Here is a 288358-nt window from a genome sequence, read left to right on the forward strand (position 1 = left end):
AACAAAAACAATCACAAATAAAGAGCGAATCAAAAAATTATGAATAATAAATTTAAACAAAATACAAGTGTTAACTTAAAAATAAGAAAATAATAATACAATATCATAAATATCTCTTTACATATGTAAATATAATTTACTTATTATATATGGCATCACCAGAAAAGAATAAACTTTGCCCGCTGGTGACCGTTGCAAATCGAAAATAGTATAATAATATTTAAAATAAAAAAAAATCCTCATCATTTAGTCATTTCTGAGAATGAAAAAAGATAAAAGTAAATAAATTATAAGGGATACAATAAATTTTAATTTAAATAAGGTTTTCTATTGAAGTGAAATAGTTTGCAATTATCCAATTTTTTATATCATTACTGGTATCTCTAGTTATATGTGTTAAATTAAAAGGTAATATATTTATAAACTTGCTGCTTAAATATATCAACTGTCTCTTAACTAGTATAAATTTTGCATAATAAACTTCGTATTTATTGATAGTATTGGCCTAAAATTGTAATGAGATTCATTTATCATAAAAAAGTTGTCTTTATATTTAATAATATATTTTGTTAAATTTTTCAAGTAGAGTTGTCTCAAAGTCAAAACGTTAAATTCGTGAATAATAGATTAGTTGAATAAAGTCTATGTTTATTTAATATTGTTTTAATAATATATTTTTGGGTGATGAATAAATTATTTACATGAGTGTCAAAAGCTCCACCCCAGATTACTATCCCATATTCCAAAAGGATTGCACCAATGCAAAATACACGGTTTTTAAATCTTTCAGTTCTAATATTTTATTTATTTGGTAAAATTTATATGAAATATATTTAAGTTTTTTTGTTATAAAGCAGTATGGGGCTGCCACTTCAAGCATTCATCAATAATTATTCCTAAATACTTTAAATTACATACATTTACAATACTTGGACAACTGCAGAGGTCCTTGTTTGTGCACTCTAAGTGAAGTTTTATTTTTAAGTTTCTATCAGGCTTTCCAGCTGCATTTGCTGAAAATGAAATATAATAAGTTTTCTGTACATTCAAGCTCAATGTATCAAGCCATTTCTGAATTTTCTATATTTTTGAATAATTCTATAGCAATGGTTTACATAACATCCCAAGGCGTGAGTATGGATCTACTTTGCGGCGGGCATAAGCATCTTGCGAAACGTCTCATACTATAGCACGACACTTGTTTAGGTCAACCTCTATCCATAGCCCGAATATCATCCAAATCTGGGAGATTTGCATTTTCATGAAATCCATGAATCAACCCCCAGCTATTATACAGAGTGAGTCATGCAGCTTCAAACATGAAATTTTCAAACGGCCATATCTAATGAACGGTAAGGAATTTTGCAAATCGGATTCCAGATTCGAGTTCTTCGCATCAAAGAGCATAAGGTCACGAAGTTTGAGCGATTTTTATTTTTCACAAAAAAATGAGAAAAATCATGGATTAACTAACCATCCTGATATTATTTGTTTGATATTAGGTTGAGATGGTTTAGGATTAGTCTCTTATTGTTTGGTTATTTATTATCAAAATTTAAATAGTTTAAGTTCAGGTTATTTAACTTTATTTATCGTGCGTTTTGAAACAGTAAGTTGAAAAAAAGTATCTCAGATTTGGCTGAAATTTGCACCATAGATGAAGCTTTACCTGAGAAATGTCGGAGCCAAATTTGGAACCCCCAGCTACTGTACAGGGTGAGTATTTTGCAAAAATTGAAAAACCATGAATTAATTTTTGCAAAAATGGTCAACAATTAAAATCGCTAAAACTCTCACTATTTTACGTATAAAATATAAGTACTGTACTTGACGAGAGGAACAATAATATGTCATCACATTGACAAAATTCACATCTATTCTTGAGTTATAAGCATTTGAAGATGAGTGATTTCTCTGATCTGTGAGTGGAGGAAACATTCTATGTTTCAGTGAATAACTCACCCTTGAGGTTGAGTGGTAGAGAGGACTTAAAACTCCTAACTCCGCCTAATAAAGAATTTTTTCATTTCATTTCACCCTGTATTGTAGCGAAACGTCTCATATTATAGCACAACACTTGTTAGGTCAACCTCTATCCAAAGCCCGAATATCAAACAAATCTGGGAGATTTGCATTTCTCATTAGATCCATGAATAAAAATATCATGGATTTTTGCAAAAATAGTAACAAATTAAAATAGCTCAAACTCTCAGGAATGATAATACTTAACGAGAGGAACAATAATAATATGTCATCACATTGGCAAAATTCACCCCCATTCTTGAGTTATAAGCGTTTGAAAATAAACTTGAAATTTTCGTGAATTTCGTATCCCGTAAGTGTATAAGCCAATTTTTCTAATTAAGAACTATATTACGGTATAGATTCTTGATTTACCGAGGCTAGTTATAGGCCTTCTTTAAATTCTTCAAGATTTTAGTACATCAAAATGTTGTACTTGATGAGACCATTGCGGAGCACTAGTTACCTGATATTATTAAATAAAAAGAATCAAACAAATTTTTTGTGTAGTTGAGAAGTTGATATTGTGGTAATTATTCATATTGAATGAAAAAGACTAAGAAATTGTCAAAAGAAACCACTGATTTATTGATACTTAGAAAGACCGGTTTCGGTTATCACACCAATGTCAATCTCTGATATATTGTCAATGGTATAATAACTGAAACCGGTCTTTCTAAGTATCAATACATCTGTGTTTTTTGACAATTTCTTAGTCTTTTTCATTCAAAATCAAACAAATGTAGAGAAGACAAGGGTTTCTCAAGAAAATTTCAGCACTCACGATTTCACAATTTATTTTCAACGGTCTCAAAGAATACAGTAGTTTTACAAACAAAATAGAATAGATTCAGCCAGTATCAGACGGGTAACTGGTGCTATAAGATAAATTTTAGCTGATCTACACATCGACTACAGGAGCAAAGCACCGCTTAACTGCAACTGCATGTGCATCCGATTCAACTGCATCTGATACAACTGCATAAATGTGCATCGTTGCAACTGCATAAAAGTGCATAGTTACAACTGCATAAATATGCATCGTTGCAACTGCATAAATATGCATCGTTGCAACTGCATAAATATGCATCGTTGCAACTGCGTCTGATGCAAGTGCATAAAAGTGCATCGTTGCTACTGTAACTGAATAAATGAGCATCGTTGCAACTGCATGCGATGCACTTTCTCATCACTCAAATTTCGAATAAAGCTTGGTTGCATTGCGTTCATCTATGCAACAGAACAGGATGCACTTTTAGAATTGCAATTGCACATGCAGTTGCAGTGGATAGCGATGCAACTAACTGCCACAAGATGACTAATATTGTCTCCTTTCCTCTCACGCTGGCCGCCGGCTGTCACGTTGCAGGTATCCTGTGTGCTGGAAAGAGACAGAACATAGGCTACATTTTATTACAACATTAGAATAGAAGAGAAGATATTATTTATTCAACAAAAACGCATATAGTGCAATTGTATATACTGAGCACCACGTTATAATGGAGAAAGATAGTACTACTGGAAAGAGACTATATACCTATAGAAGAAAGAGTATATTGGTATATATACCTATAGAAAGAGACTATTATATCTATTGTAAAGAGACAGAAGACAAATTTTATTAGAATAGAAGAGAATTATATTTATTTATTCAACAAAACTGCATAAAGTACAATTATTGTCTTTTTTACTTTCCTTGCCCTATTACCATAGGTAAGGAAAGTAATGCTTTCCAAAAAAAATTAAGGTACCCCAATTTCAAGTTTTATATACGTTTCAAGATCCCCTGAGTCCAAAAACATGATTTTTGGGTATTGGTCTGTGTGTGTATGTGTGTGTGTGTATGTCTGTGAACACGATAACTCCATTCCTAATTAACCGATTGACTTGAAATTTTAAACTTAAGGTCCTTATACCATGAGGACCCGACAATAAGAAATTCAATTCAAGATTGCGGAAAATGACGGATAATTACTAAAAAACCATGTTTTTCACGTTTTTCTTGAAAATGGCTCTAACGATTTTCTTCAAATTTATACCATGGATAGCTATTTATAAGCCCTATCAACTGACATGAGTCTCATTTCTGGGAAAATTTCAGGAGCTCCGTAATATTATTGAGAAAAATGGCGGATAATCACTAAAAAACCATGTTTTTCACGTTTTTCTTGAAAATGGCTCTAACGATTTTCTTCAAATTTATACCATGGATAGCTATTTATAAGCCCTATCAACTGACATGAGTCTCATTTCTGGGAAAATTTCAGGAGCTCCGTAATATTATTGAGAAAAATGGCGGATAATCACTAAAAAAACATGTGTTTCACGATTTTCTCAAAAATGACTTGACCGATTTTTTCAAATTCATACCCTGTATATTTATTTATCGGCTCTATTAACTGGAATGAGTCTCCTTTCTGAGAAACTAATGGGGATCCACCCCATCCTTGAGAAATGGACTTTGTAGCCTCCTTCTCGTGCATGAGGTAGGTAGGTAGAGCAGTTCATAAAAAGAACACATAGTCGAGATATTTCATCTGTAGAACAGCTGTTTTGACGACTTTTAAAAAATATCGAATTTCACAATAATTTACACAAAGGAAAAAGTACTCTGAAAACAACTATACACATATACAGAAGTCTGATCGTAGTTTCAAATATGTTGCCGCCAATCGTCATTATGTTATTCCCCTAAATCATTCTCGTTTAAGAATGAGGCTTATAGTTCAATGAGCAAGGAAAGTTGTGTGAGTGCGCCACACCAGATTTTTTCTTTAGGGCTACTCTTAAATATAAATAAAAATTATAAATCCAAGTAGCCTTTTAAAATTGTACAATCACGCCATATACACCCTTCCCTTCCCAGGAAGAGGTCTACACGTTCAATTTCATATTACGTGCCCATTCATGTACCGAACTTTTTCAAATTTCACACAGTTTACAAAGTAGACTCTAAAAATATAAAAGTATTCTGGCAAAATTTCAGCTCCATAACCTTCGTAGAAACAAAATGGCGGCAGTAGTTTTTCCAGGAAGCGGAATGGGAAAATTTTCAATATGCTGCCATTTTGTTCCTACGAACAAAATTAGGGAGCTGAAATTTTCCCAGAATATTTTTAGAACCTACTTTGTGAAGTGTGTAAAATTTAAAAACGTTTGGTGCATTGATGGTCACGTAATATAAAATTAAACGGTGAACCTCTTCGTGGGACACCGTGCAGAGCCGAGACATGTAATTGAACAATTTTAATAGGGTACTTGGATTTCTCATTTTTATTTATAGTACAATTATTGTATATAGAGAGGTCCACGTTACAATGACAGTGAAGGAAGATAGGTAAACAGCGTTGCAGATTCTCTGCCTTGCCACTATCTATAGAAGATAGCTGATCCCGGTATATCTGATGTTATAATAACGGTTCATTCTTGTTTAAAATAATAAATTATATTATGTTTTTCGGCAAGAACATATATTTTTCAATGAGTTAATAATACATTTTCATAATTGAGATTTAGGGTCGGTTTCCGAGCTCGGGATTTGGCTAAGTTCTAGACTTTAAACAGCTGGAGTAAGTTGGCTTTCCGAAACGGGGCGTAGTCATTGTCAAAGTCACGTTTGAATTAAATTACAAAAAACTGGAGAATTAAACACAAAATAAAATAAAGGGAAAATACTTTAAAGTTTCAGCTATTTTGAATTATTTAGAAATGTTTAATTTCGTCAAGGAAAAACGTTTCCAATTATAGAAATGAGAAAATAAAGACTACGCCCCGTTTTGGAAAGCTAATTTTCTGACTCCAGCTGTTTAAAGTCTAGAACTTAGCTAAATCCCTAGCAAACACGAGCATTTCATTTTTCATCAGTTGATTATATCTGTATTTGTCCATAAACAGTAAAGCCTGGTTTTCACTAGTAGAGTTAGTTGTCGAGTAACTGGCATACTAACACTACCGAACTAACTCTACTCTACTTAGTCGATTAACTGTTTACACAGGTAAAGTGTGTTGTCTAGTGAACAGAACTAACCTTAAAATGGCAATGCTTTTTAATAAATTAACACTTGAACACTTATTGACACTTTGATAAGTTAACAATTTTTAATAAATAACAATACTTTTTAAACTTGATAGCATACGGCACGACTCTACTCTACTAGCTCGTAACTGTTTTCATTAGCATAGTAGTGGTAGAGTAGAGTGAGAAGCGGTGGTAGGAATGTTTCAATTCGTCAAGAAAAACGTTCCCAATTATAGAAATGAGAAAATAAAGATTATCATAAAAACTGCAACTACGCCCCGTTTTGGAAAGCTAATTTTCTGACTCCAGCTGTTTAAAGTCTAGAACTTAGCTAAATACCGAGCTTGGAAACCGGCCCTAAATATTTTGTTAATTATATTTCGACTTTGTTAAAAAGAATCTGGCAACGTTGTGGAGTTAGAAAAGGATATGCTAATGAAAACAGTCTCGACCTAGTAGAGTAGAGTCCTGCCGTAGGCTATTAAGGTTTAAGAACATATTAAACTATCAGTTTAAACATATATCAATGCTTTTTGTAAAACATTTGTGGCTGAACAGTGATAATGAATGTTCCGTATTGACATTTTAAGGTTAGTTCTGTTCACTAGACACCACATTTTACCTACTATTCTCAATTGTAGTGGAAACAGTTACTCGACCAAGTAAGTAGAGTAGAGTTAGCTCGGTAGAAATAGTATGCCAGTTACTCGACCACTAACTCTACTAGTGAAAACCATGCTTAATATTGTAGCATGATAGTGTCCAGATAACTAATAATTCCTATAATCTATTGTGTAATTCTTTCTAAGATCCTGATTGGTTGTTCCAGTCACTCAACTATTGATCTATAGGGACTACTATCATAGAGAAACAATAGCGTAAGTAGATAACCCATGGTATAGGGCGTTTAGATAGATAGATTAAATAGCATCCACTGCCCACCTAAAACAGGGGGATCAGGAACGTGTCAAAAAATCTAAATGGTTGAAGAAAAAAAAGACACAGCCCACAGTAACAAAATACACAAAACACAGGAAAAGAAATCATTATTGACCGAGTGAAGTGAGGTCTAAGATTCAAGTCGACGGTTTGGCATTTCTCTTAATGTTTAAATGTTTATATGTTGCGCATTTACGGCGAAACGCGGTAATAGATTTTCATGAAATTTGACAGGTATGTTCCTTTTTTAATTGCGCGTCGACGTATATACAAGGTTTTTGGAATTTTTGCATTTCAAGGATAATATAAAAGGAAAAAGGAGCCTCCTTCATACGCCAATATTAGAGTAAAAATCAGACTATAGAATTATTCATCATAAATCAGCTGACAAGTGATTACACAGATGTGTGGAGAAGCCAGTCTATTGCTGTATTTCCATAAGGTCTATAGTTTCAATCAGGTACTTGTGGATGAGAATACTGCGTGAGGTCGACTGTTCACAAAACTACTAGTACCATTCATATGGAGTAATGTTGAATGTACTCTTCCTTTGAGTAGAAGCACTCTTGGGAAAATCTATCTTTAATTGAGATCTAAAGTCTCGTTCATTCATACTCTTCATGAAATCGGGTAATATATTATATAATTGGTTACCACAGCTTCTGACGCCTCTCTTATAGAAAGTGGAGCGATGCATCTCATCTCTCAACAAGTGTTTATTCCTGGTATTATGAAAATGAACATCATCACCACGAGTCAAATAACATTGATTTCTCTTAACAAAACAAAAGGCCTCCAAAATGTAGACACTGGGTAAAGGAAGAGTTTTTAGACTTTTGAAATGGGGTCTACAGCTATTCCTTTGTGACTCCCCAACCATTACCCTAATAGCCCATTTTTGAATCCTGAACACCTCAACAGAGTCACATGAGCTTTAAGTCGCAACTTTTACTGTTATCTCAAGTTGATTACTATCGATTATTGTAGATTTTTACTGTTTTGGCCGTGTGAGAGTGTAAGAACGGCACAATATGAGAGACTACCAGCGTCACACACCTTTTTGGGAAAGAACTACGTGGACTATCGGCTTGAGATAACAGTAATAGTTGCGACATAAACGCCCTACCATGGGATATCTAGGTACTTAAGCTATTGTTTCTCTATGCTACTATTGAATGAAATAGTGGCTTACAATGCTTGGGAATCATAAGTGGATCCTTATCGCTGACAGTGACTTCGTGCAGATGGTTGTGGAACAGATATTGCACAAACAGTGACTTGTCTTCGCCCACACACGGATCGAAGAAGCCTGGCAACTGGCTCTGAAATACATCATCAAAAATACATCTTCAAGCATTCAACACAAAAATGTAGAATAATCATTTATCATTTATTCGTGGACATAATCACAAATCATATGAATATGATTAGGAAGGAACAACAGGCTTGGCCCAAATCTATTCCATTCCCAAATTTTGATAAATTAATAAAATGTCCAAAAAATAGGTTATGTTTCTACTGTAAAAGATTCTAGTTCAATTTTCATCCAAAAATGAATATAAGCTAAACATTTTGAATTTAGAGAAATTAAAACACCAAACTATATTTAATTCAATGTGATTACATAGAGAAAAGATAGCATACAGTACAGTAAAGGTCATCACACATAAAAAAATACATTAAGAGAGAAAGAGACAAGTAAGGTCCACGTTAAAGGACATCACCTATATCCTGTATAACATTTGGACAATTTGAAACTAAATTAGGAAATTGAAGAAGTTTTGGGCAATAGCCTGTTTTTTCCTTTCCAATCGTTGTATTGTTTGTGCTAACCTAATAAATAGATAAATAAATGAATAAAATAATGGCAGTGGAGAAAGATAGGAGAACAACGTTGCCGATTCTCTGTCTTGTCAATGCCTTCTATAGACGGTAGCTGATACAGGTTTATTGATGTAATATTAACTGTTCATTCTCGTTCAAAATAATCAATTATGTTTTATTTAGCAAGAAATTATATTTTTCAATAATTTCATAATGAATTTTAATTATTAATATTGTTTTCAGACCTGTAGCTACAGTAATTTTTAAGCTCTCTTTTCATGCGTTTTGTATAAGGATTATTTTTTTTAAGTTGCGTTTGTCTATTAAAGACTTATTTCACATCTTTATCTTCAAAATAAAATTTTCTACAACTACTGTAAAAAATGCTTTGTTTATTGTACATTTAACATAGTAAATCTGCTTCAAACCTTGAAAGAACTTGTTATTCGGGACCAAGTTTCGCTTATTTCGTCACATATCTTAAAAATTACTGTAGCTACAGTTCTAAAAACGGTTTTATTCAATTTTTCAGTTCATTTTACATAAACAAAGCTAAATTTTACATCTTAATTAACAGCCAACAAATACCCGTAGGGCTTCGTTTCAGCAGGGGAACTGAAATTCAGACTGAATCTTTCACCATGAATAACTTGGTAACCAAGCATTTTTGGACCTATGTTGATTGGAACTTTTTTTTCTTCTTTTGATATGAGGAATCACGCCCTGACTTATGGGCACCTTTTTTCATAACACCCTGTATATTGCACATACGTGAATCAAATGTGATATTATGTTTTCGCCCCACTTGGATGTAATGAGCTGGTTTTCGTGCTTGATATGGAGGCCAAAAGTGATTGTTTTCTGACCAGGGCGGTAAAATTTTTACGGTCCTAGGGCTGTAAAATAACCTTGAAGTCAGCTGATTCTGATTTGATGTGAACGTGTTTGAAAATAGTTTATGAAACGGAATCAGTTTATACTTCTAGAATTGAATAAAGTAAATATACTATCATTTTATTTGGATGAATGAAATACAAATAAGATATTATAAACTATTCAAATTCGATTTTAAGAGTAGGATAGAACTTCTAACCTAAACTTCCGAAGTCGACGACAACAAGCATTGTTGACGTTGACATTCAGATTAGCCAAATTTCAAGTGTGCTAAAACAGCTGATCAAAAACTTTTCATTATTTGTGTTTTTTATTCAAGAATCAAAACATTCATAAAAATATCATCTTATTGTCATTTGAAAGAATAAAAAAGTATAAACTCAACCTCCCACATAATTGAACATAGTCTTTTAGGATATTTAGACAAATCAGAATAAAGAATAAGAATACTTGGACAATTCCTGATATTCAGATTTGCTAGAGCTATCACCTTCCAGTTTTGCTTTTGGAAGTGCCTAATAAACAATTATTCTCATATATTTATTGTTTATTTTTCTGTGTAGCGAAAAATAGCGTTCGCACCACTGGCAAAAATGTTTTTCCGGCTCTCAATCTTTTCTGGTCAACGGCCTACGGCCTCGGACTTGAAAACCGATTTCGAACCGGGAAAGTCACATTTTTGGCCCGAGGTGCGAAATATACTATTTTAGCCAATAAATAATGTTGACCCATCCTCTGTCCATCATCTTGGATGTTTCAGAATATGATTAAAACTAAACTAAACTAATCATGGACAGAGCGTGGACAAAACCACATGGAGCGGTTTTCTATAGTGAGGTCCATGTTTCTATAGTGATTGACAATACTGTTGCTGTCCTTTCCTATCATACAACAAAACAGATAGCGCTATCTCTCTCTAGCTTTGCAATGTTGTCTGTTTTCCAGAATATTTTTTTTCTACTTTTGACAGTGACTGTACAAAAGTAAAAAAACAATCTCAGCCGCCATTTTTTTCTTCATCCTATCAAAATACTTGAGTACACAAGTCGTATAATTTTTTTTTTTTTTTTTTTTTTTTTTTTCAAATCAAATTTATTTATTTACCAATTCACAAGAAATTCACAAAATAACACTTATCAACTAATTTTCATTGGTGTGGCTGGAAAAAGAAGCCTTGAGCTCCAGCCACGAGTTCGAAAATATTCTTTAAATTATTTGTACATTTGCCGTGAATAATATTCTAAAATACAACTAAAAGATAGTAAACTAAAAATATGTATAAATAAAAACAAAAATCAATTCTTGAATCAAAAATCAACAAGCCCAATAATAGAAATAGGTGGCTAATATAGAATTATAATAATAATAATAAAAAAAAAAAAAAAATTCTCTTTTCAGGTAATCAAAAAAAAAAAAAACCCAAGTTTAAATTGAGCGTGTTAAAAACAAGTTATAATTATAGTAATTTAGTTTTCGATTTTAAAAAAGTATTCTCTTTTACCCAGGATCTTATTTTATTTAATCTATTACTTGTAATTTATCCCTAATGAAATCGTCTGGTATTCTATTTATTAGCTTATCGCTCTGGAACTTGAATTGATGATTGCTGGTTGTCAATGCAGTGAAATTTATACTGTAAGCACTTACACTTGCTGGTCTTAATGGTAAGTGACATTGCGTTGAGTAATATAGATGTGTATTCTTATTTATGAATATAATTAAGTTTGTTATGTACGTTTGGCGAAGCGTTGGTAAGTTTATCTCATCAAATATTAGTCTGCTAGGATAGCGTCTTGGTCTTCCTAGCGCAGCCCTGATGATATGCTTTTGAATAGTAAAAAAGTTTATTGAAATGGGTGTCAAAGCTGCTCCCCATACTTCTATATTGTAGTGGAAGATTGAGTGAGCATATGCATTGTAATTGTTCTGAGAATGTTCAAGTCTTTCAATTGATTAATTTTGTAAAATATTGTAATCAAGTATTTTAATTTATAACAAAGATTTTGGATGTGAATGTCCCATTTAATATGCTGATCAATCGTAATTCCTAAATATTTCATTGACTTAACTCTTTCTATAGTTGAACAAGTACAGTTGGGAGTGTCGCAGTTATGATTATGTATTATTAGTTTTAAATGTTCTGAAGGTTGACCGCTTCTATTAGGCGAAAAAGTTATATATTTAGTTTTATTGTATTTAATGTTAGAATATGACTTTTTACCACGACTTGACCACTGAGAGACCGCGATTTGCACAGTTGAATGTTTCATCCCAAGTTGAGCCAGAAAAGATTAAAGCAGTGTCATCGGCAAAAGATAGAGCAATACCCATTCGGAATGCGTAGTTTCAATAAATCATTCACATAAATCAAAAACATAAGAGGCGATAGTACAGTGCCTTGTGGCAGACCATAATCTTTAATAATCTGGATATCAGTTTCCAAAATTTGGGTTCGATCCTTCAAATAGCTTGCGAATAGTTTTTTTGCTATCCCCCTTATCCACTATTTTCCAACTTGTCTAATAAGATAGAATGTGGTATTGTATCGAACGCCTTCGCTAAGTCACAGAATACAGCAAGTGTTTTTTTATTACTATTGAATTTTTGTCGATTATACTTGTCAAATGTAACACAGCATCCTTGGTAGATTTACCTTTTTGGAATCCATACTGGTTGCCCTCAATAAATTTATTTTTTTCAAGAAAATTCAACAGTCTTGCTTTTATAATTTTTTCCATGATTTTAGACAAGTTGCTGAGTAGACTAATAGGTCTATAATTTTGTGGATCATCAAGTTTATTGGATTTAGGAATCGGTTTTATTAAGGCTACTTTAAATTTTCTGGGAAAATATCCTAGTAGAAAGCATCTATTAACTATGAATTCAAGAGGACAAACAATATAGTTTGAAATTTTTTTAGACATATGCTACTTATGCCATCCGCACCTGGAGAAGAGTTTGGTTTTAGCTCATGAATGTATTTATTTATTTCTGTAACATTGGTTGGGCTTAGAAAAAAGCTATGTAAGGTTCTAGGTGAGATTGTTTCGGAATTTCAATTATATTATTTTGAATTAGGTTTTAGCATATTTCTGGCCTACTGTTGCAAAATGTTTATTTAGTACGACAGCTTCAATTCTAGCTTCAAATTCTTTCTAAGATTCTGATTGGTTGTTCCAGTCACTCAACTATTGATCTATAGGGACTACTATCATAGAGAAACAATAGCGTAAGTAGATAACCCATGGTATAGGGCGTTTAGATAGATAGATTAAATGGCATCCACTGCCCACCTAAAACAGGGGGATCAGGAACGTGTCAAAAAATCTAAATGGTCGAAGAAAAAAAAAGACACAGCCCACAGTAACAAATACACAAAACACAGGAAAAGAAATCATTATTGACCGAGTGAAGTGAGGTCTAAGATTCAAGTCGACGGTTTGGCATTTCTCTTAATGTTTAAATGTTGCGCATTTACGGCGAAACGCGGTAATAGATTTTCATGAAATTTGACAGGTATGTTCCTTTTTTAATTGCGCGTCGACGTATATACAAGGTTTTTGGAATTTTTGCATTTCAAGGATAATATAAAAGGAAAAAGGAGCCTCCTTCATACGCCAATATTAGAGTAAAAATCAGACTATAGTATATTATTCATCATAAATCAGCTGACAAGTGATTACACAGATGTGTGGAGAAGCCAGTCTATTGCTGTATTTCCATAAGGTCTATAGTTTCAATCAGGTACTTGTGGATGAGAATACTGCGTGAGGTCTACTGTTCACAAAACTACTAGTACCATTCATGTGGAGTAATATTGAATGTACTCTTCCTTTGAGTAGAAAGCATTCTTGCAAAAATCTATCTTTAATTGAGATCTAAAGTCTCGTTCATTCATACTCTTCATGAAATCGGGTAATATATTATATAATTGGTTACCAGAGCTTCTGACGCCTCTCTTATAGAAAGTGGAGCGATGCATCTCATCTCTCAACAAGTGTTTATTCCTGGTATTATGAAAATGAACATCATCACCACGAGTAAAATAACATTGATTTCTCTTAACAAAACAAAAGGCCTCCAAAATGTAGACACTGGGTAAAGGAAGAGTTTTTAGACTTTTGAAATGGGGTCTACAGCTATTCCTTTGTGACTCCACAACCATTACCCTAATAGCCCATTTTTGAATCCTGAAAACCTCAACAGAGTCACATGAGCTTTATGTCGCAACTTTAGTGTTATTTCCGGCTCGTATCAACCCTTCGAAATTCAAAATTCATCAGTCATATCTCGAATACGTATTCTCTGAGTGTTAATCTTTGGTGAAAACAGAAATTTTAAACTTAACCTCACTTTGGACTATTTATGTGCCAAAATCAAGGAATTGAAGAAGTTTTGGGCAATTGCCTGTTTCTCTTTCCAAATATCGTGTTTGTGACTGTTCTAATAAATAAATAAAATTTACTATTATCTAGGTTGATTACTATCGATTATTGTAGATTTTTACTGTTTTGTTGGGGTGAGAGTGTAAGAACGGCACAATATGAGAGACTACCAGCGTCACACACCTTTTTGGGAAAGAACTACGTGGACTATCGGCATGGGATAACAGTAATAGTTGCGACATAAACGCCCTGCCATGGGATATCTACTTAAGCTATTGTTTCTCTATGCTACTATTGAATGAAATAGTGGCTTACAATGCTTGGGAATCATAAGTGGATCCTTATCGCTGACAGTGACTTCGTGCAGATGGTTGTGGAACAGATATTGCACAAACAGTGACTTGTCTTCGCCCACACACGGATCGAAGAAGCCTGGCAACTGGCTCTGAAATACATCATCAAAAATACTGAAAATCTTCAAGCATTCAACACAAAAATATAGAATAATCATTTATCATTTATTCGTGGACATAATCACAAATCATATAAATATGATTAGGAAGGAACAACAGGCTTGGCCCAAATCTATTCCATTCCCAAATTTTGATAAATTAATAAAATGTCCAAAAAATAGGTTATGTAGCTAAACATTTTGAATTTAGAGAAATTAAAACACCAAACTATATTTAATTCAATGTGATTACATAGAGAAAAGATAGCATACAGTACAGTAAAGGTCATCACACATAAAAAATACATTAAGAGAGAAAGAGACAAGTTCCTACAGTAAGGTCCACGTTAAAGGACATAACCTATATCCTGTATAACATTTGGACAATTTGAAACTAAATTAGGAAATTGAAGAAGTTTTGGGCAATAGCCTGTTTTTTCCTTTCCAATCGTTGTATTGTTTGTACTAACCTAATAAATAGATAAATAAATGAATAAAATAATGGCAGTGGAGAAAGATAGGAGAACAACGTTGCCGATTCTCTGTCTTGTCAATGCCTTCTATAGACGGTTGCTGATACAGGTTTATTGATGTAATATTAACTGTTCATTCTCGTTCAAAATAATCAATTATGTTTTATTTAGCAAGAAATTATATTTTTCAATAATTTCATAATGAATTTTAATTATTAATATTGTTTTCAGACCTGTAGCTACAGTAATTTTTAAGCTCTCTTTTCATGCGTTTTGTCTAAGGATTATTTTTTTTTAAGATGCGTTTGTCTATTAAAGACTTATTTCACATCTTTATCTTCAAAATAAAATTTTCTACAACTACTGTAAAAAATGCTTTGTTTATTGTACATTTAACATAGTAAATCTGCTTCAAACTTTGAAAGAACTTGTTATTCGGGACCAAGTTTCGCTTATTTCGTCACATTATCTTAAAAATTACTGTAGCTACAGTTCTAAAAACGGTTTTATTCAATTTTTCAGTTCATTTTACATAAACAAAGGTAAATTTTACATCTTAATTAACAGCCAACAAATACCCGTAGGGCTTCGTTTCAGCAGGGGAACTGAAATTCAGACTGAATCTTTCACCATGAATAACTTGGTAACCAAGCATTTTTGGACCTATGTTAATTGCAACTTTTTTTCTTCTTTTGATGTGAGCACCTGACTTATGGGCACCTTTTTTCATAACACCCTGTATATTGCACATGCGTGAATCAAATGTGATATATGTTTTCGCCCCACTTGGATGTAATGAGCTGGTGATATGGAGGCCAAAAGTGATTGTTTTCTGACCATGGCGGTAAAATTTGTACGATCCTAAGGCTGTAAAATAACCCTGAAGTCAGCTGATTCTAATTTGATGTGAACGTGTTTAAAAATAGTTTATGAAACGGAATCAGTTTATGCTTCTAGAAGTCTTAAATGTTTATATGTTGCGCACTTACGGCGAAACGCGGTAATAGATTTTCATGAAATTTGACAGGTATGTCCTTTTTTTAATTGCGCATCGACGTATATACAAGATTTTTGGAAATTTGCATTTCAAGGATAATATAAAAGGAAAAAGAGCCTCCTTCATACGCCAATATTAGAGTAAAAATAAGACTAGAATTATTCATCATAAATCAGCTGACAAGTGATTACACAGATGTATGGAGAAGCCAGTCTATTGCTGTATTTCCATAAGGTCAATAGTTTCAATCAGGTACTTGTGGATGAGAATACTGCGTAAGGTCTACTGTTCACAGAACTACTAGTAACGTGGACCTCACTATAGGCATTATTCTGGTAATATACATGAGATTGAAATTGTTCAGAATAAATTTTTGAGATTGTTATTTTGTAGAAAACAGAATCGTCCTTGTCCTTTGGGGTTTCCAACTGGTGTGTTGCGCAGCATGTTCGGCTTTGAGACTTTGGCATCCAGACGGAAGGTACTTTCTTGTTTATTCCTCTATGGTCTTGTGAACGGTTCCGTGAGCAGACCTAATCTGTTGGCAAGGCTGAATTTTAAGGTTCCTGTCTTCAATAATCGTAATCGGCAAGAGTTCTCAATCTGTAGATGTAACACGGTTGGTCATTATTACTCACCAATGAATCGTATTCCTCGTATATTTCTCTGCTGTGATGGTCAGGTGGATCTCTTCTCCTTGTCTAAATGGAGCTTCAAGAGAAAAATGTCTCCATTCTTCAATTGAAGAGTAATATAGACCTGTTTTTCTTATTTTACTCTGGTTCACAATGGCCTTTTCTTTGTTCTCTCCATGGTCACCCTTTTTCCACTAACTAACTTTTAATATTTTTCCACTTCCCTTTTGATCCCTTTTTCTCTAGTTCTTTTATCACTTCTCTTAGAACCATAATGTAATACGTAGGTATATGTTGTTATTTTATGTGGTTATGATTGATCTTATTGAATAATCAAAATTCAGATTTATCATTTACCTTTAACATTGTTCTTTTCTTTCTCAGAGTAGCTATTATACTATTTTTCTTTTCTGTTTTTCACATGTACCATTTCAAACATTCTCTTTTATTACTTTCTAGTATTTATATATATCTATTTTTTCTGTAATAATTTTTAATAATGTATTTCCTGTATTCATGAGTGCGTTTGGGCTGTTATGCCTGTTGCACTCCTAGATTTTGTAAGAATAAATAAATAAATAAATATAATTCAGTAACAACTATGTGAACCAACCTTGGAAGTATCATGCAAGACAAGTTTCGAGTTCTTGACGAGACACTGCAACGGTATGCGCACGTCGATGATCTCTTCGCTGTGCTCCGCCCCTCCCACCCGACTGGGCCCCGCCCTCCCTCGCCACTAGGCCCGCCCCTCGCCGCCAGGCCCCGCCTCCTGGCCAATGACAATGCGGCCGTAGATGGCCTTCACCACCACCAGCCCCCTCTTCTGCTCTCGTCGCTGCGAATGCGCGAGAACGTTTCGGCCATCAGTTTCACGGCGGCCTCCGCCTCGCGACGTCGTTCTGCCATTCTGAAAATTAATGTAATAGAATTATATTATTAATTAAAACTGAACTGAATAATTACATGAAGGTGTGTACAGACTTGAACGCCATGAACACGCGATTTTCACTTTTCATTAGCTGATGATATGATTATTATATCTGTACCTTTTATGTCTTTATAATCTTTTACCTGCCCTTTTATGTGTAACAGATGATATACGCTTGGCTTTGGATAATGGACAGCTTACTCTGATGGTACTGATTGATATGAGTAAGGCCTTTAATTCAATATATCATTCTCTTCTTCTTAAAAAATTGATTAATCTGGGATTTTCAGCCAACAGCATTGCCTGGATTAGATCATATCTAGCAGATAGACAGCAGTGTGTACTGGCAAATGGAGGTCAATCTGGGTGGCGAGTGGTCAATAGGGGTGTGCCACAGGGATCGGTGCTGGGCCCTTGTTATTCAGCTTATACATTAATGACTTACCTGACAGACTGACCAATACTAAATATCACATATATGCTGACGACCTGCAAATTTACTTGCATTTTGACATTGACGACTTTGACAACGCTGTTAACAAAATGAACTTTGACTTACTCAGCATCACGGAATGGACATCACAACATGGTTTAAACATTAATGAAAATAAATCAAAAGCAATAGTAATAGGACATAATAGACGCTTACCTAACCTTGACTATGCCAATGGACCTTTTGTGACAATAAATGACCAACAGTTGGAGTACTGTAATATAGTAAAAAACTGGGTGTCTTAATGAACAGACATCTCGACTGGACCGAACACATTACTAGCACTTGTAATAGGGTCTTTGCTGGCATACATTCTCTGAAGAAGATCAGCCCTTTTCTACCTTTTCAGGTAAGATTGATGCTGGTAAAGACCCTAATCTTTCCGACCTTTCTCTACTGTGACGCTGTTACCCATGACATGACTGTGGCACTGTCTGATCGGCTTCAGAGAGCTCAAAATTATTGCTTAAGATTTGTTAATAATCTAGATCGAGGTGAACATATCACTCCCTACTTCGTTCAGCTTAACGTGCTCAGGCTCAAAAGGTTTCGATCCTACCGCATACTTATGTTTCTATTTAAACTAATCGCCAATAAGAGCCCTGATTATTTGAGTTTAAATTAGATTTCTGGAGAGGTTGGGAGAGGTGGAACTAGAAATAGTTTGTCTGTGTTGAGTGTGCCTAGGCATCGTACTGTGGTCTATAATAGGTCTTTTCATGTGACTGCCTGCCGACTGTGGAACTCGCTACCAATGGAGGTGAGGGCAATTCAGCTGCAATCCCAGTTCAGTGCGGCTGTCATGAACTTTGTGAAGGGGGCTGGCTGGAGCGACTTATAGCAGCTGTGTATTGATTAATATATCTTCTTTGTACGTGTGTGTGTGTGTGTGTGTGTGTGTGTGTGTGTGTGTGTGTGTGTGTGTGTGTGTGTGTATGTAGAATCTGGAAATTGGTTCCTTGATGGTCTTTTTTTACAATAAATTAAATATTATAAATGTGGTTTACTTATTCACTTCAAGATTTATAATAATATGTAGAAATGGAATGTATAGCAAACACTATAGTTGTCGTTTTTGTATTTTGTATACATTAGGATCTCTTTTTTTTTGTTCACTACAATGATGAAGTATCACTACTGTTCATCAGTATTGTTATATATATATTTTTTTCCAAGTTAATTTATTTTTCTTTTTCAATTATTTAAATTTGTTATTATTTCAAATAAGTAGATATTGTTTGTTTTTTCATTTGTGGGACCTCACTATAGGCATTTTTCTGGTAATATAATTCAGTAACAACTATGTGAACCAACCTTGGAAGTATCATGCAAGACAAGTTTCGAGTTCTTGACGAGACACTGCAACGGTATGCGCACGTCGATGATCTCTTCGCTGTGCTCCGCCCCTCCCACCCGACTGGGCCCCGCCCCTCCCTCGCCACTAGGCCCCGCCCCCTCGCCGCCAGGCCCCGCCTCCTGGCCAATGACAATGCGGCCGTAGATGGCCTTCACCACCACCAGCCCCCTCTTCTGCTCCTCGTCGCTGCGAATGCGCGAGAACGTTTCGGCCATCAGTTTCACGGCGGCCTCCGCCTCGCGACGTCGTTCTGCCATTCTGAAAATTAATGTAATAGAATTATATTATTAATTAAAACTGAACTGAATAATTACATGAAGGTGTGTACAGACTTGAACGCCATGAACACGCGATTTTCACTTTTCATTAGCTGATGATATGATTATTATATCTGTACCTTAAGCCTGGTTTTCATAAGTAGAGTTAGTGGTAGAGTTACCTGGGCAAGTACTAACTATCTTGGGAACTCTCCCAATGAAGAAGTTCAAGGTAGAGTACTAGTTTTTGGTAGAGTAGAGTGGGATAGCACCGTGGGATAGTACTCTATCACTTGCCTTCCCCCACCACCGCTTCTCACTCTACTCTACTACTAATATGCTAATGAAAACAGTTACGAGCTAGTAGAGTAGAGTCGTGCCGTATGCTATCAAGTTTGAAAATTATTGTTATTTATTAAAAATTGTTAACTTATCAAAGTGTCAATAAGTGTTCAAGTGTTAATTTATTAAAGTATTGCCATTTTAAGGTTAGTTCTGTTCACTAGACAACACACTTTACCTGTGAAAACAGTTAATCGACTAAGTAGAGTAGAGTTAGTTCGGTAGTGTAAGTTATTGCAACATAGTAAATGTTTTTAGATTTTTTTTTAAATATTCCTCAAATAGCTTAAAGCTAGAGGGATTAAAAATATATATGAATTTTGTATTTAATGAGATGTGTAGCCTACTCGACAACTAACTCTACTAGTGAAAACCAGGCTTTACTGTTTATGGACAAATACAGATATAATCAACTGATGAAAAATGAAATGCTCGTGTTTGCTCGGGATTTAGCTAAGTTCTAGACTTTAAACAGCTGGAGTCAGAAAATTGGCTTTCCGAAACGGGGCGTAGTCGCAGTTTTTATTTTCTCATTTCTATAATTGGAAACGTTTTTCCTTGCCGAAATAAACATTCCTAAATAATTCAAAATAGATAAAACTTTAGACTATTTTACCACTTTATTTTATTTTTTGTTCAATTTTCTAGTTTTTTGAAATTTAATTCAAACGTGACTTTGACAATGACTACGACCACACCCCGTTTCGGAAAGCCAATTTTCTGACTCCAGCTGTTTAAAGTCTAGAACTTAGCCAAATCCCGAGCTCGGAAACCGGCCCTAGGTGTCTTATTATGTTATGAATTTGTGATTTATATAATTGAATATATGTTGAAAGGTGTAAGCTGACAATGCAGACGTTCTTTACATGTTGTGAATAATATTGTAAAGTAATGAAAATGCAAATTTTGAGTTTGAATTTGATATAGTTTTGTTTGCAGTTGGGTTGAATAATGGGGTTTTATTCAATGAATAAATACATAAAATATCGGGGACCGAGCTTCGCTCTGGAGTACAAAAGCATAGACAATTTATTACGAAAGAAGAAATTATAATAACATTCATAGTTCATACAGAAATGTTCTATCTAATCACAGTAAATTGAGATTAATTACCAGAGGAATGCAAAAATTTCCCTCACAAAGGCCCGGTTTCACAAAAGCCGGTTAAATTTTAATCCTGATTTCACGTGAACCAAATCAGAGAAGACCATTTAAAAAAGAAGAATCTACTGGAATTAATAAGGATTGAAAATAACCCGGCTATTTTGCAACCGGCACGAAGTACCTGATTGAATGGTTACAAAAGTTCAACAGCTGAGTCATAATTTTGACACAATCCCACACACATGAACTCGCTCACTCACTTCCATCACCAACAGACGACGAAATAATTATTATCAGCTGTTTTCCAAGGATGAATAATAATTATCCTTTTAATGTCCTTCAGCGAGTTTTCCCAGGGATGAGAGACCTAGTGCAATAGAATTTTTATATTAGAAACCTACTCTGTTCTGAATTTCGTGAGAATCGTTAGAGCCGTTTTCGAGATCCGGTGAAATACAAACATCTAAGCATCTAAACAGAAATTGCTCGTTTAATAGTATAGGATAATAGTTATTTGTATATCTAGAGTGAAAAGTACGACTTTTTCTCCCTGTGGGAAAAAGTTTGAAGCCCGAGGCGAAGCCGAGGGCAGCAATTTTCCTGAGGGAGAAAAAGTATTTTTCGCTCGTGATGTACATAAAATTTTTCCTCCATCTACATTTTTTTATAGAAACTGCAAATAAAATCATTCTAATAACTTATGTATTGGTGACAATGATTCCTAACAACATAACCTAAATCTAAAACCTAAAAACCGGTCGTCTGATTGGCACTGCCGATTGCGCTATCTATCGGCAAAAGTTGTAACAATTATATCAGCTGAGCAGCTACCAAAAATGGGTGACTCCAGATCACGCGGTTCAGATTTGAATTGCAGATCAAAATTATTTGTTGGCTGGTATTTTGAATAGAATAAAATATTTTAAAAATTGTATAAATTTTTATCATCTACTAATATTAAGAATATAATAATTATTATACAAACATATATTTCATGAGTTAATCAAATTTCTGGTTGTGGTATTGAATTCAGTTGACTCAATGACAGACACCTCTATTATGCTTTCTCATCTGAGCTTAGACCGTCTAACCTATTACAATGTAAGTTTCAAAATAGAGATGCTCCCCATGTTATTTAAATGGAGTCACTTTTACTCCCTAGGGAGTTTTTCTGTTTTTTACTACCGAGAGCGAAAAAGTGACACTTTAGTATTAGGTTTCAGGGAGTAAAGTAAGTACTTTAGACAGTAGGTGGAGGAAAATGATGTTTTGTGTGAGGCAAACTGACCGTTTCTTGTTGACCTGTCTCTGTCGCTCCTTGTCTCGCTTGTGTTGCTCTGCCATCATAGGGTCGACCACCAGGCGCTTCACCATCACATACACAAACAGCGGAGTCACCGTCGCGTAGAAAACGTGCGAAGGCACTATCTCCTCGCACACGTGGATCGGGAAGAAGTAAGTCTGGCTCGCACGCACCAATCTAAATAAACACAGTTCATATTTTATTAATCTAAACTTATTATACGATGAACAGTTCATATTTCATCAGTTAGTCTTGTAAAATTGGTATAATAATGAACAGTCAATATCATCAGACATACCGGTATTAACAATATTATATAGAAGGCAGTGGCAAGGCGAAGAGACGGCAACGCTGTTTTCCTATTTTTCAAACGATTAAGGTAGAAAAGGATAGCGCTATCTGCTTTAACACTTTGCACAGAGATATTCATATTCATTGGAGGCTATGTTTGATTTACAGATTGATGACACAATTTTCTTATTGCTTCAGGTTATGTACAGTACATTGAATTCTTGAACAATTAATATTATAGGTTATGTTTGTTGGTGGTTTCTTAGACCAGTCATAGAATAGACACGCTGGGAAGTCTAGCCTCTGAAGCCAACATCTACTGCCAAATCCACCCATCTTGACGTCACAACCAAGCTAACAACAATGTAAGTTGAACACCACAAACTCAAAAAAGTTTTCTATAATTTCTATACGATGCGTGACGTCAAGATGGGTGGATTTGGCAGTAGATGTTGGCTTCATCGACTTTCAGTATGAATATACAATGAGCCGTGTCTATTCTATAACTGGTCTAAGGGTGGTTTATTATTAATTTCTAAGGTTCAATTAACACTGTTCTAAGTTTAGATTCATAGTAGTTATATTTCACCAAAATTATTGTGGTTGGCTATAGATAATGGCTCTAAATAAAAAATACATATTTAGGTAATAAGGATTTTGGTCACATAGCCTACATATAAACTCTAGGTTTAGTTTTTTGTTTTTGTATTTAATATTAACTATATTTCATATTTTTAAATCTGATTCCATAATTTATGTTAGAACATGTACTACAGTAGTTTATCTAGCTTCTAATTTATTTTGTTACTTTCCTTGCCCTATTACCATAGGTAAGGAAAGTATTGCTTTCCGAAAAAATTAAGGTACCCCAATTTCTAAATTTCTATACGTTTCAAGGTCCCCTGAGTCCAAAAAACTGGTTTTTGGGTATTGGTCTGTGTGTGTGTGTGTGTGTGTGTGTGTGTGTGTGTGTGTGTGTGTGTGTGTGTGTGTGTGTGTGTGTGTGTGTGTGTGTGTGTGTATGAGTGTATGTGCGTCTGTGTACACGATATCTCATCTCCCAATTAACGGAATGACTTGAAATTTGGAACTTAAGGTCCTTTCACTATAAGGATCCGACACGAACAATTTCGATCAAATGCAATTCAAGATGGCGGCTGAAATGGCAAAAATGTTAAAAACAGGGTTTTTCGTGATTTTTCGGAAACGGCTCCAACGATTTTGATCAAATTCATACCTAGAATAGTCATCGATGAGCTCTATCAACTGCCACAAGTCCCATATCTGTAAAAATTTCAGGAGCTCCGCCCCATCAATGCAGATAGATTCCCAATTATCAGGCTTCAGATACAATTGAAACAAAAAAAATCAAGTGGAGTAGATTGAGCATGAAAATCTCTACAATTAATGATCAGTAACATTTTCACCTAAAATTGAAAATAAGCTTTAAATTCGAGAAAATGTGATTATTCAATTGGAAATTATTGTTGATTCTATTAAATCATTCACTATGAAGAGATAGCAGACCTCATGTGTGTCTTCCGCGTTATTGCCCTGTCACCAGCTGGCTCAAATCTTTGAATAGTCTTGAGATGCGCGGGAACACTAGCGTCAGGTGATCAATTTTCATAACGGCAAGGAAAGTTGTGTGAGTGCGCCACACCAGATTTTTTTTAATTTTTTATCACATTTTGTGTTGCCACACCTGAACTGGCCAGCCAGAATTTCCTTCCCCTAAACAATTTCCTGTTTGCTCAGTCTACCACTGATGATGATGCCAAGTGCATCGAAACTAGTTTGGACTCAAATAAAATTTGTGGGATTGACAACATCTTTTTATTTCACCTTAATTGCTATCTGCTTTGTCGAAAGATAGAAAAGGATAGCAACAGCTATGCTAATCAAATACTGTCATAATAACGTGCATTTTAATTTTTGAAATTGAACAGCTGTTCTATGAATGTTTTTGTGATTTTTCTGGCTTCAAATTTATCAAGTTTTTTTAATATTTTTCAATTTATTAATGCATTTTTAAGTGTAATAATAATTTGTTTCATATTTCTGATCAACCGAGATACAAAATTTTTAGTATAATGTTTATTTGGACTGTAAATTTTTGTGATCTTTATAAAAGTGTTTTCATAACCTCATTTGGACTATTTTTATCAAAATTAGGGAGAGGAACAGTTTTGGGTTTATCATGTTGATTCTCTCCCAATCATTTATTTGATGTTGTGATTAAAGAATGTAATAAATAATAAATGTAATTTCACTAGGGGACCTTCGAAGCGAAGAAATAATTCCTGACAAGTAATCCTAAGGTGCGTACAGAATTACGCGCCGCGAACATGAGCAATTCACTTTTAATCAGCTGATGCCAAGCTTTTTATATCTGTATCTTACCGTTTCTGTAGAAATACAGATATAATCTGATGATTAAAAGTGAATTGTTCATGTTCGCGGCGCGTAATTCTGTATGCAGCATTAATATGTAGTACATATCACAATGCAGCATTGATATGTTAGTACATATCTGTACCATCATATAATGGGTCACAATAGTAGGTTATTTGAACAAAAACCAGATTATATTGGTAGGAAATTTTATAACAAGCTACCTCAAATCTTGAAAAGTAATGACATCATAGGGCCAAGCCACACGAATCGTTTTCTCAGGCGTTTTCAGACGAGTCGGCAAGGCAGGAAGCTCTCCGATTGGCTGATTATCAGCTGATTCTCAATCACCAACCCAATCAGCCTATCAGAGATCTTCCTGCCCTGCCGACTCGTTTGAAAGCGCCTGAAAAAACGCTTCGTGTGACTTGGTCTATATTGTGTTTCTATTTCACCATTAAGAACAAACATGGGAAAAACTGAGGAAATGTTCTTTGAGAGGAGAGATCTGTCAGACCAAAGTACCGGGTGATTGAAAAGGACTTTACAACTTTGAAAATTCATATAAATCTTATTAAACAAGTTACAGACCTGGTTTTGGTGTTGTTTTGAAGGAAAACACTCAAGTTTTAACTCGTCTAGTCCGCTAGTACCTGGTCGCGCCGCACAAGCGCTAGCGGCAGTTACGTCAAAGATGGCTGCCTTCACTGGACCCGAGCGTGCTAGCTGTGTGTTTTGGTTTTAAAATCGGCATAGTGCACCTTGATATGTAGCAAAAATGTTTGATACCACAGATCGATGAGGATGAACGAGCACGAAAGGTTTTTTATGCAAGATGGCGCACCACTACACTATCTGACTGACATCCGGGATTTTCTTAATGACCACTTTCCAAACTAGTGGATTGGCCGTAATGCCTCAATTGCATGGCCCCCTCGTTCGCCAGACTAACACCGCTGGATTTTTCTTGTGGGGTTTCATAAAAGATATGGTGTATGTACCTCCTTTGCCAGCCACTCTACCTGAACTTAGAGCAAGGATTTGCGCTGCTGTTGAGCAAGTTACACCTGGAATGCTAGTGCGAGTTTGGGAAGAAATCGACTATCCATGGGATGTCTGCAGGATAACCAACGGAAGTCACATAGAAAATCTTTAGTTAAAGGTAAAAAACTTGAAGTGTTTTCCTTTAAAACAACACCAAAACCAGCTCTGCACCTTGTTTAATAATATTTACATGAATTTTCAAAGTTGTAAAGTTCTTTTTGAATCACCCGGTATGATGAGAAATAGATGCGAACGACGTTAGCTTAAATTGTATTCTACTAGTGATGTCCACGTTATAATGGAAGTTTTTGATTAACATTGGTGTTACTATACTTGTCTATCACTCGACAAAGCAGATAGCGCTATTCATTTCTAGCTCTGCAACGTTGCCAGATTGGTTTTCAACAATGTAAAATGATCAACAACATGTCCAATATCAATTATGATATGTAGCCTACTATGCAATTGTAACCGCCCCCAGATGGGGGTAGAATAAGGAGATCTCTAAATTCTAAAGGGCAAGTCATAGGTCTTTATTAATAACAAACTTTTGCATTCTAATCAATTTATAAATTTTATTGAATCAATTAATCTAATTTAAATTTGGACAACAAATAATCTATATCGTTTCATTGCACCTTCTGTATGATTTTGCTAACTGTTCGTATGGAATTTTAACTGTTTACAATGGTAGCGTAAACTTTATTCATTTTATCACTACAATGAATAATTGGGGACTCGGTCAATATAGGAATTTAAACATGAGCTAGGAAATGGCACTCGACATCGTTTGAATTATATATCTATTAGAATTTCGCTACACTATTGTTGACGTTTATTTCACTGACATTCATAACAAACAATAAAATACACACACAATTCAAACTACTTTAAATAACTTTACAAGATCGGATAATTCATTTTGAAAATTTATACACTACTTATATTTGACAACATGTAACACGCCCAATTGGGGCCTTCGAGGCCCGAGGCTACCTCTAGATTTTTATCTGATTCTGGCCGCGGCTTGATTGGAACTGATTTTTTCCACGCAAATTATGTTCCCCTTTCACCAACGAGACGACGGGGTCCACGTGGAGGCAGAGCACAATTCCGTGGGAAAAGAAAGTGCACGTTTGAAATATTCCCAAATACTCGTGTATTTTCCATCGCTAACGGAAATACAGTTCCGTGAGAATACTTCAGCCCTGCATAAGATTTGAGTCTTCCCGGACGCAAGTTAGCAAAATCGTTATGTGAGAATTAGTATATTTCGCACCTAGAGCAGAAAATGAGATTTTTTCGGCTCGAAATCGGTTTTCAAGTCCGAGGCCGTAGGCCGAGGACTAGAAAAGATTGAGAGCCGGAAGAACATTTTTGCCCGTGGTGTGAACGCTATTTTTCGCCACACACAAAAATAAACAATATATATATGAGAATAGTTGTTTACTAAACACTTCCGAAAGCAGAAGTGGAAGGTGATAGCTCTAGCATATCTGAGGTGTTCTGAATATCAGGAAATTGTCCAAGTATTTTTATTTTTTATTCTGATTTGTCTAAATAACCTAAAAGATTATGTTCAATTATGTGGGAGGATGAGTTTATACTTTTTAATTCTTTCAAATTACAATAAGATGATATTATTATAAATGTTTTAATTATTGAATAATGAACACAAATAATGAAAATTTTTTTGATCAGCTGTTTTTTGATCACCTTTCTTAGTTCCATGTTAGCGGCTGGAAAGGGTACTCTTTCCGGCCTAGGCCGGAAAGTAGCCTGTTCTGACGTCAGACGAGAGTCGTCTGCAAACAATGTCTTTCATATCTACGTAGGGACTGGAAAACAGCTGCTTTCTGTGCAGTGTGGCGAAAAGTTATATACAGAGCCACAAGTATGGCCGTAACTAGCGATTTTCGGTGGAATCACAATTCACAAGTTGTGATTTCTGTGAAAATCTCTAATTACGGCCATATTTGTGGCTGTGTATAATACAGCGTCATAATTAGTTGGATCGACTACTCACTTTAATTTGAGCGAGACACCAGTGGGTACTCCCACACTGACCATGGCCGATATCGTACTTTGTTCTGACACCTTCTTCTCTACACCGTACTCGAACAATGCTCCAAATGTTCCAGCCCTATGAAAAACACAAAAATGTTTTCAATAATAGGTCAGTATTTAGAATAGGAAACAGTAGCATCTCATACATTTGTTTGATTGAATAACAATTTAATTATAAAACTCATTTATAATATATCATAGATATCTATTGTCAACATATTATATGGTTCACGAAACCCAATTTTGTGCACACTCTTATAAGAACTAAAGCCAGTTATCTAAGCTATTATCTCAACTCAAAATTAATTTCATGCTAGAAGTATTTATTAATTTCCTTATTTTCTCATCTAGCTTATAAGGTTTGTAGCCATATTGCTCTTATTTGCTTCTTCGATCCTATCATTCCGTCATAAATGTGTTGTATTTTATTTCCCAACAGATCTTTGTTATTTTAAGAGTGCTCTACTTTTAAGTTTATTCAACTATTCCACTTATTATTTTTTATTTTTTTTTTTACTTTTTTCATTTAAAATATAGTTTTGTTTCATTTTATTTTACTGAGTATTGCTTGTTAAATTATAATTTAGTATTATATTGGAGGGTTAAGTGTAAGAGAGGGCCGACTGCGCCCTAACTTCGCCCTCCCAGGTATAAAATAAAGGCAGTCATTCTATTCTATTCTATTAATCCACCCCCATAAGAATCAACAGCAATCTTTATCCACCAAAGTTAAACATAAAATACATGATATTCATTTGTAACCACTATGTGAACACTCCTGTAACATCCAATGCTATTCTTTTATTCTTTTCCCACCGACGTCTGAATACTCCCATAAAATACTATGATATTCATTTTTCTGCCAATGTATGAACACTTCCATAAGAACCGACGGTACTATTTTTCGACCACTTCCTTTAAAAGCCAATAATAGTATTTTTCCATCACTGTGTGAACACTACCTCAAAGTACAGGGTGCAGCATCTTGGCTTCCTTTTTTCAAAACTTGATAAAACGCATTGTAAGAGTCATAAAAAATGTATTCTATTTTCAAAATGTAAGTATGTATTTAAAGTTTTGAAGGGTATAATTATAATGCAGGTGAAGTTCCCTACTCTGGATACAATTATTAGAGTACCTATTTATAGTATTCGATATCACCCTTTCAAGCATTGCATGCGTAATTTTGACTACTTCTATCTGTATGTTGTTCTTTAATAGTATCTTACGTCACAAGGATGGGAAGGGGCCTTTTGCAGTTGAGAATGATGTTTCTGCTCGAGGCGTTAGCCGAGACTAGAATTTCATTCGAGCACTGCAAAAGACGGGCTGACACATGTTTGCGTGCTAAACGCCCTGGAGATAGCAAAATTGAAGCTCTCACTGTCTCCATGTTTTCACGTGATCTAATGGGCCGTGGAACTTTGGATCTTCGTTTTTTACTATTTTTACTTTCCTTGCCCTATTACCTACCATAGGTAAGGAAAGTATTGCTTTCCGAAAAAAATTAAGGTACCCCAATTTCTAAATTTCTATACGTTTCCAGGTCCCCTGGGTCCAAAAAAGTGGTTTTTGGGTATTGGTCTGTATGTGTGGGTGTGTGTATGAGTGTATGTGCGTCTGTGTACACGATATCTCATCTCCCAATTAACGGAATGACTTGAAATTTGGAACTTAAGGTCATTACACTATAAGGATCCGACACGAACATTTTCGATCAAATGCAATTCAAGATGGCGGCTAAATTGGCGAAAATGTTGTCAAAAAAAGGGGTTTTCGTGATTTTCTCAAAAACGGCTCCAACGATTTTGATCAAATTCATACCTAGAAAAGTCATTGATAAGCTCTATCAACTGTCACAAGTCTCATATCTGTAAAAATTTCAGGAGCACTGCACCATCTATGTAAAATTTGATTTTAGATTCTCAATTATCAGGCTTCAGATACAATTTTAAACAAAAAATTTCAAGTGGAAAAGATTCAGCATAAGAATCTCTACAATTAATGTTCAGTAGCATTTTCACCTAAAATTGAAAATAAGCTCGAAATTCGAGAAAAAAGATTATTCAATTGCAAACTGTTGGCAACTGTTGATTCTATTAAATCATTCACTATGAAGAGATAGCAGACTTCGTGTGTCTCCAGCGTTATTGTCCTGTCACCAGCTGGCTCAGATCTTAGAAAAGTGGACCTGAGATTCACGGGAACACTAGCGTCAGTTGTTCAATTTTCATAACGGCAAGGAAAGTTGTGTGAGTGCACCACACCAGTTTTCTAAACGTAGTAGCCCACGAAATAATTAATTCCTGGTCAACGGGGCTAAATTAAACCGATTCCAAAAGGCGTGCTGTGCTGCAACACTGAACAGCCACTCGAAAATTAGGCCTCTATGGCTACGCGTTGTTCCAATGCATAATGGCGACTGAACTGTGCAAGAACAAAACTTTACAACCACATGCTGGAGAAGTGACTACTAGCACTCCCCAATGTCATCAACTAACTGAATAGTGAGCATTAAGACTGTGTAAAGGCTAAAAATGAACTTTCTACTGGTGATATTTTTCAAAGTTTTTCGATTTGTATACCATTAAGCTATCAAAATGATAAAGTTTTCTCAGAAAAACATGTTTCCTCCACCTACTGTCTAAAGTACTTACTTTACTCCCTGAAACCTAATACTAAAGTGTCACTTTTTCGCTCTCGGTAGTAAAAAAAAGAAAAACTCCCTAGGGAGTAAAAGTGACTCCATTTAAATAACATGGGGAGCATCTCTATTTTGAAACTTACATTGTAATAGGTTAGAAGGTCTAAGCTCAGATGAGAAAGCATAATAGAGGTGTCTGTCATTGAGTCAACTGAATTCAATACCACAACCAGAAATTTCATTAACTCATGAAATATATGTTTGTATGATAATTATTATATTCTGAATATTAGTAGACGATAAAAATTTATACAATTTTTAAAATATTTTATTCTATTCAAAATACCAGCCAACAAATATTTTTGATCTGCATTGAATTGCAGATTTGAATCTGAGCCGCGTAATCTGGAGTCAGCCATTTTTGGTAGCTGCTCAGCTGATATAATTGTTACAACTTTTGCCGATAGATAGCGCAATCGGCAGTGCCAATTAGACGACCGGTTTTTAGGTTTTAGATTTAGGTTATGTTGTTAGGAATCATTGTCACCAATACGTAAGTTATTAGAATGATTTTATTTGCAGTTTCTATAAAAAAATGTAGATGGAGGAAAAATGTTGTGTACATCACGAGCGAAAAATACTTTTTCTCCCTCAGGAAAATTGCTGACCTCGGCTTCGCCTCGGGCTTCAAACTTTTTCCCACAGGGAGAAAAAGTCGTACTTTTCACTCTAGATATACAAATAACTATTTTCAATCAATACTTTTTGAGATATGAGCGCAAAAAGTTTAAATTTTTGGGGCAGAACATTTCAAATTCGGTAAGAGATGAATCCATGAGATTCAAGGGATAGATTTTTCATTGCATTTTTTATCTAGTAAAACAAAAATTTCCTAAAAATATAAATTTTTAAGAAAGTTATTCAATTTACCAAAAATTACCAATAGTTGAGTTATTTTTGGCCATTTTTGGTAGATTGAATAACTTTTTCAAAAATCGATATTTTCAGAAAAATTTTGGTTTACTAGATCAACAAAACCATGAAGAATCTGTCCTATAAATCTCATGGATTTATCTTATACCAAGTTTGAAATGTTCTGTCCCAAAAAATTGAACCTTTTACGCTCATATCTCAAAAAGTAATGGTCGAAAAAAATGTTTTCCTGAGAAAACTTTTTCATGATGATAGCTCAATAGTATACAAATCGAAAAACTTTGAAAAATATCACTAGTAGAAAATTTATTTCAAACCTTTGCACAGCCTTAAAACCTCATAAACATACAATATAGACTGGTAAAATTAGTATCTCCTGAATAATAGTATGGAGTTCTCTTTGTACCTTGAATGTAATTTATAGGCGAATTTTTCATAAATTTTTCCATTCTATGCTGTTTTATTTTTGTTCAATTGAGTATTTGTAATTTTGATAGCTTTGTAGTATAAAAATCTAAAACCTTTGAAAAATATCACCAGTAGAAAAGTTTATTTTTAGCCTTTGCACAGCCTTAAAAAATGGAAATTATGATGCCGCACCCTATACAATGACAGTCTTTCTCCAACAACAACCTTCCTTTAACAACTCACTTGGCCGAAGTCTAGATCTTCATCTCCCTCTCCTTGAGCTTGTGCGTGTAGTTGAACAATGTGAACTGCATTTCAAGTAAACTTGACTGATGTAAACAAGTAAACTTGACTGATGTAAACCCTACTTTGGCTATCACTCTACTCACTTGGCCGACGTCTTTAGCTTCATCTCCCTCTCCTTGAGCTTGTGCGTGTAGTTGAACAATGCGAACTGCATTTCAAGTAAACTCGACTAATGTAAACCCTACTTGGCTATCACTCTACTCACTTGGCCGACGTCTTTAGCTTCATCTCCCTCTCCTTGAGCTTGTGCGTGTAGTTGAACAATGCGAACTGCATTTCAAGTAAACTCGACTAATGTAAACCCTACTTTGGCTATCACTCTACTCACTTGGCCGACGTCTTTAGCTTCATCTCCCTCTCCTTGAGCTTGTGCGTGTAGTTGAACAATGCGAACTGCATTTCAAGTAAACTTGACTAATGTAAACCCTACTTTAGCTATCACTCTACTCACTTGGCCGACGTCTTTAGCTTCATCTCCCTCTCCTTGAGCTTGTGCGTGAAGTTGGCCAATGTGAACTGCATTTCAAGTAAACTTGACTGATGTAAACCCTACTTTGGCTATCACTCTACTCACTTGGCCGACGTCTTTAGCTTCATCTCCCTCTCCTTGAGCTTGTGCGTGAAGTTGGCCAATGTGAACTGCATTTCAAGTAAACTTGACTGATGTAAACCCTACTTTGGCTATCACTCTACTCACTTGGCCGACGTCTTTAGCTTCATCTCCCTCTCCTTGAGCTTGTGCGTGTAGTTGAACAATGCGAACTGCATTTCAAGTAAACTTGACTAATGTAAACCCTACTTTGGCTATCACTCTACTCAATTTTTATTTTTTCAATTTATTTATTCACACACACACACACATAAGATACATCAATATGAAATAAAAATTAATTACATCAATAAAAAAACATTACAGTATAAAATAAATAACATAAATATGAGAACACATTACAATATTAGAAGGCAATTTATACATGTTATGTGGTGAAGAAGGGTAGAGGATCAAAAGTTCTTCCAACTATGGCTATCCATGTCATAGGAAGGCTTTTGATCCTTGGAATTTTTGGAAAGGATTGGGAAAGGGATGTGATAGAGCACAAGTAGGGGAAGTGAGTGCACTAATCAGAAAAGTTTTCTGTTAACTTATTATAGTTCTCAAAGGTAGAAGAAGTAGTTAATTTTGATCCAAGCATTGATATCTGTTTTGACTTTTTTTGTTATCTTGGCACAGCTAATAATTTGTTTAGGAATTTTATTTATAATTTTAGTGCTTAAATATATGAGTTGTCTTCTAATATTTTCAATGTTAGTATGATAGATTAGGTACTTATTTGAGGTGGGTCTTAAATTGTATTGATTATTGATAGTATTATTAGTGCAAATGAAATTATTTTTATATTTAAATATATACTTCACTACATTCATTACATACAACTGTCTAACTGTCAACACGTTAAACTCTTCAAAAGTCAGGTTGGTTGGGAAAAGTCTAGGCTTATTCAAGATTGTTTTAATGATTGATTTTTGAATTATGAAAAGCTCTTCCAAGTGGGAATTATAACAGCCCCCCATACTGAAATACCATACTGAATTATGGACTGTACCAGTGCAAAGTATACCATTTTAAGATGACTTGAGTTTAGAATTTTTTTGCTTCGTAGAATTTATAAGAAAGATATCTGATTCTTTTGCATAAAAATTTGATATGGATGTCCCACTTCAAATATTCATCTATTATGACGCCTAGATATTTTGTACTTGTTACTCTTTTTATTATGGGACAAGTGCAGTTATTGAAGTTCATGTTGCAGTTTGAATGTAGTCTCAGATTCATATTTTCGTCGGATTTACCAGTTGTATTGAGTGCAAAGGTGATGTAATTGGTTTTATCAATGTTCAAGCTCAAAGTGTTTTTGTCCAACCATTTTTTAATAAGAAAACAATTCTGTTCTGCAATTTCATGAGCCTCGATCCACGATTTTCCATAGAAAACAGCTGCAGTGTCATCTGCGAATGATATAGTTGTTGAGTTTTTTAGTTTCAGGCTCAGTAAATCATTCACATAAATAATAAAAAGGATTGGTGAAAGTACAGTTCCCTGAGGTAACCCGTAAGAGGTCATTTTAGAGGTATCAGTACATCCATTTATTGTTAAAGACTGTGTTCTATCTCTCAAATAGCTTTTAATTAATTCTAGAAAAATTCCCTGAAGCCATATTTCTCGAGTTTATTGTAAAGGGAGTAATGTGGAATAGTATCAAAAGCTTTTTTGATATCCAAGAAAACCGCTATAGATTTGTAATTGGAATTCAGGTTTTGTGAAACAGTATTAGAAAATTTAATTAATGCATCTTCCGTACTCTTCTCAGCCTGAAATCCAAATTGATTTTCATTTATTATTTTATGTTTGCTCAAAAACAGGACTAATAATCTTTTCCATAATTTTAAAAAAACCGATTGGCCTGTAATTGCCAGGATTTGATGGATCTCCTTGCTTGAAGAGAGGTTTTATTTTGGCTTTTTTGAAGTGTTTGGGGAAGTAGCCTTGCTTAAAACATTTATTAAAAATCGTGGCTAGTGGCTGTGAAATAGTGTGGCCTATTTGCTTGAGTACTGTGTTATTGAGATTATCCATTCCTGGGGCGCAATTATTCTTCAGCTCTTTTATTGTCTCTTCAATTTCTTTAGAATCTGTTGATCTCATGAAGAAAGAATTCAGTAGAGGTGTTTCGGTTATATCGTTATTGTGATCAAAGTTGGGAGAATTCGCTAGTTCATTGTTCAAAGCTATAGCCTGTCTTTGAACTATTGTTTTGACATTGCTCTATTTTAACTTTATAATATTTCTCCTTCGCTTCACTTATGAGCCTATTCAATGTGTTCCGATAAATTCTGTATTCATTTATTGAATCAGCATTTGCAGGACCTTTCCTTATTCTATCATGCATTCTATCCCGTATAGTAATTGATCTTATTATTCCTTGCGTTATCCAAGGCTTCAAAGGGCGATTTCGGTGAGGAATGTTTATCTCAGTTTTGACTGAATTAATAATACCATTTAACCGTTCCACAAAGTTTTCAACAAGTATATCTATATCTTCATTTCCAAAAATTGTATTCCAGTTTTCTTTTTCCAATTTTCAGCAAAAAGTCTGTAGTTGTATGATATTTTTATGCTGTTTGCAGGCATATTTCTATTTGAAGTGGTTTCGGGATTCCGTTCATTACCTAAATGTAATAGAACCGAATAATGATCCGTTATTGTTGTCTTGAAGATGTTCCCAAATATAAAGCTGAAATTGCTATTTGTGTTTTTGAAAAAGATATGATCTATGCACGATTCAGATGTGGTTGATACTCTAGTACTTCCATTTATATGAGATTTAAAGCCTTTGCTCATTAAAATATGCATGTATTCCTGAACCTGTATACCAGTTGATTGAATATTTATATTTATATCACCAACCATACAAACACTCATTGAATTGGGTATATTGTCAAGGAAATGGTTTAGGCTGTGGACAAAATTCTCGGTGTTATGATTACTGGGTGATCTATAAATTCCTATAACTCTGAACATTTTATCATTTGGTGTTTTCAAGTCCAAGCACAACGAGTTTGCATCAACAATGTCACAAGCGATCACACTGACATCAATATTATCTCTAATATAAATGCACAGACCGTCGCATTTATTAATTTTCGAAAATTTATTTACTTCGGTGTAACCTGGGATCTTGTAAGTAAACGGAATGTTTTCGGTTAGCCAAGTTTCAGTAAGAACTATTACATGGATATCTGTTTTTAAGCTTTTTATACAACAGATTAACTGATTGAAATTTGCATGAAGGCTGCGGATATTGGTCGAGAAAATATTTAAGAATTCAATATTTTTTCCATTTATTGAAGGAACATAATTGATATACTCATCGATTTCAGGAGTGATGTTATCAATTTCCAGCAAAGTAAGAATTTCATCAATATCAGCCATGATCAAGTCTGTTATCAAGCATGCATAATCTATCCCTGTTCCACTTTTCAAGATCAGTTTCATTTGTTGTTCTTAATTTATCAATGAGTTTGTCAATTGCATCTTTTTCTACACTCGTAGTTAAATATCTGAAAGTTTTGGTGTGGCGTGAAAGTTGGATATTGCAAGTTGGATACTGTTATAAATGTCTCTGTTCCGGTAATCTACTCTAATTAATACTACGTTTTTACTTTCCTTGCCCTATTACCATAGGTAAGGAAAGTATTGCTTTCCAAAAAAAATTAAGGTACCCCAATTTCAAGTTTTCTATACGTTTCAAGGTCCCCTGAGTCCAAAAACATGATTTTTGGTATTGGTCTGTGTGTGTGTATGTGTGTGTGTGTGTGTGTGTGGTGTGTGTGTGGTGTGTGTGTGTGTGTGTGTGGTGTGTGTGTGTGTGTTGTGTGTGTGTGTGTGTGTTGTGTGTGTGTGTGTGGTGTGTGGTGTGTGTGTGTGTGTGAACACGATAACTCCATTCCTAATTAACCGATTGACTTGACATTTTAAACTTAAGGTCCTTATACCATGAGGACCCGACAATAAGAAATTCAATAAAATTCAATTCAAGATGGCGGAAAAAATGGCGGATAATTACTAAAAAACCATGTTTTTCACGTTTTTCTCGAAAATGTCTCTAACGATTTTCTTTAAATTTATACCATGGATAGCTATTTATAAGCCCTATCAACTGACATAAGTCTCATTTCTGGGAAAATTCCAGGAGCTCCGTAATATTATTGAGAAAAATGGCGGATAATCACTAAAAAACCATGTTTTTCACGGTTTTCTCGGAAACGGCTCTAAATATTTTCTTCAAATTTATACCATGGACAGTTATTTATTAGCCCTATCAACTGACATGAGTCTCATTTCTGGAAAATTTCAGGAGCTCCGTAATATTATGGAGAAAAATGACGGATAATCACTGAAAAACATGTCTTTCACGATTTTCTCAAAAATGACTTGACCGATTTTTTTAAAATTCATACCCTGTATAGTTATTTATCGGCTCTATTAACTGGAATGAGTCTCCTTTCTGAGAAACTAATGGGGGGTCCACCCCATCCTTGAGAAATGGACTTTGTAACCTCCTTCTCGTGCATGAGGTAGGTAGGTAGAGCAGTTCATAAAAAGAACACATAGTCGAGATATTTCATCTGTAGAACAGCTGTTTTGACGACTTTTAAAAAATATCGAATTTCACAATTTACACAAAGGAAAAAGTACTCTGAAAACAACTATACACATATACAGAAGTCTGATCTTAGTTTCAAATATGTTGCCGCCAATCGTCATTATGTTATTCCCCTAAATCATTCTCGTTTAAGAATGAGGCTTATAGCTCAATGAGCAAGGAAAGTTGTGTCAGTGTACCACACCAGATTTTTAGATGTTAGTCCTTGCACTTCGTGAATAGTATGAAGTTTCCATCCTTTCCAAGTATTTTCTCCCCAATTTAGTGCTTCAGCTACTCTTTGTTTCTCCTCCTGTAAGAAGGTCAAAAAAAGGGTCTCCGAGAATATAAAATGATGTTCACCTAATCTGTGTGTCGGAAGTATGGATGAGATTTTACTATTTAGCGTAGCGATGATGTTATAGTGGGGGGGAGGAAAGTGCATAGCAAACATCTACTGGGCATCTGCAGGTTTTTGAAAGGTATGCATACGGCTCACAGAAGCCACACATTTCATGCCATTTCGTTTCCAAGGAGCTTCTCTCAATGTAAGGTAACTGTTGTGAGTCACCAACTACAATTATGTCTTGTGCTTTACTCAATTCGAATTCAGCTATGTAACCAATGTAACCAGCATGCATTAATAATACTTCATCAATGAAAACTCTTTCATAGGTTTTTTCACCCGAGCTATTTATAATGTAAGATCCCACAGTTCTATAATCTAAGTTTATGCTCCTTTCATCATCGATATCATGCATCCTAACCACTTCTTCACGAATAGATTTTATGCCAGCTCGTGTTTGACTAAGGACAAGGTCTCTTCCAGGATTATGCTTAGAAACTATGAAGTAGGATTTCCCACAACCAGGTACTCCGTCATACCATTTAATATTGGGTAACTTACAATCCTTAAAGTTTAATTTATTTATATTCGCTAATAATTTGCCATTAAGCATAAGTATTGTATCGTTGGTCACCAGGACGTATCTTTCTATAGTTTCAAATCTTGATTGGTGGGGCTGGAATTTTACGCACTTCCCTCCCTCTTCCAAGCAAAAACCCGTTGTGTAAACTAAGTTTGTTTTGAAAAGAAATCGCTTTATTGTACTATCGTAAATATTCATACTCCCTTTCAAAACATTCATAATTTCTCCGTTCGAGCTTGCAATATTGGATTGTGTTATTGTTGAGAGAAGTTGTTTGTATATCTTCGCATTTTCTGTATCAGTCTTTTGAATAATGTGACGAAGTTCTATCATAGAGTTCAAGTAAACTCACTTGGCCGACGTCTTTAGCTTCATCTCCCTCTCCTTGAGCTTGTGCGTGTAGTTGAACAATGCGAACTGCATTTCAAGTAAACTTGACTAATGTAAACCCTACTTTGGCTATCACTCTACTCACTTGGCCGACGTCTTTAGCTTCATCTCCCTCTCCTTGAGCTTGTGCGTGTAGTTGAGCGATGCGAACGAGTGCGGAATGCCCAGCTGTAGGGTCAACCCAAAATGGCTGCGGTCCGTGTCACGAGCCACTGAAGTCGACATGGACGAGTTGGAGCCGCCCGCACGCCACACCACGTACCCCATCGTGTGGTCGCTCACCTTCATTGCCAGGGCTGACAAACAAACAAACAATATACAGTCAAACAATTCATTTCAGCCAACAAAGTAGTTAGCTCTATCCTTTTCTACCTCCGCAACGGCTCAAATGATATATTCAGGCGAGGTGGAACTTCCGTCAGGAACTCCCCACCAATAAAAGCCATACGAATATTATTATTATTATGAGAAAATATAATTTCTTGACAAATGCAATATATTTATAATAAATTATTAACAAGTATCAGAAATTAATATTACATCAGAATAACTTAAATCACAGCTAACGTATCTAGTATAGAAGGTGGAACTGATAATCGGGAACTCTGTAGTCAAATCATTTCAACTGATACACTCTCTTCAAAACTCAGTCAACGTCCATCAAAGTCTACGGCTAATTTGGATAACTTTTTAAACTATACTAGTAGTTCTGTGAACAGTAGACCTCGCGCTCAGTAAGTTACATTGACCTGTTGTTATGTTTCCTCAAAAATTAATAAATAATTTATCAATTTGAAATGGCTAGAAAAAATCCTAAATAAATATGGATCTCTCTGTCCTATCGTACCGTGACGTGTCGTCCCGGAATGTGAGAGTGAGCGCTGTTATCAGGTCTGGCTGCAACTGTCTACAACGTTGATGGAAAGATACAATTTTCAAGATGTTCGATGTTTTTGAACGGGTAGTATTATAGTCAACTGTCTACTAACGTTGATGGAAAGATACATTTTCCAGATGTTCGATGTTTTTGAACGGGTAGTATTATAGTCTACTAGACAGCTGATTTATGATGAATAATTCTATAGTCTGATTTCTATGGTAATATTGGAGTCCTCTACGGTTGCAGGCCTCGACGCTTCCTGTGTGTATCATGAACGCTCTGACCACGCCACGCCGCGCCACGCCACGCTCCGCTCCGCTTTCAGTGTGGTTGTACCCTAACGAGACCAAATTTTCTCTACTAGGACATCAGCTGACTAAATGGCGTTCACTTTGAAGAGGTAAGTTTAGCTGCCGCACCCGGTTACACTCCCTTTAAAACTGAGTAAACGTCCATCACATCTACAGCCTACATCCAAACCTACATCTACAGTCTACAGCTAATTTGGATAAATTTTAAAATTATTTCCACGATTTTTCAAGACTTCATTGCTTCTCTACTCACAGGTCTCAGCGCCGGCCGATATACCCTGATTGGTGAACTGGAGATGCGGCACAAATGTGCCGAATATGGACTTGGTGAGCGAGCGGAACGCCTTGAATGTAATGGCCGGTCCATTGCCACAGCTCAGGTCCAACTCAATCCAGCTGGTGTCCGACAGAAGACGCTTGGCTCCCACTGTGAACGAGCCTGATCCTGCAACCAAAATCATTTCACTCAGTTTTTTGCCACAAAACACAAATTCATATCAAGCTATTAACACTCAACCAAGAGGCAATGAACTGACCCACCAACTAAGAATGGTTGTGTCACAGGTGACATGTAAAGGTGCGTACAGACTTTCGTTCCGCTCCGCAACCGAACGTCACTCCAGCAGAGCGATTGATGATCGACGGGCGAGCAACAATGGTTCGACCGGGAACGCGAGAAGATCTACCATCTTCCGTAACGTTCATGATCGGTGCGAGTAGAGAGCGGAGGCGGAGCGATTGCTGTGCGATGGTGGTACATGGGCGGTACGAGGGAGGAGCGTGCTCGGTGCGGGTTGGAAGCACGAGTATGTGTACGCAGCTTTATATTTAACATTATTTTGGAGAGTTGGAAAGTTTTGTCGCTAATTTAATTTATGAGTTGTAACTAATAAAGCGATGACCCTTCCAACGTGTGAAGATGAAATGTATGTTTTATCTTGAAAACCACATTCCATTTTGAAGGCTATATTATGATTTTAGCTTCATGTTTTACAAACAAGAGTGATTACTTACTTACTGCCATGGCCATACATATCGAAGTAGATATTTAGCCGCACCAACAAAGCCCCTCCACCTCTCTCGATTCTCCGCGTCCTCCTCGGTTGCTCCAATTCTCTCCATATCGGCCTTCACTTGACTCCACCATTTCCATCGTGGTCTTCCTCTCAGTTGTCGTCCTTCTGGATTTCTTTTCAACACTTGATTGAGATTGCTGTCTTCTTTTCTTCTCAAAACATGCCCAGCCCATCTGATCCCTGTAAAAGTCTCAAAGTTCTCTGTTGTGTCTCTTCCTCCACTCTCCTCCCTCATTTATAGGTCCATCGATTTTTCTAACGACCTTGTTCTCAAATACAATCAATTTCCTTTCCTTCCTTCTATCTAACTTCCATGTCTCAGCACCGTAGAGCAAAATTGGACTGATAATAGTTCTATATATTTTAATTTTCGTTGTATGTGATAACAATTTTGAGAACATAAGTTTGTTGCATACATAGAAACATCTGTTCGCAAGGTTTAGCCTATTCTCTATTTCTATTACTTCTGTGTTTTCTTCAGAAATGACAACGCCTAAATACTTGAAAGTGTCTACTTTTTCAAAGTACGACCGTTCACTTGGAGAGAACCTTGGTCTATTTTATCTCGATTTCTTGTGAAATGTACATACTTCGTTTTTGTATTATTTACTTTCAGTCCAATTTTCCCTGCTTGCTCCATGAACACTTTTGCTAAGTGACTTAGGTCATCTATTTTTTCTGCGAAAATTTGAGGCCTCTTTACCAGGAGTCCTCTACGGTTGCAGGCCTCGACGCTTCCTGTGTGTATCATGAACGCTCTGACCACGCCACGCCGCGCCACGCCACGCTCCGCTCCGCTTTCAGTGTGGTTGTACCCTAACGAGACCAAATTTTCTCTACTAGGACATCAGCTGACTAAATGGCGTTCACTTTGAAGAGGTAAGTTTAGCTGCCGCACCCGGTTACACTCCCTTTAAAACTGAGTAAACGTCCATCACATCTACAGCCTACATCCAAACCTACATCTACAGTCTACAGCTAATTTGGATAAATTTTAAAATTATTTCCACGATTTTTCAAGACTTCATTGCTTCTCTACTCACAGGTCTCAGCGCCGGCCGATATACCCTGATTGGTGAACTGGAGATGCGGCACAAATGTGCCGAATATGGACTTGGTGAGCGAGCGGAACGCCTTGAATGTAATGGCCGGTCCATTGCCACAGCTCAGGTCCAACTCAATCCAGCTGGTGTCCGACAGAAGACGCTTGGCTCCCACTGTGAACGAGCCTGATCCTGCAACCAAAATCATTTCACTCAGTTTTTTTGCCACAAAACACAAATTCATATCAAGCTATTAACACTCAACCAAGAGGCAATGAACTGACCCACCAACTAAGAATGGTTGTGTCACAGGTGACATGTAAAGGTGCGTACAGACTTTCGTTCCGCTCCGCAACCGAACGTCACTCCAGCAGAGCGATTGATGATCGACGGGCGAGCAACAATGGTTCGACCGGGAACGCGAGAAGATCTACCATCTTCCGTAACGTTCATGATCGGTGCGAGTAGAGAGCGGAGGCGGAGCGATTGCTGTGCGATGGTGGTACATGGGCGGTACGAGGGAGGAGCGTGCTCGGTGCGGGTTGGAAGCACGAGTATGTGTACGCAGCTTTATATTTAACATTATTTTGGAGAGTTGGAAAGTTTTGTCGCTAATTTAATTTATGAGTTGTAACTAATAAAGCGATGACCCTTCCAACGTGTGAAGATGAAATGTATGTTTTATCTTGAAAACCACATTCCATTTTGAAGGCTATATTATGATTTTAGCTTCATGTTTTACAGACAAGAGTGATTACTTACTTACTGCCATGGCCATACATATCGAAGTAGACATTTAGCCGCACCAACAAAGCCCCTCCACCTCTCTCGATTCTCCGCGTCCTCCTCGGTTGCTCCAATTCTCTCCATATCGGCCTTCACTTGACTCTACCATTTTCATCGTGGTCTTCCTCTCGGTTGTCGTCCTTCTGGATTTCTTTTCAACACTTGATTGAGATTGCTGTCTTCTTTTCTTCTCAAAACATGCCCAGCCCATCTGATCCCTGTAAAAGTCTGTAAAGGCCTCAAAGTTCTCTGTTGTGTCTCTTCCTCCTCTCTCCTCCCTCATTTATAGGTCCATCGATTTTTCTAACGACCTTGTTCTCAAATACAATCAATTTCCTTTCCTTCCTTCTATCTAACTTCCATGTCTCAGCACCGTAGAGCAAATTTGGACTGATAATAGTTCTATATATTTTAATTTTCGTTGTATGTGATAACAATTTTGAGAACATAAGTTTGTTGCATACATAGAAACATACATACATCTGTTCGCAAGGTTTAGCCTATTCTCTATTCCTATTACTTCTGTGTTTTCTTCAGAAATGACAACGCCTAAATACTTGAAAGTGTCTACTTTTTCAAAGTACGACCGTTCACTTGGAGAGAACCTTGGTCTATGTTATCTCGATTCCTTGTGAAATGTACATACTTCGTTTTTGTATTATTTACTTTCAGTCCAATTTTCCCTGCTTCCTCCATGATCACTTTTGCTAAGTGACTTAGGTCATTTATTTTTTCTGCGAAAATTACCACGTCATCAGCGAAAGCTAGTGTGTTGATTCCAGATCCAATTTTTATGCCTTCATCCCTATTTGCAATTTTTTGGAGTGCTTCCTCGATGGCTATATTGTAGAGAATTGGCGAGAGCCCATCACACTGTCGTACTCCTGAATTTATCCTGAAAGACTCAGAGACTTTCCCAATCACTCGTACCGAACATGTAGCTTCTGCTATACTTGACCTGGCCAGGTTTTTCTAGTTTTTGGTTTTTGGGGAAACCAAACAGGAGTGAATGGAAATAGAAAATAAAAATTTAAGTAACATTTTTTAAAATTGATTACTTACGACATGTTTCGGCCATGATGCCATTATCAAGTAGTTTCTATTCAAAAGTAGCCCTAATGAAATAACATTAATTTAAAAAAAATATCAACACTTTTAAAAAGGCACTAAAAAGAAAATAACTTTTTTGATCACACTTGGTTCAAAAAAATTTCACTTTATATCCCTGAAAAAAATTTCTAATTACAAGTCAAACGATAAAAAGTGTGGCTCAAACATACAGAAATTGCTCGCTTAATAGAATAGGATTATTCATGATTAACATTAAAGCTCAAGAAATACTTTAAACTTCAACATCAAAAATTTTGAGCCACACTTTTTATCGTTCGACTTGTAATTAGAATTTTTTTTCAGGTATATAAAGTGAAATTTTTCTTAACCAAGTGTGATCAAAATAGTTATTTGTGCAACTAGTGCGCAAAGTGACAGTTTGCTGCACCGAAAGAAACGTTTACGCACGAGCAAGTACGTAGGCGAGTGCGGAATGATGGTTTCTTGAGTGCAGCAAACGAACTTTGCTCACGTATTCACATTAAATTTTTCCTACAGTTACCATTGAATATGAAAGTGGGTAATTATGGGTAAAATTCCCTGAAATCCATCAAATGTTTTTCTGTGTAATTTATTATTAATAAAAACCTTAATTTATTTAAAATTGAATAATAATAATAATTGAATTATAATGATTAGTAATTCAATTGAAAATTTATCTGACTGCCTGAAGGGGGTTTATCTTATGTAAGCATTGAAATGACTATAATCAAGGCACATAATGGCAAGGAACGCTGTTCTCCACTGCCATTATAACGTGGGTCTCACTATGAGTATTACCAACTTAATTTTGATTTTCCTGCACTGGTGCTCCATATAACCTACTAACTATTTTGCGTTGTCATGCTGCAATCTGGAGTACGCAAAGTACTCACTTTGCGCACTAGTGCGGAAAAGTGATTCTTTGCGGCCTGCAATCAGTGCAGAAATGGTCACTTTTCAAGGTATCTGTAGGAAAAAGTTATTTTCTTCTTTTTAGTGCATTTTTTAAAGTGTTGATATTTTTTTTAATTAATGTTATTTTTATCTTTTTAGTTTTCACTTAAAATTATTCACTATCTAAAAATGTGAACAAAATCTCCTGCTTAGCAAGATCTAGACCACACAGAGACTTTGGGAATTTCCTAGTCGCTGAACTAATTAAAATGGAAGTCAAAGATTGTTATATTCATTTAAATTTTACACTAATCTTGTTCACGTAGAGTGTAGTTTATCTTTTTATTCATACTTATGGCTTATTCGACAGAGAGATCATGTAAGGATGAAAGTGTAGCTCAAACAAAATACATCCATCACAATTATTGCAAAAATAAATTTAGCACTAGCCTACTTGTGCTGCTACAGCTGTATGATAGAATCACATGAATGATAGGGAAAAAATTGATTATTAAAATTGTTTGCAAAAAAAGAGGAAATGAGAGGAATCGAACCTTTACTATCAGCGTGCTAAGCAGACTGTCTACCTCCTAGACCACACCGCTCTATGAAGTTTTGATGGAATTATATATACAAGGTTCGAAACAGCAAAATCATGAACAACTCACACTCTTTCCTGTTTTTCGTCCTTAAATCCTTGAATCCTTCAATCAAAATTTTACTTAAATTGTAGTGTCAGATGGTACCAATGAGCTAGTGGAAACCAGAAGGCTCTATGTGGTTTATGAGCCGAGATATAATCGAAAATCCATTTCACGTTAGAAGTTTGTCAGAGCAACTAGAATAAAAGTGTTTAAAAAGACAAACAAGAGTAAGTTGGCTTTTGGTCTGCAAGGTCTGGTTTGAATCATATATAAACTTATACTGTAGTTTATGAATTATTCAATCAAGGCCCATATCCGTTTGTGGTTAACAGTTAACAACTGATTGTTTGAGACATTGCTCACCTGGAGGGATCTTCGTCTTGAGAATCAATTATAGGCTGTCTCAGTCTCAGTTAAAACCTTACATAATTGTAGTTTTCCTACACCTACTGTCTAAAGTGCTTACTTTACTCCCTGGAACATAATACTAAAGTGTCACTTTTTCGCTCTCGAGACGAAAAAAGAGAAAAACTCCCAAGTCACTCCATTTCAATAACATGGGAAGCATCTCTATTTTAATAACTTACATTTGAAATAATATGTTAGAAGGTCTAAGCTCAGATGAGGAAGCATAATAGAGGTGTCTGTCTTTGAGTCAACTGAATTCAATACCACAACCAGAAATTTGATCAACTCATGAAATATATGTTTGTATGATATTACATACTTAATATTAGTAGACGATAAAAATCTATACATAATTGATGTAGCCTAGGCTCAAAGTTAGTAGACAGAAGGTTGGTCACTCATCTATAGTATTTTCGTTGAAATGCAATTGGAGTGGGGGAACTGCAGCCGTGACGTAGGCTGTAGTACAGAGTTGGCAGAATATCGCATTCTTGAAAATCATATGGTGTCGTATAGTCAAATTATATAACACAAACATTTTCTGACATGCAAGCTTTCTGTTTCTGCTTTAAAATAATTATTAAAACATTTGAATAATACAATCATTTTGCCATATAAAAGCAAAAACCCCACCTCCTAACCTTCCCTTTTAAACCCTTAAGGTTTCTTCATCTTCTAGGTCGTGTTTATATTTTGTAGTTTGGCTATACATCAGCTTGTGAATTTCGGGGATGAGATTTTTGATTCTCGTAGAACATGTGCTCGATACCAGCATGTGTTCAGTGCATTTACAATTAATGAAATTCATCGGATTTATCGGGATCGGTTTATCGGTTTATTGCGATGCATTGGTTTATCAAGATTTTTTAAGGGTTAATCTGAAATTATAATAGTATAACATTGTCTACTAACGCTTTTCCAGCTTATTAACTTTTTCGTGTCACGTTTTTAGATTCATGAAAAAATGAAAAACTTTCAACTTCATTTTATTCATAAAAGTTGAATGAACTTGAAATATTTAACAACATCATTAGAATCGGTGATTCATTCGCTATAAGTATGGAGAATTTTAAAGTTCTAGGTCAATCTTGAGGAGATTATACGACGATATATTTGAAGATACAGTGAATAAACTGTATGCTCAGTGTGGTTACTCTAGAACATTTTTACTACACGTGACGTCACGCTGGCGTTCCCCCCACCACTTTGAATCATACACCTGTGAGTGATCAACCTTTTGTCTATTAACGTTGGCCTAGGCTAGCCCTACGTGGATATCATGTGAGCACGGTTGTCAAGGTGACTGTTTTAGCAACGAACGTTTACAAGTAAATAACTAGTTGAAGTTGAGTTTTAAGTTAGAGTTTTATAAGAGATGTTAAAAGATGATGTTTTATTATATTTTTATCTTGCTCATAAATGTAAACTTTTAATGAATAAAGGGTCAATTACAAAAGCACATTTACAACAATATTTTATTCTATTCAAAATACCAACCAACAAATATTTTTCATCTGCAATTCAAATCTGAAACGCGCGAACTGGAGTCAGCCATTTTTGATAGACGGCCAGCTGATAATTGTTACAACTTTTGCCGATAGATAGCACAATCGGCAGTGCCAATCAGACGACCGGTTTTTAGGTTATGTTGTTAAAGAAAACATTGTCACCAATAACGTGAGTTATTGAAATCATTTGATTTGCAGTTTCTATAAAAAAAATGTAGATGGAGGAAAAATGTTGTGTACATCACAAGCGAAAAATACTTTTTCTCCCTCAGGGAAATTGGAGCCCTCGGCTTCGTCTCAGGCTTCAAACTTTTTCCCTCAGGGAGAAAAAGTGGTACTTTTCACTCTAGATATACAAATAACTATTTCAAGATTGGGATCTTGTAAGGAAAGGTAGTGTTTTGATCAATCAAGTTATATTCAATTTTTTTATTATCGTCGCGAGTAGTCCTTTTCCAAAACCCATCCCCAGGTTTTCAGATAATAGGATATTGTTTCAGTTTTCCATCCCCAAAAATTAATTACATTGTCCATTTTTACAGGCTGCTTTGAAGGAAAAAGTCATTGACTGCCGGGGAAATTTCATTCTTCAAGAGCTGAACAAGGACAACATATAGTAAATAGAAGTGATTAAGTTGCATTTACCTGAATGATTTAGAGTGGATATATTGCCATGCAGTGTTAGCGTGTCTCTGAGTGTGAGAGGGGCTTCGATCGATTGCGAGATTGATAGATCCTTCACCTCGATTGGCCATACCACCATCGGGCTATAACTGCAAATTCACACAAATAAATAAATGAAAATAGATAAATGTTCGGTCTACACCTTCAAATTTACACACATAAAAAATAAGTAAATCGTGTGGCTTTCTTACTTACTCGTTGGAGTAAGTGATAACGCGCCGGTCTTATAATCAAGAGAACCCGAGTTCGAATCTCGACCGGGCCAAAAGTTTTTAACCACAGCACAATCACATAGATACGGCCACCCCGTCTGTCGGAGGAGACGATAATTCGTTGGTCCCGACTACCTAAAAAGTAGTCGTCATCTCTCATCATCATCCCTCTCACTCATTACCTACGCACAAGCCTGAGAGCTTATGTGGGCATCACCCTCAGTATTATTATTAGTAGTAAATAAATGAATCCTCTCCCACATTGGACAACTCAACAGCTAATTTTGAAAAATGATTACAAACATAATACAAGGTGTGCCAGAGAAACTTACTTATTTGAAAGGTCAATAAAAACAAAAATACTTCAGATATTGATTTAATCTTTTTTTATATGAGAATACAATATCTCAATTGTTTTTCCATGCAGTCTTGAAAATGAGATCAGACCAATGGCGACCCCCATTGCACATACACTGATGAAGTCGATTTTTGAAATTTCGTTGAGTATATCAATCGGTATGTTGGCAATGGCGTCGCGAATGTTGTTCTTGAGGTGTGCTATGGTCCGTGGTCGATCAACATAAACCAGAGATTTCAAATAACCCCATTAAAAAAATCACATTGACGAATCGCTTTTGGAAATGAGCCTTGTCACTAAAAAAAAAAAATGACCGCGTCTTCAGGCAGGTTGTCAATCAGCATATCACATGCATTTTGACGGGCAACAAAATCGCATTCAGTCAATTCTTGAACAACAGCCAATTTATAGGGATGAAGTTGAAGGTCTTCGTGGTAAATTCGTCGAACAGTGGAGTCAGAAATTTGCATAGCAGCTGCGTGTTTGCGAGCCGAACGCCTTGGAGAACGCACAACTGACTGCCTCACTCTTTCGATATTTTCTGGAGTTCTGATGGTTCGTTGAAGTCCATTTCTGGGTTTAGCGACAATCCTACACTCCTGAAATGTGTTAACCCACGACAGAATCGAATTATGGCCAGGAACGAGTCTGTGAGGAGGAATTTCAAATCAAGCGCGGAAGGTGATCGACCATTAGAAAAGAAGCTCTCAACTGCGAAGGCCCGCTGCTCTCTAGACCAGAGCATGATGGCTGATTTACTTGAGGTAGGATAAATTTGAGAAATTCCCCCTCCAAATGCGCCCCTCCTGCCCCTCTACACGACCAATTCAATGTACAGGATTTTTTCAAATAAGTAAGTTTCTCTGGCGCTTTTTTTACAATGTTCTGTGCAGTATGCTGCTCGGGTTTCCTTCCATACAAATATTATTGTTTTGTTTTTAATAGGTCTATTGTTTTTAATAGGTCTATAGGTCTATTTCAAAAACATTTATACAGTGAAAATGCACTCACTATTAGTAGTGACAAACGTTTTGACCTGGTGTCTCTGATCATCGGACTGAAGAAACTTATTCTAATGTCAAGTTTATGTGTAGCAAGGGATGAAGCTTCCAAATCTTATTTTGAGCTCGATGCTTCCATCAATGAACTTATTGAGGGCCAGTTGCACGTACGTCGGTTAAATATCGACATTAAATATGGACGTTAGTTTTACGGATTCATTTCTGTTCCACAAAGATCGGTTAGTTTTTAATCCCGATTAAGTTGTCCGGTTAACTAACCAAGATTTTAACTGTTTCACAATACGGCACACTATAATTTAACCGACAGAAGTTATTATTCTGAACAAATGGTACAAAATTGAGGTTATGTTATTGAAGCGGTGACCATTCATTAAAGAGGCATGCACCATGAACATGCTCTGTCTGTCGCCAGTGTCAAGTGCTATCTGCAGACGACAACAGATCGAAAACTAACCTCAAAAATCAGAATCTAATTTTGAATGCTAATATCAACAAAATACACTTCTCTATTTTATTAACGGAGAAAATTCATTTATATATTTAGCTCATACTTTGAATTTTGTAGTTTTTTTACCAAAAATTAATTGGAAGACAGCTATAAGTAGCTACCTAACCGGCGTTAGTTGGATTTAATTCTCTGTGAATGGCCTGTTAACCTAATCTTTACGACGATATAATCTTTTACGTCGATTAGTTCAACCGGCGTTATTTTTCGATTTTTACTTTTGTGCAACCAAATTTTCTTCGGTGCCAACTAATCAGAATTAAAACTATTTTACGCCTATTAGTTTAATCAGTGTTATCGCTTGAAATTTCTGCTTTGTGCAACCAAAATGCATCGGTTAGCGCTAATCTCGATTAAAGTATAGCATTTAATCGTGATTAAACGTTAACCGACCGTTGTGCAACTGGGGGGTGGATGTCCAACTTTGACGAGTTATTTGTATCTTGAAGTGGACAAGATATTAATAGCATTGCAGCACTCACGCGTCAATGTAGTCATCTTCGTATTGGCTGAACAGTTCGGTGGCGTTCACACTGACCGTGAAAACTCCTTTCGGATTGGTCCTCTGCTGGAGCCGCCTTTCATCTCGTCGCCTGTAACACAATAATCAATTAATTACTTTGTTAGATTATTAGAAATTAATGAAATAATTCAAAACACATAATAAGCCATTGGGAAAACACGAAAATATACTAATCCAAATCAATAAAAACATTTGTAAAAGCATGTAGTACCATTTTTTTTAATTGTAAAAAGTTTAAAACATTTAAATATTTGACATTTTAACCATCCGGCAGTCGCGCTGTTGTAAAAAGTACAACAGTGCCAGTTTTTTTCTACACAAAACTGTATTGAATGGGGTGGTGTCAGTGAATGAGTCACCTATGCATTACAAAACTTTCTCCCCATCACTCCACTGAGTTGCAGTATCAACCGAGCAATGGTTAAGTCTTTAGGTGCTATTTAGTCGCGACAGTGCATAAGTATGATAGGGAAAGACTGTATACGGGGATAGTAAACGAACCAATAACACAGAATTCCGGCGACTGCCGGAAGGTTGAAATGTCAAATATTTAATGTTCTAAACTTTTTACAATTTTTCAAATAAAAAGGTTACTACATGTTTCTACAAATGTTTTTATTGATTTGGATTATTATATTTTCGCGTTTTCCACTGTGCATAAGATAGGGAAAGACTGTATACGGGGACTGTAAACGAACCAATAACACAGAATTTATGGCTTTGCTTGGTGTACCTTATTGGGCTACGAAATGGTAATCATCCAAATGTTTATAGGCGTCAAATAATCCAATGAGATGGGAATAGTAATTATACAATTAATATGTTCTGACGGTAAACAGAGTACATAACACTTGGAAATATTACAACACGCGACTGCTCGTGTGATTGAGTAGGGCGCGACTACGTGAGAGTCAACTTGCAAATGGCCACAGTACGCCGAAACTAGTCGTTGAAATGTTTTAAAGTTTTTTTAAAATGTTTTAAATAGAAAGGGTAGGTTACCCATGTAGGCTACTACATGTTTTTATTAATTTTAATAAAGTAGTCGATACAAGTGAAGCCATTTTATACTAATCCAAATATACTGATACTGAGTGGCTAGATAATTCAAACAAATTCATGAATCGATTCATTATATTTATGAACACCCTAGATACAATAAACAGCAAATAATATTATTTGTTATGGTGTAGTCTGATTGTATATCATGTGATGTTACTTAATCACATGATAACTGTTTGATAAAATAATAAAATATAATAAATATAGTAAATAGGCTCCATGAAACGCACTTAGGAGAAACAAAAATGAACAGCATTGCCTCAAAATTTTATTATTGGCCAGGAATAAGAGCAAACATAAAAAATCTGGCTGAATCCTGCATGCTTTGCCAAAAATATAGAAGGTCCAATGTAAGAAGTCCAATGCTTTCTCATGAAATACCCGATTTCCCATTTTTAAAAATTGGAGTGGATATAGCTGAAGTAAAAGGAATAGCTTATCTCATAGTTGTGGATTATTATTCAAGGTGGCTTGAAATAACAAAAATGAACAGTAAGATAAGTTCGGCTGTTAAATCTATTTTATCCCAGTTATTTGGCAGGTTTGGAATTCCGCAGATTATAATAGCTGATAATAATCCGTTCGGCTCCCAAGAAATGATACAGTTCGCAAAGGAGTGGGATTTTAAAATTATTACAATAAGTCCTCGTTATTCTCAGTCTAACGGTTTAGCTGAAAAGGGGGTGGACATAGCAAAGACTATGATAAGAAAGTGTGCTGAAAGCAAAACCGATTTGAACTTGAGTTTGCTTAACTATCGGAATAGTTGTGTTGCGGGTCTCAATTATTCTCCTGCTCAGTTAATGTTTGGTCGAATGATTAGAACAAAGTTCCCTTATCCTCAAGATAGTTTGAAACTTCATCAACTCCTCGGGAAGAAATAGCAGTGCAAATGAAGAACCATAAATTTCAACAGAAAGAAACATACGATAAGCAGTCACGGAAACATGTATCTTATTTCAAAGAAAATCAGCCCATTTATATCCAAGATTGGAGAACAAAATTATGGGAGCCTGGAGTAGTTATTAATGAAGCTGATGCCCCACGGTCCTATGTGGTGAAGTCCAATAGTGGAAGAATATTAAGAAGAAATGAGAGGTTTTTAAGAAGACGATGAAATCAAAGGAAAGGTTGAAAAAGGAAATGTTTGAGAAAGTAAAAGGGGAAGATGTTTGTATATCATGTGATGTTACTTAATCACATGATAACTGTTTGATAAAATAATAAGTTGTTTACTGAGTTTAGTTTGTTATCTACGTAAAATAAAGATGGTTGCTTCAAATGGCTAAGAATTTATTAAGATATTTAAACATAGTCCATGTTACAATGGAAATTAGTCACAGGATTTATGAAGCATCCCGAGCGCCGTTATCAGACGCTCAATCTTTTGAGTTCAACGAGCAAGCCAGCCTTAAGTCTTTAGTGCGTCGGAGTTGGCGCAGGTGACTTGTTAGATGGGCTGTACACTGGAACCGATTTCGTCCGAACTAGCATCGGCCGAAAACTAACGAACACGTCCGAACGATCCCCCAACAAAGAAAGGAATAGATACTCGTCCATTGCAACAGGTTCATACGGCCGTCTCCGGCCGATCAATTTTTCGATCCAAATTAAATGGGATTTTTCGGCTCTATCCGGCCGAACTAACTAGTCGAGCTGAGACAACAAAGTGTTTCTAACCTAAAATTGTTTCACAGTCTTGCTTGTCTTTGTTTTTTATGTCCTAAGTTGTTATGTTTAATAAAGTTGTAGCTATGGACACTGAAAAGTTGATAAGTTTGGTTCAAGAGCATGTTCCATATGCGAGACAAAGATATCATCGTTATTGTGATGTTCAATGGAATCTGTGAACAAAGATTTCTTAGTAATGAATAACTAATTTAGTGGATATTTGTTGAGGGTAAGATTATTGTAATGAACAACTAATTTAGTGGATATTTGTTTATTCAATTTTCAAAATCTCAATATAAACATTGTTTATGAAAAAATTTGGTGGCTGTGATAGTAGTCAATTCAATAATTGGCAACTAAACTGACGTAAACAGTTCCAATGGACGACCATATTCGGCCAAATTAACGGCCGGCAGATTCATCCGATCCAACGGCCGAACGGATCGGTTGAATACGGTTACCCTTATTTTTCTCCTCTCCAGCTCTTATTACTTTCCTTGCCCTACTACCATAGGTAAGGAAAGTATTGCTTTCCAAAAAAAATTAAGGTACCCCAATTTCTAGTTTTCTATACGTTTCAAGGTCCCCTGAGTCCAAAAACATGATTTTTGGGTATTGGTCTGTATGTGTGTGTATGTGTGTGTGTGTGTGTATATGTGTGTGTGTGTGTGTGTGTATGTGTGTGTGTGTGTATGTCTGTGAACACGATAACTCCATTCCTAATTAACCGATCGACTTGAAATTTTAAACTTAAGGTCCATATACCATGAGGACCCGACAATAAGAAATTCAATAAAATTCAATTCAAGATGGCGGAAGAAATGGCGGATAATTACTAAAAAACCAAGTTTTTCACGTTTTTCTCGAAAATGGCTCTAACGATTTTCTTCAAATTTATATCATGGATAGCTATTTATAAGCCCTATCAACTGGCATAAGTCTCATTTCTGGGAAAATTTCAGTAGCTCCGTAATATTCTTGAGAAAAATGGCGGATAATGACTAAAAATCCATGTTTTTCACCGTTTCCTCGAAAACGGGTCTAACGATTTTCTTCAAATTCATACCATGGATAGATATTAATAAGCACTATCAACTGGCATGAGTCTCATTTCTGGGAAAATTCCATGAGCTCCGTAATATTCTTGAGAAAAATGGCGGATAATGACCAAAAAACCAGGTTTTTCACGGTTTTCTCGAAAACGGCTTTAACGATTTTCTTCAAATTTAAACCAAGGATAGCTATTCATAAGCCCTATCAAATGACATGAGTCTTTTTCCTTGGAAAATTGCAGGAGCTCCGTAATATTCTTGAGAAAAATGGCGGATAATTACTAAAAAACCATGTTTTTCACGATTTCTCAAAAATAACTTGACCGATTTTTTTCAAATTCATACCCTGTATAGTTATTTATCAGCTCTATCAACTGGCATGAGTCTCCTTTCTGGGAAACCAATAGGGGGTCCACCCCATCCTTGGGAAATGGACTTAGTAACCTCCTTCTCGTGCATAAGGTAGGTAGGTAGCGCAGTTCATAAAAAGAACACATAGTCTAGATATTTCATCTGTAGAACAGCTGTTTTGACGACTTTAAAAAAATAACGACTAAAAAAATCATCGAATTTCACATTCACACAAAGAAAAAGTACTTTGAAAACAATTATATATACACTATATACAGAAGTCTGATCGTAGTTTCAAATATGAACAAGGAAAGTTGTGTGAGTGTACCACACCAGATTTTTTTTCTCCAGGAGAGCGAAGGAGCGGAGCAGCCAATCTCAAGAGGCCACTCTTGATGGCAAGAAACCCTTACTGCAGCCCACCCCAGACGCCGACTTAGTTTAGCCGGCCCAGGGCGACCCTGAGAGCTCCAGTAGAGGATAGTATGGGTCAAAGTCTACTCAGATTGGATACACGTTTAATCGATTTCTGTTCAGTTATCAACATTTTTCTCATTCAAGAGTGCCGAAAAATAAGATTTCGGAAATAGGAAGTTCGACAAAAGTGGATATTTACGAGGGCCGAACAATACAGCCTGCACTAGCACTAACCTGGCCAATCGTTCATACTCCTCGCGTATCTCCTGCGGCGTCTTGCTGCGTTGCACAATTTCCCAGCCTTCCGTTTCGAGCCCCTTCACGCCCAGACTGTCGTAGATTGCTCGCTTGTGTTCGTCGCTCAAGACTGCAAACAATCAACTTCAATTAATCAACAAAAACCATATTCATTACATTTTTATCACAGACTATATATCCATGCTCCGCGAAGGGTCTGATTGAAAACTTGTCTACTGAAATCTTGAAGAATTTAAAATAAACCTATAACCATAAAAACAATTCACTTAGATGGGCTACGTTTGTACAAATTAATAAAAACAAATAATTTATTTTTTAATAATAAAGAGTAGTAAAGTTTTTATAATGTTTTTATTAACTTATAACCATCCACGGTAAATTGAGAATCTATATGCAAAATTTCAACTTAATCAGTTGAGTAGTTCAGACGTGATGATGCGACATTCGTGAATTTCCTATCCCGTACCTGTTATTTCCTTTATTCTACAGAGTGACACAGAATAACGGGAACTTTTAAAAACGCCATAAAATATTAGTGGGAAGGGCAACATGATTTTATTCAAACTAATGTAAAATTCAAGACTTGCCATTTGAGAATTATTAATAACATCTATCACTTTTTGACAATTACTTCTTCAAGATGGCTCCCTCCCGAACGAATACACTCTTGAAATCTTTGTTGACGATTCCTCATTGATCGCTGCAGCATCTGCGTTTCCTGGTCCCATGATCTGTCCACCTGCGATTTTCTTTTTGTGGAGCTATCTCAAATCAAACGTTTTCACAACTTGACCAATAACTGTGGTTGAATCAAAACAGACAATTCAAAATAAAATTAGCAATATCCCAGCTGAAATGTTGCAGCAATCGTTCAGGAATCTCAACACAAATTTCAAGAGTGTGTTCGTGCAGGAGGAAGCCATCTTGAAGAAGTAATTGTCAAAAAGTGATGGATGTTATTAATAATTCTCAAATGGCAAGTCTTGAATTTTACATTAGTTTGAATAAAATCATTTTTGACCTTCCCACTTATGTTTTATGGCGTTTTTAAAAGTTCCCGTTATTCTGTGTCTTCCTGTATTATATTATGGAAGACAGTTTGGTCACAATTTACTGTAGAATGTACGATCACGAGTTATAGTTGAAAACCTACTGAATAACACCATAGAAAAATGAAATTGACCTGACACCGCCTGTGCCACCTGACACCATAGAGATAAGATAGCATAAATAGATATCCCATGGTATATGTCGTTTAGGTTACTTGTATACTTGTATAGTGAGATCCACGATATAATGACAGTGGATTGAGATGGGAGAACAGCGTTGCCGATTCTCTGCCTTGATTAATTATCTTTCTACATTGTCAAAAACAGATTTGGCATCGTTGTGGAGCAAGAAAAGGATAGTACTACCTGCTTTGTCGAATAATAGACAAGGATAACAACACCAAAGTTGATCAAATACTGTCATTATAACGTGGACCTCACTATAGTGATCCCACTGGAAGCCTTTACAGCCGTGGTAGTCATTTTAGTCTGTTCTCTGGTTGTCAGACGTCCTCCCAGAACTCCTTCATGGAATAATAATTATTTCCAAGTAAATGGGTCTTCAAGGATTTCCTGAAGCTCACAGGATCTCTGTACCTCCGTATTTCCAAGGGAAGCTTGTTGTACACCCTGCTTGCCACGTTTCTAACACTAGACAAGGCTAGTGTTGTTCTTTACCTGTCCATGTGGATATTGCCTCTCTGTCTTGTATTGTGATGATGATTGCTGAAGTTCCTTTCAAAATATTCTGGATATTTCAATATTGTAGTCGCTGATGTATAAATCAGTTAATGTTAACATATGCAATCTCTTGAATATCGGTCTACAATGTTCGATGTAGTGTGCACCACTTATAATTCTTAATATTCTTTTTTGTAATAGGAATACTCTTTCCGCTTCTGAGCAATTTCCCCAGAATACGATACCATAATTTAATACACTGTGGAAGCATCCATGATAAACTTTCATTAATACTTCTGCGTACACTATTTTCCGCAGACGGCGAGCAAGGCAACACACTACATTGAGTCTCTTGATAACATTATTTATGTGCTCTTCCCATCGTAGGTTGTCAGCAATGTGTACTCCTAAATATTTGACATTTTTATTCAGTTGTAGGTGTTGATCACCAATTCGCAATAGTGGACCAATGTCTCGTTTCTTAACATCATGGAACTGCAACACACACGTTTTCTTTTGGTTAAGAACCAGCTTATTTTCTGTGCACCATACACTCATCTCATTTAGACCTTTCTGCGTTTTTTCAATCGCTTCAGTAAGCATTCTTGTCTATTAAGAGGTGACTCACATCATCAGCAAACATCCAAATCTCCCCCTCTTGCACAGAAGTGGGGAGATCGTTTACAAAAAGCAGAAACAAGACTGGGCCCAAATTGGAGCCTTGAGGTACTCCTATGTTAACATCCTGTTGTACTTGTGATCTAATATGTCGAATAATATTATCATTTCCCATGTGACTTACATTGACCACTTGTTGACGGTTTTTTTAATATGTAATTATCCAATCCAAAGGTTTTCCTGTGATTCCGTATTTGATGAGTTTTAGCTTCAAAATTTCGTGGTGAACACAATCAAATGCCTTAGTCATATCATAGAATATTGTGTATACCTCATCAGTACAATCTACTTTTACATACACTGCAGTTAACAAGGCAAAGATCGCATCAGCTGTGGTTTCTTTCTTCCTGAAACCAAATTGTCTACAGCTTATCAATCTGTGTTGCTCCAAATACGGAATCAATCTGTCCAGATAAGCAACTTCAAAAACTTTGGAATAGACCGATTGAACAGCTACAGGTCTATAGTTGCTTACTAGATCTTTTTCAAATTTTAAGCCGTTTTTATTAATTCAAGCCGATTACTTTCGACTACTGTCTATTATTACTGTTTTGTTGGGGTGAGAGTGTAAGTACAGCTCAGTATGAGAGACTACCAACGTTACATAGCTTCACGAAAAAGAACTACTAGGACTATAGGCTTGAGTTAACAGTATAATTTGGACATAAACGCCCTATACCATAGGATATCTTCTTCTTATGCTATCTTCTCTCTATGCTCATCTAGCTTTCTATGCTCTTCTATATTTTCTCACAGTATGAGAGACTACTGGCGATTTCAAATAGGTACTCCCACAGTTTAAATTGAGTTCATGAAATTTTATCAACCAAATACGGTATAACACTAAAAATAATACTCGTGGTAATAGACTGGATTATTCTTTTACAAAAATATGTGTTCTTAATAGGTATAGGATTGATGATATTTAAATTATTTCTAAAATCAGATATTTGAGTGAGTTCCTAAAAAGAACGGTTTGTTGTTCTGGAATACCGTACTTTATACTTTCGAATGTTCAACTTTGAAATTTGTTGTCATTCATTTAATTAGCCTATTTTAAATGCTATTGTCTAGTATAAAAGAAAATACTTTATTTTAATAATTTATTCACTCTTATTCCATTAAGTACCATACAATTAGGCTACATCTATTGAGATGGCCCAAAAATATATTTCAATAATAGGTTTGTGTTAACGAGCATTGGCTCCTAGAGGATGAGATTTCTTTGTATGTTCCTGAAGATTTTGTATTAGCTAGTTGCTACTGTAGACAATCACCGTATGGAGGCTCTGTAATATACGTAGCTAAAAGTATGCTATTTGAACAGCTAGATGTTGAAAGGTACTGCATTGAAGCTGCTTTTGAAGTTTCAGCTATTAAGATGTCTAAATCTAAGGTGATAATATTATGCATATACCGTCCTCCTAGTTCTAATTTTAACCAGTTCATTTTAAATCTTGAAAAAAATTTATCTGATTTGACAAACGGACCTAAACATTTTAAACATATAGTTATTACAGGAGACCTAAATGTAGATATCTTAAAAGAAAATGATAGTGCTGGTATTGAATTGTTAAATCTACTAAGATCATTTGATATCTACTGTGTTCATAAATGTCCTACCAGATTCAAGTCTTGTCTTGACATTGTAGCATCAAATATTTCAGCCAAAAGTGTGGAGCTAAAGTTTCTAGAACAGGACATGATCTCTGATCATGCAGATATCTGGTCTACTTTCTATTTGGATCCTACATCAGAGGTTGAAAATGATGACGCATGTAGTAGAACATACATTAAGAAGCGTTTTATTACTCTAGATAATCTAAACTATTTCAGACAGTTATTGACTACCGCAGACTGGTCTGATATTTATACCAAAGATGTAAATAGTGTTGTTAGGAACTTCTTATATATTTTTACAAAGTATTTCAGTGTTAGCTGTCCATACATAAATGTTAGAAATATAAATGGTAAGAAGAAAGCATCTGTGATAAACTGGTTTACTCCTGAACTTGATAGTATGCGTAAACTACTTCTTGTGATATATAACAAATGGAAGAGCACTAATAATCTTGAGTATAAAATTATGTTCAAGAATTTAAAGATAAAATACAAGAAAGAGATTTCTAGGGCAAAACTTGTAGCTAATGGTAAATTTATAGCTGAGGCTAAAAATCAATGCAAGGCAGCCTGGCAAATTGTCAAAAATGAAGGTAATCTGGCAAATTCAACAAAACAGGTCATTCCAATCTCTCCTGAGCAGTTTAATAATTTTTTTGTTAATGTGTCATGTGCTACTGGTAATAGCCTATTCAAACAAATAGTAATAGTACAAATGATGTAGACTTCTCTGATCTTTTAAATAATAGTATCAATAGTAATCTGAATAACCAAAATTTTAAATTTAAGAAGGTTGATGAAACAATCATTAGTCTTATTATAAATAGAATGAGTCACTCAAAATCTGAGGATGTGTATTGTATGTCAAATTATTTGTTGAAAAATGTAGTTGATGTTTTTATATCTGAACTGACTTATATTGTAAATTATATACTGAGTGAAGGAGTTTTTCCTGATTTTCTAAAAGTTACCAAAGTTACACCTGTTTATAAGAAGGGGGATCCTAATGAACCCCAGAACTATAGACCAATTGCAATTGTACCTATACTAAGTAAAATCATTGAGACATGTATTGTAATTCAACTTAATGAATATTTTGTTAACAACCAGCTGTTCTATCCTTCTCAGTATGGCTTTAGACCGAATCATAGTACTATTGATGCAATTGAAAAACTTATTGAATATGTTTTGAATGGTTTTGAACTCAACCAACCAGTTGGATCTTTACTATTGGACTTAAGCAAGGCATTCGACTGTGTCTCTCACTCTATACTCTGCAAAAAACTTGAAAAGTATGGTATTAAAGATAAGGAGCTCATGCTGATCAAGAGTTATTTGAAAAATAGAAAACAAATGGTTTGCTTGAATAGTGCAAACTCAAATTTCCTTGATGTAACCATGGGGGTTCCTCAAGGATCAGTCCTTGGCTCTTTTCTGTTTCTGGTCTTTGTAAATGATTTTAGTAAAAATGTTTCTGTCTTTTCAATATTATAATATGCAGATGATACCACTCTGGTTCATAAGGACGTTGATATAAAAACTGTTCAGGATACGCTTGGAAGGGCTATGGATGAGTCTAAGGTATGGTTCAATGCCAACTTACTTAAGGTAAATGAGAGGTAAAGGTAAATAAGGTAAATAAGGCAAAACAGAACAAATAATATTTTCTCTCAACAATGTAAGTACTGGTAACCTGAATCTGAATGATGATGTTTTCAAGCCTGTAAAGTTACTAGGAATGTACTTAGATAGTAAACTCAGCTGGGAGTATCACCTAGTGAATTTATGTAAAAAGCTTTCTAGAGTAACATTTCTCTTACAAAGACTGAAATATTGTGTAAACCTTGATGTAATTAAAATGATTTACTTTGGTCTCTTCCATTCACACTTGATTTATGGAGTAAAACTGTGGGGCAACTCATCTTCTTCAAAAAAAGCATTTATATGGCAAAAGAAAGCACTTAGAGTTATATTTGGTATGAAATACAATGAATCTTGTAGAGGAATTTTTGTAGAACACAAAATTATGACCTTGCCTTGTCTGTATATATATTATAATTTAAAAACACATAGATGTTGTCAGTTTTCTACACTTGAAAGTGTAGAAAACTGACAACATCTATGTGTTTTTATTTCATCATGGAACGTTTCTACAACATCGACCACAACTCAGTTGAAGTTTTATTATAATTTAATCTCAGTAAAGAAAAATCTGTCTAATTTTGATAAAAATATTTCTATACATTCACATTATACTAGACATAGGGACGATATAACTAGACCTACAGTTAGATTGACTAAAACTCTAAAAAGTCATAAGTACCTACAAATTCGCATGTTTAATTTACTACCAGATAATGTTAAGAAGTTACCATTGAAAACGTTTTGTATTTCTGTTGATAAATGGCTCAAGTCTGAAGCTTTCTATTCTGTCAATGAGTACCTGGGTTATTTCAATGTATATGTGTAATTTTGTTCGTTTCTATAGTCCAACTCGTGTTATTTTACTACAATATTTCAATGTGTATTTGTAAATTTGTTCATTTTATAGTCCAACTTGTGATATTTTACTTATTATTGACGAAGCCTATTGCTTACATTTTTGTAATGTTGTTTTATGGCCAATAAAATTCTTGATTCTTGATTCTTGAGGTCGCATTCATCAAATATCAAAATTTTATTAGTAAACCAACTAAGACAATAAGACAATAGAGTCATTTTGGGTTTGAGTTAGGAAACTTAATTGGTCAAAATAAAATTACAAAATCGAATTAAATCGAGTTTCAAAGATGTCTGTAACAGACCACAGTACAAAAGCTAATATTGTTTTGGATAAATAATTGTTGGATTAGGTTTTATAGGTTTTACTACTTTACAACTTCAGGTCATATTTAGATAGAAAAAATTATAAATTGCTTACTTTCATGTGCTTTTTTCGTTTTATTGAATAGAATTTCGGCATCATGTTTTTTGCTGACATCCGTGTGTTTGTCAGGATGATAAAGACGACTCAATCTGCGATAGGCGTTGCTAATTTCTTCAGGAGTAGCCTGAAATACAGATGAATAATAAAAATGAACAATAATATAATAGATTGTTTTCTTTTTCTATTGTATTATATCAATCTCATGCAGATGACATAACCTACACTATGGTATTAAAAACTGGTTATATCCGAAAATTACTTGATTGATGTATCATGTTGCACTATTATTCAATTGATATATATTGTCAATTTTGAATTGAACATACATTTAAAATCAATAGAAACAATATTCAATTAATCTTAAACTTTGGTCTATTTCTATGCCGTTCCATTTTCATGTCGAATCGGTAATTGAGATTTTTAGGTACTGGATTCATTATCAATTTTCAAAGAAATAACTTCATTTGAGATAAATAGTGTATATTAAAAAAATAATAACAGTATTTGCAGGCAATTTATTTATTAAATCATAACCTCTAAAAAATCAAGTGGACTTACAGTTCGCGAAACATTCAATAAGGTGTAATAATCTTCTTCAATTATGACACTTTCTTCATCATAGTCATCATCATCCATTTGTACAACAATTATTTGCAAATTATCAGAAAAACTATGTACAGAACCTTCAAAATACGTGACAAAAATCTACAAATTTATGGTGCTTCCAACATTTTTTTTCATCTTCAATAAGTTTTGTCGATAATTTGATACTCTCGATAATTGAATCGATGTCACTGAATAATACTTTTGTCGATATCGCTTCCATGGCGGCTTTTTCAAACAATTTGACAGGAGTTCAATTTGAATTCATTTGATAGTAATTCATTAGCTTTTATATTTTTGTAGATCATAATAGAATATTACAAACAAAGACAATCAAAAAGAATTGATAATCTATAGTTTGACGATAAATACGGGTTTATTTATTCATTTTTACACTTGAAAACTCTTATTTGGATAGACTTGCTGTACTTGATTGATAATAAATTATTAGTTTTTCTCAAATTATACCAGAGAAAACTTCTATAATATTATAGAATATTAATATTATCTGCTATATTTATATTCTGTGATTATACCTTTAAATATAAAACCTACAAAAATTATACATAAATAGGCTATAACCTTCCAACTTATTCTTTATCATTTTATGGTAATTCCCATAAATTTCTATACCGGTAAGTATATTTCTATACCGGTATTTCTATATGGTAATTTATTTCCATAAATTTCTATACTGGTGTTCTCTTCTTTGTTATAATATTGAAGGCCTGATACCACTTATAGTGACAAAAAATTATTGTATTCGTTTTTACTTGGGTTTTCTCTAACCATTGCAGTTTTATTATTTATTTACAACTTTCTACAAGTATTTTGAGCCTAGGTGATGAATCTAGACTGTATTTGTTTGAGAAAATATTGTTTTACAATTTTTATAATTGGTCTATCATTATTTACCTACATTTTTTGAAAGTAAGAATACTTTTATTCAATACTCATTCAAAAGAGATAGTATTACATTATAGGTTTCTCTTATAATGCCCAACTAAAAGTTCATCTTTTTCGATGTGGATTATTGAAACACTCATGCATATACCGTACGGTATTCATATTCATTTTCATAGGTACAAGAACTACCGATGAAATATGTAGAAAATCCAAATTAAAATAATTTTGCATTTTCAGACATTCCATTAATTTCAAAACTAGATCCTTTTATTCATTTTATAAGTTTTCTTCTTAGAGAAATTGAGAGGAAGTCGAATCTGGATTATCCTAAGAATTGTGAGTAATTTTGTCAGGTGGAACACTAAAACATAGATGACTAACAAAACTCCTACCAAACTAACTAAGAATAAGTAAATTTCTAATGAAAAATTTAAGAAGCAAAAATTCAACACAATAGTAAATAGTAGGCTGAACTTGGAAAATTCCGAAATTCCTCACAGCCGACAGTTTTTATTGCGGACTGAGCAGTAGCACACTGAGAGGCAATGCCAATGGGGCAAATACATCAGAATAATGAAAATCAAATTTATGTGGGTGTGGAATATCTCAACCCAATACTTCGTTTTAATGGAGGGAAAACTCAATTAAAAATGTCTGGGGTGTGGTACACCTCTGTGTTATATTTGAAGATTAATATTCATCTAATAATTTGAACTGCAATTATTTCGGACAAGAGTTTGCTCATATGCCTCATTCTTAAAATTTATCTTTAATATATCCTCTTATTGTCTAGCTAGTTAATAAGTTTTAATAGTTTCACTTTTTGTGTAGTTGAGAAGTTGATATTGTGGTAATTATTCATATTGAATGAAAAAGACTGAGAAATTGTCAAAAACCACTAGTTTCACTTTTTGTGTAGTTGAGAAGTTGATATTGTGGTAATTATTCATATTGAATGAAAAAGACTGAGAAATTGTCAAAAACCACTGATTTATTGATAATTAGAAATAAAATGTCCACTGATTTAAAAAACCACTGATTTATTGATAATTAGAAATAAAATTATTGTCAAAAACCACTGATTTATTGGTACGGTAATTAGAAACTTATTTTATTTCTAATTATCAATAAATCAGTGGTTTTTGACAATTTTATTTCTAATTATCAATAAATCAGTGGTTTTTTAAATCAGTGGACATTTTATTTCTAATTATCAATAAATCAGTGGTTTTTGACAATAATTTTATTTCTAATTATCAATAAATCAGTGGTTTTTTTAAATCAGTGGACATTTTATTTCTAATTATCAATAAATCAGTGGTTTTTGACAATTTCTCAGTCTTTTTCATTCAAGTTTAAATAGTCGTGCAAATAATAATTGTAACTACACTTTAACAGAGCTCTTTTATTCCAACTACCATTTATATGTTTTTTTAATAATTTCCTCATTTTCTATTAGATACCTATTAAAACAGAAATTAATAAAACATACTATAAAACCTATTTTATGCATTGCTAATACTTAATAGATAAGTTTTCCTATTTTAATAAATACAATATTACTATGCAACTGTAATATCGATACTATTATTTTTATCTGTTATATTGTTTCCAAATGCTGATACATGGATAGCAACTCTATTTGTATGAAATATGTTCGATAACAAATAAAAATTTTGATTTGATTGATTTGATTTTGATTTTTATCTGTATCATATAATTATTTATTTTCAACAAGAACTAAAGTTTTCAACTTTTGTTTACAATATCCTCATCCTGCACATTTTAGAATAACTCAATGATCGTGTCTAAAAATAAATCGGACCCACATACAGAGAATTATTTTTGAAAGAAGAGGCGTCTCTGTTTGGATCTTTTGACATTTATTCACGGTTAAAATTCAACAGGCTTTTGTGCAACTGAGCCTGAATCAGTTACAACGATAACACATCATCATCATTGTCATCATCACCATTATATCATCATTATCATCATCATTCATCACCAGCTGTGTAGGTTCACCTTTCCCCCCCATTCCTCTCCCTCCCAACACCTATTATTGTAAGGACATACCTGCAGCTGGATCGTTTGATTCACTTCAATCTGACAGCAACCCTAATAGATTACAACAATACTTCCCGCATTCAGTCAATACTGCCAGTTCTAAGTAGCGCTCCGATTTTGTCAGTATTGGTGATGGACAGCAGCAATACGTTCCGCGTTGAACCAATACTGACAGATAGAAGTGAGTCGGATCAAAGAGTGAAAGTGTTGACGTCATACAGCTCACGCATGCGCAGTGGATACTACACTTGTTTGCAGTCGGCACTGCGCGCTCAAGTCTTCAGTTTGTAGTTCACTCTCGATTTCTTTGGGAGATAGGCCTATTACACTAGAGAGTAGTGTGTTGTAGTTTTTTTAGTTATCTGTAGTTCCGTGTGTCAACTTGTTGATTTGCTGAATCTCTCTTCTGTTCTCTTGAAGCCCCACGTGTGAGGATATCCGGATTCTGATGTAAGCTAAGTTGACTAAATTCTAGTTTATTTATCTGAATAGATTGTTCAATTATTACTGAAAATTGTTGGGTTGAATCTTGATTTAGAAAATTTGTAGAATTTCAGATAGATCTCTCCTGTTTCCTCTTCTCTGATGTAAGTTAATTAAATTCTAGTTTATTCATTTGAATAGATTGTTTAATTACTGAGTTGAATCTTGATTTAGAAATTTTATAGAACTCTACATATACAGCACTCCATGGATGACCATTTGTAGTCATGGACAGTATTTAAGAAATAAATTAATTAATACAGCATTATATTACAATATTGTTCAATTATTGAAAATTAATGAGTTAGATGTTGATTTTGAAATTTTGTGGAACTTGAGATACTGTACAGCACTCCATGGATGACCATTTGTAGTCATGGACAGTATTTAAGAAATAAATTAATTAATACAGCATTATATTACAATATTTGAATATATTGTTCAATTATTGAAAATTAATGAGTTAGATGTTGATTTTGAAATTTTGTGGAACTTAAGATACTGTAAAGCACTCCATGGATGACCATTTGCAGTACCTATGGACAGTATTTAAGAAATAAATAAATTAATACAGTATTATTAATATTTGAATATATTGATTAATCACTGAAAATTTATGAGGTAGATGTTGATTTTGAAATTTTGTGGAACTTAAGATACTGTAAAGCACTCCATGGATGACCATTTGCAGTACCTATGGACAGTATTTAAGAAATAAATCAATCAATACAGTATTATTAATATTTGAATATAATATTGATTAATTACTGAAAATTAATGAGTTAGATGTTGATTTTGAAATTTTGTGGAACTTAAGATACTGTACAGCACTCCATGGATGACCATTTGCAGTACCTATGGACAGTATTTAAGAAATAAATCAATCAATACAGTATTATTAATATTTGAAAATAATATTGATTAATTACTGAAAATTAATGAGTTAGATGTTGATTTTGAAATGTTGTGGAACTTAAAATACTGTACAGCACTCCATGGATGACCATTTGTAGTACCTATGGACAGTATTTAAGAAATAAATAAATTAATACAGTATTATTAATATTTGAATATATTGATTAATTACTGAAAATTAATGAGTTAGATGTTGATTTTGAAATTTTGTGGAACTTAAGATACAGCACTCCATGGATGATCATTTTTATAGTATGGACAGTGTAGGTCTATTTGAAAAATAGGCCTACAGTATTATATTTGAATATATTGTTTAATTACTGAAAATTATCAAGTTCAATCTTGATTTTGAAATATTGTGGAACTTCAGATACAGCCCTCCATGGATGATAATTTTTGTAGTATCGACAGTAGGTCTATTTGAAAAACAAATGAATTAATACCGTACAGTATTATATTACAATACTGTACCTATCAATGCTGTAATATAACAGCGATGGATGTAGACACACTTTAATACTTCAACAAAAATTCAAATAAATTTTTGTATAATATAGATTGTAACGTCAATAGATTGTTGAATGAAAAAGACTAAGAATTTGTCAAAAAAACACAGATTTATTGATACTTAGAAAGACCGGTTTCGGTTATTACACCATTGTCAATCTCTTTCTAAGTATCAATAAATCTGTAGTTTTTTTGAAAATTTCTTAGTCTTTTTCATTCAATATGAATAATACCACAATATCAACTTCTCAACTACACAAGAAGTCAATAGATTGTAATGATGATAAGATAAATAATAATTATGTGTTATTGTTGTTCGTTTATGAAATAAATAAATTGAATGATTCACAGAAGCATCTAGTGTAGTATATGATTTGATTATGATTTGATAATTATTGTAATAATCGATGTAGCCGCAGAGGTACAATAAATTATGTTCTCTATTCTGCGGTGACGTCAATTGGAAAAATATTGTAATGAAATTCAAGGATCATTGTAATGATGATATATGAGTGGATCTACAACTTTAGGTGGGTCCCGAACCACCGGGAACTCTTAACGATACTTGGTGGAGTTGGCTCCTCAAGCGGTCACCCGTCCAACAAGAGTACGGTAGAGCAGAAGTGCAAGCCTCTTATCTTATCTGAGCGATAAGGTGCGACCATGCAGCCAAGCACTTCCCAATTATTCGAATCTATTTATTCATAGACAATAGATACAATCCAGGTGAAAACTACAGGCATTCACCCATAACTGCTTTTAGCCTTAACCTTCCGGTAGTCGCGCCCTACTCAATCACACGAGCAGTCGCGTGTTGTATCTTGTACAACATCCAATTTTCCAAGTGTTATGTACTCTGTTTACTGTCAATACATATTAGTTAATTGTATAATTACTTTTTCCATCTTCTTGGATTATTCTACGCCTATGAACATTTGGATGATTACCATTTCATAGCCCAATAAGGTACATCAAGCAAAGCCATCAATTCTGTGTTATTGGTTCGTTTACAGTCCCCGTATACAGTCTTTTCCTATCTTAATGCACAGTGCGACTAAATGGCACCTAAAGACTGAACCATTGCTCGGTTGATACTGCAACTCAGTGGAGTGATGGGGGGAAAGTTTTGGAATGCATAGGTGATTCATTCACTGACACCACCCCGTTCAATAGTTTTGTGCAGCAAAAAAACTGACACTGTTGTACTTTTTACAACAGCGCGACTGCCGGAAGGTTAATTTAAAATAAATATAGTCCAGAGGTTTCTATGCATTGGTATTGAAGCGATAGGGCTGTGATTTATTGATATTTCATCATATCTTAATAATCTACCCAATAGACTTTGAATTAAAAACTGTGGAAACTCAGTCTGAAGATAACCAACACTTCGAAACGTTGTCACTGCTTATTTAAAATGAACTGTTTTTCCACTTCAAAAGTGTTTAAATTCAAAGTTTAAACTAATGTTGGAAAAGAATGGATTAATAACACAGTTTATTGATTATTTATTGATTCATACAACAAGTACATCATCAAAAATGATAGGGAGAGAAAAAATAAGGTAGGCCTAACTTGTGCTATTCCTCTCCCAAATTTAGATAAACACAATTTATGCTATTTATTTATGTAAATGTAATATACAGTGTAAAGTGTAATTGGTTTCAATAATATTCCTTTCAATCTGTTACTGAATATAATAAATCTGAGAGATTAGATTTCTTTATTTATGTATGTTACAATATTCACTGGCTTATACACTAATTTACATTAAATGACGATAATGCTAGTTATTCAACGAATTTCACAAAGTATAAATAATTAATCAATGAGAATAAATATAGAAATTCAATTAGAATAACGATAATATAATAATGTGATGTAACTTCATAAATCGGCGGTGTTTCAACAAATGATTGTCGATTCTTTTAGAAGGATATAAACCCTATAAAGAGACACACTGGGGTGTCTCACACCCCGGGGATTTTTTTTCTGTTCTGCAGTTGACAATATCAAACAGATGGGAATTTTTGCCCAGTCTAAATTAGGTTTGAAGCATTGTCAACTGCTCTCCACCACTTCCAAACAGTAATAGCATTCTACAAGGTCACCAGCTCATCTTGTTGTTCGTTTGGGGTGTCTAAAACCCCAGAGTGTCTTTTACGTAGGACTTTTATCAAATACTTTTTTACAAAGATTTACCACTACGTATTGACCACTACGAATGTGGTATGGGATGATGGATCAGATTGGAATAAATACTATGATTCTCTACAACTTGAGGTACAAAACAATAAAATGAAGAGACGTGAGTTTTTGATGAAGTTGTCATTGGCAATGATCAAGCCATTCGTTCAAACCAGATTAGGAGCTCCAACACTCAGGCGGAACATACGTACTTCTAAAATTAGTATAAATATTGATAAGTAGTGCTTTACTTTCGATTTCTGTATGCACTTGGAACAAGAATGATTAAGAAATGATGAAGTATGGGCTAAGTATACTTTTTTCTCCATATTTTTTAAAGAAACATGCAAAATTAAATTGGGGTGTTCAACACCCCAGTGTGTCTACTGTGTTAGCATAAAGTAAGTGTGTCTCTGTAGGGTAAAATATCCTCCCCATTAACACACGACCGGGGTGAGAAAGAGAGAGAGAGTAGAAATGAATATTAGCTATTATATTTTCGAGTTTCAATATAATATCTTCATACGATTTTAACGTTATTGTTGCATTAAAGTAAATTAATTAAAAAATGATATGCAAGTATGATACGATATACTTATCACTAATTATGTTTCTGTTTGTAATAACTGTATTACAGCATATTCAACAATTGATGAATCGATTGAATGATAGGATAACCAATATAGTTAGAACAAAAGACTATTTCAAGTGTGAGCATGTAGTCCATTCAAACAATAGCAAAACGTCAGGCCAACTATTAAGTCATTCGCCAATTCATAATAGCTATAAATAAGGATGATATTTGGTCAACAATTGGCTGAAAGACTCATTAACAGAGAAACTGAAATGATTCCTCGACATTATTTCAACTCGCCATTTCACAAAAAAATACAAACCACTTGTCATTGTTTGCTAAATTTACAAATTCAGAGTAAAACAATTCTGCTGCTTTCATTTAGTCACAGAGGTTATTGCTCAGAACAATTTCAGATCTCAAGTGTGCATCATTTTAATTAAATCTAATTAGAATTAGAATAAGTAATTCATAATTATAATTTTTATCAAAATTAGGGAGAACAGTTTTGGGTTTATCCCCTCCCAATCATCAATTTGATATTGCAATTGTGGAATTAAATAAACAAATACATAAGTTCTCCTTATATATATTTAGGAAAATTTGTCCTATCTTTTCTCTGAGGGTGATTTAGTGGTTGATATCCATATTATATTGAATTTTGAGATCTCAAAATGTTCAAATAAATAGCAGGTGGTTGTGCATGACGATTAAAATCTTGAAAATGGCAAATTGAAAAAATAGTTTGAACAATAAACCGTCATCAATATCTAGAGAAGGCTACTAGAATTTAAGGAGCCTATTAGACTATGTATTCAATATTTGGGTTGAATGCCGTAAACAAAAAAATAATACAGCAGTTAGGAAAAATCATTAGCTAGAAAAACCCAAGTAACCTTGAAAAATAGATAAAAACATGCATATTATAATAGATAATTATCTAAGCAACAAGTTGGGTGTAAGATAGACAGTGATAATTTGGTACATTATGTAATATTATTATTTAATTGTAAGCAAGTTTGGTTGCAGGATTCAGAGAAACCGAATTATAATTAAACATAACTTAAGGAATTCTGCTGATGCAACTGAAATTCTAGCTAATTGTTAACTATTTTCAAAACAATGAGCTAGTTACACTATAACCATCGTCTACTTTCATCAATTAATTTCAATTGTTTTCTTAATTATTCATGTTTTATTATCTTCATTAATCATTTTCCACTTAGAATATTACCTTTATACTTTTCTGAAATATTGGAATAAAATATTAATAAAGTAAACAACTGGAATATAATTTCATAGGTAGCCACCTATATCAGAGGTGGCTATGATAATTTGGATTAGAAGGTAAAATGGAACTAAATTATTATGATTCATTCCAGAATTTAGAACAATTTTAAATTTAAATTGTTCCCAATTTCCCCGATAAATATTTAAGATTCCTTAATATAAATAAATTCTTCCAATGTTTTAAATGGATTGCTTACAATTTTTAATAAAAATAGATCAAAATTTTTAGAATAAAAGGTTCACGATTTTGAAAATAAATTTACTGTTATAATTCCTTGAAGAATTTATTGAATATAAATAATATTGATTTATTCAGTACCGTATTTATATTATTTATGCAGTACTAGCTGCCATGGTACCAAGGTAGTGGTTAGCCCGTGCTTCGCAAGGGCTAATTAAAAACTCAACTAACTACTGAAGACTTGACCTACTGAGATCTTGAATAATTCAAAATAGGCCTACAACCATCTTCGGTAAATCAAGAATCTGTATGCGAAATTTCAAGTTGATCAGTTGAGTAGTTGAGATGTGATGATGCGTCATTCGTGAATTTCCTATCCCGGTACGTGTATAAGCCAACTCTTTTCTTTATTGTATATTACATAGATGAACTACCAGAATATAACCGCTACAACTGGGCTACTCAGAGACTTGTAGAATTTGTTCACAATAATGAAGATTTTTTAAACATTTTAATAAGCATCAGCTACCTTGAGAGAAAAATTGTTGAAACAGCTCACAAACAGTTGAGTTGTTAACAAATTTTGAAATAAATTGCCTCAATTCCTTATAGAATTTGTTCACATGGATTATTATAAATATTTTATTCATTTTCCAGTCACTTGATAATGACATCATATAGCCGAAACATGTTGTGACTAAATCATTTTTCGTTTTGAACTATTTTTGACGACACTAAAACAGTCTAATTTTTTGAATATCAGTTAATAAAAACTAGTACTCACATGTGGAGTGCGTTTTGATTTTTACTTTGCTTGCCCTATTACCATAGGTAAGGAAAGTATTACTTCCCGAAAAAAATTAAGGTACCCCAATTTCTACATTTCTATACGTTTCAAGGTCCCCTTAGTTTGAAAAAGTGGTTTTTGAGTATTGGTCTGTATGTGTGTGTGTGTGTGTATGAGTGTATGTGCGTCTGTGTACACGATATCTCATCTCCCAATTAACGGAATGACTTGAAATTTGGAACTTAAGGTCCTTACAATATAAGGATCCGACACGAACAATTTCGATCAAATGCAATTCAAGATGTCGGCTAAAATGGCGAAAATGTTGTCAAAAACAGGGTTTTTCGCGATTTTCTCGAAAACGGCTCCAACGATTTTGATTAAATTCATACCTGGAATAGTCATTGATAAGCTCTATCAATTGCCACAAGTCCCATATCTGTAAAAATTTCAGGAGCTCCGCCCCATCTATGCAAAGTTAGATTTCAGATTCCCAATTATCAGGCTTCAGATACAATTTAAACAAAAACATTTGAGTGGTGAGATTGAGCATGAAAATCTCTACAATGTTGAGTAACATTTTCACCTAAAATTGAAATTAAGCTCGAAATTCGAGAAAATGTGATTATCCAATTGCAAACTGTTGGCAACTGTTGATTCTATTAAATCATTCACTATGAAGAGATATCAGACTTCGTAAGTCTCCAGCGTTATTGTCCTGTCACCAGCTGGCTTAGGTCTTTGTTTATAAGTAGACTTGTGATGCGCGTGAACACTAGCGTCAGGTGATCAATTCTAATAACGGCAAGGAAAGTTGTGTGAGTGCGCCACACCAGATTTTTTAAATCCATTTTCAACACTTACATTAAAAAAGGATAGTTGATGCCGTATATATAAGGTAGGTATTTAAAACGTAGAGGTGGAAAATACATAGTATTCAAAAAAGCCCGAAGCGCTCTACATGTGAGAACCGTACTAATAGTTCAAATCGGACTATTAATTATTACTTGCAGACTTACAGTTCGTCATGGATAGTGAAATATATGATGAGTAATTAATTTTATAAAGGGTAGGATTTCTATTTTTATTTATATTCAAAAGTAGCCCTTAAGAAAATAAGACAGATGGAAATTACTGAGATATTGCAATTATTTAAATGCTAATGAATTAATTATTAACTTTGTTGAAGCTCTGACTCTGTGTTACTAGTAAATATTTGAAAAAAAACTTACTCTTGTTGGAGTCTTGAGGCTGAGGCTGATGAAGCTCCTCTTCAGGAGTGAAATGCATTCCTCAAGACTCCAACAAGAGTAAGTGTTTTTTCAAATATTTACTAGTAACACAGTGTCAGAACTTCAACAAAGTTATTATATAGTGTTTCGTCATGGAAAGCAACTTCAAATTAATTATTATTATTAAACGAAAGTCCAGAGATTGTCAGTTTGGTGTAGGAGTACTGTAAGCATTCCTGACCGGCAATTAGAATGTACTGGATTCGATTCCCGGGCTGACAAATATTTTTTGAATAGTAGCGCACATCGAATTTCCATCTAGCTGTTTACCCTGTTGTCAAGATTTGCAGTAGCAGAAGTCTTCCGGGTGAATTACAGCATTTAATTTGGATTTTCGTTTAATAAAAAAAATAAGACAATTATTGTTCACAAGAGGCAAAACTTTGAAACATTCCAATTAGCATCAAGCCAACTATATTTATTTATTTATTTATTAGAACAGTCACAAACACGATATTTGGAAAGAGAAACAGGCAATTGCCCAAAAGTTCTTTAATTCCTTGATTTTGGCACATAAATAGTCCAAAGTAAGGTTAAGTTTAAAATTTCTGTTTTCACTAAAGATTAACACTCAGAGAATACGTATTCGAGATATGACTGATGAATTTTGAATTTCGAAGGGTTGATAAGAGCCGGAAATAACACTAAACAATCCGAAATTTTTTGTATAATATAAAATATAAATGTAAATATATTACGAGGAAAATTATGATAATAAAACACTAGAATATTGTCTAAAAATAACACGAATTTATTTAATAAGTTACAAACATGTATGTACCGATAACTATATCAGACAAAAAACAGTAGGTATGTGAAGAAAAATTGTTGAGAATTTCTGTGAAAGCAACAACTCTGAGACAGCTGAACCAAATACATGCTAATGCATGTTGAGCATGGTATTTTGAGAGTTCATTTTCGCGATAAGAGACCCACCTCACCCCCTGAATTGGGAGGGCACACCCTCCTAGCCCTTTAATCGAATTCAAAGGGCCTTAGGGATGGTCAAGGGTGAGTGACCCTTCGACCCGAGTCCGTTTATTTACTTCCTTGTTGACCACAAGCTAAACTCCATTGAGACCTACTATGTATTTTCCACCTCCACGTTTTAAATACCTATATATACACGGCACCAACTATCCTTTCTATTTTCCACCTCAGTTTACGTGTTTAGTCCTACCTATATATATATGGCGCGAATATACTTTGTATTTCCATTTCCTCGCCATAATCTACGTGTTGTGTTGAATAGCCTACCTATATATTCACGTCACAATCTATATACTTAGTATTTTTATTTCCCTACCACTGTTTTGTGTTGAATACCTATATATAGGTATTATATATATATATATTCAATTCAATTTATTAAAAACACACAAAACAAGACAAAACAAAATTACAAAGATTTACGAAACAATAAAACACAATAAAATGTTACAAATATAAAAAAAACAGGGCTTAGTGTTTGGGTGTGTTGGAGAAGAGAAAAAAAGAGAGGAAGGTACCTAGCCAACTATGGTTTCCTATGTAATAGGCAGGCAAAGAAGAGAAGATAAGTAATGAGGAGAAAAGGAAGAAAAATGGGGGGAAGGAAGAAAACAGAGGATAGGTACTCAAATAAAGGTAAGCGAGTCCACTGAAAATGAAAAAACTAAAAGAAACAATGCTGGAGCAGAAATCTCGAGTCATATATTATCTAAATGGAAGAGAAATTACTGTATGTCCAGTTTTTTTATACCAGTTTAATTTGTTCCGCTGATCTATTGTCCTGAGAAGTGATTTGGATGAGGTTTATTATTTTAGTACCTATGTAATTAATTGCCTCCTTATACATTCAATATTAGTTATAGGTTACATATTTGTTAGCAGTGGCCCTTGGATTATAATAATTAAGTGTAGAGTTTATTGTTAGAGGAAAATCGGATCAATATTTTATTAAGTACTCAATTACGGTTTTTATGTATAATTGACGTATAGTCCCTATATATATATATATATAATCGGTATATAATATATATAGATTATATATATATATATATATATATATATAGATATACATATAAACGACATGATGAACTATAGCTAGGCCTATCTACTCTACATTTTTATTTCCAACCACAGGTTTACGTGTTCAATACCACCTAGGCCTATAGTGAGATTCACTTGATGATGAGAATTATTAAAAAATATAATTTCTTGCTCAATGAAATATAATTATTTTATACGAGAATGAACCGTTAATATCACATCTATAAACCTGTATCAGCAACCGTCTATAGAAGGCATTGACAAGACAGAGGATCGGCAACGTTTTTTCCTATCTTTCTTCACTGCCATTACTTAGAATACCATGCTCAACGTGGACCTCACTATAGATGTAGGTATATTACATATTTCAGCCTAGTATTATGTATATAAATATACTTTGAACATGCAAACACACGTCAGTTGAGAGTTATGATAAGCGATAATGGACGCTGATAAAATTTATTGTGACCTTTTATTATCAAATCGGACACGAGACAGCTTGTCATTTCAGCAAAATGTAATCGATTTGAATCTCGTCAGAAATGGGAATCGCTAAAAACACTTGGATTGTGAACATGATCTGATAAATTTCAAGAAAATCCTATTTTCCACACAAACAATCATTCACCCAAAACTGTTTTCATTCCTAAAGGAATATTGTATTTTAAAGGAAGGAGTTAAATAAATAATTTGTGGCTTGGTGCAAAAACTACCAATGTCAATTTTTTTCAAAAATTTATTTATTTATTTATTAATATTCATTACATTACACCAATTTTGGGAATAATCCATTGACAGGTAACTTGTCAGTACTAATACTAATCCTAATACTATAATACATACAATCAAATAATAAAATATTTATTCAGGTATCAAGTGTCAAGTATCATTAAGGATGGTAATGATATATATTATATATAAAAAAATCAATTTTCTTGTGAATAAATTGAGATTGCGTATAGGCTTTTCTCTAATAACATTTTTTTGACTGCCTGTTTGAATAAAATGACTGATTCAATGTTTCGAATGTCTGTTGGCAGCCTATTATAGAGTCTCATTCCTGAATGAAAAGGGAGTTTTTTCAAAAGCTACATTTCTATGGATTGGAAATGCAATAATATTTCTATTTCGAGTATTATATTTATGATTATCTGTACAAAATTGGAACCTATTGATATTTACTTTAACAAAAACTACTAGCTGGTAAATGTAAATGGAAATGAGTTTAATACACTAATACATCACTAATATCGATTATTTCCAGTTCCAGAAGTGCCAATGTCCTATCGCAGAGCAATAAAAAGTTATAAAATTTATACTACAGTACTAATGTCATGATTTAGTTTCACTCTCAGAGTGCGAAAACTACCAACGAAGACATATGTTTTTAGATTGTCATTGATACTCCGTGCAAGAACTACCATTGTCGACTTCTGCACTTCTAGCACTCGCATTTCCGTATCGAAATGCCGTAGTTGGAAAATACAAGGTGAACTTTCAAGCTGATTTGTGAGAAAGTTGATATTTTCACATAGGTAGTTCTTGCACCAGCCACAGAAATGTTTATCTAAAAAAAACTAAAACCACTACATCATTTACAGAAAATATTAGATAGTTTACACTTACATATAATAGTTAGTTTCAGAAATTTATTGTAATGTGTCTTCTACATGCTTAGTGTTCTCTGTGTGGAATTGGCCTATATATATGACGGAATAGCAATATCGTACACGATTGACGCATCATCACGTCCGGGCTTGACTGATTAAGGCTGTGCAAAGGCTAAACATGAACTTTCTACTGGTGATATTTTTCAAGGTGTATATCATCAAGCTATCAAAATGGAAAAGTTTTCTCAGAAAAACGGTGTAAGTGCACGTCCAGTGCCAACATACATATTATCAAATTTTTGTTTGGGATCGATTTAGTATGTTATTTTGAGCACGAAATCACAAAAATTAAACGGCGCTCACTATTGTTTTGTAAATAAACTAAGTTCAAAGTAGCACAATTTTACATGCATTAACCTATGAGTAGCAGCCATTTGATTATTGAAATCATCAAATTATGATATTCCTAATCTTAGTTTTCCAAACCCAAAGCTTTTCCTAACCTAAGCTTTCCTAACATAAAGCTTTTCCTAACCTAAAGCTTTTCCTAACCTACAGCTTTTCCTACCTTAGCTACTTCTGGTTGCTACTTATAGGTTAAATGCATGTAAAGTTCTGCTACTTTGAACTTAGTTTATTTTAAAAACAATAGTGAGCGCCGTTTAATTTTTGTGATTTTGTGCTCAAAATAACATACTAAATCGATCCCAACCAAAAATTTGATGACAGGTATGTTGGCACTGGACGTGCACTTTAGCCAGAAAAACATTTTTTTTAATCATTACTTTTTGAGATATGAGCGCGAAAAGTTTAAATTTTTGGGACAGAACATTTCAAATTCGGTAAGAGATGAATCCATATGAGATTCAAGGGATAGATTCTTCATTGCATTGTTCATCTAGTAGAAAAAAAATTTCTAAAAATATAAATTTTTAAGAAAGTTATTCAAATTTACCAAACATTACCAATAGTTGAGTCATTTTTGGCCATTTTTGGTAAACTGAATAACTTTTTCAAAAATCTATATTTTCAGAAAAAATTTAGTTTACTAGATCAACAAAACCATGAAGAATCTGTCCTATAAATCTCATGGATTTATCTTATACCGAATTTGAAATGTTCTGTCCCGAAAATTTAAACTTTAGGTGCTCATATCTTAAAAAGTAATGATTGGAAAAAAATGTTTTCATGAGAAATTTTTTTCATTTTGATAGCTTGATAGTATAAAAATCTAAAAACTTTGAAAAATATCACCAGGTGAAAGTTTATATTTAGCCTTTGCACAGCCTTAACTTGAAATATTGCATATAGATTCTTAATTCACCCAGAATGGTTATAGGCATATTTTAAATTCTTCAAGATTTCCGTAGGTCAAGTTTTCAATTGGACCCTTACGGAGCACGGGTTACCTGCTAGTCTATAATATTCTAAAGGAAGGAATTGGCTTATACGTGTACGGGGATAAGAAATTTACGAATGACGCATCATCTCGTCTCAACTACTGGACTGATTAACTTGAAATTTTGCATATAAAATCTGCAAGATCTCAGTAGGTCCAGTCTGTCAAATTTTTAATTGGACCCTTTTGCGGAGAACAAGTTACCTGTTTTTTCAATGTTTCCAATGTTTTTCAATGTTTTTCGATGTTTCCCAAAGTTTTTCAATGTTTTTTCGAAATTTTTCAATGTTTTTTGATGTTTTTTCAATGTTTTTCAAGGTTTTTCAATGTTTTTCCATGTTTTTTCGATGTTTCTTGATGTTTTTCAATGTTTGACAATGTTTTTCAATGTTTTTCGATGTTTTTTCATGTTTTCCAATGTTTTTCAATGTTTTTCAATGTTTTTTCAATGTTTTTCAATGTTTTTTTAATGTTTTTTCAATGTTTTTCCATGTTTTCCATTGTTTTTCAATGTTTTTCGATGCTCTTCAATGTTTTTCGATGTTTTTTCACTGTTTTTCACTTTTTTCAATGTTTCCAATGTTTTTTCAATGTTTTTCAATGTTTTTCGATGTTTTCCAAAGTTTTTCAATGTTTATCAATGTTTTTTCGAAGTTTTTCAATGTTTTTCCATTGTTTTTCAATGTTTTTTCAATGTTTTTCGATTTTTTTTTCACTGTTTTCCACTGTTTTTCAATGTTTGATGTTTTTTCAATGTTTTCAATGTTAAATAATAACATTCTAGACTCTAGAGGGTGTGAAACTTGGCAACATTGTTGTTGATACTCTCCAGGAAGCATTGGGATGATCCGTGATCAAGGACTCCTTGAAGCAGACCTTCGAAGCGACGAATAAATAATCCGTGACAAGACGTAATCCTAGATAAATCAGTCATCAGCATGCCCGCATCTATATAGGATATAATGGCAGTATTCTATTTATATTGGTGATGCTATCCTCGTCTATCATTCGAAAAAGCAGATAGCGCTATCCTTTTCTAGCTCCGCAACGTTGCCAGATTTTCCAACAATGTAGAAATATAATTAATCAACAAAATATTTAATCTCAATTATTATGAAAATCCATTAATTAAATTATTGAGAAATAATGTTTTTGGTGAATGAAATATGATTGATTATTTTAAACAAGAATGAACAGAACAGTTATAATTACATCAGACATACCGGTAACAGCTATATAGAAGACAATAACAAGGCAGAGAATCGGCAACGCTGGTCTTCTATCTTTCTCCACTGTCATTACACTATAGGCCTACATCACGGAGGATTAACTCTCAAGGACATTAAAAACATTCCGATCCAGCAATTAGAATATATATAGGTATAATTTGAAATAATGTAAAAAAATTGAAGTTTCAAGTCAGCACTTCCCATATATCAGTTCAATCAATAATACTTTATAACAATTTTCCAAATTCTAATAAAACTTTCAATGGTAGGCCTATTTTATTAGAAAAGTTTGGTGAAGAGTTTATTGGTACCTATATATAACAGGCAGGAAAATAAGTACGGTGATGGTAGTGAAAGAAGAAGTAGAAGAAGAAGAGGAGGAAGAAGAAGAAGAAGAAGAAGAAGAGAAGAAGAAGAAGAAGAAGAAGAAATGGAAGTATATCAATGTAACTTGTTGGAAATTAGAAGAAAATCCAGGGGAATTTAAAAGGAAATTAAGGAGACAGGTGAATTTATTATAAGTCTAGTGAAGATTTGGTTGCAGGCAAGAGTATTAGGAGTGGAAGAATGAGACGTAGGACAAGAAGAAGAAGAAGACGACGAAATGGAAGTATATAAAAGTAGCCTGTTTAAAATTAGAAGAAAATCCAGGGGAATTTAAAAGAAAATTAAGGAGACAGGTGAATTTATTATAAGTCTAGTGAAGATTTGGTTGCAGGCAAGTGTATTAGGAGTGGAAGAAGGAGACGAAGGAGAAGAAGAAGAGGGAGAAAAAGAAGAGGGAGAAAAAGAAGAAGAAGAAGAAGAAGAGAAGAAGAAGAAGATGATGAAGAAGAAGAAGAAGAAAATGGAGATTAGAAAGCCATCAGCTGTGCAGAGGTAGCAAGAAACGGCCTTGGCCATATCATATACATCGGTCTGCCTTGGCCTAGATTCGTCAGTAGAGCAACACTATAGTGAGGTCCACGTTATAATGGCAGTATTTGATTAGCATTGGTGTTGCCATCCTTGTCTACCATTAGACAATGCAGATAGCGCTATCCTTTTCTACCACCACAAACTATACCAGATCGTTTTTTAACAATCTAAAAGAATTTATAGTTAATTAACAAAATATTTTATCTCAATTATGAAAATTTATTGTCTGTAATTCATTGGAAAATACATTTTCTTGACGAATAAAATATGAATGATCATTTTAAACAAGAATGAACAGTTGATATTACATCAGATATACCGGTATCACGACTATCCTCTATAGAAGGTAGTGGCAGAGGACAGAGAATCGGCTACGCTGTTCTCCAATCTTTCTCCACTGTCATTATAACGTGGACCTCACTATAATTCATCACTACATCACATTAAGCTATGCTATGTTATGCTGTCTAGTGTGATTATAGTGTTATTATACAACGGTCATTCTGATTGGCCCTATTACAAATCACTAATTGACCGAGCGGAGTGAGGTCTAAAATTCAAGTCGACGGTTTGGCATTTCTCTTAATGTTTAAATGTTCAAATGTTTAAATGTTTATATGTTGCGCATTTTCGGCGAAACGCGGTAATAGATTTGACAGGTATGTTCCTTTTTAAATCGCGCGTTGACGTATATACAAGGTTTTTTGAAATTTTGCATTTCAAGGATAATATAAAAGGAAAAAGGAGCCTCCTTCATACACCAATATTACCGTAAAAAACAGACTATAGAATTACTCATCATAAATCAGCTGTCTAGTGGACTATAATACTACCCGTTCAAAAACATCGAACATCTTGAAAATGTATCTTTTCATCAACGTTGTAGACAGTTGCAGCCAGACCTGATAACAGCGCTCACACTCACATTCCGGGACGATACGTCACGGTACGATATACGACAGAAAGCTCTATGTTTAGGATTTTTTCTAGAGATTTTAAATTGATAAATTATTTATTAATTTTTGAGGAAACATGACAACAGGTCAATGTAACGTACTGAGCGTGAGGTCTACTGTTCACAGAAATACTAGTTTATGATAGACATGATTTTTAGAGTCTACATCTATGTATGAAAGCGAAATGGCACTGATTCATCACTCATTCATTCTTGGGTAGAAAACTAGAAAACCTAGACATTTCTTTATAATTAGAAATTTAGATCATGATCGACAAAATATATATGCACCTTCAACTTCAAGCAATACGATATATATATATATATATATATATATATATATATATATATATATATGCTCATTCATTCATAATCAACAGAGCTAAAAATCTACTGGTGGACCAAAAACGTTCAATTTTGGCAGGTTTGTCCAGCTGGCCATCTGGAGGCGTACTAAGAACGGATTTGAAATAAAAACTCAAAGATACGTCCAAAATCTGAGTTTTTCCAACATTTTTCTGCGTTTTCTCAGCTTTTCAATAACTAAATGGCATGAAATGATCAAATTTGGTACAAAGGCTCAGCTGAGGTGTAAAAATAATGTATTAAAGGGTTTTCAAATAACGCCGAAGTTCATATAGTAAGGATGAGTGTTATATTAACACCCATACTTTTTTATGATAATTAGCACTGTATCATAGGAGATATTTATTAACTATTCATATATAATTATTATAGATAATGAATGATGTTTAATCTTTTAAACTCAAATCAAATCAAACCATTTTTATCTACCAAAAACAAATCCTATTATATTAAGCGAGCAATTTTTGTATTTTTATATCTGGTTATTTATATTTATTTATATCTGGATATTTATGTTCAACGGATCTCGAAAACGGCTCCAACGGTTTTCACGAAATTTGGAACATAATAGGTTTATGATATAAAAATTCGATTCACTTGGTCTCATCCTTGGGAAAACTCGCTGAACGACATTAAAAGGATAATTCATCCTTGGCTGAAACAGCTGTGGATAGTAAAAAAGTGAGTGAGCGAGTGAGTATTTGAAAAATTGAAATATCGCATCCCCGAAATTCATAAGATGACATATAGCCAGCTGTGAAATATGAACACGATCATTTTAAAGAATTGTGTTCTGTTTATCAATAAATAAAAATAACAAGCGAAGCTCAGTGCCTCGATATTCGTTATGAACAATTTACAATATCCATCCAAAATTTCTGATAAAAATATTATTGACCGAGCGAAGTGAGGCCTAAGATTCAAATCGACGGTTTGGCATTTCTCTTAGGCCCAGTTGTACAAAAGCCGGTTAAATTTTAACCGTGATTAATTTCAAGAGAACCAATCAGAGAAGGTCTTTGTGATAAGACGGCTTCTCTTATTGGTTCTCGTGGAATTAATCACGATTAAAATTTAACCGGCTTTTGTGCAACCGGCACTTAATGTTTAAATGTTTGAATGTTTAAATGTTGATATGTTGCGCATTTACGGCGAAACGCGGTAATAGATTTCATGAAATTTGACAGGTATGTTCCTTTTTTAATTGCGCGTCGACGTTTATACAAGGTTTTTGGAAATTTTGCATTTCAAGGAAAATATAAAAGGAAAAAGGAGCCTCCTTCATACGCCAATATTAGAGTAAAAATCAAACTATAGGATTATTCATCATAAATCAGCTGACAAGTGATTACACAGATGTGTGGAGAAGCCAGTCTATTGCTGTATTTCCATAAGGTCTATAGTTTCAATCAGGTACTTGTGGATGAGAATACTGCGTGAGGTCTACTGTTCACAGAACTACCAGTACTACATGTTCAAAAAAAATTTAGTAAGCTTAAAAACTTATAGACATAAGGAAAAACAGTTTCTAAAAAACTCTTAGAATCTTTTCAATTTTTGCCCATTCAGCATTGAATTTTTGATGATTATATATTTTAGATAATTTTCTTGAGTAGTTAGTCTCAAATAACATTGAAATGATTTATGGGATTAGTGTACGGTACCGTACTGCTAGTATAATGAGGACCTCTATTATAAATGACTACTCCTATCTAGGCCTCAATTTCCATTATTATACCTGGTTCCAAAAGTGATATCGATATTCCATCAGTATTATTGTTCAACACACACACACACATATGTCATAATCTATAGTAATAAAGTCATCACTATTCCTGTAACAAATCAGACATCGATTCAAGATCCACTCTAATTTGTAGGCCTACTACGGCTGCTATTATCATTTATTCAGAGGCGGACAATAGAAGCCGCACACGGGAAATGGAAGAAAATAATAGAATGAAACGGCTGACTAAACAATGGCGTCTGCTGGAAGCCAAAATCAAATAATACAAGCACAGCACCTGTTCGCTATACACAGTGTGTGACCTAACCTGAAAGCACGCACTGCATGGTGGGCGGAGGCGGTGTGCAGTTCCCAATCAATGAATGATCATTGTTTGTCATTTGTTGAACTCTGTGTAGTCCGGGAAGGCTTTGGAAAAAAAGTCACACAGATTTTTGATACTGGTTTATTTTTACATACGTACACCATAAACGCATTTGTATCATAATACAATGTTGTACTGTACTGTAGTGCATATAATAATACTAGCCGTCAGGCTCGCTTCGCTTGCCATATCCGTCTAGCCAGGGGGCTCCACCCCCTGGACCCCCGACTTGATCGTCCAGAAATGAGATCAGCGGGCTTGCTTCGCTCACCTGCATTTTTCATTTGAGCATGCTTCATTCCATCAGAAAGTCAAAGTACTGAGAAAACGCAGAAAAGCTGAGAAAAACGCTGATTTTATACGTATCTTAGATGAAATATTAAAGTCACCTCATCAAAACATTTTTAGACCACACCTATATATTGTTTCTCTATGCTATTGTATTTATTATATTGGTATATCTAATCTACCTTCTTCTAACATTAGAGAGAGTTTATTTTTGTCAATTTCTATGTAATACATTCTAGAAAATATTTCAGTGTTTATTCTTTATTGATTGATATAATAAGTACATCATCAAAATGATAGGGAGAGAAAAAATAAGGTAACCTTGTGCTATTCCTCTCCCAAATTTAGATAATGTTACACAGAGTCCGAAATGGGTTAGGCCTAGTTCTTCACTTCACAAAATTTCACTGTCTTTAATTATTCTCACAAAGTAAATTTTCAAATTTAGATGCTTCAAAACCAAACATAGAAGAAATATTTCACATTATCATCATTAAAATAGGAAATATTCACATATTCACTGTCCTTATAATTATTCTCACAAAGTAGATTTTTAAATTTAGATGCTTCAAAACCAAACATAGAAGAAATATTTCACATTATCATCATTAAAATAGGAAATATTCACTGTCCTTATAATTATTTTCACAAAGTAGATTTTTGAATTTAGATGCTTCAAAACCAAACATAGAAGAAATATTTCACATTATCATCATTAAAATATTCACATATTAGAGAAATAATTTTGCAGGACCAAAAAACAAACTTAATATTCTAAAAGCACATCAGCTATCATATAAACCATAATCATCGTTATCAGTTTCCACTTGTATTTACTGAATACGGCAGACTTTCTAATACCTCATTCTCCTATCTCAATCATATTCCAGTTATTCAAGGAGATTGGCTATACATTAATCCTGATTTATGCTCTCCCGTAACAATCTAACTTACAATTCTTCACATTTATCTCAAATCACCACAGTACCTATATGTAGCCTATATGTATCTCATTATTCTATCTCAAACAGGTGTGACATATATAGGCCTAGATCACAACGGAATGAGCCAATATATATATATATATATAATATATATATATATATATATATATATATATTTACAGTCATAGATCACATCAGTAATTGTTACAGTTTAAAAACTGCAATGAAAGGCATGAGTTGATCTTAAATATGGAAGTTTGCCAGATGGAGCATTATATCAAGGCTGAGCTATTGCACTGAATCATAATGATTGGCTGGTGTGTTCAATAAATAACTACATATAACTCACATTGAATACGTGACTTGAGAGATTCATTTCCAAGCTGAAAGCATTCCTCAATAAGTAACATAAAATAAAATTAAAATAAACATTAAGGTGAAATAAAATTGAACCAAATTTCACCCTCATAAGCTTAAACACTTCAGTTCCTGTTTGGCTTGAAAATGTGCAATAGCAGCACGAAACGGACGTCGCCACATCAAATAATGTGAGTGCTTTTTCACTTTAAAGTTTTATAAAATTTAATAGTGAAATAAAAATATGGAGAAATTCCACAAAATCTCTGTGGAAAGTCTTATGTATTTTATTATTAGTATGTAAATTAATCAAGTCCACGTTAATGGTAGTACAGTATTAATTGTTCATCAAGAATAGAAGTCTGTCGTATATTTTTCATTATTAAATGAATATTATATAATACTAGCTGGCCCGGCGAACTTCGTACCGCCAAATAGTTAATGCATCTCATGACAAACTTTAGCTGGATGCACACCTGAGGAGACGCGATGCGGCATTTTGCATCCAGGTGCTTCTTGCTTTGAATGGAAGCACTCAAACACACACACTGAATCGGGCATGGCATGGAACGATGTGCTAAGGCAATCTCCAGAAGATCAACACTTTGTATCACCAAGCTGCGTCTCCTCAAGTGTGCTTAGCCTTAGCTTAATCTGATGCATTATTATATTTCTATGAAAATTATACAAAAATCAGTATTTTTACATTTATATCTCAATATGGACTTCCTATGTACTTAGTTAGTTGTGCTCGCTGGGAATTGAATGGTATATCTCATTGCTGCTGATTTTCCCGTGCATATTCTAAATTTACAGCATTTCGAGTTCTACGACCCAAGTTTGGACGTCGTTCATCCAAATAATTTACTAAAAAATCTGGTGTTGTGCACTCACACAACTGTCCTTGCCGTTATGAAAATTGATCACCTGACGCTAGTGTTCCCGTGCATCTCAAGTCTACTATTCAAATATTTGAGCCTGCTATCTCATCATAGTGAATGATTTAATAGAATCAACATTAATTTTCAATTGAATAATCACATTTTCTCGAATTTAAAGCTTATTTCCAATTTTAGGTGAAAATGTTACAGAACATTAATTGTAGAGATTTTCATGCTCAATCACCTCCACTTGATTTTCTTTGTTCCAATTGTATCTGAAGCCTGATAATTGGGAATCTATCTGCATTGATGGGGCGGAGCTCCTGAAATTTTTACAGATATGGGACTTGTGGCAGTGATAGAGCTTATTGATGACTATTTCAGGTATGAATTTGATCAAAATCGTTGGAGCCGTTTCCGAGAAAATCACGAAAACCCTGTTTTTGACAACATTTTCGCCATTTTAGCCGCCATCTTGAATTGCATTTGATCGAAATAATTGTTCGTGTCGGATCCTTATAGTGAAAGGACCTTTAGTTCCAAATTTCAAGTCATTCGTGTAATTGGGAGATGAGATATCGTGTACACAGACGACACACACACACACACAACACACACACACACCACACACACACACACACACACACACACCCACACACACCCACACACACACACAACCCCACACACACACACACACACACACACACACACACCACACCCACACACACACCACACACACACCACACACACCCCACCACACACACACCACACACACACACACACCACACACACACACACAACACACACACCACAACACACCAACACACACACACACCACACACACACACACACAACCACACACACACACACACACACACAACACACACATACTACAGACCAATACCCAAAACCACTTTTTTGGACTCAGGGAACTTGAAACGTATAGAAATTTAGAAATTTGGGTACCTTAATTTTTTTTTTCGGAAAGCAATACTTTCCTTACCTATGGTAATAGGCAAGGAAAGTAAAAATAAATAAATAATTTACTAAAAATCAATTGATTCTAAACACCGAAGACAGCACTATTACTCGAAACAAAGCAATATGTTTTAGAGCATGTAAGTCTTCAGCCTAAGGCCGCACTGCTGGATGGTTACACACAGAACAGTCATTTTGTTTTTAGTCGGGGCGTTTAGAATAAGATATATGGGCGGTTATGGAACAGCACACACTCTTGTCTAGTATCTACCGACGGCTGTTGGATCTTGGATGACGCAATGATTTATAACAGCTGATTTTTACTTCTGTGTGTGGCCAGATCACAAATTTTGTCCCATAAGGATTACATGTAAATTTTGAAGGATCGTAGGAAAGGGTCCTGAAGTCGGATTATAAATTTGATAGGCCATAAACCTGCTCCTGAACATAACGAACACAACTAAATAAAAATCATCAAAATCGAGGCACACAAAAAATTATTGAATGTCAAAATTTGAGGCTCGATTTTTATTTATATAGATATACCGTACAGTATTCCATTCATTTATTTTACCAAAAGCACAAAAATACCTAATACAATGTTGTGACAGTTGAACAAAAAAAAATTATTCTAAATCGCTATTTCACTACAGTATCTTATTCTTATACGGCTGAAGGTGAAGACTATTATCATAGAGAAACAATAGTACAGCTTACGCTGTTGTTCTCTATGCTATTATAAATAATATTGTAGTTTTATTATTGGAACTACTTCTTCTAACATTAGGAAAAGTTTATTTTTGTCAATCTCTATGTAATACATTCTAGAAAATATTTCAGTGTTTATTCTTTATTGATTGATATAATAATAAGTACATCATCAAAATGATGGGAGAGAAAAAATAAGGTACCTTGTGCGTGCTCCTCTCCCAATTTGAGATAAGGTACACAGAGTCCAAAATGGGTTGTCTTGTAGGCCTAGTTCTTCACTTCACAAAATTTCACTGTCTAATATTTTCACAAAGTAGATTTTTGAATGTAGATGCTTCAAAACCAAACATAGAAGAAATATTTCACATTATCATCATTAGAATAGAAAATATAACATATTCACTGGCTTATAATATTAACTTGAATTTTAAAAACACTTTTTGAAGTGAAAATGCACTTACTTTTGTAGTGACGATTGTTTCGACCTGTTGTTGGTCATCATAAGACTGTGGGAATCACTCAGATGACAAGGCTATGTGTCCTCCAAGGCACATAGCTTTGTCATCTGAGTAATTCCCACAGTCTGATGATGACCAACAACAGGTCGAAACGATCGTCACTACAAAAGTAAGTGCATTTTCACTTCAAAAGTGTTTTTAAATTCAAGTTTAATTTTAACGGTGAAAAAGTATGGATATACAACATTATAATTATTCTCACAAAGTAAATTTTCAAATTTAGATGCTTCAAAACCAAACATAGAATAAATATTTCACATTATCATCATTAAAATAGGAAATATTCACCATATTCACTGTCCTTATAATTATTTTCACAAAGTAGATTTTTAAATTTAGATGCTTCAAAACCAAACATAGAAGAAATATTTCACATTATCATCATTAAAATAGGAAATATTCACTGTCCTTATAATTATTTTCACAAAGTAGATTTTTAAATTAGATGCTTCAAAACCAAACAAATAGAAGAAATTTCACATAATCATCATTAAAATATTCACATATTAGAGAAATAATTTTGCAGGACCAAAAAACAAACTTAATATTCTAAAAGCACATCAGCTATCATATAAACCATAATCATCATTATCAGTTTCCACTAGTATTTACTGAATCTATACGGCAGACTTTCTAATACCTCATTCTCCTATCTCAATCATATTCCAGTTATTCAAGGAGATTGGCTATACATTAATCCTGATTTATGCGCTCCCGTAACAATCTAACTTACAATTCTTCAAATTTATCTCAAATCACCACAGTACCTTTGTAGCCTATCTCATTATTCTATCTCAAACAGGTGTGACATATATAGGCATAGATCACAACGGAATGAGCCAATATATATATATTTACAGTCATAGATCACATCAGTAATTGTTACAGTTTAAAAACTGCAATGAAAGGCATGAGTTGATCTTAAATATGGAAGTTTGCCAGATGGAGCATTATATCAAGGCTGAGCTATTGCACTGAATCATAATGATTGGCTGGTGTGTTCAATAAATAATAGCTATAACTCACATTGAATACGTGACTTGTGAGATTTATTTCCAAAATGACAGCATTCCTCAATAAGTAACATCAAAATAAAATTAAAATAAACATTAAGGTGAAATAAAATTGAACCAAATTTCACCCTCATAACCTTAAACACTTCAGTTCCTGTTTGGCTTGAAAATGTGCAATACCAGCACGAAACGGAAGTCGCCACATCAAATAATGTGAGTGCTTTCTCACTTTAAAGTTTTATAAAATTTAATAGTGAAATAAAAATATGGAGAAATTCCACAAAATCTCTGTGCAAAATGTTAATTTTATAAAAATAAACATCCTGAATACATAGAGGATACAGAGCACAATTATATCAGGTAATAATATATACAAGAATACCTTTAGGGAGTAGGTAAAAAAGTAAGATGGGAATGAAGATAAAACATCTGGTGTGGCGCACTCACACAACTTTCCTTGCCTTTATGAAAATTGATCACCTGACGCTAGTGTTAACGCGCATCTCAAGTCTACTATTCAAAGATCCAAGCCAGCTGGTGACAGGACAAAATCGCTAGAGACACACGAGGTCTCCATCTCTTCATAGTGAATGATTTAATAGAATCAACAGTTGCCAACAGTTTGCAATTGAATAATCTTATTTTCTCGAATTTCGAGCTTATTTTCAATTTTCGGTGAAAATGTTACTGAAAATTAATTGTAGAGATTTGTATGCTCAATCTTTTCCACTTGAAATTTTTTGTTTAAATTGTATCTGGAACCTGATAATTGGGAATCTAAAATCAAACTTTGCATAGATGGTACGGAGCTCCTGAAATTTTTACAGATGTGGGACTTGTGGCAGTTGATAGAGCTTATCAATGACTATTTTAGGTATAAATTTGATCAAAATCGTTGGAGCCGTTTTCGAGAAAATCGCGAAAAACACTGTTTTTTACCTCATTTTTACCATTTTAGCCGCCATCTTGTATTGCATTTGATCAAAATTGTTCGTGTCAGATCCTTATAGGGGGAGGACCTTAAGTTCAAAATTTCAAGTCATTCCGTTTATTTGGAGATGAGATATCGTGTACACAGACACACAACACACACACACACACCACACACACACACACCACACACACACACACACACACACACACACACACACACACACACACACCACACACACACCACACACACACACACACACACACACACACACACACACACACACACACAACACACACACACACACACACACACACACACATACATACAGACCAATACCCAAAAACCACTTTTTTGGACTCAGGGGACCTTGAAACATATAGAAATTTAGAAATTGAGGTACCTTAATTTTTTCGGAAAGCAATACTTTCCTTACCTATGGTAATAGGGCAAGGAAAGTAAAAATGAATAAAAGGAGGAAGGAATACCGTAGTGCTTCAATTCACAATAAATTTGAATTTTATTGATTAAAGTGTTATTATTAAATGAGCAGCAATAATTCCATTTGTCAGTATATAAAGTTACTAGCCGTCATGCTCGCTTCCCCCGACTGGATCGTCCAAAAATGAGATCAGCGGGCTCGCTTCACTCGCCTGCATTTTTCATTTGAGCATGCTTCATTATTCCATCAGAAAGTCAAAGTACTGAGAAAACGCAGAAAAGCTGAGAAAAACGTTGTAAAAACGCTGATTTTGGGCGTATCTTTGATGAAATATTAAAGTCACCTCATCACAAAATTTTTAGACCCTAACTGAACCTTTGTACCAAATTTTAACATTTTCTGTCTATTACTTGATGAAATAACTGAGAAAACGCAAAGACCCAAAATTTATTTGGGCGTATCTTTAGCGTTATTTCGAATTCCTTCTAACACAACATTATTACACCCCAGCTGAGCGTCTGTAGTAAATTTGAACATTTTCTGTTCATTTGTTCTCGATAAAGCTGAGAAAGCGCAAAAACGCTAATTTCGGACGTATCTTTGACGTTATTGCAAATTCCTCCTAACACAACATTATTACACCCTAGCTGAGCTTCTGTACTAAATTTGAACAATTTCTGTTCATTTTTTCTCGATAAAGCTGAGAAAACGCTAGAAAAGGCTGGAAAAACGCAGATTTTGGGCGTATCTTTGGAAATTTTTCCAAATCCGTTCTTAGTGCGCCTGAAAAACGCAGGTTTTGGGCGTATCTTTCGCGTTATTGCAAATTCCTCCTAACACAACATTATTACACCCCAGCTGAGCTTCGATCTGTAGTAAATTTGAACATTTTCTGTTTATTTGTTCTCGATAAATCTGAGAAAAAGCAAAAAAAACGCTAATTTTGGACGTACGGTATCTTTGACTTTATTGCAAATTCCTCCTAACACAACATTATTACACCCCAGCTGAGCTTCTGTAGTAAATTTGAATATTTTCTGTTCATTTGTTCTCGATAAAGCTGAGAAAGCCCAAAAACGCTAATTTTGGACGTATCTTTGACGTTATTGCAAATTCCTCCTAACACAACATTATTACACCCTACAGTAACTATATTGGGTACTATTGGGTAATATAGTTACTGTATTACACCCTAGCTGAGCTTCTGTACTAAATTTGAACAATTTCTATTCATTTGTTCTCGATAAAGCTGAGAAAACGCTAAAAAAAGTGCTGGAAAAACGCAGATTTTGGGCGTATTTTTGTAATTTTTTCCAAATCCGTTCTTAGTGCGCCTCTAAAGGTCCAACTGAACATACCTACCAAATTTGAACGTTTTTGGTCCAGTAGATTTTTAGTTCTGCGAGTGAGTGAGTGAGTCAGTCAGTCAATGAGTGAGTGCCATTTCTCTTTTATATATATAGATAGATTTTAAATAAATAAAAATAGAAATCTGATTACCCTTTTTTAAAATAGTTCAGTCACATGCTTCGGCTGTAATGATGCCATAAATGAAAGTCTTGTCTCCATTATCAAGACTTGATAAAACATGTTATGACTATAAATACGGTAATTCTAAAAAAGGATACATAGATTTCTATTTTTATTCATATACATGAGTAGCCTTAAAGAAAAAATACAAGTAATTTCATATTTTTTGGAACCAAATTTTAAAATTGAGGAGTTCTTTTATTGAACTCTGTTCTATCTCTTCTATAACATCTACATATATCAGGACAACTTGTAATTACACCTGTGAGGCCTTTTATCTTCTCAAACACTTTCATGTTTTCAAGTGTCAAAATAAAATAAATAACTACAAGACTCAACCTACTTCGGACTATGTGTAACTCTATATAAATTTGGAAGAGGAATAGCACCAAGGTTACCTTATTTTTCTCTCCCTATCATTTTGATGATGTACCGTACTTATTGTATGAATAAATGAATAAAGAATTCATTCATCTATGACAGTAGTATTATACAGGGTGTTTCAGAAGTAGTGTCGAGAATTTTAGGGTATTGTACCTGGATGCTAGGAGACTACAAATGTCATATTTGAAGTGTCCAAAACTCAGCGGTTATCCTTATAGCTGCCATTTTGTTTTTTCACTTAAAAATTTTTATCTCAAGAACGAAATGTTGTATTTATCTGAAATTTGGCATGAATATTTATGCTATAAAGACTCAACTATAAAAAATAAAAAAAAAATTTTTCGTTGAAATTTTTCAAAATGGCGGCCATTTTAAATTTTTGATGGCGAATATCTCGAAAACCGTCCATTTTACAGAAAATTTACAAGAGACAAAAAAGTTAGCAAATTTTTTCACGATTCCAATGATACCTAATTTATTAAGATTGGTCAAGAATAACAGAGAATTAATTTTTTTCGTACTGCATGCATGACCACTTTTCACCATTTAAAGATCAATATTAATTTTTTTTATAATTTCATGAAAACCGTTCTTATTACAGAAATATACAAGAATAACTTTCCTCCAAATTTTATTTTACATTGAAAAATATTAATTTCACTCAAATCGGTTCACTGATACTAATGCAGCAATTGCTCAAAATGCCGTCCTTCAACTTGATTACACAGTCTGCACCTTTCAATCATGGACCGTCGAACTGCTATAAAAGCATTTTCATCATCTTGAATGGCACCTGCTGCAGCAACCACTCTTGCCACAAGGTCTTCTTCGTTTTCTACTGGCGTGCTGTAAACAAGGTCTTTCATATGGCCCCAGAAAAAAAAATCTAAAGGGTTGAGGTCAGGTGAACGTGCGGGCCACGGTACTGGTCCACCCCGCCCAATCCACCGCTGACGATAGGTCATGTTCAGAAAGTCCGTAACAACATTTCCGAAATGAGCAGGGGCACCATCATGTTGAAACCAAATATTATATCTGTTTGCAAGAGGCACATCTTCCAAAAGTTCTGGTAGTATGTCTCTTAAAAAAGTAATGTACGTGGGAGAATTCAGACGATTAGGAAGAATGTATGGTCCAATCACGCGATTACCTAAGATACCCGTCCAAACATTCAGCGAAAATCTATGCTGATAACCACGCACTTTGACCTCATGAGGATTGTCTAAGGCCCAGACGTGACTGTTGCGAGAGTTGAAGATTCCTTCTCTTGTAAAGCTGGACTCATCGGTAAATAACACATTTTCTAGAAAATTTGGTTGGATAATGTCTTGCTGAAGAAACCAACGGGCACAGTTTACTCTTGGCTCATAGTCGCGTTCAACCAATGAGTGAACTTTTTGAAAGCGGAAGGGGTGAAGTCTTTCCTTGTTTAGTACACGCCACACAGAAGAAGCACTTGAATTGATTTGCTTTGCAACTGCTCTCGTACTCGTTCTAGGATTGAAATCGAATTTCTGCAATACTTCCTCTTCAAAAGCAACATTTCGAACTGCTCGAGGCCTACCAGCAATTACCCTGTTCCGTTCAAATGAACCAACTTCTCTCAGCCGATTGTGAGTTCTTGTGAACACCTTGTCAGAAGGGAGACGGCGGTTTGGAAATGCAGCTGCATACATTCTTCTTGCTTCGGTCGCATTGCCAAGAGCTGCTCCATACATGAAGTGAATATCGGTGTACTCCAGCGAACTAAATTCCATTACAATAATTAAATATTTGTGTAGAAGCAACGTAAGAAAATATTGAAACTGGAAATTTAAGATAGAAATAAGACCTAGGAAACGTGAGACTAAGAAATAGGAAGCACTACATCTGGTTCTTTACTTTTAATGAAACAACAATACTTTTACAAGACAAACATTATCATCTGAAAACCATTGTAAAATCATCTGTTTGCCCATATGGAGCCATACCGAGTTTCAAAGCTTCATCTTAAATACATCTGGAATTAAAAAATTAATATTGATCTTTAAATGGTGAAAAGTGGTCATGCATGCAGTACGAAAAAATTAATTCTCTGTTATTCTTCGACCAATCTTAATAATTAGGTATCATTGGAATTGTGAAAAAAGTTGCTAACTTTCTTGTCTCTTGTAAATTTTCTGTAAAATGGACGGTTTTCGAGATATTCGCCATCAAAAATTTAAAATGGCCGCCATTTTGAAAAATTTCAACGAAAATTTTTTTTTATTTTTTATAGTTGAGTCTTTATAGCATAAATATTCATGCCAAATTTCAGATCAATACACATTTCGTTCTTGAGATAAAAATTTTAAGTGAAAAAAACAAAATGGCAGCTATAAGGATAACCGCTGAGTTTTGGACACTTCAAATATGACATTTGTAGTCTCCTAGCATCCAGGTACGATACCCTAAAATTCTCGACACTACTTCTGAAACACCCTGTATATACATCTCTAAACTATATAATGTCATGAAGAGTTGCTCTACGAAACGCAACCTGTATAATGCTTTGTAATGTCACATTACTAAAGAGAACAGCAAATTATATTAACATAAAATAATATACTATTTTGTCTTTTTTCAGAGTTTCTTAAACGTTCTCCAGAATGGGGTTCGGCTCAGAGATGGACGGGTGTGGACAATTTGTGAAATATAGTATGTTTGCTGCCAACTTTGTCATATTTGTAAGTGAAACAAACAATTTATCAAATTATTTCCTAATATTCTGATTTGTTCATCATCAGTAACAATAGAAATCAATAGAATATCACTCCACATCTTATCGAGGCTGCGTTCGGTCAATTAACAAAAAATAATAAATATTAACAATATACATTGCAGCTCGGAATGGATCGAGAAATCATCTTCTTAATTTGTATGAAATCACTTTTTGCTATTAAAAAGAACTACTAGGTATAGTGAGGTCCACGTTATAATGGCAGTGAACAAAGATAGAAGAGCAGCGTTTCTGATTGTCTGCCTTAATGTATTTCTACATTGTTAAAATCGGATTTGGCAACGTTGTGGAGTTAGAAAAGGGTAGCACTATCTGCTTTTTCCAATGATAGACAAGGATAGCAACACCAATGTCAATAAAATTCTGCCATTATAACGTGGACCTCACTATAGCAGTCAGATATTTTACAATAAATGAATCAATCACTCACTCTGTGACAACGAGATCTTTTGAGACAGGTCCGCCATCTTCCTGGTTGTACTCATTTGTATAATTTTGGCAGGTGGGTGGCATAACAGTGTTCGGAATTGGCATCTGGACTCTGATGGACAAATCGTTCATCAATGAGTTGCTGGGCACAAATCTGTTCATGGGTGCCGTCTACATTCTCATTGCGACAGGAGCCCTCGTGTCTCTAATCGCGTTCTTCGGATGTCTGGGCGCCATCAAGGAGATCAAGTGTATGCTGCTAACTGTGAGTACTGTAACCTCTCACTAAACCATCTCTGTTTAGGGATGGCAATTAGGGTTGCCACCCATACTATATAATAAAGTATTGTACTTTATTTGGAGGTCTTGTACTTTATACTTTGTAAGAAAGATAAAGTACGCAAAATACTTTATTTTGTTCAATAAAGTACTATATAATAAAGTACGAGGAAATCAAAACATTCTACGTTTGTAGAGTGGTGGAGACTGTCAGATTTCAAATAAATATTGGCTACATTTTTTCAGTGCATGTGATGCTGATGAGTTCAAGAATTTGTATAAAGTGGTTTCATATTTACTCTCTATCCCTGCCACTTCAGCATTTGTGGAATGGGTGTTTTCGGTGATGAATAATAAGTGGAGAGATGAGAGGAGCAAAGCATCTTTGAATTTCTTTGAATTCATAAGAAATAATGACTTAATGATTTATTTCAATTTGAATGTTGATTGCAAAGATGCTTTGCAACTCTTCACCAGTAACAATTATTTATTGATGATGGCAAAAGCAATAAGAAAATATATTTTCAAGAATAACTAATTGATTTTTATTAAATTTAAAATTTATTATTAAACTCATTTTGTATTCCATTATGTATTGTATTTTGAATATCCATAAAAAATTACTTTATTTGCATGGGCTACTTATAAAAGATATTAAAAACAATTTATATACAAAATTTATTTTCTCCAGGAGCACATTCAACTCTAAAATCAAAAAAATAATACTCAATAATAAGCCTTGTGGAGCACTTGATGGAAGAAAACCATAAACATATTGATATGAATGCTAATATGAAGATTATAAACGTTGGAAGCAAAAGCAGTAAATTAAATTAATGTAAAAGAAGATTTCATATCTACACTACAGCATAATTAAATAGTAATAAATATCATTCAATTCAATTTAGATAATCCCATTTTTGATAAAATTATGCAAACCAAGAAATAGAACATAATATGGAGGATAGTCTTATATGTGCATAAATTAGTAAATACTTTTCACTTTCCTTGCCCTATTACCATAGGTAAGGAAAGTATTGCTTTCCGAAAAAAATTAAGGTACCCCAATTTCTAAATTTCTATACGTTTCAAGGTCCCCTGAGTCCGAAAAAGGGGTTTTTGAGTATTGGTCTGTATGTGTGTATGTGTGTGTGTGTGTGTGTGTGTGTGTGTGTGTGTGTGTGTGTGTGTGTGTGTGTGTGTACACGATACCTCATCTCCCAATAAACGGAATGACTTGAAATTTTGAACTTAAGGTCCTTACACTTTAAGGATCCGACACGAACAATTTCGATCAAATGCAATTCAAGATGGCGTCTAAAATGGCGAAAATGTTGTCGAAAACAGGATTTTTCGCGATTTTCTCGGAAACGGCTCCAACGATTTTGATCAAATTTATACCTAAAATAGTCATTGATGAGCTCTATCAACTGCCACGAGTCCCATATCTGTAAAAATTTCAGGAGCTTCGCCCCATCTATGCAAAGTTTGATTTTAGATTCCCAATTATCAGTCTTCAGATACAATTTAAACAAAAAATTTCAAGTGGAAAGGATTGAGCATGAAAATCTCAACAATTAATGTTTTGTAACATCTTCACCTAAAAGTGGAATTAAGCTCGAAATTCGAGAAAATATGATTATTCAATTGCAAACTGTTGGCACCTGTTGATTCTATTAAATCATTGAATTGAATTGAATTGAATTGAATTGAAAATTTCTTTATTCATCAAAATGCACAAAATACATCTGAACAGTGTCAAATTACAAAAATAATTATTAATATCGTCACAAATCATCCTTTACACATACAGAAGTCAAAATTCTGATAAAAAAACAAGATTCTAAAATCTTACAGTCAAATTGACATACTCCTGCAAAGAGTATAGAGATAGTCCCACCAAATATTCCTTTAATTTTTTTTGTAGGTATTCAACCTCCTCTATTTCTTTCAACTCTCTAGGAAGTATATTGAAAATTTTCTCCCCATAAAAAGTGTTTTTTTCTTAAAGAAATTCAATCTATGCCTCTCCTCGATCCTTCCAAATCTGGTGTTGTAGCCATGTGTTTCGTTTCTTGATCCTGTTGACGAGCATTTTTTAAAGTACATGACTACGTCAAAAATATATTGCCCATAGATTGTTAAGATTCCAAACTGTGGAAAAACGAGTTTTACTGAGTCTAATCTTTTTAACTTCATTATTATTCTGAGAGCTCTTTTTTGTTGTAATAGTATCTTATCAAGGTTACTCTTGGTTGTACTTCCATAGATAGCAAGTCCGTATGCCAGATGAGAATGTATTAAAGAGTGGTACAGGGATTTCATTGTCTGTATACTGCAGATATCTGTCAATTGCCGCAAAGCAAAAAGGCCGGGGGATATCTTTTTTACAACCTGAGAAACATGTTTATCCCATGATAAGCTGCTATCAATATCAAGGCCTAAGAATTTTGTGCCATCCACTAATTCTAAGGTTTCGCCATTTATTTCAACATTTGGGGACCAATGATTATTCTTTGCCTTGTAGAAAAAGGAACTACAATAGACTTGCTGGCGTTTAAAAGAAGATTCCTATTATTTAGAAATTATTAATGGAATACAAGCCAACAGCGGATGCTGCTTCAATCTCTTCAATGGATTCACCCGAGAAGATGATGTTTGCATCATCAGCATAGAGACAAACAGCAGCTTTCCCCTGGACCACCCTAGGCAACCCTTTGATGTAGCACAGGAACAATAAAGGACCCAATATTGAGCCTTGAGGGACACCATATTTCAGACTCCTCAGGTCAGAGCGGTATCTGATTTTATATTGCAGCGCATGCGTCTCTTCAATATGCTCTATCTCAACAAATTGTTGTCTATCCTTCAGGTACGATTCAAACCATGTCTGTTCTATTCCATTTACACCTAGAGTTTTCAACGTATCTATCAAAACATTATGCCTCACACTGTCAAAAGCACGAGTCATATCCAAGAATATGCCAACAATTTTCTCCCCTTTGTCGATTGCATTTACGATAGAGTTAATGAAATCGACTCCAGCCGTTATCGTGAACTTTTTAGAGCGAAAACCATGCTGTTCTTTGTCCAAAATGTTATTTGTTTCTAAATATTCTATTAGCTGCATGTACACCACACGTTCAATAATTTTAGAAAATACTGATAAAATAGATACTGACCCTTCTTAAATATTGGAAAAACCCTGGCTACCTTTAAAATGTTTGGAAAATGGCCCGATATCAAGGAGGAATTTATTATATGAGTCAAGGGTTTAATTATTGCCGGCAAGACTTTTTTAACTATTGTAATTGGGATGTCATCTGGCCCTGAAGAAAGTTTATTTTCAAATGACATTATTATTTTTACTAACTCATATTCTGAAATAGTTTTGAATCTGAATCTCAGTGTGGATTGACAGTTTGGATAAATCGGGGTTTCAACAGGTTCACATCTATCAGGAATATTTGGTATGACAAACTTATCTACTGCTGTAACAAAGAAATCATTAAATATATTACTAATAGTAAGAGGGTTTGTTACATGAATTCCATTATCTATAACACTTAAATTTGAGTTTTTATTTTTGTTTTTACCAACATTATCGTTAACAATCTTCCAGATAACTCTATTTTATTTCTTGCATTGGCGACTTTATTGTCAAAGACTTTTTGTTTATTTATTGCTATTTCCTGTCTCAAATCTCTCTTTCTAGTTTTAATTTGATCTTTTAAATCATCACTCTTTGTATTTCTAAATATTCTTTCAAGCTCCAATAAGTCTCTCTTTTTCCTAATGACCACGCTGCTCGAATATTTATCCTTATTTGTTTCCTTCTCATTCATAAATAGCTTTGGAAAATTAATGTTGAAATAATATGAAAAAATTGAAATAGATGCATTATACTTATCACTTACTGAAGATTGATAAACATCCATCCAATTGACGCTCTCTAAATCTTTGAAAAATATATTGGAATTACAGTCGTCAAATCTCCTGCTAAGACCTCTTATTGGTTTTTTGTGAAAGTTACTAACATTAAGAATTTCAAATAGCTGAGCATCATGATCTGATATATGGGTTATAATGCCTGACACTTTCAAGTTCTCATCACAAATATTTGTAATAAAATTATCAATAGCTGTTTCAGAGGTTGTAGTTATTCTAGTTGGAAAATCGACCTTAAATGACATATTATACATTTTTAGAATATTACTGAACTTAAGGTAAACATTATTCTTTTCTAGTACATTAATATTTATGTCACCAGCTAGTACAACATTTTTGTATTTCCTGCACAGAATTTCAAGCAATATTTCAAGTTTTTCTAAAAAAGAATCTAAGTAACAATGTTGGGGTGTTCTGTACAAACAGGCCATAACAAAAGAGAAACTATTAATAGAAAATTTGGTTACACAACACTCAAATTCTTTTTCCATCGTTATAGACTTTATTGCCGGCAGTTCAACGGGCCTGCAACTTGAATAGATTTTATTACTAACTAAAATCATGACCCCGCCTCCCATATTATTACTCCTAGAGAAATTCGAGCTTATAGTATAGTCGGGTATATTTAACAGTGCAGTTTCAGCTTCTGACATCTTGTGCTCAGATATTGCCAGTATGTCAGGTTTTAGCTCCTCTAAATTAATCCTTAGCAAGTCTAAACGGGATGGCAAGTGCTGAACATTCTGATGTAAAATTGATATTCTCCCGGATCCATCCTGTGAGACACTTGTAGCTAAGGTTGAGTAGTTTCCACCGAGCGGCAGTCGTTTCCCAAATTTGTCGCAGGAGATGCAGTGATAGACAGGGACTCGACCTCGGGAGACTGCATGTCGCCGAGCCGCCCAATTGGTGACCGGGGTGGAGAGGCCACGCAGCCCCCCGCGAAGGTGAGCCGTCATCGGCCAGAGAAACAGGAGAGTCAACAATCGCATAGTCACCGTCCTCAATAGCCGCAGAAATCCTTCCAGCCAGCCAGCCCTTGCCCCAACGGTTGAGGTGCATGCCGTGTCGAGTGTGGTGGAATCTTTCTGCCCGACTTGCCTCTACAAGTATCACATTCTCATACCTCCCGCCAATAGCCTTGAGTAAACAGTTCGTCCGCGCTACTTCCCTGTTTACACAAGACCACTCAACAAGGTCGTGTCTGTTTGGAACATCTACTAAGACAATTTTATTTTTTTGAAATCGATTAATCGTCTCCTCGATTCCCGTTAGTGCCTTTTCTGCCTCGTTTCTCGCAACATCGTTAGCGCCGCACAATATAATTAGAATATCATTATCAGCAATTTCACCACATATATTATCATGGCATAAATCTGTTCAGTCCTAGCGCCAGGACTTACAAAACCAATACATTCATAGGAGTGTTTCAACCTACCATTCAAATGCCACGTTAAATTCCTTCCATGACTATCAGATACCAACAGTATCTTCTTTGTTTCATTGAGCATATTTTTAGGGAGATTGTTTTTTACTAATTCTGGTGCATTTTTTTTATTGTGAGGTCGTTTGCGTTTTGAGGTAGCAATCTCTTCAGCCATTGCAGCAATATTTGCATCTATATCCTCCTCATTTACTTGAAGAGGCTGGTAAAAGTTACGTAGCTTGACGTTGAAATTGCTAGGCAGACTATTTCTTAATTTATTTCTCCTGTTAGTAGGTTCTAACTGGAAAACCGGAGTATTACGCTTGAGGTCAACTATTTCTTCATCTCTCTCCAAAATAATTTTTTTTTAAATTTACATTCACTATGAAGAGATAGCAGACCTCGTGTGTCTCCAGCGTTATTGTCCTGTCACCAGCTGGCTCAGATCTTCGAATAGACTTGAGATGTGCGTGAACACTAGCGTCAGGTGATCAATTTTCATAACGGCAAGGAAAGTTGTGTGAGTGCGCCAAACCAGATTTTTTCTTTGACGTCTCCTCCTTGCACTATTGTACTTTCTGTATTTATTATTGATTGTGACGATTCAATGTTGCGAAGCTTGTCTTTTATATGCAACTACCTGAATTAATGAAATTTGATTGATTGATTGGAGAGGTATTTATTATGCAGAAGAGAGCAATCAGGATATATTGAGTAGAGCTGATAGAATAGCCCAATGTAAGCCACTTTTTGTTGAGCTTGGTGAATCTTTATATTATTCTGTAGCTTTTTTCACACTCATAAGTGAAGGGAAACGCTCCAATGTAGATCGAACGTTCATGTGATCAATAGGCTACTCGACATAGGCATGACATCAAAATTCCTTTTGTCCGTCTGGAGAGGCTATAAGGTCCAATCATGTGATCATGGGTAGAAGTTTATTCAAGGCTGTGCAAAGGCTAAAAATAAAGATTCTACTCGTGATATTTTTTCAAAGTTTTTTGATTTGTATATTATTAAGCTATAAAAATGGAAAAGTGTTCTCAGGAAAACATTTTTTCTGATCATTACTTTTTGAGATATGAGCGCCTAATGTTTAAATTTTTGGGTCAGAACATTTCATATTCGGTAATAGATAAATGCATGAGATTTAGAGGATAGATACTTCATGGTATTGTTTATCTATTAGAACAAAAAATTTCTGAAAATATCAATTTTTAAGATAGTTATTCAATTTACTAAAAATAGCCAAAAATAACTTTTAGTTGAGTAATTTTTGGTAAATTGAATAACTTTTTTAAAAATTGATATTTTCAGAAAATTTTTGTTTTACTAGATCAACAATACCATGAAGAATCCATCCTCTAAATCTCATGGATTTATATATAGCCGAATTTGAAATGTTCTGTCCCAAAAATTGACACTTCAGGCGCTCATATCTCAAAAAGGATTGGAAAAAAAGTTTTTTTTGAGAAAACTTTTTCATTTTGATAGCTTGATGATATACAATCGGAAAACTTTGAAAAATATCACGAGTGGAAAGTTTATTTTTAGCCTTTGCACAGCCTTGAAAATTTCTCCTCAAGTTTAGAGACATGGGAGCCATAGAGTTAAAAAAAAACTCTACATACGGGGCTCTGCTTAAACCCTTTTTATGATGTTGAAGAGTTTTTTCAGCTGCCTGAATCCAGCATAGACCTGTAATGTTCCACAACCATTGAAACCATAAAATTATAAATTATTGACTTGTACCATAGAGAAAATAGCATAAGTATATATCCCATGGTATAGGGCGTTTATGTCGTAACTTTTACTGTTATCTCAAGCCGCTAGTTCATGTAATTTTTTCCCGTGAAGCTGTGTGACGCTGGTAGTCTCTCATTTTGTGCCGTTCATAAACTCTCACCCCAACAAAACAGTAAAATTCGACAATAATCAACAGTAATCGGCTTGAGATAACAGTAAAAGTTGCGACATAAACGCCCTATACCATGGGATGGATATCTACTTACTCTATTGTTTCTCTATGCTTGTACCGTACTCTATATTGTAACTTTACATAAATAGAAGAACTCTAATCTAATCTTCGGATAGTCTTCATCACTCACGTACAAGTCTCTAATCTAACCGTACAATTATTGTGTTCTTCTTCTAAATCATTGACGAATTTATTGAAATCAATTATGAATTTATTCGTCTGGGTATTGACTTATGGCTGGTGATGAGGAGTTGCATTTCTTCTTTCTATAATTACTTACTTAAGAAATATAGATAATGATTTTTGCATGGGTTCACGAACTGCATGACTTTTCTCCTCTCTTTTTCTATGTCTATCTTTCTATCTTGTTTTTGGAGTAATCTACATTATTTTGTACTGTGCTCATCTATTCTAATTTCAGTTTCACACTAATATAGTTTATTCATGTACAGTGCTATTTTGTTTTGTACCAATATGGGTCTTGTTAGACTCAGTGGAAATTGACATATTTTATTGTATAAATAAATAAATTTGTTGATTTTGTTCAACAGTACTTCATCATCATCCTGATAATTTTTGTTGTGATGCTGGTTGGCGGAATACTGGGCTATGTTTTCAAGGAGAAGGTCAGGTACACCATGGAGCAAGAAATGTACAGCTCCATCAAATTCTACAATGAGAAGAGAAACATTAGACGCGCATGGGATGATACACAGGAAAATGTAATTAAAATCAATAAAATAATAATTTTTATTTTGTAAGCATAACTAATAAATTATAATTATTGAGATTATCGGTATAGATCAATTATTGGGCCTATATTATTTGAAAATAATTTTGTGTGTTTTGAATTGTAAATTGAGTGTGTAATAGGAGAATGAGTGACACATAACCTAACTACATTTGAACTGTTATATAAATTAGAATTGGAACCGTTTTGGGCGTAAGCCTGTGGTACTCTTCTGAAAGTTGTGTAATTCTGAATGATTGAATAAATAAATAAATAAATATATCTGTGGGTAAATGACACAAGTTGATAAGTCACATTTTTGAACATATTGAGTTAGGCTATGCATATGGTTGTGTTCAGAAAAATTAGATCTATAAGATGGTAGGTATCTAAGTTATATAATAAGAGAGAGTAGGGTTGTGTTTGTTCGTGTGTTCGTTTGTTCGCATCAAAACATGTCAACTTGTGGATTGCATACCGGAAAAACGGGAATGATTTAGATTTCCAAATTTTGCACATAGATTCTAAAAATAAAAATCTCGTGCACCTGGAAGCCCAAATTTTAATTTTCCTTTTAGATTTTTCAGAATTAATGTTTAAATTTCGTTAATGGTACATTCGATTTCATTAAAAAATCACCAAATCATATGGTCAAAATTAAAAAAGGTACATCTGTTTCTATATTGCTTTCTTCCTGAAAAACATAGTTTTGAAACTTCGTTTTCCTGATGCAATGTTTATGCCTACAACACGTGGCATGGATTATTAATTTTTCAGCTACAATTTTTGAGACAAATGCTAAATAAACGTCTACAGTTTCATCAATGCTGTATCGGCAATATGAAAACGCATGCAGTTAATATGTCTTTCAATGAAGGTGTTATTCACATAAAGAAGTTATATTCTTCCAGTTTTATTTAATTAAAATTTCAAAATTATTCGAGCCCTGATAGAATGACTGACTCACTGTACATAGGCCTATTTTGAATTCTTCTAGATTTCATTACAAGTTTTAAGAAAGACCCTTGCGAAGCACGGGTTACCTGCTAGTAACTAAATATGTTGTATCTCTTTAAATAGCTGAGATATAGGCCTGATAGAGCATTTTCTTCCAAACCCCAAGTTGACAAATATTGATAAGTACATATATCTCAACACTCTTCTACCGGTTTGTATTATAATCCAATTTATTATCAAAAGATGGCAAAATTTGATAAGTGTATGTACTGGTAGGCTATTATGAAATCTGAAAATCAATAACCTCTATGAGAACTACATAACCCATACAACTTTGCAAACAGTTCAGTTTGTTTAACTTGATCAATACTTGTAAATAATATCAATTAATTGTTAAAAAATATATTCAAATTTCTAAATAATCGATTTTTAAGATATTTCCTATACTGTTACATTGTGATTTGAAACATTTGGCAGATGGCAAAACATGATATCTCTGACATCACTAGCAAAAATCCTCAATAGTTTTTTATATTTATTTATTATATTATTATGAATTTAATTATGAAGTTAATTTTAATGTTTTATTCCTTGATATTTTATATTCAAATAGTCAATGATCAGCTGATTATATTAGTGTAAAATGGGTAAGAAAAAATATGATAGATAATATTTTTGCAGCTATGCCAAACTTTAAAATTGCTCTTCTGAAAAGTCTACAAATCATGACTTATCAGCTTGTGTCATCTACCCACAGATTATTTATTTAAAGAACAAAAATCCAAAGTTATATGCTGTGAACCTCCCCGAAGACTTCTGCTACTGCAAATATTAGATAGATAGATAATTTAGCAGCCACTGACCTCCTCTCAAAGGGGTTTATGGACTTGTCAATCATTTAAATTATTCAACTTGAAATGTGCATTTATAAAGCAGATTCTAACATATAATACTCTCAAAGGTCTGCGAAAAATCGCCGTGAACTAAAGCAACTGAAAAATTCCCGAATCGAATAAAAGCACTGTCCTTCCAGTTCTGTCTTCAACTGAACTCTCAGTTTTCCAAGTGTTAGACACGTTAAATGTGTTGGCAATACATTGAATAGATGAATACATACGCTGGTTACCCCTTTCGCATATAAAGCTGTACGATGTGTTTCATCCCTGAGTACATGTCTGTATCTTGTCTCATAAAACCCTTCTTAAACATAAACTCATTTTTTATCAGACAAATTGCTTCCAACATATATAAACTAGGGAGTGGGAGAATTTTTAAATGCTTAAAAAAGGGTCTGCAACTAGTTCTTATTGACTCTCCTACCATAACGAGAATTGCCCATTTCTGCAACTTGAAGATTAAATTTATTGGTTGACATCCGAAGAATTACCCCAAAATGCAATGCCATATGTGAATGGAAGAGCGTGTAATAGACCTCTTTCAAAGTTTGAATATCTAGCAGATTTTTCATTGTCCTAAGCACATATACAGCAGAGTTTGATTTCTTTTTCAAACATTCTAAATGGGGTTTCCATGAAAGTTTACTATCTATGGTGACTCCTAGAATTTTAACTTCATGTACTCTTTTAATCTCATGATTATTAACCTCCAATGCTTCATTCTTGTTACATCTGAATGCAAGAGCTTTGATATTCGCCACAAGGGGAACAAATATAATGAGGTCCACGTTATAATGGCTGTGGAGAAAGATAGGAGAACACCGATGCCAATTCTCCTGTTATTGTACTGTATTTTGGATGAAAAAAATCTTTTTCATTTCAATTCTAGGCCTTGCCACTGGCTTCCATAGAGGATAGCTGATACCGGCATATCTGATCATACAGTTCATTCTTATTCAAAGTATACGGTAATCAAGTATATTTTATTCGTCAAGGAAATGTACCTACTTTTCAATAAGTCTTCATAATAATTGAGATAAAATATCTTGTTAATTAATTACATTTCTACATTGTTAAAAACCATCTGCCAATTTTGCAGAGGTAGAAGAGGATAGCGCCATCTGATTTGTAGAATGATAGACAATGATAGCAACACAAATGTTAATCAAATACTGCCATTATAACGTGGACCTCACTATATAGTTATAGTTAATTTATCTGCCAGCCTGGGAATTAGAGCATTATGCTGTACATATGTACATAATATATCTGGTTTACAGTATTTAACTTTGGATTCTCGTTCAATAATTATCAATATCGGGGCACCGATCTTCGCTCTCTATTTTTATTTATTGATAAAGAGAACACAATTCTCTAAAATGATCGTGTTTATATTTCACAGCTGGCTATACGTCATCTTATGTATTTCGGGGATGCGATATTTTGATTTTTCACATACTCACTTTTTTTACTATATACAGCTGTTTCAGCCAAGGATGTATCCTTTTAATTCCGGTTTTCACAAGGATGAGACCTAGAGCAATCGAATATTTATATCATAAACCTACTATGTTCCAAATTTTGTGAAAATCGTTGGAGCCGTTTTCGAGATCCGTTAAACATAAATAACCAGATATATAAATAAAGGAATTGCTTGTTTAATATAATAGGATTCAAGCATTTGAACAAATGCAATTACTCATTAATCTCCAGTAATAGATAAATGAATAAACATTCACGGTACTGAATCTCCTATTCATGACTACATGTACTCATAGATCAAATAATACATTGAGTTTTAGATAGGAATAATAATTCTAAACCGTTCATATTCACTCATTTTCTCTCTATCTTATATAATACAATAAATGAAAGAACTCTGGCTTATACACGTACAGGATAGGAAATTCACGAATGACGCATCATCACGTCTCAACTACTGGACTGATTTACTTGAAATTTTACATAAAGATTCTTGATTCACCGAGGATGGTTGTAGGCCTATTTTGAATTATTCAAGATCTCAGTAGGTCAAGTTTTCAGTTTGTCAAGTTTTTAATTAGACCCTTGCGGAGCACGGGTTACCTGTTATTAGTTTATAATAAACTCCACATTATACTATAAACAGTGAACACTATGGATAACTACCACATTACCCCCTTCACAATTACTCAGAAAGTTAAAATACCATTCAAAGATAAGCTATAATAAATATGAATCAGCATAAATATTCTAGTTAGATTTCTCCTTATATCTGCTTCCTTTAATTACAATTACAACGATTCAGTAGAATTTTTATTTAATTAATGTTTGCAGACTAGATTGTCATAAAGCAAACATTACGGTATACTGTGTTCAATTACCTGTAATATAAAGTGTAATGCATTTTGTTATTTGCCAAAAAATCAGAAGAAGCATACCGTAGACTAAACAATACAGTACTGATATTGAATATAATATTAATTTTGATGGAGGTTTTTTAATATTGAATAGTCTAATTTGAATCAGTTTAAAACAATACTTTTCCCCATCATTTACTAGTTTCTTTAATGAGATATTTCTAGTTTACGGAGTGAATCAGATGCTGGCTTTATGATTTAGAGGCCCGGGTTCAAATCCCGGCCCGGGCAAGATATTTATCTCAGGCCACTCCCGTGTTTCGGATGGACACGTTAAGCCGTCGGTCCCGGCTGCCTAAAAAGCAGTCGTTAGGTCATGTCAGAGGCCCTGAAATTGATCAGTTGCGACCTGAAAACTCTGACACCAGACCTGAGCCAGCCAGGTCACTCGAATATTATTATTATTATTTTTATTTCTATATTTTAAAATAATATTGTAACTTTGTTTTACAGTTGCAATGCTGCGGCGTGACCAGCTATGCGGACTGGAAAGGAAACATTCCTGACAGTTGTTGCCGAGAAATCGAGGGAAAGGTAAAAACAATTTGAATTATTCTCATTTAGTTTCTCAAAAATGGAATGAATTCTTCAATAATTGATATTTTAAGATACAAAAAAAACATGTATATAAAAACACGCAGACATCCGGTCTTTGCAGGGGAGTTACGATTGTGAACGATTTTAATTGTTTGGCCCGTTTGCACAGAGAAGGCTTCTCTGATTGGCTCTCGTGACATTCAATCATATATGATATAATATTCAACCCGGGCCTTTCTTTTGTAAAAAATACTTTTCATTAGCGAGAACTTTCTGATTGAAATATTATTTTAATGAACTTGAAGGAATATCGTAAAGTAATACCCTGAAAATCTTATGGATTACTAAATCATGAAAAAATATACTTTCTTGATGGATATAAGCCTATATATTTTAGATAGAATGATCATTATTAACAAGGATCAACAATTAACTATCAGATAATGACTCAACTGCTGTAAAAGGTGGTGAGAAAAGAAAATTGGCAACTATGATGTCTAATCATTCCCACTGGCTTTATAACCTGGATCTCACTATTTTATAGTATACTAGCCGTCAGGCTCGCTTCGCTCGCCATATCCGTCTAGCCAGGGGGCTCCGCCCCCTGGACCCCCGACTGGATCGTCCAAGAATGAGATAAGCAGGCTCGCTTCGCTCGCCTGCATTTTCCATTTGAGCATTTTTATCATATGTTAGGACAATCCAGTCGGGGGTCCAGACTAAACGTCTGGCTAAACGGATATGGCGAGCGAAGCGAGCCTGACGGCTAGTAATATAATATTCCCAGGATTGAAGTAGCAGTGCCCAATCAATTTTCCGCGATAAATGCATTTAAATCTTCAACTTGGTGCCAACCTAACAAAGTCAACTCAACTTAATGCCAACCTGACAAAATTATTAATTTAGTTGCCAGTTAACAACTGTTTCGAAGAGGTACTCTATCTAGATTATAGTTCTATAGTAACATATGATATGGAGATTTCAATTATAATTAAAAGATTTGGAGAAGAAGAATATACATGCTAAAAGACGAACTTTAAACCCTTAAAAACAACCCTTAGAGTTAAAATATTGCCAAAAGATTTCTTAGTGCGCCTCTAAAGGGTCAACTGAACATACCTACCAAATTTGAACGTTTTTGGTCCGGTAGATTTTTAGTTATGCGAGTGAGTGAGTGAGTGAGTGAGTCAGTCAGTCAGTGAGTGAGTGCCATTTCGCTTTTATATATATAGATTCTACGCCTGAATTATCATGCTATACACTATACTATAGCTCGTCCAAACATTAGTTTGCAGTATGGAGCTTCATGACCAATGTTAAAATGAGGAACACATGGTTGCTGTTTTTATGCTGATTCTATCACTAGTAATTCTGTGAACAGTAGACCTCGCGCAGTTATAAACCGCAGCCTCCTCTTGTACTGTCCATCAGAGTAAATCCTGTCTGTATGTCGTGTCGGCGGTGTGAAAACGGCTAATGACTGTTGGGGTTGGTGTATCAAAAATGCTAACATCAAAAGCTAATCTCCTTCAAGACATACTGGCAACAGGTCAGCCCGAGTTCAAAGCAGAGAAAGGTCGAGAGACAATACTATGTTATTTTAGTTATTAATTGCATGCAATCAATAGTTCATTTAATATTGCATAAAAATTGCATTCAATGAGGCATGCAATTAATAGTCCACACAGCAGCTGATTTTTCACCAAGTTACATTGAGACATTGAATTGCATGCGTCATGGCATGCAATTTATAATCCACTCGACTGCTGATTTATGATGAATAATTCTATAGTCTGATTTTTATTCTAATATTGGCGTATGAAGGAGGCTCCTTTTCCTTTTATATTATCCTTGAAATTCAAAATTTCCAAAAACCTTGTATATACGTCGACGTGCAATTTAAAATTACATTACAAGGTACACATACCTGTCAAATTTCATGAAAATCTATTGCTGCGTTCCGCCGTAAATGCGCAACATTTAAACATAAAGAGAAATGCAAAACCGTCGACTTGAATCTTAGACCTCACTTCGCTCGGTCCAAAAAGTCCTGCAGGCCTACTACGCTCTCTTTTTTGCTCCTTCTCTCTCACACAAATTATTTCACAGGCTCTCTGGCAGTGCTATACTATGTGTACTCCTAAAGACTAATATTTTTATACTGCTAACTAAGTTTTGCACAGACTGTATATTAAATTCCAGAACACTCGTTAGTTTTGAAGGGATTTAATCTTCAATTTGTATTAATTTTCATGTTTTTTTGCAGAAAATTCCTTGCAAAAACTTTCAAACCCAACTGAATATCTACACTGACGGCTGTTTGAATGTGACCGAAATTTTTGTCAAGGATCATGCGTCTATATTGGGAGCAGCCGGTATATCTGTTTCATGCCTTATGGTAAGTTATTATTATACAGCAATAATTACAATATCATGATTTTCTGAGTGGTTGTCAAGGTAATACTCCACCACCCCTCTCACATTCTTATGACACATCTTTTTATTTTAATATAATAATATCGGGGACCGAGCTTCGCTCTGGAGTACAAAACCATAAAAAATTTATTACGAAAGAAGAAATTATAATAACATTCATACAGAAAATGTTCTATCTAATCACAGTAAATTTAGATTAATTCCCAGAGGAATGCAAAAATTTCCCTCACAAAGGCCCAGTTGCACAAAAGACGGTTAAATTTTAATCCTGATTAACTTCGTGAACCAAATCAGAGAAGACCATTTCAAAAATATGGATCTACTGGAATTAATCAGGATTGAAAATAACCCGGCTTTTTTGCAACCGGCACTAAGTACCTGATTGAATGATTACAAAAGTTCAACAGCTGAGTCATAATTTTGACACAGTCCCACACACATGAACTCGCTCACTCACTTCCATACCAACAGTCGACGAAATAATTATTATCAGCTGTTTTCCAAGGATGAATAATAATTATCCTTTTAATGACCTTCAGCGAGTTTTCCCAGGGATGAGACCTAGTGCAATCGAATCTTTATATTACAAACCTACTATGTTCTGAATTTCGTGAGAATCGTTGGAGCCGTTTTCGAGATCCGGTGAAATACAAACATATGAACATCTAAACATATAAACAGAAGTTGCTCGTTTAATAGTATATGATATAATATTAATCAAAATATATAATAAAGAATGACTTTTTATTGTTGTTGACGTGGCGAAGTTTGGACAGTAATGTCCACTCTACCACTTAACCACGTCGTTAACAAAAATAAAAATGGCCTAAGCATCTGTAAAAATATGTAGAGATTTCTCATGAATTTATTTTTATTCAACTTCCAACAGTACAACACCAATCTCATAAAAGTAACTATAGACAAAAAAATACCTAAGCAGAGAAGGTAAATGAATTGGAAGATAAATGTATATAAATATCCAATTTCTATAATTTATTTGCCAATAAAAATTCAGTGTTATCAAGGTTTCTGTCGTTAATTCATACTTTCCCTCTAGGAGTTGTTCCTTGAAGAAGGCATTAAGTAGGCTACTATATTTTCACTTATAGTGAGAAGACTCCTTTTCAGAAAAGTCTCAGCTGTGTTTTTAGAATATTAAGTTTGTTTTTTGGTCCTGCAAAATTATTTCTGTGAATATTTTCTATTTTATTGATAAAAATGTGAAATATTCTTCTATGTTTGGTTTTGAATCATCTAAATTTAAAAATCTACGTTGTGAAAATAATTGAGGACTGAAAATTTTGTGAAGTGAACAACTACAAGGCTTAACCAATCTCGGACTATGTGTAACCTTATCTAAATTTGAGAGAGGAATAGCACAAGGTTACCTTATTTTTTCTCTCCCTATCATTTTGATGATGTACTTATTGTATCAATCAATAAAGAATAAAGGTCCACGTTATGATGGCAGTGGAGAAAGATGGGAGAACAACGTTCCCGATCCTCGGTTTTGTCAATGCCTTCTATAGACGGTAGCTGATACAGGTTTATTGATGTAATATTAACTATTCATTCTCGTTTAAAATAACCAATTATATTTTATTAAACAAGAAATTATATTTTTCCATAATTAAGATGAAATATTTTGTTAATTGATTATCAATTCTACATTGTTAAAAGACGATCTGGCAACAGAGCAAAGCAAGAAAGAGATAGCGCTATCCGCTTTGTTGAATGATAGACAAGGATAGCTAATAAAACACTGCCATTATAACGTGGACCTCACTATAGTGATATTGTGGACACAATGTGGTGATGTGTTATTTCAGTAATTAATTGATGTTCTTGAAAATACATTTTTCAAGGACAAATATATTATATCAGCTATTTATTTCATAACCATTAAATATTTTGTGCTATAAAATTATGATAATAATATTCTATTAATTTCAGCTATTCGGACTGGCTTTCGCTTTCATCTTATTCAAGATAATAGAATGAACTGCGAGATTGTATGGTTATTGTTCCATTGCTGCCGGGGTGGACTTCTAATATTATTGATTGTATTTATTGTTGTATTTTATAGTATTTATTGATAGAATTCTATTGATGACATTATTTTTTAAGATAGTATAGACCAAAATTTGCTGGCGCTCTTGAGCTACACATGGTTCCGTCCAAAATTACCCTAATTAACGACATATTTTATCAATTTCACTTAGCTAAATATCGACGACTCCGTACAAATTTTACTACAAATATTAGTTTTATAATTCGAATGTTATATTTTTCATAGAGCCTGACCAGTTTGAGATTTGTCTTACTTTGAAAAAAATTGTAAAAATGCTACAAACTAGTTACGATAATATTAGAGCATTATTTATTTGAAAAAATATGGAGTTTCTAGAAGTAAACTTAAAGTGAATTGTACTGGCAGGTACTGTATTCTCATGTAAACAGAATGTGTGTTTTCTGCCTAATATAAAAGCATAATATTCTGCTAGATTGATTAATTATTCTGATGGATAGAATAGACAGAAGAGGCTGTGGTTTATAACTGCGCGAGGTCTACTGTTCACAGAACTACAAGTATAGAAGACTCAATCGTTTAATGAAATATTCAATTAGATTTGCAGTTGCTAGCATACCGTACGGTATTTTATGAAATAAATTGAGCATGATTTATTCGTGAATAAAAAAAATCCTTGTACATTTTAGGACAGTACCTACATATTTCAAGATTGAACTTGATGAAAGCCTTGAACTGCTTTGTGAAATAAGAACTATTCTTAGTTTGTGTAGGTATATTATGTCGGAATATATTTGTGTGTGTGTGTGATTGATTTTTGTATAATTATTGACTTCAACGTTTCATATTATAAATGATAATATTTCAATAATTTTATTTATGGACATAATAATAAATGTTTATCTTGAATCTTGTTATGGGCTAATAAAAATAGACTTGCTTGTAAATATATCTTAAGAAATAGAAGAAGTTTTAAGCAATAGCCTGTTTCTTTTCTTTTCTGACTATTGTATTGTTTGCTCTACTGTATCCAATGAATAAATAAATAAATTTTGGTCATACCAAAATAAATTTTATCATTTGATAATTATTTTTTCTTACCTTTGTACATGTTTGTATCAAACATATAATTTAAATAATCATTCTCTCCTGTATTGAAACATTATTCTTCTCCCATACTATCATATATTGTGATCATTGTTACATATTTAATCACAGAATTTATTGTTTCGTTTTTGTAACCATGTCACCTACCTTTCTGTGTGTTGTAATTGATAAGGTGATATTGTGGTATATTGAATAAAAAATTATTATATTGAATAAAAACGATTTCAATTTGGAATTGCCGCATCAACTTTGAATTTATTTTAGATATTTACAAAATGTTTCAATAAATAAGAAGTTGTGACAATTTTAAATAGTTTTAATCAATAAATTAAAATATATGTAATTTTTTACCAAAGTAAATTTATGTTTCATCATCATGAATTGTTCATCTTATTTATGAATTTGATACCTTGCCATTGTCACTTAGTAATTTGTCATAAATAAGATCAATGCATTTTAATCAAGCTGACTATGAAGTTAATCTAACTATTTAGAACTTACATCAAAATTCTTTTTATAGATAATTAAAATATGTTGCTCAAATTGTGAGTCTAAAACTGGCAACACTGTAAACATTATTCGCTTTATTAAGGAGACATTACAAGGAGAAACCTGTTTTCATTGTTCCTGTAAATAAATAAATGAATAAATATACATTAAAAAAAATGTATCAATTCACATATTTTATAAAATAGAATTATAGTACCCTTTGAAAATAACAGATAAAGAATATAAATTGTAGCAGCTAGTTTCAAAGTATACTATAATTCTACTTTATAAATAAAAATAAGTCTCCTTGATTTCATACAATACACATATATTTGGGCCTAATTGCATGGAATTTAACGGCTGTAAAATGATGTCATCTGACTAAATAAAGTCAGTGAAAGTGCAGCTACTAATCTGCTTTAATTATATAGGCCTACTGTTTTTTTTTCAATAAAAACATAGTTTCATTTTTGTTACATCCACATTTATTAGATTTGTACACAGGACTGCATTCTATAGAATAAATTCTAATAAATTTACAATCTAATAAAATGTGGATGCGACACAGATAAAACACTTATTGACATGGGCTACTTTTAAATTAATAAAACAAAATAAAATCTTATATTAAAACTAAGATAGTATCTTTGACTACGGTATGGAGAAATTTAACAATACCAATTCCTATTCAACAAATTTTATTAAAAATACTGACAAAAAATATTGCCGAAAATTACTGCGACTCCATTCACAATAAACAGCCGCATGCTGTTTTAGAGGCATGCATCATCACACGGGAGTGACTCAAGAATTGTAAAAAAGGTCTTCAGGAACAACCCAGGAGGGAGAAGGCTAAGAGGACGTCCGAGCGTTGGCTGGAGGATTTGGAGGACGACATTAGGGAGCTGGGTGTCAGAGGATGGAGACGTAAGGCTGCCGATAGAGAAGAATGGAGAGGTTTTTTGAAGGAGGTCAAGGCTCTGAATGAGCTAGCGCCAAGGAGTAAGTAAGTATCATCACACGGGGATTAACAGCGTCCCGACCCCTTTAATAGACCAATTTTAAGTAGCCGCTACTAATGACCATGTCTATAGTGAGATCCACGTTATAAAGGCAGTGGAAAAAGACAGAAGAACAGCGCTGCTGATTCTCTGCCTGGCCAGATTATATTTCTAAATTGTTGAATAACGATCTGGTAACGTTGCGGAGCTAGTAAAGGATAGCGCTATCTGCTTTGACGAATGATAGACAAGGATAGCAACTAAATACTTACATTATAACGTGGACCTCACAATAGTAGATGCTACTGGTATTGTCCCTGTGTGCAGAAGGCACATAACGAGAAGGCCACTAGCTGCCATTCGATAATCATTGCCAACAATGGAAACCAGGATCCTTCAAGTTATGTGTTAGGTGCCAAACATTTTTAGTTAAGTTTGTAGGGTATAGACAATAAAAATATTGTTGCGCTTATTTTGATGGGGAACGGGTAAAGGGATGCGTAAAGATAGTGAAATAAGAGCTTCAGGTCCGAAATACTTTAGGACATCAAGCTGGGTCACCCGAGATCCACCAGTGGTGTCCGTGTGTAAAACAAACTGAGACACCAATTGTGAGTAGTTACATTAGTGAGACACCAGCTGTCCGCCAAAATCTGGAGGACTGACTGGTGTCCTTCGTCAATTCTGGAGACTCAGTCTGGTGTCCCAATATATTACAGGCCTGACGCAAACGCGACCCATTTTTAGACAATTGAGCCAGAAGTAAGTGCGGTACGGTATGGTATCGTATTGCACATAAAACCAAAGATAAAATAAATAATTCTTCTCACTTCTCACCACAAATTTGATAGTGATCGAGATTTTGAGGTTAGAAATTATTTGAGGTTAGATTTTTCATTATCACAGCCATCAAACATCGCCACTTCCCACTTACCATGTGTTTCATGATTTTTTTCAATTTGAAATAAAATTAGAAAAAAAACTTTGGACTATTTATTATCTACAATGAATTTTTCATCAATGATGATCATCAATAATCATATCAATCAATGCTATATCAATTTTCTTATTTTATATTCTCAAAAATAAAAAGAAATATGAATGTAAGTTGACCGTCCTGAAAATTGACCGTCCAACAAGTTGATCGCACCTATGACGTCATAACGACAGTCAGATTCCGATCAGCTGATGACTACCTTTATACCTTTTTCTCCATCCCTTAGACCAGTTATAGAATAGACACGGCCCATTGTATATTCATACTGATAGTCGATGAAGCCAACATCTACAGCCAAATCCACCCATCTTGACGTCTCAGCAATAACGTCACGCATCGTAAAGAAATTATAGAAAACTTTTTTGAGTTTGTTGTGTGTTTGTGTTGTTCAACTTACATTGTTGTTAAACAATGCATTGTTGTTGTTGTTAGCTTGGTTGTGACGTCAAGATGGGTGGATTTGGCAGTTGATATTGGCTTCAGAGGCTAGACTTCCCACCGTGTCTATTCTATAACTGGTCTAAGCTTCATCCATTACCCAAAATTGTACGATCGATGACGTCATGTCATGAATAAAAAGAAATAACAAAAAACACTAAATTGATCAAGATGGCAGTGATCAAGTTCAGATCGAAAAAAATATCATATATGAGGCCTTGCTCTTTAACATAATGGCACTTTAGCCTGATAATATTTGAGACAGGTCATCATTCACATATTCCTGGACATGTTAATAAGCCCTGATTCTCAGAAAACCGGTCACAACTCTCTCGAACACGATGAGGTCCAACTGCTTGACCCCTGCAGGCAGCCTGTTGAAGTAGTAACTCCTATAGCATACCCGCGATCTCTGGAGGTGCATCCTGGGGATGTCAAACAGCTCTCGATGCCAAGTGTTGTGGTGATGCACATCAGTCCGAGTCAACAAATTCTGTTGATTCTTCTTCACATACATGAGGCAGAGAAGGAGGAAGCAGCTGATTACAGTTAGAATACCCAGCCTAACAAAAATGGGCTTGCAATGAGCAAGATGTTCGCTTCCAGTAATGATCCTGGCGGCCCATTTTTGCAGCTTCAGTATGTCCACAACCTTAGCTGAGTGACCCCACATGAGTAGACCATAGAAGATATGGTAGTGGAAAAGTGCATGATACACCATGATCAGATATGCCTCCGTCACATGTCCCTCCAGCTTGAGCAAAATGGAACAGATTCGGGACAGTCTCTTGGTCACCTGCTGGATGTGGCTGGTCCAGCTGAGCTTTGAATCCAGCATAAAGCCCAGCAGCTTCACAGGTTCCTGATCATGAGGCAAATTACGCGACAAACTGCAGACGATGTTTTGTGTCTTGCTCTCATTTAGCTGGAAACGGTTTACCAGGAACTATGAGGTTGAAGACCGCAGATGCTCCGCTGACCTCAATTCAATTCAATTCAAAAAGTTATTTATTTCACAAGTCTTACAAGCAATCACAGTGGTAGCCTACATCATAAAATAAGAATACACTTTACAATAAAAATAAGACAATGTAAGCACCACAGAAATGACAGCGATATACAAATATATATTAAGAAATATTTACTCTCGCAGAGGCATTACTGCCTGTGTGCGAGAATGAGTCTAAGGTAGGAATAGGCATAATATAAATATTTCGCAGTACTTGACAGATCGGTTAAGCTTGTTGACATTTCAATAATAGTGACACTAAACCCCCCCCCCCCTGAGAATGAAACTACATTAAATGTAAATGTAAATTTCTCCCCCCTATCCCTATGCCACCCCCTAGAAACCCAAGAAACCCCTTCCCGCCCCCCATAAGTGACGTTCCCCCCATCCAAACCCAACAAACAGACGAAGAAACAGATCACCCACAAAGGCGTGAAAACGCCAACACACACACACACATACACACACACACACACACACACACACATACACACACACACACACACACACACACACACACACACACACACACACACCTCAAAAAGAGAGAATCAGGAGATTCAGAAAAATAGCCAGTATAATGATTAAAATTCGTAATAGTGACCGGTGATAGAATGTGTAAAGACTTATGATTTTATTAGTTTTTTAGCTCATTTGAATCCAGCCCTAGAATCTAAACTCTGAAGTAATCAATCTTTCACAACTCTCGCCTCTACCGATACCCCGAATCCACCTTTTAATTGCTATTTTGAATGCAGATGTTTTATAGTTAATGAAGTCTGTTGCAGCTATAGGTAAGTTTTTTAACAGAACATGGGCTATGTAGTATGAATTAGTAGTGAAGATGGTTTTATTTACCCTTGGCATTTGGATATTGTTATGAATTACTCTCCTTGTTGTATAATTATGAGTGATAGTATTGAATATGTCAGAATAGTTTTTGAATATGTATGTTGCCAAAGTTCTAATGTATAATTGCCTGACATCAAGCACCTCCATCTCCGCGAAAACCGCCTCAGTCGAGTAGTCCCAACGCCTCCCAAGTGCAGCCTTTAGAATCAGTTTTTGTGTAATGAATAGAGGATTCAAAATAGATCTGAATCCTCCTCCATAAGCTAGGATCCCTCCTTCAATAATTGATTGAACAAATGCGTAATAAATTGTTAGGATTTCGTTCTTGTTCAAATATTCTCTAAGTTTCCTAAAAACATAAATCATTTTTCTTAGTCTGCTGTTCTGATAAGCAACGTGTGCAGACCAGTTGAATCTATTATCAATAATCACACCTAGATATTTATAAGAGTCTACCCTTGCAATTGACTCACAGTTACAAGAGGTATTGTTAATGTTACCACATGTATGCAGTTTGACCCCTTCAACTGAGGTGTCGCTAGCATCTCTCAGGGAGACCGGCATGAACTTTGTCTTACTGACATTGAGTGTCAATAAATTATGGTCAAACCATGTTTTTAATGACGCCAAGTCTCTCTTTGCCCTAATCAGTACGGATTCCCAGTCAGGCCCCCTAACCAGAACAGCAGCGTCATCTGCAAAGAGATAGATCCTGCTATTCAAGTTCAATCTTGCAAGGTTATTTACATAAATCAAGAATAATAATGGACCTAGGGTGCTTCCTTGAATTACCCCATATTCTACTTGTTTCAGCTGGCTATTTCCTCCATTTATAACAGTAAACTGTTTACGGTTACTGAAATACGATTTAAACCAATTAAATGAGTCTCCCTCTATTCCAATCAGTTTCATTTTCTTGAGCAACTTTTCCCTATCCACAGAATCGAATGCCTTGGCCAGATCCAAGAATATCAATGCACATTTTTCATTACCTCCCAAGGCAAAATTCACATCTCTGGTTATAGCGAAGAGAGCATCTGAAATATTTTTTGATTTTCTAAAACCATATTGAGAATTAGTTAGTAATCTATTATTTTCAAGGTATGTTGTTAATTGGTCTTTTATTACTTTTTCAAGAATTTTGGAAAATACGCTAAGTAGGCTGATTGGACGAAAGTTTGAACTATCAGTTATGTCTCCTGATTTGAACAATGGAATCACCTTTGCAATTTTGAGGGCGTCAGGAAACTCGCCCGAAGCGATGCTCAAGTTGATGATATGCAGAAGTGGATCAGATAGGCTTTGAAAGTGGGATTTCAGGATATCAGCAGAAATACAATCATACCCAGGAGCCGAACCGCCGCGCAGGGAATTCACATAAGTAAGCAACTCTGTCTTGTCGATAGTGTGTAGGATCAATCTAGAGTCTACTGCGTAATCTGAGTCATTTACTACCGGTGGGCCTATAGGGTTTATTTTATCAGCTAAGTTACTTCCCACATTGGAAAAATATTCATTGAATTCTTCAGCTACATGCATTCTTTTATCCCCCGGATATGTCTTTCCTGCCGTGTACTGGTCCAGTGGAAAGGGGTCTTTGTTTTTTCTTTTACCAGACAATTCGTTCACAGTCTGCCAGAATAGTTTTGGATTATTTTTAGAATCGAAAATTTTTGTTTTGTAGTAGTGGGTCTTGGTTTTCCGTATCAATGAATTCAGTTTATTTCTGTAATTTATATAATAGTTTTTAAGTTGTTGATTGAAGGGCTGGTTCCTAAGCTGTTTACTTATATTGTCCCGTTTTCTAATTGAACGTATTAAACCTTCCGTCATCCAGGGCTTCAGTTTTACCTCCCTATTGCTGAATTTCTTGATTTTTGTAGATTTTTCTATAAAGTTTTTTAAAATGGAGAAGAAAATGTTACAGGATGAATTTAATTCTTGTTCATTAGTGACAGCCCTCCAATCACAATTGCTTATAAATTCATGTAAAGATTTTTTGTCAATGAATTCTTCGTATTTTTTACTGAATTTATTATTATTGGTTTCGAAATTTCTAGTGCAATACTGTAATGGTCAGTCACATCCGTCATTACAACCGCTGTTTTCAGGCAATTATAGTTGTCGTGTCTGATAAAAACATGGTCTATACATGATTTACTGTTCCCCTGCACCCTAGTATATTTATCAATACCGCTCATAAATCCATTTTCAAACATCATGTCTAGATATCTTTCAGTTTTATTATCTGACTGCAATATGTTAGCGTTAATGTCACCCACAAGAACACAAGTTTTATTCCTATTGATATTCATGTAATAGTTGCGAAGTGCATTAGTAAAGTCATCCAGGTCACTTTCGTGAGTACGATAAACTGTAAGAAGGTTTATATTTTTTCCATGATACGTTAATTCGATACTCAAACCATACACGTCGGCCAGCTCCATCTGTCTACATTCACTCACACTCACTCCCTCCCTCACATACACCAACACTCCGTCATTCTTGTTTCTCCATCTGTTCGTTTTAAAAGCCCTATAACCCTCCAATTGAATACCCGCAGTATCGTCTCCCAACCAAGTTTCCCCCAGCATGATTACATCCCATATCACATTACTTCCATGCAAATAAGTTATGTAATTATCGAAATTTTTGTTGAAGCTTCTGATATTCAAATATATGAACTTTAGGTCATTTTCACCATTGGAGAAAAAGTTGTCCACCTCAAAAGCCTCAACACTCTTACATTCAATACGTCTGTAATCATCCAGATGAGCATCCCTAAATGACATCAAATCTACTATAAGTAAATAAGGTTTTTATTTATAAGAAGCAATGGGAAGAAATTTGTAATTAAAAAAAAAAAAAATAATAATAATAATAAAGAAAAAACTTTGCTCGTAAAACGCGGCCGCCCGTACCCCCCAACCCGCCCATGAAGCTCCATCCAAATACAAGTCCCATCTAAGTTGAAATATACATATAAATAACCCGGGCAAACAAAAAAAATTATAAATAAATACACTTTCCGTGAAGCTGCCACAGGAACTACCTAGAGCCCCTCCCTAGACCCACTCTCGCATTGATAGAAAATAAAGAAATAACACAGAAAACGACCGAGATAAATAGATGTTTACAAAATGATGAAAGTTCAATGGTGGGTGATAGTGACAGACTAAGAGCACCGAGTAGAAGACTCAGTTATTGCAGTTATCAATTTAACTTGTTATCTACACATTAATCCGATAAGTCGCAGCAGATCAGATGGGAACAGCCTGACTCCGATAGTACGAATGTAACAATGAGTACGACAGCTTAAAACGACCTTGTAGAGGAATAAGATATGATAAATTATATTCCTACTGTACTCATAGTGATTATGCTTATTATTATATGTTTAAAAACAATTTTTTAGTATTATGAGACACATTATAATAAAAATGACAGGACAAAACAACAGGATCCACTCTCCCCATCTGGTCGCTTACGTCACAGGACAAACAATATAGTTACATTTTACAGATATCATGAAGAGCAATCCAAACGGAATAGATATCAGAATATACAGTAGACTAAAGATATACATTTTTAAATCACATCATAATTGTTAATGACATATCAGATTGACTTCGAGAACTTGATTCATACATCATTTTAACTCCAAATTTCAATGATATGGAAAAATATCATTTTAGAATACACATTCATTTCTGCCAGACAAATTGAGTGTTCATGTCGGTAAATCTCTTGACTGAAAACATAAGTTGATATAATAAGGAAACTAGAATCAACTACTGAAATTTATAAAAAAGAGAACATGATTTTAAGATATAAATTAATATAGAGCAGCTTAGTATCCCATATTATATCATGAGCCTATTAAATTTATGGTATTAAAAAATGCTTCACAATCTGTTTCACTATAGGTCTATAAAAAAAATACATTTCGGTTCCAATAATATTAATAATACTACTGTGAATGATAATGTTAATAATACTCTGTGGATGGTCCATTGAACTAAATAAGAACATAATAAAACAAACGAAGAGAGAAAAAAAAATATATTTTTACACCTTTGATTTGGAAATAAGTTTGCTCAAAAAAAAAAAAACTTCAACACCTTATGGCTTGAATTAAAGAGAACAAGTAAATAATTAGTTCATAATACTTCCTCTGTGAGTGGTCCATTGAACTATATTAGAACATAATTAATAAAACGAATAAAAAAGCCGTAATAAAAATATCCCTTATTAATTTCACAATCCTTCATAAAATTTTATAATTTTTATAAGTTATTTGGAAATAAGTTTGCTCAAAACAACAACAAAATACCTTCTGGCTTGAATTTAAGAGAATGAATAAATAATCAAATTTTCTTATTTTCCTACATGTTTGAGCGAAAGTTGAACCAAAAATCTAATTTCGTATGTATAGGGAGTGACAAAGTAGTTATATTAGCCACTTCTCTTTTGATTCGATTCCACTATTTCTAGAAGATGATTTTCATTCTGCACACGTATCTTTCTGTCTCCCTCCTTCACTTTTATTTGTATGCTGGTTCCTGAGAGCCAGGCTGCTGCAATCTCGCCTTTTTTCACAGCCGCCTTAGCATGGTAGAGCGTGGATTTATTTTCTGGTGTTAAATGAGAGTTTATAAATACCTGGAGGTCCCTAGGAAATGTCTGATGGATATCCGATGCGTTCAACTTGGCCGCCTTACCTGCGGCTATCCACAATTCTCTTTTTCGTCTTGAGATGAATTTGACCACAATTGAAGAGAGACCAGTCCTCCTAGATTTTGGAAGTCTGTGAGCGATTGAAATATCGTCTTTGTTGTACTCGACCCGAAGACACCTCGCCAGTACGGAAAGCAACTCGTAGACGTCCTCGCCCTTCGTTCAGGAATTCCCACTATTTCAACGTTACTTTTTCGGCTATATTGTTGCAGGTCACTCACTTGCAGTTCTAGTTTCTTCACGGCACATTTCAAGTTTTCGTTTTCACTTTTGAGATTCACACATTCCGCTTTTAGTTCGTCATAGCCCCGCGACGCCTCCTCAAACGACTTTGAAAGAGTATCGAATTTGAGACCAAGATCTGAAGCAACTGTAGCTATGTCCTTTTTCAATTCCGATCTTAGTTCACGAATTGCTATCAGTATCGTGGAGTCGCTATTTAGGGTTACATTATCGGGATCTGGCGAACCGACGATTTTGTTTTTATTTTGAACACAGGCATCGCATTTCCAGGAGTTTTTGTTAGCAGCACTCATTTTCTTAAACTTATCTGGATCACCTATTCGCGTACAGATTGCATGAAAATTATTCGCGCAAGCAGAACATTGTATCATGTCTTTTACATCTGGGTTAGAACACGCTTTACACTTTGGCATAGTGGAATAGAATAAATCAAAGTCACCACAGAAAACAGCCTATCGAAAATTAATATAAATCACTTTACGATCCTCGTATACTATTAACTAATAACTCGTTGCAGTTTCGGAACTGTACTGAACAAGCATGAGCCGGCCGGCTGGGACGAGCGAACCGATATCTATTAGATAACCGCTAACTCGGTTTTCATCCTACCTCGACCGTGGCTGGCCGTAGTCATCCTGGTTATAAATGGTCTCTCCTTCAATCTTCAAGTTTAGGTAAAGTCATGAGCTGATTGCAATCTGACTGTCCTTATACAGTGAACTCTATACTCTGTTAGTATACAGTTCAGTGTCCTTACAACGTCATAAGGACGGTCAACTTGTAGGGCGGTCAGCTTGCAGGACGGTCAATATGTAGGACGGTCAAATTCTATACAGCCTGAACAACTGATGAACTGAACATCTTGCAAAATCTTGCTTGATAGCTTGATCCTTGATAGCATCTACTCAGCTAGCCTGTATCGGCTACATATTTTGCAAATCTTACTTGAATTATTAATTTTTATAAAATGGATTTGCTTCAATCATTAAAGGAAAAGGGCTGGTAAGTCTTTGAAACGTACTATCAAAATAGTGAGCACAGAATGCGCATTTTAGTGAAAATAAACGGATTATTCAGTTCAATATAACCAAACTTTCTGCATTGATCTAGCTTGTAACAACGTATGTTTATAATGTATAATATAATTTCAAACTATAAAATAATTTTAAAACGGCAATCTTTCGTCTCATAGTATTATAGCTGTGCTTTCAGTGAATTAGTTTATTTCTGGTTCAAAACTTTTTTTAATAACTCAATATTTTCAAGATCTGATAGTTTATTGAATGTAATTATTCTATTATATTCGGTTTTTAATCAAATCAAATTTAAAATTCCCAGTTTATTTATTCCTGGACTGAAAAGTGTGAACTCAAATCAATTCAAGTGGTTAGCATAACCTATAATTTTTATTCATTCATAACTCTACCCTCATTGTATTATCATTCATCCCATCATCATCATCACCTAGTCTTAAAATACAAGTCGCCTTTGTAAAATAATAAATATTAGTCTTAATCAATTCAGTGTATTATCGTTCTTACATCTTCAATATTTATTAGGGGCTCTTGGAAATCTTGAGGCCACATTCAAACACAAATAGCCTAGGTATAATTTGTTTCAAGACTCAGAATTTCCATTTGATAATTGCTCATTCCTTTTTCATCCTCCTTTCAACTTCTTCATAAAAACAGTCATAAATTGCCGTACTCCTGTTCTCTCTTAGATGTATAACAACGTTTATCCATAATTATGACTTTTTAATCATCATACTGTCAAGTTATCAAGTTTTATTTTTTATGACGCAATCTATCCAGCAAGTGCTGGTCATGGATGGAGACTACTGAATTACTGCTGAAGCTTATATTTATTTATTGACTGATGTTTGCTATAAATAAGGTATATATATAGGCATTTATTTGTGTAGTAAGCTAAGATATAAGGTAGGTATAGTTAAACTTTACACTTATTATTTTGTTCGTAAAGCTCATAGCACACGGAAACACCTTGACAGTCGAAGACGCAGATTTTGCTCATCGCACACAAGGAGCGCGCCGCGCCGTCGCGTACCGGACATGACTCCGCGTACCACCCGACCACCTCCACCAATCTGTATTGTGACACCGGTCTGAGCAGTTGGTTATTCTGTGTCGTTAGTTATAACCTAGTTGTGTCGTAAAGTTCCAAAGATGATGATTTGTTTTTATTTTGCCTAATGTAAGAGGAGGGGAACAAGGATATACAGCTGTGGGTTCATCCAATAAACGAAAAGAGAGACATTTTCGGGGAGTTCCATCATAGAGAAACAATAGCGTAAGTAGATATCCCATGGTATAGGGAATTTATGTCGCAACTTTTACTGTCATCTCAAGCCGATTACTGTCGATTATTGTCAATTTTCACTGTTTTGTTGGAGTGAACATCTTCAGTTCCTCCTTGTCTAGGTGGCTGATTGAAGAGCTTAAATAATATAATAATAATATTTTTTTTATGATGTACTTTTAGTATGAATTAATAAAGAATTAAAAATAGTGATAGTGTATGAACGGCACAATTTGATAGACTACCAGCGTCACACAGTTGCATAGGAAAGAAGTATGTGAACTATCGGCTTGGGATAACAGTAAAAGTTGCGACATAAACGCCCTATACCATGGGATATCTACTTATGCTATCGTTTCTCTATGGTTCCATCATCTTTTTCCTGATTTATTTAAGGGCAATAGAAATTTTTTACAATATTTTAGGATGTCTCCAGAAAAGTTTTATAAATTTCTGAATGTGTTGAGACCAATATCCAATATCTCGATCAAAGACCAGGCCATTCCTGGATAGATCGCGTCAGTCAGTGTATTTCAACAAGAGAAAAAAACACTGTTCAAACAGACCACACTTTACTTGACAATGATGGCAGTGTTAAGGTGCGTACAGATATACGCCATTCTTGGATAGATCGCGTCAGTCAGTGTATTTCAACAAGAGAAAAAAACACTGTTCAAACAGACCACACTTTACTTGACAATTAAGGCAGTGTTAAGGTGCGTACAGATATACGCGCCTCCAACACGCTCCGCACTCGCTCCGATCATGAACCGTACGGGAGATGTTAGCTCTTCTTGCGTTCCACTCTTGCTCCCCGGTCGATTATCAATCGATCTGCTCGAGTGACGTTCGATTGCGGAGCAGAGCAAAATTCTGTAAGAATAAGAATATTTATTTGCCATTAAATACAACACTGTACAATAGGCATCGTCATTTTGTTTGGAAAAGAACAAAATACAATATATACACATATAATCTATGATGTCATTGAGTGTCACTAGGCATGTCAGTGTAGTTCATATATTCATTTAAATCATAAAATGCTTTTTCTTTCAGCCACTTGCAAATAACTGCCTTATATCTTGGTTCCGGTAGTTGTCTAATTCTCTGGGGCATCTTATTGAAGATTCGGAACTGCTGGAACTTGTGACTCATGAAGGTCTTGCTGAGACGGATATGAGGTGTTGTCAGGAACGAACGCTGTCTTGTTGCGTAGCTGTGAATCTCCTCTTGTCGTATGAAGTTGGTTTCATTTTTTCTCATGTGCATCAGATTACAAAATATGTACATGCATGGCAGTGTCATTATCTGAAGTTCTGGGAAGGCTTGTCTGCATGATTCATCATTCCTCAGACCAACGATGCATCTGGTTGCCTTTTTCTGCCATACAAAAACCCTCTTCATACCACTGCAGTTCCCCCATAGGCGAAGTCCATAGCTCAAGTGAGAATGAAATAAACCGTAATAGGCTGATATCAGCACTTCTTTACTGACACAAAGCCTCAGTCTCTTCAGAGCGTATAAGCTGAGGGATAGTTTTCTGCAAAGGAAATCAATTTGATTGGTCCAGCACAGCTTACTGTCAACATGACTCCTAACAATTTCACAGGGTTCATATAATTCTCATACCGTTCACTTGATGTATTTCTCAATGAGAATATTATATTTTCACATTTTCTCTCATTCAATGCCAAGTGATTGGCTGTGTACCATCGCTTTGTACGCACCTTTACAGATCACAAGTATCCTCATTAAAAAATTCACTGATATTATTTAAGCTCTTCAATCAGCCACCTAGACAAGGAGGAACTGAAGATGTTCACCGGAGCCCTCACCGGCTCAGGCAGGTGGTGAAACATCCTGATCGCCAGCACGGGGAATCAGTCCTTCACCTTCGACAAACGACAGTGCGGCACAACCAAATTTGTCCATCTCCGAGTGCTGTAGGAGTGCTTTTGCTTACTCCGATGTAGCATTGTGATGTTGCTCCTCACATATAGCAGTGAAGCCAAGATGTTGAGACCACAGACTGTGTGGATACCCAATCTGCGGAAGATTGGCTTGCAATGTGCACCATACTTGTTATATGTGTTGATTCGGAGAGCTCTCTTTTGGAGCAGTAGAATGTCTCTGGCATGTGGCGAATGTCACATACAATATGCGGCTACCAAAAACTGTATGGTACAACATCAGCAATCGCTTGACTCTCAGCAGGGAGAAAAAGCCAACTGGTGACTGGAAACCAACTTACTCAACTCTATGCTACTTAGCATTGTAGGATATTATTATATTTCATAAACTATCTTTGCTTTAAAATATTTTACGATATAATTTATAATTTTAATAAACGAAGAAGTAATATGACTCACTCGTTCTCCAATGTCAATTCAATATAATATTAATGGCCTACTTTGAATGTTTGTCCTCTGTGGTAAAGGACTTCCTGGGAAGTTAACCTAATGTCCTATGACCTAAAAGCTTCCGAGGGTAGCGAAGAGGCACTCGAAAGGTGGCGGCGCTCAGAGGAACGTTTCACACCGTGAGCGCGCCGCGCCGCCACATACGAAAAATTCCACTTCGTTTTCTCCCGAGGAATAATTCCACGGCTGCGCGGCGCGGCGCGCTCACGGTGTGCGTATTCTAACTTACTCTGATGCTAAGTATTCAACCGCGGCGCGGCGCGCTTCTGGTGTGCGTATTCTAACTTACTCAGATGCTAAGTATTCAACCGCGGCGCGGCGCGTCTCCTGTGTGCTTTGAGCTTTAGGTTTCAATTGTGTGTAGGGAAACAAGCGTTTATCCATCTATCGACGCTCTGTTCCAGACCGAAGTTTCAAGTTTTGTTTTTCTTTTTTGTAGGTACCTATTGAATGATGCCGTTCAACAAATCAGCGAGAATAATAGCATTACCAATATCAAAACACTTCAACAGAGAGCTCTTGATGTAAGTATAACTTGAAGTAACACTTGACGCTATCTGAAAATCAGTATTTAATAGAGAGGTTAACATGAGATGTAGCTGGGCAAATGTATGGCTTTATACTGTTGTCATGATATATCGTAGTAATTATAGGGATTCCACCTACTTTCGCTGTTACAGTATCCTCAAATAGTCTGTGATAAGAGTGATATTGCATTTTTTATTGAGCAGTCCATCTGAAAAACAATATATTATTACTTTATGGAGGGGTTCACCATGAAAGTAGCTAAAATATGTCTAATTTTATACTAAAGGGCCTCGGCATAAAAACCTGACGATTTTTGAGGGATAGTAACTAAAGTGTCTTTCGTACAATTGAATCATATAGTATATCGAATTAAAGATCAAATTTTGCAATTTATAGTGAATTACATAGATTACTCACAAAGTTTTCTATTTGTAGATTATGTCATGCAAACGATTTCCGTTACTTTTCACACACATACTTAATCTAATTCTAAAATTTGCCATTGCTCGCTCAATCATCACTTGTGGAATTGCTTCAATTTCACGTTCAATGACTTCCTTTAGCTCTGTGGATTTTTGGCTGCTCAATAACGGTAATTTTGTTCATTCAAAAATCCCGAAAAATGAAAATGTTCCTCGTCACTTGAAAGAATAATGGCATCCTGGTGGAAATTTTCGAGAATGATCTCGCAAGCGGCTTTGCAATGTAACCCAATAATTTGCATTAAGTTTTTACACTAACATTATCTTATACAGATGGAATTTTAGGTCGGAATGAAAAATTCGTCGTACACTTCGATCAGAAATGGCTAGCGCAACAGCATGTTTCGCTGCTGAACGTCGTGGAGACCGTGTAACAGCTACTCAGGCGTTTTTGAGGCGTTCTCACGGTTCGTTTTCGTCCTGTTGGTTTTGTTTTTAAAGCGGACAACGTGTTCCTGGAATTCTTTACCCACAATAAGATCGTATTCCTACTAGGAACAGGCGCGTTTCGATTTAAATTATTGAAATGTCTGCGACATAAACGCTGTGTTAAAATAACTGAGTCATTATTTTTAAAATAAGCTTCAATCACAGTCGCTTGATGTTCACTTGACCACGACATACTGGCTACTGAAATGGCAAGAATAGACCTTTCGATGTACAACATTCCTGCCTTTTCAATGACAGTAGTTCAAACATAACAATAACTACAAAATCGTCGGATAAATAATTATGCCGGTCTCTGTATTTTCATGATATTTGGCAGTAGTTAAAGAGACTCCTATTTTCACTGTTACAGTGTCCTTAAATAGTATTGATGAGAGATATTGTATTACTTTTTGGAGTAGTTTGTCAGAAAAGTAGCTAAAAGATGTATGATTCTACACACTTGTCATAATATTTGGTAGTAGTTAAAGGGAGTTACATTGTTAAATAGTTTTGAATGTTCTAAAATAAATTCCAGAGCTCATGCTTGGTATCTTAATAAATAAAAAAAATCTAGGGGAATTGGCTTAGTTATCTTTAATCCCTTGATGCACACAACTTTTAATACAGAAAATGTTATTAATTATCAGTAATTGCATTACTTAAAGTGCGAGATAAATTACTTTTAACATGAAGAGTAGAAACCCCTTTCTCCCTCCACAGTTTGTAGCGTTGACACAGACGGACATCCTGCGCTCAATTGGATGCGCCGTGTCATTTTGCTTCATGTTCTTGTGATGAACACATCTCCGTAACATACACAAACCAATATACCTGCTGACCAGTTCACTTCTTGGAACATTGCCAGCAATAGATGGAGGGGAGTGTTTCCGCGTCGCGTTACAAAGCTCTCTCACTCAGACAAAAAAGGAGAATGCTGCTAGGTAGTGGGAGTGATTAGTGGAGGATAGAGCATCGGAACTCTCCGTCTTCGAGAAAGAGCCGTGTTAAAAGTAATTTATCTCGCACTTTAGTATCCCAATTATTTGTATGCCGCTTTAATAGTATTTGATTTCTTCTTTTTCAATCTTGTGTAGGCTACCACTTTGAAAATTCTATTCGCTTTCCTCAATTGTTTATCGTTTCGTTTCAGTTGGATTTGCGGGAAATTGGTGCCCCTGCTTTTCCTGAGGATATCCTGAAAGGAAAACTCGAGTCGGTAAGGTTTACTCTAAACTAGAAAATTAATTTGGTTTATTAGTCTTGATATTTATTTATTTATTTTATTCAATCATTTAGAATTACACAACTTACAGAAAAGTACCACAGGCTTATAAGCCAAAACGGTTCCAATTCTAATTTATACAACAGTCCAAAAATGTAGCTAGGTTATGTGTCACTTGACATTCATTAATTACACACTCAATTCACAATTCAAACCACACAAAAATCATTTTAAATTAAATTGAATCAATCACAATTCATTAGAAAATTCCAAACTTTGAAAAAACTATAAAATTTTGAGACCGAGAACACTAAGATACCATAATACACTAAGATATTATAGTGAGGTCTACGTTTTAATGGCAGTGGAAAAAGAAAGGAGAACAGCGTTGCCGAGTCTTTGTCTTGCCACTGCCTTCTATAGATATAGCTGATACCGGTATATCTGTTGTGATATTCACTGTTCATACATCCGTCGATTTGTATCCAGTGAAATAACTCGATTTGCCATGCGGCATGAGTCGAGACTCCATCATCATGTCACCCCTGAGGCGAGGCAACTAATATTACTACCGGCCAATCACAAACCAATTGGATATTGGATTGGTTTGTGATCCGCTGCTGAGTCTCCGGTACTGTGATACGGGTATCAGCTATATCTAAAGGTGCGTACAGATATTCGCGCCGCGAACATGAGCAATTCACTTTTAATCAGCTAATGCCAAGCTTTTTATATCTGTATCTTACATTTTCTGTAAAAATACAGATATAGTCAGCTGATTAAAAAGTGAATTGCTCATGTTCGCGGCGCTTATATCTGTACGCACCTTAAGGAATGACTCAGCCAAACCAAGTGAGAATATCCAAGGAACATTTTGGCTTCATTATTGAAATATTGGGATAGGCTACCGTGAAATCTGTGCATGATGGGTAACACGCCGTCCGACAGACGAGAATAAACAGCGTCGATTGGAATGCTGTGAACAATTTTTGAAGAACATGAACAAGATACTGGTATTGCAAAGTCATGTAATAAAAGCTGCTCTTGGCCGTCCCAGACGTTACCCAACACATCTTCTGTTTGTTGAGTTCCCCGTGCTAACAATAAAGCAGCTCTAAATAAAAATTTTAATACTTTATCTGAATAAATGTAAAAATATATTTAAACCATACATGATATCATACACTTCCGAGCGATGTTTGATGTTTTTGGGTTGACAGATAGACGGCAACATAGTTGTGCAGGTGCAGGCAATGATGTTTGATGTTTTTGGGTTGACAGATAGACGGCAACATAGTGGTGCAGGTGCAGAAGGTGCGTAATGTTGCTGCACCCAAGGCCAACGAGGAGTCGCAGGCCGCACCGCGCATGCTCAAGATAGCCGTCACCGACGGCCACACCACCTGTCAGGCCATCGAGATCCAGCACATCAATGCAATCAGGTCAATTGTATTCAAGTCAATCTTTAATACGAGTATATTATGTGCTTCATTGTGAAAAAAAATAATAAAGAATATAGGAAAGAATCGGCTTAAACATTTAGGGGATAGGAAATTCACCAATCAACCAATTCAATAATTTTATTCAATTCAACACAAAGTACATAAAATAAATCAAAATACAAAAAATCACAATCAAAAATAAGTTTTCAATAAAATACAGGGACCGGCATATTAATCTGACGATCTCTTTTCTGTATAGGGCTACTTGTAATATAAATATAAAAAATATTTAAATATTGTTGTGATAAAATATTTATTTCAAAAAGGGTACTGAGATTTTTATTTTTCTTTATATTCAATCTGACGATTTTGTAGTAATTGTTGTGTTGACACCACTGTCATTGAAAAGGCGGGAATGTTGTACATCGAAAGGTCTATTCTTGCCATTTCAGTAGCCAGTATGTCGTGGTCAAGTGAACATTAAGCGTTTGTGATTGAATCTTATTTTAAAAGAAGGTCAGCTATTTCAACATAGCGTTTATTTGTTTTTTCGGATTGGTTTCTACGGATTTGCAGATTTGACGCCTAGTGAGATCGGACTCCCCAGGATTTCGCAGACATTTCAATTTAAATCGACACGCGCCTGTTCCCAGTAGGAATAGGATCTTGTTGTGGGTAAAGTATTTTAGGAACACGTCGTCTGCTTTACAAAAAACCCAACAGGACGAAAACGGACTGTGAGAACGCCTGAAATCATTAAACCTTAACACGGTGAGGGTAGCTGTTACACGGTCTCCATGACGTTTATCAGCGAAACATCCTGTTGCGCTAGCAAAATTTGATCTTTAATTTGATATATTACATGTTTTAATTGTACGGAACATATTTTGATTATCATCCCTCAAAAATCGTCAGGTTTTTATGCCGGACCCGGTACAAAAACAGGCTTTATGATGAGGTGTGCTGAAAAGGAACAAAGAGGAAAAATACCTAGCCAACCTCACGAAGCGTATTATGTTCTGATTGTAGGTAGAATTATTGGCAATTGGTTTTCCATGAAATAGGCAGGTAGAGTGTATAAGAGTAAGGAATCATCAATCTATTTTTATTCCAATCAACACAATACAATGTACATAAAAAAATCACAATCAAAAATAAATTTCCAATGAAATACAAAAACATGCTTCATGGCGGGGTGTGCTGAAAAGAAAGAAAGGAGGAAAAGTACCTAGCCAACTATGGTTTCCCATGTAATAGGCAGGTAGAGGGTATAAAAGTAAGAAAAGAAGGGTGAAGAGGAGAAGAAAAGGGAAGTATTGGAGAAGAAAGTGGGAAAAAGAGAAAAAATGTGCAAAAATTGTAAGCGAGTCCACTTCCAACAAATGTATCTAAAAGAATTGGCCTTTCAAACAGTAGTTTGAGCAGAAATCTCGAGATTCGTACGTCGATATGAAAGAAAAAAATATTGTAGGTCCAGGTTTTTATTTCTAGTTTGGTTTTTCTACTAATCTTAGAGTCTATGAGGTAGTGGTCCGGAATAAGGTTTATTATTTTAGTGTTTAAAATAGATCAGTTTCCTTAAACATTCGATATTGGAGTGATATGTAACATATCTATTTGCAGTGGGTCTTGAATGATAATAATTGGCAATTGGATTTAAAGTGCGAGGAAAATGGGATTGATATTTTATCAAGTATTATTCTATTAGCCTACGGTTTTTATTTACAGGGTGTCCCAAAATTTAAGTGCCAAACTTCGGGAATAGGTTATATGGGACAAAAGAAAGAGAAACTGTAGAATAATTTCTATCCAAAAGCGCTTCGTTTACGAGATATTCGTCATATTGTATTTTTTACAAAATAATTTTCATCTTCAAAGTTTTCCAACCGATCGCTATAAAAATCGGTAATGAAAATAAGAGAAAATAGCTATAAAAATAAGAGAGATGAACTGTAGAAAAAATATTCAACTTTGGCCAATTCCAAAATGGCGGCCATTTTAAACTTTCAATCCAAAATTGCGGGAGAACGGTGATAGAGAAATTTACTAAGAACAAATTTTTTTAGGAAGTTTTATTTACAATCGATGAACACCAAAAAATGAGAATCGGCCAAAGCATAACAGAGATACAATGAAATGTGTGTTACGAGGCAGCTAAACATGAGTATATCACAGTAAGCTATTAGGTAAAAAATTATTAAAAACAAAATTGAATTCTAACACAAGACATCTTTTCGAAAGTTACAACAAATTTACAACAATTACAACAAATGTTCCACATGTCCTCCAACCATCCTCTTTCTTATCGACTGATGTTTGTCAAGTTTGTTTTTACTTTCCTTGCCCTATTACCATAGGTAAGGAAAGTATTGCTTTCCGAAAAAAATTAGGTACCCCAATTTCTAAATTTCTATACGTTTCAAGGTCCCCTGAGTCCAAAAAACTGGTTTTTGGGTATTGGTCTGTGTGTGTGTGTGTGGTGTGTGTGTGTGTGTGTGTGTGTGTGTGTGTGTGTATGTGCGTCTGTGTACACGATATCTCATCTCCCAATTAACGGAATGATTTGAAATTTGGAACTTAAGGTCCTTTCACTATAAGGATCCGACACGAACAGTTTCGATCAAATGCAATTCAAGATGGCGGCTAAAATGGCGAAAATGTTGTCAAAAACAGGGTTTTTCGTGATTTTCTCGGAAACGGAAACGGCTCCAACGATTTTGATTAAAGTTATACCTGAAATATTCATCGATAAGCTATATCAACTGCCGCAAGTCCCATATCTGTAAAAATTTCAGGAGCTCCGCCCCATCAATGCAGATAGATTCCCAAATATCAGGCTTCAGATACTATTGAAACAAAAAAAATCAAGTGGAGTAGATTGAGCATGAAAATCTCTACAATTAATGTTCAGTAACATTTTCACCTAAATTTTTTTTTAACATCTTTATTGCCCATAAAAACAAAATACAAAATAAAAAACAAAAGAAATATTCCAGATTATAATATTATGCTATTTTACAAATAAATTAAAATTACATGGCACCACCATTGAAAATAAAAATTGAAAATAAGCCTTAAATTCGAGAAAATGTGATCATTCAATTGCAAATTATTGTCGATTCTATTAAATCATTCACTATGAAGAGATAGCAGACCTCATGTGTGTCTCCAGCGTTATTGCCCTGTCACCAGCTGGCTCAAATCTTTGAATAGTAGACTTGAGAGGCGCGGGAACACTAGCGTCAGGTGATCAATTTTCATAACGGCAAGGAAAGTTGTGTGAGTGCACCACACCAGATTTTTTGGTTCTGCAAAATTATTTCTTTAATATGTGTATATTTCCTATTTCAGTGATAATAATGTGAAATATTTCTTCTATGTTTGGTTTTGAATCATCTAAATTTAAAAATTTACTTTGTAAAAATAATTGATGACTGAAAGTTTTGTTAAGTGTACAACTACAAGACTTAGGGCCGGTTTCCGAGCTCAGGATTCAGCTAAGTTCTAGATTTTAAACAGCTGGAGTCAGAACGTTGACTTTTAAAAACGGGGCGTAGTCGCAGTTTTTATGACAGCAGTCGCCGTTTTTATTTTCTCATTTCTATAACTGGAAACGTTTTTCCTTGACGAAATTAAGCATTCCTAAATAATTCAAAATAGCTGAAACTTTACACTCTTTATTTTATTTTGTGTTGAATTTTCAAGTTTTTCGAAATTTAATTCAAACGTGACTTTGACAATGACTACGACTACACCCAATACCTACTATTACTTCAGGCCCCACAACTAATTAATGACGTCATAACATGTAGATTGATTCTTCCTAGATCGTAGTAGTTTATACTAGCTTATCAATGTAACTTTTGTTACTGTATCAATTTTTTATTGGATGGAATACTATATAAATTTCAGATTGAAGACATTTTTATTTTATTAAATATAGATTTTATTGAAATGAAACACTTTATTCCACAAGTCCCATATCTGTAAAAATTTCAGGAGCTCCGCCCCATCAATGCAGATATAGATTCCCAATTACCAGGCTTCAGATACAATTGAAACAAAAAAAAATCAAGTGGAGTAGATTGAGCATGAAAATCTCTACAATTAATGTTCAGTAACATTTTCACCTAAAATTGAAAATAAGCTTTAAATTCGAGAAAATGTGATTATTCAATTGCAAATTATTGTCGATTCTATTAAATCATTCACTATGAAGAGATAGCAGACCTCATGTGTGTCTCCAGCGTTATTGCCCTGTCACCAGCTGGCTCAAATCTTTGAATAGTAGACTTGAGATGCGCGACAACACTAGCGTCAGGTGATCAATTTTCATAACGGCAATGAAAGTTGTGTGAGTGCACCATACCAGATTTTTGGTTCTGCAAAATTATTTCTTTAATATGTGTATATTTCCTATTTCAGTGATAATAATGTTGTGAAATATTTCTTCTATGTTTGGTTTTGAATCATCTAAATTTAAAAATCTACTTTGTGAAAATAATTGATGACTGAAAGTTTTGTTAAGTGTACAACTACAAGACTTAGGGACGGTTTCCGAGCTCAGGATTTAGCCAACTTATTGCAGTTTATTGGTGAAAAGAAATTATCATAGCATGATCATCATTTATTGAATTAAATTTTATTATGTTGGAATATTTAAAATCGTTGACCGCTTCAAACCTCCAATCATCCTTCAGGAATCTAGGGCCGGTTTCTGAGCTCGGGATTTAGCTAAGTTCTAGACTTTAAACAGAACGTTGACTTTTAAAAACGGGGCGTATTCGCAGTTTTTATGACAGCAGTCGCCGTTTTTATTTTCTCATTTCTATAACTGGAAACGTTTTTCCTTGACGAAATTAAGCATTCCTAAATAATTCAAAATAGCTGAAACTTTACACTCTTTATTTTATTTTGTGTTGAATTTTCTAGTTTTTCGAAATTTAATTCAAACGTGACTTTGACAATGACTACGACTACACCCCGTTTCCGAAAGTCAATTTTCTAACTCCAGCTGTTTAAAGTCTAGAACTTAGCTAAATCTTAGTTAAAATCAGGTGATAGTTGCAGTGATAGTAGTTTTAATTTTTCTGCTCAAAATTTTCAAGTTTATTTCAATATTATTGAAACTTTCGGATTGTTTAGTGTTATTTCCGGCTCTTATCACCTTCGAAATTCAAATTCATCAGTCATATCTCGAATACGTATTCTCTGAGTGTTAATCTTTGGTGAAAACAGACATTTTAAACTTAACCTCACTTTGGACTATTTATGTGCCAAAATCAAGGAATTGAAGAAGTTTTGGGCAATTGCTGTTTCTCTTTCAAATATCGTGTTTGTGACTGTTCTAATAAATAAATCTTGAGCTCGGAAACGGCCTTAACCTATTTCGGACTATGTGTAACCTTATCTAAATTTGGAAGAGGAATAGCACAAGGTTACCTTATTTTTTATCTCGCTATCATTTTGGTGATGTACTTATTGTATGAATGAATGAAGAATAATTTGATAAATATTGATTGTGATTGTTTGCAGCTTGAACACTCCGCCAGGCACGAAGCTGCGTCTGAGGAAGGAGACGGTGCCGATGTCGCATGGCATGCTGTTGCTCGAGCAGTCGGGGGTCGAAGTGCTGGGGGGTCGAGTCACGCATCTCGTCGAAAAGTGGGAGCTAAATAGAGTGAGCTGCAATATCTATTTCAAATTAATACATAAATTTATATTCATCAAATTCCAAGTATCCTTATCCCTGCAATGATCTTATAATCTTTTCCTCCACCTACTGTCTAAAGTACTTACTTTACTCCCTGAAACATAATACTAAAGTGTCACTTTTTCACTCTCTGTAGTAAAAAACAGAAAAACTCCCTAGGGAGTAAAAGTGACTCCATTTAAATAACATGGGGAGCATCTCTATTTTGAAACTTACATTGTAATAGGTTAGAAGGTCTAAGCTCAGATGAGAAAGCATAATAGAGGTGTCTGTCATTGAGTCAACTGAATTCAATACCACAACCAGAAATTTGATTAACTCATGAAATATATGTTTGTATGATAATTATTATATTCTTAATATTAGTAGACGATAAAAATTTATACAATTTTAAAAATATTTTACTCTATTCAAAATAACAGCCAACAAATATTTTTGATCTGCAATTCAAATCTGAACCGCGTGATCTGGAGTCAGCCATTTTTGGTAGCTGCTCAGCTGATATAATTGTTACAACTTTTGCCGATAGATAGCGCAATTGGCAGTGCCAATCAGACGACCGGTTTTTAGGTTTTCGATTTAGGTTATGTTGTTAGGAATCATTTTCACCAATACGTAAGTTATTAGAATGATTTTATTTGCAGTTTCTATAAAAAAATGTAGATGGAGGAAAAATGTTGTGTACATTACGAGTGAAAAATACTTTTTCTCCCTCAGGAAAATTGCTGCCCTCGGCTTTGCTTCGGGCTTCAAACTTTTTCCCACAGGGAGAAAAAGTAGTACTTTTCACTCTAGATATACAAATAACTAATTATATCACAAAGAAAATATAGCATGAGAAGATATCACATGGCACAGGTCGATTATGTTCCAAATTTCAAGCCGATGACTGTTGACTGCTGTTACTTTACTGTTTTGTTGGAGTAAAAGTGTAAAGCCGGGTCCAGACGCTCAAGCAAAAGACGGATCGTATGGTTCAAGCAGAAGATGGATGTAAAATTGCGTCCACACGCATCCGTCTTATGTAGTCCGTTTTCCTATATTTGTGCTCACAAGCTCAGTTCGTCATCAACTATGCAAGAGCTAGTACTCTTGGCCACTCTTGTTTTGTGTGTAAAAAAATAGGAAGAAAGGTAGAGTACCTATTTGTAAATACAAATTTGATACAACGTTCACGTTGGAGTAGGGACTGGTTGTTAAAAATACACAAATTTTCTCAAATTTTTAGATACAACTAAAATCATAATATCAACAACGAATTCTGAGAGTATAATGAGAATCAAGAAAGAAAAAAGCGTTATATACAATCGATAAAAAACGTGCTTATTTTCAAGTACTCGTGAGGCATTTTATTAATTTGAGGGCGCTGAATCCGAATCTGAAATCACAATTTCTCTATCTCAATTTTTACGTGATTTAGGTTTTGGTGGATAGGCAAAAGTCGGAAGGTTTGATGGAAAAAGATTGCCGGCCGATACATTTTAAGTTTGACGACTTAAGCTTGAAGACCGTCCGATCCGTTTTACCGTCCAGACGCAACGACTTACATGCTCCGACTTTTGCTTGAGCAAAAGACTGAAGCTAAACTTGAGCGTCTGGACCGGGCTTAAGAACGGCACAGTATAGAATAGAATGACTGCCTTGATTCTTGACCTAGTAGGGCGAAGTTAGGGCGCAGTCGGCCCTCTCTTACACTTAACCCTCCAATACAATACTAAATTATAATTTAACAAGCAATACCCAGTTTATTTATTTAGCGTATCGCAGTATACACAACACATTTATGATCACAAAATTCGAAAAAAAAGAAAACAATAGAAAATTGATATATAAAACGAATGAAAATATCTTAGTCACTTTTGACCTGGAAATTAGAGTCATGCTTCCAGGGTATTTAAGTAGGCTATTGATGCTGGTTTAGCCACCAGGAAATCTTCATGTGCACCCGTGTATGCTGATCTGGGGCACTCGGCACTCCTCCACTATGTGTCTCACAGTCTGGACTGCTCCACACTCACAGAAAGGGGAGTCAGCCTTCCCCCACTTATGCATCAGATAGGCACATCTACCATGATGAGTTCGTACCCTATTCAATGCCGACCATGTTTTACGAGGCAAATCGAAGCCTGGTGGCCTTTTGGCTACAAATGGGATGTCAATGTTCTGCTTTGCTGACCACGCTTGTTGCCAGGCCTCAGTTAAACTGAAACCTGAATCTAAGGCTGTAATTGTCGTCCTAACCGGTGGCTTACGAGATTGCAGGCGGCTCTGATTGGCATCTTGTATATCCTCATGTATTGGCAGGCTTCGATTTTCCTGTATCTTCTTGTACTCTCTAGTGAGGGCATTCATGCGTCGAAGATTTGGGGGTGGGATGTGACTCAACACCGGGAGCCATTCCACAGGGGTAGATTTCAGAACACCACCTATCATTCTCATTGAGTTATTTAGCTGAACATCAACCCTATGAACATGAGAGCTATTCATCCAGACTGGAGCACAGTATTCAGCAGCTGAAAAGACAAGGCTTAGGGCTGTAGAGCGTAATGTAGATGCTGAAGCTCCCCATGATGTTCCGCAAAGTTTTTGCATAATATTGTTTCGGGTTTTTAGTTTTTCTGCTGTCTTTGCTAGGTGCTCTTTGAATGAAAGTGTCCTATCAAGTATCACGCCCAAATATTTTGGAGCCTTATTGTGTTTAAGGCTTCTATTCTCGAATTGAATTCTTAGCTCTCTGTTAGCTTCTCTATTGTTCAGGTGGAAGCATGCAACTTCTGTTTTGCTGGCATTTGGTTGGAGACGCCATCTTCGAAAGTACCTAGCCATCTCTCTCAAGTCATCTGTAAGAATTTTCTCTGACTCTTCAAATGATTTACACTGTGTTGATAATACCCAGTCATCAGCATAGCCATGTTTTCTAGACAAGGTTTCTGGCATGTCAGCAATATACAGACTGAACAAGAGAGGGGCAAGAACTGAGCCCAGAGGCAGACCATTCTTAAGTTTTCTTTGTGAGCTTATATCAGATCCAATGATGACTTTGAAAGTTCTATCACTCAGCATATTATTACCCAGTAAAAGAATAGAATAGATGTTTATTTCATCAAGACAATAAAATAAAATAATTACACTTTTTACCACTCAAATGACAATAGAAAGTACAATACAATATTTCTGTTATGACAATACTATAATGGAGTCTCTATAAACAGTAAAACACAAATATTAGCTACTTCATAGCACATTTGCACGTTGACTATTCTACCATAATACAACAAAGCTTTCAATGACAAGTAAAATTCTAGCATTAAAATTAGAATTGATAAATAATAATTATCATTTAAAAATAAAAGAATCATTTCAATTTCAATACTATTAACATTATTAAAATAGAACAAAAACACAATTTTAAATGAAAAAAAAAACAGTATGAGAGACTACCAGCGTCACATAGCTTCAAAAAGAACTGCTAGGACTATCGGGGAGTTAACAGTGAAATTTGGAACATGAATGTACAATACCATGGAATCTCACTCATCAATTTCATGGAATCAATTCAACTTATGCCTATCTTTTTTCCAAGATTTTACGCAACTCAACTCTAAATCACTACTCTATAGTGAGGCCAAGTTATAATGGCAGTGTTTGATTAGCAATGATATTGCTATTCTTGTCTATCATTCAACAAAGCGGATAGCACTATCTCTTTCTCGCTTTGCTCTGTTGCTCTGTTTTAACAATGTAGAATTAATAATTGATCAACAAAATATTTCATCTTAATTATGAAAATTCATTAAGAAATTATTGAAAAATATAATATCTTGCTTAATTGACAGAAGCGAAGCTGAGGTCTTAGTTTCGACTCGATCGGCTTTTGTCTGTTTGTTTGTACCGCAGTTACAGTCGTAGTTATTGTCCGATTTGGATGAAATTTGGTAAACAAGCTCTTTGAAACAAGGCGCAGAAACGTATGTGTAAAGATTTTTGATAAGACCTTAGTTTTTTGTTATTAAAAAAACCGCAGACCATCCTCCATCCAGAAAGTTACTTTTTCGTATTTAGCGCCGTTATCTTTGAAGATACAGCAATTTTTATTCTTTTCAAAATGAAAGATCCTTGGATTTGCAATAAGTTGAGAGTAAATTGTGCCCACAATAAATACTAGTAGTTCTGCGAACTGTAGACCTCGCTCATGAATACAACTTCCAATCTAATGAGAGTAAGTACAGTAAGTACAGTATATTGTGAAGATTTAGCTGTGATTGTCATATATTATTTTCTCCATTGAAAGTGCTAGAGACACTGTTTCCAGGGACACCGGACTTATCAAAGAGTACCTTTATATCAAATACATACCTTTTAAATGAAAAAGACTAAGAAATTGTCAAAAAAACCACAGATTTATTGATACTCAGAAAGACCGGTTTCGGTCATTATCAGAGTTTATCAGAGATTGACAATGGTGTAATTACCGAAACCGGTATTTCTAAGTATCAATATATCTGTGGTTTTTTGACAATTTCTTGGTTTTTTTAATTTAATGTGAATAATTACCACAATATCAACTACACAAAATGGAAAAAATTTACCTTTATACCTTTACATACAAATTTTTCTCTATAACTGCAGTATTGGACTCTAATACAATAAAGATTTTTTAAAATAATTTATCCAATCAATTTGATGAATCAATTCAATAATAATAAGATTATTCAATTCAATTATTCTATCTAATCATAATAATTTATTTTATAATGATATATTATTAGAATAAAACAAAACAATATTAGTTTTATCTGCAAAAAAAATCTGGTAGAACGAGAATTGAACCTGGGTCCCACAGTGTGACAGACCACGGTCTAACCGACTCGAACACCATGTGCTCGTAACAATGCGAAAAAGTATGGGAATGAATTGCTGTATCTTCAAAGACACATCCTTTCTGGATTGAGGTTAGTTTGCAGTTTTTTAAATATTAAAAAAAAACAGAGGTTTTATCAAAAATCGTTACACATACGTTTCTGCGCCTTGTTTCAAAGAACTTGCATACCAAATTTCATCCAAATCGGACAATAACTGCGACTGTAACTGTGGTACAAACAAACAGACAAAAGCCGATCGAGTCGAAACTAAGACCTCAGCTTCGCTTCGGTCAATAAGTAAAATAAGTAAAAACCTCTCGTTTTTTAGAATAGAAATTGTGCCGCTCTAATATGTGCTGTATTGAATGAATAGTATCGTTGGAATGACGAAGGTATGCTATCGATCTATTTCTAGTATGTATTCATGAATTTTCATTAATTCAATAACATTTATAAATCATATTTATTGAATTGGCTCAGAAGCAGGCGTAAACAAGAATTGAATTGATTCATATTCATATCATTTCTTCAATTTCTCTTCTTCTTCTACTTCTCATCTCTCTTACTTTTCTCCTTATTTCATTCTCTACTCTCTCTTTTTCATAACATGATCTTTATTATCTACTTATAATTATCTTAATTATATTATATAATTTAATTCTATTTTAACTTCCAACAGTTAACTGTTTTTATTTGTAATACTTATATTCTTGTTTATTTGAATACTGTTGTATCTTGTTTACTTGTTTTGTATTGTACTGTTGTTTAGTGCAACGGGTCTATCGAGACCTAGCACGTCATAATAAAAATCAATCAATCAATCAATCTAGATCAAGAGTTGTCAGCGGTGAACCTTGAGAACGTCTGAGCCGCTCCAAATCATACTGTATTTCTCATTTGAATAAAACTTCTCACTTGATTGCACCATTTCTTCTCTTTTCAACACGAATTTTCCCTGTTTCATAAATGAATAGTTTCCAGACCTACGGAGCCGGCCGGATGCATCACAGCTTAGTTAGCTTTTGTTTTCCATTTAGTATGAGATCGGAAACCGACTTGTGAGCATTAACATTCTGCATAGGCATAAGAAGCCATAACATTGAATCCACTTTCCATGAAATACATAATTAGCAACCTCCTGTCATTGTCACCAACAAACCCATCTTATTTAGAATCATTTCCCGTCTCACTCTCGTCAGTGAGTCGATTCCTCGTCTAAATTGCGTACTGCATATTCCATTCTTCTGTCTGTTGACCGATTTCTTATAATTAATTATTAGAAAAGTTGTAATATTGTAAATATGGGGACGATATGAAGGTACCTCCTTGAGAGACATTTATAAGTCCGGTGTTCCTGGAATGTCTCTAGCACTGCAATGCACTGCAACTTATTGTACTTTTGTGTTTTGTACCTACTTTGTGATAGTGATCATTTTCATGTATATTATTTGCTTTTGTAATCGACGTTTGCCTTATCTGTAATTGTACAGATTTTTATTCAATAAAAATATTTATTCATTTAATAACCATCTTCGATGAATTGGGAATCAGTTTAGTAGTTGAGAAGTGATGATACGACATTCGTGAACTTGTTATTCCATGCGTGTATAAGCCAGTTGTTTCGTTTATTATTTATTCATTTCATTGACAATTACAAATCATAATTATAATAAATATAATAGATAATATAATAATATTATATTATAGATAGAGGTTTGATTGGGTTTTCGGTTGCAGAGTCTGGCTAAGCACACGAGAGGCAGAATAGGAGAGGAGGGGGGTCCACCGCCGTGGATCCCGTTTGGTCAGAAAATCGCCAGAACTAATTTGGCCGATCGCAATTTCAAGGTATGCACCTATAAATTACAAGGTATTTGCTAAGAAAATCTCGAAAAAAACGAGAATACAAATTTATAATGCACTAGCAGGTAACCCGTGCTCCGCAAGGGTCTGTTTAAAGCACAAATATATTGAATTTAGTTTTATCATAGAGAAACAATAGCGTAAGTAGATATTCCATGGTATAGGGTGTTTATGTCGGGCGTTTATGTCGCAACTTTAACTGTTATCTCAAGCCGATTACTGTCGATTATTGTCGATTTTTCCTGTTTTGACCGGGTAAGTGTGTATGAACGGCACAATATGAGAGACTACCAGCGTCATAAAGCTTCATAGGAAAGAATTACGTGGACTATCAGCTTGAGCTAACAGTAAAAGTTGCGACAGAAACGCCCTATACCATGGGATATCTACTTACGCTATTGTTTCTCTATGGTTTTATAGATATTTGCTGATATTGAAAGTATTAACAACTGTTATAATAGAAAAAAAATGAAAATCTCAGTACCCTTTTTGAAATATTTAATCACAACATGTTTCGGACATTGATGCCATTTTCAAGTCCGAAACATGTTGTGATTAAATATTTTAAAAGGGTACTGAGATTTTCATTTTTCTTTCTATTTCTATAAAAAGTAGCCCTATACAGAAAAGAGATAAACTGATATAACTTACAATAGTCAAAACGGCTTTCCATATTACTGAACTTTGCATCACAAATTGAATAAATTTGTTTTAACTATTAAATTATAATTATTTGATAAACAAAAATGAAAATGGGCCTGCAACCATCCTCGGTAAATCAAGAGCCTTTATGCAAAATTTCATGTAAATCAGTTCAGTAGTACAGAAAGATGATGCGTCATTCATTTATTTCCTATCCCGTACATGTGTAAGCCAATTCTTTTCTTTATTGTATTATAGATTTCTTCCTTTTTCCCTCTTTCCCTCCGTTTTGGTAGAGAGTTAGTGGGGAGGATATTTTTAATATTCTTTCCGAAGAATGGACATTGATATGTCCAAAGCTCCGCCAATTTATGTAGATGCATAACAATATAATTATCCATAGTTATTATATTACAAATTACTTTTTCATATCATATACTTTCAATAATTATTTTCTTAGTCTATACTATGTAAATTCATCTATAATTTTGCTGTATTGTAAGCTATTGTATATAAGTGTATAAGCCAGTATATATTGTAATCTACATAAATAAAGTACTCAATCAATCAATCAATCAGTCAGAATTAGATAAAATATCCATTTATCATACAGTACAATACAATAAACAGTTCAACATCGTCAGAAAATGTAATCTAGAATAATCAATGAAATATAAAATTAGAGAAGAAAATTAAACCGAGATAATTAAAACAATGGTATGTTCCTTTTTTAATTGCGCGTCGACGTATATACAAGGTTTTTGGAAATTTTTCATCTCAAGGATAATATAAGGAAAAAGGATCCTCCTTCATACGCCAATATTAGAGTAAAAATCAAACTATAGAATTACTAGCCATCAGGCTTCGCTCGCCATATCCGTCTAGCCAGGGGGCTCCGCCCCCTGGACCACGTCTGGATCGTTCAGGAATGAGAACAGCAGGCTCGCTTCGCTCGCCTGCATTTTTCATTTGAGCATTTTTATCATATGTTAGGAGAATCCAGTCGGGGGTCCAGACTAAACGTCTTGCTAAACGGATATGGCGAGCGAAGGGAGACTGACGGCTAGTAATATAATATTCCCAGGATTGAAGTAGCAGTGCCCAATCAATTTTTCCGCGATAAATGCATTTAAATCTTCAACTTTGTGCCAACCTAACAAAGTCAACTTAACTTAATGCCAACCTGACAAAATTATTAATTTAGTTGCCAGTTAACAACTGTTTCGAAGAGGTACTCTATCTAGATTATAGTTTTATAGTAACATATGATATGGAAATTCCAATTATAATTAAGAGATTGGGAGAAGAAGAATATACATGCTAAAAGACGAACTTTAAACCCTTAAAAACAACCCCTTAGAGTTAAAATATTGCCAAAAGATTTCTTAGTGCGCCTCTAAAGAGCCAACTGAACATACCTACCAAATTTAAACGTTTTTGGTCCGGTAGATTTTTAGTTCTGCGAGTGAGTGAGTGAGTGAGTCAGTCAGTCAGTCAGTCAGTGAGTGAGTTTCGCTTTTATACATATAGATTCATCATAAATCAGCTGACAAGTGATTACACAGATGTGTGGAGAAGCCAGTCTATTGCTGTATTTCCATAAGGTCTCAATCATACTTGAATGTATTTATATTTTACTTATATTTCCATAAGTTTCAATCAGATACTTGTGGATGAGTGAGGTCTACTGTTCACAGAACTACTAGTATTCATGCTTTTGTACTCGAGAGCGAAGCTCGGTCCCCAGATATTTGAATTTGATTAATGAGTGGAGTTTGGATTGTGTTGCAGTCATTAGACGACAGTAAGGCTGGTGGAGGCGGTGACCAGGAGTTCGAGGCGCAGCGGCAGGCGGTGATCGCGGAGGCGGTGGGCGCTGGAGGCGGTGCCAGGCGGGTGTTTGGGGGTGGAAACGCCCGCGGTTTGGTCGACAAGAACGTGAAGCAGATAGTAGAGCACGGTTTCAGCGCACAACAGGCCGAACAGGCTTTGCATCAGTGTAAAAACAATGTGGGCAGGGCGTTGCGGATGCTACAGGTCAGCTATCAATCAATCAATCGATCAATAATAATACAGTCGAACCTCTCTATAACGAACCTCCACTAACGAAATCCTCTACACAACGAATTTTTACCTCGTCCCATGACATTTCAGAGTTTTGGCTGCTTATCTACCTCTATTTAACGAATTTCGGACCTCTCAACAACACATTTTTCTCTTCACTTCAACATACTTATTAACAAAAAATATATGTTATAAGATACAGAAATATAAAAACAGATGCTATAAAGTTGTTTTGAGAGATTGTACCAAATATAGTTGAAATGCTTGAGAACGAATGTGTTCATATATATTATAAATATATTATTATTGTTCATTACAGAATGATTATTATATATTGTTTGATAACCATTCATTTTAAAATTCAAATTATTCAAGTCATGCTTTCAATGTCTACAATATCTGCATAATGATTGTCAGAATTTTTCAAGTTTTGAAATATTGTTTTCAAATGTTGACTAATTGACTATGTTTTTCTACCGTGGCAGCTACTTAATATTGGAGCTCTGTTAAGCACAATTTTTACTTGGAACAATATCCATTATATCTATGTTAAAACAGTCTAGTTTTCTAACAGAATATGGTACAAAGCTTTTATTCTAAGATGAAAAAGCGGGTGAAATCAACTTCAAATATCAGAAAAGTAGATTTTTATTAGAACCATACTAAAATAAAATATACAAAATGCACTGTGTAAAGGAAGCAGACGGTCGTTTTCAAGGAATTGTTTAGTTTCAGCAGAAAGGTCAATAGACTGAAAATAATGGCAATTCAGGTAGGAAGAACATAGCGTGGTAGACAATAGGGGTTGAAACACATGTCGGAAATTGAATGCAAGTTTCTGGAAATCGACTACCAAGAACTTGTCATTCATAGACCAGACAGGTAAACGACTGGACTTTCCCATCCTTTCTTTTGCCTCACATTTCAATCCTTATAGAACTCGCCATTTATGAATGAAGGAACGGGAATTCTGGGTTTCCCCATCCTCTCCCACCATTTGCTTTTGTCACACATTCCAATTTTGCTGGTTCAGTTACTGTACTCAGTTTCATTCGTGCCGTCAGTCTGTCAAAAAGAAAGTGTTTAAGTGTAGCAGAAAAAGTGAGTGTTATAAGAGAGGTAGATAAAGGTGTAAAAATACTGGATGTCGCAAAAAAGTTGTTATACCTTCGAGTTCACTATCGACTATTCTAAAAAATCGGGATCAGATTTTAAAACAAAGTGTTTCTTATGATTTGCAAAGAAAGAAAACGAAGCTTTGTACATTTGATGATATTGATAACGCGATGATAAAATGGGTGACTGTGATGCGCGAGAAAAATCTTCCATTGTTAGGGAATTTGATCAAAGAAAAGGCTTTAGAATTTGCAGTATCATTAGGACACTGTAGCTTTGAATACCTCTCTCCAACGAATTTTTTCTCGGGATAATCGACTTCGTTATACAGAGGTTCCACTGTATACAATATAGTAACTCACTGAACCAGTCCTGGAGTATAACTGATTGGATCGCTTCTGAGTCCTCACACATTTTTTAGAAATGTTAAAGCCTATTGTAAACTGTTTACTTGATGACCAACAAAGTATTCTATTCTAAAATCTGGTGTGGTACAATCACACAACTTTCCTTGCTCATTGAACTGTAAGCCCCGTTCTTAAATGAGAATAATTTAGGGGAATAACATAATGACGATTGGCGGCAACATTTTATTTGAAACTACGATCAGACTTCTGTATATAATTGTTTTCAGAGTACTTTTTCCTTTGTGTAAATTGTGAAATTCGAAGATTTTTTTTAAAGTCGTCAAAACAGCTGTCCTACAGATGAAATATCTCGAATATGTGTTCTTTTTATGAACTGTTCTACCTACCTACCTCATGCACGAGAAGGAGGTTACAAAGTCCATTTCTCAAGGATGGGGTGGACCCCCCATTATTTTCCCAGAAAGGAGACTCATGCCAGTTAATAGAGCTGATAAATAACTATACAGGGTATGAATTTGAAAAAAATCGTTAGAGCCGTTTTTGAGAAAATCGTGAAAAACATGTTTTTTTTAGTAATTATCCGCCATTTTTCTCAAGAATATTACGGAGCTCCTGAAATTTTCCCAGAAATGAGACTCATGTCAGTTGATAGGGCTTATAAATAGCTATCCATGGTATAAATTTGAAGAAAATCGTTAGAGCCGTTTTCGAGAAAACCTTGAAAAACATGGTTTTTTAGTGATTATCCGCCATTTTTCTCAAGAATATTACGGAGCTACTGCAATTTTCCCAGAAATGAGACTCATGTCAGTTGATAGGGCTTATAAATAGCTATCCATGGTATAAATTTGAAGAAAATCGTTAGAGCCGTTTTCGAGAAAACCGTGAAAAACATGGTTTTTTAGTAATTATCCGCCATTTTTCCCGCCATTTTGAATTCAATTTTATTGAATTTCTTATTGTCAGATCCTCATGGTATAAGGACCTTGAGTTTAAAATTTCAAGTCAATCGGTTGATTAGGAATGGAGTCATCGTGTTCACAGACATACACACATACACACATACACACATACACACATACACACATACACACATACACACATACACACACACACAGACCAACACCCAAAAATCATGTTTTTGGACTCGGGGGACCTTGAAACGTATAGAAAACTTGAAATCGGGGTACCTTAATTTTTTTTGGAAAGCAATACTTTCCTTACCTATGGTAATAGGGCAAGGAAAGTAAAAAAAGCAAACAAGCGCTACGATGTTTCGAGACAGTGTATAAGCACAAAATAAACCATCTTTAACAACAACTAAACCACTGACAAACTGCAAATGATAATGCTACAAAAATAAGTTAACCTCAAGAAGAGCAGCAATTTGTTTCTCCTACAGTTACCTTGAAAAGTGACCATTCCTGCACTGATTACAGAACGCAAAGAATCACTTTTCCGCTCTAATGCGCAAAGTATTACTTTGCGTACTCTTAAAGGTGCGTACAGACTTTCGCTCTGCTCCTCAACCGAACGTCACTCCAGCAGAGCGATTGATGATCGACCGGGGAGCAAGAGTGGTTCGACCGGGGAACGCAAGAAGATCTAACATCTTCCGTAACGTTCATGATGGGTGCGTGGGCGGAGCGACTGTGGTACGATGGAGGAACGAGGGCGGTACGAGGGCGGAGCGTACTTGGTGCGGGTTGGAAGCGCATATATGTGTATGCAGCTTAATACTTTGCGTATTATCTTGCAGACATCCCAATCAGCTGTTGACATTGTTTGCGTGTATTTTGAATGCGAATTTGTTCTATCTATATTTTTTCTGATTCTCAAATAATGAGAACTCATTAAATTATACATTTTGAATATTATTAATTATTCATTATTTCAAATAATATTTTTTTCATCCATAAATTGATTGGTGGAAAAATTATTTAGAAATTAAGATTTACTCAAAATTGTTCAAATTAATTGGATTAATTTGAATAAATTATCGATTATTAATTTCAATTTGATTATCAAGTTTAAAATAAATTAAAGTTGTTATTAATAACAAAATTATACAGGCAAACATTTGATAGATTTCAGCCATCATTTTACCAATAATCAACCACTTTTCATATTCAATGGTAACTGTAGGAAAAATGTAATGTGAAATACGTGAGCAAAGTTCCTCTGCTGCACTCATGAAACCATTCCGCCCTCGTCTACGGCTCGTGCGTAAACGTTTCTTTCGCTGCAGCAAACTGTCACTTTGCGCACTAGCTGCACAAATAACTATTTCAGACGAGTCTGCAGGGAGGGAATCACCTGATAATTACCCAATCGGAAAGATTCCTGCCGTGCCGACACGACTGCAAAAAGCCAACGTGTGGCTTGGCCCCAACGCTCAGGTTTTCGACTGTACAGACTGTCCTATCGCTCATGACTAACGTAAGGCTGTGATCACGCTTGGTGCACGAATGCTTATGTTAAGCCGTCGGTCCCGGCTGCCTAAAAAGCAGTCGTTAGGTCATGTCAGAGGCCCTGAAATTGATCAGCTGCGACCTGAAAACTCTGACACCAGACCTGAGCCAGCCAGGTCACTCGATATTATTATTATTATTATGCATGACCAAGCGTGCACATGAAAAACAGAATGTGAAAAGAGCAATAGGAACACTCACCCTAAAAGCTTGCACTAGGGGATAGCGCTATCTCATTCTCGCTTTTCTCTGTTGCCAGATCGTCTTTTAACAATGTAGAATCAATAATTAACAAAATATTCTTTCTCAATTATGTAAATTATAATCTCTTATATCGGGGGACCGAGCTTCGCTCGTTATTTATTTATTGACTTTTGATAAACCGAACACAATTCTTTAAAATGATTGGGGAAGTACTAACAGGCACAGCCCAAAACTGTTTCTTTCCCGAATTTTGATTTATACACTATAAATAGTCCAGAAAGTAGGTTATGTTCCATTCACTTGAATTCAGGTTCAATTTTCTGTTCAAACATTTGAAAGCAAAAAAATTATAATTTAGATTATATACAAACCAAATTGAATAACAAAATAACACTCTTTAATCACTTGAAATCGTCAAATAATGATCAACTTTGAAAATTATGATATACTCTAGTTTAGGAGGATTATCATGTCATGTCAGCAAATCAGATTATGTTGATCAAATCGATTAAATAGTCTAGCTAGATAAAATTTCTCACTGATTGATTATGATTACACAGCTGGAAATAATTCTGTCTCTCTCCCACACAGGCACACGCATCTTCTGTTATCGAGAGACGACGAAATTATCATCTGTTTTCCAATGATGAATTATCCTTTTTATGTCGTTCAGCGAGTTTTCCAAAGAATAAGACCTAGAGCAATCGAATCTTTATATCATAAACCTACTATGTTCCAAATTTCGTGAAAATCGTTAGAGCCGTTTTCGAGATCCGTAAAACATAAATAACCAGATATAAAAATAGCCAGTTATAAAAATAACCAGATATATAAATAATACAGAAATTGCTCGCTTAATATAATAGGATTATAAAGTTATGAAGTATTGAAAAATATAATTTCTTGCTTAGTAAAATATAATTGATCATTTTAAGCGAGAATGAACAGTTAACTTTTGTGACATCAATAAACCTGTATCAGCTACCGTCTATTATAGAAGACATTGACAAGACAGAGGATCGGCAACGTTGTTCTCCTATCTTTCTGCACTGCCATTAAAACGTGGTCATCACTATATTAGCGTTCAGTGTGAGCAGCTGCATGCAAGTCACAACGTGAAACAATGGCATATTCCAGATTTTGTATTTCGGCTCATGCATGATTCGACATGCACTTGCACATATATACGCTTTCAATATGACCACACACCAAAGTTAGTGGCCAGCCTTAGGGTGATGCCACACCAGGCTGGACACTAACTGTCAGGCGGTCACAAAATATAAAATGTGGGGATGAGTCTTTTGTGACATGGTCTCACTCGGTCATTTTGTTCGATCGTGTCTGAATTGGTGTCACATCACCCTTATGGCCAAGCCACACGAGGCGTGTTTGCACTGGAGTCGGCAGGGCAGGAATCTTTCCGATTGGCTGAGTATTAGCTGATGGGGTTGGCGTTAGGGAATCAGCTGATAATCACTCAATTGGAGAGCTATTTGTCCTGCCGATTCGTCCGCTGCCAGAGCAAAATCGCCTGTAAAACGCTTCATGTAGCTTGCCCCTAATTTTTCTGGTGTTTGGTTAGTGAATCAATTAAACTTGAATTAAATTCTAATTCACCTGTTGTTTCATACCCGTCGTTCAACTATAATTTATTGCAATAATTTATTTTGTACTTTTATCAAACTCTGAAGCCTTTTTAATCATCAGTTAGCTCTATAGCTTTCAAATCATTCATCATCTTTGTTTTCGTCTTTTTTTTAGAAAAAGGAAGTGAACAGTGGGGGTGAAGGAAGAGGAGGAGAACGTGGTGGAGGAGGAGGAGGAGGAAGAGGAAGGAGAAGAGGAGGAGGAGGAGACAAAGAGGATGACGGAGGTGGAGGTGGGGGTGGAGGTCCGAAACCGTCTGGCAAGGTGTCACTCTTCGATTTCCTTGAGGATAAATTACCTTCACAAAATGGTCAGTCTTCTAATGTTATAATTATTATATTTAAGTTTGAAAATTTCTTTATGTTTAGTACAATGACATTTACGTCTGTCGATTGAATTTAATATTTAATTAATAATCGATTAGACATTTCAAACCTCCATACAATCAATAAAAATCGTTCATTTATCCTCAATAATTGACCGAGCGAAGTGAGGTCTAAGATTCAAGTCGACGGTTTGGCATTTCTCTTAATGTTTAAATGTTCATATATGTTGCGCATTTACGGCGAAACGCGGTAATAGATTTTCATGAAATTTGACAGGTATGTTCCTTTTTTAATTGCGCGTCGACGTATATACAAGGTTTTTGGAAATTTTGCATTTCAAGGATAATATAAAAGGAAAAAGGAGCCTCCTTCATACGCCAATATTAGAGTAAAAATCAGACTATAGAATTATTCATCATAAATCAGCTGACAAGTGATTAAACAGATGTGTGGAGAAGCCAGTCTATTGCTGTATTTCCATAAGGTCTATAGTTTCAATCAGGTACTTGTGGATGAGAATACTGCGTTAGGTCTACTGTTCACAGAACTACTAGTATTTTAAAAATAAAAATAGAAATCTGAGTACCTTTTTTAAAATGATTTAGTCAGGACATGTTTCGGCTATATAATGCCATTATCAAGACTTGATAATATATATAGTATAATATATTTAGTTGTATATAGTGTTTCGGATGGACACGTTAAGCCGTCGGTCCCTGCTGCCTAAAAAGCAGTCGTTAGATCATGTCAGAGGCCCTGAAATTGATCAGTTGCGACCTGAAAACTCTGACACCAGACCTGAGCCAGCCAGGTCACTCGATATTATTATTATCAAGACTTGATAGGGTACTCAGGGTACTGAAGGCTACTCAGATTTCTATTTTTATTTATATTCAAAAGAAAAAAGACAATATTAATATTTTGTATTATTATTATTGTTATCCATGGCGCTTAGTTGTATATATATGTGAGCTTCATATAAATTCACACAACATGCCACCTGTCAATTACATATATATGTTACATACAAGATTGGTTTTATTCGATGCATTTTTCAATATAGTAATTTTCTTAAAAGCCTATATGTTCAAACTACCAAACAAGGACATCATTCCCTCTCCAACACTATAGGGACAACTCTTTAATGGTATATCACCTATTTTATTTTTTAAATACTTTCAAATACGTCTCAGATTTAATTTAGTTTTTCAAAGAACTATATATTTTTATGTCTGAATATAAGGCTCCCTTCTCATAGGCGGTAAGTCTCTGCTTGGGCAAACAAAGATTGTTGTTAGGCTGAGGAAACCTGTGAATGGGGTGGTTGTCAGCAATTATCTCACTGTTTCTTCTCATCTACATTGAAATGTCAACCATATACAAAGCCGGACGTCTTATCATAGAGAAACAATAGCATAAGTAGATATCCCATGGCATAGCGCGTTTATGACGCAACTTTTACTGTTATCTCAAGCTGATAGTCCACGTAGTTCTTTCCCGTGAAGCTGTGTGACGCTGGTAGTCTCTCATATTGTGCCGTTCATACACTTTTACCTGGTCAAAACCGTAAAAATCGACAATAGTCAACAGTAATCGGCTTGAGATAACAGTAAAAGTTGCGACATAAACGCCCTATACCATGGGATATCTACTTACGCTATTGTTCCTCTATGGTCTTATCCAGAGCTGACTGGTTAAGGTTGTTAAGTAATGCCGAAAGTGATATAATGATAATAAAGCAATGGCTTGACTTAAACACCATGAGTTTAAATGTGAATAAAACAAAATTTATAACATTTTCACCAACTTCCCCTGGACAACCCGACAATCATTTAAAATTAAAACTGCATCCCAATTGCTCTGACCGCTCAAAATGTAATTGCCCAGAAATACAAAAAGCCAAAAATACAAAATATCTTGGAGAAAACTAAAGGCAAAGGTACTTGGAGTAGTGCTGGACTCTGAACTCCCCTGGCGACCTCATTTAGACCAGCTAAAAAGCAAACTAAACTCAGCAGTATTTGTTCTTAGAACCATGAAGAAATTGCTGGATGCAGGAACGCTTAGAAGTGTTTATTTTGCTGTGTTCCATTCTCTTCTTTCATACGGTGTTATATTTTGGGGCAATTCAACTCACGCAATACATATATTTAGGATTCAAAAGTGGGCAGTTAGAGTGATGGTGGGTGAATCTATTAGAGTAAGTTGTAGAGATTATTTCAAAGAGTTGAAGATTCTCCCACTACCAGGTGTATATATTTTAGAGGCTCTTTGTTTTATTGAAAGGAATAAAGATAGGTTCAATACAGGAGAGTTGTTCCACTCATACAATACCAGATATAGACAAAACCTCAGAGACGACATTCATCGAACTGGTATGTATGAGAGGGGGGTAAAGAGTGCAGGAATTCGGCTTTATAATTCATTGCCAACACGCATAAAAGCTCTTACAGGTGAAAAGTTCAGAATTAAGGTGAGGGAGGAGTTGTTGCAGGTTTGTCCTTATTCCAGTGAGGAATTCTTTTTGCATTATAGAATGCAAAGATTGACGACTCAGAGTATAATTGACAAATCCTTATACCCCTTTCATAGGTGGTCAGTGGGATGAAAAAAATGAAATGAAATGGAAAAAAAATAAATGAAAACTAATATCTTGGAAATACATTGATGAAAACGTGAATTGGCAACCACATTTCTAGAGTATATTGATTTAAAGTATATTTTATGTCTCCTTTTGTTATAAAGCTTTTCGTTTCAATTTCTAGTTATTTTAAGGAGTTTTTTAAGCAACTCTCACCAGCAGGCAAAGATTTTTCTTTTTGCTGGTGATGCCTAGAAATTTGATAATTGGTTTTTTCTGCTCTCATGTATATGCATGTATGTGTAATATTGTATTATGAACATTTTATTTTTATTTTTGCTCGTGTATGAGTAAATTATTGTTTGTTTTCTTTTTGGCAATAAATGAATTTGATTTGATTTGAAGTGTTAAAAGGTTGTGTCTGCGAAATATGGGCCTGCAATTGCGAATATATTTTTCTAGTAATAGTTTCAAGATTTATTGTTTTCATGCTTGTCTGTCCATGTATTCTGGAAATATTGACTACCAATAACATATTTTTATTTGTTGTTGAAAAACTAACAATTTCGGCCCGCTTTCGCAGGCAAAGAAGCGGAGCCGCACGAGCAGCACACATCGAACCGCGACCGCGACCGCGAACCGCCTTCCAACCGCCACCAGCACCACCGCGACTCAGGCTACAACCGCGGCAGCGGGGGCGGCAGTCGTGGAGGCGGCAACCGTCGTGGCGGAGGCGGTGGCGCGGCCGATTTGCCGCCCCCGAGGAGAGGCGGCGGCGGCGGAGGCGGCGGCAGTGAGAACCAGAAACCGCCCCGCTTTCAGAATCAGCAACAGCGGTACCACAACGACTCCAGTTGGGCGGGAGATGGGTAAGATAACCCATGACCTAATATCCATTTATTCAACATAGTAGTCCAGGCAATGAATGCTAAAAAAAGGGGATAGAGGGAAATGTTTGGAAGACAATTTTTGACTCCACAGTTCTGTTTATGGTAGTAAGGAGGTTAACATATCAAAAGTCCCCACCCCTACCCCCTGTGCTAAGGGGGTGAGGGTGGTTCAAAGGTACCATTTTTTGGTTTCTCACATATAACTCGAAAACTATCTATCTTACGGACATAACTGTTATATACAAAATTGAAGCTTACATAATTTCCTACAATATTCATCTCACAACTTTCCCAATATTATCTTCTCTGGTTTTCGAGATATCCGCTCTTGAAAGTGTGACATTTTTGAAAAAAACTCGTTTGCCTACAATTTTTTCTATTACATCATTTCAAAGAGAATTCAATGCTCTACAAACCCAAAGTTAGTAGACAGAAGGTTGGTCACTCATCTATAGTATTTTCGTTGAAATGCAATTGGAGTGGGGGAACTGCAGCCGTGACGTAGGCTGTAGTACAGAGTAGGCAGAATATCGCATTCTTGAAAATCATATGGTGTCGTATAGTGAAATTATATAACACAAACATTTTCTGACATGCAAGCTTTCTGTTTCTGCTTTACAATAATTATTAAAACATTTGAATTATACATGTAGAGTTCAACAAAGATCAAAAAGTAGGACATCACTCGTATTTAATTTTGGAGGTTACACTGACCTGAATATTTCCTTCGCCAGCGTAAAAAACGGAAAAGTAAATATTTCCAAGGGCATTGCTACCATAGTAAATAGGAAATGTATGAGCATTGATTACTTCAATAGTCTAACTACTATATTTTCACAAACAAAGCAAATTGATGCGTCGGTGAAATTCGACGAGACATTGAAAATACTCAATTTGTTTTTATTGACAGATAATAGTAACTTGCTTTCCAATCTAGAAATATTACTATCTATGATCGATGAATGGGCTTCAGATAAACAAGCTCTGACAGTTGGAATTGATTTTTTTGGAACCATGGCTGATGTATCTTGTATTGATCTCTTAAGTACTGTCTTGGCAACAAAACATATTAAATATGTGTTTTACTACAAGGGTATAAATAATCTTACATTTTTAAATATTCCAGAAGAAAAAAACAATGAGAAACCATGTCCAACGGGATACTTACCTGAAAAACCACCCAAACATGAATTTATAAATAGTATGCTGGAGCTCAGAAATCTTCTGAGTCAACATGATCAGATAAATTCTATTATTTACTATGAAATTCTGACTAACATTACAAAAAAAAACTTATTGAGCTCTTATTCGTACCTAATAGAGATAAAGCGTAAAGAGATGAATATTTATGATAATAATCTAAGAACATTTCTATGGCCAACTAGGAAAAGTTATAGAATGGGCTTCTGCTTGGATAACGAAGGAACCTACGTGGAATTCAACGAGAGTAATAAAAGATTCTTAACAAAAGAAAAATACATTCTTGTTAGTAGAGATACACAACTCATGTTAAACGGTGAGCTGTATCAGAAAATATCATCAATTGACATTTCTGCTTCAAGTCTTCCTAATATTACGTGGATAGATGGTGTGCCAGGTGTGGAAAGACGTTTGAAATACTGAACCAGCATAAACCAGGAATAGATTTAGTTCTCAGTCAAACAAGAGCAGGAATCAAAGACATCAGAGAGGCTGTCATTCATAAGTACGGTAAGGATTACTGTAGAAAGATAATAAGATCAGATTACAGAACCGTTTCATCTTTCATTATAAATGGAGTGGGCAAGAAATATCATCGTGTCTTTATAGATGAGGCTGTACTGATGCATGCTGGCTACATTGGTTTCATTGCGAAATTGATCTATAACAGTGAAAGTCATGTGATTGTAGCACTCAGTAGGCACACTCATAGTTTCAACTATCTAACAACAGCGGAGAATGATCTCATATCATTGCTTATAAAAAACACATTAAGCTTTGATGATAAATATATAATGAGATGGCAGAGGAAAATAGAGGAGAACAAGCATGGAGGGGTGCGTATGAATAAGCATGATGATGAGTAATAATAACGTGCTGGATGTGGCAAATGAACTTGATTCCGTGGATGAGATAGAGGACAGTGTGATTGAGGATAAACAACAACTCCACGTTGCTCTTCAACACTCTAATATAACTGTATTTTCTCTCAATATCAGAAGTATTAGGAAGAACTTCGATGACCTGATGATTCAACTACAGGATATGTCCCATGATTTCGATATAATAATACTAACAGAATGCTGGATCAAAAGAGATTATACACAGAAGCAACTGAAGGACTACAATATTTTTCACTCTTTGAATAATCGTTCTCAAAATGATGGAGTAATTGTATATGCAAAGGAAAATCTCAATGTACAATCGGTAGAACTAAATATCAGACAGGCCAACGTTCTTCATCTACGACTTCAAACATCAAAGGAGAGATATAATATATTAGCAGTGTACAGATCACCTTCCTACGCCAGCATAACAGAGTTTTTAGAGGACTTTGAAACAGTGCTTGGTAGACTGAGAGGTCAACTTATTATTTGCGCAGGAGACTTCAACATTAATACGCTACAGCCACATCAGCATTATCAACTTGATGATTATTACGACTTATTGAGTGAACACGGTTTGAAGAACTGCATTAAAAAGGCTACCAGAGTAACAGCGGGAACGTCTTCTTGTTTGGATCATATGTTGACCAACTGTAAAAGTAAAATCCATCCAATCGTGTATCACTCGAGTATCACAGACCACTTCATTACAATTCTTGGACTGGAAGAACATCAGTTAGACAGAACAAATGGGGATGAACAGAGCTCAACTAACTGTCAACTCTCATCTAACTGTAAATCTGTCAACTTGAACGGCTTGAGGAGAGGACTGCGAGTGGAACAATGGACGGAGGTTTTTGAGTCAAATAACACAGACTCAGCTTACGAAAAGTTCCTAGAAATTCTACAAAAACATATGGAGAGCAATACACATCATTACAGACAAAAGAAGAGGATCAAGAGCATAAAACCATGGATAACACGAGGACTTATCTCAGCTATAAGAACAAGGGATTCTCTAAATAGAAGAAGGAACTGGACCCAGAGAACGGAGAACTCGCTAACTACTACCGAAGATACAGAAATACACTGACGTCACTCATCCAAACTACAAAAGAAAATTATTTCAAGATGCAACTAAATGAAGCAAACAATGATGTAAGAAAGACATGGAAAATAATCAAGGATGCTACAGATTCAGATCAGAAAAAGGATATACAACTGAATGCTTTGAAAATTAATGGTGACATAGTCACACTGAAAGATAATCCTAGAGAACTATTGAGTCATGTAAATAATTTCTTTGTTAATATTGGAGAGAGTATGGCTAACAAAATATCTGAGAGTCTGAATAAAAATATTAACGAAATTATAGCAGATAATGTACCAGAATTGCATGTACAGAGTAATATGTTTCTTTTCCCCATAGATGAAAAGGAAATAATAAACACAATTGATTCTTTACACATCAATAGTGCACCAGGCCTAGATGGATTAGATAACAGGACCTTGAAAGGAATAAAAGATTTAATTTCTAAGCCTTTAACTCATATTTTTAATCTGAGCTTGTTATATGGTACTTTTCCAAGAGCAATGAAGCAAATCTGTGTCAGACCTATACATAAAGCAGGCGATAAACTAATTATTAGTAATTATAGACCTATTTCACTGATTAGCAATGTATCAAAAATTTTAGAAAAACTAGTTAAATCAAGATTAATAAGCTTTTTAGAAATTAATAATATTCTTTCTCCTAACCAATTTGGCTTCCGCAAAGGTATAAGTACAGAATTAGCTGTACTAGAATTATCAAAATTTGTAACTAGCAATTTAGAGGAAAAGAATAAATGTCTAGCAGTATTTTTAGATTTAGCAAAGGCCTTCGACTCTGTTTCCCATGACTTATTAATAAAAAAGCTTGAGGCAATAGGTATAAGAGGAGTGCCACTTGAATGGTTCAGATCCTACCTCAGCAATCGACAGCAAAAAACAAAGGTTGAGAACCATATGAGTGCAGAGGGCTCCATGAAGTTTGGAATACCTCAAGGAACAGTTTTAGGACCAATTTTGTATTCGATCTTTGCAAATGAGTTGTGCTCCATTCAAATTCAAGGTAGAGTTATAGCCTTTGCTGACGATACAGCACTCCTTTTTCAAGGAAAAAACTGGGAAGAAGTGTTCCAAAAAGCAGAGATAGAACTCACAAAAATCACTAGTTGGTTAAGAAATAACTTATTGTCATTGAATTCAGAAAAAACAAAATTTTTAGCTTTTTCTTTAACAAATAGCACAAAACCACACATGACAACAATGAAGCTCCATAATTGTGATAGAAATTGTAACAATAATTGTAATTGCCCACTAATAGAACGCTCTGACAATATAAAGTTTTTATGATGTTTTGTTGGAGAGTTATAAGCCCTGAAAGAACAAAACATTGGATAAAAACCTGTCATTTTGACAATTACACACCTTCAAGCGCGAATATCTCGGGAACTGTTGGGAGTATTACAAAATTCCACTGAACAAAAAGTGTAGAGAATTTATTATGCTTCATTTTCGAATGTTTTTAGTTTTGTCAGTTGAACGCATTGTTCCCAAAATATGAGCGTGAGAGCATAACGCTGAAAATGCTGATATGTTCTTCTCCTAGCTTGTTTCAACAAAGCGGCAAAGTCAAAAATTGTGTTTAAAACATTCCCTCCAAATTCCTTTGCCAATTGGTCTATTGTTGCAAAAATGGAGATCTCACAATAAACACTAAAGCTGCTACAAAAGGTGTAGGAAAATTCGTAAACGTGTGAAATTACACATCAAATTGAAGAGAATTCAATGCTCTATAAGTTCATAATCAGCATGGATTTTTCCCATCGATTTAAAAAAAGTTATAATAGAAAAAATTGAAAAAAAAATGGAGACAAACGTGTTTTTTCAAAAATGTTACAACTTCAAGAGCAGATATCTCAAAAACTAGAGAAGATATTGGGAAAGTTGTGAGATAAATATTGTAGGAAATTATGTAAGCTTCAATTTTGTATATAACAGTTATGTCCGTAAGATACATAGTTTTCGAGTTATATGCGAGAAACCAAAAAATGGTACCTATGAACCACCCCCACCCCCTTAGCACATGGGGTAGGGGTGGGGACTTTTGATATGTTAACCTCCTTACTAACATAAACAGAACTGTGGAGTCAAAAATTGTCTTCCAAACATTTCCCTCTATAAACTTTCTTTGACTGGACTAATAGTACAGGGTGCGGCATCAAAAGTTCCTTTTTTCAAAACTTTATAAAACGCATTTTAAGTGTCAGAAAAGTTTTATTCTATTTTCAAAATGTGAGTAGTGATCACGATTACTGTGCAACCAGCACTAAGTATGGTTACTAACGACAGGACAAGTTAGTGTGTTGAACATTTTTGTGTGAACACACATGTTCGTCATACATGCTCGTCATACATGTTCGTCATTCATGTTCGTCATACATGTTGTGTCATCAGCGAAAGGCTTCAATAACATTTTTGAGCTTAGGTTTTTGTGTCTTAGATTTTTTGTAGTAGTTCATCTTTTCCTTGACTGTTGTAATCAAGGTTGAATTATTATAATCTGTTATTCTCCAGAGTATGTATTTAAAGTTGTTTTCGTGTATTGAAGAGTATATAATGTATGTGACCATTATCGAGTTTTCAAGATTTAAAAATAAATTTAAACTTCAACTTTAGAAAACTTGTCAGAGTCAGAAAAGTTTAATTATATTTTCAAAATTTAAGTATGTATTTGTTTTTTTTCGTGTAGTTTTGAAGAGTATGTAATGGAGGTGACCATTATCAAGTTTTCAAGATTTAAAAATAAATTTAAACTTCAACTTTAGAAAACTTGTCAGAGTCAGAAAAGTTTAATTATATTTTCAAAATTTAAGTATGTATTTGTTTTTTTTCGTTTAGTTTTGAAGAGTATGTAATGGAGGTGACCATTATCAAGTTTTCAAGATTTAAAAATAAATTTAAACTTGAACTTTAGAAAACTTGTCAGAGTCAGAAAAGTTTAATTATATTTTCAAAATTTAAGTATGTATTTAAAGTTTTTTTTCGTGTAGCCTAGTTTTGAAGAGTATGTAATGGAGGTGACCATTATCGAGTTTTCAAGATTTAAAAATAAATTTAAACTTCAACTTTAGAAAACTTGTCAGAGTCAGAAAAGTTTTATTATATTTTCAAAATTTAAGTATGTATGTAAAGTTTTTTTTTCGTGTAGCCTAGTTTTGAAGAGTATGTAATGGAGGTGACCATTATCAAGTTTTCAAGATTTAAAAATAAATTTAAACTTCAACTTTAGAAAACTTGTCAGAGTCAGAAAAGTTTAATTATATTTTCAAAATTTAAGTATGTATTTAAAGTTTCTTTTTCATGTAGTTATGGTGATCATTATCGAGTTTTCAAGATTTAAACATGAATTGAAGGCAATATTGTCAAAGAATTGTACTATATATAATACATGAATTTTTCAAATTAATCTTGAAATGGAATGCTTACTTGATTATATTAATAATATCGATTGACCTGGCTGGCTGAGGTCTGGTGTCAGAGTTTTCAGGTCGCAACTGATCAATTTCAGAGCCTCTGACATCACTTAAAGACTGCTTTTTATGCACTGACGGCTGACGGATTAACGTGTCCATCCGAAACACGGGTGTGTTTATTACTTGAATATTCTATTGAGATGTGAGAACGAAGGAACGCTACAATTTCTGGGTGTAGAATTATTTTTATCTATTGACGATTGTGTCTTTTAGCAGAGACAAACGAGTATTCCTATCTCTCTGCTTTCAGAAATGGTTCAATTTGTTGTATTTATTCTGGTCTGTGTCTACTTTTGCTGTCTTATTAGTTATTGTTTGTCGTTGTAATGCATCTGATGTTCTCTTCTGCTACTGCAATAAAACAATTATTTTAATTGTTTGACAGTGGAGGCGGTTATGGGAGCGGCTATGATAGCTTGAATGGGGGCGGTAGACGAGGTGGCTACGACGACTACAGTGAGGCGGGACAGTACGGGGGCGGAAGTGGAAGGCAGAGACAGGGATACAACGATCAGTACCGGAGGAGGCAGTATAATAGTAATACAAGTAAGTAGAGACTCGGTTCTCTTTGAATAAATTCAAAGTTATTGATTTGATATTGGTTATTGTCGTATGAATTGCATTCATGCATATCGGATTTTTAACTCTTTATAATATCAATTACATTAAACCAAGGTCTCTAGATAGAGGCCATGACACCAATGTGGAGCGAGATTCATTGGGCCATATGAATAAAAACTGAGCATATGCTCATGAGCATGGAGCATAAGGTTTTGCTCATGAGCATTAGGTAGAAGCATAAGCATTTGCTCATTTTTATATGCATAAGCTTTACCTTATGCTCCTGAACTCTGGAGTTCAAATGCTCACGTATTTAAAGATTTTTAATCTGCCGATTCGCCTTACATTGTTTTTATAGTGAAAGGTTAGAATGTGTTACTCACGTAAGCGCTAAATATGCAAGTATAGACACCGCTTGTGTTTGGTCGTCTGCTCTGTTCTGTATCCATGAATTGAGTTTTAGGTTAGTTGAGTTCTGAATTTTGAAGTAATAGCGTGAAATAATTTCATCTCTAGAATAATATTTAGCATAATCTTATAATCTGAATAGCCTTCTTATAATCGTCTACACTCTCATCTTCTTAATGTCTATTTCCTATCTGTGATGGCTATCTTTATATCCGATAGTAGGTATCTTTTGTAAATCGTTCTTAGTGCGCCTCTAAAGGGCCAACTGAACATACCTATCAAATTTGAACGTTTTTGGTCCGGTAGATTTTTAGTTCTGCGAGTGAGTGAGTGAGTGAGTGCGCAAACATGGTAGATGTGCCTATATACTCACTCACTCACTCGCAGAACTAAAATCTACCGGACCAAAAACGTTCAAATTTGATAGGTATGTTTCAGTTGCGCCTTTAGAGGCGCACTAAGAACGATATATATATATAATATATATATATATATATATATATATATATATATATATATATATATGCAATGCATACATAGGCCAAAATTAGAAAAAAACATAATTTTACACTTAATATTTCAAATACCAATAGAATTTAAGAATGTTCTGGAGCCACTGACACGCATCTTCTCCAGCATCATGGAGGGCCGACAGCCCTCCATGATAGGAGTGTTGTGGACACTCAGATATTAGGTGGTTCATTGATTGGATTTGTCCACATTGGCACAGAGGATCAGATGTGTATCCCCATGCTGTCATCAGCTCAGCACACCTTCCCACCTGCGTCCTGAACCGGTTAAGGCCACACCACTCTCTACGTCTCAGCTGGGTGCCAGGAACAATGTTATTAGGGTCATCCACAAGGCCTTTGTTCCTGACCTCTCCCTGCAACCATCTCAGTCTCCATAACTCCCTTGCACTTCTAATTTCCTCTTGCTCATAGATGTGCCTATGCTATGCATAAATGGGGCAAGGTAACAGCACCATTTTGTGAGTGTGCTGCTGTGCAGACAGTGACGCACAGCACATCGTCGAAGAGTGCCCAACAACAGCATACACGGGTGGACCTGATGATTTCCTGTTAGCCACACCAGAATCAATAGCTTATTTAATTGTATTAAATGTTAGCCCATAGTTTTAAAATATATGACAGAGACGAATCCATTCGTTGTTGATATATGAACACACTAGCCGTCAGGCTCGCTTCGCTCGCCATATCCGTCTAGCCAGGGGGCTCCGCTCCCTGGACCCCCCGACTGGATCGTCAAGGAATGAGATCAGCAGGCTCGCTACGCTCGCCTGCATTTTTCATTTGTAGGACGATCATATGTTAGGACGATCCGATCCAGTCGGGGGTCCAGACTAAACGTCTGGCTAAACGGATATGGCAAGCGAAGCGAGCCTGACGGCTAGCTAGTAATATAATATTCCCAGGAATAGCTCTGATTGAAGTAGCAGTGCCCAATCAATTTTTCCGCGATAAATGCATTTCAATCTTCAACTTGGTGCCAACCTAACAAAGTCAACTCAACTTAATGCCAACCTGACAAAATTATTAATTTAGTTTCGAAGAGGTACTCTCTCTAGATTAAAGTTCTATATTAACATATGGTATGGACATTTTTCAATTATAATTAAGAGAATAAGAAGAATATACATGCTAAAAGACGAATTTTAAACCCTTAAAAACCACCCTTAGATTCAAAATATTGCCAAAAGATTTCTTAGTGAGCCTCTAAAGGACCAACTGAACATACCTACCAAATTTTAACGTTTTTGGTCCAGTAGATGTTTAGTTCTGCGAGTGAGTGAGTGAGTGAGTGAGTGAGTGAGTCAGTCAGTCAGTCAGTCAGTCAGTTAGTGCCATTTCGCTTTTATAAATATAGAAGATAAATGTGGTATATAATTTTACCCATCCCATTTTACTATTAGAATTTAATTGTGTCTTTTGCCATACGCTAGATATATAGATAGATAGTGAGTGTCATTTCGCTTTTATATATGTATATAGATATATCTAGATCTAGTTAGTGAATTTCGATGTATCAGTAAATAATTTAAACTATGGCCAACTCGGATTGAAATGTAGTAATGTGTGTGTTGCAGATGCTAGCAACAGCTATCGGTCGAATGCCGGTGGTAATGACAACTACAGTCAGCAATTGATGGAGGCTGGAATGCCCGAAATCCCCGAATTCCCTTACAAGGACTCGTCGTCGATACAACCCCTCATGGGTGCCGGAGCCGGTGCCGGTGCTGGTGAGCTATCATCAAATTATTTATTCACTTACAGTACGCGTCCCTTAGCTTTTAACCTAGCGCCGCCGTGCAGGATGGTTTCTCACAGCTTGGCGTTGTTGTCATTTGAGATGGGTGTCTGGCTTGGAAGTGTTTCGGCCGCATTGCAGGATGACTGTTAACGGTTGCCGGAAGATCATCAGCTGGGTTTTTTTCGTGATAGAGAAATTCTGATTGCAGATTCGTTCTCAGCGACCACAAGTTTAGCCTGATGGCTCAGAATGTCAACAATGTTTTTAAATAATTAAAAATCATCATGAAAAGTCATTAATATGGTAGTACACCACGTTTCTGGAAACTTTTTACTGGTGACTGGAGTTATTATTGATTATAGATAACACAAAAATCAAAATAATCGTGAGAAAGAAAACTGCTGATGAACGCGAATAAGAGACCGCCTCTCCATTGTTTTATTGTCTCGGCTGCTTGGCTGAGCCTGGCTGGAGGGATCAAATAACCGACTGGGTTGATCTTTCGTCTGTCCGCTAGGCGGAACTACGCCGACCATTGCTGGTTGGAAGATGTTACTGCGGCCGCTCGCATTCCCACCAACGCTGCTATTATTTGCTGTCTCAGCGCCTAGTCCGAGTCAGACAAGCATCCAGCCTGCACTGCGGAGCTAGCTTTATAGAGAGGTCCACGTTATAATGACAGTGGAGAACGATCCTCTGTCTCGTCAATGCCTTCTATTAACGGTAGCTGATACAGGTTTATTGATGTAATAGGGTTGTCTTGCTCCGCAAGTGTCTAATTGAATACTTTACCTACTAAAATCTTGAAGAATTGAAAATAGACCTATAAACATCCTCGGTATATTGAAAGTCTATTTGCAAAATTTCAATTTAATCAGTCCAGTAGTTGAGACGTGATGATGCGTCATTCGTAAATTCCTATCCCGTGCGTGTATAAGACAAGACAATTTTCTTTATTATTATTATTCAATTAAAATCATTTTATTATTTTTCGTAAATAACCAACAGTAAGCATTGACATGTACATTAAACACACAACACTTATACAAACAGGGACTTGATTTTTTTTTTAATAGTGAAAATATAATTTAAAAACTAATAAATAATGTCAGTTACAGTCCAATCCCGGTATTATAGATTTGTATTGTAATTGTGTTTTCCTCCACCTACTGTCTAAAGTACTTACTTTACTCCCTGAAACATAATACTAAAGTGTCACTTTTTCGCTCTCGGTAGTAAAAAACAGAAAAACTCCCTAGGGAGTAAAAGTGACTCCATTTAAATAACATGGGAAACATCTCTATTTTAAAAACTTACATGGTACTAGGTTAGAAGGTCTAAGCTCAGATGAGGAAGCGTAATAGAGGTGTCTGTCATTGAGTCAACTGAATTCAATACCACAACCAGAGATTTGATCAACTCATGAAATATATGTTTGTATGATATTATATTCTTAATATTAGTAGACGATAAAAATTTATAAAATTTTAAAAATATTTTATTCTATTCAAAATACCAGCCAACAAATATTTTTGATCTGCATTCTGCAATTCAAATCTGAACCGCGTGATCTGGAGTCAGCCATTTTTGGTAGCCTGCCCAGCTGATATAATTGTTACAACTTTGGCCGATAGATAGCGCAATCGGCAGTGCCAATCAGACGACCGGTTTTTAGGTTTTAGATTATTAGGTTATGTTGTTAGGAAACATTGTCACCAATACGTAAGTTATTAGAATGATTCAATTTGCAGTTTCTATAAAAAAATGTAGATGGAGGAAAAATGTTGTGTACATCAAGAGCGAAAAATACTTTTCCTCCCTCAGGAAAATTGTTGCCCTCGGCTTCGCCTCGGACTTCAAACTTTTTCCCACAGGGAGAAAAAGTCGTACTTTTCACTTTAGATATACAAATAACTATTTTTTATTTGATTTCTTTTGTGAATCTTGTGTTGAATTGAATAAAACTGATGATTGATTGGTTGAATAATGCTCGTTTACTTATTACAGGTTTCTACACGGCCAGTGGTTTCCTGAGCAATAGTCAACAACAACAGCAACAACAACAACAGCAGCCTGCGGTGGCAGGGGGGCAATTCGTCACCACCCCACCGGCCCCCTTGGCCCAGTCGGGGGCGCAATTCGGCCCCCATCCGCCCGATCCGCCCCACCAGACCATATCCTGGTGCTGGAAAGTCGGCGACAAGTGTATGGCCAAGTACTGGGAGAATAATATGGTCAGCAATGCCGATATACTATTTTACCTTATGCTCCTGAACTCTGAAGTTCAAATGCTCACGTATTTAAAGATTTTTAATCTGCCGATTCGCCCTACATTGTTTTTATAGTGAAAGGTTAGAATGTGTTACTCACGTAAGCGCTAAATATGCAAGTATAGACACCGCTTGTGTTTGGTCGTCTGCTCTGTTCTCTATCCATGAATTGAGTTTTAGGTTAGTTGAGTTCTGAATTTTTAAATAATAGCGTGAAATAATTTCATCTCTAGAATAATATTTAGCATAATCTTATAATCTGAATAGCCTTCTTATAATCGTCTACACTCTCATCTTCTTAAATGTCTATTTCCTATCTGTGATGGCTATCTTTATATCCGATAGTAGGTATCTTTTGTAAATCCGTTCTTAGTGCGTCTCTAAAGGGCCAACTGAACATACCTATCAAATTTGAACGTTTTTGGTCCGGTAGATTTTTAGTTGTGCGAGTGAGTGAGTGAGTGAGTGAGTGAGTGAGCAAACATGATAGAACATGGTGCCTATGGGGCTCTGCATAAATGGGGTCTACACTGGGGTAACAGCACCATTTTGTGAGTGTGGTGCTGTGCAGACAGTGACGCACAGCACATCGTCGAAGAGTGCCCAACAACAGCATACACAAGTGGACCTGATGATTTCCTGTTAGCCACACCAGAATCAATAGCTAATTAATTGTATTAAATGTTTGCCCATAGTTTTAAAATCGATGACTGAGACGAATCCATTCGTTGTTAATATATGAACACATAAATTTGGTATATAATTTTACCCATCCCATTTTACTATTAGAATTTAATCGTGTCTTTTGCCATACGCTAGAAAGATATATAGATAGTGAGTGTCATTTCGCTTTTATATATGAAAATGAAAATTAACTTTATTCTGCATTTAAGTAATACAACATTTAAAACACTAATAGTTTCAGAATTATACTAGCAGCAATTTTTCATAGACTCTGCCAGTTTACATTCATTCTATATATAAATTTCATAATATAGAGGTAAGAGTTGCTAAATAGAATAAATAACAATTATTATCTGCGGCCATTGCGGTACAATGATAATAATTTTATAAGAAAAATACTGTTTACAGAGAACGAAACTCAGAGTCAACATTTAGAGTTAAAAATTTAATGTCGATTAACAAAACTGAAAAATTCAGAAACATAGAAACAGTTCAAAATACAATTCAGAAGATTTATAAAGCACTAATATATTCATGAAGAGATTACAATGGGGTTAAAACTACAATCTGACATTTTAAGATAAAACTTGAAGTAAACAGTCTAAATCATGTTGTTGAAACAACCAAGTTTTTATAATTTTTCGTGAAATTTGTAAAGGAGGTTTTTCCTCCTGCCATCATTAGGTATAATGTTATACAGTTTCGGACCTAGATAAACAAATGATTTCGCAAAAAAAACTGAAGTTTATTCTAGGTAGTCGTGAGATGGAATCCTCTCTTCGTCTTTCAGAAAAGCAGGGTCTAAAAAACCCATCATTACCACTACGCAAAAAGAAAATTCTTAATACTTTGAAAGCAAATAAATGCCGGAGTGGGAAAATACCCAGTGATTGGAACAAAGGAAACGAAGGCTCTCTTCGATTTTTGAAAAGTATTATCCTAATAAAGTGCTTCTGTAATTTTTGTAGTGGACTGAAATGTACTTTCGCTGCTCCACCCCAGCATACAATGCCATATTCTAATTTAGAATTTATCAGATCAAAATATACGGTGCGGAGGATTTTTGTGTTACACAGGTCTCTTAAGTGATAAAATTTACATAGGTCTCTATTAATATTTTTCTGCAAGGTTGCTATGTGGGTGTTCCATTTAATTAAGAGAGGAATTGATAAAGATTCCAAGATATTTAATGACATCTACTTGCTCTATTGGGGGACATTGGCATGAAAAATCATATCTACAACTATTTAAATGAAAAATTATTGGTTGAGATAGAATTTTAGGTGTACGTAGAATTCTACCTCAACCAATAATTTTGGTTATATTGGTTAAAATATGTATATAGATATATCTAGATCTAGTTAGTGAATTTCGATGTATCAGTAAATAATTTGAACTATGGCCAACTCGGATTGAAATGTAGTAATGTGTGTGTTGCAGATTCTAGCAACAGCTATCGGTCGAATGCCGGTGGTAATGACAACTACAATCAGCAATTGATGGAGGCTGGAATGCCCGAAATCCCCGAATTCCCTTACAAGGACTCGTCGTCGATACAACCCCTCATGGGTTCCGGTGCTGGTGCTGGTGCTGGTGAGCCATCATCAAATTATTTATTCACTTACAGTACGCGTCCCTTAGCTTTTAACCTAGCGCCGCCGTGCAGGATGGTTTCTCACAGCTTGGCGTTGTTGTCATTTGAGATGGGTGATGGCAATGGTCTAATTGAATACTTTACCTACTAAAATCTTGAAGAATTGAAAATAGACCTATAAACATCCTCGGTATATTGAAAGTCTATTTGCAAAATTTCAATTTTATCAGTCCAGTAGTTGAGACGTGATGATGCGTCATTCGTAAATTCCTATCCCGTGCGTGTATAAGACAATTCTTTTCTTTATTATTATTATTATTCAATTATATTCATTTTATTATTTTTCGTAAATAACCAACAGTAAGCATTGACATGTACATTAAACACACAACAATTATAACACTTATACAAACTTGGACTTGATTTTTTTTTAATAGTGAAAATATAATTTAAAAACTAATAAATAATGTCAGTTACAGCCCAATCCCGATATTATAGATTTGTATTGTAATTGTGTTTTTTTATTTGATTTCTTTTGTGAATCTTGTGTTGAATTGAATAAAACTGATGATTGATTGGTTGAATAATGTTCGTTTACTTATTACAGGCTTCTACACGGCCAGTGGTTTCCTGAGCAATAGTCAGCAACAACAGCAACAACAACAACAGCAGCCTGCGGTGGCAGGGGGGCAATTCGTCACCACCCCACCGGCCCCCTTGGCCCAGTCGGGGGCGCAATTCGGCCCCCATCCGCCCGATCCGCCCCACCAGACCATATCCTGGTGCTGGAAGGTCGGCGACAAGTGTATGGCCAAGTACTGGGAGAATAATATGGTCAGCAATGCCGATATACTATTTTTCGTTTTTCCCTGACAACACACAATTCAAAATTTTCCAAATAAGTGCAATATTTCTAAAGTTTTTAATCTATTGTGATACATTCTGTGATTCATTTAGAGTAAAAATCAACCTTCAAAATTCAAAATTTTCAAATAATTATTCCTGGACCGAAAATCAAGTGACAAAGCTGTGTGTGATTACATAACCTTAACTTTTAAACAACATATAACATTTTATCAAAATTTTTGGAGTGAAATAGTACAGGCTCAGCCTAGTTTTTCCTCCAATGTCATAATTGTATTATTATTATAGTGTTTTATAAAATAAATGAATGAATGAATAAATGAAAATCCATAACATAATAGAGGAAAGAATTATTGGCTTATACTCGTAGGGATAGGAAATTCAAGAATGACGCATTATCACGTCTCAACTACTGTACTGATTAACTGGTTATTTTGCATATAGATTCTCAATTTACCGAGGATGTTTATAGGTCTATTTTCAATGGGTAGCCGTCTAGTTGTCACCCCGACTACTTGACACCTGGTCATTTTGGTCATAGGCGACTACTTGTACCCTCGTAAAAATATGCAATTGCCGTCAAGTTGTCCCCTCGACTACTTGACACCTACTGGACCAAAGGTGCCAACTATTCATGACCGTAAACGACAACTTGACACCTCGCACCCTCGCGTCAGGGTGTCCCCTCGACTAGTTGTCACCTCCTTAGAAAGGAGCCAAGTAGACGGGGATGGCTCACGTCCACATGACACCTTGTACTCTGGCGTCAAGGTGTCACCGCGACTACTTGTCACCTACAGAGCACCAGTTGGCACAACTTACACCCCCGCCAACCCGAACAGCCATCAGCCGTTTTCACACCGATATCTCGCCGACACGACATACAGACAGGATTTACTCTGATGGACAGTATAAGAAGAGGCTGTGGCTTATAACTGCGCGAGGTCTACTGTTTACAGAACTACTATAGTAAGGTCCACGTTATAATGACAGTATTTGATTAACTTTGATGTTGCTATCCTTGTCTATCATTCGACAAAGCAGGTAGTACTATCCTTTTCTAGCTCCTTAACGATGCCAAATCTGTTTTTGTCGATGTAGAAATATAATTAATTAGGGCAGATGATAGGCAACGCTTTTCTTCTATCTCTATCCACTGCCATTATAACGTGGACCTCACTATAGTTAAGAATCAACATGCAAAATTAATCATTTGAGTATTTCAGACGTGATGATGCGTCAAAAGTGTACATGTTTACAGCCAATTCCTTCCTTTATAAAATAATAATATAAGATTGTTAGTGTCGGTTACACAACAGCTGGTTAAATTAAATAAACACTATTATAATAAACAAAAATTGAGTTAAATTAAATGAACCCTACAACCAATCAAAAATGTTTTCTTTTCGAAAAAGCCTTCTCTGATTGGTTATCATCATATTAATTACGATTAAAATTATCCGGCTTTTGTGCAACCGGGTCTTATTCAGACTTATTAGTGAATTGTTTCAGATTCAGTTTTGGATAACTTGTTGGACTTGGAGTATACTTACATTAGGCTTATCACACCAAATATTTTTTTTCTATTAAAACTGATTCTATTAGAACTGAACCATTAATCTTGTTCTCTTATTACTTGTCCTAAAATATTAATTTCTATTGCTAAAGTCTTCCAGTGAAGCCTACAGTTCCAATCCATAATTTCACTACTTTAAATTCTTTCACTACACTTTTATTTGATATTCTTACATCAAAGATGAAATTGAAATTGGTTTCTGTTTTTTGTGCAGTATTACAATGCCGAAGTGACTGGTCTCTCGAAAAACACCTGCGTCGTTAAGTTCCTAGAGTATGGCAATTACGAAGAAGTTCTACAAGATGACTGTCTCCCCTTGTCTGAGGTAATTATTGATTTATTCACATTTTATAATACACAGATCAAATACTTGATTAGAAAAGGACCAACAGGTGTAACCCAAAACAGTTCCCTTTCCGTGGTACTTTCATTATTTTACATCTTTTTGTCATACTTACTCAATTGCAGCTGTTTTCCATTCATTAAATCAAGCCGGTAAACAGCTGTTTGCAGAACAAGAAAACATGTGATAAGAATAAGAATGATTTTTATTCCTTTAGTGCATACAAACAATGCTATCGGAAACGTCAAAATATACATTATAAATACATCATAATAAAATAACAGAATAATAGAATAAAAGTTTCATTCCATTCAGGACACAAACAATGCTATTGGAGACCTCTATTTAAGGTTTCCTCCATATATTGATTTTCATTACAGCATACTATACTGTAAAGAGATCATATGTTCTCTTTACAGTCGAGTATGTTAGGACTCTACTGAGTCCTAATAACATCTGAGTAATTAATATATTAACTCAAATAATTAAAGAACTCATTTAAGGAGTTTTAAGTTATAAAAACTCATCTGAAATCTTATAATTTAGGCCTTTATATTTTATTTGAGCTCGAAGGGTCTGTCTGTTATGAACTAGGTGCTACGGGCTAGGTCATGTTTATAGAATGCAGTAGCTCGAGCAGCAGCAGGTAATGGTTTCTGTTTCTCAGCAATATTATTCTCTCAGATAAGTATGACAAAAAATATTGTACGTAACTTGTACGGTAACGTATTTACCGCATTCGTATGATAATTTTGCCCTCAACTACGTTTCGGGCAACAGAAACAATCATACTTATGCGGTAAATTATCGTTACCGGACTTGTTCCGTAAAGTACTATTTCAATAAGATGTTATCGATATGTGATTGTAGTAAGCGTACTCAAACCTCATAAATCAGCATTCAAAGGTGGCTGAACATTCACATTTGAAAATAATTAATCATTATTAAACGAAAACCCAAATTGAATGTTGTAAATCACCCCGAAGACTTCTGCTACTGCAAATATTGACAACAGGGTTAACAGCTAGATGGAAATTCGATGAGAGCTACTATCCAAAACTTAATTATAATTATTTACAGATCATCATTTGAATAAATGCGATTGCTCATCGATTTCCATCTGTATAGTGATGTCCACGTTATAATGGCAGTATTTGTTCAACTTTGGTTTTGCTATCCTTGTCTATCATTCGACAAAGCCGGTGGTACTATCCCTTTCTAGGTCCACAACGATGCCAATTATGTTCTTGACAGTGTAGAAATAAAATTAAATAATGCAGAGAATCGGCATCGCTATTCTCCTATCTTTATCCACTGCCATTATAACGTGGACCTAACTATAGGAGAAAAACGTTGCCAAGTCTCTCCATTTTGCCACTGACTGTACACAACTGTTACTCAATTCATCCCATTAAATTTGATCTAATAATAATTATCATTTCCTTGATAAAATAATCGATTTAATGTCAAATTAATCAAGAATATATATTTTTTCATAATTTGATTCAAAAATTTGCTTCCATAACTGAGATCAGATTTTATTTTTATACAAACCTGAAATGGCGGCTAATTTAAAAAGCTGTGATATACCAATCTGAATTTCAAAACAACAGAAATTAAGCTATTTGGTAGGCATTCTATTCCAATTTCTTTTAAAAATAATAGAAAAATAGAAATCCTATTTAAAATAAGTAATTTAAATGGGAATAATTCTGAAATAACCTTTTAATATTATTTATACCGGTACGAGTAGGTCTAACCTATACGTGTAGGCTAACTGAAGCATGGATGAAGTCTAGGATGGTTAGTTATCAACTTTTAAAATGTCAATTCAGGTATTTTAATTTGTGTTTCTCATACAGTAATGTCTAAAAATTATTCAATTGTTTCAAAAATACATTTTAAATCAATTATACGACTTGTGTTCTAGAGTATTTTGATAGAATGGTGAAAAAAATGGCGGCTGAGAATTGTTTGTCTACTTTTGTACAGCTACTGTCAAAAGTAACAATAAAATCTGGCAAACAGACAACATTGCAAAGCTAGAGAGAGATAGCGTTATCTGTTTTGTTGTATGATAGAAAAGGACAGCAACAGTATTGTCAATTCTACACTGCCATTATAACGTGGACCTCACTATAGACATTTGAAAAATCTCTGTATTGATCAATAAAATACCAGAATTAAAAGGTTTGAGTGCGTTCAAGACAAGAAAATAACTGAACATTTTTTCTTCAGAATTTAATTACCTACAATTTCCTTTGATTTAGAATATCGTTAATCAATAAGGCCAGACCATATTAGGCGCTTTTAGTGTCGGTAAGGCAGGAAACTCCGATTGGCTGATTGGGTTGTCGCCTGATGTACCGCCTAAAAACGCCCGATGTGGTCTGGCCCTTAGTATCCCAGTTCGTTTTTCGGCATATTTTAAAATTATTTCAACATTCATTCTACACTTTGGCCCGGTTGCACAAAAGCCGGTTAAATTTTAACCGTGATTAATTTCACGAGAACCAATCAGAAAAGCCGTCTTATCAAAAAGGCCTTCTTTGTAAATTTTAACCGTGATTAATTTCACGAGAACCAATCAAAGAAGGCCTTTTTGATAAGACGGCTTTTCTGATTGGTTCTCGTGGAATTAATCACGATTAAAATTCAACCGGCTCTTTTGTGCAACTGATACACTGTAAAAAGTTTAACACCTCTACTTGGTTTTATTCTATTTTCGATCTCATTTCACATAATAATTATTTTTGTACCCTCATGAGGCCGCCACAAAATTATAAAATTGTATTGTAATTTTATTGAAAAATGTGCAATCTTCCACCATCTTTATTTCATCCAATGATACACAAAACTTAAATCATTAAAATGATTGGGGAAGGACCAACAGGCACAGCCCAAAACTGATCCTTCCCCGAATTTGGATTCATACACCAAGTCCAAAAAGTAGGTTATGTTCCATTCACTTTTGAATTTAGTCAAATTTTCAGTGTACTATCATAATTAGTATCATTAGTAACATGATTAGGACTAAGTTCATTATTGGCAACTTTTGTATGTGTATTATAATAAATTATTGAGTATATTCTTTATTGATTCATACAATAAGTAAATCATCAAATTGATAGGGAGATACAAAATAAGGTAACCTTGTGCTATTCCTCTCCCAAATTTAGATAAGGTTACACATAGTCCCAAATAGGTTGAGTCTTGTAGTTATTCACTTCACAAAATTTTCAGTCCTTAATTATTTTTACGATGTAGATTTTCAAATTTAGATGTTCCAAAACCAAACATAGAAAAAATATTTCACATTATTATCACTAAAATAGGAGATATTCACATATTAATGAAATAATTTTGAAGGACCAAAAAAGCAAACATAAATCATGAGTATATTATGAACAATATGTGTATTTGTAAATGTATTTTCGCTACACTGCACAGAAAGCAGCTGTTTTCCAGTCCCTACGTAGATCTGAAAGACATTGTTTGCAGACGACTCTCGTCTGAAGTCAGAACAGGTTTCTTTCCGGCCTAGGCCGGAAAGAGTACCCTTTCCAGCCGCTAACATGGAACTTAGAAAGGTGATCAAAAAAAAGCTGATCAAAAAACTTTTCATTATTTGTGTTCATTATTCAATAATTAAAACATTTATAATAATATCATCTTATTGTGATTTGAAAGAATAAAAAAGTATAAACTCAACCTCCCACATAATTGAACATCATCTTTTAGGTTATTTAGACAAATCAGAATAAAAAATAAAAATACTTGGACAATTTCCTGATATTCAGATTACCTCAGATTTGCTAGAGCTATCACCTTCCACTTCTGCTAAAAATAGCGAAAAATAGCGTTCGCACCACGGGCAAAAATGTTTTTCCGGCTCTCAATCTTTTCTAGTCCTCGGCCTACGGCCTCGGACTTGAAAACCGATTTCGAGCGGGAAAAATCTCATTTTCTGCTCTAGGTGCGAAATATACTATATTTTGGTAACAATGCATATTTTGGTAATATCCATGTTTACTGAAAATGTTTACTTCATTTCGATGTTAGGAAACCACTCACGAAGTTTGTTCTTCTATTTCATGAACAATCTGTTTGTAATAAAAGTTTCTAATTTGTTGCGTGTTTTTGCAGGAGGGAAGAAGCCATCCACCCCCTGATCCGTCTCTATACAATCCTCTCCTTCAAAATCACTCCTCAAATAATAATCACTTTTCTGGTAAGTGGGTCATTTATGTGCCAAGATATTTTCTACTTTTACTACTATTCATCTATTTAAAACTAGCTGATAACCCGTGCACCGGCAAGGGCCTACCTGAAAACTTGACCTACTAAAATCTTGAAGAATTGAAAATGGGCCTTTAACCTTAGAGAAACAATAGCATAAGTAGATATCCCATGGTATAGGGCGTTTATGTCGCAACTTTTACTGTTATATCAAGCCTATAGTCGACGTAGTTCTTTCCCGTGAAGCTTTATGACGCTGGTAGTCTCTCATATTGTGCCGTTCATACACACTTTCCCGGTCAAAACAGTAAAAATCGACAGTAATCGGCTTGAGATAAGAGTAAAAGTTGCGACATAAACGCCCTATACCATGAGATATCTACTTACGCTATTGTTTCTCTATGCTATAACCATTCCCGGTAAATTCTCAAACTATATACAAAATTTCTAGTTAATCAGTTCAGTAGTTGAGACGTGATGATGCGTCATTCGTGAATTTCCTATCCCCTACGTGTATAAGCTAATTCTTTCCTTTATTTTATTAAATTTTTTTATGATGAAGAGAGAAAAACATGTTGAGATTTTGGACTCATACTGGTTTCCCAAAACTATGTCAAGTCTCCATCTGTAAGAATTTGGGTCCAATTTTCCATCCAAATAAATTGAAAAGTGCAGATTTTGAAACTAGTCGGATTATAATAATAAGCATCATCATTATCATCAATCTCATTAATCTTATGCTCCAGAACAATATCTCAGGAGCTCATACTTTTTTCAAAGCATAATTGCCTATGGTATTTTAATATATGGGAACAGCAGCCACATGAACAAAGTATATTGCAAAAAAAGCAGTCAGAGTTTTGTCAGGTGCAGACTATCTGAGCCACTGTCGACCTCTTTTCAAGAAACTTAAACTATTTACAGTCATAAATTTGTATATCTACAATGTAACTCTTTATACAATGAAAAACTTACCTAATTTGAAGACAAGATGCAAAATTCATGCTCATGATACAAGGTATAAACATCAAATTGGTATACCATATCAACGTCCATCCACAAGCATGAAGCATTATGACAGCATAGGACTAAGGATCTATAATAAGTTACCTACAGAGATCAAATGTGCTAACATTGTTCATTTCAAAAAAATACTTTTTAATTGGCTTGTTGAAAGACCGTTTTATTGTTTGAACGAATTTTTTGATAGTACCTGAATGAATGTATTTTGTGTTCTATATTTTGTTTAATGTGTGACTTTATCAATTACCAATGTTGGTTTATGACTATAAAATTTATTTATTAATTTATTATTATTTATTTATTTAATCACGCATAAGCCTTGAATCCCGTGCGTGTTTCCCTCAGGAAGATCACTTGATTTAAGCATATGCAATATTTTTCTATTTTACTACCTGAAAAATTAAGTTTTCAAACATCGCCCACACACCTTGGAAGAACTAGAGGTGAATCAGAGAAGAGATCCAGGCCTTACCAACAGCAGTGTGCCAAAATGCGTTTTAAAACTTCAAAAATACGCTACATCAGTGTATTGCTACTGATGGCCACCATTTAACTGATATAATTTTTAAAAAATTAACAATAAAACTACATTTCAAACTGAATTGAGCTCATTAAAGATTTTTTCCAAGTTGAACGGCTCATTACTTATAACCATTCCAAACTCGCCAATCGGCTCTGCCCCACTCTGTATATCTTTATAATATTCTATTATATATATTTTTTCTCTCTTGGTTTTTCGTTTTCACTGAAACGTTTGTGTTTGGTTTGCAGGCAGCATAGAATTCCGCAGAGGCGGCACCCGAGCCTACGTGGGGGCGGAAGCGGCAGCGGACAGAGGCGGCAACAGGCGGTTCCGCGGCGCCCAACAGGTCTACGTTCCGCCCGCGCAACGCGCCAAACACCAGCCTCCGCGCAAATAGTTGCTGCTCAAACAAAATGACGGCACTTCAGGTGAACTGAACGATAGACGCTCGTCTCGTGTGTTTATTGTGTCATCAGTTGTCAGTGTACAAAGAATACTACATAGTTGGCAAGAGTGTTAGGGGGCAGTGCTTACATAGAGAAAAGAAGATCTCCTCGGTATAGGGCCGTTCGTGTACCAAATTTCACTGATAACTCAATCAAAGAAACAAGTAGTTATTCTTTCATCATTGCATTTATATAATATAAATAGTGTCGAGATAAAAATAAAATAATAATTCACAATAAGCCGTTGAGAAAGTTGAATATGGGCTGATCTTCAATTCATTCATAAAATCCGCATCATCCTTCTCTCTGATACAGAGTAACCACGAGAAACATTTGGGGCCGGTTTCCGAGCTTGGATTCAGCCAAGTTCTAGACTTCAAATTCTGGACTCAGAAAATTGGCTTTTCGAGTCAGAGCGTTAACGGAGTTGAAGACTTGAATAGACCTTGGAGTTTAGAGATCACGTTAGACTCTGGAGTTTATAATTTCGCTTTCTGAGTGAAGGGCTTATAAACCCGAGAATTATATTCTCGCCTCTTTCCGAGACAAGGATTTGTCAAAAATCGTTATGTGCAGAACTTGAAACAGCGTGATTTTAAACCCGCGACTGAGGTAGGTTTTAAAATAAAGTTCTGGACTTAAACTTAGCAAACACATCTCAGTTATGGTTTTGGAAAATCTAAATTATTTGGATTAGTACATCTACATGGATTGCCTTGGAATTTATCTTCCAATCTGAATTCTATTAATCAATGTTATATTCAATATCTTAATAATAATAATATAACAATAATAAATTATTATTCCAGTTTTTTTCAGGATCAAGGATCAATGATCAATAATACTTACATAATTATTTTACATATTTTAAATAATATTTTACGTAAAATGAAATGTTTATTCATTCATGTTTCAAAAGGTTAGGTTTTGCTTTGAATCATGGAAGTAAGAAAACCTGGAACTGAAGTGGCAGCCTGCAGCAGCTTGGCAAACTGAGCTCAAAAGTAGACGATAGGCCCCGCCCACCAGTGGTATGAGATCACTAGGGATAGGTTGATTGGAACAACCGATTGTTAACGAAGTTAGCTGATGTTAGAGTAGTAGCCACGCCTACCGGTCCGTTTCTGCTGCAATTTCTATTCTGGACTTCAGTTCCATGATTTTTTTACTTCCATGCTTTGAATAGGTCTTGAGAAAATCGAAATGTATTTTTACAAAATAGTTTGGAGAGCATGCTCATTTGAAAAGGCCCTCTTCAATCAGCTGTCTCCCATTGCCAAACTAACAACAATCTAATATTGTGAATTTCCCTCATGTTTAATGCATCAAAGTCCTAGACTCAAATAAGTCGAGAACTTAATAGACCCCGGAGTTTAGAAGATAAACCCGTTACTCAGAAAGTCGATTTAGACCCAAGGGCTTATCCAAGTTATCCTGGACTCTGTAAGTCCAGAACTTATAGATCCCGTGCTCGGAAACCGGCCCTTAGATTTTTGAAATAAAGAAACTATTAATTTTTCAAGATACTATTCAACTTGAGTGAAATAGTTGAGAGTATATGCCATTTACTTGACATAGAGTAAATTATGTCAGGAACTATTTATTCAACTTGAGTGAAATAGTTGAGAGTATATGCCATTTACTTGACATAGAGTAAATTATGTCAGGAAGGTGACGTCCTTCTTCCCTGAGGCAATTTTCTATTCTGTTGAGGAAGCTCTTCCACACTCGTTGCAGTGTATCCTCAGTAATCTACGCCACCTCAGTAAGTTTTCAAGTCATCGATCTAAAGTGATTTTTATGTGTGAGTACATTTGATAGAGCAAGTTTATCGACATAAACGCTGTACTCTAGATGGCTTGAAAGCGTACTGAGGTGGCGCAGATCACTGAGGATACACTGCAACGAGTGTGGAAGAGCTTCCTCAACAGAATAGAAAATTGCCTCAGGGAAGAAGGACGTCACCTTCCTGACATAATTTTCTCTATGGCATATACTCTCAACTATTTCACTCAAGTTGAATAAATAGTTTCTCCATTTCAAAAAATGTAAATGCTTCTCGTGGTCACCCTGTATTAATCGGTTGAAGAACTTAGCTCCAAAGAGGGACGTTTTCCAAAGAATTGTCTCCTGTGTTGCTGAAGTGCATAAATTTTTGAGCGTGTTTGACACCGATGGTCAACATATTCTTCATCGTCAAGCCCATAGTCCTAGTATTTAGTTTTCGGGAAGCTATGTGACGCTGGTAGTCTCTCATTCTCACGCTCTCACCCGGCCAAAACAGTAATCGGCTTGAATTAATAAAAATTGGCTTGAAATTTGGAACATAAACACACTCTATCATCGGATATGTTATCTTATCTGTATGGTGGTTGCTTGTAAAGGACTTGTTTCTCAAGATTCATTTTCATTGGCCATCAGGCTACAATAAGAGCAATAGGCAAGTCATTTATACATTTTGAAAAGTAGTATGATTACTAAAAAACCATGTTTTTCACGATTTTCTCAAAAATGACTTGACCGATTTTTTTCAAATTCATACCCAGTATAGTTATTTATCAGCTCTATCAACTGGCTTTCTGGGAAACTAATGGGGGTCCACCCCATCCTTGAGAAATGGACTTTGTAGCCTCATTCTCATGCATGAGGTAGGTAGGTAAAGCAGTTCATAAAAATAACACATAGTCGAGATATTTCATCTGTAGAACAGCTGTTTTGACGACTTTTGAAAAAATAATCGAATTTCACAATTTACACAAAGGAAAAAGTACTCTGAAAACAATTATATATACACATATACAGAAGTCTGATCGTAGTTCAAGTATGTTGCCGCCAATCGTCATTATGTTATTCCCCTAAATTATTCTCGTTTAAGAATGGGGCTTACAGTTCAATGAGCAAGGAAAGTTGTGTGAGTGTACCACACCAGATTTTTCATTGTTAGTTCATCCTTAGAAAAGCAAATTTTATAAAAATTAGAAGCGTTTTGAGTTTTTATTACGGTGTGATTATTGGTGTTCACAAATAACAAGTTCTGTGTACTTGTATATTGAATACGAAATTTAATTGTGAATAAGGACAGTTGTATGTTTAGTTGGTTCAAATGACAAAGCTGTTTGTTGTGAACGGGGTTTACAAAGTAAGCCCAGTGTTTACGTAGTGAAGCACGGGTGGCATAAAAAATAATGCCTCGCGACTTGAATTCCAACCTAAAGCTGTTCTGATTTAGTTGAAGCTTCACTGTTATATTAATTGAGAAATATTTCGGCTAGTATTCGCTCTTCATACACAGGGTATGAAAGTGTTTTTCCTGATGGATCATAATTTAATAAACTTTCCACCACAAATTTATACTGAAACTTGTTGTAAATAATATTGTTGTTGAACTAATCATTAAATGCTTTAAAAATAACAGGTACTGTAAAATACTATTACAATTATTTAGTGCCAACAACATCATGTAAATAATTGACGTGTTTCTTTTTCAATTCATTATCGAATAAAACTAGTGAAGTGGATATTGTATTGTGAAATAACTTACTACTATTATTATTGTTGTATTGTAAATTACCCATTACAGGTGTCATTCGAATTGCTGCTATGTTTGAAATTATTGTAATAATTTATTTGTAGAGATGTAATTACAAAGTAATGAACGACTATGTTGAACATAGTCCTATAAAAAAATGCTGTCCTGGTAAAAAAATATTCAATCTTAAAATGTGGTATTTATTTATTGGTATAATATGAATGATTATATAAATATAATGTATTTGCTAATATGAAAGTTTGTTTCTTTTCTTTTATCTTGGAACCAATATTGTCCAGTCAATATAGACATAAAAGAGGGGATGTGCTATAGTGAGGTCCACGTTATAATGGCAGTGGATAAAGATAGAAGAATAGCTATGCCGATTCTCTGCATTAAATTATTATATTTCTACGCTGTCAAAAACATAATTGGCATCGTTGTAGACCTAGAAAAGGATAGTACCACCGGCTTTGTCAAATGATAGACAAGGATAGCAAAACCAAAGTTGATCAAATACTGTCATTATAACGTGGACCTCACTATAGCAATTTATATTGTAGTTCTGATTTTTCAATGAGTAATTTGAATTGAAGTCCAAAACCAATTTTTTCATGCAAAATTTCCTTGTGCTAGATAAATAATGGGAGATTTGTATTTTTCTTGAAATCCATGAATAACTTAATGGATTTTTGCAAAAATGGTTAAAATCGCTCAAACTATCAGGTATTTGACGAGAGGAACAACGAACAATAATATGTCATCACATTGGTAAAATTCGCTACTATTCTTGAGTTATAAGCATTTGAAGATGAGAGATTTTTCTGATAGGAAAGTGGAGATAAGATTTTATGTTTCAGTGAATAACTCGCTCTGTTTCTTTTATTGTATCCGTCTTCTTCATCTTCTTCTTCATCATCTTCTTTTTCTTCTTCTTCATCTTCAGCTTCTAACATTTAGAGGTAGCTCTAACATAAAGTAGCTCTAACATTTCTCAGGTCAAGGTTTATCTATGGTGCAAATTCAAGCCAAATCTGAGATATTTTTTGTTTCAGTGTGTTACACGATGGTTATGGATTCCATCAATTTTTGTGAAAAATAAAAATCGCTCAAACTTCGTGATCTTATGGTCTTTGATGCGAGAAACACGAATCTGGAATCATATTTGCAAAATTCCTTACCGTTCGTGAGATATGACCATTCGAAATTTTGAAAATTTTATGTTTGCAGCTTCATAACTCACCCCCTGCTGGGGGTGTCAAATTTGGCTCTGACATTTCTCAGGTCGAGCTTTATCTATGGTGCAAATTTATGCCAAATCTAAGATACTTTTTATATCAGTGTGTTTCACGATGGTTTTTTGTTTAAAGGAAAAAGGAGCCTCCTTCATATGCCAATATTAGAGTGAAAATCAGACTATAGAATTATTCATCATTCAACCAGAAATTTGAATTTCCCACTCAAATAGTATAAATCATGAGAAATTTGAATTTCCCGCTCAAATAGTATATAAATCATGAGAAATTTTAATTTCCAGCTCGAATATTATAAATCATGAGAAATTTGAATTTCCCGCTCAAGTAGTATAAATCATGAGAAATTTGAATTTCCCGCTAATCATGAGAAATTTGAATTTCCCGCTAATCATGAGAAATTTGAATTTCCCGCTCAAATAGTAGCTCATTTGCATATTAGAAATGACCAGATTTCTACCAGGGCATCAGAAACATGCAAGAGGTACACAAAGTAGATCAGTGTTGCGGGTTGCCTATGCTTGCGTTGGAAGGCGTTGAAAAACCTGCTACCTCTTCAAGTGTTCTAACTCCCTGGTACAGAATTAAAACTAACTAAAATACTACCAGGGCAACAGAAACATGCAAGAGGTACTGACTGATTTGAGCGGGAAATTCAAATTTCTCAGATTTTTTGTGACTACTGAGCTCATTTGTATTGGATGAGAATTAGAACAGCACAGCAGAAAAAAGCAACAGGTAACGGATCCATTTCTCATGAATCCAAAAATTGATTTAAATCGCTAAAACTCTCAGCAATGATATAATTTGACGAGAGAAACAATATAATGTCATCACATTGGCGAAATTCCTTACCGTTCATTAGATATGGCCGTTTGAAAATTTGCAAATTTCATGTTTGAAGCCGCATAACTCATCCTGTACAGCTGTGCAGTACACTTCATCTATGGTGCAAATTTCAGCCGAATCCGAGATACTTCTTTCTCTCACTGTTTGCACGATGTTTGTCCATGGATTTTGTCATTGATTTGTGAAAAATAAAAATCGCTCAAACTTCGTGATCTTTTGGTCTTTGATGCGAGAAACACGAATCTGGAATCATATTTGCAAAATTCCTTACCGTTCAGGAGATATGACCATTTGAAAATTTTATGTTTGCAGCTTTATAACTCACCCTGTATTGATTTGGCTGGGGTGCCAAATTTGGCTCTGACATTTCTCAGGTCAAGCTTTATCTATGGTGCAAATTACAGCCAAATCTGAGATACTTTTTGTTTCAGTGAGTTTCACGATTAGTTCATGGTTTTCATAATTTTTTTGTGAAAAATTAAAATCGCTCAAACTTTGTGATCTTATGGTCTTTGATGCGAGAAACACGAATCTGGAATTATATTTGCAAAATTCCTTACCGTTCAGGAGATATGACCATTTGAAAATTTGATAAATTTATGTTTGCAGCTTCATAACTCTCCCTGTATTGATTAGGCTTGTGGTGACAAATTTGGCTCTGACATTTCTCAGGTCAAACTTCATCTATTGTGCAAATTACAGCCAAATCTGAGATACTTTTGATACTGATGATACTGGTATCATTCCAATGATACTGTATGATCCTGAAGTGACCTTGTGCTTCTCCATAGAATAATATTGCAGCTTCATAGCTCACCCTTAGTAGCTGGGCGTGCCAAATTTGGCTCTGACATTTCTCAGGTCAAGTTTTATCTATGGTGCAAATTTCAGCCGAATCTGAGATACTTTTTGTTTCAGTGTGTTTCCATGTTTTTCATCAATTTTTTGAGAAAAATAAAAATTGCCTAAACTTCGTGATCTTATGGTCTTTGATGCGAGAAACACGAATATGGAATCATATTTGCAAAATTCCTTGAAATTCCAGCCAAATCCAATACAGGGTGAGTTATGAAGCTGCAAAAATAAAAATTCTATATTTGCAGCTTCATAACTCAACCTGTATAGTAGCTTGGGGTGCCAAATTTAGCTCTGACATTTCTCAGGTCAAGCTTTATCTATGGTGCAAATTTCAGCCAAATCTGAGATATTTTGTGTTTCGTCCATGGATTTCATCAATTTTTTGTGGAAAATAAAAATCTCTCAAACTTCGTGATCTCATGGTATTTGATGCGAGAAACAGGAATCTGGAATCATATTTGCAAAATTCCCTACCGTTCAGGAGATATGACCATTTAAAAATTCAATGTTCAAAGCTCCTTCTTCCTCTTCTTCTTCTTCTCCTTCTACTCCTTGTTCTTCTTTTTCCTCTTCTTCAACTAGTATAGAAAAATTTTCACATTTTCTGGAACGTTTCAAGAAAGTAAACTTCCTCTATGAAAAAGCTCTAGGTCACTTCTGTATCATCGTCGGAATGATACAGTATCAAAAACGATGATACAAAAGTGCATGTCTTGCCATGAAATGTCTTACTGGAGACATGTAGGGAGGCCCTCTGCAATGGTATTATAGACAGAATACTGAAAATGATACTTTATCATTCTGATGGTACTGTATCATTCTGATGGTACTGTATCATTCCAATGATACTGTGTGATACTGATGATAGAAAAGTGACCTTGAACTTCTCCATAGAATAATATTACAGCTTCATAAATAATCATTCTGTATAGTAGCTGGGAGTGCGGAATTTGGCTCTGATATTTTCAGGTAAATCTTCATCTATTGTGCAAATTTCAGCCAAATCTGAAGTACAGTACTTATTGTTTCAGTATGGATCACGATGGTTAGTCCATGGATTTCATCAATTTTTTGTGACGAATAAAAATCGCTCAAACTTTGTGATCTCATGGTATTTGATGCGAGAAACACGAATCTGGAATCATATTTCCAAAATTCCTTACTGTTCAGGAGATATGACCATTTGAAAATTTCATGTTTGCAGCTTCACAACTAATCCTGTATAGAAGCTGGGGGTGCCAAATTTGGCTCTGACATTTCTCAGGTCGAGCTTTATCTATGGTGCAAATTCAAGCCAAATCTGAGAAACTTTTTGTTAGGGAATTAACTTAGTATGAATAATACTGCATTGAAAGAGGTAAGATGTTAAATTCCAATAGATAGAGATAAAATCATGAATAAACAACAAGATATATGTGAAACTTTTATTATCAAACTCATAATTTATTAGTAAAAAATTCGAATATATTATTTTTCTACATACAAAATCTATCATTAAATAATATTTACAGTGTATAAAGAGTTATCATTGTAGTAATACTATACAAAGTCTATGACCCGGTTGCACAAAAGCCGGTTAAATTTTAACTGTGATTAACTTCACGAGAACCAATCAGAGAATGCGTTTTTGATAAAACGGCTTCTCTGATTGGCTCTCGCGGAATTAATCACGGTTAAAATTTAACCGGCTTTTGTGCAACCGGGCCTTAGAGTATTGTAAAAATGTTTCTGTCATAGTCATTCAATCTCAGCTGTTTTCCATGGATGAAAAATCAAGCCGGTAAACAGCTGTTTGCAGAACAAATAAGCATATTATTCTCATTACAGCATACTTACTGTATATGTTTTCTTTACAGTCGAGTATGTTTCCTAGTTCCGGAATAGGAACAGCAAAACTGCTACAAAAAAACAACTTCAGAGCTCCTGGTGGAAGTTTTGTCAACTTCCACAAAATTCCTGATTCGGAACTCGTGAACTAGGTTATGTTTATAGAATGCATGTAGTAACTTCAGCACAAGCAGGTAATGTTTTCTATTTCTGAATATTATTCTTCTATAGATTATAATGACAAAAAATAGTGTAAGTTACTTGGACGTGAATGTTTTTTGCAGTGCTTGGATGAAATTCTAGTCTCGGCTAACGCCTCGACTAGAAAAATCATTCTCGCCTGCAAAAGGCCCCATTATATTTACAAAACTGCAAGGTAGTATATTTACAAATACTACAACAGCATATTTATTGTGATGATAAGAGTGTTGGAACATGGGATATTTCTGACTTCCACTAGATAAAATCAACTCAATTGTTAATTTAATTTAAAGCTTGACAGCAAGATGTATACAAGTTTACATATAATAAGAAAGTGAATATTGTCAATCTCTGTAGTGTATTGTCTATCTCTACTGGCAGTGGAGAAAGATAGCGGAGCAACGTTGCCGAGCTTCTGTCTTGTCAATGCCTTCTATAGACGGTAGCTGATACAGGTTTATTGATGTCATATTAACTGTTCATTCTCGTTTAAAATAATCAATTTATTTTATTAAGTAAGAAATGATATGAAGGGGTTAGAATACAAGGGGTCCAAGTGACATATTGTTAGTTTCGAGAAAATTGAGCCTAAAGTTTACTTACATTAATTAATTCTTCATTCATGAAATGAATATAAAAATTATATTCACCTACTCCTATAACTATTCAGTATACTTTTACCAAATCAAACGTACAGTTTCATGTCTCAAATTGCTCTCCTTTCTCAATTATCAGCTAAATAGTGATAAGAAGTATCACTTGTACCCCTTGTTTACCAAACCAAACTCTATTGTCTAGCTACACATAAATCTATCAAATTTACCAGCAATTGAACAATGATTAATGACCTCATTGCAATATTATCTGATTCGCTAATTGGTTCTTGTGGTAACTTTTGCTTGGTGACATGGCTTAATCAAGGCTAAATTTAATTTGATGGATACGAGCAACAGTTGAACTGTAATCCAAGTCACTTGGACCCATTGTTTAATCAAATAAACAGCCGTTTGAAAGTGTAGTTTAAAATTTTTACACCAGATGTCGGCACTGATTAGACTTACGCTTATACCTCTGTACTAGATTTTTACCACTTTCAAAAAAATCGATTACTGTAAATGAAAAATTGAATGAAAAAAGACTAAGAAATTGTCAAAAAACCACTGATTTATTGATAATTAGAAAGACCGGTTTCGGTTATTACACCATTGTCAATCTCTGATAAACTAAAACTAAATACAAGAGCAGCAGAATTTATACTAGTAGGCGAGTACTGCTATTGGTCGAGGGCATGAACGCCTGCCATTGGCCTAGCTAGACAGTCTCCTCCCCCTCAACGGTGTGACAAAATGGCGGCTTAAGCAACAGAATCGCCATGATAATAAAATTTACTTTGAGTACAAAATAAGAACCAAGAAAACAAGTGTGAAAGAAAATTTCGACCAATAGCAGTACTCGCCTACTAGTATAAATTCTGCTGCTCTTGTATTTAGTTTTAGTTTATCAGAGATTGACAATGGTGTAATAACCAAAACCGGTCTTTCTAATTATCAATAAATCAGTGGTTTTTTGACAATTTCTTAGTTTTTTTTCATTCAATATGAATAATTACCACAATATCAACTTCTCAACTACACAAAAAGGTAAATGAAAAATGTCACTTGGACCCCTTGTATTCTGACTCCCTCATATATTATAATATTTTTATAATTAAAATGAAATATTTTGATACCGGTAATTAATTATCAATTATTCTACATTGTTAAAAGACGATTTGGCAACAAAGCAAAACGAGAAAGAGATAGCACTATCCGCTTTGTTGAATGATAGACAAGGATAGCAATCCTACCATTGCTAATCGAACACTGCCATTATAACGTGGACCTCACTATAGCTATCAAATAATAATTTTAGAACGAGCTTTGGTCGAAAAATAATGGAACAGTTTACTTGAGGATGTCTATAGCCTACACTAGACTTTCACAACGAATACTTCGAGATATGTGTAAACTTATCTACATTTGGGGGAGGAATAGCACAAGGTTACCATATTTTTTCCCTCACTATTATTTTGAAGATGTACTAATTGTATGAATCAATAAATAATAAAATAAAAATATAAAGAACTAGCCGTCAGGCTCGCTTCGCTCGCCACATCCGTCTAGCCAGGGGGCACGGCCCCCTGGACCCCTGACTGGATCGTCCAAAAATGAGATCAGCGGGCTCGCTTCACTCGCCTGCATTTTTCATTTGAGCATGCTTCATTCCATCAGAACGTCAAAGTACTGAGAAAACGCAGAAAAGCTGAGAAAAACGCTGATTTTGGGCGTATCTTCGATGAAATATTAAAGTCACTTCATCACAAAATTTTTAGACCCTAGCTAAACCTCTGTACCAAATTTGAACATTTTCTGTCTATTACTTCTTGATGAAAGAACCGAGAAAACGCAAAAAAACGCTAATTTTGGGCGTATCTTTGGCGTATTTCAAATTCCTTCTAACACAACATTATTACACCCTAGCTTAGCTTCTGTACTAAATTTGAACAATTTCTGTTCATTTGTTCTCGATAAATCTGAGAAAAAGCAAAAAACGCTGGAAAAAAGCTAATTTTGGGCATATCTTTGGCGTTATTTCAAATTCCTTCTAACACAACATTATTACACCCTAGCTGAGCTTCTGTACTAAATTTCAACATTTTCTGTTCATTTATAAGGCTGAGGAAGCGTTAAAAAAACTCTGAAAAAATGCAGATTTTGGGCGTATCTTTGGAAATTTTTCCAAATCCGTTCTTAGTGCGCCTCTAAAGGGCCAACTGAACATACCTACCAAATTTGAACGTTTTTGGTACGGTAGATTTTTAGTTCTGCGAGTGAATGAGTGAGTGCCATTTCGCTTTTATATATATAGATGGTCCATCTATATACTGGGATTCACTGGAGACTGGCAGAATTTAATGAATGGGAAGCTTTACTGAGACTATAGTGACGTCCACTATGCCTATGACAATGCCTCGTATGTGCTGAGTTTCTACGGAGAAGAAGTTGAAGTATATCAGTTGAATCAAGAATGTCCACTATTATAGCATCTTCCTATAGTGAGGTCCACGTTATAATGGCAGTTGAGAAAGATATAAGAACAGCGTTGCTGATTCCCTGCCTTGCCACTGCCTTATATGGAGGTTAACTGATACCATTATATTTATGATGTAACAGCAACTGTTCATTCTTAAATTATCAATCATATTTTATTCATCAAGAATATATATTTTTCAATAAGTTGATAATAAATTTTCATAATTGAAATGAAACATTTTGTTAATCAATTAAATTTCTAAATTGTTAAAAAAACGGTCTGGCAACGTTGCGGAGTTAGTAATGGATAGCTATCTGCTTAGTCGAATGACAAGGATAGCAACACCAATGTGTACTTATAAAGTTGATTTACACTAAAATGTATAGTTTACTAGCTGCGTGAATGAAGAAAGTCTGTTTTACAAACTTACCGTCTAGAAAAGTGTGCATTTCTTTTATTCCATTGCTCTCAAATTTTCTATCGAGAAAAAATCATTTAATAAATGGTTATCAAACATCATATTGTTGGTTATGTATTCTATGCTATGGTAAACAAACTATCAGCGCATCCGCAGAGAAGCAAGCAGACTACAATTCAATCGACCAATGAGAGCTCAGATAGTTGGAACTTGTTGGAACTGTACCAGGTCGGACAATTTACCACTGACTGTGGAGCAGGATTTTGGAACTGGAACTGGTTTCTGGTACAGAATCTGTCAAAACTCTTCCCATGGAGCGCGTAACTTTATACCTGGTAAATTGTGAATCGGAGAATTTACCACATTCCATATACACAGAATGTGCCTTGTTGATCAAACCTGCCTTGTTGTGCTTTGTTGGTCATATATTGTTGATCGAATACATTCCATGTACACAGAATGTGCCTTGTTGATCAAACCTGCCTTGTTGTGCCTTGTTGGTCATATATTGTTGATCAAATACTGCCATTATAACGTATAGAGGTGGTTATGGTTCTACATTTTGTGTCTTTTAGCTAATTGTCTAATACTGTTTAAGTTGTCTATCAGCTACGATGAGTCCCTATAAGCTAGGAAGACTTCTTATCAGCTGTCCATCAACTATGACCAGCTAGTTCTTTACAGCTGTTTACCAGCTAGGATGAGTATTTAGGCTTTATATAAGCTAGGATGAGTTCTTATCAGCTTTTTAACAGCCGGATGAGCCCTAATCAGCTGATTATCAGTTAGGATGAGTTCTTATCAGCTGTTGTAGGTTAGGATCAGCTGGGCAGCGGACAGGATCCTAGTAGAATGTTATGCAGTGCTGCCATCTGTGTCCAATCTCTACGTTCTCCACCAATCATCACATTCCTGATGCAGCCTTTGAAGTTCTCCCGCGTTCGCAACATGCCGGCTGATGCTTGGTCTGCAAAAAACATACCAATTTTAGTTTCCGTAATTTTTTTCAGAGAAATACACACACAAATATTGTCAGGTAGTTGCTAGTACCATAGAGAAAAGATAGCATAAGAAGATGGTGTTGTGTATCAATATGTTTACCTCCTCACTACCCTAAACAGAACTGCGGGGTCTAAAATTGTCTGCCAAACTTTTCCCTCTATACCCATTTTTGAGCATTCATTGCCTGGAATGATTACGCAGTTGAGATGATACTGTGTATTCAAATCAAATGAAATTTATCCATCAAAAACAATTACATTACAAATTAGAATACTATAACAATTAAAAAAATGAAGTTTATGCATTGAATAATTTGTTAATAGGCAAAGATAATTCAATGAATGAATATACACCCCACTATAAGTGATATGGGTTGGGGTATAAGTTATTAGTTGCTTGTTGCGTGTTATAATTACTATTTACAAACTTCATTCACTGATGTGGGATTAAAGTTTTTTATATTGAAATTAGTAAAAATTTATAATACAAACAAAATGATGAGATTAGTAGATGAATATTAATGTTCTATTGAGGATAATAATAATATTATCGTGTGACCTGGCTGGCTCAGGTCTGGTGTCAGAGTTTTCAGGTCGCAACTGATCAATTTCAGGGCCTCTGACATGACCTAACGGTTTAGATATTTGTCACATCTTGATAAACTTTGCAGGAACTCCATGTTGCACCAAGAGCCACAGAGTAGCCTATAGACTGTCTAATAGTTGGAAATTATAACTTCGATGGAACTGTACAAAGGAAATTGAAATCCCCGAGTAGAATTCCAAGTGTGGAATGACGTTTCTAAACATAACAGGATGGGGGCATATGCTTCATTGCACAAGGGTTGGAAATGTGCTAAATCTGCCTGCCAAAGGGTCTCGCAGTTTTATTTTTCTCCCTTGCCGTCCCATGCCCCCATTTAGATAGGTTTTACCCAAAAATTTTTATGGAAAAAATCTGACTGCTATTCTTTCTTTCTTTCAAGTGCAATATTTCTAAAGTTTTTAATTTATTGTGATACATTCTGTGATTCATTTAGAGTATAAAATCAACCTTCAAAATTCAAAATTTTAAATCATCATTCCTGGACCGAAAATCAAGTAACGAAGCAGTGTGTGATTACATAACCTTATCTTTTGGACAACATTAACATTATATCAAAATTTTTGGAGAGAAATAGTACAGGCTCAGCCTAGTTTTTCCTCCAATGTCATAATTGTATTATGATTATAGTATTTTATACAATAAATGAATAAATAAATAGCAAAAAATGTTTAAATTGTTTCTTTTCTAGTCCTTATAAATTCTATTAGATTGAACATAATTTTTTATTTTATTTTCTTTTTTGTATTTTCAATGAGTACAATTTCAACGGAAAATTAATTATGATGAATTTCAGTTTTTAATCAATAATATCTTCCGATTGTCACCATTTAAATGTATAATTCAAAATCCTCTAGGCGTAATTCTGTGTTCAAATTCAAATTTATTTATTCCACACTCATAAATGCATATACATAAATCAAACAAAGCTCAACATGACAATACAATCCAACCAAAGTGTAATAATAATAATTAGGCAAGCACATTATGTATTTTATGTGTTTCCCAAGTTCCGTTCAATCTAATAAGGACGAGAAAAAAAAAACATTTTGTTGACAACTTTGTTGTAAACATGGATTAAGGTTGACAACTTCATGACCTGGGAGTTTCATATGGATCAATTATGGTTGAGTTCAAAGCCACTGATCGGTGAGTGAACGATGAGACCGGTGAGTGAACGTGGCTCTGAACGAAGCACTGTTTGGCACATTGAGGGGACAACCTGGAAGATTATTACATACTAAAGATCTTGAAGATTATTGTAATCTGGGGCCTGTTTCATAAAAGTTACGAGTCCTGTAATACAGGAGAATCACCATTCAAATCACAGGCTCAATATAGCCGATAAAATCAGCTGTTCCTGTATTACAGGACTTCTAAATTTTTATGAAACAGGCCCCTGTAATATTACAAAAATATATAAATTATATAATATCTTGCGCTAATACCTTAATGGTAGCCTTTAATTTCAAGTGAGAGCTAGCATTGGGAAGGCAAATGCATTGTGGGTTTATACCACTTCAAGGTATTTTGGTCTAACTGATAAGAAAAGAAATACATCATATCCGGTTCGTTCACTGATCAAGCTCATCTTACTTTCTACCGATGAAAAAGAACGTAAACAGAGTAGCTGAACGTGAACAGACATGGCTGAATACAAGGTTGTTTACAAATAATGGACTCTATTATAATGTATTTGGGAGCAGAGAAATGCATGATTACATAAATTCAATAACATTTGAAATATTTTACAAAGCATTTAAAACAACTCCGATCACCTGATGGGTTTCCATTTTAATTGATTATACAATTAAATAGGTTAGGTTCTAGTTTTGTTTAAAAAATATAAGCAACAGAGAAAACATCTGTCAGTATGACTAATGAGCAACCGTTCAGCCACAGAACACATACAGAATGGAAGGTATCAATCTAACCAAGACTTGAGTGCACCAAGACCACGACACGTGACTGCATCATCTTGTTAGAAATTAAAATTACTGCTACATTACAATGCTACATTTTCTTTCAAGATGGCAGATTTTAGCGTCAGGATACTAGCCGAGATTCCATTCTGTGGTTAATTCTGTGATCACTGATCTGTGATAGGGTTTTTTACTAAACGTAAAAAACACGATGGAAATGGTTGAGTTCAAAGCCACGGATCAATTCCATCAGTGATTTTTAACAAGATGATGCAGTCATGTGTCGTGGTCTTGGTGCACTCAAATCTTGGTTAGATTGATACCTTCCATTTTGTGAGTATTCTGTGGCGGAACGGTTGCTCTGTGCTCATGAGTGACAGATGTTTCCCCTGTAAACAAAACTAGAACTTAACCTATTTCATTGTAATCAATTAAAATGGAAAACCATCAGGTGATTGGAGTTGTTTTAAATGCTTTGTAAAATATTTTAAATGTTATTGAATTTATGTAATCATGCATTTCTCTGCTCCCAAATACATTATAATGGAGTCCATTATTTGTAAACAACCTCGTATTTAGCCATATTGTCTGTTTACGTTCAGCTACTCTATTTACGTTCTTTTCCATCGGTGGAAAGTACGATTAACTGATCAGTGAACGAACCGGATATGACGTATTTTTTTCTTACCAGTGAGACCAAAGACTTTGAAGAGGTATAAACGCACAATGCCTATGCCTTCCCAATACTAGCTCTTACTTGAAATTAAAGGTTCCATTGAGGTATTTTTGCGCGAGATATTATATAATATATATATTTTTGTAATATTATAGGGGCCTGTTTCATAAAAATTTACAATTCAATAATATTATAGATCACAAAAATCTTTAAATCTATGTAATAATCTTCCAGGCTGTCCCCTCAATGGCCGATTTCAATTGCAAGTACAGTAGCGCTGCATGTGAGTCTATGCATCGTTCAACGACCAAACAGTACTTCGTTCAGAGCCACGTTCACTCACCGGTTTCATCGTTCACTCACCGATCAGTGGCTTTGAACGCAACCTATGTTGTTTTTGAGAATTAGTAATTTGTCTCGTTACTTATTGAACGTCTTTGATTAACAATAAAATACTGATTAATAGTAATTAATAATGCATACCAGGCAGACCGCCAATATACAGCGGACTATTAGTATGGGTGGCGGTCAAATGGCCATTATCGCTCAGCCAGTACTTCTGGGGCATTTGTTGGTCCAACTTTAGCGTAAGTTTGTCGTTGTCAGTTAGTGACGCCTCTATGCGATGCCACCGATTGTCACAAACGCTGCCTCCGACAAGCGACTCCTCCACGACAAATGGTCGTCTGTCACCCATATCACCTTGCATAACAACCTGCCAAAATCAAATTTAACAAATTATTTATGGTATTTTACTCTGGTTAATTATGTTTTCATGACAATGAGACATTCCAAATTTCATAGCAATAAAATCAAATCAACATTTTTATTCACAATACAAACAGTTGTGGGTCCTGCCAAACCCAAAGGTTTTTCGGCGGGAGCCCAGTTACAGGGAAAAAATGAGTTACAAAAGATAAATAAACTTAGACAAAATAAATATTACACTTCAAAGATTTCAAGTAAAAAATGAAAGAAAACTAATACAAAATGCAAAAATAAAATAAGAAATATACATCAGATTTTGATACAGAATTAATAAAAAAAGGGAAAAATGAAAATTTATTAGAAAGGAATGAAATAATAAGGAAAAGGGAAAAATTGTTTTACACAAGTAATAGTACATTTTTATCGTTGAGGCAGGCGGCAGTGACAATAAAAGGAAAATTTTAAAACTTCAGCCAGCAAAAATTGAAAAATTCCAATAATGTAAGCATATGCTGTCATTTTTTAACTTGACGTTTCTTAAATTATGTGTACGTTTGTAATATTATTAGTTTTATAAATTGATTGTGTTGTTATTATTGAGATACAACATTAAATCCTTCTTAGAGTAATCACAAATATTTGGAGGTAGTCTGTTAAATAAGTAGGGAATTACATAATGTAGGGATCTTCTACCATAAATATTATTGAATCTGGGTACTACATATATTGACGGAGATCTTAAATTGTAGGGTGAGGGAGGAGCAAGGAGTCTATAGTATAAATTTTCTTTGTGGAGTATTACAATTGGAAAAAATGAATGTCGCCCTGCATAAAACCCTGAGAATCAAAACTAACACATTATAATCGGAATGAATGATTATATAAATGAGCTAGCCATCAGGCTCGCTTCGCTCGCTATATCCGTCTAGAATGAGGGCTTCGCCCCCTGGACCCCCGACTGGATCTTCCAAAAATGAGATCAGCGGGCTCGCTTTGCTCGCCTGCATTTTTCATTTGAGCATGCTTCATTCCATCAGAACGTCAAAGTACTGAGAAAACGCAGAAAAACTGAGAAAAACGTTGATTTTGGACGTATCTTTGATGAAATATTAAAGTCACCTCATCACAAAAGTTTTAGACCCTAGCTAAACCTCTGTACCAAATTTGGACTTTTTCTGTCTATTACTTGATGAAATAACTGAGAAAACGAAAAAACCGCTAATTTCCGGCTTATCTTTGGCGTTATTTCAAATTCCTTGTAACACAACGTTATTACACCCTAGCTTAGCTTCTGTACTGAATTTGAACATTTTCTGTTCATTTGTTCTCGATAAAGCTGAGAAAACGCTGAAAAGCGCTGGAAAAACGCAGATTTTGGGCGTATCTTTGGAAATTTTTCCAAATCCGTTCTTAGTGCGCCTCTAAAGGGCCAACTGAACATACCAAATTTGAACGTTTTTGGTCCGGTAGATTTTTAGTTCTGCGAGTGAGTGAGTGCCATTTCGCTTTTATATATATATATAGATGTGCCTTGTATAAAAACAATCAATAAAATCCAAATTGGCAAATTATAATCGGAATGAATTGTTGTATAAAATGAATGTTGCCTTGTATAACAATCTGCAAGATGAAAAGTAATTCTGATAAGGTGCGTACAGACTTCGCTCTGCTCCGCAATCGAACGTCACTCGAGCAGATCGATAGATGATTGCAGGTTGAGCAAGAGCGGACCGCGAACAGAGCGTGTAACAGAGCTCGAGCTTGACAAGTTCCTAGGGCGAACCAACCAATAGTTGTGCATGCGCGGTTAACGTTTTTGTTTGTAACGTTTGTTGATAGTTACGATCTCTGTGTTGGCATAAATAACATTATCAAAATTAATTATTGAATCAACAAAATTAAATAATATAGAATTATAAAAATATTTTTAATAATAGGTACCAGCATATTAGAATTTATAAGAAAGAAGCCGAACTCCCAAACAAGACTTTCACCTTTGAAAACATTGACAGACATAACCTTTTTTGTAATGAAACTACAACATAAATACAATAAACATAATATTTATCGTCAATTTATTATATAGACATAATAGGGGTATTCACAATGTTGTTTTAGCCAGCTAAAGTGCTATTTGATAGCTCTGGATTGTGAACGCCCCATCTAAAAAACCATCTGCTATTAGCTAACTGCAGTAGCGATCCAAGTGGATAATTTGTGTAGCTGCAAGTTTATTATAACTCAAAAGTAAGATTATAAACATATGGTTGCCGTTTTAACAGAGATAGCTAGAGTTAGCCAAAGACCTTAAAGAGATATAGACCCACAATGCCTATGCCTTCCCAATGATAGCTCTTACTTGAAATTGAAGGCCGCCATTGGGGTATTTTAGCACGAGATATTATATATTATTTATTTGTAATACTATAGATCACAAAGGCATTGGTGGCATTGGTATGTAATAATCTTTTGGGTTGTCCCCTCAATGGCGGATTTCAATTCCAAGTACGACACTAGCGCTGCATGTGAGTCTATGTATCTTTAAGGTCTTTGGAGTTAGCGGACTCAAACCTGCGCTATCTGCTATCTCGTCTGTTAATTTTTTTCTAACGTACCACTATAGCATTGAGTCAACACAGACTTAGCTAATAGCTGGAGATAGCGAATAGCTCGACTTAGCCAGCTAACTCCAACATTGTGAATACCCCTAATGTATTCAGGCTACCCAGCAATCCACAGGTCAGAATATTTTATTCAGTTTTGTCACTCGATCAGCTAGATTGAACGTTTCACATTTGTGAGGTTAGGTTGAAGCCAAGTCAAAAATACGACAAGCCCGCGATCATCCTTCGAACCTCTAGCGAACCCTTTCGTAACATCTCTCGTAACGTTCATGATCGGAGCGTGTGCTGAGCGTGTTCGAGGCGCGTTTATTTAAGGTGCGTACAGACTTTCGCTCTGCTCCGCAATCGAACGTCACTCCAGCAGAGCGATTGATGATCGACCGGGGAGCAACAGTGGTTCGACCGGGGAACGCGAGAAGATCAAACATCTTTCGTAACGTTCATGATGGGTGCGCGGGCGGAGGGACTGTGGAACCTTGGAGGAACGAGGGCGGTACGAAGGCGGAGCGTGCTCGGTGCGGGTTGGAAGTGCGTATATGTGTACGCAGCTTTAGAAGCAATTGATTCAATCCGATGACAACCCTGCCTCACTCTGCCATATTACCACTGACTTTATACCGTGAGTTTCAGACCCGGTTGCACAAAAGCTGGTTAAATTTAAATCGTGATTAATTTCACGAGAACCAATCAGAGAATGCCGTTTTGATAAGACGGCTTCTCTGATTGGTTCTCGTGGAATTGATCATGATTAAAACTTGACCGGCTTTTGTGTAATCGGCACTCACTTTGTCTCAATGTCTGAATGCTATTGGTGAGAGTTAAGCTGCGTACACATATACTCGCTTCCAACCCGCACCGAGCACGCTCCGCCCTCGTACCGCCCTCGTTCCTCCATCGAACCACAGTCGCTCCGCCTCCGCACCCATCATGAACGTTACGGAAGATGTTAGATCTTCTCGCGTTCCCCGGTCGAACCACTGTTGCTCGCCGGTCGATCATCAATCGCTCTGCTGGAGTGACGTTCGGTTGCGGAGCAGAGCGAAAGTTTGTATGCACCTTAAGGCTCAACTCACACTTACGCGACTCAAGTCGAGAAGATACTCGACTCTAGTCGACAGCATATGTTTCCAAATGGTGACACTCAGACCAGTCGATTCTAGTCTCCGCGACATCACCATTTGAAAAAACATGCTCTCGACTAGTGTCGAGTCTCAGGGGCGAAGCGTGACTTTTTGGCTCTGTCATCTCCAGGAATAATTCAGTTGAAAGTTTGAATGAATGCTGCACCCCAATTGATAATGTCTACTTAAAAGATAATGTTTCATTATGGACGATTATTTATTGAGCAAGATGACATCTAGTATAAAATAAGCTTACTATTCAAAATTCTAGAGTTGAAAAGTCTAGAACTTGGCTACATCTCGAGCTCGGAAAGTGGCCTCAATAGTTAAAATTAATCTAAAAAATTGAAATGAAATTCTTTATTCTTCATTGATTCATACAACAAGTAGGTCATATCATCAAAAATGACAGGGAGAGAAAAATATAAGGTAACCTTGTGCTATTCCTCTCCCAAATTTAGATAAGGTTATGCATAGTCCAAAATAGGTTAAGTCTTGTAGTTGTTCACCTCAGTAAATTTTCAGTTCTTATTTATTTTTAAATTAAGGTTGAAGTAGATTTTTAAATTTAGATGCTTCAAAACCAAACATAGAAGAAATAATAATGATTATCAATAAAAAATTGCAAACGAAATAATTATCGTTCGGTTTGCAACACTGGCGCGGAACAGTGGAATCACAGAAAATAGCGATGTCTATGACCGTTTACTCCACCATCGTTTACGGGGAGAGGGAGAGTCATGATGCTGAAGAGTGGTGGTAACCAATGCTAAATAGCATTACTGGAATCGCTTATTTTTGAGAATCACATTGAACGGAAGGAACTGACGATGCAGTAGTCTAATTTATTGAAACTTGGCGCGCTCGCAAAAAACGTTTTTCTTTTGGTTTCTTCACCTTTTTTACTTTCCTTGCCCTATTACCATAGGTAAGGAAAGTATTGCTTTCCGAAAAAAATTAAGGTACCCCAATTTCTAAATTTCTATACGTTTCAAGGTCCCCTGAGTCCAAAAAACTGGTTTTGGGTATTGGTCTGTATGTGTGTGTGTGTGTGTGTGTGTGGTGTGTGTGTGTGTGTGTGGTGTGTGTGTGTGTGTGTGGTGTGTGTGTGTGTGTGTGTGTGTGTGTGGTGTGTGTGTGTGTGGTGTGTGTGTGTGTATGAGTGTATGTGCGTCTGTGTACACGATATCTCATCTCCCAATTAACGGAATGACTTGAAATTTGGAACTTAAGGTCCTTTCACTATAAGGATCCGACACGAACAATTTCGATCAAATGCAATTCAAGATGGCGGCTAAAATGGCGAAAATGTTGTCAAAAACAGGGTTTTTCGTGATTTTCTCGGAAACGGCTCCAACGATTTTGATCAAATTCATACCTAAAATAGTCATCGATAAGCTCTATCAACTGCCACATGTCCCATATCTGTAAAAATTTCAGGAGCTCCGCCCCAGCAATGCAGATAGAATCCCAATTATCAGGCTTCAGATACAATTGAAACAAAAAAAATCAAGTGGAGTAGATTGAGCATCAAAATCTCTACAATTAATGTTCAGTAACATTTTCACCTAAAATTGAAAATAAGCTTCAAATTCGAGAAAATGTGATTATTCAATTGCAAATTATTGTTGATTCTATTAAATCAATCACTATGAAGAGATAGCAGACCTCATGTGTGTTTCCAGCGTTATTGCCCTGTCACCAGCTGGCTCAAATCTTTGAATAGTAGACTTGTGATGCGCGGGAACACTAGCGTCAAGTGATCAATTTTCATAACGGCAAGGAAAGTTGTGTGAGTGCGCCACACCAGATTTTTGTATTTATTTCAAATATTTTAAATTAATAATATACACATTACATATCAATATCTGTCAAGTCATCGGCGAATCCAAAGATGACCGGACGCCTCGCCTCTGTCGAGTCTCTTCTCGACCTGAGTCGCGTAAGTGTGAGTTGAGCCTAAGCCAATCGGAGGACATTGTGGATGTCGTGTCGGATGTCTGGTGAGTGTGAAAGCGGTCTAAAGTGAACATTGATTGTACTCACTTTGCCATTATGTAGTTCAAGCGACAGAGCGGGGTAGTTCTCAGGCTGAGACACCGATAGCAGGATGCCATTCATCTCCGATGTACGGAACTCCAGTTCCAACTCAACAAGGTTACCCACATTGAATTTCTTTTCTGTAAAATTGAAAAAAAAACTTACAAACATGGAAGATTTATTAAAAACTTGACGTACTGAAATCTTGATGGACTGAAAAGACCTATAACCATCCTCGATAAATTAAGAATCTCAATCAATCAATCAAGAATCAATCAAGAATCTTCTTTATTCCACAATACAGCAAGTACAAAAATGATAAATACTATGAAATATAAAATAAAAATTATTAAGTACTTAGATTAGGGTTTCATATTATACATTATGGAATGAGCCTACATGGGCACTGTGGCCTGTGCGTAGACTCGAGTTGGTATTTCAGGTAGAGTGAATCTTATGAAGGGGAAGAAGAAGGAGAGCCTAAATGGATTTAATAGATGAGGGTAATTTCATTCAAATGATTGTCATAGTTTCTTATTGTAGAAAGTCATTCTGTATTGTTATGTCCGTCTGTAACGTATATAGCCAGTCTGTATGGTAAAGTCAGTCGGTATTGATATAGAGTCAGTAGAAGTCATGTTAATTGTGAAGTCAGGTGAGTCCGCCGCCCGCCAAGACCAGAGCCACAGCCTCCTCATCACTTATTTCAAACAACCAATATTTCAATCTTTTTTTTGAAAATTGCAAGACTTGCAGCTGAAAAAATGTTATTTTGCGGAAATAATCTCTTGAGATTACGATATATTACTTGGGATAAGAAGAAACAATTTGTTGTTGAGAAGGATCTCGTTAGCTGGATAGTTCTGATCCCAACTGTGGCTGCATATCTCGTGTTATGAAAATGTAAAGATGGCAGGAAGATTGAACCAAAATGTTTATAAACATGAATGAGTAAATCCTTTATGTATAATTTTTTCATAGTTAAAACTCTAATTTCCTGAAATAGTAAAGATGAGGGATATCTTTGACATTTACGAAAGCCAGCTTTAAGGATTGCTTTTTGAATAACTTCTATTCTTCTTAAATGGGTGCGGTAGGCTGCTCCCCATGCTAAGATGCTATATGAGAGGCGAGACTGTACAAAGGCAAAATAAGCTACTTTAAGTTCGTTAAAATTGAGAATTTCTCCAAGCTGCAAAGTTTCAAGTTAAGCAAAGGATCAGTAGAGTATTTCAAACGTGATGATGTGTCATTAGTGAACTTCCTATCCCGTGTATATGCCAGTTCTTTACTTTATTATAGATTGAAGTTTACCACCTGCTCGAATATTATAATAATAAACTAGTAGTTCTGTGAACAGTAGACCTCGCGCTCAGTAAGTTACATTGACCTGTTGTTATGTTTTCTCAAAAAATAATAAATAATTTATCAATTTCCAACACCATGGGATATCTTATTATGCTATCTTTTCTCTCTGATATCATCATACATGATACAGTATCACCACAAAATGATACAGTTTCACCACACATGATACAGTATCAGCACAATATGGTTCAGTGACATCTCAACTTGATACATAACACAATGGGATATCTTATTATGCTATATTTTCTATCTGATATCATCACACATGATACAGTATCACCACAAAATGATACAGTTTCACCACACATGATACAGTATCAGCACAATATGGTTCAGTGTCATCTCAACTTGATACACAACACCATGGGATATCTTATTATGCTATCTTTTCTCTCTGATATCATCATACATGATACAGTATCACCACAAAATGATACAGTTTCACCACACATGATACAGTATCAGCACAAAATGGTTCAGTGTCATCTAAACTTGATACACAACACCATGGGATATCTTATTATGCTATCTTTTCTCTCTGATATCATCATACATTAAAAACACAAACAGTATCACCACAAAATGATACAGTTTCACCACACATGATACAGTATCAGCACAAAATGGTTCAGTGTCATCTCAACTTGATACACAACACCATGGGATATCTTATTATGCTATCTTTTCTCTCTGATATCATCATACATGATACAGTATCACCACAAAATGATACAGTTTCACCACACATGATACAGTATCAGCACAAAATGGTTCAGTGTCATCTCAACTTGATACACAACACCATGGGATATCTTCTTATGCTATATTTTCTTTATGGTTTATAAATTGAATGATTACTAACCATATATGGCATAGGCATCACCAGGGAAGTAGGAGCCTCGTTCAACCTGAGGGAAGCATTGCCCCACCTTGTGTGACTTGACCTTATCACCGACCAAGTCCTCAAATGTGACCGTTCAGTTTCATGCCCTGCATACAGCCCTTGAAACTCGGCAGTTTAGACACCTGAAAACCATCGGAAAATATTATTAAATGAATTATTCATTCGACCACGTTTTCCAAAAAACAAAACATTGAAAAATTCAACTTTTTAACTACCCTCATCCCTTTAGAACAAGGGGTAGGGATGAGGACTTTCGATATGTTCACCCCCCAACTGGTCCCAACAAAGATGCAAAGTCAAAAATTGTGTTCAAAACATTCTCTACAAATTCCTTTTCAATTGGTCTATTTTTGCATAACTGAAGATTTCACACTCAACACTGAAGCTTCTGCAACAGTCGTGGGGATGTGCGTAAACGTGTGAAATTATACATCAAATTGAAGAGAATTTGATGCTCTATAAGCTCATAATCAGCATTGATTTTTCCCATTGATATTCAAAAAGTTATAAGAGCAAAAATAGCAAAAAATTGAGGGAAAATGTGTTTTTTCAAAAATGTCACATCTTTTAGAGCGGATAGAAAAATTTGTAGAATCAATATTATAGGAAATTATGTAAGCTTCAATTTCTTATGGAATAGTCATGTCTGTAAAATGCATAGTTTTCGAGTTATATGCGAGAAACCAAAAAATAGTCCCATTGAACCACCCCCACCCCCTTAGCACAGTGGGTAGGGGTGGGGACTTTTGATATGTTTACCTCCTCACTACCCTTAACAGAACTGCAGGGTCAAAAATTGTCTTCCAAACTTTTCCCTCTATACCGTTCTTTGAGCATTCATTGCCTGGACTATAAACAATTTTGTAGATATTGCTTTTCAAAAAAATGCCTTACCAATGAGTCAGGCAGAGTTGTGGCTCCTTCAGGAATGCCTCCCAAATAAATGATTGGCCCGATGTTCATTTTTTTGGGCGTTTTCGTTTTCTCAGGATCAATGGAGTCAACACTCAGCGTCATTTTCCTGTCTTCTTTCTCCAATGTCATCTGTGAAAAGAATAAAATTGATAGTTTATTGGAATTCTCATAAAACTTTAATTGACCGAGCGAAGTAAGGTCTAAGATTCAAGACGACGGTTTGGCATTTCTCTTAATGTTTAAATGTTTATATGTTGCGCATTTACGGCGAAACACGGTGATAGATTTTTATGAAATTTGACAGGTATGTTCCTTTTTAAATTGCGCGTCGACGTATATACAAGGTTTTTGGAAATTTTGCATTTCAAGGATAATATAAAAGGAAAAAGGAGCCTCCTTCATACGCTAATATCAGAGTAAAAATCAGACTATAGAATTATTCATCATAAATCAGCTGTCGAGAGGATTATAAAATGCATGCCATGACGCATGCAATTTAATCTCAATGTAAATTGGTAAAAATCAGCAGCTATGTAGACTATTAACTACATGCATCATTGCATGCCTCATTGAATGCAATTTGTAATTTGTATGCACTATTAAATGAACTATTGATTGCATGCAGTAACGCATGCAATTAATAACTAAAATAACATAGTATTGTCCCTCGAACGTTCTCTGCTTTGAACTCGGGCTGTCCTGTTGCCAGTATGTCTTGAAGGACAACCCCAACAGCCATTAGTCGTTTTCACACCGATATCTCGCCGACACGACATACATAAAGGATTTACTCTGATGGACAGTTTAAGAGGAGGCTGCGGTTTATAACTGCGCGAGGTCTACTGTTCACAGAACTACTAGTTACTTTTACTGTTTCAGAGTCAGAAATACATTTGAAAGAGTATAAGAATGATAATAATTACTATTATTTCAAAATGTTGAATGAAACTTGAAATTTTCCAATTGAATGTGTGTACACAGAGTTCGACCAATCCATGAAATACATGTAGATTGATTGACACTAAAAGTGTGAGCAATTAATCAATCTAGAGGAGATTTCAACCAATATATAAACTAATTAATTTACAAAAACTATACAGTATCGTTGAGAAGAGATAGCATGTGGAGATATCCCAATTTCTCACCTATTAAATTTGTTTTTCAAATGTGAGAATATTGATACTAATGGGCACGCATCATAAAAAATATTGAAACCCTAAATTATAGAAATAGACACGGCCAGACATCTGTGTAATGCATGCAATGAATAATCCACTTGTCAGCTGATTGATTATGAATAATTCTATAGTCTGATTGATCCTACATTCAAAGTAGATAATATATTATAATGATATCAGAGTATGGAGGAATTCCTTTTCATTTCATATTATCCTTGAAATGCAAAATTTCAAAAAACCTTTTGATGCGCAGTTGAAAAAGGAATATTCCTGTCAAATCTCATCGAATTCTATCAACGCGTTTGGCCATAATCGCGTTACATACAGACAGACAAAAGCAAAACGAGTTGAAACATAGACCTCACTACGTTCGGTCAATTATGGGATAATATAGATAATGATGAATGATTGAATGATGGTTAAGTAAAATGAATGATTGTAGGTCTACTTACATGATGCCAGGCTCCATCATTGAGGACTGCCTGCGCAGTCATCTCAGTTTTCCGCCGACCTTTCACCACTATCTGCAAACGGCCATTGCGCAACGCACCCATCATGTAATGCATTCGCTTCTGCGGTGTACCCTGCAAACAAAAGCACATTTATTTATTAATAACTCTATATATTTAATTATTCTAATAAATTTTCTAGTAGGGCTACTTAAAAGTTCAAAAACTGATAATGAAGATCATCAAGCAGAGGCCACCTCGTTATCCGTCAGACCAGCTCTACAATGAGTTTGGTGTGATGGACACAAGACAGCTCTACTCCTTGGAAATAATTTGCAGACTACACAAAGACCCGGAAAGCTTTCTACAAGGGAACCACAGTTATAACAAGAAGCAGAAACCTTCTTATTAGGAACGTGGCTAGGAAAGCAATATATCAACGACACTTCAACCACCCAGCACCAAAACTCCACAATCTACTTCCTGCACAAATCAAGTCAATAGAAACCCCAAGACGATTCAAAACTGCCGCTGAGAACTGGATTATTTCAACTGGAAGACATCATATAGGAAACATAGTCTCAAACAATATGTGAGCTCACTTACCCAACTTATTTGCAGTTTGCACCCCCACCCAGAATCTATTACTACTACTAACACCTACTCTAGTACATGGGTTTCCCATAGTTGAGTAGGTTAATTTCCAATAGAATTAAATTCCACATATTTTTTTCATAAGACTATTGTATTGTAGATATTTTGTACTTTTTATGTTTTAATTGTTTGATTGTATTTTTTAAAGGAAATAAATTTATTTATTTTATTCAAATGTTTGAAATTTTTACAAGGGAATCATTACCACAAGAAATCACCATTCCGGCTGGCTCTTCATTTGAAAGTTGGAAAATGAAGCCAAACTATCAAGTTCTATATGAAAAGGCATTGATTAGCATAGCCACCTCTAATACAAGGCCCCGGCCTACGATATTGCAACGTCGCAGCGTAGGCCTAGAATATAATACATGATTGGTGAAAAAGATCAGCTGGTATTTTTTAAAATCTTTTTCACCAATCATGTATAAGATTCTAGGCCTACACTGCGACATTGCAATATCGTAGGACGAGGCCTTGTATTAGAGGTGGCTATGGTATTAGTTGTTATGTATAATTCTACTAGTAGTTCTGTGAACAGTAGACCTCACGCAGTATTCTCATCCACAAGTACCTGATTGAAACTATAGACCTTATGGAAATACAGCAATAGACTGGCTTCTCCACACATCTGTGTGATCTCTTGTCAGCTGATTTATGATGAATAATATTCTATAGTCTGATTTTTACTCTAATATTGGCGTATGAAGGAGGCTCCTTTTTCCTTTTATATTATCCTTGAAATGCAAAATTTCCAAAAACCTTGTATATACGTCGACGCGCAATTAAAAAAAGGAACATACCTGTCAAATTTCATTAAAATCTATTACCGCGTTTCACCGTAAATGCGCAACATATGAACATATAAACATTAAGAGAAATGCCAAACCGTTGACTTGAATCTTAAGGTGCGTACAGATATAAGCGCCGCGAACATGAGCAATTCACTTTTAATCAGTTGACTATATCTGTATTTTTACAGAAACGGTAAGATACAGATATAAAAAGCTTGACATCAGCTGATTAAAAGTGAATTGCTCATGTTCGCGGCGCTTATATCTGTACGCACCTTAAGATTCAAGTCGACGGTTTGGCATTTCTCTTAATGTATATATGTTGCGCATTTACGGTGAAACGCGGTAATAGATTTTAATGAAATTTGACAGGTATGTTCCTTTTTTTAATTGCGCGTCGACGTATATATCTCTACGCACCTTTAGACCTCACTTCGCTTGGTCAAAAATTTTCAAAGTTAATAATTATTTGACAATTTTAAGTGATTAGTGAGTGTTATTTTGTTATTCAATTTATTTTGTAAACAATCTAAATTAGAACTTCTTTGTTTTCAAATGTTTGAACTGAAATTTGACCTGAATTTAAGTGTATGGAACATAACCTACTTTCTGGACTATTTATAGTGTATAAATCAAAATTCGGGGAAGAATCAGTTTTGGGCTGTGCCTGTTAGTCCTTCCCCAATCATTTTAAAGAATTGTGTTTTGTTTATTAATAGTTTATAAATAAATAACGAGCGAAGCTCGGTGCCCCGATATTAGACATTTATAAAGATAGGAGTACAATATCTTTCTCCAATGCCATTATAACGTCGACCTCACTATAGACTTTTATTAAGAAGGGAGAAGAATATCTTTCTTCTCTTACGACTTCCATTATGACGTGGAACTCACTATAGATAGTAGGTGGACGAGATTATAAGTAAGATCATCAGCTGTTCTTAGTGAGAATTTGTGTGTATTTTTGGCTTCAAAATTCATAAAATAACTTAATTAATACAATGTGCAGTGATAATTAAGTGTAATATTTAACTATAATTTGGTGTTTTAATTTTTCTAAATTTAAAATTTGCATCTCATATTTATTTTTGGACGAAAGTTGAGCTTGAACTTTTTACAGAAGAAACATAACCTATTTTTTGGATATGTAATCAAAATTTGGGAATGGAATAGTTTTGGGCCAAGCCTGTTGTTCCTTCCCAATCATATTTATATGATTTGTTATTGTATCCACGTATAAATAAATAAATAAATGAGACTACAATAAATTGATGATTGAGTAAGAGAAAAAGGTTGAGATTTCAGCTGGATAATGACAGCCGATTTTTATTGTTGACTTGATAATCTATAAAAGTATTAAATATTATGGAAGCCAGTGGAGGCTCGTCCTATGTGTTCAATGGTTCATTGAACCCCCAGAATTGAATCAACTTCCTATACAATGATGAATTTGCAACTCAAATAATTATATTTTTATTTTGTACTCATGAAATTACATCACAACATTTTTCATCTACGTAAACGTCGATGTTTTGCGGCCGGTGCCGGAGTGGCTTGCTTGAAACAGCACCGAATGGCATGACGAGACGGGTGGTGGTGGAAGGCAGTGTTCATTCCCCTATGTGAACCCAAAAACAGGGCTGGGTGAGGTAGTAGAACGGAGGAGGGGAATCGGTTTGCTAGCACGAATTTGGTTCACAATCCTGCCTGAACCAAGTTTGCACGAGTTCATCCGAGAGTAGCCGAACCCAGCCGAGGCAAGTGAAGCATTCGGTAAACCTCGGAATGAATCGTGAGTATTCGTGATACGGATACAGTGCCATCTTGAACTTGCTCATAACCAATAAATTTAAATTTGGTGGCAGTAAACAGTAAAAAAGCGGTAAACAAGAAGTAGCCTAAGCGTGACAGTTTTGAGGTTTTACAGTATGGTTTCGGGTATACACTGTATACAGTTGTGATAGATTTCACTGCATTTTTCGCTATATAAATTTGTTTTGCGTGTAGAAGAATATAGTAAAGTTTCGTGTATTCGTGAGTATTTGTAGTGTAACCATTTTCCTTTAATGAGAGTGTGAATATAATTTATTGTGTTACCGTAACAGCATTTTGATGAAGAAATATGAATAAGGTTCAGTATTTGTTGAAGACAAACATTATTAATATTGAGGATAGGTGTAAAATAAACATGATGGTAGACCAACTCCCGAAGTAAAAATCAAACAAGAAAAATAAGAACAGGACAAAAAATCTATATTTGTAGAAAATATGCTCAATCTTTGGGGGGTAATTCCTTAAAATTATTATTGATTACCTTTACACTTGATTAGGCTCAATACTCTATAATTATCCTCTTGACCTTTCTCCCCAATAGATCATGAGGTTGAACCCTCAAGCTAAAAGATCACGAGCCGCTACTGATGGAAGCTACTATATTTTCCTTGCGTGCTACAACCATATTTAAAAGTACTCACAGGCACAATGAATATAAGTCCATCAGGATAGTAGGTGCGGAAATGCAGTTCTAGCGTGTAGTTCTTCTGTAGGGTGGCGCGTTTACGCAAGTGCATGTGAACGTGCGTGTGTGGAGAGTCACCAAACTTCACCGCCCCTGGTTGAAGCTGGTAACTGCTAACCTAAAACATTTTTTACAAGAAAATTAAATTTAAATTCATTCACAACACACCAAAACACAATGTGAAATAATTAAACAGTTACAATGAATATGTATTAATTATTAATACAATGAATATTAATTATTAGAATAGCGGAGTCATCACTCAGGCCACCAAATCGGACTTTTGAACTGGTGAGCTGAGAGAGTGATGACCGCGTAGAGGCGAAACTAGAGGGAGAACGTTCCGAGACGCGCTAGAGGAAGGTTGTGCGTGAGATAGTGAGATGTAGTTTCAAGTAATGTGATTGAGGAGTGATTATGTTTAGAGAGAGAGAGAGAGAGAGAGTATAGATGTTTGTTATAGGATTTTTTCAATAGAGTGAGATTGTTTTGGTGAATTTGCGTATTTATTTAAAAATATTATCCTATAGAAGTAGCAGGGCCCAGGACCCTAAAAACCTGGTGGTGGCAGCGCTACTGGAGAGCACTGTCATGCTCGCCATGCACCCCACAAATACAAACACAATAAAACAAGAAAAATGCTGAAATGTGGTCAGTTTCTTCCAGCAATTATCATTATTATTCGTCCAATTTACCACCCACGGAAGGGGTGTTTGGATATGTCGATAATATGTAGTCAAATCAAGTCATATTTCAATTATTTCAGATAGCAAAATTACATAAAAATATGTACTTAGTAAAACTGAGCAGCCTAAATCATCTCGTAATGTGCTTCAAATTCATCAATTGAGTATGCACAAATGGTCAAAAGCTGCTGCTTCATCAATACTAAATTAAATTTGGACAATTTAAAACTAAATTAGGAAATTGATGAAGTTTTAGGCAATAGCCTGTTTTTTCTTTTCCGATTCTTGTATTTTTTGCTAACCTTATAAATAAATAAATAAATACTCTGAATTTACGTATTGTTATGCTTGAAGAGGGATGAACCATTAATATTTATTCAAGGGCACTTTACCTTTCATTGTTATTATCATTCATTATTATATCCTATTTTTTTAAAATATTGTATTATTCTATTTATTTTATCTACACAAAGGGTTCTGTTTATTATTTTATTATTGAATGTTAATGATTGTGAAATGCGTTTGTGTTCTTGAACTGTGATTGGAATGTAATTCCTTTTTTTTATTGGTTGAATAAAGCATTTATTTTGGTTGAATGAAGCATTTATTTACGTCCTGTATTTTCTCTTATGTTAGCTGGTAATTTATTGTACAGTCGAATGCCAGCACTCTTTACTCCCCTCTCTCTCTCATACACACGGTGGTCCAGTGTGCATCATCTCGCAACTCTTCCCTATGCCTTGTTCTATAATTGTGCAAATGTGCGCCAGTTTATTCTTTCCTATCTGCTCGAAGTTTCCTATAGGAGGCTTCTCACTCCTATTATACGTGATCTTTATTCGTTTTGTGGCTTACTCTTTCATGCTTCGAGAACAATAATGATTGATATCATTGACTCCAAAACTTTATACTATGACAAGATCGATTTTTGATAATATGGGCTCTTCATTCTCTTCACCTTAAATCTATTCATTATTATGAAAATTTTATCATAAAGTGAACTATATATTACTAGCAGGTAACCCGTGCTTCGCAAGGGTTTTTCTTAAAACTTGACGTAATGAAATCTAGAAGAATTCAAAATAGGCCTATAAGAATCCTCGGTTGATTAAGAATTTATATGCTGCATTTCAAGTAAATCAGTATGACCACCTTTCAATTAAAAAAGAAGTTGGATTCAAAATGGCGGAACAAATTTGGGTGTGACGGAAAACCTGTTTTTATCATTCGAAAAGGATCCCCAATCATACCTATCTTCTAATTTCCCTTTTAAGAGAAATTTTCTGCTGCTTCCATACAAACTGGAAGCATGACAAATAATTGAAAACTTGACAAACTGGAAACTTGATGTAATCAAATTTTGAAGAATTTAAAATTGGTCTATAACCACCCTCGGTTGAGCAAGAATCTATATGCGAAATTTCAAGTTTATCAATCCAGTAGTTGTCACGTGATAATGTAATTAAACGCGCTAACACAATAATTAGAATCACTAGAATGACTCTAGTGTAATCTCTATACCTGATAAACTTTTTTTATGAATAATGGAAGCACAACTCAGTCAAACTCTGTTGTTAACAAACATGTTATGTATAATTTAAGAGGAGAGTCATTCACAGTTTTCCACTGCAATATTCAGGGTGTGACGCAAAATAATAAAATTGATGAGATTAATATCTTTTTGGCTAGTATCAAAAAGAAAATCGATATTATCTGTTTAACTGAGCACTGGATACAAGAGAATAATTTATTTCTCTTTCAGAAATTTCATGGTTTTGATAGAAGTTCATATAATTACAGAACAGGAAAATCAAGAGGAGGCTCATGCATCCTAACAAGGCACAGCCTGTCTTGTGAAAATATAATAGATTTGATGAAAGAATCAACAGCGCGATCAAGATTTATTGATATATTATATTCCTATAACTTGCAACTCCATTTTGTCGAACCGACTAGATTAGCAATAGGCTCTCGTACATGTATTGATAACATAGCGTCCAGATTTCCTAGCTTCCTAGCTTGAAAGAGGGAGATATTTCATCTCTTTAAAGTATGGTCTGCATGTTGAACGTATGGATTCTCTAACAATCACTCGTATCGCCCACTTCTGAATACGGAATATGTCTATCACTTGACTCGAGTTCCCCCAAAATATGATACCGTAGGTCAGAAGAGAATGAAACATTGCGAAATACACGTCTTTCAAAGTTTTTGTGTCCAACAATTCTTTCAAGTTTCTAAGTATGAATATTACAGAGCTCAAATCAAATCAAATCAAATCAAATCGTTTATTGCACAAAAATATATACAGAATACAACTGAAAGGAAATTGACAACTTTGTGCTACACGTCGGCAAAAGAAAACTTGTACGCCGACGTGGAGTCTTAATATAACTTATTCACTTATACATTAATATTAATATATAAAATGATCCTACAATATTATAATATAGGCTAACAGTAATTAACATTCAACCAACTAAATATTCCATTCTAAGAAATAACAATAAATTAAAGATATACATAAAGCTGAATTTAAGATTCATACAACATCAATCAATATTAAACCAAATCATTAATTGAATAAAAATAATTTTCTTTCACCCAGGTATGGAAATCTTTTATTTTAGGCTTCTTTAACAACCATCCTCTTGGAACTTTATTATAGAGTTTATTTCTCAAATATGAAATACTTCTACGGGATAGGGTGCTATCAACTCTTTCAATTGTGATTAAGTTTTGAGCGACTTGTCTAGTTACTCTTTGAAAATTTTGAATATTTTTTAATTTGAGCACATGTTTCTTAATAGTCTTTAAAATGAACAATTGCCTTATAGTGAACAGATTGGAATTTTGAAACAATGTGACACTTGGGAAATCTCTCGGATACCTCATTATTGTTTTGATAACTAACTTTTGTAAAACAAATAGAGGTTTTAAAGTTGAATCAAAACTTCCTCCCCATATAGAATTACCATACTGAACTAAGGATTGGAATAGAGCAAAATAAACAGATTTTAGTAATTTTAGACTCAAAATACTTCTAAGCATGTACATTTTTAAATTGACCACCCTTAATTTTCTACAAAGGTAGCTAATCTGAGGTGACCAGCGTAGATGCTTATCAACAAAAATACCAAGATACTTGTAATTGTTTACTCTCTCAATAACCTCATTGCAAGAATCACATAGATACCTGTTACAAGCATTATTCAAACAAAGCCTGTTCATATCTAGATCTCCTCTTGTTGTTGGACTGAAGGTCATACATTTTGTTTTACCAAGATTTAGTCTCAAATAATTACATTTTAGCCACTGAGAAACCTTATAGTAACCCACTTTTGTTTGCTTGATAACATCTTCCCAGGAACCTTCTTGGAAGATAAGTGCTGTGTCATCAGCAAAACAAATTGTCTTAAGTTAAATATCTATAGTAGTAGTATTACAACCCCATTGTTATAGAATACAGCTGACTATGCATTGTCTTCTTTATGTTTCAATCAATTATTTTCAGTTAGTCTACTGCCAAACTTCACCGAGAGCACTTCTCTCTTTTTCGAGGTTGTTCATTTAACAACAAGTTTTTTTCGATTCGCGATCTTTAATTTCGACTTCGTGAAAAATCCGGAAAACCAGTGAGTGAGGTGAACCCTTCAAGACAAGTTCTCTGCGTACCACACCTGCGACCTTCGAAGTTCAACCTGGCAGACAACGAAAGACTCCTTCCACAAATTTGAGACGGAAGTAAAACTACCATCAAGCTGTTATCACCATCACGCTGTAACCGTATCCAGCCTAGCAGTTAGTTCAACCCCACGCTGGCCACCGCAGGAGACGAGAGGACTCTACAGAGGGACCGAGATCTCGCCACCTTCAGGAGGATTCCTGCTGTCCTTATATCATCCGAAGGAGAAGACGACACCGACGCCGACGCCGACGCTGACGACAACCGGAACATCGCCCACCAACCTCAATCGACTGTGAGTAATTTCGTTACATCTCTTCCTCAACCAAACCCTACAATGCCTAATATCTCGAAACAAATTCCTCATGACATTCTTAAATTCATACCCCACTATGATGGTACTTGCTATAAGCTACCACATTTTATTAGTACTTGTAATGAACTACTAGTGTCCTATTGTAGTGCAAACATTGACGAAAAAACAGAAAATCACTGGCTCCTTTTCAGGGCAGCCGTAAGCCGTCTTTCAGGACCCGCAGAATCAGTTGTTTTTAATAACAATTGTACAACTGTAACAGAGCTGATAGCCGCTCTAAAAACAAACTTCGCTGACAACAGGTCCGTTCCAGACCTAATTGCGGAAATTACTTTCATGAAATCCTATTCAAATGAACACCCGATCGAATTCATTAATCGCCTCGATGAAAAACGCACAACTGTGTTGACTAAATATAAACTAGATGGTATCCAAGGTGAACTTTTGACAAATCTAATGCAGCAGTTGAACGCAACTCTCACTCGTACATTGATTCACGGAGTTCATCCAACTTTGGGCTCTCATTTGCAAATCCTGCAAATTCACGATCTTGACGATGCTAGACATAAGATTATTAATGATTGTAGTATTGTTCTAAGGAGCTTGAACTTCAAATCAACTATCAGTACTATCAATAAAATTGATTCAAGAGCTTTTAATCAAACGCCAATGCGATCAAACACATTCACTCATGCTTATCAAGCAAGCAACAGAGCTTTTTCTAACAACTTCTCGCAACCTCGAGTACCGAATTTCTTCCAACAGAATAATGGATCACAGCAAACATTCCCCCAGAACAGAAACTTTCAACAAAATTTTCCTCAAAATCAATTTGCTCAATTTCCTCACCAACCGAGGCCTGTGCAAATCAATCCTCAATTCAGACAACCACATAATAGTAAGTGGGATTCACAAAACACTGTCAGCATGCGCACAGTTCAAACTAATCCTTCTAATCGTTTCAAACTGAACTCAAAATCTCCGTTTGAAGTGCATCATTTGCAAGATGACTTGACAGATAACTCATCTAATCTTTTCGGAAACGGAATCCAAAACATGCATGATGACTTGACAGACAACTCATCTCATCCTTTCGGAAACAAAATCCAAAGCATGCAAAACCAGCTAACTTCACTTACTGAAGCATTCAACAACATGCAGGCTCATTTTTTAGGGGTAGGCCCAACACACTCAGCGGAAACACCCCCAAAAAATTTGAATTGAATATCATAAATAAGTCGCTCCCATATTTTGTCGACCACGCTAACCGTAAATGGATGGTTGACACTGGGTCGTCAAAGAACTATGTGAACCCCTCTATCATACCACCCAATGTGACGAGATATAAAGAAAAGTTCGTAGTAAAAACACCAGCCGGTGAAAGTGGTGGAAATGAATACATCTATATGAACTCAAATACTGTGTTTCCAGGAAGTTCACAAATCAAAATGTACGTGTATGACTTTTCAACAAGATACGATATCTTATTAGGTCACGAAACTTTGAAAGAACTCAAAGCCAATGTAAATTATACAAACAACACGTTAGATTATCGTACTATTTCGAAACCGTTGTTATCAGTGATTAACTCTAATGAACAAATTCAATTGAAACCAGGATTTAATGTTGTTACTGTACCAGTTAGGTCGATTCCTAATCTCAAGACAGGACTACTTAAAGCTGTTTCTCATGAAAGCTATTACGTTGAAGAAAGTATTGTTAGTATAGAAGAAAATAGATGTAAGTGCGTAGTGTATTCCAATGAGCTCATGACCATAAGCCCCGAGCCAATGGAGATAGAAGAATTAGAAACTATTTTTGACAATGATGAAATTGATAACTCAGATGTATCAAACAAATCGGATATTATAAGAGAAATTCCCAAACTTCTTCGGACGGACCATATGAATGTCGAAGAGCGGAAACATATCATAAATTTAATACGGAATTTTCCTGAAATCATCAAACGTGAACATGATGAATTGACAAGTAGTACTAATCTGTTGAAATTTAAAATCAACACTACTGACGAAATCCCTGTATATTCTAAAAATTATAGATACCCTCAAGTGTTCAGGAAGGACGTTGAATTAGAAATTGACAAACTTCTTCAGAATAAAATAATTCAACATTCCAACTCCCCATATAACAGTCCAATTTGGGTAGTGCCCAAAAAACCAGACGCCTCCGGTAAACGTAAAATACGTGTCGTTTTAGATTACAGGAAGATTAATGATAAAACGATTGAAGACAAATATCCCCTCCCAAATATTGAGGACTTATTTGGAAAAATTGGAAGGGCTACCTATTTTTCAGCGATAGATCTCGCTTCTGGATTCCATCAAATTCAAATGGAAAAGGAATCAATTCCAAAAACTGCCTTTTCGACTGAGAACGGCCATTATGAATTTTTGAGAATGCCGTTTGGATTAAAGAACGCTCCAGCTACTTTCCAACGTGCAATGAACATTTTGTTTTCCAGAATGCCCAATGTGTTAGTCTACATGGACGACATAATTGTGTTTTCCGATAATCTCGATGAACACTTGAAACATCTAAAATCAGTTTTCAAACAACTTGAAGATCATAATCTAAAAATCCAACTGGACAAAACAGAGTTTTTTAAACGAAAATTACTGTACTTAGGACATATCATATCTGAACGCGGAATTCAACCCAATCCTTCAAAGCTAGAAGCTATTAAGAACTTTCCAATCCCAAAAACTGAAAAAGAAATTAAACAATTTCTAGGATTGACAGGCTATTATCGAAAAATGATAAAAGATTACGCTAAGATTGCAAAACCTCTCACACACGCCTTGAAAAAAGATGTTAAAATCAATCCAAACAATCCAGACTATCAAAAGTCATTTGAAACATTAAAACTTCTATTACAAAACGATCCAATTTTACAGCTACCTGACTTCACAAAAACATTTATTCTGACTTGTGATGCTAGCAATTATGCTATAGGTTCAGTGTTATCACAAAAATTCAATGGTAAAACCTTACCCATTGCATATGCTTCTCGTACACTTAATCGTCATGAAGAAAATCTTTCTACGATTGAGAAAGAATTATTAGCTATAGTCTGGTCATGCAAACATTTTCGACCATACCTCTATGGTAGAAAATTCATAATCGAAACCGATCACAAACCTCTTCAATGGCTCCACAGCATTAAAGAACCGAATTCAAAATTAATTCGTATGAAACTCTTTCTAGAAGAATTTGATTTTTCAATCCAGTATGTGGAAGGTAAATCGAACCAAGTAGCCGACGCTCTTTCAAGAATACGCCCACTTGACGTTAACATGATGGAAAATGATGAAGACGAACCTTTCCAAGGTTTCGAAAGTGGTTTTCGTGGTTTCAATCATGACTTTCAGGATCTCGAGAATAACAATGATCTCGATGACCCCGACGAATTTGACATGGACGAACTGCTTAGATTTAACACTAACACAGACATTCCCTCAGTGGACACCGTCACACTTGATGATTTTCTTCAACACGTAGGCAAATCTGCCGAACAAACTAACAATTCCGATCGAGATAATATTGTAAATAATGATAATGATGCTAATGATAATGATGATAATGATAATGATGCTAATGAACAAGAAATTGATAATCGTAGTCTAGTTACAATACATTCACAGGAGAGTTCGAACGAACAAGTAGTTATTGCGGAAGATGACAAAATAATCAATGTTGAACAAAATCAAATCATTTTAGAACGTGGCAACAAAGAACCTGTTATCAGAAAAGTTTTTACAAAAAACAGATTGACTCTATATTTTCAAAGTTCATCCCATCTGAAGTTCCATTTCGTAAATTGAAAACAAACTTTTCTTTTGATATTATACATGAAGCAAATATTAAGATTGAACCACTACTAGCAATAGAGGAACTTAGCATTGCAAAAGACGATACTTATTATATTTGGATTTTTATTATATGTTTTATTGTCATTCTTAGTATATTTATTGTATTTAAATTATATAACTTTATTAAATATGTAACTTCTTTACGAAATAATTGTAGAAATGTTAATGTAGCAGCAACTTCGCAAGCCCCAACATTTGTTCTTGGGCCTTGCCTCCAAACCCAAAATTCTGATCGCTGAGGACAGCTTCAGTCTAGGGGTGGAGGAGTTAATATCTATAGTAGTAGTATTACAACCCCATTGTTATAGAATACAGCTGACTATGCTTGTCTTCTTTATGTTTCAATCAATTATTTTCAGTTAGTCTACTGCCAAACTTCACCGAGAGCACTTCTCTCTTTTTCGATGTATATTTTATAATTATGTGTTTGAAATTAAAGTTTTCTTTTTAAAAAGGTGTTTGGTTACCCCAGAACTATAACTTTAGACCCAACTGAGTCCAGTACACTAGGCAGGTTATTAACATAGATCAAAAATAAAACTGGTCCCAATACAGTCCCTTGAGGTAGACCCCATGTCACATCTCTAATCTCACTATTACTACCACCACAGCTAACGATTTGGCTTCTACCCCTTAGATAACTTTCAAAGAAATCTAACTCTATTCCTTGAATACCAATATTAGATAGTTTCTGGATCATTTTATCATGTGGTACTGTGTCAAAAGCCTTGGCCAGGTCCAGAAACATTACCAAGGTTTTTTTATTTGTTTTGAAACCATTGTATATTGTCTCAGTTAAGGACTCCAATGCATCCTCTGTGCTTCTACCCTGTTGGAAACCAAACTGCCTCTTATCAAGGATTTTATTAACATCTAGATATTCAACTAATCTTTTCTTTACCAATTTTTCGAAAATTTTAGAAATAGAACTTAGCAAGCTAATTGGTCTATAATTTTGAGGTATTTCTTTACTCCCCCCCTTGTGTAAAGGAATAACTTTTGCATGCTTGAAATGCAAGGGAAAGTATCCAGATGAAAAACAACAATTGAAAATTTCTGAAAGAGGTTTAGAGATTGTGTCAGTTAATAGTTTTAGCACGCTGTTGGATATGTTATCCCATCCAGGTGCCTTATTATCATTCAAACTTTTGATTACTTCCTTGATTTCTGTTTCAGTAACAAAATTGAAATTAAATGCATTTTCAATATCTATTGTTTGTTCCAAATATTGATCTTCATTCTGTCCATGTATATCAATTTCCTGCGCTTGATTTATACCTACATTCACAAAATAGTCATTCAAAGCATTAAGATCTTGATTTACATGTAATTGTGAATTCTTATTTACCCCAATAATTGCTTGATTTATCACAGACCATATCTTCTTAGGGTCACCTTGAGCTTTATTTATTTCTGATTGATAATATAAATCTTTTGCTTTTCTAATTAGATCTACTATTCTATTTCTGTAAGACAGGAATTTCCTTCTCAGCTCTACATTAAATGGTTCATTTTTCAATCTTTTATATAATCTATCTCTTATAGTTATGGACTTTAGAATTCCATTGGACATCCAAGGTTTCAAATGTTTTTTAGTTAAATTAACCTTTTTAATAACTGTTGCTCTACTGATGCACGTTTTTACATTATTTACAAATTCATTTACTAATGTTTCAATACTTCTATTCGCGTCAATCTCCCAATTCATTAAAGCACTCTCCTCTAACAACTTTTCTTTATTAACATTCCTCACTTCAATAAACTTACATGGCTTACTAGATCGAGAACAAACATCTTTTTTAATTGATGCGTGAAGAGCAGTCGCATAATGATCAGTAATTGACATTTCTAATACAGCAGTTTTTAATGAGTCATTATGTTTGGATTTAGAAAAAATATGGTCTAAACAAGTATTTGAAGCAGGACGAGTTTTTCTATTGACAAAGGACTCAAACCCATGCGAACTCATAATAGACAAATAATCATGCGTTTTTTTAGAGTTACATAACAAATCAATATTTACATCACCTATCACTAATGAATAATCAAAATTAAAGCATGAACCATTCATATAATTATCAAGTTGTTCTATAAATAAAGGTATACTTGTACTAGGAGATCTATAAACGGATGTTACTAAATATTTATTATTTTTAGTTTGCAGCTCAACAGCTAAGAAAGGATATTCGTTTGGACTATCAATTTTTTTCGAGGAAATACTATTAGCTACATACATGACAATTCCATCTGAACGATTCAAGGAGTTACTTTTTATATATAAATTATAGCCATTAATGTTTAACAGTGATTTTTCTTCTTCAGAAGTCCAGGTTTCAGTAAAAATTAGAACCTCAAATTTTGTTCTCATGCTGTTCAAAATAATGAGAATTTGATCAAAATTTCTTTTCAAACTTCTTATATTTAAACTAAAAATATTCAATTCATAATTAAGGGGCTGGATATAGTTCAAGTATTCATCGGTACTTTCACATTCCCTAACACTGTTAATACTATCTACAAATTGCGTGAGATCATTCATAATAAATGTTTAATCAAACCTGTAGCAACACTTTATTCCTCTCCGTTGATAACTTTTTTCAGATGGTCCAGTCCCTTGACTTTGAATACAGGTGAGCCCTCCGACTTCTTAGCGCACATTTGTGAACCACGAAACCAGACGAATTTCCAATCATTTTCCCTAGCTAACTCACGAGCGGCTTTCAGTTCTTTGCACTCTTGGCAGTCAGCTGATTCATTAGCCTGAAGTGTCCGTTCGGCAGGTTTCTGTTGATTTTTTTCACGTCGATTCCGGGGCTGCTCCTATCTTCTCTGCTTATGGTTTGGAAAGCCGTCATCCATTTGTCCCTCATACTCCTTCTCACGAACCTGACGACAATCATCGGTGTAGTCTCTCGGTTCATGGATGGCAGTCTGTGAGCGACGCTGATTTCGTTTGATGAAAAATCAGACACTTGGAGAGCACTGGCTACGCCTTGTAGGATTTCGTCCATGTTTTCGTTCTTTGTTGCAGGTATACCGGTTAATAATAACCGGTAAGTGATAATATCAACTTACTCTTTAAATATTCCAAATGCTTTAATAACTAGTAGTTCAGTGAACAGTAGACCTCACGCAGTTTTCTCATCCACAAGTACCAGATGTCAACTGTTTTAAATGTTAACAAACTCAGTTCACGTTTGAATTTGTATTTCATATGATATAATTCACCCAGTTCCGTGATGATCTTTCGATCTGATGAAAATTATTTTTTTAGAATCAAAAATATTAAAATTTTTCCAGCATTATTTAGTTTATTTGTTTATTTTTATTCACCTATTAAATTAGTTTTTTCGAATTTGAGAATATTGATACTGATGGGCACGCATAATAATACCATGACTGCAAAACAAAATATTGAAACCAAAGTCCTTAAAGCTGCGATTAGACCAAATTTATAAAAAAAATGTTAATAACTCAATCCTTTTAGATGATATTAGATTGAACATAACTTATCATACACATGATGAACATATGTGTTTGTCAACTTCCGTTCAATCTAATAGAATCTATAAGGATTAAATTATAACCATTTTTTAATAACTTTGGTGTAAACCCAGCTTAAAGATGCATACCTCTTTGATGTCTTTGATTGAAACTATAGACCTTATACAAATACAGTAATAGACTGGCTTCTCTACACATCTGTGTAATCACTTGTCAGCTGATTTATGATGAATAATTCTATAGTCTGATTTTTACTCTAATATTGGAGTATGAAGGAGGCTCCTTTTTCCTTTTATATTTTCCTTGAAATGCAAAATTTCCAAAAAACTTGTATAAACGTCGACGCGCAATTTAAAAAGAAACATACCTGTCAAATTTCATGAAAATCTATTACCGCGTTTCGCCGTAAATGCGCAACATATAAATATATAAACATTTAAACATTAAGATAAATGCCAAACCGTCGACTTGAATCTTAGACCTCACTTCGTTCGGTCAATAATAAAAAAATTTACTTATTCAACACAGTAAAGTTTCAAACTATACAATTGAATATCGTCAGAAGGAGAATTAACTTATACCTAACATGTAATAGTATTTTACATGTTACATAATTATGTTAGAGCATAGGCTATAGATAAGTGTGTGATCACATAGGATGCGTATATGTGCAAGTGCATGCTTGGTTAGGTTAGGTTAGGTTAGGTTAGGTTAGGTTGGGTTACCTAACCTAACCTAACCTAACCATGACCAAGCGCGCAGATGAGAAACAAAATATGGAAAGAGCAATGGGAACACTCACACTGAAAGCGTGTACTTGCTGGTTGCGTTCAGTGTGAGCAGCTACATGCAAGTCACAACATGATTCAATGACACTTTCCACATTTTATTTATGGCTCATGTATGATTTGACTTGCACTTTAATAAATGTCTAATATCGGGGCACCGAGCTTCGCTCGTTATTTGTTTACAAAATATTGATGGACAGAACACAATTCTTTAAAATGATTGGGGAAGGACTAACAGGCACATCCCAAAACTGTTTCTTCCCCGAATTTTGATTTATACACTATAAATAATCCAGAAAGAAAGTTATGTTCCATACACTTGAATTCAGGTTCAATTTTCAGTCCAAACATTTAAAAACAAAAAAGTTCTAATTTAGATTATCTACAAACCAAATTGAATAACACTCACTAATCACTTAAAATTGTCAAATAATGAATAACTTTGAAAATTATGATATACTCTAGTTTAGAATGATTATCATTCCATGTCAACAAATCAGATATTTTGATCAAGTCGATTAAAATTTCTAGATGATATTTCTCGCTGATTGATTGTACATAGCTGGAAATAATTCTGTTTCTCTCCCACACACGCATCTTCTGTTTCGACAGACGACGAAATTATCATCTGTTTTTCCAAGGATGAATAATTGTTATCCTTCTCATGTCCTTCAGCGAGTGTTCCCAGGGATGAGACCTAGTGCAATTTTTATTTTTATATCATAAACCTACTATGTTCCAGATTTCGTGAAAATCGTTAGAGCCGTTTTCGAGATCCGTTGAACATAAATAGCCAGATAACCAGATATAAAAGTATAAACAGATCTACAGAAATTGCTCGCTTAATATAATAGGATTTGATACAAACATAGGAAGGCTTAAAGACAATTTCCAGTACAAGCCTTAATGACATATCTAATAGCATAACAATACAATAAAAAGTAAACAAAAGAAACATGATATGGCACTTCATTGTGCACTAACACACATACGCATTCAATATGATCACACCCTTATTCTAATTAATGATGATTGATTCCATAATCCTACTTAACGATATCATTTTGCTTTAGTAAACAGTTATATTTATACATCACTAGCCGTCAGACTGACTTCGCTCGCCATATCCGTCTAGACAGGGGGCTCTGCCCTCTGGACCCCCGACTGGATCGTCCAAGAATGAGATCAGAGGGCTCGCTTCGCTCGCCTGCATTTTTCATTTGAGCATGCTTCATTCCATCAGAAAGTCAAAGTACTGAGAAAACGCAGAAAAGCTGTGAAAAACGTTGGAAAAACGCTAATTTTGGGCGTATCTTTGGCGTTATTAAAAATTCCTTCTAACACAACATTATTACACCCTAGCTTAGCTTCTGTACCAAATTTGAACAATTTCTGTTCATTTGTTCTCGATAAAGCTGAGAAAACGCTGGAAAAACGCTAATTTCGGGCGTATCTTTGACGTTATTGCAAATTCCTTCTAACACAACATTATAACACCCTAGCTGAGCTTCTGTACTAAATTTGAACATTTTCTGTTTATTTGTTCTCGATAAAGCTGTGAAAACGCAGATTTTGGGCGTATCTTTGGAATTTTTTTTCAAATCCGTTCTTAGTGCGCCTCTAAAGGGCCAACTGAACATACCAAATTTGAACGTTTTTGGTACGGTAGATTTTTAGTTCTGCGAGTGAGTGAGTGAGTGAGTGAGTCAGTCAGTCAGTCAGTCAGTGCCATTTCGCTTTTATATATATAGATTTTGTTTCTGGTTCAATGTAAAAGCTATTATTATTTACCTTGCGACAGCCTAGGGTGCCGCCTGGCATGGGGGCGGCGGCTGCCATTTCCGCATTACCACCTAGGGCACCGTCAGAGGCGGCACCGCCTCCGTCTCCGCTACCGCCTCCGCGACTGTTCGGACCTGTGCGGCCGATTTGCGCATGATAGAACGTGACCGGCTGGTCGAAGTGTAATAATCTGTGGAGAATGATAAACAGAATAAATGATACAAAAAGTAATTTAACAAAATAATTAATAGATTACACTATAGACTCTATGACATAGAGAAAATTATCTAATCGATTTTTCATCTAGCTGTTTACCCTGTTGTCAATATTTGCAGTAGCACTACGGGGTGATTTACAACATTTAATTTAAATTTCCGTTTAATAATAAATATCTCACATGATAGAGAGTGATGAGGATTGGGAATGAGTATGGAACAGTGGAGGGGGGGGCGTGGAATACTCCACCGGTCATCGCAGGCCAATCCCCCCCCCTCCCAAGTGGGTCCAAGTTCCATCATCTAGGGAATGTTAGAAATGCTAGCAAAATAGTTATTTGTGCAACTGGTGCGCAAAGTGACAGTTTGCTGCACCGAAAGAAACGTTTAGCGGAATGGCTTCTTGAGCGCAGCAGAGGAACTTTGCGCACATATTTCACATTAAATTTTTCCTACAGTTACCATTGAATATGAAAAGTGGGTAATTATGGATAAAATGATGGTTGAAATCCATCAAATGTTTGTGTGTGTGATGCTGTTATTAATAACAACCTTAATCCATTTAAAAATTAATAATCCAATTGAAGTTGAAAATTCTCAGCCAAAGTTCTCATTTTTATTTATTCAAGAATCAGAAAAAATACAGATAAAACAAAAAATTCGCATTCAAAATACACGCCAACAGCTGGTTGGGATGGCTGCAAAATGGCTGAACCGACAAGCGCGCGACCTAGCGGGAAGAATCGTACCTAACTTCGTTTCATCCAGCTAAAAACAGTATTCAGATATTTAGACATGGTTAACTAAAATTACCGAAAAATACTATAAGTAAACTAAAAAATATTTATAAAATAACATAGACAACAGAAAATATTTTATTGTAGTATATTCTAATGTTATTTTATTAATTTTATTGACATGGATTTTGAACGGTAATTATTTAACCTGAAAATTCGAATTTCATAATGTGTGTTTCCTACATATCTCATTGCTTGGAGTTGAAATAATTATTACTGTCAATAGAAAATAAACATTATTTATTATTAAATGATAAGTTATTATTTAATTATGATTTAGATAAACATTATTCTTGTTTTGGATTTCTAGATTGGCATTTTATCATAAATGTAGGGTAGCCATTGAAATGATTCTTATCTAAATCTAACCACAGTCATTGTTACCAACTTAATTTTTGTTTCCGTGCACTAATCCTCCATATAACCCAAATCTGGAGAGCAGAAAAATTTTTCCCGCACTAGAGCGGAAAAGTGATTCTTTGCGTTCTGTAATCAGTGCAGGAATGGCCACTTTTCAAGGTAACTGTAGGAAAAGAAAATTGTTGATTTTTGAAGCTTTTGGAGTACCTGAACATTTTCCTCTGAACTCACATACAAAAGGCAGAGAACTGAGAAGAATTCTCTCCAATTTCACCTCTTGTATAATTTTCAGTGAATCCTCACTACCAACAACTTTCAATTACTTAACAACTCGCACTACAACTGGAATTTCTTTCATAATAATAATACTTTTTTCATCTTCCACTTCCTCCATGGTTCACACTTCACATTCACTAATTCATGCACATGAAACACTGTAAAAACACGATTACTAACTCACACGAATAAGATTAGCCTCACTTTTAAAACAATAATATATTTCAAATGCGCAAATTTCCGTTAGAGCTGTAGAGATGGTGGGACATGTGAAGGTGTGAAGGAGGGAGAACGCAGCTACCGAAAACACCCGACAGTGGCCGAGAACGCGCGAAGCCTAAATACATCACAGCCGGTTGCGAGTATTATTTGAATGGTCTGGAACCTGTAGGCTGGGGGCTCTTGCCAAGGACTGGAGGGGGACTGGAGTGATCCGCTAGCCTTCTGCGCTTCATATTCATATTGAGCGTCATACTTATCATATTCTTATCGTTTTTTCAAGTTTTGGAGTTTTAGAAGATCAATCAATCAATCATTTATTTCTTTCCAAAACATACATGAAATGTACATGAAAAAGTCAAAAACTAAAAACTAACTTAAAGCTAAAGAGAAATTAGTGACTGTATAAAATTCATTTTTTTTACAGTAAACTCGTTTATACTGAAGAATGGCTTGCATGATTGCTCTCTATCAAGATTTAGAATTATTCTTATTGCTTCTTTTTGTAATAGGAGTATTTTATCTAAGTTTGAGATGCTTGTTCCTCCATAAATTTCAACTCCATATGAAATGTGGGAGTGGATCATTGCAAAGTACACTGCTTTTAACGTTTCTAAGTTCGAAATATTTGCTAGTCGTCTCAGCGCAAAAATTCCTGAGCTTAATTTTTTACATATTTTTTGGATGTGAACGGACCAACTAAGTGTGTTTTCAAGACCTAACAATTTTATTTCTTCCTTATTATTTACGGAATTAAGTTGTTTTACCTCTGAATTTCTACAAGTAAAATGGAGGAACTTTGTTTTGCTATCATTAAGTAGCAGATAATTTCGGGGTTTGAAGCCTACAAATGTACATTTAAGTGTTGAGATTATCTTAATAAGATATCTAAGACGTAATCTAAATATATATATATATATATATATATATATATATATATATATATTTATATATTTAGTCCAATTCCTCTACACATCGCTGCATCAAACGATGACCGGACGCCTCGCCACTGGTATGGAAATGATCTTGATAAATTGAATTGAGAAATGCTACACTACGCATACTACAGGATAAAGTCAGTCTCTGAATGTAACAAGAAGCAGACTTCACAAAACTGTAGGAGCAAGACACTGAATAGAAAACAATAATAAATTACAACAAAACGAATAACTGTAGGGGCAAGCCCCCAAAGCAGAAAACTATCATAAATTGCAATAGATAGCAGAACTCACTGATCGTTAAATATAGCATCCTTGATAGTGCCGACTAGGGGCACATTGCTAATAGTCCGCCCGGTCGTGTTGTAGCCAGGGGGCAAGCCCCCAAAGTACAGGCCGCCCTGGTGGGGCGGAGGGGCCTTAACGACGGTGGCGCCCTCGGGAAGGGTGGCCGTGGCCTGAAATAGAAATATATAAATAATTTAATGAATGAATGAATAGACATGAATTTATTGCCAAATACAAGAAATATTTTTACAAATAAAATAATCATAAGATAAGATAAGATAAGATTCTTTATTTCGCATCCAACTTACAACAACAGATAAAATATTAAATTTTAAAATATTAACAACAGATCAAATATTTTATTGGTCATAACAATACAAATAGCAATATATACCTTTAATTTTTTTCAATAGGCCTACTTGAAAGTTTAAAGTTTAATTAAATAGAAAAGAAACTTGATTTAAGGCCATTTGCACAGTGAAAGCCTAAATAATGACATTGGAGAAAGACAGGAGAGCAACATTGCCGATTCACTGCCTTCTGTAGATGATGGCTGATACCGGTATATCTGATGTAATATCAACTGTTCATTCTTGTTTACAATAATCAAGAATATTTTATTCGCCAAGAAAAAATGTTTTTGAATGATATGTTTTCATTTTCATAATTGAAATTAAATATTTTGTTAATCAATTATATTTCTACATTGTTTAATAACGATCTTGCTACGGTAGAAAGGATAGCGCTATTTTCTTTGACCAATGATAGACAAGGATAGCGACACCAATGTTAATCAAATACTGCCATTATAACGTGGACCTCACTTTAGAACCCTACTATCCGGATGGACTTGTGCCTGTGAGTAATTTCATATATTCAGTAATTTGAATATGTATTGAAGCTTACAATGTTATTCTTGATTGATTAACTTATCCTGAATGATTTTTAGTAGGGTGAGGTCCACTTTTAATAGCAGTGGAGAAACACTAAATACTACTCTATATCAAAATAAAATCAAATTCATTTATTGCCAAAAAGAAAACAAACAATAATTTACTCATACACATACATACACGAGCAAAAATAAAAATAAAATGTTCATAATACAATATTACACATACATGCATATACATGAGAGCAGAAAAAACGAATTATAAAATTTCTAGGCATCACTAGCGAAAAGAAGAATCTTTGCCCACTGGTGAGAGTTGCTTAAAATGAAAATCCTTAAAATAACTAGAAATTGAAACGAAAAGATTTATAACAAAAGTAGAGACACAAAATATACTTTAAATCAATATACTTTAAAAATGTGGTCCAATTTAAATCAATATACTTTAAAAATGTGGTCCAAAGTAGAATAATTCACCCTATATTGATAATTTATAAAATGTCAGAATTCAGAGAAATACCAAACTGAAAACTGAAACAGAAGAAAACAAATCACAGTGCAAGGTTCAAAGTGAAGAAATATTCACCTTTGCTTTAATCCACTCAGTTATGCTCTTCTTTGATATTTTATCATTTGAATCAAAAGGTATTTCATTTATTAATTTGCTGCTTGAGTAAATAAATTGTATTCTAATGAAAGTTAACTTTGTAGGATAAATTTGGAATTTTTCTATTACATTTGGTCTGAAGTTGTAGACATGTTTATTTAATTTAGGAAATTTGCTTTTATTTTTTAATAAGTATTCAAGTTTTAACGTAGAGTTGTCTAACTGTGAATACATCAAATACCTGGAAAATTAGATGAAAGGGGTATAATCTCGGTTTATTCAAAATGGTTTTAATAAATATATATTTTCTTTGAATGATTTTTATGAATCATCAAAGTCTTTTGGATCCTTTCTTTACCTGAACTACGTCATCCACTCGCAACTCGAGTCGACGACCCATTTTGGCAACGGCTACCGAATGGAAGCGACTGTCGCCGTACTCCGACCCGGTAGAGGCCAGTCGCACCTCGCCGCGACCCGCGTTCAGTCGCACCTCGATCTGACCGCGGCGCAGTGACGCCGTGTAGTAGTTCAGGCGGTCTTGCTGCAATACCAAATCAACAAAATTCATTTGAAATGAATACTATAATAACAATACAGTAGTCTGAAAAAAATAGTCCGAGACTTCAAATATTGTAAAAAAGTAAATCCTATACTATTAAACGAGCAATTTCTGTTTATATGTTTAGATGTTTTTATGTTTATATGTATATCTGTATGTGACCGGATCACGAAAACGGCTCCAACGATTCTTATGCAATTTGGAACAAAGTAGGTTTATGATATGAAAATTTGATTGCACTAGGTCTCAACCCTGGGATAACTCGCTAAAGGACATTAAAAGGATAAATACGTCCTTGGAAAAACAGCTGGAAATTTTGTCGTCTGTCGATACCGGAATGGAAGTGAGTGAACGAGTGCATGTGTGGGATCATTCAGCTGATCTCACGAGAAGAAAAATTCAGCAAGAAAAACTTATTTTCGTTTATTTCTCTTTTTTTAGAAAACATGTTTACTTCAGAAAGTCCAAAATAGTAACTGGATACTGTTAGTGTAGAATAGTACATAGTATATTAACAAATATTTCAGCAAACATAGTATATCATTCTAAATGGAATTCATAGTATATCTATTTGTAATTGATGATGTGTTTGTTTTTTCAAGTGTGAATGGATTGTTATTTTGATGAGTGATAGAAGATTAACCTAGATTTTGATTTGGACTGTAGTATAAATTTGAAAAAGGATAGTTTTTGGCATAAGCCTGTTGTGCCTCCTCATATAACTGTAAAAATAATTGAACGACTGAGAAAATTAATAAATAAATATAAACTATAAATTCAATCTTTCGTTACAAATTTTCTATGCTATTACACTCCAGAGCAAAGCTCGGTCCCCCGATATTGAAATCTTTATTGGCAATCACCCTATAAGCCCGAATGTTTCCAACTCTTTTGATTTCACTAGACTAAGTTCCTATAAGCACCAGTTTTCATTTTATTGAGAATATTTTATTAATAAAATTCCAGCCAGATTTGTGTTTTGTAGAATGAATAGTAGTATTTTATTTTATCTGTCAAGAAAATATAGTTTTTAAATGATTTTTTGAAAATAAATTTTTCTAATTGAGTTTAAATATTTTGTCAATAAATTATATTTATACACTGTAAAGAAACATCTGTCAATGCAGCGGAGGCAGAAAAGGATAGAACTATCTGCTTTGTCGAATGATAGACAAGGATAGCAACACCATTGTCAATCAAATACGGCCATAAAGAGGACCTCACTATATTAAAGCTGGTCACATTCTGTTGAAGCTGACGATATCTCAATAATTGATGGATCATGAATTTTTCATGGTTTGATGCCGGCGCTTCACTCTCGTCGAGTGCGTACGAATGACGACGAGCGAAAAGTGTGGATGACTACTATGCCAATGCTCGTCTTCACTCGGCTCGACTCACCTTCCCTCTTTTTTTTGTCGAGAAAAACTCGAACGAGACAAGAAAACGCTAATGGCCCCCTACCACTGATCCTGAAGGGGCGCTCATATTCTGGTCATATTGCAGGGTGGATGGCAAGACGGACACGAGCCACCATTTGGCAAGGGACTCGGCAAGAGTGTGGACCCACAGTGTAACCGTTGTAATGTTGTTACATTTGGCAAGGGACTCGGCAAGAGTGTGGCCCACAGAGTGTAACCGCATGCTATTGTCAGCTCAGTACATCTACACTAATTTCTCTGAAACTGTTTGGACTACACAATTCAGTTGTGTCATAGGGAATAGAATATCAGGGCACCGAGCTTCGCTCGTTATTTATTTATTGATAAACAGAACACAATTCTTCAAAATGATTGGGGAAGGACTAACAGGCACAGCCCAAATCTGTGTCTTCCCCGAATTTTGACTTATAAATAGTCCAAATAGTAGGTTATGTTCCATAAACTTGAATTCAGGTCAAATTTTCAGTCCAAACATTTGAAAACAGAAAAGTTCTAATTTGTTCTACATTGATTGCAGACCAAATTGAATAAAAAAAAGCACTCACTAATCACTTGAAACTGTAAAATAATTATTAACTTGAAAAGTATCATGAATTTGAAAACATCGCGAAAATATGTTTTTATTTTGAATATGATTATTATTCTCATTAATAATGAATAATTTGATCTTTCAAACCTTTGAAGGTTTCTCAATCTTTTAGGGCGTGTTTATATTTTACAGCTGGCTATACGTCAGCTTATGAATTTCGGGGATGAGATATTTTGATTTTCCACAGACGCACTCGCTCACTCACTTCCATTATCCACAGACGACGAAAGTCTCAGCTGTTTTTCCAAGGATGAATTATCCTTTTAATGTCGTTCAGCGAGTTTTCCTAGGGATGAGACCTAGTGCAATCGAATTTTTATATTATAAACCCACTATGTTCCAAATTTTGTGAGAATCGTTAGAGCCGTCTTCGAGATCCGTTGAACATAAATAACCAGATATGAAAATATAAACAGATATACAGAAATTGCTCGCTTAATATAATAGGATATCATAGTAGCCTCATACCATGTGTTGTGTATCAAGTTGAGAATACTGTATCACATTGTGTTGATAATGTATTATTTTGTGTTGATACTGTATCATTTTGTGTCGATACTGTATCATAGAGAAAAGATAGCATAAGAAAATATCCCATGGTGTAGGTCGTTGATGTTCCAAATTTCAAGCCGTTTTTTGTTAACTCAAGCCGAATACTGTCGACTTATGTCTATTATTACTGATTTGGCCGGGTGAGAGTGTAAGAAAGGCACAGTATGAGAGACTACCAGCGTCACATACCTTCACGAAAAATAACTACAAGGACTATCAGCTCTAGTTAACAGTGAAATTTGGAACATAAACGCCCTATACCATGGGATAACTTCTTATGCTATCTTTTCGCTATGGTTGTGTGCCAGTAACAACAATATTGGGGACATCCAAAAGCAGTTTTGTAGCTTTCTTTTACCATCCTACAGATAATTCTTCCTGAAGTAGGCCTACCTACTTAGTATTGTGAGAAGCCTTGTTAAGTGTAATGCTTTGGATATCGTGAAAACGACCTGTTGTGTCGTTATAACTCGAGAAAATACAGAGTTGTGCAGAGGAAACGCATTTTTTTCGAACAGCCAGTACTCGTCAACGGGAGAGGGTATTGCCCTGGAACGAATGTTGACAGACGACCCATACTATGCCATTTCAGTTGCTATGAGCGTTGGAACGTACAACATCGTATGTTCGCTGTTAAGCAATTTCTTTAGAAACAATGAATCTGTAGTCATAGTGCAACGCTTTTCCGTCAATATTTTGGATTTGAGGGTCGAAGTGCAATGCCCGATCGAAATACTGCACTCCGATGGGTTGCACCGTTTAGGAGTACTAGTTCTGTAATGAAAAAGAAACCACCTGGTCTTTCCCGTTCAGTTCGTACTCCTAAAAATGTAGACCGAGTCAGTGTCGTCGAGTCGATCGTCTAGGACTAGTAACAACTGCCGTTCTGACTCGGTCTACACTTTCCGGGAAACGGGGAACCCGTTGACGAGTACTGGCTGTTCGAAAAACATGCGTTTCCTCTGCACAACCCTGTACAATACAGACTGTTTCAGAGAAACGTGAAATTTTGAAAGTTAAATAATTTCAAGTAAAACAAATCTTTAAATAAAGATTTTCATATCATTCAATAGTAAAAATAATGCCATTTTAGAATAAATAATACCGTAACATTTATTTTTTGAAGATGACATCTTGCAGGTGTCATTCAATAGTAAAAATAATGCCATTTTAGAATAAATAATACCGTAACATTTATTTTTTGAAGATGACATCTTACAGGTGTCATTCAATAGTGAAAATAATGCCTTTTTAGATTAAATAATACCGTAACATTTATTTTTTGAAGATGACATCTTACAGGTGTCATTCAATAGTGAAAATAATGCCTTTTTAGATTAAATAATACCGTAACATTTATTTTTTGATGACATCTTGCAGGTGTCATTCAATAGTGAAAATAATGCCATTTTAGAATAAATAATACCGTAACATTTATTTTTTGAAGATGACATCTTGCAGGTGTCATTCAATAGTAAAAATAATGCCATTTTAGATTAAATAATACCGTAACATTTATTTTTTGAAGATGACATCTTGCAGGTGTCATTCAATAGTAAAAATAATGCCATTTTAGAATAAATAATACCGTAACATTTATTTTTTGAAGATGACATCTTGCAGGTGTCATTCAATAGTAAAAATAATGCCATTTTAGAATAAATAGTACCGTAACATTTATTTTTTGAAGATGACATCTTACAGGTGTCATTCAATAGTGAAAATAATGCCTTTTTAGATTAAATAATACCGTAACATTTATTTTTTGAAGATGACATCTTGCAGGTGTCATTCAATAGTGAAAATAATGCATTTTAGATTAAATAATACCGTAACATTTATTTTTTGAAGATGACATCTTGCAGGTGTCATTCAATAGTGAAATTAATGCCTTTTTAGATTAAATAATACCGTAACATTTATTTTTTGAAGATGACATCTTGCAGGTGTCATTCAATAGTGAAAATAATGCCTTTTTAGATTAAATAATACCGTAACATTATTTTTTGAAGATGACATCTTGCAGGTGTCATTCAATAGTGAAAATAATGCCTTTTTAGATTAAATAATACCGTAACATTTATTTTTTGAAGATGACATCTTGCAGGTGTCATTCAATAGTGAAAATAATGCCATTTTAGAATAAATAATACCGTAACATTTATTTTTTGAAGATGACATCTTGCAGGTGTCATTCAATAGTAAAAATAATGCCATTTTAGAATAAATAGTACCGTAACATTTATTTTTTGAAGATGACATCTTACAGGTGTCATTCAATAGTGAAAATAATGCCTTTTTAGATTAAATAATACCGTAACATTTATTTTTTGAAGATGACTTCTTGCAGGTGTCATTCAATAGTGAAAATAATGCCATTTTAGAATAAATAATACCGTAACATTTATTTTTTGAAGATGACATCTTGCAGGTGTATTTTTCCACGCAAACAATTTTTACCTTTTCTACGCAAACAATCCTGTTGTCTCTTCATCAAATTGTCCATGGTTTGACGTAGCATTAAAACTGCAATTTGAAATCGCTTCTCGAATCTTGGCTTTCAATTCTTCCGTTGTTGCAGAATTGAAAGCAAAGATTCGAGAAGCGATTGAAATTATTCAACTTTCAAAATTTCCCGTTTCTCTGAAACACCCTGTATATTTAGTTAAAACTCGAGTTAATATATGTCGTTAAAACTCGAGTGAATATAATATGTTTCGTTAAAACTCGAGTTAATGTATTATATTATATTGCCAAAATCAAGGAATTGAAGAAGTTTTGGGCAATTGCCTGTTTCTCTTTCCAAATATCGTGTTTGTGACTGTTCTAATAAATAAATAAATAAATATATGCCGTTACAAGTCGAGACTCAATCAAACATCAATATGAAAATGAAGAAGCATAATTAAAGCATGCATGCTGAAAACCAACTAAAATGTTTAATGATGTTGGTTAGAGATATTACCTCCTGTTCTATTGTGTTAGTGAACTCTTCCCGCTCATCAATAGGAGAATCCTGTAAACGAGAATCAGCCACACATTTAGTTGATTAGTATGATTGATTAAATGATTGCAAAAAATATCGATTATTGATAAGTAATTCCCAAAAAATATGAGTAGAATAATTATTGATAACTGTGATAAGTAATTTGAATATTGAAGTTAATAATCATGAATGAATTCACTGTGTAGTAGTTTTAGTAATGACCCAAGTTTGAACAAAAATAAATATATCAGTTTAATACCAAACTCTAGACTTGATTGGTTATCGAGATAAGCATGTTGAATAATGCAGTGAAATAATAATAATTATTTAGCACAGTGATAAGTAATTTGACATTTGAATAGGCCTATGCAGTCAAATTATTCCTGATTGAAAAATTCAACCACTTCTTGCTGAATAAATTTTAGTAGAGAACTGAATTCTAAGAAAAAATATTATAATTATTATTTCAAAATATTATTATTATACTTATTAAAATAAACTCTCGACATGGGAAGTTATTGCAATAAATATTTCAATATCAAATTGAAAAATGATGATCTATTGTGATAAGTAGCCTAATTTAATTAATCTTCATTCACTAATGAAAGATGTTCATTAAACAGCAAAATAATTTGAAAAAAAAGTTACAAACCTCAATGGTTATTATGAAAATTAATTCGAATATTGAAGCTTACAATGTTATTCTTGATTAAAGAACTCCATTCACTGCTGAATAGTTTTTAGTGGTGAGCTGAGTAACCAAAAATTATTAATAAATTATTAACCTCAGCAAACTTGAATTGACAAATTCGATCGATGATTGAGAAAATATTCACCAATTTCCTAAGCAATTCATTCATTCGTTTTAATTCATAGGCATTAAAATCTCATTAGATAATATTATGAAATTCAGCTCAGACTTCTCAAATACCGCAACTAAACTCGAAGTATTAGCAGTGCAGTATGATACACTCCGAATTGTCAGCAATTCTTATGAATAACATCAAAGTTTCTCATCCTATTTACTAGTGACCCCTGGGTTGGAAAAATTGAAAATTACTCTGTCGCTCAAACATATTTGACCCTCATATGAATCCAAATTCATTTTTTGAAATGAGAAGGTGGTCATGTGATACATGATTTCGAAACTGAGTTCCAAGAGAAAAAAATCTGGTGTGGCGCACTCACACAACTTTCCTTGCCGTTATGAAAATTTATCACCTGACGTCACAGAGCTGGTGACAGGACAATAACGCTGGAGACACGCGAAGTCTGCTATCTCTTCATAGTGAATGATTTAATAGAATCAACAGTTGCCAACAGTTTGCAATGAAATAATAACATTTTCTCGAATTTCGAGCTTATTTTGAATTTTAGGTGAAAATGTTACTGAACATTAATTGTAGATATTTTCATGCTCAATCTTTTCCACTGAATTGTAGAGATTTTCATGCTCAATATTTTCCACTTGGAATTTTTTGTTCAAATTGCATCTGAAGCCTGATAATTGGGAATCTAAAATCAAACTTTGCATAGATAGGGCGGAGCTCCTGGAATTTTTACTGATATGGTACTTGTGGCAGTTGATAGAGCTTATCAATGACTTTTTTAGGTATGAATTTGATCAAAATCGTTGGAACCGTTTACGAGAAAATCGCGAAAACCCCTGTATTTGACAACACTTTCGCCATTTTATCCGCCATCTTGAATTGCATTAGATCGAAATTGTTCGTGTCGGATACTTATACTGTAAGGACCTTGAGTTCCAAAGTTCAAGTCATTCTGTTGATTGGGAGACGACATATCGTGTACACAGACGCACATACACTCATACACACACAACTTTAGTAATTGCATGCAATCAGTTCTTCAACTAACTAAATCACAACAATTTTTTTCTTATGCACTTTCAATGTTTTTTTTATATCCTGAAAAAGGACGAAGGAGTGAGTCAATTTTGTTGTCCAACGAACTTGACCTGTAAAAAGGTTCGAAGAATACGTGTTAAAAATTTGAAGTCGATTGATCAATTCTTACTGTTATAGTAGAACATACAAACAGACAGACAATGACTTTGGCTTTGAATAAATCAAAAGTGAGAACTCGCTAACGCTCGTTCAATTTGACAAATTCCACCAAAGCATCTTTAAACCGTCAGCATTCCTCATGAATTACGCCAACGCTACCCATTCGATTATTACTGTCAGTTTGAAGTGAATCTAGGCTATAGCCGATGTCTTACCAGGCCTTCAAAGGTGGAAAGCATCAGAAGGGCGTCCTGCTGGGCCGTCGCAAAGATAAAGCCGAACGACGCCTTTCGCTTGAGATGGTGTGACGCCAACTGTAAAAAGCCGTCACCGTGGAATCCTGCCACAGTTAATGGCTGAAACAAAATTAGATAATTGTTAAAAAATTATCATCAAGTAATTTGGTAATAGCTGTCTAATAGGAAAGACATTAACATGATCACAAAACGATTCAACAAACATTGAATTTTTAGAGCAAATAAATTTTCAAAATACACAATTTATTATTACTGGTAGTAATCATTGTTAAATTCGAATTACTTCAGCCCTCATGCCAATATGGTTGTTGTAATTAATGGTAATGAACTTCAGGTACCCCGGTTTCTAGAACACATATTAAAACTAATGGATATTGAAAGTATCGATTTAATCATCTCTCATCATCATCATCATCCCTCTCACTCATTACCCACGCACAAGCCTAAGAGCTTAAGTAGGCTTCACCCTCAGTATTATTATTATTATAAAACGAATAAGGCCAGTCAGTGGGGAAGTTTCTCTTCTTCAAGCTCCAATAAATTTCATAGAGAATTGACTCACCATCGAAAAGTTACATGTTGTGATGAATCTTTTGAGTAAATCTCATGAAAGGAGAGAATTAACTAGAAAAATTATAATTACCCTTATAAAATCAAAGGTTTGCCAAACGAACAGTTAGCACCCGAGCGATAAGGCTTCCTTATCAACAGCTGAGTACAAGATAAGAGTACCGTTCTGTACTACGCATTTTTTTAAAGAATTATTTAATAAAATTATAATTATACGTAATTGAAGAGAAATAAATTTCGATATTTCATTCATTATTTTTCTGTAAATTATCATCCACTAACTAGATATTAATGCAAGAAAAAACAAGTAATTGGTATAGAATTGTAGGTAATTTTATATTATATAAGCTCTGTAGTCTCAAATTTGCCTTTATTCACTCCGTTTGATTGAAGAATTACTTAAACTCTGGAAAGAGGATAAATTCCCTGTAATCTTCGGCTTCTTTAAACTAACCTAACTAATTTCAATACGATTTATTCTTCATTCAATTTAATGCACGTGAAAGAAAAAATCCCGGTCTACAATTTGAGACCAATTTCAATTCTTCATCATCAAGGGCTTCCGAGGTGGATGACATTGAGAACAGAAAATACTTTTAATAAAAGATTTCTCGAAAACACCTGTTGGTGTAAGTATATCTCAAATGGATATCTAGCGCAACAAAACGTCATTGTGAAGATTGACTGGACAATTAAGATTATAGGACATCAAAAAAGTTTGACTCAGGTAGTCGTCTACGGTCACGACAACCTATCACCTCGATTCGACACCACAAGAAATAACCATTCCGGCTGGCTCTCCATTTGAAAGTTGGAAAATGAAGCCAAACTGTCAAGTTTTATATGAAAAGGCATTGAGTTCTTAATTTTGTATTTTCACCATCATGTCTTTGTGAGTGAGCCTTTTCAACCATGGTACAATCAAGAATAAGTGTCATAGAAACAGACTGGATGTTGAAAAATAACGGTGCGTCTGACGGGAAAATTATATCTGAACAAAATTTAAACACTAATTTAAAATTGTCAACCACTTTTTATTATTATAAACTATTATAATATATACAGAACTAGGTATCGTGGCTTTACCAGCCACATCTTCAGCGGTTTGTTTACAACTTTAAAAAGTGGTTGACAATTTCAAATTAGTGTTTTCATTGTGGAAAAGTCCCACAACATCACTCACAACACAACTGTAAGGTGAACAAAATGTGTTTAGAATTGTGTTCTACATCTGGTTCAGCCATCAAATTATTCGATTTTTTCTGTTTTCAACCAACTCGAAAAAATATGTCCTAAAATTAGCAAAAACTAATGTCCTAAAATTAGCGAATATCTCTCGAACCGTGCGTTCGACGGGAAAATGTTACTGGACCAAAAGTGCTTAGAATTCAATTCTACATCGTAAAGAGTTATAAAAATTGCTTGACCCCCCTCCACACGCCGCAGGGGTGTAAGTTGTGCCAACTGGTGCTCTGGAGGTGACAAGTTGTCAGGGTGACTCCTTGACACCAGCATGTAAGGTGTCAGGCTGTCGTGAACGGTGTCGACACCCTGCAGGTACAAGAGACAAGTAGTCGGGGTGACACTCTGACGTGTGTGTGCGAGGTGTCAGGTTGTCGTTTACGGTCATGACAAGTTGGCACCTTCGGTGACAAGTAGTCGGGGTGACAACTTGACGGCAATGGTATATTTTTACGAGGGTTCAGGTTGTCGCCTATGGCCAAAATGACCAGGTGTCAGGTAGTCGGGGTGACACCTGGACGGCGACCAGATATCTTCTGATGCTATCTTTCCTCTATGACACAATCTAGTCAATTGATAGATTTTCGATTTAGCACTCACCTTACTGGAGCATGCAGCCTGCACACCCCAAAACTTGCCCTTGAGCAAGTTGTACCCTTCCTGCATGACTTGCACATCGGACATGCATCCGAGGAAGGACAGGGCGCCGCCCCCAGGGGGCAGTGAGGTGGTAGTAGGCGGGGGTGGAAGATGATAGCCAGGGGCCAGACCCCCAAAGTAGAAGCGCGCCCCGCTCAGATCTGGAATGGCGTCCTGACTGGGTGGGTGTTGCGGTGAACCGTCGCGAACTTCGTCGTCTACTTTCAGAACACCTGAGAGAGAAAGAAGATACATTAATATATTAAAGAGAGAAGGATATGAGAAGGATAGTGAATATTTTCCCCACACCCAGACTTGTTGTCTTTGTGGGGAATATTCACTATTTATATATTGTTTCTGCTGATGTATCACTTTTTTGTGAATAAAGATCATTTGATTTGATAGAATATAATAAAAAATTGTCAGCTGAATAGTGAGTTGTGCTTTTCTGGCTCGTAAATTCTGTAAAATTTAGGTAGAAAAAATTTAAATTAATGGGTTTTTCACATAATTATGATACATTTAAAGTATTAATCCATCCTTTAAAATTCAATCATTACTCCTGGGCAGAAAATCAAGTGACGAAGCAGTGTATGATTTCATAAACTTATACCTTTGGATAACATAAACATTCTATCACAATTTTCGGAGAGAAATAGTTCAGGCTCAGCCTAGTTTTTCCTCCAATGTCATATTTATATTATAAATATTGGGGAACTGAGCTTCGCTCGTCATTTATTTATTGATAAACAGAACACAATTCTTCAAAATGATTGGGAAAGGACTAACAGGCACTGCCCAAAACTGTGTCTTCCCCCGAATTTTGACACTATAAAGCTGCGTTTACACCAAAGTTATTAGCAAAATGTTAATAACTTAATCCTTATAGATTCTATTAGATTGAAGGGAACTTGACAAACGCATAAGTTCATCATGTGTATGATGAGTTATGTTTAATCTAATAGAATCTATGAGGATTAAGTTATTAACATTTTGTTAATAACTTTGGTGTAAACGCAGCTTAAATAGTACAAAAAGTAGGTACACTTGAATTCAGGTCCAATTTTCAGTCCAAACATTTGAAAACAGAAAAGTTCTAATTTAAATTGTTTACAAACCAAATTGAATAACAAAATAACACTCACTAATCACTTAAAATTGTCAAATAATAATTAACTTTGAAAGTTTTATAATATACTCTAGTTTAGAATGATTATCATGTCATGTCAACAAATCAGATTAATTTGATCAGTCGATTAAAATTTCTAGATAATATTTCTCGTGAGGTAAGCTGATTGATGGGAAATAGTTTAACAGCTGGACATAATTCTGTATCTCTCCCACACAGGCATTCCCATCTTTCTTTATCAACAGACGACGAAATTATCATGTTTTTCCAAGGATGGATAATTATCATCCTTTTCATGTCCTTTAGAGTTTCCCCAAGGATGAGACCTAGTGTAATTGAATTTTCATATCATAAACCTACTATGTTCCAAATTTCGTAAAAATCGTTGGAGCCGTTTTTGAGATCCGTTGGACATAAATAACCAAATATTTATTTATTTATTTATTAGATAGAGCGAACAATACAATAGTCGGAAAAGAAAAAACAGGCTATTGCCCAAAACTTCTTCAATTTCCTGATTTTGTCACAATATGAAGAATTTTCTAAATTGATCGCTCAATATAATATGATTATAGTGTTTTGTACTAGAATGAATAAATAAAATAAATAAATAAAATCAAAGAGAAAAAATTGCACAAGAAGTTGTTGATAAAATAACATTAATATCCTGAAATTCCTAAAGAAGCTGTTAGTTCTTTCCACAGACCTTCATGAGGATGAAATTTCCAAATGAGAATAGAATCTGCATAAGAGAAAGAACTAAAACGATGCAGAAAAAACTAAGAGAAAGTACAAAAATGTATTTGAAATGGTATTATCAAATCGAATCGTGTGCTCAAACGATTTGTTTTAGACTCACCAGTAACATTTATATGATTTTTATTGAAAAGTGGTTTTGATATTGTTTCAAAGATGATAAAATGCTGAACATTTTGATGTCATTCACTTCTATGCAGTATTGATGGTTAATTTGCTATGATGGATCAAAGTTGGGCATTTTTACTTTCCTTGCCCTATTACCTACCATAGGTAAAGAAAGTATTGCTTTCCAAAAAAGATTAAGGTACCTTAATTTCAAGTTTTCTATACTTTTCAAGGTCCTCAGAGTCCAAAAACATGATTTTTGGGTGTTGGTCTGTGTGTGTGTATGTGTGTATGTCTGTGAACACGATAACTCCATTCCTAATTAACCGATTGACTTGAAATTTTAAACTTAAGGTCCTTATACCATGAGGATCCGACAATAAGAGATTCAATAAAATTCAATTCAAAATGGCGGAAAGAATGGCGAATAATGGCTAAAAAGCCATGTTTTTCACGGTTTTTTCGAAAACGGCTCTAACGATTTTCTTCAAATTTTTACCCTAGATAGCTATTCATAAGCCTTATCAACTGACATGAGTCTCATTTCTGGGAAAATTGCAGGAGCTCCGTAATATTCCTGAGAAGAACGAATTTTGTTAAATTTCTATCACGATTTTCTCAAAAATGACTTGACTGATTTTTTCCAAATTTTACAATGAATAGTTATATATCAGCTCTATTAACTGGCATGAGTCTCCTCCCTGAGAAACCAACAGGGGGTCCACCCCATCCTTGAGAAATTTACTTTGTAACCTACTTCTCGTGCGTGAGGTAGATCAGTTTATTCAAAAGAGCACATGTCGATATTTTATTTGTAGAACAGCTGTTTTGACAACTTTTAAAAAATCCTCAAATTTCATAATTCAAACAAAGGAAAATGTACTCTGAAAACAATAACAATAGTATAATCTTAGTTTTAATGAAATTATTTAGCCGCCAATCGGCATAATGTTATTCCCCTATGTTATGTTATCATCCTCGTTTAAGAATGAGGATTATAGATCAATGAGCAAGGAAAGTTGTGTGAGTGTACCACACCAGATTTTTACGTTTGAATGCATGTTGAACCGGGCCGATGATGTGACGTCACATCATAGCCGGCTGCGTTCTCCACGCGTCTTATGTGATCACGGCAACCTTCTATAAGTTATACTTAGTGATGTGGATCGGGAATATTCCCAGTGGGAAGGAACTTATGATTTGGCAATATTTCCGGGAATATTTCCGAGGCAAAGAAATTTTGGGAATTTAAGGGAATTTATGGGAACTTAAGGGAATTTATAAAATTGTTCTAAAAATAATTGAAATTGATCAATCCCACTCATATTTTACATCAATATAATCAATAAATCATCATTCTATTCGATATTGATCAAGCTCAGCCACATTCTACATTGATATAATCAATAAATCATCATTCTTTGAGCCTGTTTTTGCTTACTCACTCACTGTCTTTTTACTAGTATAGTCCAGTCAATGTAAGATTATAGAGGGGAAATTTTGGAACACAATTTTTGACCCCGTAGCTCTTTCAAGGGTAGTAAGAGGGTATACATATCAAAAGTCCTCACTCCTACCCCCTGTGCTAAGGTGTAAGGTGGTGGGGGTGGTTTGATAGTGCCATATTATGTTTTTTGCATATATCTCGAACAATATGCGCCTTTAGGAAATTTTTGTTGAAAACAATCATAATATTAAAGCTCAAAAATTATTCTTCAAGTTTCATTTTGAACAGTTTTCCATATCTCTCATAGTTTTCTATTTATGAGCTCTCTAAGGTATCACATTTTGAAGAAAACCCCTTCCGGCTCCGATTTTTTCATCTTTTTGGCCTTATAATTTTTTAACGATTCAATGAAAAAATCCGTGCTAATCATGGGCTCATAGAGCATTATATTCTCTTCAATTTCATCTATGGTCTCATTACTTCACGCATCTCCCAACGATTGTTGCAGCCGTTATAGTGTTGAGTGTGAAATCTTCAGTTTAACAACAATAGATCAATTGTCAGGAAAATTGGGACGGAATGTTTGGAAAACACAATATTTGACTTCGCAGCTTTGTTTAAACTAGTTAGAAGGTGAACATATTAGAAGTCCTCATTCCTACTCCTTAAGGGATGAGGGTAGTTTGAAAGTTGCATTTTTTCAATTCTGGCTGACACGCATGTAACTGGGAAACAATGCATTTCAGCGACATGGCTGAGTAAAAATGAAGCTAGATAAATTTCCTACAAGTTTTGTACAGTAGAGTTTTGTGATATCTTCTTTAGTTTTTGAGATATTCACTTTTAAAAGTGTAAAATCTTTGAAAAGACAGTTATTCTTCCAATTTTTTGCACTTTCAGGGCTCATTACTCAACAAGAATGCATCGAAGAAATGTAATTTTTTTACACATGGGGTAGGAGTGAGGACTTTTAATATGATTACTCCCTTACTATCCTCAAAAGAAGAGCTATGGGGTCAAAAATTGTGTTCCAAAATTTTCCCTCTTTAATCTTTCATTGACTGGACTATAGGAGTATTTAAAAGACAGAGAGTTGTAGAGCATTCAATTCTCTTCAATGTAATGTATTATTTCATCATTTTATGCTTTCCATCAATTTTTATAGCAGTTTCAGTTTTGAGTGTGGTAAGAGTGAGGACTTTTTATATGCTTACCCCCTCACTATCCTTAAAAGGACTGCGAGGTCAACAATTGGGTTCCAAACTTTTCCCTCTATATCTTTTTGAGCATTCATTGCCTGGACTAGTATCTCATTACAAGTTAAGTGAGCCTCAATAACTCTTGAAAGGTTGTGAGCTGTGGAATTATGTTATTTTTAATATTGAATTAAACTGGAGTATGCTCCTTGTTCTAGTTAAACCTATTTTGCTGTACTTCATAATAGAAGTTGCTTTCCATGACGAAACACTATATAATAACTTTGTTGAATTTCTGAAGTTCAAATATTTACTAGTAACACAGTGTCAGAACTTCAACAAAGTGTATTTTATAATTTATAATTTTTGGATTAATATTGTACTCTGATCTTCATTTAGGGGGTCAATTATTTTTGTGCGGAGAAATTGAATAAAATAATGCAATGAAAGTAAAATTACACTCAATACTTCGTTCACTTTGTTTACCTGATTTACAGGCATTTATTATTAGTAAGTAAAAAAATCTTATTCAACTTGTAAGAGATGAAAGTAGCATAATAATAGTGGTGCAATTGAATGATTTATTGAGTGCTCATTTCACCTTTCAGTCTATGAGCATCAAATTACTGTTTTTTTGAACTTACTACCATTTATAAGTTATTCATCCTTATATTAAAAAAAACTGTTGTATAACAGGTGATTGAGACCAGGTGTAACAAAAAACGTCTTTTACGGCAATTTTTACTTTCCTTGCCCTATTACCATAGGTAAGGAAAGTATTGCTTTCCGAAAAAAATTAAGGTACCACAATTTGTAAATTTCTATACGTTTCAAGGTCCCCTGACTCCAAAAAAGTGGTTTTTGGGTATTGGTCTGTATGTGTGTGTGTGTGTGTGTGTGTGTGTGTGTGTGTGGTGTGTGTGTGTGTGTGTGTGTGTGTGTGTGTGTGTATGTGCGTCTGTGTACACGATATCTCATCTCCCAATTAACGGAATGACTTGAAATTTGGAACTCAAGGTCATTACAATATAAGGATCCGACACGAACAATTTCGATCAAATTCAATTATAAAGATGGCGGCTAAAATGGCGAAAATGTTGTCAAAAACAGGTTTTTTGTGATTTTCTCGGAAACGGCTCCAACGATTTTGATCAAATTCATACCTAAAATAGTCATCGATAAGCTCCATCAACTGCCACAAGTCCTATATCTGTAAAAATTTCAGGAGCTCCGCCCCATCTATGCAAAGTTTGATTTTAGATTCCAAACTATCAGACTTCAGATACAATTTAAACAAAAAATTTCAAGTGGAAAAGATTGAGCATGAAAATCTCTACAATTAATGTTCAGTAACATTTTCACCTAAAATTGAAAATAAGCTTTAAATTCGAGAAAATGTGATTATTCAATTGCAAATTATTGTTGATTCTATTAAATCATTCACTATGAAGAGATAGCAGACCTCATATGTGTCTCCAGCGTTATTGCCCTGTCACCAGCTGGCTCAAATCTTTGAATAGTAGACTTGAGATGCGCGGGAACACTAGCGTCAGGTGATCAATTTTCATAACGGCAAGGAAAGTTGTGTGAGTGCGCCACACTAGATTTTTTTTTTTGAACTTACTACCATTTATAAGTTATTCATCCTTATATTAAAAAGAAAAAAACTGTTGTATAACAGGTGATTGAGACCAGGTGTAACAAAAAAACGTCTTTTACGGTCATTTTTTATGAAAGAAATCATAAATTTCCTTAAGTTCCCATAAATTCCCGGGAATTTATGATTTTTGGGAATATTTCCCTCAAATTCCCTGGGAATATTTCCTCGATCTTAAATTCCCGGGAATTTTACATCACTATATATACTACTCTTGAGCACTGCCTGCTTTGTACAATGATAGACAAGGATGGCAACACCAATGTTAATCAAATACTGCCATTATAACGAGGACCTCAACATTACACAACATTAACACATTAGTGTTATTAGAATTTTATATTTTCCATTTTTGGACCTTTTATGAGTAGTATTTGATGCTTTGTATTCATCTCATCTTTTCATATTATTTATTTTTTTTTAAATTATTGTATTTTTCCATATAATCATTTTGTACCTTATTTCTTTTTATGATTTTTTATAAGTTATACGTATATATATTATATTTTAAGATTTTGCATTTTCTTGTAAAGGAGACATGTTTGGGGAAACCTGTTGTCTCCATTGTAAATGAATAAATAAATAAATTACCTTTTTCGACCTTATTCTTGCGATCGTAGTAACGACTTGCTTCAAGACGGGTCCAATTGCCAGTGTTATACTGCGCATGCGTACTCGTCTCCAGAGTCCACTCACTGCCGTAGCTGATGAGGAACACCACTCGGCCTTCGCGCAGTGTCAGCGTAATGTACCGGTCCTAGAGCACCCAAAACACACCAGATTATCAATAAAAATGTGATATTAAATTCAATGAACAGGTCCTATTTCACCCAGAAACACACCGGATTATCAATAAAAATGTAATCAAATTTAGAGAACCGGTCCTGTCACAAAGCTCAACAAATTATCAATAAAAAAGTGATATTCAATTCAAAGTAATTGCAGGATTGATTGATTGATTACTTTATTTATGTAGATTACAATATATACTGGCTTATACACTTATATACAATAGCTTACAATACAGCAAAATTATAGATGAATTTACATAATATAGACTAGAAATAATTATTGAACTGTATATGATATGAAAAGCAATTTGTAATATAATAACTATAGATAATAATCATATTGTTATGCATCTACATAAATTGGCGGAGCTTTGGACATATTAATGTCTATCTTGACATTAAATTCACTAAGGCTACCGACGCCTACTAATTCTTTGGATTTGACAGCTACCCTTGGCTTTACAAGTGATTCACTGAGGCCACTGACGCCTACTTATTATTTTATTAATGTCTATCTTGACATTCTTTCACTGAGGCCATCAACGCCTATTTATTTATTGGATTTGACAGCTACCCTTGGCTTTACAAGTGATTCATTGAAGGCCACTGTCGCCTATTATTAATGTCTATCTTGACATTCTTTCACTGAGGCTACCGACGCCTACCTATTGTTTAGTTAATGTCTAGCTTGACATTCATTTCACTGAGGCCATCGACGCCTATTTATTTATTGGATTTGACAGCTACCCTTGGCTTTACAAGTGATTCATTGAAGGCCACTGTCGCCTATTACTCGTTCTAATTGATGTCTGTCTTGACATTCAATTCATTGAAGGCCCATGTCGCCTATATTCAACCCGGACTGTCCTCATTTGTATTTATTAGCTACCCTTAGCTCTTAAGTGATATTTTAAGGCAGTAACGCCTATTAATTGTTAGGTCGAAATCTATTTTGACATTCAAATCACTGAAGGCCTATGCCGCATATATTTTTTATGTATGTTATTTGCTGAGCATTTTTTACAGCTTATTGTCATTTTTTAATCATTATTATTGTACCTTAGTAATAACTTTCATTATTGCACTCAAATTATATTCATTTCAGGTATCATTATTAATACCTTTGCATTTATTGCAATATCATTAATACCAATATCATTAATAATTTAATATCATTAATACCTTTGCAGTTATTGTCAGATCTCAATGGTCATTAATGTCATTGACCTAATTTCACTTAAATTTTGTAGTTCTCTACATTATTTCACATGTTGTAATTTTCCCAAGATTTGACAATTGCCTTTGTATGTGGCCATCTGCCTATTATTATTTTATTGATCTCAAAATATTTGATTCAATCTTTGTATGTGGCCATCTGCCTATTATTATTTTATTGATCTCAAAATATTTGATTCAATCTTTGTATGTGGCCATCTGCCTATTATTATTTTATTGATCTCAAAATATTTGATTCAATCTTTGTATGTGGCCATCTGCCTATTATTATTTTATTGATCTCAAAATATTTGATTCAATGTTTGTATGTGGCCACCTGCCTATTATTATTTTATTGATCCCAAAATATTTGACACAATTGTTTTTGTATGTGGCCATCTGCCTATTATTATCTTATTATTATCAAATCTTATCTTGTTGATTCATTTAGTCTTTTATTGGCGTACTTACCCCAATTCAAGCTATCAGTATTTTTATGCACAGAATTCAAAGATTTGTTTGTAGGTATTTATACCAACTATCATCCACAGTCCACTGCCCTGCCCTTGGATTCTGTCAATAACTGAGATCAGATTTTTATTTTTATACAAACCTGAAATGGCGGCTAATTTAAAAACCTGTGATACACCAATCTGAATTTCAAAACAACAGAAATTAAGTTATTTGTAAGGGATTCTATTCCAATTTCTTTCAAAAATTATAGAAAAATAGAAATCCTTTTCAAAATAAGTAATTTCATTGGAAATAATTCTGACATAACCTTTCAATTATTATTTATAACGGTACGAATAGGTCTAACCTAAACGTGTAGGCTAACTGAAGCATGGATAAAGTCTAGGATGGTTAGTTAACTAGTTTCAAAATGTCATTTCAGGTAGTTTATCACACGGTAATGTCTAAAAATTATTTCATTGTTTTAAAAATACATTTTAAATCAATTATACGACTTGTGTACTAAAGTATTTTGATAGAATGAAGAAAAAAAATGGCGGCTGAGAATTGTTAGTCTACTTTTGTACAGTCACTGTCAAAAGTAAAAATAAAATATTCTGGCAAACTGACAAAATTGCAAAGCTAGAGAGAGATAGCGCTATCTGTTTTGTTGTATGATAGAAAAAGACAGCAACAGTATTGTCAATTGTACACTGCCATTATAACGTGGACCTCACTATAGGAAGGCAACATAACAACGACACTCCAACCACCTATAGTGAGGTCCACGTTATAATGGCAGTGGATAAAGATAGAAGAATAGCGATGCCGATTCTCTGCATTAATTAATTATATTTCTACACTGTCAAAAACATAATTGGCATCGTTGTGGACCTAGAAAAGGATAGTACCACCGGCTTTGTCGAATGATAGACAAGGATAGCAAAACCAAAGTTGATCAAATACTGTCATTATAACGTGGAACTCACTATAGCACCAAAACTCCACAATTTACTTCCTGTACACATCAAGATAATAGAAAACTCAAGAAAATTTAAATGTGCCATTAAAAACTGGATCACAACAACTGGAAGACATAATATAGAAAACATAATTTCGAACATTATGTGAGCTCACTTACCCAATGTATTTGCAACCCCACTCTAAATTTAATGTACTAGGTACTACTACACCTGCTCTAGAACATGGGTTACCCATAGTTGAGTAGGTTAATTTCCGAAAAAATACAATTTCTTTATATTTGTAGTAAATTTAATATATTGTATTTTCGAATATTATGCATATTTTATTGATTACATTTCTTATTTGTATATTAACGGAAATAAAATTTATTATTATAAAGATCTTGAAGAAAAATAATCTTTGCTTAAAATAGTCTTACTTTCATTCAAGTTATCATTCCCACTCTAAAAGAGCGTTTACATTAGTCAGGCTTCCTCGAGTTCAAGTTTTGTGTCAAGCTGCGTACAGACTTATGCGACACGAACACGTGCATTTCAGCTGATTCTATGCTTATATCTGTATCTTACTCATAAAATAGAATCAGCTGATGTAAAGTGAAATGCGCGTGTTCGTGGCACTCAAGTCTGCACGCACCTTTAGAGAAAAATAATCTTCGCTTACAACGGGCCTATAGTACATCTTATCATTCCCACATTGAGGACCAGTTGCACAACATTATGTTAAATATTAAAGGTGATTAAATGACGGTTTAATGCCATGCATTTATTGAATATATAATTCTGTTTGTGTATTTTATGTGTTAATAATGTTTGATTGATTGATACTCACAGGCTGCTCTCCGACGGCATGAAATAGGAGGGCATTCTCGTCGAGTGTGCGGAAGGAGAGAGAGACAGAGAACACATACTTGTTGTAAGCACTCGAGCTGTCATATGTCAAAACTGCATAGCTGTCACCGGAGAAACTGAATGCCTGCTCTTCAACAACTTCCTCCGCTCTGAAAGCATGTCAAAATCGTTACAAATTGAAATTATTTCAAGTCAAATTCAAATTCATTTATTGCCTCAAGATAATACACACAAAAACAATACATATTATGAATGCAATTGAAAGTACAAAAAATATATTGTTGAATTTCTTTAAATTAATCGGCGTTAACAGAAAACCTTATTGGTTTGTCTTTTTTTTGTCAGTCATTCAATTTCAGCTGTTTTCCATACATGAAATCAAGCCGGTAAACAGCTGCTTGCAGAACAAATAAACATATGTAATAGTGTGAATATTGAGTGGGTATTATGGTAGTTGTTTTTGTGTATCTTATATTATTTTTCAGGTTTTTGAACTGGAATGAACTTTGATTTCTACTGTATGTTGAACCCTGCGTTTTTAGTGTGAGAATTGACTGTCTTGTTTGAAGTTGCTAACTTGTTGCTTAGTTGTCAGAATTAAAGCAATCTTCGTGCATTTTTCAAATACAGTTTCAATTTCATGTCGAAAAAGCCACTATATTTGAAAATTGTACGAGCATTGACCATTTTGCAGCTTTGGATTTTCCACTGGAAGTTATGCTCAACGCTCGTGGAGGGGGAATAATTTTCAGTGTAAGGGCCACAGTTGGTATTGAAACGTAAACGAAATATCATGTAACGGTGCGCGAGCCTCGGTCCTCTAAATAGGTCTGTTGCCCATCCAGAGGGACAAATTAAAAAGTTCTTTTATTATCAGTACTTTTGTTGTAGTTTGTATAGTAATCTAAAATTGATAGAATCAGTAGATGTAAAATAAAAAGGTTAGTTGTGTGCGTGAATTTAAGTAAAGTGTAGTGAGTTTCAATATGTCTGAGTTTATTGAGTTTTGGATTAAGTGTTCTCAAAAGTAAAATTTGAAATTGTTGAAATGGTGAGTGCCAAACTATTGTTTTTATTTAGCTCGGAATTTAGTACATAGAATGGCCGAGGCCCAAATTTAGTTGCAGCAAGTTAGCAGGTTCCCAAAATGTATAGATTGAAATTGAATATACCTTGTTTTTCTGAATCAGTTACTGAGTAACTCTGTTGGAAAATTTGACATGATTTCTATTGATTCGTTTATGTGTTCAATAAGCCTGAGGTTGAATTTTAAAAGTATTTTCCATTGAAGTTCCTGGCTTGTAGTTACTATAGTTGCTAGAATAGGTTACAATGATGATAATCTGTGCATTTGAATGAACGAATCCACTAAGAGCTCCCAACCAATCAAGGATTCAAATACCGGTAGATGATTTGATAGCAGTAAACTTTAGCATAATTTTGGTAAATATTATAGAAGAGAAGAAACAACCCCCCTCCGTTTACACATATGATTCTCGTTACAGCATACTCAACTGTAATGAAACCATATGTTTTCTCTACAGTCGACTATGTTTCCTAGTTCCGAAATAGGGACAGCAAAACTGCTACAAAAAAACACCTTCATTGCTCCAGGTGGAAGTTTTGTCAACTTCTACAAAATTCCTGATTCGGAATTTGTAAACTAGGTTATGTTTATAGAATGCATGTAATAACTTCAGCACAAGCAGGTAATGTTTTCTATTTCTCAATTATTCTTTTTTAGATTATTATGACAAAAAAGTGTCTGTTACTTGGACGTGAATGTCTCTTGCAGTGCTCGAATGAAATTCTAGTCTCGGCTGACTCCTCCACTAGAAACATCATTCTCGCCTGCAAAAGGCCCCTTCCCGTCCATGTGACGTAAGACACAATTTTCTTTTAGGGCTACCCTTGAATATAAATAAAAATAGAAATCTAAGTACCATTTTTAAAATTGTCTATTCACAACATGTTTCACCAAACACTTTGCCAGAAGTTGAAATCGAACAAATTCAACAAATAAAATACAGCAAATACAAGCACTTACCCCTCAATACAAGCTGTACACGCCTGCTGCGATTGGCCCCTAAAGTTCCACAGCCCTATACTCCGTCCATCCAGCATCAACCGATGCAAACAGCCAACCAATCCCCGGCTGGCTCCGCCCTTCTGCGTGCTCAGCAGTGCAGGGTGGGGCGAATGGGCGTGGCCTCCCGGCGACTGGCCGTGGCCTCCCGTAAAATGGGCGGAGTCTCCCGCAAAGTGGGTGGAGCCTCCGGGCGGCAAGTGAGCGTGGCCAGAAGGCGGAGCAGTGGTGGGGGAAGGTAGACCTCCCACCCAGACTAGATCACCGCGACGTACGTCCAGTCTGCCAACGCCTGGTGTGGAGGCGTTTTGTACGGGACGTGACGCCATGGAGCCTGGAGGCATCACCTGTGGCCGAACGATTAGGCGACCTACGTTGCTGATTCTGCACACAGGAGTGAAAATTAAAAATTATAAGTTTAATTTGAATTCAAAATTGAAAAAACTTAAATTGAAATTAAAATTATTAAAAGTGCATGTTTTGACAATTAGGCAACGTTTCTGATTCTACAAAAGAAGAAGAATTATATCAGAACAGAAATCATTCATGGGCCCAAATTCACCAAAAACGAGAAACTAGGTTTGAGTGGCAATTGGTCCTTAGTCAGATGATTTTGAATTGGTTTTTAAATATGATTTTTTGTTTATTTAGAATCAACTGGCGCTCAAACCAAGTTTTCGTTTTGGTGAATTCGGCCCATAGTCTCAGCAATATGATAATCAACATAGGCCCAGTTGCACAAAAGTCTGTTAAATTTGAACAAGAATTAAATTACATGAGAACCAATCAGAGAAGGCTACTCTCACAAAGAAGACTTCTCTGATTTGTTTTAACAAGAATTAACTGCCACAAGAGCCAAAAATAGAAGGCTTCTTTGAAAAGATAGGTTCTCTTAACAAACAATCACCATTGAGGTTCAATAAACTTCATGCAATCAGGTCGTAATTGCATGATTGTGAAATTGATTTCAAATCTGTAGTAGAGGAAAATAATACATAAAAACATAAACTACCTATACCATGGGATATTTACCATAATGCCATATTTTTTAATGTGTATTGTTGTTGTTTTGCATGTATACTTTTTGTTAATCTGTAACTTAATTATTTGAAGTCATATATTCTTCAGAGACAATTGGGTGGGCCGTCCACTAGAACCATTTTTGTCCAAACTAGCATCAGCCGAAAACTACCGAACGATCCTCCAACAAAGATAGGAATAGATGCTCGTCCATTGCAACAGGTTCATACCGTCTCCGGCCGATCAATTAATTCTTCGATCCGAATTGAATGGGATTTTCCGGCTCTATCCGGCCGAACTAGCTAGTCGAGCTGAGACAACAAAGTGTTCCTAACGTAAAATTGTTTCACAGTCTTGTTTTTTGAAATTGTTATGTTTTATAAAGTTGTAACTATGCACAATGAAAAGTTGATAAGTTTGGTTCAAGAGCATGTTCCATAGTGGGAGATGATGTTCAAATGAATCTGTGGACAAAGATTGCTGAACAAATAGGATCGGAAGGTAAGATTATTGTAATGAATAACGAATTTAGTGGATATTTGTTTATTCAATTTTCAAAATCTCAATATAATCATTGTTCATGAAAAATTTTGGTGGCTATGATAGTAGTTAATTCAATAATTGGCAACTGGACTGACGTAAACGGTTCCAATGGACGACCATATTCGGCCGAATCCAACGGCCGAACGGATCTGTTGAATACGTTTCCAGTGGATGGTTACCCTTGCTGTATCTCTACAGTAGAAGCCAGTTTCAACTCATTGAATTGTGTTGACAAGATATGTATTTATGAATTGTTATCAAAATTGTATGTGTGAAAATAAATTGAATTGAATTAAATATATTTTTCCTCTACCTACTGTCTAAAGTACTTACTTTACTCACTGAAACCTAATACTAAAGTGTCACTTTTTCGCTCTCGGTAGTAAAAAACAGAAAAATTCCCTAGGGAGTAAAAGTGACTCCAATTAAATAACATGGGGAGCATCTCTATTTTGAAACTTACATTGTAATAGGTTAGAAGGTCTAAGCTCAGATGAGAAAGCATAATAGAGGTGTCTGTCATTGAGTCAACTGAATTCAATACCACAACCAGAAAATTGATTAACTCATGAAATATATGTTTGTATGATAATTATTATATTCTTAATATTAGTAGACGATAAAAATTTATACAATTTTTAAAATATTTTATTCTATTCAAAATACCAGCCAACAAATATTTTTGATCTGCAATTCAAATCTGAACCGCGTGATCTGGAGTCAGCCATTTTTGGTAGCTGCTCAGCTGATATAATTGTTACAACTTTTGCCGATAGATAGCGCAATCGGCAGTGCCAATCATTGGGAATCATTGTTAGGAATCAGTTAGGAATCATTGTCACCAATACGTAAGTTATTAGAATGATTTTATTTGCAGTTTCTATAAAAAAATGTGATGGAGGAAAAATGTTGTGTACATCACGAGCGAAAAATACTTTTTCTCCCTCAGGAAAATTGCTGCCCTCGGCTTCGCCTCGGGCTTCAAACTTTTTCCCACAGGGAGAAAAAGTCGTACTTTTCACTCTAGATATACAAATAACTATTTATGCTATATATTCTCTATGGTAGTATTCTGAGCCTGTTGCTATCTGATTGTTGAAGTCAAAGCTTCATGATTTGAGATTGTATTAATGAATGAATGAATGAATAATTTATTTTACCTCTCAGCCTCAACTCTATACCAGTGCTGATCTTGGCTGAGATCGCCGGCCGTCTGTATGTGCATGGGATGCGTCACCTCTCCCACCCCTCCACCCATGTTCCACACAAAACGCATCTTCCTGTTCACCATCTCGATTGCCACAAAGTCGTCCTGTAACAAAAATTAAAATTATGAAATTATTTCAAAATTGGTACTTGAAAGCTTAGGGCCTGTACACATGACAACGTTTGTCACTCGATAAACGCCGCGTTTGTCGCTCGGTAAACGCCGCGTTTGTCGCTCGGTAAACGCCGCGTTTGTCGCTCGGTAAACGCCGCGTTTGTCGCTCGGTAAACGCCGCGTTTGTCGCTCGGTAAACGCCGCATTTGTCGCTCGGTAAACGCCGCGTTTATCGCTCGGTAAACGCCGCGTTTGTCGCTCGGTAGTTAAGCGCGCGTTTGACACATACATAGACACAATGGGATCGTACACAATGCTGTCGCGCGCTTTTTCAAACGCGGCGCTTGCAGTTTCCACATCAACCGCCGCGTTTGTCGCGCGCTTCGAGTTACTATACTGGGCATTGGAACGTACACATGCACTCAGTCGAACGCGCACTTTTGCAGTGAATAGGTGATCTGAGCCCTGATAAATGATCTTGTGTTGTGTTTTGTTAGATCTTGCTTTGTGTTTTTGTTTTGGATGCGGAAGCGTTTGACACAGAATTATTCATCGATGAAGTAGAAAAAGAAGATGCATCTGCGACATGGAGTGTCCAGATTATAAAAATAGCGTTTTAAAAAAGACTGCTTGGCAGGAGATTGTGGATATTTTCGCACAAGAAAACATGAAAAAGGAATAGAAGACAGTTTCAGGTAAATATACAAAGCATAAGTAGCATTAATTAATAATAGACCTTCATATATTCAAATATTGTAATACATTATATGAATAAAATTAAGGCAGTATGTATCACATACGAGTACTTATAATAATAAGTGTTTTTGTATAATAGTCAACACTGATTTCATGAGTGTATTCGTTCAGGAGGAAGCCATCTTGAAGAAGTGATTGTCAAAAAGTGATAGATGTTATTAATAATTTTCAAATGACAAGTATGAACTTTACATTAGTTTGAATAAAATCATTTTTCCCTTCCCACTATTGTTTTATGGCGTTTTTAAAAGTTCCCGTTATTCTGTGTCACTCTGTATATACGTCGACGCGCAATTCAAAAAGGAACATACCTGTAAAATTTCATGAAAATCTATTACAGCGTTTCACCGTAAATGCGGAACATAAATATAAACATTAGGAGAAATGCAAAACCACCGACTTGAATCTTAGACCTCACTTCGCTCGGTCAAAAACTTGCAGATTGTGGATTATTTACCGTGGTGGTGCTAGGCAGATAGAAGAGCAACGCATCCCTCTGCTGTGAACTGATGGCATAGGTTAGGACAATGGAAGTCATCGTAGTTGGCTCCAAATGACTCGGCTGGTATGTTCTGATGCAACTACCTCTTTCACCACGACTGGTCAACGATAGACGGATCTAAAAAAGTCAAGAATACATTGAATAAGCATTAAAAGTTTTGAAAAATGCATTGAATAATATTTGAAAACTTGGAAAAATTGGTTAGAGGAATACGGATCTAAAAAGGTAAAAATATCTGGTGTGGCGCACTCACACAACTTTCCTTGCCGTTATGAGAATTGATCACCTAGCGCTAGTGTTCACGCGCATCTCAAGTCTACTTATAAACAAAGATCTGAGTCAGCTAGTGATAGGACAATAAAGGTCTGCTATCTCTTCATAGTGAATCAACAGTTGCCGACAGTTTGCAATTGGATAATCACATTTTCTCGAATTACGAGCTTATTTTCAATTTTAGGTAAAAATGTTACTGAACATTAATTGTAGAGTTTTCAAGCTTAATCTTTTCCACTCGAATTTTTTTGTTTAAATTGTATCTGAAGCCTGATAGTTTGGAATCTAAAATCAAACTTTGCATAGATGGGGCGGAGCTCATGAAATTTTTACAGATATAGGACTTGTGGCAGTTGATGGAGCTTATCGATGACTATTTTAGGTATGAATTTGATCAAAATCGTTGGAGCCGTTTCCGAGAAAATCACGAAAAACCCTGTTTTTATAGCCGCCATCTTTATAATTGAATTTGATCGAAATTGTTCGTGTCGGATCCTTATATTGTAAGGACCTTACGTTCCAAATTTTAAGTCATTCCGTTAATTGGGAGATGAGATATCATGTACACAGACGCACATACACTCATACACACACACACACACCACACACCACACACCACACACACACACACACACACACACACACACACACACACACACACACACACACACACACACACACACACAACACACACACACACCACACACACACACACACACAGACCAATACCCAAAAACCACTTTTTTGGACTCAGGGGACCTTGAAACGTATAGAAATTTAGAAATTGGGGTACTTTATTTTTTCGGAAAGCAATACTCTCCTTACCTATGGTAATAGGGCAACGAAACTAAAACGCAGTTCTTGCAGTTCAAACATAGAAATAATTATAGAGATCTTGAAGAGATAAACGTTCAAATAAATGGAGTGAATGTTGAACAACCTCTGTCTGTGAAATTTCTAGGTGTCTTGCTGGACCAGAACTTGTCTTGGGATAACTATATTGATCATTTGTGCTGTAAAATATCATCTGGAGTGTTTGCACTCAGGCAGATTTCAAGATTAAGTACTGGGAACACTATCTTAACATGTACAGTATATCATGCCCTCATAATGTCACATATTCGGTATGCAATATGGTTTGGGGGGGCTCCAGTCTCAAAAATTTGGATAGAATCTTTAGAATGCAAAAGAGAGCTGTGAGAGCGATTAAAGGTCTTGAGCCATTAGAGTCCTGCAGAGAGTATTTTAAAGATCTCTGACTAACTGTACCTGCACTGTACATTTTCAAAGTGATCATGTATATAAGAGATAAAAAATTTATAAGAAACTGTGACATACATAATTATGACACTAGAAATAAGAGTAAATTTTCTGCACAATACCACAGGACAGCTCAGTATGAAAATAAGCCTTCTTATATGGGTATGAAATTTATGAGTAAACTGCCGTCAGCTTTGAGAGAAAATGAGAATAAGGATATTTTCAAAAAGCTATTGAGAAAATATTTAGCAAACGGGGTTTACTACAGTATTCAAGAATTTATGGATGGAGAATGAGGCTTTTGGGAGGATTAAATTGCAATGTACATTGTGGAATGTGATGTATATAATATATGTTTATATGTATTCCTTTATTTTTTTGACAAATAGTCCTTGACGATTTCCTATACTCTTTAAAGAGTCTCCAGGGAGAAAATTTAATCAAATCAAATCAAATCAAATCTTATAGATCATTAAATTTGAATAATAATTTCACAATTTTGCGCATTTTCCCACGACCAACATAATCAACTTAGAAAAACTTACTTCTTTATAATCTTATAGATCATTAAATTTGATAAATAATTTCACAATTTTACGCATTTTCCCACAACAGTTGCAGTACCTTTTTTGTTGTGTGTCAGTTTTGCTACAATAGACCAATTATTGACAAAGGAATTGTAGGGAATGTTTTAACACAGTTCTTGACCTTGCAGCTTTATTGATACCATTCAGGATATGAACATATCAACAGCTATATCCCTATCAACTAATATTAATAGATTGATATTATTTGACTCTTGTATTGTATGATGACCTCAGATATGGCTGCAATAAAGTTTCTATTATATTCCAAAGCTCTTAGTGTGGCTACTAACGATAGGACAAGTGTGTTGAACATGTGTGAACACACATGCTTGTCATGCATGTTGTGTCATCAGCGAGTGGTGTCGAACAAAAAAATCTGGTGTGGCGCACTCACACAACTTTCCTTGCCGTTATGAAAATTGATCACCTGACGCTAGTGTTCCCGCGCATCTCAAGCCTACTATTCAAATATTTGAGCCAGCTGGTGACAGGGCAATAACGCTGGAGACACACATGAGGTCTGCTATCTCTTCATAGTGAATGATTTAATAGAATCAACAATAATTTGCAATTGAATAATCACATTTTCTCGAATTTAAAGCTTATTTTCAATTTTAGGTGAAAATGTTACTGAACATTAATTGTAGAGATTTTCATGCTCAATCTACTCCACTTGATTTTTTTCGCTTAAATTGTATCTGAAGCCTGGTAATTGGGAATCTATCTGCATTGATGGGGCGGAGCTCCTGAAATTTTTACAGGTATGGGACTTGTGGCAGTTATCGATGACTATTTAAGGTATGAACTTGATCAGCTTATCGATGACTATTTAAGGTATGAACTTGATCAAAATCGTTGGAGCCGTTTCCGAGAAAATCACGAAAACCCCTTTTTTTGACAACATTTTCGCCACTTTAGCCGCCATCTTGAATTGCATTTGATCGAAATTGTTCGTGTCGGATCCTTATAGTGAAAGGACCTTAAGTTCCAAATTTCAAGTCATTCCGTTAATTGGGAGATGAGATATCGTGTACACAGACGCACATACACTCATACACACACACACACACACACACACACACACACACCACACACACACACACACACACACCACACACACACACACACACACATACACATACAGACCAATACCCAAAAACCAGTTTTCTGGACTCAGGGGTCCTTGAAACGTATAGAAATTTAGAAATTGGGGTACCTTAATTTTTTTCGGAAAGCAATACTTTCCTTACCTATGGTAATAGGGCAAGGAAAGTAATAACAGCTGTTTGACAACAGCTTCTAACATAAAATAAACAACCAATGATAATAAATAATCAATCTCTATCATGTAAATTTATAATTATATCATGAAAAAAAATTCTTGACAAATAAAATATATTTAATATAGAACTGTTTATTATTAACAAAAATCTACAAGTACAAATTTACTGCGAAGGCTTGAATTGAACAAGTCATCAGTAGATGACAAGTCATCATCTATAATAAGAAGGCAGCGATAGAAGAAAAATGAAACTATGTCGCGTCCTATCATTTCAAATGATTATAATGTGGATACTATGTCGTCCGATTGACCGACTTATGGCTCGTCAACCCAATCAGTAAAGCCACAGACACACGAGGCGTATTTCAAGACGAGTCGGCACGGCACAACACAAGATTCTCGATTCGCCAATACATCCAGCCAATCGGATAACTTCCTATGATTAAATGTTTGTTATTTTATTATTAGTAGGGCTATACTCCCAGATTAATTTTCTCTCTCTGAGTTTAAGTTTTATTTTTTGTGTCATGTGTACTGTATTGTATTGTTTTTCTAATTCTCTCTTTGCTTACAAAAGGAATTGCATATATGCTACAAATGAATTACATTATGTTACTAAATGGATTACATATGTACAGTGAATTGTAGATTAATAATTACATGAATCATCTCATTTTCTTTTGAGTTTTTAAATTATTATGAATTCATTCTAGTTTTTCTGCTCTCTTAGTATTTACTCTTAGTACTTCTTCTTTTCAGATTGAAATTTTTTTTCTAGTTTTTCATACATTCCATATGTTACTTTTTTCTTTATTATATTTTTTCTATTTTCGACTGAATCTCAAGCCACTAATTATAGCCGACTGATTACTCGTTGCCATCGCTCAAACTACTTAGTTTTGCTGGTAACGCCAATGATAATATTATAATCGATTTTTAAAAGGAAAATATTTTAATTTTAAGTTTTTGTAATGTAGTGTATATGAAAATTTTTATATTTTTCACATTTTTAAAGTTTGTTTAATGATTTTGGCAATAAATATTTCTTTCTTTCTTTCATTCTTTCTTTCCTGTCGTGCCGTGCCTACTCGTCTGAAAAACCGCTTTGTGTGTCCGTAGCTTAGAATATTTTGGGTGACGTGTCGATGAGAATTCGGTGAGTGAGAGAAAACTGTCAATGGAAGAACCAAAAGCATTGCGCCCATCTAAGTCAATGATTCAATGTGGCACTGACTGCTGGGACAGATCTCATGTTTCAAACATAGTTGCCAAGTTTTTTCTTACATCATAACAGGTAACTGCTACTCAAGTAATCTTGGTATATCTGATCCAATATTAATTGTTGAACCTTATCAATTCTAATTACGATCAACTCTTTCTCAAATTCTATTATATTAAGCGAGCAATTTCTGTATTTTTATATCTGGTTATTTATATTCAACGGATCTAACGATTTTCACGAAATTTGGAACATAGTAGGTTCATGATATAAATATTCGATTGCACTAGGTCTCATCCTTGGGAAAACTCGCTGAACGACATTTAAAGGATAATTCATCCTTGGCTGAAACAGCTGTGGATATTGCATCCCCGAAATTCATAAGATGACATATAGCCAGCTGTGAAATATGAACACGATCATTTTAGAGAATTGTGTTCTGTTTATCAATAAATAAAAATAACGAGCAAAGCTCGGTGCCCCGATATTATAATTAATTTTCCTCCACCTACTGTCAAAAGTACTTAATTTACTTCCTAAAACATGATACTAAAGTGTCACTTTTTCGCTCTCGGTACTAAAAAACAGAAAAACTCCCTAGGGAGTAAAAGTGACTCCATTTAAATAACATGGGAAGCATCTCTATTTTAAAATAGTTATTTGTGCATCTAGGGACTAAAGTGCAACTTTTTCTCCCTGAGGGAAACTGTTGTCGCCCGATGGCGTAGCCGAGGGCGACAATTTCCCTGAGGGAGAATAAGTACTTTAGTCCCGTGATGCACACAACATTTTTCCTCCACCTACACCAATACCTATAACAATGAATAATTTTACTACATCTTCACGCTTTCACACTATTTTTTTAATATATGAGTTGGTAACAGTGACTGCTGTGGCTGCTATAGTGAGCAGACGTGCAACGAAGCACAACGCGCTAATTATTATTCATTATAGACCCATGTTAATCTTATGGGTTTATTTTTACTCCCTTGGGAGTAAAAGTGATAACTTTTCCCGCTGGGAATTATTTTTAGTCCCATGGGAGGAAAAGTAGTACTTTAGTATTCGATTCCAGGGTGTAAAATGAGACTTTTGATAGTAGGTGGAGGAAAACGTACATTTGGAATAGATCAGAAGGTCTAAGCTCAGATGAGGAAGCATATAGAGTAGTCATTAAACCAACTAAATTCAATACCTCAACCAGACATTTGATCGATATATAAAATTTATGTTTGTATGCTGAAATTATTATTACAAACTTCATATCACTATAATAAAAAAATTTATATATTTTTTTCTTTTATTCCATGTTATTCAAAATATCAGCCAACGAATATTACTTATTAATTAATCAAATTTGAAACGGGAACTTCATCATAGCTGTAGTTTTAGCTGTCATTGTTGTTACAACTTTAGCCGACAGATAGTGCTGTCGGAGGAGAACTGTGATTACAAGCCAGCTGTTTCTGTTTACTTTTTAGATTATGTTGTAACCCATTGTTTGGTCACATACGTTTTCAAAAATTATTTTATTAGCAGTTTTTATAAAAATGTATGTGGAGGAAAAATGTTGTGTATATCACGAGTGAAAAATGTTTTTTCTCGCTCAGGAAAATTGTTGCCCTCGGCTTCGCCTCGGGCTTCAAACTTTTCCCTCAGGGAGAAAAAACAGCACTTTTCACTCTAGATATACAAATAACTATTAATCACCCAGAGAATATTCCTTCCCTTTTGATTATGATTTAATCATAGCTTTTCGTAATTGAGATGGAATATTCTGGTAGTTAATTATATTGCTTCATAACCTACAAACCATTTCGCAACGGTGCAGAGCTGGGGAAGGATAGCGCTATCTGATTTGCACATGATAGACAAGGATAGACAATGATAGACAACACTAATGTTAATCAAATACTGCCATTATAGCATGGATCTCACTATAGTCAATCATGAAAATACCGGTGATTCTTGGGCCCGGTTGCACAACAGCCGGTTAAATTTTAACCGTGATTAATTCCACGAGAACCAATCAGAGAAGCTGTCTTTTCAAAAACGCCTTCTCTCATTGATTCTCGTGGAATTAATCCCGATTAAAATTTAACCGGCTTTTGTGCAACCGGGCCTCACTTGGGAGGCATTGTTGAGACTGGTGTCTTCAAAAAGTTGGAAAAGAATAGTGAGGTCCACGTTATAATGGCAGTGGAGAAAGATAGGGGTACAACGTTGCCGATTCTTTGCCTTGTCACTGCCTTCTATAGAGGATAGCTGACAACGGTCTATCTGAAGTAATATCAACTGTTCATTCTTGTTTAAAATAATCAATTATATTTTATTCGATAATAAATCTTATATTTTATAAGAAATAATTTAATCCGTCAAGACTGTATAGCATTATTCTTCAATGATTGAATAATACATTTTTATAATTATGATCAAATATATTGATAATCATGTCTCTACACTGTTAAGAAACGATGTAGGAACAGTGTGGAGGTGGTAGAGGATAGAGCTATCTGCTTTGTCGAATGATAGACAAGGATAGCAACACCAATGTTAATCAAATGCTGTTAAAACTTGGACCTCACTATAGTATATTAGCATAGAGAGACAATAGCATAAGTAGATATCCCATGGTATAGGGCGTTTATGTCGCAACTTTTACTGTTATCTCAAGCCGATAGTTCATGTAATTCTTTCCCGTGAAGCTGTGTGACACTTGTAGTCTGTCTCTCATATTGTGCCGTTCATACACTCTCACCCCAACAAAACAGTAAATTCGACAATAATCGACAGTAATCGGCTTGAGATAACAGTAAAAGTTGCGACATAAACGCTCTATACCGTATCTACTTACGCTATTGTTTCTCTATGGTATTAGTCTACTATGAAATACAGATGGTTCTCATTAATACGTGTAATATTAATATCGTATCTTTGGCGTTGTTTAGACTGTGGTATTCGCGGAGTTGGGGAAGGATAGCGCTATCTGCTTTGTCGAATGATAGACAAGGATAGCAACACCAATGTTAATTGAATCCTGCCATTATAATGTGGACCTCACTAAAGAACAAGTCTACAATGAAGTGACTCACTCATGTCTTTGGCATTGTTGAGACTGATATCTTCAAGGCCTTCCAGCTTGTCCAGTTGTGGCTTGAGGTTGGCAAGCACTGCCTTCTTGATATCATCGGCCGTCTCTTTTACTTTAGCCGCTGTCTCTGTCAGTTCGTCAGCCCTCGCTAGGGTGGTGTCAGCTGTTTGCAGAACTAGAAAATCAAACAGACATAGTAATCAATTTAATTATAATCAATCTCATAGAAATTATTAGCACCCTCTATAATATATAAGCCGGTAGTCAAACGAGATGTTGGCAGACCACTCAAGCGATGGCAATAATTGACCGAGCGAAGTGAGGTCTAAGATTCAAGTCGACGGTTTGGCATTTCTCTTAATGTTTAAATGTTAATTTGTTTATATGTTGCCCATTTACGGCGAAACGCGGTAATGGATTTTCATGAAATTTGACAGGTATATTCCTTTTTCAATTACGCGTCGACGTATATACAAGGTTTTTGGGAATTTTGCATTTCAAGGATAATATAAAAGGGAAAAGAAGCCTCCTTCATACGCCAATATTAGAGTAAAAAAACAGACTATAGAATTAGTCTTAGTCTTATTCTTAGAGCGTCTGTCAACAAGGTTATAATTGCTAGAATGATTGCCAACATTCGGTAACGGATAGGCACCAGATGGAGGAGAAGAAGAAGAAGAAGAAGAAGAAGAAGAAGAAAGAAGAAAAATATCTCAATATAACTTGGTAAAAAATCAGCTTCTGTGTAGACTATAGATTGCATGCCTCATTGAATGCAATTTTAATGCACTATTAAATGAACTATTGATTGCGTGCAATTAATAACTAAAATAACATAGTAGTGTCTCTCGAACTTTCTCTGCTTTGAACTCGGGCTGTCCTGTTGCCAGTATGTCTTGAAGGAGATTAGCTTTTGATGTTAGCATACACCAACCCCAACAGCCATTAGCCGTTTTCATACCGATATCTCGCCGACAAGACACACAGACAGGATTCACTCTGTTGGACAGTATAAGGAGGAGGCTGCGGTTTATTACTGCGCGAGGTCTACTGTTCACAGAATTACTAGTAGGAAATGTAGATTTCAAGATATATAGGAGAAGATGGTAGATGTCACGCGCATGTTTGTGCTAAATTTCCGATGGAGCGGATGTCATTTCATATCCAATCATCTGTTTTCAGCAAATAAGTTTCATAAATTGCCAATAGGTGTTGAAAACGTCGGTTGGTGGCGATGACGCAATCTAACTGGTTGGTCACTGCGCACACATTTCATGACCACTACCGTTTTCATCTAAATACCGTGGTAGGTGTATTTGAATAATTAGCTAGATGTGAGTCGAACAGGCTATAGTCTAATCCTTGTTTGTAAGGAGAAGATTAGTAGCTTCCTCTTTATACTTTTTATGATAGTTAATTGACCGAGCGAAGTGAGGTCTAAGATTCAAGTCGATGGTTTTGCATTTCTCTTTATGTTCCGAATTTACAGCGAAACACAGCAATAAATTTTCATGAAATTTGACAGGTATGTTCCTCTTTGAATTTCGCGTCGATGTATATATACGGTTTTTTGAAATTTTGCATTTTAAGGATAATACAAAAGGGAAAGGAGTCTCCTTCAAACGTCATTACCGTAACTAGTAGTTCAGTGAGCAGTAGACCTCGCGCTCAGTAAGTTACATTGACCTGTTGTTATGTTTTCTCAAAAATAAATAAATAATTTATCAATTTAAAATGTCTAGAAAAAATCCTAGATAAACATAGAGCTTTCAGCCCTATCGTACCGTGACGTGTCATACCGGAATGTGAGTGTGAGCGCTGTTATCAGGTCTGGCTGCAACTGTCTACAACGTTGATGGAAAGATACATTTTCAAGATGTTCGATGTTTTTGAACGGGTAGTATTATAGTCCACTAGACAGCTGATTTATGATGAATAATTCTAAAGTCTGATTTTTACGGTAATATTGGCGTTCAAAGGAGACTCCTTTTCCTTTTGTATCATCCTTAAAATGCAAAATTTAAAAAAAACGCATGTATACGTCGACGCGAAATTCAAAAAGGAACATACCTGTCAAATTTCATGGAAATCTATTGCTGCGTTTCGCTGTAAATGCGGAACATAAATATAAACATATAAACATATAAACATAAAGAGAAATGCAAAACCGTCGACTTGAATCTTAGACCTCACTTCGCTCTGCCAATTATGACATTGGAGGAAAAACTAGGCTGAGCCTGCACTATCTCTCAATTTTTTTACACAAAATGATACAATATCACCACACATGATACAGTATCCACACAATATGATACAGTATCATTTCAACTTGAACATTTCACCATGGGATATCTTCTTATGCTATATTTTCTCTATCTTACTACTGACCTTCATCAGAGTTCAACTTCTGCAACTGGCGAAACACAGAGTTATCATCGAGCGAGGCACTAGTCACATTGCGCCTCAACGAGTCAACAGCCGCCTTGTGAGTGTGCAACTGGTTGTGGAGTGCGAAAGTGTGTGCCAGCTGCTGTTTGGCGTCCTCCAGTAGTTGCCGTGATTGAACACCTGTAGCGCTAGCGTCGTCTAGCAACGAGTCACGTCCTCCAATGCCAGGGTAGGCCTGCAAAACAACCATGTATTGTATTATAGTGAGATCCAAGTTATAAGGACAATATTTGATCAACATTTGTGTTGCCATCCTTGTCTATCATTCGACAAAGTAGATAGCACTATCCTTTTCTACCTCCGCAACGTTGCCAGATCGCTTTTGAACAATGTAGAAATATCTACAAAATATATCTTATAAATCCTATTATATTAAGCGAGCAATTTCTGTATATCTGTTTATATTTTTATATCTGGTTATTTGTTCAATATGTTCTGTATATATCTGTTATTATATTAGTATATATCTCTATTCTAATATATATCTGTTATTTGTTTCTATGTTCAACGGATCTCGAAAACGGCTCTAACGATTTCTATGAAATTTGGAACAAAGTAGTTTTATGATATGAAAGTTCAATTGCACTAGGTCTCAACTCTGGGATAACTCGCTGAAGGACATTGAAAGGATAAATACGTACTTGGAAAAACAGCTGGAAGTTTTGTTGTCTGTCGATACTGTAATGGAAGAGAGTGAACGAGTGCATCCAGCTGATCTCACGAGAAGAAAAATTCAGCAACTTATTTTCGTTCATTTCTCTTTTTTTAGAAAGCATGTTCACTTCAGAAAGTCCAAAATAGTAACTAGATGCTGTTAGTGTAGAATAGTACATAGTATATTAACAAATATTGTAGCAAACATAGTATATCATTCTAAATGATAAAATGAAACCATAACCCTATCTCGGACTTTTAAAATTTTATCTAAATTTGGGAGAAAAATGGTACAAGGATTATCCTTAGTTTTCCTCTTCCAATCAGTGCTACTTTGTAAAAATTATAAATAAATAAGATAAATAAATCGAATCCATAGTATATCTATTTGTAATTGATGATGTGTTTGTTTTTTAAAGTGTGAATAAATTGTTATTTTGATGAGTGATAGTAGCTTAACCTAGATTTTGATTTGGACTGTAGTATAAATTTGAAAAGGGAGAGTTTTGGGCATAAGCCTGTTGTGCCTCCTCATATAATTGTAAAAATAATTGAATGACTGAGAAAATGAATAAATAAATATAAACTATGAATTCAATCTTTCCTTACAAATTTTCTATGCTTTTACACTCCAGAGCAAAGCTCAGTCCTCCGATATTAATGACAGTATTTGATCAACATTGGTGTTGCAATCCTTGTCTATCATCCGACAAAGCAGATAGCACTATACTTTTCTACCTCCGCAACGTTGCCAGATCGCTTTCTTACAATGTAGAAATATCTAAAAATATAACTTACAATAATTCATTATTTAATCATTGGAAAATATACTCTCTTGAGGAATAAAATATGATTGATTATTTTGAAATAATCAGTTATTTTTCCATAGAAGGCAGTGGCAAGGCAGAGAATCGACCACGCTGTTCTTCTATCTTTGTCTACTGCCATTATAACGTGGACCTCACTATACGTCCTCATTACATTGGATTTTTCCTTGTGACTGAACCATCTATAGACGACGAATCTAAAGCTCGGTTTTCGTTTGTGCGTAAATGCCGTCATCTACCACGACAGGGAGAGAATCTCACATTGGGTAGATTTCAATTTGTCTACATAACCTAAAAGATTATGATCAATTATGTTTCAATGGGGCAGGATGAGCTTATACTTTTTTATACTCTTTCAAATGGTAATATGTTGATATTATTAGAAATGTTTGATTCTTGAATAATAAAGACAAATAATGAAAAGTTATTTGATCAGCTGTTTTAGCACACTTGAAATTTGGATAATATGAATGTCAACAATGCTAGTCGTCGACTGCGGAAAATTACGCATAAACGAAAATGTACCATTAGGGTCAAGCCACATGAAGCGTTTATCAGGCATTTCTGCACTGACGGCGGACGAGTCGGCAGAGCGAAGCCTTCTGATTGGTTGATTATCAGCTGATTTTCAAACGCTTAACCAATCAGCTGATTATCAGCCAAACGGAGAGCTTCCTACCATGCCAACTAGTGCAGTGAAAATACATTTGAGAAATACCTGAAAAAAAGCTCCATGTAACTTGACCCTAATGGTAAAATAATCTAAGGCTAAAATTATACTGAAATGGTGTGGCGATGACTGTTTGCCACTTCCACGCCGAAGAAGAAGAAGAAGAAGAAGAAGAAGAAGAAGAAGAAGATGATGATAATGAAGAAGAAGAAGGAGAAGGAGAAGAAGAAGAAGAAGAAGAAGAAGAAGAATAAGAAGAAGAAGAAGATGATGATAATGAAGAAGAAGAAGGAGAAGGAGAAGAAGAAGAGAAGAATATAGAGTTGTTTTAGTTGACCTGTTCGTGAGCTATATCAGCTGCAGCACTCGCATTGGTGGCAGCTTGCTTGGCGCTTTGCAGTGCATTGACAATGTCCTCATAGGCAGCACTCGCCTTCAGTGCAAAGTCAGCGTCCTGACGGGTTGGCACAAACAGTCTGCAAACACAACACAGAACACACATTAATACGGAGTGATCGGTTTTCTATTACTGTGAATTATGACATTGGAGGAAAAAACTAGGCTGAGCCTGCACTATCTCTCTCTCAATTTTTTGACACAAAATGATACAATATCACCACACATGATACAGTATCCACACAATATGATACAGTATCATTTCAACTTGAACATTTCATCTTCTTATGCTATATTTTCTCTATCTTACTACTGACCTTCATCAGAGTTCAACTTCTGCAACTGGCGAAACACAGAGTTATCATCGAGCGAGGCACTAGTCACATTGCGCCTCAACGAGTCAACAGCCGCCTTGTGAGTGTGCAACTGGTTGTGGAGTGCGAAAGTGTGTGCCAGTTGCTGTTTGGCGTCCTCCAGTAGTTGCCGTGATTGAACACCTGTAGCGCTAGCGTCGTCTAGCAACGAGTCACGTCCTCCAATGCCAGGGTAGGCCTGCAAAACAACCATGTATTGTATTATAGTGAGATCCAAGTTATAAGGACAGTATTTGATCAACATTTGTGTTGCTATCCTTGTCTATCATTCGACAAAGTAGATAGCACTATCCTTTTCTACCTCCGCAACGTTGCCAGATCGCTTTTGAACAATGTAGAAATATCTACAAAATATATCTTATAAATCCTATTATATTAAGCGAGCAATTTCTGTATATCTGTTTATATTTTTATATCTGGTTATTTGTTCAATATGTTCTGTATATATCTGTTATTATATTAGTATATATCTCTATTCTAATATATATCTGTTATTTGTTTCTATGTTCAACGGATCTCGAAAACGGCTCTAACGATTTCTACGAAATTTGGAACAAAGTAGTTTTATGATATGAAAGTACAATTGCACTAGGTCTCAACCCTGGGATAACTCGCTGAAGGACATTAAAAGGATAAATACGTCCTTGGAAAAACAGCTGGAAATTTTGTTGTCTGTCGATACTGTAATGGAAGAGAGTGAACGAGTGCATCCAGCTGATCTCATGAGAAGAAAAATTCAGCAACTCATTTTCGTTCATTTCTCTTTTTTTTAGAAAGCATGTTCACTTCAGAAAGTCCAAAATAGTAACTAGATGCTGTTAGTGTAGAATAGTACATAGTATATTAACAAATATTGTAGCAAACATAGTATATCATTCTAAATGATAAAGTGAAACCATAACCCTATCTCGGACTTTTAAAATTTTATCTAAATTTGGGAGAAAAATGGTACAAGGATTATCCTTAGTTTTCCTCTTCCAATCAGTGCTACTTTGTAAAAATTATAAATAAATAAGATAAATAAATCGAATCCATAGTATATCTATTTGTAATTGATGATGTGTTTGTTTTTTAAAGTGTGAATAAATTGTTATTTTGATGAGTGATAGTAGCTTAACCTAGATTTTGATTTGGACTGTAGTATAAATTGAAAAGGGAGAGTTTTGGGCATAAGCCTGTTGTGCCTCCTCATATAATTGTAAAAATAATTGAATGACTGAGAAAATGAATAAATAAATATAAACTATAAATTCAATCTTTCCTTACAAATTTTCTATGCTTTTACACTCCAGAGCAAAGCTCAGTCCTCCGATATTAATGACAGTATTTGATCAACATTGGTGTTGCAATCTTTGTCTATCATTCGACAAAGCAGATAGCACTATACTTTTCTACCTCCGCAACGTTGCCAGATCGCTTTCTTACAATGTAGAAATATCTAAAAATATAACTTACAATAATTCATTATTTAATCATTGGAAAATATACTCTCTTGAGGAATAAAATATGATTGATTATTTTGAAATAATCAGTTATTTTTTCCATAGAAGGCAGTGGCAAGGCAGAGAATCGACCACGCTGTTCTTCTATCTTTGTCTACTGCCATTATAACGTGGACCTCACTATACGTCCTCATTACATTGGATTTTTCCTTGTGACTGAACCATCTATAGACGACGAATCTAAAGCTCGGTTTTCGTTTGTGCGTAAATGCCGTCATCTACCACGACATGGAGAGAATCTCACATTGGGTGGATTTCAATTTGTCCACATAACCTAAAAGATTATGATCAATTATGTTTCAATGGGGCAGGATGAGCTTATACTTTTTTATACTCTTTCAAATGGTAATATGTTGATATTATTAGAAATGTTTGATTCTTGAATAATAAAGACAAATAATGAAAAGTTATTTGATCAGCTGTTTTAGCACACTTGAAATTTGGATAATATGAATGTCAACAATGCTAGTCTCGTCGACTGCGGAAAATTACGCATAAACGAAAATGTACCATTAGGGTCAAGCCACATGAAGCGTTTATCAGGCATTTTCCCACTAGCGGCGGACGAGTCGGCAGAGCGAAGCCTTCTGATTGGTTGATTATCAGCTGATTTTCAAACGCTTAACCAATCAGCTGATAATCAGCCAATCGGAGAGCTTCCTACCATGCCAACTAGTGCAGTGAAAATACATTTGAGAAATACCTGAGAAAACGCTCCATGTAACTTGACCCTAATGGTAAAATAATCTAAGGCTAAAATTATACTGAAATGGTGTGGCGATGACTGTTTGCCACTTCCACGCCGAAGAAGAAGAAGAAGAAGAAGAAGAAGAAGAAGAAGAAGAAGAAGAAGAAGAAGAAGAAGAAGAAGAAGAAGAGAAGAAGAAGAAGAAGAAGAAGAAGAAGAATAAGAAGAAGAAGAAGATGATGATAATGAAGAAGAAGAAGGAGAAGGAGAAGAAGAAGAGAAGAATATAGAGTTGTTTTAGTTGACCTGTTCGTGAGCTATATCAGCTGCAGCACTCGCATTGGTGGCAGCTTGCTTGGCGCTTTGCAGTGCATTGACAATGTCCTCATAGGCAGCACTCGCCTTCAGTGCAAAGTCAGCGTCCTGACGGGTTGGCACAAACAGTCTGCAAACACAACACAGAACACACATTAATACGGAGTGATCGGTTTTCTATTACTGTGAATAATTACAGTTGTTGAAACTTTCAATATTAGCATGGTACTATAAAACTAAATTAAATCTATTTGTCAGGGGCGAGGCGTGACTTTTTGGCTCAGTCATCTCCAGGAACAATACAGTTAAAAGTTTGAATGAAAGCTGCACCCCCTCTCACTACTTAGAAGATACCTAATGTTTTATTTTGAACGATTATTCATCGAGCAGGAAGACATCTAATATGAGATAAACTTACAATTCAAAATCCTAGAGTTGAGAAGTCCAATAACTTGGCTACATCTCAAGCTCGGAAACTGGCCGTCAATAATTAGAGTTAATTAAATAAATTGAAATGAAGTTCTTTATTGATTCATACAACAAGTACATCATCAAAAATTACAGGGAGAGGAAAATAAGGTAACCTTTTGCTATTCCTCTCTCAAATTTAGATAAGGTTATGCATAGTCCGAAATAGGTTAAGTTTTGTTGTAGTTGTTCTCTTCACTAATATTTCAGTTCTTAATATTATTTTCACAAAGTAGATTTTCAAATTTAGAATGCTTCAAAACCAAACATAGAAGAAATAATAATAATTATAAATAAAAAAAATCAAACAAAATAATTATCGAACGGTTCGCAACACTGGCGCGGAACAGTGGAATCGCAGAAAATAGCGATGTCTTTGACCGTTTACTCCACCATCGTTTACGGTGAGAGGGAGAGTGATGATGCAGAAGAGTGGTGGTAACCAATGCTAAATAGCATTACTGGAATCGCATATTTTTGAGAAGCACATTGAACGGATGGAACTGATGATGCATTAGTCTACTTTATTCAAGCTCGGCGCGCTCGCAAAAAAACGTTTCTCTTTTGGTTTCTTCACCTTTTTTGTATTTATTTTAAATATTTTCAATTGAATAATATACACATTACACATATCAATTTCTGTCCGATCATCGGCGAATCCAGAGATGACCGGACGTCTCGCCTCTGCTATTTGTGCTTTAAACAGACCCTTGCGGAGCACGGGCTACCTGCTAGTACTGAATAATTGAATAAATTATTAATATAATATTTAATAATATAATGATTGATAATTATTATAAAACTCCTAGTTAACTGAATGTAGTGAGGTATGTGTTTTAACTCTGATTTTCTTTTGTCTGAATGAATGTGTGTATGTAATGCAATTACGGCCAAACGCGTTGATAGAATTGGATGAGATTTGGCAGGAATATTCCTTTTTTAACTGCGCGTCGATGTATACACAAGGTTTTTATTGAAATTTTGCATTTCAAGGATAATATGAAAAGAGAAGGAATTCATCCATACTCTGATATCACTATATATATCATCTACTATGAAGATAGGATCAATCAGACTATAGAATTATTCATAATCAATCAGCTGGCAAGTGAAAATCATGTAACGGTGCGCGAGCCTCGGTCCCCCTCTGAATGGGTATGTTGCCCATCAACAGGGACAAATTGAAAATGTTTTAATTATCAGTACTTTTGTTGTAGTTTGTATAGTAATCCAAAATTGATAGAATCAGTTATAGTAATCCAAATTTATTGAGTTTTGGATTAAGTGTTCTCAAGAGTAAAATTTGAGATTGTTGAGATGGTGAGTGCCAAACTGTTGTTTTTATTTAGTTCAAAGTTTAGTACATAGAATGACCGAGGCCCGAATTCAGTTGCAGCAAGTTAGCAGGTTCCCAAAATGTATAGATTGAAATTGAATATTCCTTCTTTTTCTGAATCAGTTACTGAGTAACTCTGTTTGAAAATTTGACATGATTTCTATTAATTCGTTAATGAGTTCGATAAACCTGAGGTTGAATTTTGAAAGTTTTTTTCATTGAAGATCCTGGCTTGTAGTTACTATAGTTGCTAGAATATATGAAAATCGAATAATGAAGATAATCTGTGCATTTGAATGAACGAATCCACTAAAAGCTCCCAACCAATCAAGGATTCAGATACTGGTAAATGATTTGAAAGCAGTAAACATTAGCAAATATTATAGAAGAGAAGAAACACCCCCTCCGTTTACATTTGGATAGCAGCGCTATTTTTATAGGCCAGCCAGTCTACAGTTGGAAAATGATGAAAAGTTGCAAATTCTCATTTATTTTCCATCTATAGACCTCGTAAATATGGATACAAAAACACTTACTCAGCATATTTCTGTGCCTGCTCCATGAGATTGTTGGCATGAGTCTGAGCGGGAATCACATATTTCTCCTTGTAAGCTGGATTAAGGTTGAATAGAATACCCTCTCTCTCTTCCACCGCCTTTGTAAGCACCTTAAGGTCATCTGACGATCTGCGAAGGGCCTAAAAATTTTATTTTATTAATATTTTATTTTATTAATGCTTCTTGATTGTTCAAATAAAGAGAATAACTAGTACCGTTGGAATATTACTTTAAATTATACACCACAAGTTTCCACATTATTTATGTCATTGTCGAGAAAAAATATATTTAAATTCTTCCAAACACCACTCACTGGAATTTTATTCACAAAATTTGGAAACCTTTTGTGCCAAAAATATATCAAAGTACTCCCCAAACTACTTTCATATCATGTCATACTCTGAGAAAATAGATCAATTTAGTCATGAATATTATCAAGAATTGAAAACAATAATTATTGATCTGATCTGTAACAACAGGTTTTACTCGGATTGTGCAATCAAATAAAATCACCCAATTCATGGGGTTGACAAATGAAAAAAAAACATACTTCAAAAAAGTTTAATTCGATTGTAATCCTATAGGCCTACTATTAAACGAGCAATTTCTGTTTATATGTTTTTATTTCACCGGATCTCGAAAATGGCTCTAACGATTCTCACGAAATTCAGAACTTAGTAGGTGTATAATATAAAGATTCGATTGCACTAGGTCTCATCTCTAGAAAAACTCGCTGAAGGACATTAAAAGGATAATGCATCCTTGGAAGAACAGATTTCGTCGTCTGTCGATAACAGAAGATGCGTGTGCCTGTGTGGGAGATCAGCTGTGTAATCATTCAAACAGCTTACCGTATCTCGCGAGAAATATTATCTAGAAATTTTAATAGGCTCTACAAAATAATCTGATTTGTTGACATGACATGGTTTATCACTCTAAATTAGAGTAAATAATAATATTAAAAGTAATATTAAATCATAATATTCAAAGTTAATCATTATTTTACAGTTTTAAGTGATTAGTAAGTGTTATTTTGTTATTCAATTTGGTTTGTAAACAATATAAATTAGAACATTTCTGTTTTTAAATATTTTGACTGAAAATTGGACCTGAATTCAAGTGTATAAAACATGACCTACTTTTTGGACCAATTATATTGTATAAATCAAAATTCGGGAAAGAAACAGTTTTGGGCTAAGCCTGTTTGTCCTTCCCCAATCATTTTGAAGAATTGTGCTCTGTTTATCAATAAATAAATAACGAGTGAAGCTCGGTACCCCGATATTAACTATGAATTTTTCACATTCTAGTTATTAGATTATGATATTTTTTACTCTATGAAGTAGAATGTTACTCCATGCGTTTATAAGATTGACCGCGTAGTAACCGTGGCCATAGAGGAAAATTAGAATAAGAAGACATGGTTTAGGGCGTTTATGTTCTAAATATCACTGTTTCAAGCCGATGGTCTTAGTGGCTATTTTTTGAAATGTGTAACATAAACAACCTATACCATGTAATATCTTCTTATGCTATCTTTTCTCTTTGCTGATAGTCAATTATTTCTTTTTCATAGAGCTATGTGACGCTGGTAGTCTCTCATACTTTGCCGTTCTTAAACTCTCACTCGACCAAAACGGTAATAAAATTCAGTAAATTATTAGAGTATATCATAATATTCAAAGTTAATCATTGTTTTACAGTTTTAAGTGATTAGTGAGTGTTATTTTGTTATTCAATTTGGTTTGTAAACAATCTAAATTAGAACTTTTCTGTTTTTAAATATTTTGACTGAAAATTGGACCTGAATTCAAGTGTATGAAACATAGCCTACTTTTTGGACCATTTATAGTGTATAAATCAAAATTGGGGGAAGAAACAGTTTTGGGCTGTGCCTGTTTGTCCTTCCTCAATCATTTTGAAGAATTGTGCTCTGTTTATCAATAAATAAATAACGAGCGAAGCTCGGTGTCCCGATATTAAAAGATAATTTGCTGAAACATAGCTTCGACTTTTTAATTGTTCACCTTCTTATTATTTACTACCTTTGACTTCTTAGTTATTTAGAACAATATTGACTCACTCATCAACAAATTTTATTAAAAAATTAGTAGGTTACCCGTGCTTAGCACTGGGTAAAATGTTGTATTGTGATATGCCATCTCCTCATGTCCAGGAAACATGAAAGATAGAATAATTATTCATTTTTTTGCATTTTTATTTTACCTCAATATTATCCTCGGCCTCCCCCAGAAGCACAGACGCCAGATTTTTCAAGTCGGTACTCTCTCTCATCAACTTTGCAACGTCCTCCTCAAAACCCAGTGAAAGATCCACTGTTTTGCCCACATTTTTATAAATCTGGCGGTTCTTGTCGTTTAGCTTTATCACCTGAAAATACAAACAAATGTATAGAAAGCCTTAAAATCAAGTGACTTCTACAGAGTGTTCTGAAAAAAGGTGCACATAAGTCAGGGCGTGATTCCTCACATCAAAAGAAGAAAAAAGTTCTAATTAACATAGGTCCGAAAATGCTTCGTTACCAAGTTATACAGAGTGAAAGATTTCGTCTGAATTTCAGTTCCCCTGCCGAAACTAAGCCCTACGGGTATTTGTTGGCTGTTAATTAAGATGTACAATTAGCGTAATTTATGTAAAATGAACTGAAAAATTGAAAAAAAAAACCGTTTCCAGACCTGTAGCTACAGTAATTTTCAAGATATGTGACGAAATACGCTAAATGTGGTCCCGAAAAACAAGTTCATTTGAGGTTTGAAGCAGATTTAGTATGTTAAATGTACAATAAACACAGAATATTTTTTTACAGAACTTGTAGAAAATAAAATTTTGAAGAGAAAGATAGATGTTCAATAAGACTATAATAGAGAAATGCAACATTAAAAAAGTAATCCTTAATATAAATTATTTATTTTTTTATTTATTTATTGTATAAAATACTATAATCATAATACAATTAAGACAATTAAGGAAAACTAGGCTAAGCCTGTACTATTTCTCTCCAAAAATTTTGATAAAATGTTAATGTTGTCCAAAAGATAAGGTTATGTAATCACACACTGCTTCGTCACTTGATTTTCGGTCCAGGAATGATGATTTGAAATTTTGAATTTTGAAGGTTGATTTTATACTCTAAATGAATCACAGAATGTATCACAATAAATTAAAAACTTTAGAAATATTGCACTCATTTAAAAAATTTGAATACAAAATCAAAAACCTACTCACTATTTGTTATTCACAGTTTTTTTTAAAATTACATACAAAACGCATGAAAAACTTTGTTAATGAAGCCCTCCAATAACACATTGATTTTGAGTGAGGCTGTCATATACAAAAAATGCAATATCCCTTAACCAATGTTGATCAAATACTGGCATTATAACGGGGGTCTCACTATAGAGGCAGCCTATTAGACTTGTATCCTCTCAAGCACTATATTAGATACTGTATTATTGGGATTACCTCGTTAGATTTGCCCATAACTCCAGTGACGATCAGTTTCATATCGGCGATTTGCTCGAGCAGCTTGTTGAGACGATCCTTCAAGCTGTTCAGTCTCTCTTTGTCTCCGATTTTCTCTTTCAGTTCGTTCAGAGTGGCGTTGCAATACCTGAAAAAGCATTAATAATATTATCCAAAGTTGGAAGAACAGGAATTATCCACCATTCGATTATCAGTACAAAAGCCTCATTCTGTTCAAGAGAAATAGTACGAGGGTACAGATGAAAATTGCATTTATTCAAACACTAATCGATAAATAATACCTTTGAATTCTCGTTTAATAATTAAGAGGTTAATTTTGTTCAACCTCCGATGACATATCATGAGACACAGACAAGCGGTAGGGGAGCGACTTTCACAGAGCTGAACAGCTGATCATCCCCGCCAAATGCCCTGTGATCGGTGCGGCCAGATCGTTAATTGTTCGACAGTAATCGGCTTGAGTTAGCCAAATTAATATCGGTTTGATATTTGGAAGACAAACTATCATGGGATATCTTCTTAAGCTGTGTTTTCTCTAGGAAGTTACTGAAGGTTGAGTGGTAGAGAGGACTTAAAAGTCCTAACTCCGCCTAATAAAGAATTTTTTCATTTCATTTTACTGAATGAAAAATCACTAACTATAATAACCAACAGCTAACAACCAACTAAATAAAATATTTAACTTGAATTAAACATACTGACGTTAGCACCCACATGTTAAGCTCCTTGTAAGATTTAAGACCAGTATCCCTTATCCTGGTCAAATGCTGTTCTCCTATCTTTCTCCACTGCCATTATTAAGGTGCGTACAGATATACGCGCCGCGAACATGAGCAATTCACTTTTAATCAGCTGATGCCAAGCTTTTTATATCTGTATCTCACGGTATATAGAAGAAGACGGTAGGTGTCACGCGCATGTTTGTGCTAAATTTCCGGTGTGGCTGACGTCATTTTATATCCAATCATCTGTTTTTAACAAATAAGTTTCATAAATTGCCAATAGGTGTTGAAAACCTCGGTAGGTGGCGATGACGCAATCAAGCTGGCTGGGCACTGCGCACACACTTCATGACCTCTACCGTTTTTATCTAAATACCGTGCTGTATCTTACCGTTTCTGTAAAAATACAGATATAGTCAGCTGATTAAAAGTGAATTGCTCATGTTCGCGGCGCGTATATCTGTACGCACCTTAACGTGGACCTCACTATAGAATAGAACTGAATTAAATAACATAACCCTGGACTGTTTATTTTGAATTAATTTTGAAAGCAGTTTTGGACGAATGTTTGTTGTTTACACCTGGATTGTATCTATTGTCTATGAATGAATAAATAAATCACTATTATACTAATAACTAACATCCATTAACTAACTTATTTGAATAGAATATTAACTGGAATTAAAATTAGTTTAACTAACGTTAGCACCCGCATGGTGAGCTCGTTGTTCGGTTCAAGGTCAGTGTCCCTTATCCTGGCCAGATGTTGTCTTGCCTCCTTCAGTGCAGCCACTACACTCACCAGCTGATTCTCGCTCAGGCCGTAGCTTTGCAGCCGAGAAACAATTCCTGAACAAAAATTGTCAAAATTAAAAGAGAATAACAAAATAAAACGCATCAACAGGAAGAAATTAGGAGAAGAAGCTAGGAAGAAATTTCTCTTGATAAAAGCAGCATAAACTAGAATCTATTTGTTTGAAACTATCCAGGTAGGAATTTCAATTACCAGTTTCCTATTATATTTACTACTGATAAAATGTTGGATTCTTGTGAAATATCGTCTTATCTTATAAGATATATCTGAAGATTGAATGAAAAAGACTAAGAAATTGTAAAAAACCACAGATTTATTGATACTTAGAAAGACCAGTTTCGGTTATTACACCATTGTCAATCTCTGATAAACTAAAACTAAATACAAGAGCAGCAGAATTTATACTAGTAGGCGAGTACTGCTATTGGTCAAGGGCATTAACGCCTGCCATTGGCGTTAGACAGTCTCCTCCCACTCAACAGTGTGACAAAATGGCGGCTTAAGCAACAAAATCGCCACAATAACATAATTTACTCTCAGTACAAAATAAGAACCAAGAAAACAAGTGTGAAAGATAATAAAACAAACATGTAAATGGAAAAACTATTGACTAATGAATGCTTACAATTTTATGATAAAACTAAATTCGTAGTGTTGTATTGGTTAAAATGAATCTGGTCATTTAAACTATACTGGGAATTTTCCTTAATTACTCTTGTTATTTCTAAAGCCTCTAGAATATTCAAAGATCTGCCTTTGTTGATAGCATGCAGATCTAAAGATATCTATGTAATATCTAAAGATATTTCTTCTACTTCTCCTGGCATGACAGTTTGAAGTGAGCTTCAGCCTCTCGCACAAGAGCCCTCCACACAACACCGGTCACATGTCTTTCGTCTCCTGTCCTCCGGAGACCATCCTCCACTTTATCCTCCATCGGGTGCGTGGTCTCCCCTGTCATCTTCTGCCATCTTGGCCTTATAAATTGCTTTTGGCATTTGATGATCTGACATTCTCTCAACATGACCAGCCCAGCGAAGTCTTTATGACTTGATGAAACTACCACATCCTCACCCTTTAGAATTTCATTTATAACATCATTCGACCGTCTATTACATACTCTATTGTAATCCATATATGCGCCTAATAATCTTCCTCTCGAAAGATCTCAGTTTAGACATGGAGAAAAGATAGCATAAGAAGATTCTCATGGTATAGGTCGTTTATGTTCCAAATTTCACTGTTAACTCAAGACCTAGTAGTTATATTTCGTGAAGCTTTGTGACGCTGGTAGTCTCTCATACTGTGCCGTTCTTACACTACTCTCACCCCAACAAAACAGTAGTCGATGTGACACTGGTACAGACACAGTACTGACACAGTAGTCGTGTGACACTGGTAGTCTCTCATACTGTGCCGTTCTTACACTACTCTCACCCCAACAAAACAGTAGTCGACAGTAATCGGTTTAAAATTTGGAACATAAACGACCTATACCATGAGATACCTACTTATGCTATCTTTTCTCAAAAACTCGACTGAGTCATCGTCAATATTGTAGAACCGTTCCATAATTGAATAAAAACACACAGATGTTGTCAAATTCTACACAGTTTTATTCAGTAGTGAATAATATTATAATATTATAATATTGAATAATATTATAATAATATTCAGTAGTGACCATGGTTTCGTGACCACATCGGTCACATTTTCAAGTTGACTGACTTGAAAATGTGACCGGTGAGTTCACGAAACCATTGTCAATCTCTGATAAACTAAAACTAAATACAAGAGCAGCAGAATTTATACTAGTAGGCGAGTACTGCTATTGGTCAAGGGCATTAACGCCTGCCATTGGCGTTAGACAGTCTCCTCCCACTCAACAGTGTGACAAAATGGCGGCTTAAGCAACAAAATCGCCACAATAACATAATTTACTCTCAGTACAAAATAAGAACCAAGAAAACAAGTGTGAAAGATAATAAAACAAACATGTAAATGGAAAAACTATTGACTAATGAATGCTTACAATTTTATGATAAAACTAAATTCGTAGTGTTGTATTGGTTAAAATGAATCTGGTCATTTAAACTATACTGGGAATTTTCCTTAATTACTCTTGTTATTTCTAAAGCCTCTAGAATATTCAAAGATCTGCCTTTGTTGATAGCATGCAGATCTAAAGATATCTATGTAATATCTAAAGATATTTCTTCTACTTCTCCTGGCATGACAGTTTGAAGTGAGCTTCAGCCTCTCGCACAAGAGCCCTCCACACAACACCGGTCACATGTCTTTCGTCTCCTGTCCTCCGGAGACCATCCTCCACTTTATCCTCCATTGGGTGCGTGGTCTCCCCTGTCATCTTCTGCCATCTTGGCCTTATAAATTGCTTTTGGCATTTGATGATCTGACATTCTCTCAACATGACCAGCCCAGCGAAGTCTTTATGACTTGATGAAACTACCACATCCTCACCCTTTAGAATTTCATTTATAACATCATTCGACTGACTCTATTGTAATCCATATATGCGCCTAATAATCTTCCTCTCGAAAGATCTCAGTTTAGACATGGAGAAAAGATAGCATAAGAAGATTCTCATGGTATAGGTCGTTTATGTTCCAAATTTCACTGTTAACTCAAGACCTAGTAGTTATATTTCGTGAAGCTTTGTGACGCTGGTAGTCTCTCATACTGTGCCGTTCTTACACTACTCTCACCCCAACAAAACAGTAGTCGATGTGACACTGGTACAGACACAGTACTGACACAGTAGTCGTGTGACACTGGTAGTCTCTCATACTGTGCCGTTCTTACACTACTCTCACCCCAACAAAACAGTAGTCGACAGTAATCGGTTTAAAATTTGGAACATAAACGACCTATACCATGGGATACCTACTCATGCTATCTTTTCTCAAAAATTCGACTGAGTCATCGTCAATATTGTAGAACCGGTCCATAATTGAATAAAAACACACATATGTTGTCAAGTTCTACACAGTTTTATTCAGTACACGACCATGGTTTCGTGACCACATCGGTCACATTTTCAAGTTGACTGACTTGAAAATGTGACCGTTGTGGTCACGAAACTACGGTCATGTACCGAATAAAACTGTTTAGAATTTGACAAAATGTGTTTGTTTTTATTCAACTATCTTTTCTCTATAGTTTAGAGGCATCAACTGCTGTTAAATTGCCTTTTTTGAGCCGTATATGATAATCGGTCCCATCAGTGTCCTGTAACTTGGTTGCTCTTGATATTGACCGAGAGGTAATTAATCTATTCGCAAATTAGGCACGATTTCATCCTAAAGACATCTTAAAACTTTCTGGTTCTACTCACCTTTGCTTTCATTTTCAAGTCCGTTTATCTCAGACAATAGCACATCTGCTTCCTCTTTCAATACCAGCGCATGAACAGTGGTGTTATGGCAGTTCTTCTCCAGCTTTTTCGCCTAAAAAATCAAACAAGAAATTAGAAATTATAAGGAATTTCTAAACGAAGATGAAAATGTTGCTATCTATAAATTAGAATGTCTAGTATTCAATTATAGTCTAATTAAAGGGCCAGAGTGTGGATGGGTGGTTTGCCTGTTGACCATCACACCGATTTTTTCCCGAGCGGAGGCCAACGAAGGCCAGTGAAGGCCAATGAAGGCCAGACAGTGTCCCTATAGTTCAGCAACTCCTAGTAAACTGATTAGAGAAAAAAATGTATTAAGAATCTGTCATCCTAAACTATACTGGGAATTTTCCTTAATTACTCTTGTTATTTCTAAAGCCTCTAGAATATTCAAAGATCTGCCTTTGTTGATAGCATGCAGATCTAAAGATATCTATGTAATATCTAAAGATATTTCTTCTACTTCTCCTGGCATGACAGTTTGAAGTGAGCTTCAGCCTCTCGCACAAGAGCCCTCCACACAACACCGGTCACATGTCTTTCGTCTCCTGTCCTCCGGAGACCATCCTCCACTTTATCCTCCATCGGGTGCGTGGTCTCCCCTGTCATCTTCTGCCATCTTGGCCTTATAAATTGCTTTTGGCATTTGATGATCTGACATTCTCTCAACATGACCAGCCCAGCGAAGTCTTTATGA

General features: G+C 35.0%; 4 protein-coding genes and 2 long non-coding RNA genes across 9 annotated transcripts in view; 4 read left to right on the forward strand and 2 right to left on the reverse strand.

Moving 5' to 3' along the window:
• Positions 1-2802: 2802 nt before the first annotated feature.
• On the reverse strand, positions 2803-63507 carry LOC111057814 (dnaJ homolog subfamily C member 11). 2 transcript variants are annotated; one of them, XM_039422584.1, is made up of 12 exons: positions 63305-63507; positions 62741-62870; positions 55769-55901; positions 50941-51051; positions 48323-48450; positions 42346-42537; positions 39121-39331; positions 28181-28297; positions 22411-22602; positions 19377-19677; positions 14398-14527; positions 2803-3403 (listed from the first exon to the last, which is right to left on the reverse strand). In XM_039422584.1, the coding sequence occupies exons 1-12, from the start codon at positions 63380-63382 to the stop codon at positions 3381-3383; spliced, it is 1746 nt and encodes a 581-aa protein (XP_039278518.1). In that variant the 5' UTR covers positions 63383-63507; the 3' UTR covers positions 2803-3380. The 2 variants fall into 2 exon arrangements, with proteins under 2 accessions (XP_039278518.1, XP_039278517.1); XM_039422583.1 differs by lacking the exon at positions 2803-3403 and having other exon boundaries at positions 14351-14527; positions 63305-63498.
• Positions 63508-66563: 3056 nt separating this feature from the next.
• Positions 66564-116414, forward strand: LOC111061480 (tetraspanin-9). 2 transcript variants are annotated; one of them, XM_039422585.1, is made up of 7 exons: positions 66564-66769; positions 96734-96833; positions 97389-97580; positions 105498-105668; positions 110382-110462; positions 112732-112863; positions 114855-116414. In XM_039422585.1, the coding sequence occupies exons 2-7, from the start codon at positions 96756-96758 to the stop codon at positions 114900-114902; spliced, it is 702 nt and encodes a 233-aa protein (XP_039278519.1). In that variant the 5' UTR covers positions 66564-66769; positions 96734-96755; the 3' UTR covers positions 114903-116414. The 2 variants fall into 2 exon arrangements, with proteins under 2 accessions (XP_039278519.1, XP_039278520.1); XM_039422586.1 differs by lacking the exon at positions 66564-66769 and adding an exon at positions 66859-66906.
• Positions 99422-99958, forward strand: LOC120350158. The gene is made up of 2 exons (XR_005570660.1): positions 99422-99838; positions 99901-99958. It is a non-coding gene; the product is annotated as an uncharacterized LOC120350158 (long non-coding RNA).
• Positions 116415-126653: 10239 nt separating the features above from the next.
• On the forward strand, positions 126654-186645 carry LOC111061479 (tudor domain-containing protein 3). 2 transcript variants are annotated; one of them, XM_039422587.1, is made up of 15 exons: positions 126654-126805; positions 130982-131066; positions 133132-133197; positions 134485-134645; positions 140181-140325; positions 146958-147068; positions 149517-149762; positions 155710-155905; positions 159086-159371; positions 166442-166602; positions 169133-169285; positions 171304-171530; positions 176499-176609; positions 180774-180858; positions 182661-186645. In XM_039422587.1, exons 1-15 carry the CDS (start codon positions 126771-126773, stop codon positions 182807-182809), a joined length of 2217 nt encoding a protein of 738 aa, XP_039278521.1. In that variant the 5' UTR covers positions 126654-126770; the 3' UTR covers positions 182810-186645. The 2 variants fall into 2 exon arrangements, with proteins under 2 accessions (XP_039278521.1, XP_039278522.1); XM_039422588.1 differs by lacking the exons at positions 169133-169285; positions 171304-171530 and adding exons at positions 173691-173843; positions 174452-174678.
• An 8732-nt stretch (positions 186646-195377) lies between these two features.
• Positions 195378-288358, reverse strand: part of LOC111060895 (laminin subunit alpha-2-like) — a gene marked incomplete in the record, with an annotated part of 262801 nt that continues 169820 nt past the window's right edge. The window contains 27 exon segments of the mRNA XM_039425289.1: positions 195378-195832; positions 199552-199783; positions 205568-205701; positions 207792-207903; positions 207905-207955; positions 208728-208877; positions 210379-210510; positions 214295-214456; positions 228999-229179; positions 232089-232252; positions 233940-234125; positions 239692-239742; positions 241955-242095; positions 244409-244680; positions 251332-251497; positions 255012-255180; positions 257079-257501; positions 259841-259992; positions 261215-261376; positions 268950-269146; positions 274284-274518; positions 276837-276975; positions 279186-279346; positions 281433-281597; positions 282690-282837; positions 284134-284281; positions 287602-287713. Coding sequence (XP_039281223.1) covers positions 195687-195832; positions 199552-199783; positions 205568-205701; positions 207792-207903; positions 207905-207955; positions 208728-208877; positions 210379-210510; positions 214295-214456; positions 228999-229179; positions 232089-232252; positions 233940-234125; positions 239692-239742; positions 241955-242095; positions 244409-244680; positions 251332-251497; positions 255012-255180; positions 257079-257501; positions 259841-259992; positions 261215-261376; positions 268950-269146; positions 274284-274518; positions 276837-276975; positions 279186-279346; positions 281433-281597; positions 282690-282837; positions 284134-284281; positions 287602-287713 — 4491 coding nt within the window.
• Positions 218039-223444, forward strand: LOC120350159. Its single transcript, XR_005570661.1, has 2 exons — positions 218039-218443; positions 223402-223444. It is a non-coding gene; the product is annotated as an uncharacterized LOC120350159 (long non-coding RNA).

Source organism: Nilaparvata lugens, chromosome 3 (genome assembly GCF_014356525.2).
Source record: "Nilaparvata lugens isolate BPH chromosome 3, ASM1435652v1, whole genome shotgun sequence".
In the NCBI taxonomy this organism is placed as follows: domain Eukaryota; kingdom Metazoa; phylum Arthropoda; class Insecta; order Hemiptera; family Delphacidae; genus Nilaparvata; species Nilaparvata lugens.

Bases quoted from the DNA above. Each gene is read 5' to 3' on its own strand.
- LOC111061480 (XM_039422585.1), top strand. From the start codon at position 96,756: ATGGGGTTCGGCTCAGAGATGGACGGGTGTGGACAATTTGTGAAATAT. The intron at 96,834-97,388 runs GTAAGTGAAACA...TAATTTTGGCAG, and splicing joins CTGCCAACTTTGTCATATTT to GTGGGTGGCATAACAGTGTT. The intron at 105,669-110,381 runs GTAATTAAAATC...TTTGTTTTACAG, and splicing joins GGGATGATACACAGGAAAAT to TTGCAATGCTGCGGCGTGAC.
- LOC111061479 (XM_039422587.1), top strand. From the start codon at position 126,771: ATGGATTTGCTTCAATCATTAAAGGAAAAGGGCTG. The intron at 133,198-134,484 runs GTAAGGTTTACT...TTGGGTTGACAG, and splicing joins TGAAAGGAAAACTCGAGTCG to ATAGACGGCAACATAGTGGT. The intron at 149,763-155,709 runs GTCAGCTATCAA...TCTTTTTTTTAG, and splicing joins GGGCGTTGCGGATGCTACAG to AAAAAGGAAGTGAACAGTGG.
- LOC111057814 (XM_039422583.1), bottom strand. From the start codon at position 63,382: ATGGATGATGATGACTATGATGAAGAAAGTGTCATAATTGAAGAAGAT. The intron at 62,871-63,304 runs GTAAGTCCACTT...TCTGTATTTCAG, and splicing joins TATTGAATGTTTCGCGAACT to GCTACTCCTGAAGAAATTAG. The intron at 55,902-62,740 runs GTAAGCAATTTA...GATTGTTTGCAG, and splicing joins AACGAAAAAAGCACATGAAA to TCTTGAGCGACGAACACAAG.